The following is a 288,358-nucleotide window of genomic DNA, read 5'->3' as shown; positions in this document are numbered from 1 at the left end:
TTGCTCATTATGGATTCCTAATGCAGTCATTCCTGTTCAGAGTCACACAGAAAACTCCAGTAGCATTCTGAATCAAGCCATTTAGTTCAATATCAAGGATAAACCAGGGAATGGGCTGAAAGCATCAGAAGTATTCCTAAGCAAGTGGTTGGCATCCAGATAAAAGACCACTGAGAATTATTATGAGCTCTCTAGAGGAAGAGTCACATGGTAGCAGTTGTGAAGCTGCAACAGGGCAGGGGGTGCCATGCTCTGGGCATGCACCATTAGCGTCATGTGGGGGTGAAAAAATCACCTCCCAGACCCCACTCCCAGGGGTGGGGGCAGGGGCAGATCAGGGTGGGGGCAGATCAAGGCAGGGTGGGGTGGGGCAGGAGCGAGGCAAGGGCAGGGGCACACGCAGGCAGGTCATACCCCCAAGTGCAGTTTCCTCTCCCTCTGTCCCTGCATGGGAGTTTACAGCAGCAAAAGGCAATCCCCAACATACTGCCAACAATGACACATAATAGCATTTTGTTTGGCATTCAGGGCCAGTTCTTGGCCTACACAACTGGCTCTTGAGACTATAGCAAGCACAACTAGGGTATGGATGCCAGTCTACAGATGGAACCTCAGAATCCCCTGGAATTACAATTCATCTTTAGACTACAGAGATCAGTTCCCCTGGAGAAAATGTATGCTTTGGGCATGAAAACCCCACTGGGTCACCTTAAGTTGACTACAACTTGATGGCTCTTTTTACACACATGCATGCACGCATACACACACACACACACAGAGAGTACAAAATCTACACAACATCTTTTTTCCCAACCCTGAAATAAGTCTTGCCTACCAGACTGTAGGAAAGGGAAAGTAATTAAGATAGGTGCTTCATTTGAAGATCATCTCAAAAAATGCAGTTAGTTAAAATGCTGCAGCTTGGCTGCTAACAGGTGTTAATTACTGGGATCATATCTTACCAGTGGCATGATAATTTATTTCCAGACTCAACTCAAAATTCTAATTCCTATCTTTAAAACTTCTATAGTACTATTACTGCGCACTGATACGTGGGTATAGTCACCTGAGGTTGCATATTGGGTTAAGCCATTTAAGTGTATTAAGCCAAAGTGGGAGCAAAATTTCACAAAGTCTACCCCCGCCACATTAGTCAAAATGTCTTTTGATTTTCTGGTTAAGGAAAAATACCATGGGCAATTCTCTGTGTCCAGCCCTACCAACTTCTGGAGGCACTGTTCATCTTTACCAACCCTGGCATTAAGATCTCCTGCTACCAACCATTTATTGCATTTGTTAGAAAGTTGTAAAGTTTCTAAATATTCAGTGATTTTACGCCACTGTGTTTCCCTTGTCTTATTGATGGAGCTAGGGGGAAGGTAAACATTAATCATTATGAGACTGCGGCCTTCCCCTGTTATCTTTACTGCATGCGCCAAGTGTTCACAAAGTGAAAGAGTCAAAACATCAGAAAATAAAGAAGTTTTGATTAGTATTGCAGGTCTGGCTCTATAGCGCCCTCTGAGATTCTCCTTGTGCGCTGGGATATAGCATACAGAATAACCTTGGAGATGGATTGGAGTAGGAGACCAAGTTTCTTGGAGAAGTATGATGTCATGTCTCGAAATATATTGTAAAAAATCCTGGTTCATTATTTTGCTGTTCCAGCCAGCAATATTCCAAGAGACAATCCTCAGAGGTTGCTGGCTGATGGAGCGTCAATTCAACTTAATTAATTGCTCCAGGGAGTTGTTGGTGTCAAAAAATATACATCCATTTCCACTGCTTTGTACCTTGATAAGTGGGACACATGAGGCATCTGGGGAGGCGATAGTATCGCAGAGGTTATTGGAGCCAGGGTTAGGTGCAGATTGTGCCATTTGGCCCAGGGGAAATGCTGGAGATTGCTCTGGGTGACACTGTTCCTGATATTCTTCCAGCATTAGTGTGGACAAGGTCAGTGGTTCTATATGTCCCTCGTGGGCCTCAGCAGACACGTTGTTTTCAAGGATGGCATTCTCTTTGAGTTCCTGGGCCCATGTTTTGCCCCCAGTAACCATTCCTACAGCTGTATGGAGCACTCTGTGTGACCTCAGATATATATCAAGTTCCTTCCCTGCTTCCTCTAGTGAGTAGTCATATATTAAAGGTAGTGAGCATCCTACACATTGCTGTGAGTTTGATGGTTGGGATTCAGGAGATTCTTGCAAAGTAATTAGGCAAGAAGAATCACTTGAGGAGGCTGTTAGATCCTCAATTGGTTCTACTGTTTCCCTGTTATTTGTCACTGCATCCTGTTGTTGCAGGCTTTGGGTATGCTCTTTAATTGCAGAAAGATTTTCTAGGAGGTTTTTGAATCTATTAATAGTTACCTCCATTTCTTCCAACGGTAGAAGCTCAAAAGTTTGTTTGGCACTGTTTTCTAGCAAGTCACAATCAGCCCATGTTAGTTCATTATTATTGTAACAAGGCTTATCATGGCTACCTCTCGATGGTTGTTTGTTAGGTTTCCTTGGGTGAGTGGAAGCAGACAAGGTTCGTTGATCTGACTATTTCACGCACAAAGTCTTGTCCCTCCGCCAATCCCTGCCAGCCACAGTTGATACAGTATGTGAACTAGAGACCCCTGGGCTGTCTTTGGGTCCTTTCTTGGACCACTTCAGCTTACTCGACCCAACGAATGTGGACAGGACCCTGGATGCTGTACAATCTACCACTTGTCCTTTTGACCCGTGCCCTTCCTGGTTGGTGAAAGCCAGCAGGGAGGAGCTTCGGAGCCACCTGTTGGATATAGTCAACAGCTCCCTTGAGCAAGGAGTTTTCCCTGGTTGGCTTAAAGAGGCAGTGGTCCGCCCGCTCCTAAACAGACCATCTTTGGATCCAAGGGATCCGGCCAATTACCGCCCAGTTTCAAATTTACCATTCTTGGGTAAGGTAATAGTGGCGAGCAGTGGCAGATCAGCTCAAGGGTTCCTGGATGGTGCAAGCGTGCTGGATCCCTTTCAGTCCGGCTGGCGCTGGTCATGGAACCCGAGGCGGTGTTGATTGCCATTGGGCGATCTCCGGCTGCACTTGGATGGCGGGGTGGCTGCTGGTGTTAGACGTAGTAGCGTTCGACGTAGTAGATCATGACCTTCTGGTCCACCGCCTCACTGGTATTGGGATTGGGGTTCAGCCTTGAATTAGCTGACCTCATTTCTCCAAGACCGGGGACAGCAGGTAGCGTCGGGGAGTGAGATCTCTGGACGACGCCCCATCATGTGGGGAAGTGCCACAAGAGGCGATACTCTCTCCGATGCTCTTTAACATCTATATGCACCCCTGGCAAGTTTAGTCCGGAGTTTTGAATGCTTGGTGTCACCAATATGCTGATGACACCCAGCTCTTGTTCTAATGGAGGCCACCGACCTACCGGCTCCTGATGCTCTCCAGCGTTGTTTAGATGCCATTGGCTGGTTGGTTGAGTGCGAGTCGGCTGAAGTTGAACCCTACAAAGATGGGGAGTCATGTGGCTGGAGTCGAGGGGAGTGCCCGTGACGCGAGTCTGCCTACGCTGCGAGGCATTAACATTAGCCTCGTCCTGCCAAAACCTCAGGGTGATACTGGACCCATCACTATCGTTGGTTGCCCAGGTCGCCCAGACAGCTAAGGCAGCATTCTACCATTTGCGGCAGTCTAGGCAACTGGCCCCCTACCTCTCCTGCTCGGATCTGGCCACAGTGATCCATGCCACGGTCACCTCTAGGTTGGACTACTGTAACTCGATCTACGTGGACTTACCTTTAGCCATGATCCGGAAATTGAAGCTCGTACAAAATCACGGCAGCCAGGTTGCTGGCGGAACATCTATTAGAGACCGGATTACTCCGGTCCTGTACCAACTACACTGGCTGCGCATTGAGTACCAGGTCATGTTTAAAGTTCTGGTTTTTGACCTTTACAGCTATTCGCGGCCTTGGACCAGCATACCTACGGGACCCGTCTCTCCCTATATCGCCCTGCTAGGCCCTCCGGCTCCTCGGTGGACCTCCTGGTGATTCCTGGCCCCAAAGTGATCCGGCTGGCCTCTACAAGGGCCAGGGCTTTTACAGCCCTGGCCCCTGCCTGGTGGAACAGGCTCCCAAGTGAGATCAGGGCCCTGCGGGACATACAGAGTTTCCGCAGGGCCTGTAAAACGGACCTGTTCATCCAGGCATTTGGCCAACGAGGGATAATATCTTACTGTGGAAAAAATCTGGCCTCCTGTGGGGGGGGGGGCAGAAGGGGAAAGGGGAAATAATTTTTAATGCATGCATCAGGACTTTGAATTTTATAATTTGTATATGGTTTTAACTGGGATTGGGGTGAAATGGATTTTAACTGTTATTGGAATGATGGACACCGCCCTGAGCCCTTCGGGGAAGGGCGGTATAGAAATTTAATAAAATAAATAAATAAAATAAATAAATATTTGCAGACAAGGAGGCTGTGGACTCAGGCATTGAGTCTTGTGGCACAAGTGGGTTCACTAACTGATTAGCAAAAACTCTGCTTAAAAATACACCCTTCCTTGAGAGCAATGTTTTCCTCTTTAGCATCAGGGAGGGAACAAATGCCGATTTAAATGTTAGGACAAACCTCTGTGGTTGGTGCATTCGATGTGGATAAATTCTGTCAAGAGCCTCAACAGATTGCAAATCTATAGTCTTTAGCCTATTTCCCAATAATATTTTTAAGTTATATCTGGCATCCCTCAGGGAATTCCATTTGGGGAGGCTTCCATTATAGCGATCACACAGATTTTGTTAGGCATCAGTTTAAGCTGCTGCTGGGAAATTTTGTTATTGCTGATTTTACACTTTTTCCTAGGACTTTGATAAAAATAAATATAAATAAAAATAAATAAAATAAAATAAAATAAAAAATAGTCAGAATTGCCACTTGACACTTCTGTAGCAGGGTCATAGCCACTGGTTGCTTGAACTGATGTGGAATTTCCTGTCTTTTTTGCTTTGGGAGGAGAGTCATTGGCATGATGCATGCGTGGTTCTTGTTGTCTAAGCAGCCTGTCTATTTTTCCATCAAGGGATCTTAAATGCTCATAAATTTTTTCCAAGGTTACTACTGTCAAGTTACAGAGCATTATTGTATCGTTCTTAACTTCTTTGCTTTTACTAATCCCACTGTGGTTGAATTGAGATAAGGGAGTTTCAGGGCTTGGTTGGTCAACTGTAGGGACACTATTTTCAGTAGACTCGACCTGCTCATTAGCTTCAGATGACTGTGCTTTCTGCTCTGCAGTCTCTAGATGACTCGGCAGGGCAAACCGGTTGGCAGTTGGAACTCCAGTATGATGGATGCAATCCTCAGAAGAGTCTCTCATGGCAAAATATGTGTTTATTTTTAATTGTTTCTGAGCTGGCCAAGTGCTCGAATCCTCCATGTCACGCTGACACTTTCTGGCACTCGTATTCTATCAATGAATTAAAACAGATTAATACAAACTGTTGTTACAGTTGGGGTGGGCACCTTAAGTTAATTGATTAGTTAAAACTTCCCCTTAAGATTTTGGAGATTCTAAACCAGGGGTAGGGAACCTGCAGCTCTCCAGATGTTCAGGAACTACAATTCCCATCAGCCTCTGTCAGCATGGCCAATTGGTCATGCTAGTAGGGGCTGATGGGAATTGTAGTTCCTGGACATCTGGAGAGCCGCAGGTTCCCTACCCCTGTTCTAAACCTTTAAGGCTTGAGGATTCTAAAACCAAAACAACAAAACCCAATAAAACAATAAAACAGTAAAACAATTAGCTAGGAGCTAGCAGTTACTAAAAAAAATTAACGAAACCCTTTTTTTAAAAAGTTAAATGAACTCTAATTACCCTAATAAAAGGACACTGGTATCAAGCCCAGCAATAAAGTTGTTAAAAGTTAAAATATACTAAAGCTAAACTAAATTAAAAGCCAGTAATAGCTAGAAGATAGTAGGTTTAAAAGTTTTAAAAGAGACTCAAGTAACACAGAGCCCAGTCAAATGAGTGCAACTGGTATGTTGCCAGCATTAAGCATGAATGAAAAAACAATTCTAGATTAAAAGGAACTCCAGTAGATAAAAAGTGAGTGAGGTAAAAGAACTTTTTAAAACGTATCTTAAAAATGCAGAGAAGCTCATCAGGGAGGGACCGCACGGAACGGCAGCCGGAACCGTTGTCTTTAAAACTTTAAAAATTTGCTTTGATGTATTTATTTAAAGATGTACTTAATACCTTTTTCCATATTGGAAATCCAAAGACACATAATATTTTTCCCACTCCTCTATTTTATCTTCCCAACAACCACCTTGTGAGATGGGTGAGGGTAATGGAGACTGTCTCAAGGCCACTCAGTGAACTTGGTTTACAGAATGAGGATCTGAAACAACATGTGCCAGTTCCTAGTCTAACCACTACACTAAGCATACAAATAACCTCTCCTATTCAAGTCTGCCCAAAAACTACAATGGACTTGAAGTCCCTGATCAGTAGGCCTCTAATCCCAGAGCTCAAGTGGGTAGATACTAAGGTTATAATCTGTTGCCTATGAAACATCCAATTTCCACTTAGCTCAAAGTATTTCTTTACCAGAAAATCAGCAGCATATATCCTCCCTTAGACTACAGCAGGATTCCCCAACATGGTACACAAACATATAGGTACCACAGTACCTGCCACTACTTCCCCACTGACCACCAAGCAACCAAACCTTTGAGAAAGTGGGCAGGACCAACTATCCAAATTGGGCATGGACATCTGGCTGCGTGCTGTATGGCAGGCACTCTTAGGCTGGCTGGAAGGCTTGCAAAGCTGTGGCGGGAGCTGAAGGGTCAGCTATGTGGTGGTTTGAGCAGAGGAGCACATCCTTGTGGGGAGGCCGAGCTTGCATGCAGACCTCCCCGCAGTTGGGGTGGGGAAGGCTCATGGTGCATGCCACAGAGGCCTCTACAATTCGAGCCTGACACCCCAGCAGTTAGGGGCCACAAAGGGTGGGCACCCCGGTGGTCCAGTACCTCTCTGTCCTCCCCAATAGGGATTGGGGTTGTTGCCAAGGTCAGCCAGGGGTGCTGATCAGCTGCTGAACGGATGTGTTCCTCTTGCTTGCCCATCTTCTGCCTTCATAAAAAGGGCTGTGGCCCATTTTAATTTGAAGACATGTCTTGTGTTTATTCGCCAGATGAAACCTCTGCACATCTGGGCGCAAGTGATGATAAAAAAGAGAGTCTAAACATTCCTATAAAGGCAGAGGAAATTCTAGTGGCAATAACAATTTTAAAGGCCCATAAAATCCCTGTACCTGATTGAATGTCAGTTTTTAATATAAAATATTTAAGCAAGAATTGGTAGGTTCTTTAAGCAACCTGCTGAATGAAATTAGTAAAAAGGGAATTCTAGAATATTGGAAACAGGTATATAAATCAGTGATCACAAAAATGGAAAAAGAAAATATAGATGTCTGCAACTTTAGACCTATATTGTTGTTGAATATTCATTATAAAATCTTTGCTAGTGTATTAGCTAATTGATTTAAGAAAGTCTTGATGGAGTAATACATGATGATCAGATGGGATTTCTCCCAGGGACACACATAAAAGATGTGTTAATGTGTTAGAATAGTTCAAACAGAAACCCGATAAATAATTAGCCTTGATATTTTTAGATATGGAGAAAGCTTTCGATAGCTTGGATTGGGGTTTCTTATTAGAGGTGTTAGAGAGAAGGGGTTGTAGAGAGATGTCTATTAGTTGGTTTAGGGAAATTTACAGAGAGCAGTGGGCTAGAATTAACATTAATGGGGATCTTACACCAGATGCATGATTAAAAGCGGGACTAGACAAGGGCATCCTCTCTCACCTTAAATTGTACTTTGAGGCAACACATTTAGTTTGGCTTAAGGAGTGGTTTATATTGAAAAAACTCCAGGCTTCTGGCACTGGAAGATGCAAGTCTTAGATTCAGGTGGCATTCTTATCTCTGGTATAATAAGAACAAAGCTAGAAAGCTATTTCTCCATCATCCTGTTAGCTTTGTTTTGTTAAGAGTCTGGAAGAAATATAGTTTATCCCCACTTGCCACTTTGGGTCTCACTACATGAAGTGTTGCATGGTAGATAGTTATCTGATAAGGATAGGTGGATAAGATAGATATAGTTGAAAAACAATTAAGAAATGGAAAATTACAATATAGACAAAAGTCACAGGAGGAGATAAACATGTTAGAGAGAAATTGTGACTGGTGGTTATACAGACAGTTCAAGAATTGTTTTGATAAAAATAAGAAATCTTTCAAGATTACAACAGACATAGATGCATTAGAGAACCAATTATTGAAGATGGATAAATTTGATTTTAAAAGTATAAAGTTTGCCTAGCTGGTTCTGGTGTGTTTTCTGGGCAGTATAAAGTTTAAAGTTTGCCTAGCTGTTGATGTGAAGAAAGGGAATACGAAAGATTATATGATTAGTTGGGCTAGAAATGTAGGACATGATATTATAAAACACCTGGGAAAAATTATGGACCAAAGATTTAAGTTTCACTAAGAAATACTACATTATAGCATTATTATAAGATGTTTAATCACTGGTACATAACACCTCACAAGCTGGCTAAGATGAAAAAGGCTCTGACAGGTGCTGGAAATGCAGAGAAGAAATAGGTACTCTATTTCATCAATGGTGGGCATGTAGGAAGGCTAGAGTTTTTTGGCAATAGATCCATAGAGAAATATCAAATATTTTAAATAAGATAGAGATAAAACCTGAAATCTATTTGCTAGAAATTTTAGATGCAAAAAAAGATAACATAGGCTGAACTGTTCAGATACTTGTCTACTGCTGAAAGAATAATTTGGGTCAGGAATGGGAAAATTTTACAGATTCCAATGGTGCAAGATTGGCAACTTAAAACAGTGGAGTTTGTAAGATTGGTTAAACTGACAGGTCATATTTTATGCATGTCTGATATAGAATTCAAATTAAAGTGGAAAAAATGGGCAGACTATATTGTACAAGATAAGAATGACAACATTATAGTTAGCTGTATAATGTTATAAATAGTTATAAACATAAAACATCTTACCAATAATAAAATGCTTTCTGTGAGCTTTATGCAGGACATGCTCCTGATGAGCAACCCCAAATCTAGAGTTGCCAGAACTCACCTGCATATCCATCAAAGACTTTGGAGGGGGAGAGACTCACTTTAACAGCATTCAGTTGTGTCATGACATCCTTTCCAGCCATTCAACCAGAATTGAGATCACATCACTGCACACTCTAGCATTCACTCAAAATTTACTTTATGGTCTACAGTTAAAAATCCTAGAGTGTCCAGTGACATGGTGACATCACTTCCATTATTCAGCCCAAAATGGTCTCATGATTTCCTCTCCACTCTCCAGATGAGGGTGGGCAGCACCCACCCCTACCTTTCAAATGGCAATCCTACTAAATCCTATATATGTGTGCTTAGTTCTTCTCAATTAATTGTAAACAAGAAGGTCTTCTCTGTAACTAGAACAGGAAGCAACTTTGACTTGAATAAAGAATAAATAATAAAGAAAAAATAACCAACAAACTTTTTACACAAAAGTGCAAATCATAATTGTGTGTTTTGTTTTCCTCCCCCTTTCTTTCTTTTTCTGCATAGAAGAAAGTACTTGTGCTGTAAATCATCCATTAATGCTGTGTTTTCTTTGTACAGTTCTTCTTATCTCAATGAATTTTTAATGAACAATTGAATAGAGAAATAAATTATCGGTTTTCTGCCCAAACCACCACTGTCTGACAGTTTCTAATTGAACATAATGATTTTATTAGTGTATTTGACTAGAATTTAATCAAGGCTTGTTATTGTTAAAATAATTTCCTGTCTTTGATGGTTCTGCTTCTTCTTTCATATTTTATATCCCTGAAGGAGAAAAACAACTGGGGAAAAAATGGACCTACCTACCTAGTCTTCAATGGCTTATTCCTTCAAATTATGAATGCAACAAACCAGTTGAACTTGACTGGAAGATATGAGCAGAATTTTCATCCTATGTGTAACAATGGGAAGACTTTCAATAGGCACGGACTGATTGTATCTCTGTGAGGAGCTTTAGAAAACAACATTCTTAAAATCCCTTCAAAGAAACATAATCAAGTATTAAAGAAAATAAAACCACACACATGCATACACATATTTTAAAAATGTGCTATTTCAAAAGAAATATCTTACTGAATTAGACCAACAATTAGTCCATTCTAGCCCATGATTTCTAAAAGTGCCCAACTAGATACTTTCATGAAGCTAATTTCAGTGCACTGTCTCTGAACATGTAGGCTCTATTCTGCTCTAAGAATGATTAATGAAGAATCGACTGTCTTTGCTCATTTTTGTTAATGTCATCTCTGTTGTACTATGTACAGCCTTGGTTAGAACCACAATTATATTATGTTAGAAGTAGTTCTGCCTACAGAGTATTAAACTTGTATGTCTAAGGGCTGTATAAAATGCCATCAAGTTGAAGACTCCTTATGCAACCCAGTAGGGTTTGTACAGACCATTAAAAATGATCAAAATGTGTCCTATTGCATCCAGTGGCCAACATTGTAATTGTATTCCTCTAATCTTCCACGGCACCTCCATGTCACTGGATATGAAGCTATCACTGTGCCACAACAGTAATTTGCAAATAAATCAACTTGTCTCTACAGAAAAAACCACCTGAAATGATTGCTATACTGTAATGCTTGAGCAATAGCTAGTGATGTATAGATGCAGTCTTGATGAATGGGATCATTTACTAGGGAGGAACAAACATGCCTGTAGCATAATATCTTTATCAAGCAAAAAGGAAACAACTGCAACAATCTATGCCAAAATCAGACAATTGCAAAGAAACAATACCATGTATAAATTTAAAAAATCTGGTATTATGTAAAAAGACTCTGAAACTTATTCCTGAGTAGGCTGCCATGCCAGTTGTGCCAAATCACAAAAAGAGCCAAATCTCAGCACAATTTGGTAAATTCAGCTTGCATTCAAGCCAGATGCAAGCCACCCAAATGCAAGCCGATCCAAATTCAAACCACCCATGTTTGAGGAAGTTTGGCTCAGGAGGTCCAATGTTATGAACCCTCAAAGTGAGGGTCAATGTTATGGACCCCATCTCCTGTTAGCTCCAATTGGAAACAATGTGCGATGGGGCACTCATCTTTGGGGGTCCATAACTTTGGACCCCCTAAACCAAATGTCACCAAACTTGGGTGGTATCATCAGGAGAGTCTCAGAAAGATACCCTGGAATTCTTGGTGTTGCTAGCTTTAAAACTGCATCCCTGCAGGTCAAAATCTGAAAAATGCAAAAAAATTCAAATCAGACGGACCTGAATTATTCAGGATACTCGAATATATTCATGTATACTGAATATATTCAGGTATACTGAATACCGAATATTCATCTTATTTGAGCATAATTTTATGCCCAAAAACCTGAATCCAAATTTTACCAAATATTTCCAGTATTGTTCAACCCTATTCCTGACCTTAGTGATGCATCATCCAAAAATACCCTATGTACATTTTCAAAGTAGGAATAGTAAAAATGTTACTCTGATTTTTTAAAAAAACTTAACAGGGTAGACAGGTATATAGTGGGTTCAGAACTGCACCTTCAGAACTATTTTCAACTTTAGGAGAAGAAAAAGTAAGAGAAAATTTTCCCTGGGGTCACTACGGGTATGCGTCCTGTTATGCCAAACTATCATGTTATGCCAAATAATGATGATGATAATTTCTACCACATTTCAACCAATAATTTTTATGTTTCTACTAAAGATCAATGTTGAAAGCAAAAAAAAATCCAGAGAAAAAATACTTTCTTTTTAGAAAGATTTCTGGGGAAACAAGAAGGATTACAAAAAGACACAGTGGATAAAAGATTTTGAGAAAGATATTGGCAAAAAATAAATTCAAGAACTAGAAATAACAATTGATATGATAAAAACATTGAATCAAGAAAGAAAAAAACTGGACAGCAGCTGAACATTATCAACTGCATGGCTTCAGACTCAAATCCCTGACCAGTTTACACCCCAAAATGGCCAAGAAGTTCAGTGAAACCATGAAAAATGGTGAAATCAATGAATGGCTAACAACTGGGAAGCCATACTTCATTCAGAAAGATCCAGCCAAAGGGAAAACACCTGGAACCTATAGACCAGGGGTAGGGAACCTGTGGCTCTCCAGATGTTCAGGAACTACAATTCCCATCAGCCTCTGTCAGCATGGCCAATTGGCCATGCTGGTAGGGGCTGATGGGAATTGTAGTTCCTGAACATCTGGAGAGCCGCAGGTTCCCTACCACTGCTATAGACCTATAACATGTTTGTCTACGATGTTCAAACTGCTCACCGGCATAATAGCAGATAACATCATGGACTACTTGGAAGCCAATAACATCCTGCCAGTGGAGCAAAAAGGGAACAAAAGGAAGAGCAGGGGTACAAAAGATCAACTCCTGATAGACAAAATGATAGTGGAGAACTGCAAGAATTGAAAAACAAATTTGCATATGGTCTGGATCGACTTACTGCCCCATAGTTGAATCATGAAATGATTGGAAACAATGGATGTCAGCAAAAACATTAGAGTATTCACTGAAAAAGCAACGAGGCAGTGGAAAACTGAACTGACAGTTGGAAATGGAAACTATGGAACAGTGAACATCAAGTGTGGAATTTACCAAGGTGATTCACTGTCATCCTTACTGTTTATTATTGCCATGATCCCACTAACAGTGATTTTAAAGAAAACAAAGTTAAGATATCAAATGGCCAAAAGAAAAAATTTCACATTTGCTTTACATAGATGACTTGAAGGTCTACGGGAAATCAGACACAGAAATCCATTCACTAGTGAACACAGTTCAAATATTCAGCACAGAATTTTGATGGATTTTGGCATGGAAAAGTGTACCACTGTGGCAATAAAGAGGGGCAAGATCACAGAGCAACAGCATAGAAATGCCTGGTGGCCAACTACCGTAATCAAGTGCAACCAAAAGGAAGCCTATAAATACCTGGGCATTTTGCAGTTGGATAACATTAATCATGGGAAAGTGAAGACTGTACCCACAGGGTCAGGAAAACATTGAAATTTGTATTTGTAATTTGTAATTCGATTTATACCCTGCCCTATTCCAAAGGGGATGAATCCAAATTAAATGGCAGGAATACCATCAAGACCATCAACACCTGGGCCATACCCATCATCAGGTACACCACAGGTATCATAAACTGAATACAGGCTGCTTGGATGCACTGGATAGAAAAACTCAGAAGCTTATGACAATGCACTATACCTTACACTCATGTAGTGATACTAATAGATTATATCTTCCTTGGAGAACTGGTAGAAGAGGAGAAACATGTGCTTGCCAATTATGTGAATGAAAGGCAAGAACAGGCATCGATTGAAGTGAAGAACAGACATTTACTGAAAGCCCAGATAACCAAACAGCAATACAGAATTTTTTTTGATTAAAATGAGGACTGAAAGCTGGCACAACAAAGCATTGCACATCTGATTTCTGAAGAAGATCAAGGACAAGATAGACAATGAAAAGACCTGGCTGTGGTTAACAACTGGAACTTATAAAAAACAAAACTGAATCCCTGATTTTAGCCACTCAAGAGCAGGAGATTAGGACAAACACAATCAAGATCAGAACTGAAAAATCCTCAGATGACGCAAAATGCAGATTGTGCAAGGAAGCTGATAAAACTGTAGATCATGTACTCAGCTGCTGCAAAAAGATTGCCCAGACTGACTACAGAGGGACAATTCAGTGGCCAAGATGATCTACTGTATAGGTGTCAAACTCGCGGCCCTCCAGATGTTATGGACTACAGTTCCCATCACTTTGATTCTGCTTTACATTAGAAAGTTCTTTCTGTACCAGAAGACTGATACGTTCTTCCTGCCCTAACAATTTGATTTTTTTGCTAACAAGAGGCCTCATGTTAACACAACAGATTTGATAACAGATCATCTGCATACTGAAATTAAGGTTTACTCCCTGCGGATGGTGTGAATGAGTTTCTCAATGAATATGGGATCTGTTAACTCCTTGTTCAGTGATGAAGAAAGACTCTGGCCACAAATCACTTAGCCTCCGGTATCCAGATACTGTGCCCCTGTGATGTGCAAATGTAACACCCCAGGAATCAACATATCTGTCTCCAAACTGTCTCAGCACTTGGTGCTTGTTATCTGTTTCTCAAGGATGGTATGTATGCATAAATACTTTTGTTTATTATTCCAATACCCCTGATTGACATGACTCAGGGACTCTGTTGCAATTTGTACAGATAATGGCATCTGCACATGGTAAGAGACAGGAACAACCTTGATGTAAATAACTGTCTATTGCAGCTTCTGACAAGCTTGGGAATGCTTTGAAATGTAATCAATTATGTAACCAATATAGTGAAAATCCTATATAAACTGCATCTTTCCTCTGTCTTTTTGCCTCTGCCCTGGAAGGGATACCTTTGCTGCAGAAGGTATCCTAATAAACTACTGATTTCTTAATTCTTAGATCTCTTGCCTCTAACTCTCTTATTTGGCCTCTGAGTCTTTGAGAACATAGACTGTTACCCGATAGATATAACAGGAGCAGAAGAGGAAGAAGAAGAAGAAGAAGAAGAAGAAGAAGAAGAAGAAGAAGAAGAAGAAGAAGAAGAAGAAGAAGAAGAAGAAGAAGAAGAAGAAGAAGAAGAAGAAGAAGAAGAAGAAGAAGAAGAAGAAGAAGAAGAAGAAAGCGGAGGAGTTTGGATTTAAACCCCACCTTTCTCTCCTGTAAGGAGACTTAAAGCAGCTTATAAACTCCTTCCCCTTCATCTTCCAACAACAGATACCTTGTGAGGTAGGTTGAGCTGAGAGATTTCTGAACAAACTGTGCCCAGCCCAAGGTCACCCAGCAGGCTTCATGTGTAGGAGTGGAGAACAAATATGGTTCACCAGATAAGAGTCCACCACTTATGTGGAGGAGTGGGGAATCAAACCCAGTTCTCCAGATGAGAGCCCACTATTCTTAACCACTACCCCATCCTGACTCTCACAGGTTTTTCCTTCTGCCTATACTATTTTCAAACCTGAAGCAGCACATTGGGCATTATTTGCCTCATCAGGAGGCTATACTGGGGATTGGCAACTGGTGAATGGTTGCCAGTTCCTGAGGCAAACATGTGACAAATGTTACATCTGTTTTTGCCCTGGCTATGAATTTAAAAAATGTTGCTTTTTTCTTAAGAGGAAGAAAAGAACTGTCTATGGAAAATAGAAGACGTCTCTGAGAAAATTGCAACCAGAAACAGACTTGTAAAAGCAAGAAGGACCCCACTGTAGTTTGTAGAAACTGGAGCAAAGAAATTGAAGACTTACTGCCAGATTGAAAATAAAGCTGTAGGCATTGATTAAAATTGACTGTATTGAGAGGGTCCTGTGAATAATGGTCTAGAATAAGTGAACTCTTTCTACAACTAGCACACACAAAAGGCTTATCTTTGGAAAATGATTATTATTTTCCACTGCCACTCCTCCTTGCAGTGGAGCTTTGACTGTTTATCTTATCCCATTCTATTGATGTTAACTATGTGACAATGTGGTTGTTGGGTCCCACCAGGATTGATGCAGAAGCTGCTAGGTGTGAAATGCTTTCAGCTTTTGCCTCAGATCTCATCTGCATAGGCATGCTTCTAAATTTTATCATCATTGTACTACTATCTAGATCAGGGGTGTCAAACTCACGGCCCTCCAGATGTTCATGAACTACAATTCCCATCAGTCCCTCCCAACATGAGCATTGGCTATACTGGCAAGGGCTGATGGGAATTGTATTTCATGAACATTTGGAGGAGGAGTGGAGTTTGGATTTATATCCCCCCTTTCTCTCCTGCAGGAGACTCAAAGGGGCTTACAATCTCCTTGCCCTTCCCCCCTCACAACAAACACCCTGTGAGGTAGGTGGGGCTGAGAGAGCTCAGAAGAACTGTGACTAGCCCAAGGTCACCCAGCTGGCATGTATGGGAGTGTACAGGCTAATCTGAATTCCCCAGATAAGCCTCCACAGCTCAAGCAGCAGAGCTGGGAATCAAACCCGGTTCCTCCAGATTAGATACACGAGCTCTTAACCTCCTACGCCACTGCTGCTCTGGAGGGCCGCAAGTTTGACACCTGTGACCTAGATCAAATGTTTTAATCTAGATGGTTGATAGGCATGTATGAAGAAGCATGGACCGGTAAATGAGACTGTTTGAGTCATGAAAGAAGCGTAGCCGGACTCAAAATTTAAGAGTAATCCACCATGTTCTTGTTTCTAGGAGATGTTGTCCTGCCTCAATGCAAAGGACAGCGTAAGGTATACAGATACCTAGATATTTGTAGAACTTGACATGCTCAATAGTGTCACTATCCAAGTACCAGTTTGAGGCTTTAAAGTGCTTGAAAAGACCAAAATCTTAGATTTAAGTGGGCTGATTAATAACAGATTGTTAGCACAGTATTCACTGCATTTGGACAAAAGGAGAGTGAAACCAATCTCGGTACGGGATAATAGGAGCGTATCATCTGAATAGAGTAGCATTGGCAGCGACACATTTTCTAGGGTAGAACAGTGTGAATCAACAGTTCTCAGAGTGGGTCATTAAGAAATAAATTGAACAAAAAGTGGGCCATAACACATCCTTGTTTGACTCCTTTGGTTACTAAGATTTTAGGAGTCAATAGGCCAAAGGGTGGACATTTCACTTGGCATGTGGTGTTAGTGTGCAAGGCTTTTATAAGCACTAAAAGTCTGGGATCAATACCCAAAGCCTCAAGTTTCTGCCACAGAAGTTCCCTTGTAACTGAGTCAAAGGCTCCTTTAAGATTGAGAAAGGCAGTATAAAGATTGACTTTGCCTTTCTTAATGTATTTAGAGATAACCATATTTAAGACCATGCAATGGTCTAAGGTGGAATGCCCTTTTTGTTCTGGACCCAGGAGTCTGTTTGTGTCAATCCAGGATAAAAGTTTATTCAACAGCAATTTAGCATAAAGCTTACCAGTTATTGAAAGAAGACTGATGGGCCTGTATTTGGCTGGAAGGGTACAATCTCCCCTTTTAAATATAGGGGTTACAATGGCATTGGTCCATGAAGGGTGGGACAATTCCAGTACTATTGACTGAGGTGAACAACAGAGCTAACAGTGGAGACCACCAATCAATGAATATTTTAATAACTCGGGGGACTTCCGGTGAGCGTGAAAAGGAGAGGTAAGCTACCGCGGTAGCTGTGAGAAGCCCTCCAGGGAGAAGCCCTCCGAGAAGCCCCCCAAACGAATCAACAAACGGTTGAGAGGGAGGAGTGGTGGTCCCAAAGGGTCGAGGTCCTAGCCTGTCCCCCGTAGCCACGAAACAAACCGTGGAACGGGGCGGGGGCGAGCCGAAGGAGCGACCGTCCGGCAATCCCCAGAAACGGCCGTAAGCTCCGTTTCCCTCACCGAGGCTTCTAAAATTAAGAAACTCAACTAAAAAAATATAAGAACGGATCCTGCCGATCGTAAAAGACACTAGCGTATTAGCGCTGTTTCCCCTGTACGAGTGTGAAAATTAAAAGTTAAAAATAACGCCTTGGCGGAGAACGCAGCGGCGGCGCCATTGAAGGGTGGCACCCGAGTGGTTTGCTTTTTTGAGAGACGGGGCGTAAGAAACTTAGAAGAGTAAAAGCAGCGGTAAAAAACAAACCTACCGGCTGGTAAATAAGCGGGAGTAAGAGTCACAGAGGGAAACCTTAAATGCCAAAAAGGAAAAAATATATATAAAATAAACGAAGTTGGCGAAAAATAAAACGGAAGCAGGAAGTGGAAAGCAACTGCGGAGATAAAAGGGGCGAGATACCAACCGTCCCATTCTAAAGGAGGCTGGTGAAAATTCATCTCTGGGCTTTAGAACCTCTGATACTATCTGAAAAGAACACTAACGAACATCGAATATAGTGTCCTTCAGAGGTGCCATAACTTAACTTAACGGTCCAGTGAATAACGTCTAAAAGCAATACTAGTGAAGGGCGAGCAGGAAAAATAAAAACATCATAGTGGCAGAAGTTAAAACCCCAGACAAAATGACACCAGATCTGGATTTAAATCAAAAGTTTGACCAACTAATAGGAATAATTACAACATTTCAAACGGAATCCAAAACTTTTCAAATGGAGACCAACACCAAACTTACTAGAATGGAAACAGGAATGTCCAAGATGGAGTCAGAGCTAGCTGAAATGAAGAAAGAAATTTCACAGATTAAAAAATGGAACAATCCATTAAACAAATAAAGGAAATGGTGCAGGAAAATACAGAGCACTTAGAGGAGATGGAAAATAAATACGACTCAGTACAAAACCAATTGGACAATCAAAGCAACCAAATGGCATTAATGGAACTAAAGTTAAAAGAAAAGATGTTAAGATTTAGAGGAATTATGGAGACTAAAGATGAATCGTTGCCAAAAAACTGGCTCCACTACTGGCTAAAATATGGAATATACCAGAAGAATACACCTTTAACGAATATGATGCGATATATAGAGTTAACTCGAGAGGAATAGAAGACGATAGAAAATTAACAAGAGACATTTTGATCAACTTTATTCGTAAGGGCCGACGAGACGAAATCCTATGATACCATTCACATAATAAACTGGAATATGAGGGACTCCCATTGATAATATTTAAGGAAATACCTACCTCAATAAGAAGACGACGACAAGAGTATTACCCTCTAGTAGACGTTTTACGTAAAAACAATATTGTATATAGGTAGGCCTTAGTAGAGGGAGTATCATTTTCTTACAGGGGGAAAAGGATTTCAATTAATACACCGACAGCGGTCCAAGACTTTATGACAAGATATAAAAAAGAATTGACAAATTGACCTTGATAGATTGGTAAGTGTCAAAAACCCTTCTGTAAAGGTATAATTCTTGCTTTGGACTATTTATTTATTTTTTCTGTATTATATAAAATTTGTATTTAAGTTTCCTTTCACTATGTCGTTCAAAATATTCTCAAATAATATTAATGGATTGAACAATCCAAGAAAGAGGAAAGAAGTATTTTATAAACTAAAAAAAGATAGATACGATTTAATTAGCTTACAAGAAACTCATTTAAGAAGTTGTGATCTTGAGTATATTAAGGCTAAACAATTAGGCAGTTCGTTCTTCTCAGCGTGTGAGAAGAAAAATTGGGGTATTGCAATGTATATAAAAGAGAGACTGAAACCAAACCTAGTGTTCTCAAATAATGATGGTAGAACATTAGGAGTCGAAATTTTGTTAGAAGATGTGAAAATACTAGTGGTGAGCCTATACGCTCCCAATGACAATAACAGTAAATCTAAATACTATTCAAATCTGACGAATAAGTTGCTAGATCTGAATTATGAAAATGTGTTGCTTTTGGGCGACTACAATGGAATTGTGTCAAAAGATCTAGATAGAAAAGAAAACGTCGGTAATAGGAGAAAACACAGAAAATCCTTCAATAAATTACCGAAAAGTTTTTTTGAAATGGTGGATACATTGAAACTGAAAGATGTATGGAGATTGAAATATGGGAAAGCCCAAGACTTCATCTTTTTCTCACATCCCCACAAACTAAGTACCAGAATAGACATGATATGGGCCTCAGGCACGTTGGGTTTATTTTTAGGAGATATGCATACACTGCCTAGAACACAATCGGACCATAGCCCACTAAAATTAATAATAGAAATAACTAAGAAACCATATATTTGGAGGTTAAAGGACTGGATGTTGGGGAAAAAAGATGTATTTGATATATGCTCCAAAGGCCTGAAAGACTTCTGGGAAATAAACAGATCATCAGCGCAAAACCTTGCAATAACCTGGGATGCCAGCAAGGCGGTAATGCGGGGAGTTTTAATTAGCCAAGAAATAAAACTTCGTAAAAGAAAAAGAGAAGAAGAGGAAACTCTAAATAATGTATTGAAAAATTTAGAAAGTAAGTTAATAAAATCCCCCCTTAATCACAAAATAACAACGGAAATAAGACTGGAAAAAAGTAAACTAGAAGAAAATATTAGAAGAGAATTAGCAATGAAATTAAGATATATTCGCCAAAATAACTACATTAGTGCTAACAAACCTGGCAAATGGCTTACAGCAAGGACAAAAGAGATAAGCAATGCTAGAATCATAAACGAAATAAAGGAAAAAGATAAAATAATAACGCAGCCTGACAAGATAAGGTTATTATTAAGTAGATTCTATGCAAACCTATACTCTCAGGAGGAGAAACCAGAAGGGGCAATCCAAGAATATTTAAATAGTCAGAATTTGACAAAAATACCAGAGGAGCTAGCACAAAAATTAGATTCAGTAATCTCTTCAGAGGAAATTAGCAAAGCGATAAAGAAACTTAAGTTAAATAAAGCCCCAGGGCCAGATGGCTTTTCGGCTCTTTACTATAAAAAATTCAAAACTGAACTTATTGACCCGTTAACAGAGTTGTTAAATAAGATCTTGCAAGGAAACAATATCCCAGACACCTGGACAGAAAATCATATGGTCTTAATACCAAAAAAAGACGATGAGATTCTGGAACCAAAACAATTCAGACCAATAGCGTTGCTAAATACCGACTACAAAATCCTGACCACAATACTTACTGAGAGATTAAAACAGTTTACAAACCAGTGGATCCACCCAAATCAAGCAGGCTTTTTGCCAGGTCGTCAAATAAAACAAAACATCCGATCTGTTATCGATATTATTGAAGTTTTAAACAATAAACCTGGCGAGAAAATGGCGTTAATTTTTATTGACGCCGAGAAAGCCTTTGATAAGGTTAACTGGAACTTTATACTGAATACATTAGAACATTTAGGAATAGGAAATAAGTTTATGAATGCAATCAAGGCAATCTATACAACACAGAAAGCCTCTATTAAAATCAGTGGTTTTCTGTCAGAAAGTATAGCAATTCAGAGAGGAACTAGACAGGGGTGTCCCCTCTCCCCTCAACTTTTCATAGTAATGCTAGAAATTCTGTTAACTAGTATTAGAAAGGACCCATATATAGAAGGATTGAGAATAGGTAACTATAATTACAAACTAAAGGCCTTCGCGGATGATGTGGTGTTCTTTTTAGAAGACCCACACATAAAAATAAAGCATTTACTGGAGAAAATCTCAGAATTCGGAAATCTTGCAGGCTTAACAGTGAATAAAGGGAAAACAAAATTACTCACCTTCAATATGAACGAGAAGGAAAAAGCCCTCCTGGAGGAAAAATCAGGGTGTAAAATTGAAAAAGAAATTAAATACCTAGGAATAACATTGGGAAAAAATAATATGAATATATTTGAAAAAAACTATATCCCTATGTGGAAAAAGATACAATTTGACTTACAAAAAATGGTCTAAGATTCAACTTTTCCTAATGGGTAGAATAGCTCTAATAAAGATGTCAGTTCTACCCAAATTTATGTACTACCTTCAAAATATACCCCTTTTCAACTCAACAAAACCCTTTAAATTATGGAATTCCTCCATATTAAAATTTATTTGGGGAGGCAAAAAACCTAGGGTCAGGTACAAGGTAATGACAATGAGTAAAGAAAGAGGAGGTTGGTCACTACCTAACTTGTATTTGTACCTAGTATCATGCGCCTGCATGTGGATAAAGGATTGGATCGATCTACAAGACATGGAACTGTTAACACTTGAGAGTTACAACATGCAGATGGGGTGGCATGATAGATTATGGCCGGACCCAACAAAGAAGTACAGTATATTTAATAACCATTATGTGAGACGCCATTTGATTAAACTGTGGGATAAACATAAGGATATATTTTATCGGAAAGTCCCGCTTTGGGTATCTCGAATGGAAGCATTAAAAATTCGGGACAAAAATGAAGGGTTAAACTGGCCAACATACAGAACATTATTGACCCTTCAGAATAACCAAATTACTCTGAAAAATAGGGAACAAATCGATATAATGGGGAAGCCATGTCAATGGTTTACCTACATGCAATTATATCAATTCTTTAAGAAAGATCAACAACTGTGGGGCTTTACCATGAAGCAAACTAGCTTTGACGAAATAATAGCTAATGGGGGGAAAAAACAGATTAGTAAAATCTATAATCTACTTTTACAGTTAGACACAGAAGAAGAACTTATCAAATCCAGTATGATAGAATGGAGCAAAAACCTCAACAGAAATATAACACTGGAAGAGTGGGAACAAATATGGAAAAACGCATACAAAAACATACCATGTATGGATATAAGAGAAAACATAAACAAACTCATACATAGATGGTATATTACCCCATTAAAAATCTCCAAAATCAACAAAAAATACCCACCTCTATGCTGGAAGTGTGGTAAGGCGATTGGTTCATTCTATCATTCGTGGTGGTCATGTGAAAAAATATATAAGTTCTGGGGAAAAGTACATAAGAAAACACAGCAGATGTTGAAATTGGAATTTGAAATGACACCGGATATTTACCTGCTGGGGTTGTATAATGAGAAACTTTTTTGTCATTCAAAACTATTAACATACATAGCATCGTCGGCCCATATCGAACTAGCCAAGCTTTGGAAAACACCGAACCTACCTTCTCTTACGGATTGGTTTGTAAAACTATGGATTTATGTGGACCTAGACATACTGACTGGACAACTACAACATAAAGATATCCAATTTCATTGGAAACCAGTGAAGGACTTTTTTGAGACAAACTTTCAAGAAAATTAGAAGATTAGCATAATATGGATCTGCTGTGTGTATATAATATTTATCCACTTTCTGCATTATGGGTTTGGTATTAGGATTATAAAGAAAGATACAAATTTAATTAGCTATAAGAGTTAACAAACTATGATAAGATAAGGCTAGTATTGATAAGATATGATAAGATAGGCTAGTATTGAATATATGATTTAATTTAAAGAAATAAATAAATGATTGGACGAAGTCTAAGTCCAAAGGTTGTATGTAAAGTAGAGTTTATAGAATAAGACAATTCCCAAGTAGGGGAATATATTAAAAATTCTCTTAACTGTTTAAACTATTCTGTAACAGTGTATATGTTGTAAAATCAATAAATATTATTTAAAAAAGAATATTTTAATAACTCAGGTGGAAGGATATCAGGGCCTTCAGTTGCTCTAATTTCACCAGCAAGCACAGGTGGCCAGCTTCTCACCAGTCTTCCATGGACTTCTCCCCCTCCCTTATCTTCCACCTTTCCCTTTCTTTCAGTTTCCTCCACTCCTCCTCCTCTTGCTGCTACTCCTCTCCTCTACCATCACCTCCTGCTGCTTCTTTACACCCACCCGATGAGCTTCCCAACAGCCTCCTCATATACTTTTCAGCTTCCTTCCTTGTGTGTGCCACCCCATCCTCCAATCTATGCCCCACCCCCTCTGGCTCCCACAGGCTCGACCTGTCTTCAAGCCAGTCTGCCCTTCCTCAGCCACCCCTGTCATGGCCATCTCACCCCCAATTGCTGCCACCTGATCGGCCAGCCTGTTGAGGCTTGTCCAGCCCTCCCCATGCCTCCCTTCAGCTTCTGGCCTCTCCCCCATCTTGTCTGCTGCCACCTGGCTTGCTGCAAACACAGAGGCAGCTTCTGTCTGCAGCTGTTTGCTCCCAGCCCCCTCCCTGTCTTGGGTAAGTGGCAGGCTGCAGGAGGAGGGGACAGGTGGCAAATCTGAGGTGGTCACTGTGCCCAGCCTCGGACAGTTACCTTAGACCAGTGGTTGTCACTGCCACAGCACACTAGTGTGCCAGAAAAGGTTGCTAGATGCACCATGAACAGTTGTGGGTAAGCATTTTAGAAATGAGGTTCTGGGAGCATGTGCAAGAGACCCAAAGAGGTGAGATGAGAAAGACTGAAGAGTATGTGTGCAAGATAGGCAAAGAGATAAGATGAGCAAGGCTGAGGAGCATGGGTGTAAGAGTGGCTGGGGAGCATGTTTGAGAGAGGCAGGTGAGATGAGCAAGGTGAGGGTGAATGCACAAGAGGATGGTTAATGTGAGAGAGATGAATCAAGGGTACAAGGGCGAGGAAAGGGAGTACCTGAAAAGTGAAGCGACATGCACCCAAAAGCAGGGAGTTGGGCTGGGCCCACTTTCCCCAGTCTCTCTGGGATGGGGAACCTTGCTAGAACAGTTGCTTTCATTTTGCCAGTGTGTAGAAAGCTTGTTGAAACAATGTTAGAAAATAAAGCAGAACAAAAAATAAGCAAAATTCCCCTGTCAAATGATACATTTCATAAAAGAATAACAGAACTGTCAGCTGAATTAGAAGAAAAATGCATGGAATAAACTTCTGAATTTGGATTTTTATAAGTTGACAAATCTACTTACATTAGCAACATAGCACAGCTATTTGCATTTATTTGTTTTATTAATGAAGACTAGGCTATCACCTAAAATGGCCGAATCGTGGCCTATTCATGAATATTCAGGCCATATTTGGCCTGCATACTATATGCCCAAATACGAGCCAATCAGAATGCAAAGTATTCAGATCAGCTTGTATGTATTCGGGATTCAGTGACACGCGCATGGCTTTATTCAAAACAAAAAACCAGAGAATCCCCCCCTGAATTTGACAGCAAGGATCTTTGTTTAAAGCAACCAACAAAAAAACTCCAGATAATTTCCCCCCTGTGGGATTTGGTGGGGGGAAGCAGCTTTGTTTAAACAACAACAGCAAAAATCACCAGAGAATCCCCCTTCCCGAATTCAGCAGCAAGCAGCTTTGTTTTGAACAACAACAGAAAACCCAGAGAATCCCCACCCCTAAATTCAGCGCCATTCGAGAGTCCCTTTAAACAAGATTAAATTTACTATTAGGCTCTGCAGGCAGCTTCTCAAGTGAGTGAAGAAGCCTTTGGATCAGCCAGGACAGGCATGTTCTCTTCCTTACCACCTGGGGTTACTTGCCAACTCTGGGTTGAGAATCCCCCCCCCCCCCAATACTTACCTTGCATTGCTGTATGTGTTGGGGACTGGAGCCTCTCTGTTGTAATGTTGGAGAGCCAGCCTGAGGCAGCAAAGATGTGGGGCTGGAAGGGAAAGGAGGGAGGGAGGGGGGTTAGGCCCTAAAGGCACAGGGTTCTTGGAGTTTAACTTGTGATGTGCTGAATTGTTCTACTGTGGTAAAATGGATGCTAGCAGAATTTTCAGTGTTTCACTTCAGGTGTATGGATTTTGGGGTGTGTGCACATGTGTGCATGTGTTGGAGGGGTGGGGGGGTTGGCCTTTAGGCCAGTGCCTGGTTTACTGAAGCAAAGAGACTGTGGTTCTCTGATTTTTCCTGGTGTACTATAATTGTTGTTAAATTGCTCTCATTCTAAACTGTTTAAGAGGAGTTTGAATTTACACTCAGCCTTTCTCTCCTGTACAGGAGTCTCTCCTGTAAAGAGACTCAAGCTCCCTTCCTCTCCACAGAACAAACACTTTGTGAGCTAGGTGGAGTTGAGAGATTTCTGAGACAACTGTGACTAGCTCAAGGTCACCCAGAAGGAATGTAGGAGTTTATCTTGTAGTTTTATATTTTCCTTAGAAGTGATTTCTGCTTGAGACTTCTTTCTGTTTGTTTCCCTGGTTGTTCTTGCTGTTTAGAGGGGTTTGGGGGGGACTGTGTTTCTCTTGCTGTGGTGTAGTGCTGTGGATAGTTGGTAGGAGACTGAGGGCTGGCAAATGTGCCCCCTGGCTTGATGTGCCTAGTTCAGTCGTGGCGAACCTATGGCACGGGTGCCAGAGGTGGCACTCAGAGCCCTCTCTGTGGGCACTCGTACAGAGTTCATCATGTGGGAGGGGGTGGAAAATCACCCCCCCCCCACATACACACACATCTAGGCTGGCCTGGGCATGATCCTTTACCTGGGAGTAAGCTCAGTTGCTGGCAATAAGGCTTGCTTCTGAGTAAACCCTCCTAGGATTGTGATTCACCCATTTGAAGCGTTGCACGGTTGCTTCACCAAGCTTACAGTAACGCGTGCCTCAGAGCCAACCATTTTTTCTAAACTAAAACCTCAGTATTCAGGTTAAATTGCCGTGTTGGCATTTTGTGATAAATAAGTGGGTTTTGGGTTGCAATTTGGGCACTCGGTCTCAAAAAGGTTCGCCATCACTGGCCTAGTTCATTAGGTGTTGTTGTTGTACAGTGGCTCAATTTTAAAAGGTGGAGGTTTTGCTGAGAGTGTATTTTTTCATTGTAGTTTTAGTTACTCTTATAATGCTTTTTGGTTTTGCTGTCAAGTTGCAGCCAACTTACAGTAACCCCACCGGATTTTTAAGGGAAGAGATGTTCAGTGATTTGCAGTTGCCTGCCTCTGCATATCAACCCTGATAATCCTTGGTGGTCTCTCATCCAAATACCAGGGAAAAATCTGTCTGGTATTTGAGATCAGAAGAGACTGGGCTATCCTGGGCTATCCAGATCAGGGTGTTAATGATATACGAACTGCTAAAATGAAGAAACACTACTTTAGGAGTGTAAAATGCAAATCTTTTTCATTCACAGTCTTTTTCAGAATCCATTGCAATGGTGCTGCTGAGCAGACTTCCTTGTCTATAGATTGTACATCAGCAGCTGAAGAGGAAGCTACCAAATTAGGCATGAGAAATACCAGCATACATATTTAGCCTCCTGTCTGTGCATTGAATTAACAAGAGATTATTTGTAAACATTTCTCCTTCCTATTTTTAGAAACATTCTTTCCCTAATTTACCATCTGTGAGGATTTTATTTTCCCCCAGTAAACACTTCTAAGAAATAAAGTGTCAAGAGCCTGAAAAAAAACCTTCTTGGTGAGCAAGCATTCCCTCCCCTCACTGATCCCATGCAAATGTGTTGCAGTAGCCAAAGGCAGCTTAATTAAAATGAATGCTGATTTAACAGCATGAATCACAATGGTGCTGAAACTACCAAAACACACAGTATTCTAGCATATTTATTTTTGTTACTTTGCTTTCAAAAGAAGGCCAGAGAGAGTTTTAGCTAGCAGATGCTGTTGACACCACATGGGGAAGGAAGAGAATGCTTGAATTGGAAACAAGGGGTGAGGCAAAGTGTGAGATCTATAAAAGTATAATGATTTCTAAAAGTAGTAAAAGAAGATACACCACTCATCTTTTCCTACTAGCTGTGTGAGTGTGCAGTGACTGCTCAAGTTGATGATGACTTGGAGGAGGGGGAGAGGTTGAAATGAATCTTATTTATTTAATCAAGGCCAGGCTCAGGGTGGCTAACAATAAAGTAATTTCATACAAATATCACAAAAGTTCTATACATCTGTGATTATACCACCAGGATGGCATTTCTCAGACTTAATAAACAATTATCCCATTACTAATCCCTCTTTCCTAACCTGAGTTTATCTTAAATAAAAGGAAGGGGAGAAATGGCTTGGGTGGGGGGAAAGATCCTGGAGCCCAGCCACATTTGAATTAAACTGCAGCTGCCACAACCAAAAGCCCGGTAGAAAACCTCTCTCTGGCAGGTCCTACATAACTGAATTAGGTCCCACAGGCACCTGATCTCATCAGAGAGGGAGTTCTACCAGGCAGGGGTCAGAGTTGAAAAAAGCCAAGGCCCTGGTTGAGGTTACTTCTGGAGGTTACCTCCAGGAGACCCCAATGTCTTCCTGGTATAATACAGGAAGAGGCAGTCCTAAACATATGATGGTTCAGAGTCTGTCTGTCTGTCTGTCTGTCTGTCTGTCTGTCTGTCTGTCTGTCTGTCTGTCTGTCTGTCTGTCTTGTATGCTGCCCTTCCTCAATGGGCTCAGGGTTGCTCACAACATTTCCATAACTCATTACAAAAATCATTTAAAACATAATTAATAAAAATACATTTAAAAAACATTGAAATCATTTAAAATATTTAAAAATATTAAAACTGTTTAACTTTATGGCAGCAAGAAAGTAATATCAGGTGGAAGAGGAGGCCAGATGATGGAAAGCCATAGCCGCCTCAACCATACATGTGATGGAACAGCTTTGTCTCACAGGCCCTGCAGAACTATACCGGGTCCTGCAAGGCTCTGGTCTCAATGGACAGAGCATTTCACCAGATTGGGATCAGGGCTTCTTTTGAAAAAAGTCCTGACCCTAACTAAGGTTAACTGGACATCTTTCGGGCCAGTGATCACCAGTAGGTTTCCATTTGCAGAGCAAAATACTACTTGGGGGATGAATCAGGAGAGACGGACCCATAGGTACTACAGGCCTATGGACACAGTGTGTAACAGACTTCCCTCTGTGATACATTTCTGAAGATGCCAGCCACATGTGCAGGTGAAACATTAGGAACAAGATCCACCAGACCACAGCCACACAGCCCAGAAAACCCACCAGAACCAGTTCCGTATCATACTCCACAGAGAAAAAAGAGAAATGTAAAAATGACCCCTCTGATAACTTCAATGTGGCAATAAATGTGATATTATTATTATTGTTTTGATGAAATCCTGTGAAAGATATGGACATTTTCATTACAAACCTTGAGAAAATGATGAGAACCTTTCAAAGGGTGCTATTGAACATCAGGCATTACTATGCTTCTTCTATAATTATAATGGCTCCTCTCCTTGTCTGTGTATTGAATCACCAAGTTTTTATGTGTGGTTTGGGTGATACTGAAAGCCACGAGTAGTTCTTGGAACTGTGTTGCGTATAAGTGGTATATTTTTTCTAGAAATGTTGTAAATATTTTCCTATGTATAGTGCATGTCTTAATTACACAGCTACGCAAAAGACCAGAACGGCTGAGAAGACCCATTCAGAAATATAATAAGGAATTTAAACATATACAAATTATATAATTGCTGTATCAACCGTAGCATTTTCTAAAAGGGACCCCTTGGTTATGTCCTTCTTAGGGTTTTTCTTTGGCTTTTGGCAAATGATTTTCTTGTTTGCGTGCAGAGAGTTAATGTGGATCATCACCAGTTTGGATTTTCCCTAATAGGAAGGAAAGTTCTATCTAGTTCTAGTCTAGAAAGCTGTTGCCTTTTTCCTACCAGAATTGTGGTGGGCGATTCCCCCCCCCCCCCAGGTGACTCAACAGGGGCCACCCGGGGATGTCCCCGTTGTAGCTACGCCACTGCTCCAAACACCTGCTGGTGGTGTCTCATAAGAAAAAAAATACCACAAAAACATTAAGTCATTGGCCTGAAAGAAAGCGAAGTAGAGGATTTACCTCATTATGTTCTGAAAGAAAGAAGAAGACAACCATAACACAGTGTCCAAGCTAGAAGCAGACCATGGAATAGCTTAAAAATAAACAAGCCCTTAGTTAAAGCTTTGATTTAAAAAATATATATTGTTCTGGTATTAAAACGATAAAGGTGAGCCTCTATCAACCTAACCATCATTCAAGTTTATGTCCCAATTACCAATGTTGATGAGGAAGAAATTGATCACACACCTAAATAAGATGTGCTGATAATCATAAGTGACTGGAACATGGAATTCAGAAAGAAAACAGAATTAAATACTGTTTGAAGATTTGGGCTAGGAGCACAAAATGAAGCATGAGAGCAACTCATAGAAGTCTGTGAAGAAAACAAGCAGTCTGTAAAGACAACAAGTTGCTCACTGTGAACACAATTCAGGCAACTGAACAAATGACTGCACATGTGGACATCACCAGATGATCAATAAAAAAATCAAACAAATTAAATAATCAGAAGCAGAGACAGAGAAGCTCCACCTTCTCCTTTAAAAAGACCAGGAACCTCCTGAACTGAACCTCCTGAGGGCCTCCTGAAGTGATAGTGGTACAGATCCAGAAGTCATCCCCCACCCAGTATGTGTGCTTCTCACTTTTGTTATCCAGATGTAGAACTTTGCACTTATCCTTGTTGAATGGTTTCTTGTTCACATCTGACCACTTTTCCAATGCATTCACATCTCATTGTATTCTATCCTAATCTCCTGGACTGTGTACTACTCCCCCCAATTTGGTATCATCTGCACATTTAATTAGTACTCCCTCTGCTCCCTCAGCCAGATAATTTTTTAAAATATTGAAAATTATAGGTCCAGAACAGAACCCTGTGGCATCCCACTGAACACATACCTCCATTCAGATGAAATGCCATTAACAACTACTATTTGATTCTCCAAATGGATCCCTGTCACCAAACTATCCTAGAGTCTAGTCTGCAGTACTCCAGCTTACCTATCAAAACATCATGTGGGAATCAAAGGGAAATATTACCAAAGGGAAATGTAAAGCATGGTTAGGCATATTAAAAGATCAATAAGCAAATTTCCTGCAGGGCTGCTGGTGTGAATCTCCTGAAAGGAACCAGCCAACTTTGCTAATGTTTGCTTGGGAGGGGCAAATGCTGAGGGCACCCAGTTGAAGGTGAACCTGATGCCCACAGAACGAGTGCCCAGTCATCCAAACTTTAGCAAAGTTGACTGGTTCCTTTCAGGAGACTCACACCAGCAGCCCTGCAGGAAATTAGGCACTCCTACCCAGAACAACACCCCAGAGCCCCCCCTCCCAAATCTCCAGCACAGAGCCAGCTGGGCATAACAGCAAGTCCCATTGAAGTCTATAGTGGGAAAAGAACTTGCTGAAGAGCCTGGCAGATTCTGTGCTCTGCAATGGCTCAATTGTACCCAGTGCGGAATTTCTGTGCAGGCTGCACATTTTTGAAGATAGAGGCACCAGACTTTGCTTCTGGGGGTGGTGCAGGGGGATGACAGGTTGAGAGAGTTGTTATGTTCCCCTTCCACCCCAAATCTCAGATCACGCATCCAAGCCGGGATATTTATAAATACAATATATATGTGATATATATTTTTGAGTTATATTATATTTCCCCATTGCTATTTTAAGGATATTTGTGTGCTGTTACACTCCTAGAAGCTTGTGGAGATTCCTTAGAAATACGTTCATAGCCTGTTAAGCTGGGTAACAGAGTTCTGAAAGAACTCAGCCAGCAGGCTTCATATGTAGGAGTGGAGAAACAAAATAAGTATTTGGGGGGGCCCATAAAATTGAACCCCCAGAAGCAAAGTTCACCAATCCTGGATGCTATTACCAGGAAGGCCTCTTGGAGCCACCTTGAAAGTCTGGTGCCTCTATCTTCAAAAATGTGCAGTCTGCACAGAAATTCCCCATTGGGTACAATGGAGCCAAGGCACTGCAGAGCAGAAAATCTTGGGCAATTTCTTGGGATGCCTGTCAGGGGCGAATTTTTAAAGCTAGTGTCACCAAAACTTCAGGGTCACATCTGGAGACTGTCCTGATGACACCACCCAAGTTTGGTGAGGTTTGGTTCAAGGGGTCTAAAGTTATGGACCCTCAAAAGGGCAGCCCCATCTCCTGTTAGCTCCCATTGGAAACAACCACTGGTGGGGGGTCTGTCAACTCTACACAGTGTCTCAGTTGAACATAGAGCAAAACCTTTGGATTGAAGTTCTCAACATGTTAAGATGGCATGCACAGATTCACAAAGATTTGTTCAACCAGTTGCTAAGCTGGAGAATTAGTTCTTCTAGCTAAGCTGGAGAATATAGTTCTTCTAGCTAAGCTGGAGAATATAGTTCTTCTACCTTCTACACGGGTTGATGTATTTAAATGTAAATGCATTTGTAACTCTAGAACAGGACTAAAAGTTATTAAAATAACTTTAACCACAGATTGTTTAACAAATGTGTCCCTCTGATAGTAAAAAGCAAGAATATGAAAGATAACAGCAATGTGCAGAACTTTCTGTCATGCTGTTTTGCTGTTCTTTAACTCTCCACAGGACTAGACAGACAGATTCATGTGGCCCAGACAACATCTTTTAAACAACCCACAAAAAATATGGAGTAGTTTATTGGAGGCCAAGATTTTCAAACTGCTTTACTTTTAAACTGTAAGATTAAACACACAAAATTCTTGTTTATTTTCAGAAACATGAAGTCTAGAGCATTTTTCACATGTAGTAAGAATTATGAAAATTCTAGTCTCATCTTTCCATTTTCAAGACTGCACCGAATTGCTGCCATGCCTCCAAATGTATGCAAGTAGTCCATCTTGTAGTGGAAGAAACATGTCTTGCTTCCCCATAATCCTGTGAATTGTAATATTCCAGGAACAGTTCTGTACTTCATGGCTCCATAGAGAAGGTAGAAGAATATATTCTTTGCATGCAAAGGAATAAGGCTCAATTCCTGGCATCTGTGGGCGAAAGATTTCAGGTAGCATGTTCTGGGAAAGATTTTTTTCCTGAAACCGTGTTGAGCCATAGCCAGTTTAAAGTGGACAGTACTGAATTAGATATGCCAGATACATCCAACCTATATATCTTTGTACCTTTACCTAATCATCAGCATAACACTGAGCATAGCTATTTGTCTTCAGATCGCTCATCTGGTGCAATCATATGTTATCTATGCCTACTATATGTACAGGGCTTAGACTGGACTAACTCTAAATAGGAGCACACTGTCAGGTTCTCAGACATACCAGGTCTCCTGCCAAAGCAGGAAACCTCTTGCCCCCAAGATCCTGGCTTTGGCTGCTGCTAGGAAGTACGGACAAAATGGGGTGGGGGTCACTGTGGGACAGACGACATCACTTCTGGTACATACCTGAGGTTTCTGGTACATACATACTCTGTATGTACATACTCTGGTGCATACATACTCTGTATGTACATACTCTGGTACATACACACTCGAAGTTTCATTTGAAACTAATTACCAGAAGGTGTTTGCTGCATGGTGGAAGCGAATGTCCATCACAGCAAGATTTCTTGTATGAATGTATTTCCTGTAGCTCCATTTTCACTTTCCACTCTCTCCACAGCAATAAAATCCACTTATAGCATGATTTTATTTTGCTTCACTGCTGGAGTGTGACAGCTTTGCCCCAGATCTCTACCCCCCACCAACAGCCAGCCCACCTAGTCTTGTAGGGTGGTGAGAACCACAAAGGATTGCGAAGAGCTCCAAGCGGACCTTGATAAATTAGGTGAGTGGGCTCAGAAATGGCAAATGCAGTTCAATGTAGCAAAAAGTAAAGTGATGCACATAGGGGCAAAAAATCCAAACTTCACATACACGCTACAGGGGTCAGTGCTATCAGTCACAGACCAGGAAAGGGATTTAGGCGTCTTAGTTGATAGTTCCATGGGAATGTCAACTCAATGCATGGCAGCTGTAAAAAAGGCAAACTCTATGCTGGGGATCATTAGAAAAGGAATTGAGAATAAAACTGCAAAGATTGTCATGCCCTTATATAAAGCAGTGGTGCGACCGCACTTGGAGTACTGCGTCCAGTTCTGGTCGCCGCATCTCAAAAAGGATATTGAGGAGATAGAAAAAGTGCAGAGAAGGGCAACAAGGATGATTGAGGGACTGGAACACCTTCCCTATGAGGAGAGGCTGCAGCGTTTGGGACTCTTTAGTTTGGAGAGGAGGCGGCTGAGGGGAGATATGATTGAAGTCTACAAAATTATGCATGGGGTAGAAAATGTTGACAGAGATAAATTTTTCTCTCTTTCTCACAATACTAGAACCAGGGGGCATTCATTGAAAATGCTGGGGGGGAAGAATTAGGACTAATAAAAGGAAACACTTCTTCACGCAACGTGTGATTGGTGTTTGGAATATGCTGCCACAGGAGGTGGTGATGGCCACTAACCTGGATAGCTTTAAAAGGGCCTTGGACAGATTTATGGAGGAGAAGTCGATTTATGGCTACCAATCTTGATCCTCCTTGATCTGAGATTGCAAATGCCTTAACAAACCAGGTGATCGGGAGCAACAGCCGCAGAAGGCCATTGCGTTCACATCCTACATGTGAGCTCCCAAAGGCACCTGGTGGGCCACTGCGAGTAGCAGAGAGCTGGACTAGATGGACTTTGGTCTGATCCAGCTGGCTTGTTCTTATGTTCTTATGTTCTTACCCCACACTCCCTGGAGCTGCTTTGCATGCTTCCCCCTTGCCCTGTTTCCTGTGGCTGATTACTTCCTGTTTCTTGTCCTGCCCTATCATTTCTACTGCCCATGGCCTCCCTACTCATGTGTTATACACAAGTAATCAATTATTCCAGACCACACTGGGAAAAGCCTGTCAGTCTTGATGCTTGGGTTTACAGGACATCATGAGACAGAGGATTGTGAACTTGGGGAGCTAGCAAATGGCAGTTCACATTATCATTTTGCTGTTTTGCAGTTTGTACAGAGCCATTATTCCCCCCTCACTTCCCACCATAAAAGACAATCAGTGTTAGAGCAAAATGTACAGATGCTGTATGCAAGACATTTCTTTAATAATTCACCTTTTTATGTTGATATATCAATTTATTGACAGATTGATAGATTGATATAGTGATCTATTCATAAGATTAAAGATAAAATAATAGGTTATATGAAAAATTAAAGCATGCATGCATGATAGAGAATGCACAAAACGTGACCCTCCCCCCCTCCCCGGACAGAAGCAAACAGTCAACTGATAGGTAATGTCTGCCCCACTGCATACAGAGCGATGGGTAATAATGCCGAACATGTTGCAAAACAAATACTTCCCTAATGTACACAGTGTGTATCAAGCAAAAACAAAAGAAAATTATTCTTCAATTTTGATTCTAAATGATTCCGTTTTTTGGAGGGGAGGGGAATTCCTGTTTAGCCCCAAAAGGCAGCCAGTTCCTACTACATTACATGGTGTAGGGCAGGATGATCAAGGCAGATTTGCCAACAAATGGTGTTGAGGATACTGCACAAGATTTAAATAGCCTGCCCCTTCTGCCTTACCAATTGCAAAAGTGGAACCTGAACTTTGGTACCTTATCAGAGTGCAACACAAAATTTGGATTTTCAATATTGACTTGCTTGCCTATACTCTTACTCGCTTTCACTGGAGATCCAAGGCTTTTCTTCTCATTGTAGCATTTCAAGCCAATACAATGCTGAAAGAGCTGCATATAGGTCTACATCTTGGTCACTTGAAAGGATTAAGATATAAATCCATCTTGGTCAACACACTGAAGAAGCCGTTGTTGTAATCTCCTTTCCAGATGAAGTTGCTAAAAGGCTGCCTTGGTCAAAGCTGCTACTTTAGGGGCTCAACACTAAGTAAATTATGGGAACAGATGGTGGATAAATGCCCTATATCAAAGGAGTGGGAATAATCCTAAACTTATCATCTGGTGGCTTTTCTCAATTACGTATCATTGCTCAATCTACTTTAGACTGATGCTTATACCATCACAATTATCCATGCCTCTACTTAAATCAAATATTAGGGCAATAGAAATGATTAACACGGTCATAGAGTTTTTACCACATGGTTGTTTGGCCAGCTGTATTACTACAAATTATTTTTTCTTAGTGCACATTAGGGTATATACCAAGCTATAAGTCATCCCAACCGTTCCAATATGGTTTAATGGTCACCTGTGTAAGTAATCTAGTCAAAACTCAGAAACAACTGTTAACATGTTTTATAATAGGACAGGTATATAATGTTGAAATGCTAAATATAGAAAGATATACATTATACATTAAATGCCTCTGTGCTTCTCATCAGACTCAAACTAAATTCTCCAGAGTTCTTATCATTTCAGGTGGATTTTACATCCTTTTACATTACATCCTTTTTCCCTGTTCCAGGATAGATTTTCTATTTCCTCTCTTCAATAATTAGGAAAGAGATTTCTAGAGTTAGTATCAAGCCAATGGTTTATGCAAACCATGTACCAGTGAAATGAAGTTAATGCCTTTCGCCAGTGGAGATTGGGGAATGGGTTACTTCCAAAGGTAGATGTGTATAAGTAATATTGCATTGTATTAGTAATCCTTTTTGTGTGGTAAAGGTATTCCTTTGAGTTGCAAAATATCATAGCTAACAGATTCCTTTAAGATATGGTTGTCATACTTGGCTTTATTTTCAGATTTAACAATATTTATTCTAAACCCATTGGTGTTAATGGACTCAGGTTGGGGTAATTCAGCATGGGATTGCAGTGTAAATATTATTTTCAGTGTTTCAGATTTCAGTAACAGTGTCCATAAGTAAGCAAAGCAGGGTTGGCCTTGGGAGGCCACCAAGAAAATCCAGGGTTGGAACACAAAGATGAATTCTTCACAGAAGAAATAAAATATCTTTAGGACATTTTAAAAAGCATTTTGGGGAAGAAGTTCACACAGCTCTCTTACCCAAAATATCTTCAAAATGTTCCATTTCTCTCAACCCAGGGTTTTTGAAATCATTAAACTAGTGATCTTTACCCCAACCCAGGATTAAAATGTTTCCTGCCTGCTGAGTGAACAAAAGCAGGCAGGAAATGCTTTATTTCTCCCACCCAAACATCTTACTTTCATTTCTGTTGCTTGCACTCACCATTTTGTGTGCTGCAGGAGAGATTCTCTGAAGATCTCCTACAGAAGTTTTTTCTGCTTGCAGTTCATCCACGCATGATTTCTGTGTAAAAAGTAGATGAATAAAGTTCATTTTTCCTAGCGATCCCAAGCACATGTTATTTTTACTTTTTTTGTTTTGAGAGGGGTGTCTGCAGTTGCTTCATGCACATCTTTGCATCACCACAGCTCTGCAGACATCCCTCTCAAAACAAAAAAAAGGAGAAAAGGCACATTCATCTACTTTTTACACAGAAATCACACGCGGATGAGCTGCAAGCAGAGGAAGTTTCCATGGAAAACCTTCACCAAATGGTGGAGGCACAGAGCATTACTGCAGCATCATATGAAGTGGCAGGCGCAACTGTGAAACTGACTAAGAGCTCCATGCAGCGCAGGGGGGAGGGGGAGATCTGTTTTGACTGGCAACACTTGTGTTCTCTGTGCTGTGGGAACACAAAATGCCAAAACAGATCTTTTAAAAACAGCTGCAGGATATTTTATTTCTGCTGTATGGAAATCAACAAAGAGAGGCAATGACAAATGATCTCTGTTCATCTCTTGCCATTTAAACCCAACTGTGATTTGATAGCACTTTACACTCAGCCAGTCTGCTTCTCACTGTAGATGTCTTATCTTCCAGGGCAGGAAACAGGTTCCCTGGGAAGAGAACTGAAATTCTGTATAGATAACTAGTGTGATTCTTCGCACTTTTACTCAGAAGTACATTCTATTGAATATAAGAATGCTGCAATATCAGACCAATGGTCTATCTAATTCACTAACCTGTTTCATACAGTGGTCAACAGTTGCCTTGGAAGGACAACAAACAGAGCATAGAGACTAAGGCCTTTTCTTGATGTTGCCTCTGAACACTGGTATTCAGATATTTGCTGCCTTTGAATATGGAGGTTTTCTTCAGTCAGCATGGCTTCTAGCAACTGATGAACCTCTTCTCCGTGTACATTGTCTAATCCTCTTTTAAAACCACATATCCTTGTGCCAATTACTATATCCTCTGGCAGTGAGTTCCACAATTTAATTACTTGTTAAATAAAGAAAAGGTTCCTTCTGACTGAATAAGATTTGCTTCCTAATAGTGTTCATAGAATTGCAGCTGCAGATTTAAAATAAGACTGGAAAAATGCCAGGCATCTTGGTATCGTGCTGCCCAATATACTAAAATTAGATATTGACATCTGGAGAAACTAATAATTTTGGTATCATTGTGCAGGACTTGCTCACCACCCACAAAATAATTCTAATAGTGATTTTAAAGTTTCCAAAAAAAGTATTTTCTTAATTTAAGGGAAAATGTGCACCTCAGTAAATGCAATACATAGCAAAAATTATAATACATTTTACCACAATTGAATCACAATGCATATACTCTTCCAGTTTGTAAAATACAAAACAGCTAAAACTCTACAGAATTAAAATTTATCCCCCCCAAAGTGTATTTGCAGCAGAAATCAGTAAGTGACGCCTATAATTTTATTCTGAAGTCTCTTCTGTAACCCCTCATTAATTGCTCAATTGCTCTTTTGGCAAAGTTTGGAAAATAAAACCATGCTATCAGCACTCTTGCTGCATGCCAAGAACAAATTAATGGCAGCAATTACCAAGCTACAGCAGATTTCCATAGAGTTAGAAATTAGGTGGGCAAGTCAGAAGTTAAACATGGTACCTGATCAACATAACTTAAGGAAGTCCATTACAGGCTGCTACATAGCCTTGCTTTAGACAATACCTTCACCACTGACACCATTTCAGGTGTGGTGAGGTAGAATACAAAGGAATTAAGGTGTTAGGGATGGTATGGTTTGCAGCAGATGGCAAAGATTAAATTGCAAATATGCAGATTATTTTGCAAGGTAACAGTAATCAGTACCCCTTTTACTGAGAGGGGCAAAGGCTGCTTTGAACCAAAAGGAAAAGAGGGACATAAATATGCTTCTTCACCATTATGTGATTCTGTCTTCCCTTCCTTCCCTCCTTCAGTCTTTTCTTTCTCCTTTTATCCCTATGTGCTCATGTTGGTAGCATGCTGTCCAGGAAAAAACAGGTTTTTATAAGCTTCACATAAAGCAGATTTTTTTCGGTGGAAGGAATATTGTGCACAAATTGAGGATGATGCCATGTGGAAATGTGAAAAACATGCACCAGTTGGGTGGCTGAAATGTGGAAAATGCTTTTGTGTAAACAGTCCTGGTCTAAATTACATACTTACCATATTCCTGGTTGATGACATGATGTTTGACAAGGATACTTGCCACAAGAATTGATCATTTGAAAAATTAATCTGCAGCATGTGGCACAGAGGATTTAAAAAAATCTTTTCCCCAGAGCTCATAAACCATGGCAAGTCTCAAAGGAAAGTTGTAAAGTACAGTACTTTGAAAGTTGAACCACAAACACAGATGATCTAGAGTCTAGACAAACCATCTTTCAGATGCTTTGTAATCAGAACTCTGCAGCCAGCCAATCCTGAAAGTCTCCATGACCAGCCATATAAACCTTCTAATTGCCATGAACCAAGAATTGTTGAGGTGGGTTCCTGAGGTGACAAGATACGAATTCAATACAGCTTCTGCACATGGTAAGTCTTATAAACAAGCAAATATATCACGTGAAAGCAGAAAACACCCAAATCAGAGGCAGGGACATTCAGAAGCTTAGTAATCAGTATTTCAAAAATGTCCTACTTCCATAACATTAAACATTTGTTCCAAATGGGCAACCCAAGTCTATGATTCAGTTATGATGGCTGTTGTGACTTCCACTGGTTTTTCTGAGAAGATACTTTGGGCATGAACCTGACTTTATAATATAAGAAGTTTGGTAAAGGGTCACACTAATTGATAAAGCTATTTTCAATCATAATAATAATTCATCTCACATAACCATTTATTTGAGGAACTGTGCTCTGACCAGTCACTACACTCCCACTGTGGTGCATGACAGTCCTACAAAACTCGATCTTTAGGACTATCATAAGGCATACATTTATTTTGAGCAGTAGATTTTAAAGCATTAAGGCTCTTAAAGACTTTGGAGAAGAGTTTTTTAATCACAGGCATGTCAAACTGTTTCCCTGATCCTATGGTGTTCAGCAGCTGGAGGAAAGTGTGGATTCTTTCAGAGAAGGGGAGAATCAGGTATGCCTGGTTGCAGCACCGGTATGCAACAGAAGAGCAATAGTGCTAGATGCTGCTGCAAATTAATATATAGTCATGATAGTGCATTGAAAGGGAGGCAGGAGGTGGGAAAGCTTGTGAATTATAAGGAATGAATCATTTATAGAACATGAGAAGCTGTGAATCACTGTTCAGCTTTGCAATTACCATGTGGGCAGGCTAAATGCTCCCATCTTCAGGCTACAATTTCCAACCTAGAAGCCTTAAATGGTGTGACCAATCTGCTGAGCATTACAAGATTCAATTAAATTAATCCCTCTTTTTGAATTGTGCCCATGAAGGTCAGCCTGGTGAAGCCATTTCAGATCAATTAGGAATTACTTTTGATAATGCTAACTGGAGGAAGATCTGTCTGCTATCCATCATATCTGTCTATCTGGAAGAGATAATGTGTGATTGTCCCTCCTAATAAAGGCACATTACAGAGATGTTTCTTCCAAGGAAGTACTTCTCTTTTTTCCTGGGTATGGGAGACCAGGAGTGTCACCTGGGGCGATGGGCAATTGGCCAATTTAAATGCAATGGTTTTGCGTGGCTATTTTGCAATGACACCACACAGACATAACAATGGGCCCTGTTGGGATTCTGGGGCCACTGCAGGGCTTGGTTGTTGTACCCTGATCCACGGCGGTGGTGGCTTGGATCAGGGTTCAACTGCCCCCCCTGTGGCTTTTGTCCCCTCACAGATAGACCATGGAAGCCACTATTTCTCAGAGTTGATTTTATTGGAAGCCATGCCATACCAGGTGTGCATATCAGGTGTGCTTAGGGGGCCCAGCATCCTGGCCATCGTTGCCACTAGTCCTCACATGGCTGGGTTAGGGGTAGAGACATTGAGACTTTGAGATACAGAGGCTTTGGAAGGGGGTGATCAGTCATGATTATATATGCAGGGCTCAGCAAACCTACAAGCCCAAATGGCTTGGATAGAAGCAGAGGTGGGGAGAAAGTAGTCTCTATCCTTCATGTGAGGTTCAGCGGCTCTGTATACAAAATCACACACACACCACCCATGCTGGCTTGGTGTCAGGTGGGAGCCTGTCATTGGGAAAACCTGTTTGCAATTGGGAGGGGGAGCAAGGAGTCTGGGTGGAAAAAGTTACTTACATTTCTGCTTAGCTGAAACAAGTAGGGGTGCCCAGGCCAGGGGGCAGCTTTTATCTTCCTTCAGCCTTGCAGTTCTGTCTCACCATTCCATAGCTTTCCTTTGTAGTTGGGTAGCGTGAGAAAAGATGGAAGGGGGGATGAGCACTGGGGGTTGATATATTGGGGCTTGGGAACAGACAATTTAGAATTGGCTTTACTTCTGCTAGCCACTGATGCTTTCCAATAAAGTCTTTTGAACTTATGGTTTCGGAGTCTTGTTTGGTCTCAGATCCAGGGTTTGACACTTGGCTTGCAGAGGTAGGGGGCAAGGAGTGCCAATCATATATGTGAGGGTCAGGGATCACACGTGCAAGATCACACACCCACATCCACTATCCATGCCATTTGGGCTTTGATAGTAGAGGCAGGGAGCAAGCAGCCCTTATCCTACATGTGGGGCTCAGCAGCCTCATATGCAATTCCTGCTTGGATAGCTGAGGTGAGGGGTGAGCAACCCCAATTCTACATGCAGGGCTCAATGGCCCTGCATGCAAGATGATACCTCCTGCCAGTTCCACACCATTCTAGTTTGGATAGCAGAGCCATGGGGTGAGCAGAACCCAAAATTAGAAATTACGCCTTCTCCAGCATCTCTTAACCTCTGCAGGGGTTGCAAAATGCTGATGGGGCTGGGAAGACAAAATCTGCATGCAGGGCATATCAACATTAGCCCCACATGTAGGATACGGCTTCCTCCTCCCTCTCCTAAGCCCCAGAATGGCTTGGGTAGCAGCAGCAGGGAGTGAGCAGCCTTGATCCTACATGCAGGGCTTAGCAACCCCACATGCAAGATCCCCCCACTCTTCTATCCAAGCCATTTAAACTTAAGTAGGAGAGGGGTGAGTGGGCCATGTCCCACATGCAGGGCTAATTTTGATCACCCTGGATGCAGGATCTGTCTCCCCACTCCACCGGCATCTCTCAACCCTTGGGGAGGTTGGGAAATACTGGAAAAGACAGTTATTTCTAATTTGGGGTACGTTTTTTTAACCTGAATATTTTCAGTAAAAGCCGAATAGAACTAATGGATATCAGCTCTATTCACCTTTACTGATTAAAAAAAAAAACCAAACCAAAATTTTACAAGTAATTTCTATCAGTGCTCAAGGTGAGGTGGTCCATTGCAAAGTGGTTAACAGCACTGGGATACAAATTAACAGCCACAATTCACTATCCTTATTAATAAGAATACATTATTTTAATAGTTTCTGAGCTTTTTTGTAGGTTAAAGGAGAATTTATCCTCACTTTTTAAAAGCTGAAATAGGTTGGATTCAGCCTTGTGACTACACAATTTAAATATACTTGCTTAAAAGGAAGGTGACTTTGTTGTTCAGGGCTTTACTAAAAAATCACAGAAAATGAGTGTGTATATGTATATGTGTATGTGTGTACACACAAAAACACATCTCAAGTCTAGCTGACAATCTTGCTGTAGGCACTGAAACATCTTCCTAATTTCTAAAACCCAAAAACACAACTGTTTGCCTTATTGACTGGCCTGCAAAGTTACTAACTGTGCTTTTTTTTAAAAAAACACCTCTATTGGCTGTTGTTGACCCAGGTCATTTTCAGGTGAGCCAGAGGCAAGAAATAGCAAGAACATCTTGAACTGTAAATTATAAAACAAGGAAAAGAAAATAGGAGGAAAAGAAAAATTCTTCCTGCTTCAGGGTAGAACGTCTAGCATTAGGAAGAAGGATCCCAAAGGGCAGGAGATTGTACCTAGTGATAAGAAGTGCTCATATTTTCTGCCATTGCCTGAGGCACAAGGCCTTAGCCACTGGCAAGAGAAAGATAGTAGATCAGATAGACTTTTGTTTAATCCAGTGTGTCAATTTCTGTATTGCAAAGACGGGCTTTGTTGAACACACGATGCTTTGACAAAGTAAGATTATTCCTGAAGTACAACATAATACTGTAACAGACCAAATAATACAATTCAAGGTTTCATTTACTCCATTTTTGGTCTGAGAAGAGTGGACATACTATTTATCATCCTTATTTAAGTACATATACTATTGCTCATATTTAGTTATGTTAACAGTTAATAATCAAACCAGTTATGTAAAAACTTTAGTAAAAATAATTATCAAAAAAGTTCAGCATTTAATTTGAAGTGAAAACAAGCATATCTATTCATCTTTAAAATGACCTTTCTCTATTTTGCAAGCACATTAAAGCATGATTTTTTAAAAAGCAGTAATGAACAGGAAACGTATCATAGAGACTTAGAAAAAAACATGCTATAGGACAGTGATGGCGAACCTTTGGCACTCCAGATGTTATGGACGACAATTCCCATCAGCCCCTACAATTGGCCATGCTGGCAGGGGCTGATGGGAATTGTAGTCCATAACATCTGGAGTGCCAAAGGTTTCCCACCACGGCTATAGGAGCAATTGTATCCTGGTATACTCCGAAATAAGTCCCATTTTATTCAATCGTTCTTTCTCTGAGGTAAGTATTCCTTGTATTGCAGCCTATTTGGCAAACAGAACTGTTAGAGATCAAGAAGCCTCAGTCAACCTCTCTTTGGATTTCAATTTGTTCATAGTACAATAAAACAATAAAAATATTCACATTTTCAGACATTTGCATGCTCTGCACACAATCACTTCCACAATGCTTTGCTCATTTCCATCCATCATCGATCAAATTTGCTTTTATAAATTTGAAATCCTACACAATGAAAGAGAGTTCTGATCTCATTTGCTTGTCTCCCTGTAGTAGTTTTACCCAGTTTGCTTCTCTGATTTGGTGTTTCTTCACAGGAACATTTGGCAGTAAACACAAATATTTTGCATATGTTCATTGTCCTTTGATTCCACTGCTGCTGGCCCCTTCCCTTATCTTCCCACACAACGCATCTGACAGAAAAAAATATCTTACAAAAATTGAGTTACTTCTTTGATTGTCTTGATCTTTCTGAGGTTGAGGGTGAAAGCCTCATGGCTTGTCTACATAGTGTTCAAGCTTTGTTCGTTAGTCTTTCTGAGGCCTTCTTATCTACAGAACATCCAGGGGCAGCTGCCTTGAACTGAATGGGACCACAGCCCCATTCCTCCTCTGACAATGGGGGAAGAAGAACAAGAGCTAACAGTGAGTTCTGTAATGGAAGAAAAGTAAGTTATACTTAAGAATAAGAAATATATATATTTGTGTATAGGTATATACACATATATAAAATGTAAAGAGCAAGCACCAGCACCTGGTCATTACTGACCTATGGTTTGACATCATATCAGCAGACTATATTTACAGGATACCTAACAATAGAAAAACACAATAAGTTGTTTGCCCTGTAGTATATCATTCTATAAAGAGTTATCTGAAGCATCAGCAAATCTTTGGGATTCTTTTCAAGTTTTAAATATTAAGAATGTAAGAGGTATCATGTTGGATTAGAGCAGTAGTCCATCCAGTTCAATACTTCCATATGAACCAACATGGTCATATTCAGAGGCTCTCATTCTTTCCCCTCAATCTTAGGCTAGATGGATAGTGACCTGAGAAACAGTCTTCTTGGTCATAGCATCAAAATGATTGAACTATCTTCTGTTTGTTTGGCATTCCATCACTGATTCTTGCTTACCTCCCTTCTCACTGATGTGTTGATTTGTGTATGTATTTTGGCCTTAGTTGTTGACACTTGAGTGGATGTATTTTAAGCTTGTTTTCTTTTTTTATTGTTCACCAATGAAAGGCGGAATAGAAAAGTCTGAAACATACAAACAAATAAATATATCCTATTTCACATAGTGCTCAGCCAGTTACCTTGGAGAGTCAACAAAGCATAGAGGTCATGATTTTGTCACCTGGTATTTTGAGAAATATTGCTTCTGTATGTGAAGATTCTATTCAGTCATCTTGACTAGTAACCACTGATGCACCTCCCCTTCATGAATCTATCTAACCCTCTTTTCATTTGTAAAAAAGTGAAAAATCTAAAAATAAAAACAACAAACATTGAGGAGTTAAAAAACTCAAAATGATAAAAGGAGTTTGTAGATTGAAGCAACATATTCTCTCTGTGGATGCTAGTAGGAAACCATAGCATTCTAGGCTTCAATTTATGTGAGTAAAAGTAAAAGGAAGGGGGCAGAGCCATTTTCAGGGGCTTTGAGGAAGGACTCAGGCATGACTAGGGCTACCAGTTCTGGGTTGGGAAGTTCCTAGAGATTTTGTGGTGAAGCCTGATAACAGAGTTTGGGGAGGCAGCCATTTTCTGTTGGAAGAAAAATCTACATTGTCTGGAGTTCAGTTGTAATGCACTTTCAACCCATTCACAATTATTTGCAAGTGGATTTTGCTATTTCACACAGTAAAATCCAGCTGCAAAGTGAATTCAAAGTGGATTGAAAGTGCATTTTTCAGCATGTGCGGAAGGGTTCTTGGAGATCTCCAGGTGTGACCCTAGCAATGGCAGCAACCTCTGGGTGACTTGACACTACCTGTTTTCTGGGCTTGGCTGCTTGATACTGTTCAATAACACCCTATGAAAGTCAGTGTGGTGTAGCAGTTAGAGCTTCACAGAAGGGTCTATGAGACTCATCTTCAATTTTGCTACAGAAGCTCCCTGGGTGATTTTGGACCAGTCACATACATTCAGCCTAACCTACCTAAAAGGGTTGTTCTGCAGATAAAAAGAGAAGGAGACTAATGTAGGCCACTTTGGCCCCCACTGTGGAGAAAGATTGTAGTTTTCCAATGTAGAGGTTGAGAGAGCTGGGAATGGAAAACTTAAGACAAACGGGCAGATAAAGGAGGTTGACTACTGGGTGGGAAGGAGATAGGGTTGAGAACTTCAACCTGGGAAATTCCTTGAAATTTTAGGAGTGAAGTTTGGGAAGCAGTGGTGGGATTCAGCTGGTTCGCACCACTTCAGCAGAACCGGTTGTTAAAATGGTGCTTGTAAGCAACCAGTTGTTAAATTATTTGAATCCCACAACCAGAACTGGTTGTTAATTAGTTGAATCCCACCCTACCGGGAAGGTTAGATTTTGAGGAGCATAGGGACCTCAGAAGGATATGATGCCAAAAATTCCACATTCCAAAGCAGCCATTTTTTCCATGTGAGGGCTGAAAATCCTCCAGAATTATAATTCATCTCCAGATGACAGAGATAAATTCCCATGGAGAAAATGGCTGCTCTGGAAGGTGGAGTCTGTGGCATTATACCTTATTGAGGTTACTTCCTTCCCCAAGTCTTACCATCCCAAGGCTTCACCCCCAATCTCAAGGAATTTCTCAACCTGGAGCTGGCCACCTAAGGACAACTGATCTCTTTAGCCGGGAGATCCATTGTGATTCTAGGAGAGCCGCTGCTACCACTTCTTCGGGAAAGGGGGAAGCTGATCAGAGGTCAGAAGGATGGTGGGAGGCAGAAAGAGACAGTGATAGTGGCAGAAAGAGAGTGAAAGTGACAGGCAGGGAGGAAAGAGAGAGCAAGAAAAGGGGGGGAGAAAGAGAGAGCAAGAAAAGGGAGGGAGAAAGAGTGAGAGATTGAGAGAAGTGGTAGGAGAGAGGAAGAAGCAAAAATTGTGGAAATGGGATAGCTGCTCCCACAAGTTTCTTGCGAATCCCCACTTGTAAATATCTAAATTAATGTATCATATTTTCTGCCGTGTCTCCAAAAAAGTATTTTCACATTGCCATATAATCAATGAAAGAGCTCTTTTAATTCCTACATGTCTTCTGTTGTAATTTCCATTGTCAAGGTTTCTAGTATTTGAAGGCATTATGTCCCAGACAAACAGTCACAAGTAAAGCATTGCCCTAAAACACAAACAACTGTCTCCTTTCAGCCTTTCAGCCTGGGTTGCATGTGCAATCCTCTTAAAAGCTTGGTTCAAAGGTTGGTGAGTAAGATTTTTCCTCCTTTCTAAACCAATTTTCCAAAATGAATAAAATAAACCCAGTAATTTCTAATACAGAGTTTTATCATATGCTATTACTCAATATTATGAACAGCTATGATAAATGATTGCATTATTTACCACAAAAGAACAAAGAGAACTTCCAGCTTCTCTGAAGCTAAATTCCAGAGGCATATGTTGCTGGCTTTAACAGTTCCCCAATAATGTGTCCTAGCACTAGAAACCTTTTGTCTAATCCAATCGAAGTAGCAGCATAATGCATTTATGATTTGGTAACGCATGGTAAGTTCTCTTGCTGCTTTTAAATATTACACATATGCTCAGTTAATCCCATCTGTCCCTCAGTAGTTGCAGTCTGGCACCAGCAGAATTATCTCTGAAAAGAATGTAAATTCCATAATGTAGCTGCAAGCACAAAGCTCCACAGCGACTGTCAGACAAAATGACAAATGTTCATATTTTATGTTTGTAATTTCTACTTTGGTAGGTCTTACCTTCTGTTTTTATGTGGTCTGAAGAATATGGGCCATTTGTCTCATGAGAATATTTATGGCTTAAGGAAAGGAGGGAAAAACAATTTTGCTTATTGAAATTTATGTGTATATACATGTCTGTATCTATCTACATAAATATAGATTGATCTATCCATTCACATATATATACATATGAAGGGTGATACCTCTGTCTTTCCACTCTATGTTATTTAGCTGCAGTTTCCAATCTCTTGCTCATTAACAATATAGATCAACTCAGCTTCTATGCTTAATGAATTTCAGCAATGCTGTGGGTTTAGAAGGCTTCCATTCCCTTGGTTGTATCAATTATTTGGTTTTTTAATACACTTTTATGGTATATGTTTATATTTTTAAATTGTACCTAAAATGGAAGTGTTAATGTAATTAATAGATGTTTGATCACACAAGCATCTTGCAGGTAAATTCATCTGCGAGTAGGGTGACAAACCTAGATTTGTTAGTTTGTGTAAAAAATTATTGATGGGGCATTCTAAGTTGGAATCCCAACACCACCGTAAAGGTTACTTATTAGTCTTGGACACAACACATTACTGTGAAGTTACTTCACAGAGTTGCCCTTATGAAAGTATAATGAGAGGTCCTAAAATAACCACCCAAAGGCCCACAAATACTCACTACCCCTCTTAGAATTACCCACCTCTTTTTTAGAAAAAAATCAGCTTAGCTTTAAGTAGTCTGAGGAACAAAAAACTGTGTTTCTGCATATATTTAACTCAACCATGCAACTGCACAAACATTTAATAGCAGCAAACACAAAAACATTATAAGTTATGGCAAAGTGCCCAACATGGTGTTCATGGTTGTCACCATACATTTCCTCCCCACACCCATCCCCAAACTTTTCAGAAAGTGAGCAGAGTCACTGGGCACCACTACTGGTAAACAGGAACCCTGGCCTATGCCCCTTCCACACATGCAGAATAATGCACTTTTAATGCACTTTCAATGCACTTTGCAGCTGGATTTTACTGTGTGGAATAGCAAAATGCACTTTCAAACAATAGTGAAAGTGGATTGAAATTGCATTATTCTGCATGTGCTGAAGGGGTCCTAGTCTTAGAGTTAAGGACTCTTAGTTATTGGCTGAGTGTTCAAGAACAGAAGCCCATCCCCTCCTTCTCTAGGCTTGCTGTCCTTCCAGTGACCTGACCCTGTTTCCAGTCAAAATACAGATATCTTGACAGATCTGTGGCTGGCCTCTGAATAGGGCAGCTTTATGTGTTCAACATGGTTGCCATATGATTGTTCGTAGTCTTGATAGTATGACACATCATTTTATACTGACAGGTGGAAGCCTGAAGAGCGTTGAAGAGCCCCCAGGCCGCTGTTGCAGCTTTATTAGAACAGCCCCATTTCTTGGACTTGCACTGGCTAGTGAAAGTCTCCATAAAAGTAGTGAATGGGTCAGGGTCTGCTCCCTGTTTCGCAACCCATTTGTGAGCTTTAGTGCCAAAATGTAATTCTTCTTTAAGGGCGCTTTTGGCAATGTTAGAGACAATAGTTGCAGATGTATTAAAAAAAGAGAAAAGGGTTTTGCTGCTAAGAATTTTTTTCTTCCTTACACAAACTGTGATATTATACCTGCCACAAGGGAGGACTTGCTCCTTATTTTTAGAGGGTCCTTTATCAAATGGCGCTAGCACCCAGGTATTACGCAGAAAAACCTTATGTTTAAAAAGGATATGGGGACTAGGCAGGCAAATACACAGGTGGCTATGGGTCACCCACCTTATTTTAGGAGAGTGTACCGTTCTAGATGGACTGACAGAGATAGAAAGTGAAAAACTGCCTCTTCATGTAAGATGGGTTCACTACCACTATGTTCTGTTGGTTGAGTTACTGCCAACAGCAACACCCCTTGATGTTAGCCGCACAATCAAGGATCTGTGCACTAAAATATAGATGCTTATGCGAAACACTTGAAAGTAAACTTTCTGATGGGAAGGATCCTTTCCTATTGTGTGTCTCTTTCAAGAGGCTGGCCGTTTTACCATGGGCTTTTAAGTTGCAGAGAACGTTTTAAAATACCCCAAAAGTAGTCTCCAGGCTTCCCTTGGGCTGGAGAGGAATTGCTGATGTCGCTTTAATGCAGACAGCAGCGAATGAATGAAGCAGGCTGGATGTCTTTTACAGACAGACAGCTATTACAACTATGAATGAGGATATCCCTTGCTGGAGGGACAGACTCACAAAACAAGGGCTGTCTGTATGTCTCTTATGGACAGACAGCTCAGAAAACATTTAAACACAAATGGCTGGGGTCTTAGTTAAAGACCACAGCGAGAGAACAGGAGCACAATGGCTGGTGTCTTGGTTAGCCGACCACAGCAAAGACACTAGAACTAGACAAGTGCTGGGGCTACCGTTTGCAAGCCACAGCAGAGAACTTTTTAGAATTGAGCACCCTTTTAAAGACAATTGCTGGGGCTGCCGTTTGCAAGCCACAGTGGAGAACTTTGGGGGGGGCACTGAGTACTCTTTTTAAAACAGGAGCTCACTAGTGCCTCTTTAAGACAACAGCGGATTATTAGAAAAATGGATTTCTCAGACTTAGAACAACTAGACAGTGCTGGTGCCTCTCTCTCAAAGGCAACAGTGAGATAATTGAATACTCAAGCAATTGAACTATTTGGTACCACGGATCCTATCTCAGGGGGAGAAACTAGCTTAAACACACAAAAGGTCCCTAACTGGTATGATTGTCCCTGCCATGCGCAATCCCCTAGAATAAATATGGTTTTCTACCACCCAACAGCAGAGATTGCCAGGATACGACCTGTTACTTGCCCCTTTGCAATACAGATTGGCTCACTGACAGTGCTAGTGGCCAACTGTGGGCGGCTGAAAGACGCAGGTCAGGAGATGAAAGAAAAACTTTCCCAAATTCCCTTTTTCCGTCTCTAGACACACACACACAGTTGAATAATGCTCTTGCAGAAGTTTCAAAGCCAATTTCCTACGTCTGTTTCCCAAAAGAAGTTGTGCGTCCACTTACTCCTTTTGGCAAAACTGGTCTTGCCCACATGATCCACCAATTCTGTTACACTAGCTCAACAATTAAAACGTTTTAAAATGGTGATGGGGAAATAACTCGGCTTGGCAGCGAGAGGTAGGCTAGCGGAGGGATCTTTAGAACAACTATTCCGGAAAATGACTTGAAATGTTCCACAGAGAATACAAAAGAGACCAAATTGAATTTTAAGTATTTTTGTAAGTTTTTGACAAAAACATTCACACAGTGAGATGTAGAGAAGCTTACACACAGTTCCTAAGAAATATAAAAAGCGTGGAAAAATGGGTTTGGATGAAACATTAGGAAGGGAGTAGTGGGGACTTATACATTACCTAGGTTCAGCTAAGAAGTTCTTGAAGAAGGCAAGGATTCAAATGGCCAGCATGTGAATCCAAGCGAAGAACGATATATTGTGACTGAAAACCAACCAGACACAAGAGAAGTTCAGGCTAGTAAAGAGCTGGAATGAGCCAGCAAGCTCGCTAGGAGCTAGCTAGCTAGCCAGGTAGCACTAGAGTTAGTAAAGAGCAGCGAGCTTGGGGTGCTTTTTACTTGTATACCCCTTAGCACAGGTAGGGGCGGGAGCTAGGAGCTCTCTTCCTGAAACTTCTGGGTTTCCATGCTGGGTTTGCTGGGTTGAGCTAATTAATAGCTCATCTATTGTCTTCTAAATGTTGGGCCAGTAGAGCCAATTGTCTTGTGATTGGATCAGGGTTTGCCTTGAATGGCTTAGGCAGAGTTCCTCTTTAAGAGTCTCCATCCAGATATGTTATTTAAATTTGGCTGAGGCTTTGAGTGGATCAGGGAAGGAACGATTGTGCTAAAGGTGTTTCAATAGAAACCTTGTGACAAGGTGTATCCCAGTTCCTTTGTGTTACAGTAACCTCAGCAGGGTGTGGTAATCAAGATACATGTCTATGAGGCTTCCAGTCTCTGCCAACTGGAATAACTCATTCAGTGATTTAATTTTGCTAGCAGGCCTTTTTGCACTTGGCCTGATGTTGGTTTGGACATTCTGCTACACACACATGGTTACTGGCATTTGCCACTATGTTATTGCAGAAAAAATCATATTAGATTCATATTCCACAAGGCAGGGTATGAAGGGTAGGGCAACATGATTCTTTTACAAAGTGAGGAGGGAGGTATTATGTTTGGCTCTACCTTTTACAGTGACACCATTGCTTCTCAAAAATCCAAAGGTGCCTCCAGACTCAAAAAGTTTAGGGACCACTGAAATATGTTATAAGAAAGCCAACCACTAAAACACACACTAAAATATTTGTGGTGGATTTTCCGGGATGTGTGACCATGGTCTGGTAGATCTTGTTCCTAAAGTTTCGCCTGCATCTGTGGCTGGCATCTTCAGAGGTGTATCACAGAGTCACAATATATCACAGAGTTTCACAGGGACATAGTGTGTAACAGATTTCTCTCTGTGATACACCTCTGAAGTTGCAAGCCACAGATGCAGGCAAAACGTTAGGAACAAGATCTACCAGACCACAGCCACACAGCCTGGAAAACCCACCACAACCAGTTGAATCCGGCCATGAAAGCCTTCGACAATACATACTATAATACTTGCTAGAAAGATGCTGTGAAAAAGCCCACTCAGTTGCTGACTGATTTTTATCCCAGGTGATGATAGTGATGATGGAATAAAGATGCAAAAGAAATTGTCAGATTAATTGACTAGATTGGAACCACAGTTTTACAAATGGTTTCTTTTGTGCTACTGTACAAAGAAAACAACACAACGTGTTGATTGCCTGTCAAAATGGAGTTAAAATATATTTCTATCATAAGTATACACTACTGGCCTTTTTCTTTCTCTTTTTTTCTGTCTTGTCTTTTTATTATTTTTGTTCACTATCTTTTTTTTGTGATTTGGGATATCCCATGCTGGGTATTTTCCCTCAGTGTCTATTCTATTGTTATCTGTAATAATACTGGCTTGAATGTTGACTGACTGTTCATCTGTAAGAAGAAGAGCTGGGTGAAGAATGAAAGAGAATTATTTAGAAAGAACTCATGAAGATTCTGTTAAATATTCATGGGAGCTTGCCAAAGACTGTTGCTCCCAGATAGAAACAGGGGGAAGGGGTGTGTCAGTGTAAGCAAAATAAGATCAGTATCTGTAACTGTGAATTAAAATCTGATAATATTGATCAATCTAAAATAAAACCCTGGGTGCCTAAAAAGAAATAGGTTGATTGTTTTTTTCAAAGAAAAAAATAGTATTCATACATAATTTTAGGTTGGAATAGTCCTTGGAGTAGATAAGAATTTCTTGTTAAGCTCCATTAATTTCCAAAGGAATGATTAATATTCTTTCTTTTAGTTTTCCATAAAGAAACCAAAAACAATTGTGGTTCCCACTGTTTGTATAGTAACTTGTTTAAATAGACATTTACAGAATCAGCGTGGTGTAGTGGTTAGGAGCAGTGGATTCTAATCTGGTGAACCAGGTTTGTTTCCTTGCTCCTCCACAACCTGCTGGGTGACTTTGGGCTAGTCACAATTCTTTCAGAACTCTCTTAGCCCCCCTCCCCTCCACCATGCCTCACAAAGTGTCTGTTGTGGGCAAAGGAAAGATTCCTTAAAAGTAGAGAAAAGTGGAGTATAAAAACAAACTCTTTTTTCATATAAATCAGTCATAAATAAATGCCCAGTGCTTGTCTAACTAGATTTCAGTAACATTAATTGTGGTCACTGTTTGGATCAGCATCAAAGACCCAAGACAAACCTGTTTGGCAGATTTTCAAGCTGTTTGGTGCCACTTTCAGTGATCAGCTCACATCTTACTGCAATTGAACATGGTAAAGTCAACACAAAATGTATGTCATCCCTAGTGGTAAAGAAGTCTAAATATAATATTTGAGTGGAGGATCACACACCATGAGCAGGCTGTTTTGGTAGCATGTCCATAGTGAATGTAATGTGTGTTCTGGCTCTTAGACAATTGGCAACTTTCATCACTGGAAAAAACATCAGCTAAATGTGCATTTGTGTGTGCGTATGTGTGTGGTGAGGGGATGGATTTCATGATTTTTGTCTCTTTCCTTGACCTTGCAGAAACCAGTGTTTCTTTCACATCTGACATGTTTTTGTTTCTGAAAAGTACCTACAGACTTTCATCTTCCAGTGCCATGGCAAGTAGTTTCAGATGGCGGTTTGTGACTCATCACCCATTAAGCAACCAAGAGAATCAAAAGCATTGGAAATGGTTTGCAGCTGCTGTCTGATCCAAGCACAAGAAAGCATATTTCTATCTTGCATCAAATGAAACACACAGTAACATTTGCAGCATTAGTGCAGAATGAAGTTTGGGTTTTTATACCATGAATCATATGTATTCAGTTACCATAAAATGAGGAGCAGATAGTAGGCCGGATGTAAGAATGATCTATTTAAAATCTCAGAATCTAGACAACACAAAGCCATTCTGTTTTTTAGAAGCCAATTTGTCTTGGAATCTCTTGTGAGATTTGAGTGTATGATTTACTAGCCTGAGTCCTTCGGTCTTTTGTAATACAAGATAACCCAAGAACTGAGTTCTGATCTAGAGATGTTCAAAGGTTCTGCATGAACAGATGTTGGGTATCATTTCAATAGTAGCTGTAAATTCAGTGATGCAAAGATACAGATTTAGAAGAATGCTTTTATAAAAGGAAGCTCTTTAGAATGTGAAAGTTCACAATATTCAGTGGAACTGTGATGTTTGCAAGAAACTATAGCAAAATATATCAACTTTGTGAAGCACTATAGAATATGTACTATAGAATATGCCAAAGCCCGAAACATAGAGATCTAAGCATAATTTTGTGACATACTGTATGAATTATGAAGTGACTGAGTGGGAAACAATTTAGGAAGGCTTCTATTGCATTTTCAACCAGTTTTACAAACATAGGATCCCCCCCCGCCCCCCGTTTAATCTTGCAAGAGCATGAAGTATATATTATCAAGGAAGGGGAGGTTAATTGGAAGAGATTAAGTGGCATGATAAAGCCTTAAAAATATGGAGAGATAGTTAATGGCTTGAGACAAAAAACACACACACCTAAATCCAAGCTTTCAAAGGCAGACTGATGGGAAAAAAATAGTCAGCAAAGAGAAACAAAAGATTTCCTATTATTCTCAGCTTTGCTGGGGAGAATGCTCACATTTTGACATAAGAACACACTTAATAAAGGGAAACCCACTGTAAATATTGATTTCATTTTTATACCAAACAGTCGACTATACAGCCTAATAATACTTTTTACAGTACACTTGAGATTTTTTTTCTTCTTTGTCTTTAAACAAAAGATGTTTGTTTCTATGTGTGAGTAAGATGCCAGAACACGGTACAGTGAGCAATCTGAAATTGCTGGTGGCGGAAGAAAGCATATTCCCTATTGATTAGTGTCTGGAAGCAGCTTCATAAATTGCCATTGAGGCAAGAAAACAAAATTGCATTTTAGTTTGCACAAGCACAGCTCAGAGCATCTAAATAAGGGCTTAAATTATATTGCCCACAATCTCTCCCCCTCTTTTGTATAGGATCTATAACCAGGTAAGAAACAACCAGATATAGGGTAAGCATTAAGTTTCTTGTTCCTGCTGTTTGACCCCCAAACCTCTCTTCTGATTCTTGCTTTGCCCTTATGCAAACTGAATGAATAATTCTTTATTATCGTATCATGTCCTTGCACTACTTTTACCTGCAAAATAAATGCATTATTCAATGCTATTTCTGCATTAGTCAAATTAACATTTGATTAATCAAATTAACATTTGATGTTATTTTAAACTGTATTATACATGTTGTTATTTTAAATTATTTTAAACAAAATACATGGTATTATTTTATAACTGTATGTTATAAACGTGAGCAATACACACTATATGTATAACAAAATGCCAGTAATACAGAGACCTGCTTGAGACATCACATTAAGTAGAAATATTGAAACCAAGATAAATTCCATATTATTATTATTATTATTATTATTTATTTAATTTGTATACCGCCTGATCCCCGAAGGGCTCCGGGCGGTGAACAACATTCACTACAACATCAACAGGAGCAGTCGTACAAATATAAACACATAGGCTCCATCCCATAAAATAGCTTAAAACTCATAAAACAGCAAAAAACCATAATACATAATAAAAGGCGTCCGACTCCAATTTAAAACCTACCCCCATGGGCATAATTATACTGGGTTACATTTGGTATTTAAAAATCCTGATCTATTTGGTCCCAGTTTCTCCCTTCTCATGGGTGCTTGTTTCCTTGAAGGAACTCAGTTAAGATCAGGAGGAAATACTCCAATTTCTTTCACATGAGCCTGGGGTTTTTTGTTTTGTTTTTACAACGCAGATGCAGCCTTGCTGCATTTTGATTGGCTCTTTGCCCCCCGCCCAAAAGGCAATGCTTCTGATTTGCAGATCCAACTGCAAGAAAACTAAAAGGACACACACACACACACACACACACACACACACACACACACACACACACCCCTTTTCTCTAGCTTTGGTAAAGTGCCAGTGCAGTGAGCAACATGGCAAGTACATTGTGCTATACAAGGTAAAAACTTTTGACCAATACTGGGCAAAGCACTATGTCCCAGCCACATTTAAAGGTGTGCAAGAAACCACAGCAAGAGAAACCCACACTCCCCATGATATACCAACTAACATTTGACTGATCTTTGGGGCTGTCATGGGGCATTTGAAAACATCCTGCCAGGCAGGTGCTTCCCTGCCCCTCCCCCATGTCCCCATTGGGAACATGAGCTGGGAGCTGTGGGGGTTGGGCTCTCCAGGCTGCAGCTCAGCTAGCGAGCAGCGCTTGGCAAGAGTGAGCGGGAATGGGGTGAGCACTCATGCTTTTCTGCATGGGCTCACTTGCCTGGCTCCCGGAAGAGGTTCCCAGCCCCTCCCAGGATCCCATTGGGAACATGAGCCCAGAGCTGCAGAACTGGGCTGGCTGGGCTGTAATTTGGCCAGCAAGTGGCATTTAGCAAGAGCGAGTGGGAACGGGGTGAGCACTCATGCTTTCCTGCGCGGGCTTGCTTGCCTGACTCCAGAAGAGCAGTCAAAGGGCAGAAAACTTGGGGAATGTTTTGGAAAAGGTGGGCTGCCATGCTGGTCAGTGGCTCAGCAGAAATAAAACTGACATGATGCCAGGCAGGGTGGGGGGATCAGGTGGAAAAATTAATTGATTTTGCTCCCATGGTGTTCCCACAGAAGCAAGTTCAATGCGGAACTTGGTAAAAGATTGTGATTTTAGTGGGCTTTGAAAAACCAAAATGAGGGAAATATCACAAGACAAACCCACTTTAGGACCAAGAACCATGCAAACTTCTTGGCCAAACCAGGATATTTCCCTTGCTCAACCCAAGATATTTGGACTGTGTAGAATTGACACAAATCTCTGCAGAATAGAAAATGATCAGACTAAACACAGTCTTCTGCAGTTTAAAATTATTAAAAGATAGGAAGAGTCCTACTGGATCAAACCATGGTCCATTCAGCCAAGCATCCTGTATAACCTACTAGCCAACCTGTTGTCCTGGAGAACCAATGAACAGGGATAGAGATCAGGGCAGTCCACATCCCCTTGTTGCCTCCAAGCACTGGTATCCAGAGGTTTGCTGCCTCTGGATATGAAAAGTTTCCTTTAGTCAGCATGGCACTTTGATAGACTTGTTCTCCATGATGCATTTGTATAATGTTCTTTTAAACCATCTATACCTAAATAATTCCACAATTAAACCCTACTTCACTATAAAGTAGGATTTAAGTTTTTAAAAAAATCATTTTATCAGTCATGAATTTATTTCCCATTAACTTCCTTGGGACCACCTGAGCTCTAGTATTAGGGAGATAAAGAAAAAGGTTCTATGCTTTGTAAAGGCTTTCACAGCTGGAATCAACTGACTGTTATAGATTTTCTAGGCTGTCTGGCCATTATATGGTAGTTTTAGCTCATAATGTTTCACCTGCATCTATGGCTGCTATCTTCAAAAGCATGTCAGGGAAAGATGTGTTTCAATGAGACAATAACTTCTATGAGCAGATGGATGTAGTAGCCCTGGGAAACTCCTGCAGCCCCATTATAACTAATTTTACATTGAATTGTTTGAAAAACATGTCCTAGGATTGGCAACCCAAAAACCAATGGTATGTTTCTGATTTGTGGGTGGTAATTTTAACATTTGGAGTCATGGTGAGGAGAAATTGATGAAATTTCTAGACCACCTTAACAGCATCCACCCTAACATTGAATTCACTATAGAAAAAGAAAAAGAGGGAAAACTGTCATTTCTAGGTGTTATTGTCATTCACAAAATAAACAATTGGGCCACAGAGTCTATAGAAAACTGACCCCACAGATTGATATCTATACAAAAACTTTAATCATCACCCACAACAAAAAATCAAAAGTGTGGTAGACTACGCAAAACAGATCTGTGGACCTCACCTTCTCACTGATGAACTGAATCACCTAGACTGGGCTGGGCAAACAAATAGTTACTCTTCAATGGAATTCAGAAAAAACTGTAAAACTGAGAAAAATGCACTGAGAAAAATGCAAAAAATGAGGAAAAGTAGCCCCCCATGGGGAAGATATTTCTGCTATACATTAAAGGAATCACAGACTGAATGAACCCATTTCAGTCCAGTTTCCATGCCGGCCATGGGATGGAGAATGCTTTGACTGCATTCATGGATGATTTCCAGAGGCATCTGAACTGAGGTGGGTTGGCACCATTTTGTCATTGAATTTGATGATGGAATTCAAATTGGTTGATCCTGACCTCTTGGCCCACTGTCTCACCAATGCTGGGATATGTGGGACAGCCTTGTAGTGGCTGTGCTCATTTCTCCGGGATTGGGGGCATTGGAGAGAGATTCTCTACACAACACTTGGCATGTGGGGTCCCACAAGTGAGACAATTTTCCTTCTAATGTTGTTTAACAACTATATGCACCCTCTTCATAGGTTAATCTGAAGTTTTGGACTTCGGTGTCATCAGTATGCTGATGACACCTAGATATTTCTGTTGTTTGACAGTTGTTGTTGGTTCAAAGTCAGCTAGTCAGGAGTCCTCTGATGAGGAGCACTTGCAGGATGACTCCACTGGAGCCCCAGCCAACTGGGTTTCAAGCACAGCCAGAATCCTCACAGTATGCAGATAGAGCTGGCCCAAGTCAGCAGTTGGAGGTCAGAGTGCATGCAGAAACACCTGCAGCCACTGAAGCCCAACCTAGCAGTTCTCCCAGCTTACCTGAGTCTGTGAGGAAGCTGAAAATCCATAACCAACAGGAACTGCTCTCTAAAAGGCACAATGTATGCTTGGAAACCCTAAAGCAGTGAATGCTGTGAGTCAACTCAGGATCAAGACTGAGTCACAGCACAAACATATAAAAGACAGCTCTGGGAAGTAGAAGCTGCAGGAGCAACCTTGTTGAAAGCCTGTCAGCCTTCTGCCACACCTGCTCACAGAAAGAACTCAGACTGGAGTGCCTGACCTGAACAACCCTTGACTGCTTCTTTCAAGAACTGTTCCTCTGGACTCAATGTAAGGCTGCTTTCTCCCTCTCTCGCATCTGTTCCTGCTATCAGCTGTAACCTGACTCTCTGTGAGCCTGCCAGGACAACAGTAATCCAGAAACTGTTCCAAATATTCTGGCCAGCTGATTGGAGATTATGGGGAAATAGCTAAAGGAGAGCCATCTGAAGTGAATCCATCTAAGATGGAGGTCAAGGTGGGTGTGCTGGCATGGAGTGAGTGGAGTGTGCCAATTACCAACTCTTGATGGTATGTGTGATGGATTAGGCTTTGAAATTGTTAATTTGAAAAGATGCAGTTCAGCCAGAGCAGGAGCACCAAGAGTTAACCAGAGCACCACCTGATTGGCTGGCTGAAATGCAGGAGGCAGGAGCCACTGAGGGAGGGAGGGGGTGCTGGTTTATATGAAAGCAGGAAAAGCCTGTCAGATTGAGAAATTTGCAGAGATTTAAAGATTTTGAAATAGCTTGAGAGCTTGTGTGATACACAGATCATGTCAGTCCTCAAATTCAGTCAGTGGACATAGTGTCTAAAGGCAGAGAGAGCCAGAGACAGGGAGAATGGCTAGGGGGCCAGGTTCTCAAATAGGTCTTAAAAACTGAGAGGAAAGAGTCTTGTTTTCACCAGAGACTAGAAGGCATGGTGTTGGTGGAAAACAAGAGGGAAGCTTATCTCAAAGGGACACTCCTAAGACCACACAGAGGGCTTAGCTATTGTCTCATGAGAAGACCACACCTGATGAGGATGTGATTAGCTTAACTAGCAGAGTTAAGTGTGGGTGTAGTGAAACCCCAGAGCTTGTTCTGTTTCAAGCCAGTGTGAGACCCTGTGGAGTTAAGGGTGGGAGTTTTAGGAGAGTGTTCAGGACCATGTTGAAAAGGTTTACCCTGAACAGAGACACCTGTGTGTGTGTGAAGTTATCTGGAAACTGAAAGAGTCATATTTAAGCGACGCTATAACTTGTAACTGAAACTGCTATTTAAGAGATACTACATTTTCTCTGTAACATCTAAATAAATATCTGGCTAAAGAAACCAGAAATGCTTAAGTACCTCTCTGTAACAACAATCTGAGAAGAAGGCTTGTAAAATAAAATTTAGGTTTGTTTTATCTTTTAAAAGCTTCTCTAAGTTCCATATTTTTACCTCAGAAATGGTGGCAGCACATTTTTAGTCTTCCTGACAGGATTTTTTTTACTAAAGGATTTGTATGTGTGCATGAATGTGGAGGGCCTAGGCTAAAGGCAGCTATCAAACATCCACCCTCACAACATGCTGCCCCCTTGTTGGCCCTCTGTCTCTCTTCAGGGAGTGAGAGGTGTTGCAGTGTACAACAGATAGCTGCACCAGCTCTCAAAAGCCATGGAGAGATACTTGATGTTTCCTTAATTAGGTGAGGCTACTTGTGCCCTACCCAGTCTGATTTCACTATGATGATCCATGCAATAGTTACCTCAAGACTAGACTACTGCAACAGGCTTTATGCAGGGCTACCCTTGCGTCTGCTTTGGAAAATCCAATTCATAGAAAATGCAGCAGCACGGATCCATACAGGGAGCCCATGGTGTGAACACATTCAACTTGATCCACCAGCTGCATTGGTTGCAAGTGGAGTACTGAACCAGATTCAAGGTCTTGGTGCTTTCTTTTAAAGTTTTAAATGGGCTTTATGTTCAGCAAATAACAACTTGAAGATATGGACAATATATGCGGACTGGATGAAAGAAGCTGGAGTCAATGAGGAAATATGGGAGAAGAGATTACAAAGAATGAACTTACTGCTGTTTGTTTGATAAAACTATGGAGAAAATACAGGGGGGAGGGGGGAAGGGGAAAATGTATTGTTTGAAAATGAATGAAGAAGAGTATTAATATAAAATAGAATATTCAAGTTATACGATAAAATTTTTTTAAAAAATAACAACTTGTTAGTGATTCCTGGCTTGAAAGAGATCTGAGTGGCTTTGACCAGGGCCAAGCCTTTGTGGGCTCTGGCCCCTTCCTGGTGAAATGCTCTGTCTAGTGAGACCAAAGCCCTTTGAGACCTAATGCAGTTCTGCAGGGCCTGCAAGTCAGAGCAGTTCCACCAGGCTTATGTCTGAGGTAGCTACAGGGGTACCACTTAGTGGCCTCCCTCCTCTCTGTCCCCTCAGTGGAGTTTTAGTAGGCTTCCTTCAGTCAACTTTTAACCAGTTTAGGGTAGGGTTAATTATTGTAAAGGAATATAAGTGCCATCTTGGATTACTGGTTTCAATTCACTGAAACTCTTCTTGGTCCCCAAAGTTCTACTGGACTCAAAGAACTTTTCAATACTAGTGTCATTAAATCACAGACAGCAAATATTGCAAGACTGCTGAAAAGCCCCACATGTCCCTGGAATAAGTGGGCTATATACCACATTAAAAGATGAAAGACAGGAAGAGGAATGGGAAGAGCTAAAGCATGTCTAGAAATCTGTAGAAATCTCACATTCTAACCTGTTTGCTTAACAAAAAACCAGCAAGGGTATACTGGCTCCAAGAGGGCACTTTCTATTATTTCAAGGCATGTAAAGAATTGACATGAGTAATTCTTTAAATAGCTTGTTGATGAAGTAGGGTTGTCAAGTACCCTCTGATAACTGGTGAGGGAGGGAGGTGGGAGGGTATTATCCAGGGATGTAGGTATAGATTTTTATGGGGGGCTCGGGGCTCGGGATATGTTATGTATGTTAATCCCAACAACGTGGGCAATATCAGCGTGCTGTATATAATGGAGTCGAAATCTTCTTCCAGAACTGGGTGCTGAGTATAAAGATGAACAATGGCACACTATGTTGGAAAAATATCAGATTCTGTTTCCAACAATGATTGCATAGACAACTATTGGTCATCTTTATATTCGGCATCCAGTTCTGGGAAAAGATCTCGATTCCATTATATACATCACATTGATATTGTCCCACATTGTCGGGATTAACATACAGGACCTTTTACAGGACAGGCTGCCTGCTCAGCTGTTAACATGCAGGACCTTTAATGGAACAGCCTGCCTACCTAGCGTTTTATGTGAAGTTTGGAGACAATTCAATTTGGACTCATATAGTGCTTTTTATTGTGTGTGCATTTTGCTTTCTGTATATTCACCTTGCACTTTGTTTAGGGATAGGGATATGTAGTACCTCCTGTCCTTTGCCAGTGGTACACTGGTGGGCCGCAATTTGCATGTATGCCGACCTTTCTGCTGGCATAAGTATGGTGAAGCCCACTGGGGTTTCTTGGCAGTGAGGAAGCTTTTTGACCTTCCCACACCACTGGGAAGCCTCTTTGAGGGCAGCAGCTGGGCACAGCCGCGCCGTCATGGCTGGGCACTCAGCTTGTGGATGGGGCTGACCAACTGTAAGCCCCACTGAATAAAATGGGCTTGTTTTTGAATTCACCTACTTACTACTGCTGTCTTAGAATACTACTGAAGTCTGTTCAATTAGTCTTACTCCCTGGAATGGTATTGATGGTGGAAAGTGCTGTCAAGATGCAGCCAATTTATGGCTACCCAGTAGGGTTTTAAAGGCAAGAGATGGTTTGACATTGCTTACCTCTTTGTAGTGACCATTGGTGGTCTCTCATCCAAGTACTAATCAGGGCTGACCCTGCTTAGTTTTCAAGATCTGAGTAGATCAGGCCATTAAGTGATGGCAGAATAGCACTATAAGAATATAATCATTGGGAGAGTTACAGTCTTCTAAATCGAATTCAATGAGCTTAGAATGGTCTAATTCTCCGTAAGATTGAACTGAATCACTACTTGTGCATAAGACCCCTCTCCCTTGTGTCCCCAAAATATCACTTGTATCACAAAGTGGCAATGGTGCCTATGTATGTACCCTGAAGTAGATATGTTCTGCTGAGGATCTACAATTCCCCCCCCCCCATGTTTTTAACCACAGTTAAATAGCGTAGTTATTGACAGTAAAAAGATTCCTAGGCAGTGAGTGCAATTCAGAGAAAGTGAGGCATGCCTAAACCCCACTGAAATCAATGGGATTAGGTTCACAGTTAAGCACATAAGTCATATTGATTTCAGAGAGACTGAAGCATGATTTTCTCCAGATTGGACTTAATATTAAAATTAATAGTTTCCTAAGTACATCTTTCACCTCTATAACTGAAGAAGAGGGCTGCTTAAGACTATTTAGGTCATGTTGAATTAAAAGCATTAATGATATGTGGACTTGCTGAATTCCAATAAATACTAGATCCAATGAGAATTAAGCCCTTTTAAATTGATTTTAATAGGGAAGATTTAAACGTATACTTATCTTCCATGAAGTTTAAATGTACACCATTTAGGTTGGATTATCTTTTCAATTTGCAATACCATTGCCCTTCAAAAAGAACTGATTTATCAGGAATCTATTTCATAGTTTACTTTAATCGTTTACTTTAATGAAACTTTAATATAGTTTCAGGTGGGGAGCAGTAGAAGAGCAAGATTTGAGACTAGTAGCATCTTTAACCACCAACAAGATTTCCAAAGTGCAAGCTTTTGAGACAGAGCTGGAATAAATTCTATCATTCTTTGAGGTGTAACTGGATTCCTATTTGATTTTGCTAAGCTGGTTAACGTCTGTAAGAAGTGGAGGATCCTAGGATTTACTGAGATTTCAGCACTGATGGTGAATCAGTCTTTGTATAGTTTTGGGAAAATATAGCATTTTTGACACATTCTATTTCAAAAATTTTACACAGCTTTCTCCCTTTGATGTTTGTAGGAGAATAGTGACTTTAAAGCAGAAACATAATTTCCCTGGAAGATTGAAATGTTTTCCTACAGAAAACCAATATGATTGGGTCAACAATGTCCCAACTGTATGAAACTGTTTTAATTACCCAGTGAAATTCCTTTTGTGTTTTTAACAAATTGAACATTTTAATGTTAATGCTTATGCTGATGGTGCTAACAAGCAATGCAGGTCTTGCCGTGGTATGGAATATTTCAAAATACACTACGCTTTTGGCAAACTCAGTGTATTCATGAACAGCTAACCTGCATACTTAGAATAGGATCCAATACCAAGAAAATATTTACAGTCATTGATTGCAATCCATTTAAGCATGTTCAGCTTATTTTCTAATGTGACTTTTATACCTAACAGGTAATTGAACTTTGATGGGGAAAGGTCCTTAGAACATACATCTTAGAAGGAAGAATGCAAAGTGAATTTGATTTTTAATTTTTAAAATTAATACAAAGAAAAGATAATCTATTTTTGTTTAGAACATTAGTTATGGACCCAAGACAACATATATGATGTAATCACACTCAATCAATTAAAGATTTTTAAACTATTTGAAATGTGCCCACAACTAATCTGACTTCAGTTTTAAAAGAAAGTGTTTCACTTCTCTTTCTGTCTTTCGGTGTCTCTCTAGTGCCACCAGTACCTGAACAAACAGGGCAGAGGAAAGGAATGGATGTAGCCATAGATGGTTAATTCATTTTATGCATAGGAAAAGTTACACTCATCAAATTCATGATCAATGATTGACTAAAACTCACACAACTAATCAACAAAGATGTCTTTAACTAGGAAGTATGATATGTATTCAGCTATAAAATCCAATACCAATCTATAAAATCCAAAAGCAGAGCTCTGCAGGAAGAATAAATTCTTGCAACATGGTTGCACAATGCTACCAAAACTGCTCCTGACAGCTGAGTTATCCATAGAAAGACTGCGGTATAGTCTAACAGGTCTACAAGTAGAATGGTGACATACAACTTGTTTGAGCACAAGGGCTACTGGACGCAGGCCTATATTTTTCCAGCATATGAATATAAATAAAAAAGAAGCATGAATGATAATTACAAAACGTAAGCAACACATTTATCTACACTAAAATGCTTACCACAAATTGAAAATCATAATCAATGAAGTGAATTTCTCATATGAACATTTATGCTGACAAGGAATGCTAGTCAGCACAAATACCCGCAAGTTTGACTCACTTTTTTTTCCTTGGGTCATGAGCAGGGAGCAAATTTTTCTTCAATCAATCTGGCCGTTTCAGAACAAACCTGCTCATTGGATTACTTTTCATACACTCAAATCCTACAGAACAGTGCAACTGGCAATATTTCATGCATGTACATTCCCACATGTCTATGTGGGAGTCCTACTTCCGCTTCTTGCCCTCATAAAACTGTTGTCACTGACCCCATCTCAGCACCAATAATTTAAACAGATAGTGAGAAAAGAAATATTAGACAGTGCACAAAAGATCAATTTTATGCATACATTTCTTCTTGGCTGCAACAGACACGGGGTAGGGAAATACATCTGGTTGCATTCTTCCCTTTCTATCCATGTGTGTGTGTCTGTCTGTCAATCTGTAAAGTACCATCAAGTCACAGTCTGACTCATAAGTTGTTTCTGCACAATCTAAATGAGCAAGGAAAATATCCTGGTTTTCCAAGAAGTTCATGCAGTTCTCAATCCTAAAGCAGTTTTGTCCTGCGATATTTCCCTCAAACTGGGATTTTCAAAAAATCACCAATTTGGCAATTCTTTTTTAAAATCCCACATTGAACCCACTACCGTGCACAGGAGCAGAACCAGTTTATTTTTCCTGCCTAGCTGCCTGAATATCCCCACCCCACTGCCCACACCTGACGTCATGTCAGTTTTCAACTCTGCTGAGCTGCCAACAGTTGCAGCTTCCTGAAACATTCCCCCAAGCAACATTTTCTGCTCATGGTATCGACTGGGTGTCATTTCACCTGGGTAAATCAGGAGTGGAGTCCCAAACTGTCCCTATTTTCTTTTCTGTACATGCACTGGTTGCTCAGAGCACATAGCTAGGGAGATGTGCACTTTGGGCCAAATGTTAGTGGGCATATCATGGGGGGTGGAGGGAGTCTCTCATTTTCCACAAAATCTGAGAATGTAAGTGGGAATGTGATATGAGCAGGTGTAAAGGCGGGCGCCAACTATTCAAAAGGCAGGGAGAAGATGTTCATTCAAGCTGCTGCCCAAAAACAACAGCCAATGTGGGATACCAGGGATGCTTGTGCATGCGTGGATACGCTTGTGGTGTAAATACAAAATACCCGGGTTAGTGTGAAACAAACTGGAGTATTTCCTCCTGGGCTTTACACAATTCCTTCACAGAAACAAGCAGTCATGCGAAGGGAGAAACCGGGATAAAATAGACCCAGATTGTAAAATACCGATTGTAACCTAGTATAATTGTGCCATGCAGAAATGGTCATAGTGACTCTGTAGGGTTTTCAAGCCAAGAGAGATATAGAAGTGATTTGTCATTGCATTCCTCTGCATAGAGACCCCAGTATTCATTAATGGTCTCACATGCAATTGCTAACCAGGGCCAGCCTTACTTACCTTCTGACATCTGATGATATTAGGCTAGGTACAATTATAGCAAATTTGTCATCCCAGATGTAAAAGAGCCAGCAAGAGAATGAAAAACATCTTTTCTTTTCATTCAGAGGTGTTTTTTCCAGTGCAACAATGCTATTTTTCCTTTTATTCTGGTCTCCTTTTCTTGTAAATTTCAGTCTTTTCATACAGAAACATATTGTAAAGGATTCAATGGTGTTGATGGTGAAGTAACCTTGAGTGCATTCCACAGCCCGGGCGATGGGCCAGATGCATCGGCGGAGACTTTATCTTTGCGCGGGAGATGAAGACACCGTTCCCATGGGAAGCAGGAAGGGGGGATGGGGTGAATGGTGTTATAACCTGTGCTTCTGGCGGGAAGTGCCATTCCTGCCACTGCGTGTACTTGAGCTTTCTAAGATGTCTTAATAAATGGACTTTTACTCCTGAAACCTTTTATTTCTGCTTCTATGGAATTCCTTACATTGTGGCAGGAATCCTAATTCATCTAAATATTCCACTGTGTAGTGGACCTCTTGATAACTGCGATGGAGGTTGAATGTTACTGCGGAAGATGCGGTAGCCCCAAAGGGGCTCCGACCTTTCCCTTCTGAATCTGGAGGAACCCGGCAGGAAGCGAGGCCTCGCTGGTGGCTCTTTCCAGATCCACCATTATCAGCAGTCTTTGCTTTACTCCGTTGGAGCGAGGAATGGCAACGACCATGGGGACTTCCATGAGTGGATTTAGGCGCTAATCTATGGATCGGCGCCTGTGGATCCGGATCTCTACCGTTTTTTTCGTGTGGATTACAAACCTCAGATGCAACCTGTCATGGAGGCGAGCTGACCACCTTTCATCGCGACAGCAGAATCCATTGAGCGATTCCTGGACTTCATTTTGGTGATGCTCCCAGGAACCCACCGTGGCACAGCACTGGGGCCGATCAAAGGGACGCACCCGGGGACTAAACCTGGAGTGGAGGGTATCCGTGCAGCTTCCCCAATCCGGACCCTAATCCCGGCCCAGCGACCTTCCTGAGGTGCCTCGAGGGGAGCCACCGGTATTTCTGGTGTCTCTGATGTCACAAGCTTCCAGGCGGCCCGAAGAGTCGAAGAAACCTGCATTCCCAGCGGACGGTTCCCTCTCCCATCGAGAGGACTGGGATGAAGTGGGCGAGATGCCCAGCGACATGGAGACGTGACGCCAATATGGAGGAGAGCGGGCACAGTTGCAGCAAAGGCGAAAACCTGCAGAGGGACCGGGAACAGCTTAGCAAAGAAGTCCAACGAGTTGGACCGTTACTGAAGTATCCAACGACAATATGCCCAGATCTGTCAGTCCATGATAAAAGTCCTGGAACATTCCAGACTGGATTTACAACGACAGCAGCAGCGTTCAGGCTTTCTGCTGCGCCAAAGCGAACTCACTGAAGCCAACAAGCGGGACGAACTGGCTAAGTGGAATGAGAAAAGCTGCTTTGCATGCGCTGGGATACATTGACTTCGCCAAGGGAGAGGGCTGGCTTTCGTTAGAGAACTTAAGGGGCAGCAGACCAGAGCCCCAAAGTTGGAATCTATGCTGTTACTGATCAGGCCGGTGCCAGGAGATTGCGATACCTGGTCCTGCCACTTAAGCGTAGCGTCACCGCCAGCGCCCGATTCCGGCCCCGCAACAGCTGCCGCAACCACCTGCTTTCAACCAGCGCAACCACCTCAGCGAAGCCAAAAGAGCGATCGAGCGGGGCTACTACCCATTGATACCAGCCAGTTTGATGGGACCGCTTCCAAACTTCTACTTCATCTTGCAACTCAATGCCCACTTGGAAGACTATGATGATTTATATACCACCCGGTCTGGCTAGCGAAAAAATACGGGACATCTGACTCCAGTCCCTGGATGGGGCAGCAGCCGACTGGTTCGTGACTCTTTGGATTTGCAGGATGAGGACTCGCTGGTGCGCATTCCTCCAAACCTTAAGGCCTTTCAAGATCGAAGCGCCCGAGAATGAAGCTATCCGCACCATCAAAACCATCCAGCAAGGCAACCGCCGTTTGCAGAATTTAGATGCGGCTGCTTCGTTTCTAGTGGCCTGAGCAGCATGAAATCGCAATACTTCTCCGGATACGGTGGACGACTGGCTTCGATGAAAGCGGTGTTTTTAATTCGGAGTTCCCTCGTACTATTGCCGGGTGGATCCAGTTGGGGTCCCCAAGTGGCGTCTGCGTTTGGGCTAAGCGTCAAGGTAGGCATGCGCCCTAAAACCACTACTGTGCCCGCAAATTCAAGCCAGCAGCCCATACCGAAACACCTCCTGAGCATGCGTCGCCCGTTTTGGATTGTGTCTTTACTGCGGGAGGGCCGGGTCATCTAGCGTAACTGTCCCCAGAGAGCAAAACCAACAGCTCCAGCTCCGGCGCCTCCGTCTGCCAAACCACCGCTGAGGTCAGGGGCCTTCTCCCACTGGCTGGAGTCCTAAAGCGGTTTGACCGAAGGCGACCCAGAGGAGGGGAAGCAGCTGTTTGCCTTTCTTCAGCCCCATGGACATGGGCCGACTCCCTGGCAGCGTTGAGTGAGAGGCAGCTCCCATTACTGTTCAAGCATTTCTGAAAGCCCAACCCAGCTAAAACACACTTTCGCATTATAGCCTGCGGCCCTTGTGGATTCGACTGCTCCCACTGCTTAATCGACCCCATTTGGGTGGCAGAGGAGCTGGGTCACAGACCGATTCCCCTGGCTAAGCCATACCATTCACCCAAATGAATGACAGCCCCTCGAGGAGCGAAGGACCGGCCAGTACAAAGCTTACAGTCGGTTCTCCTCACTCAAAGTTCGCCGACATTTGGGAGAAAGTGGATTTTATTTTGGCGCCAGTGTCAAGCTAAACTCCATAGTTTTGGGCATGCCTTGGTTGTTGTTACATGAACCAGGGAAGTTCATTTGGAAAGAAAGGATCCCTGGGGTGCACTGACCCTCCCTCACGGTGAACACATGAATTGGGAAGAAAACTAGCGTCTCCTGACGCCCCCCCTCCCTGGCTTCCTCGGTGATTGCTCCCGATTCTATTGGCATTACCACCTGCATATCGCCCAGTCTAGCCGAAGTTTTTTCAGAAGCAGGAATCTCGCGATCAGTTGCCACCCACAGAGACACTGACTGTAAAATTGTCCGCATACAACCAGGGCACAACGCCCAAGGGGTAGAATCTACCGCGCGAGGTCCCAATGGGGAGAAGGAACTTCTGTGCCTTCTTGAACAAGAACCTTGCTTTCGGCGGGTTCATGCAGTGGGCCACCAAACTTGCACCTGCAGCTGCTCCGTTTTGTTTGTCAAAGAAGATGGGTGCTTTACGACTTTGCACAGATTATCCAGGTCTCAATGTCGCGGTCTCCCCTGTCCAATAAATATCCTTTGCCTTTGATCAAGGACCTTTTAGAATTACCTTTCGACAGGGCGCTTATTTTACTAATTGGACTTGAGAAGAAGCTTACTACCTGAAGAGTCAACGCAGAATTACTGAAGGATATGAACACCTGACTGGCGTTTAACACAAAGTTTGGACAGTTTGAATATTTTAATATTGCCATTCGGGGTTAAGTGGGGCCCCGGAGCTTTCATGGCCCTTATCAGCGAAGTTCTCCATGATTTACTGTACAAAGAGAGTTGTTGTATACTTAGATGGCGTTTGGTACTTTGCACAAACTATGAAGAGCATGAAATATGTGGTTCGGTAGTGGCATGGGCAACTCTTTGCCAAACTCTCAAATGCTGTTTCATCAGTGCATCGTGACTATTTCCGGATCTTCGCCCGAAGGGCTTAAAATGGATCCTGCTAAAATTGACGCAGACTCAATGGCCTGCCCCACCAACATAAAGAACTCCAATTCGTTTCTTGGTTTTGCAATTTCTATGGTGACTTTTTACGCCTTTAATTCGCTGAACTGACTCTCCCTCACAGACCTCTGCAGCACTAAGGGTAAAGGATACTGTCCGCCAAGCCGGAGGCCCCCTTTCTTGGTCTGAGGAATGTCAAACAGCCTTTCAGCTATTTAAAATCTGCGTTTACCACCCGAACCTATCCCACAAAGCACCCTGACCCAGATCTCCGTTTGTGTGGTTCGCATTGGGCCTTCGGTTCTAAGCTTGGGGCAGCCTGTTTAAGAAAATAAAAGATGGTAGACTGGTTCCGATGCTTGTCTAAAGTTCTCTGGTGCGAACTCAACTGGACTGTGGAGACAAAGAGACTGCGACCATCAAGTAGCACTCTCCCATGGCCACTGGCTGGAGACTAAGCACCTTTCAAGTTTGGTCGGATCATAAAAACCTGGCAGCTCTTTCCACCCCCTCAGATGTCCATAAAGAAACAACCCGTTGGGCGATTTCTTTTCGTTTCTCTTTTACAGTCCATTTTTCCCTGGGAAAACCAACAAACTGGCTGGCAGCGGCTCTTCCTTCTACCGAGGAGGGTGGGGCACATACGGGAACATTCAGCACTGTTCTTTCCCCTCCCAGTTGGGGTTGGCTGTCACCGATCTCAGCGTCCCACTACTCCCTCCACCCCGTTCCCAGTCGTCTCTCCTTTCCCTGCGCGAGAACTGGAGGCGGAGCTGCCTGACTCAGCGACGAAGGAGACTCCCAATTGCGTTTGGAGGGAATGGAGTTTGGCGGAGGAATGTTATTGCGATGCCTCCCTCCATGGCTGGTTCTTGGCTTTACCGATGCCACGTTGACTGGACATTTTTTTGGCTTTTTTTGAAAACTCTGCATTTAATACGCCGGCGGTTCTGGTGGCCTTAATCGCATAGAACGTGAGGCATATACATTAAGGGCTGCTTTCCGGTTTGTGCAGAAGCCAAAACCATCAGGGGAAAGCCCATGGACTATTGAAACCTCTCCCGGTAGCCTCCATGCCAGGAAGTCATCTCCATGGATTTTATTACAGATTTGCCCGAAGTCTTGGCAACCACGGTTTTATGGTGGTGGTGGACTTTATTCTCTAAGCAAACCATTTTATTTATGTGCTTCCATCCCCTCCGGCTCCTAAGTTGTACGGCTGTTTATTCCAACATGGTACCGTCTCCATTCAAAGCCCCGTTAAAGGTGGTCTCCGACCGACTAATTCATCAAAGTTCTGGAACTTTTGGGGTTGTTGGGGACGCCCACATTACGTCATACCGCGTTCAAAGTGGCCGAGCGGAAGCGAACAGAACCCTAAGAACGGTATTTGCGTTGTTACACCAATACCACCAAGACAATTGGTCGCGAGCTTATTCCGTTCGCGAATGCATACAACAATGCGGTTCATAGTAGTACAAAGAAAACCCCTTTGAAATTGTGTCTGGTGGCTCCTTCCGCCCGTTACCGCAACTTACCGCCAGCAACTTTGGACCCCAAATTTCAACAATGGATTTCATCTAGCCGGGGATGGAGATGGGATCCAGACAACCTTACAACAAACGAGGACTCCCAAAACTGGCGGATAAACGCAGCTTCAGTTACTTCCTCTCGCGTTATTGAATCACTGCGTTGTGTTATCTGCAAAATCTCAGAGGCGTGCATAAATATTCGAAGCTTGGCAAGAGAGATTTGTGGGACCTTTTCGAATTACTAAAGTGATTAATGATGTCTGCCGCTTAGATTTACCTAACTCTCTTAGTAACATCCATCACAGTATTCCATTCCAACACTCAGGGAGGCTCCGCTTCCGATGCCTGTACGACCAGCGGAGGCCCCACCGACGCCGTATTATTACAAACACTCACGAAATTGACGCTATCCTGGACTCGCTTTAATAATAGCGCACAATATTTAGTCTCTTGGGTGGGATATTCCTCTGGGTATAATCAATGGGTTATTCGAAAATATTGAAGCCCCCCTTACTTGGCTTCTGCTTTTCCACCGCCTTTCGCATAAACCTGGGGGAAGGTTGGCCTTTCTTTAGAGGCAGAGTGTAAAGGATTCAATGGTGTTGATGGTGAAGTAACGAGTGCATTCCACAGCCGGTGATGGGCCAGATAAATGTTGGAGACTTATCTTCTTGGCGGAGATAGGAACACCGTTCCCATGGGAAGCAGGAAGGGGGGATGGGGTGAATGGTATTATAACCTGTGCTTCTGGCGGGAAGTGCCATTCCTGCCACTGCGTGTACTTGAGCTTTCTAAGATGTCTTAATAAATGGACTTTTACTCCCAAAAGCCTTTTATTTCTGCTTCTATGGAATTCCTTACACATATTCTGGAAAAAAGTAGTCCACCTTCTGCTCCCCCTTTGGTTTCTGGCAATATTTGTAAGATTTATAGGTGTTATCCACTTTCTTATCATCTCAATGTTTATATAACCTTAACTATTGAGAAGTAAATCTATTATCACAACTAGGGTTGAGCGATACTGGAAATATTCAGTAAAATTCAGATTCAGGCTTATTCTGAATCTGGCATAAAAGTATCTGTATTCGGTACACCCAAATATATTCAGATATCCAAATGTATTCAGATATCCAAATATATTTGGGAATAAAAGTATCTGTATTTGGTATACCTGAATATATTGGAAACAATGGGGGATGGGGTGCCCCTTTTGGGGGTCCATAACTTTGGATCCCCTGAACCAAATGTCACCCAACTCAGGTGGTGTCATCTGGAGAGTTTCTGGATGATACCCTAAAATTTTGGTGCCACTAGTTTTAAAAATGCACCCTTTGCAGGCCAGAATACAAAACACCAAAATACAAAAAAAATTCAGACGGACCTGAATATATTTGGATATCTGAGTGGCCCACTCAGTTGATATCATCAGGTGACAGAATTTTATCAGCCCTCGAAAGGGTAGGGCCCATCTCCCACTGCCCCTTTAAGCAAAGTTCACCAAACCTGGGTGGTATCATCAGGAGAGTTTCCTGAAGATACCCTTACACCCCACAGACATCCTCAGAATTTCCCCATTGGCTGCAATGGAGTCACTTCAGAACACAGAATCTGCCAGGTTCTTCAGCAAGTTCTATGGTGGGAAAATTAATTGATTTTTTCCACCATAGACTTCAATGGGACTTGCTGTTATGCCCAGCTGGCTCTGTAGGGAAATGTTAATAGGGATTCTGGAGGAGGAGGAGGAGTTTGGATTTATATCCCCCCTTTCTCTTCTGTAGGAGACTCAAAGGGGCTAACAATCTCCTTGCCCTTCCCCCCTCACAACAAACACCCTGTGAGGTAGGTGGGGCTGAGAGCTCCGAGAAGCTGTGACTAGCCCAAGGTCACCCAGCTGGCATGTGTGGGAGTGTACAGGCTAATCTGAATTCCCCAGATAAGCCTCCACAGCTCAGGCGGCAGAGTGGAGAATCAAACCCAATTCCTCCAGATACACAAGCTCTTAACCTCCTACACCACTGCTGCTCTGGGCAAGGGTGCTTATTTCCTGCAGGGCTGCTGGTGAGTCTCCTGAAAGGAACCAGCCAACTTTGCTGAAGTTTGCATGGCTGGGCATTAGTTCTGTGGGCATCAGGTTCACCTTCAATTGGATGCCCACAGCATTTGCAAACTTCAGCTAAGTTGGTTGGTTCCTTTCAGGAGACTCACCAGCAGCTCTGTGGGAAATAAGTGACCTCCCACCCAGAATAAGGGCCCCACCAGAGCATCCCTCATTGAAATCTCTACCACAGAGCCAGCTGGGAATAACAGCAAGCCGGGCTCCATCCCAAACCTCCCACTGCTTCAAATGGAAGGGGAAAGCAGCATTTTCATCTCCAGAAGATAACAGAAGTGGCACATTCTCTCCTTCCCCTAATGACTTCTACAAAACCTCCACCTCTCGAAATGAAGCCATCCACTTTACAACAACACCTAATGAACTATGCACATCAAGCCGTGTGTGTGTGTGTGTGGCTCATTTGCAAGCTCTGAGTCTCCTACCAAACAATCCACACAGCACTACAGCACAGCAACAGAAACACAGCCCCCCAAACCCCTCTCTAAACAGCAAGGGCTACAGGAGAAAAACTGTGGCTCACCTCCAGTGGGAACAGAGAACCCAATCAAAATAACCAGGCAAGGCTACTTCACCTGAGCCTGGAAGAAACACACAACAACACCCCCCCAATCTTCTCTAAACTAAAGTAGGGAGACCCACAGACCTGCCCAAGCCACAGCAAAACCTACAGGAAAACAATCCACTTCTAAAGAAAAGGTAGTTTGGGGGGAAAAGCTAAGACAACAAACTTAACAGTAGAACCAAAACAAGTTAACAAGTAGCAACCTAGCCACAAAGTGAAGCGAGAAGAACAGACCCCAGGGAGGGGGGGCAACACACTGGGAGATACCTATATAGAAATTTCACAAATCCAAACTAAAAGTAGAACAAGGTAAAATCACAAAATCACAGTGTTTCCCTAGTAAGGCAGTCTTGTGCAGGCTAGGCCTAAGGCCTAACCTCCCCTCCCCCCCCCCGCACACACACACACACCCAAAAAACACAACAGTGAAACAATTGAACAAATAACAAGGTAAACTCTAAGAACCCTTGATCTTTGGTGTCTCAACCCCCCACCCCACCCCGCCCCAATACCAAACAGCAACAGGAAAGCAATAAGTTTTCATGTCAATTGTTACTAGAAGCGAAACAATCAATTGGTTTGGTTGGTTAAACCAAAATCAAACTGTTCAGTGTCTTCTTGTCCTCTCTAGGCAGGTGTGTCCTCCTCTGCAGGGCTGGCGTGTCTCATGAAGGCAAGCACTCCAGTCACTAGAGGGAGGACAATTTCAAGACTCTCCTGATGTGTCTCTCCAAGCTCTCTGGCACAGAATGGGCTGGGTGGTCCAGCAGCCCTGCAATTTATATGTTTGGGCCAGGCAGACAAGCAGGCTACCAAAATCCCACAGAATAAAAATCTTCTGTGATTGGTCAAGGAGCAGTGTTGAGCAGTTACGCCCACACTTCATTGACCATTTACCTACTGTGTTCTCTGACCTGATGGCAGATCAATAGAACAAGAAAAGTTTGCAGATTCCCCCACCCCGTCCTCTCCTGTAAGGAGGAGTCTAGAGACAGGAGAATCAAGGGGACCTAAAACTCCTTCTGCCTTCATTCCATAGCTTTCCTACTTCAGGCTGGCCCTAAGCACATCAGACAGCCCCCATCACAACAGAAAGCCTCCCAACACAGACAGCAATGCAAGATAGGGATCAGGGTGTCCGGGCGCCAGCGGAGCCCCGCTGGCGACCAGGACTCCACCTGCCCCCGCGCCCGATCTGGAGCCGGCGGGGACTCCACCCACCCCCGCGCCCGATCTGGAGTCGGCGGGGACTCCAGCCGCCCCCACGCCCGATGCAGACCCAGCGTGCGGGCGGGGGAAGTCCGTGGCACCGGCGGGAGAAGCACCAGGGAATCCCCGGGTGGAGCCACTGCTTTGTGGCCCCGTCGCGCACGCGTTGAGGGAGCCGTGCGGCCGGGCAAGGGGCAGATCAGCTGGGGAAGCGGCAGGGAGGCTGGAAACGATGGGGAGCCCTGGCTCCGACCGGCCCCAAAGCACAGCTGAGCCCGCTTGGCGCGGCTCGTGGCAGCTGGGGAGAGGGAGGGGTTTTGAGAGAGGGGGAGGCACTTAAGGAGGGGAATGCCGGGGCTCTGGAGCTGCCACTGCAGTGGGGAGATGTGGGAGGGATTCTGGGTGACGGCGGGGGAAGTTGAGGAGTGTGGAGGCTGACTCGGGCGAGCGAGCGAAGGGCTGCTTGACTCCAAGACTTGACAAGCCCCAGTGAAGGAACTGGGCTGGGCGCATCAGCATTTAGGGGCTAGGTTCAGTTGGCAGTGAAGTAACTGCGGCAGGACCTAGGGCTAGCACGTCGGGGAGCGGGGAAGAGGAAACGCGGGAAGCAGGGCCGGGTCGCCTCCAACACCAGGCACCCTGTGGGCTAAATTGTTTCTTGGGCCAATTGGAAAGGGACATCTCTGGGGAAAATAGCCCCCAGGAAAGGGAGGGAGGGAAGGTAGGTACCAATGCCCGAGAGCCCTACGCTGGGAGGGGAAGTGCCACACAGGGGAAGATTCTCCAGGGGAGGGAGCAACCCGAGGTGGTAGTGGAAGAGAATGGGAATTTTATTTATCTTTGGTTGGGTGGTTAGTAAAGCTGCTTGCCACTGAACCAGGGTGGATTCTTCAGTTGTTGTTTACTTTTTCAAGCTGCACGGGCGCCAAATCTGGCGGCAGTGAAGGTGGGGATTCTCAGGGTTTTTTGTTTTTTTTTTCCTTTTTCAAGCTGCGTGCAGCGGCAGGAGGGGGAATCTCCAGTTTTTTTTCTTTTTTTCTTTTTCAGACTGCATGCAGTGGCAGGGGGGATCTCTGGGTTTTTTTTCCTTTTCAAGCCCCACATGTATGCTGAAGCCCAAATATGTACGAGCTGATCCAAGTACCTTGTATTCAGATCGGCTCGTATTAGGACAGGACATATTCGGGCTGAATATGGCCCGAATACACCCAATTAGGGCCGGATTTGGCCTTAATACATGGTTCAGTTTATCTGAATCACCAACCCTAATCACAATTTAGCTGGAGGGATTGCCTTGCACAATCCACAAACATTCAAGGACTAACTTTCCCCTCTCCCCAGGCTTTATCTGTTCTTTTTTTGTTGCAAGCCTTTTAGAAGACATTGATACATTAACTCGATTTAAAGCCAGTGTTCTATCCCATTTTTCCTCAGACCATGAAAATATTCCATGTGGTCTGTTACTCTTTTGCAAGGACAGAAGTCAAGACCCTCTCATTCTGATCCAGCTAATGAGAAAGCCAAGTCTTTTAATTTTTCTTTTAATGGCAACAGAGACTGTGTACCTCAAGATAAGGGGATGGAATGAGCTTTCCCCTCATTTGAAGAGTAAGAGCTCATTAAGGCTGCACTACCCACAACAACTGGCTTCCAAACTACATCAGAGCACTAGCCAGAAACCATAGTGACTGGCTGGTAGGATCCGAAAGCTCAGCCATAGGAACCCTGGCTAAATTACACCAAGAAGCTACCGTCTGCTTTCAGAGTAACTTCAGGTATATATCTGAATAGATTTTTACTCTGTTTTTCCATGCAGAGGATTTTACCACATGAACAGAGAGATGCAATTATGCATTTATGGACAATAATAGCAAGTGCTAGTAATGGAGGAGGGAAAGGTTTGCAAAAAAAATTAAAATGAGGATCCTCAATTTACTATAGTTTAAGAACTTAGGAGATCAAGGTGGTATATTTGGTTCTCCTCTCCCAAAAGAGCCTCCTACTCCCAAAAGTCTTGTGAGGTAAGTTAAGCAGAGAGTATGATGGGCCCAAAGCCCATGATGGGTCCAAAGTTTATGATATGATGAATATTTGAACCCAGGTTTCCCAAATTCTGTTCCTGTGTGCTAAAGGCTTCACCAAGCCGACTATCTCGGTGTTACTCTATTTGACCCCTAGGGATAACAAGTTTTTTTAAAAAAAACCAAATCCAAGCTGCCAGGTTAATGCACACTGAATTTTAAATACAAGTCCAAAAATGAAATCCATGCAATACTTTCACTTGGCACTAGAAAATTAATCTTTTCAAGATTAATAGCAAATTGGCCCTTTTTTGATTACCTTACAGAGTGCTCAAATAACAGTTTGCATCTTCTGTGGTAAAAATCCTTAAGTCACTTATCAGGCAAGGGAAAGCAGCAGAAAGGGCTTGGTTCACTCAGGGAAAAATACAAGTCTCCAGAATCGAGTTTGGACGCACTTGCAAAGGATAGTTAGAAACTCAATGTCCAGTAGCTTGTTTAGGAATCATTGTACTAAGATCCTCTCACGGGACAGGCCACACTTTTTTTTTGCAGTGTTTCTGTGATGGGCACATCAGATTCTCCTCATTCTCATACCAGATGAAACTGCTTATAATTGTCAGGAAGTAGTATTGGGCTGTAGATTCTTCCCGTGCTAGCCAATTTTGTGGTTTTCTTGTATATATGCTCAATAATGTTGCTTAACTCTGACACCACTCTAGCATTCTAGGAGCTGGTGCTCACATACATGGCCATTTTAGATGTCCCTTCTCCCAGACTGTTTGCAATGCAAATTTGCAAAGCAAAACAATGCATAATGAGGAAGCAATGGTTTATATGTCCTAGCAGAGGGTTTTCATATGAAACTATGAAATGAATAGTGTGATGCCAAATGATCCAGTGATGGGAGGAGAGGAATGACTTCCCCCAACTTTGAGTGCACAGTCTTAATCAGAACTACTCCCTTTGAAAGTCAACGGGCTTAGGAAGGTATAATGCTGCTTAGGATGGTCACATTCTGCACGGCACAAGTAAGACTTCCTGAGGACATTTAAAAAGTCACCTTCGGAAGGAACTCTGCACCATTTTCCCTCCAAATTGTCCCCAGGACACCTTATTTCAGCTCAAGGTATCTTAAAAAAACACTTTTAAATGGTATAACCTTTCAAGTCAGTTCTATTTTGTAAAATGTTTATTGCTTCATCAAGTTCCTACTGCTTATCTTTAATCAGTGATTTTTCTGGTTTTTTGTCATGACACTGAAGAATGGATGAAAGCCCTTTATGCTAATTGCATTTCAGACTTGGTAGAAATGCAGCAGCCCCTCCTGTTGCAACTTCCCTGGTTATAAAAGACAATGAAAAATTAGCTGCTTTGTTTAAAAGCTTCCAGTTGTTGACAAACAATCACTGTTAGTCTCACCAGTTCTGCTTCCCCCAGCCCTTGCAGCTGGGAGGAGAATTTCCCCCTCCCGCCGTGCCTAGCTGTGACTGATGTTTTGACTGTCTGCCAAATCATCGCCAATTCCTGATCTTCTGTCTGCTTCTATTTTAAATAAAGCAAAGCATCCTCCTTTGTTCTTTGTTTTTGCATGTGTGTGTGGTTTTGAAGTCAGTGATTTCATACCGGAAGCACAGCTTTCTTTACTGAAAGAAGAGGGGCTTTTGTGATTGGGAGAAAGCAATAAAGCTGCCTTCAGCAGCAACTGGGAGTTTTCCAAACTTTGGTCAGAAATAATACCAATTTCTGACATAGTTCCAACAGTTCTGAAACTCCAGTGGCACGCATGCACGCATGCACACACACACAAAGTTTTTTAAAATTCAACAAAAAGCTAAAGATGCATTTGCTCTGAGGTAACTGCTGACATAATTTTTTTTGAGGGGGGAAGGGAATAATTCCCAGTTATTTTAACCTTTTTCCCCACTTTACAACATTTGAGACAACACTGTGAGTAGGAAATAGATATAAACTTTGCCTGGCGACATGGTGTCTCCCAATCACATTGCAAGCCCAGCACACAAATGTCCTTTAACCTTGATAATAAAGGCTTGCTTGATTCTTGATTCCTACAATGAGTCCATTGAAAAAAAATCATCATCATTTTTATTCCACTTCAATGCCTTATAGAGCGTCTATCCCTTAGAAAGGAAATAAAAGTTACAGAGGCTTAGTTGGAGACTGTGAATGGGATCTTGTTTTTGAACTTTCATAATGATTACACATATTTATTCTATGCTTCAAATTACACTCTCTTAATTGCTAACATGAGATGTTTAAGTTTTTTTAGCAGGGTGTCTGTGGTTAGGGGACTGGACAAATTTACATTAGCTGTTATTCAACTACCAGCAATGTTCTCTGTTTATGAGGAAGGGATTAGAATATCCTTGCCTTGCTAGGATCAGCGTCCCTGTCAATTTATCAAAAAGCTCCTTGTTACACCATTGCATGACAGCAAACACGTTGGCTTAAATGTCAATGTGCTAAAGTCCAACTTTCCCACCTCCCCCTCTTACTGCAATCCAAAATTTCCTCATTTGTTGTTGGGGCATGGGGATACCCCACAAATAGCTTGGGAAGACCTAAAGCTCTGCCATGGAAAATTACCCTTACTTGTGCCAATGGAAACTTTAGGCAGGATCTAACCATTTCTTACTAATATCTTGTATGTATCTGTTTATCAAGTGTGATCAGAGATGTGGGTATCCAAATCTGTTTATTGGACCCACACTGAGAGAAAAGAGATTTCTTCAAACTTGGGGGACAACCCAGGTTTGCACACAAATCTTGATAGATAGATAGATAGATAGATAGATAGATGATAGATAGATAGATAGATAGATAGATAGATAGATAGATAGATAGATAGATAGATAGATAGATAGATAGATAGATAGATAGATAGATAGATAGATAGATAGATAGATAGATAGATAGATAGATAGATAGATAGATAGATAGATAGATAAAGAGAGAGAGAGAGAGAGAGATTTTAAGAGATATGACCCCCTAAAAATGTTATCTGTGCATGTGTAGCAGCTTCCAATGTAGTTGCTCCTCAGGATTCTGTCACAGACCCAGGATGCTGGAAACCTCTTTGGGCGAAGCTGCCAGTAATGCCATCATGAGACTCTGTGGTCTTCATGACACTGGCAGTGCCAATGCCAGAGTCCTGGAAACTATTTGGGCTCTGCCACAGCACTGGATGACTTCGTCCATCCTCCAACCATTTTCTGTAAGGAGACAGATATCTGTCATCTGGAGATCAGTTTTAGTTCTAGGATTTCTTCAGATCCTACCTGGCAGTTTGCAGCCATAGATCTTGACATGCAGCAACCTGTGTGACTTGATGTTACTCACTTTTCATGACTTAGCTAGGCTTAGCTGCTTGCTGCTGTACCACAACAGCCATCAGTGCTGGGTCGCAGTTAGAGCTTCGGAGTAGGATCTGGGAGAGCCAGGTTCAAATCCCCACCTTTCTGTGGAACCCTGTTGGGTCATTTTGGGATTTTTATGTACCCACCATTCTAGTACCTAGTACCTAAGTAATATCTACACCAAGCAGATCATTGCTAAGATGCACAAGTGTAATCTAATCATGTGTACTGACCCAACTATGACTGCAATATTTTCAGAACATTGCATTCATATACTCAGCATTTTTCAACTGAATCTTGAATTAAAGAGCAGCTTCTGAAATAATATAGTTATATATGTTGCTAAATCTTGGGGTCATATAAACTAAGTATTAATTTACCTTCCTCTTTCATTTTTGAATACACAGGGGCAGCAGCAGTTTCCTATTTTCAACAAGTAAAAGTTAAAGGGAACCTAAGCTGCCAAAAGTAGCGAGTTACTTAAACTTTTTCTCAGCTTAATTTCAACACAGCTACTTCCAATGGGACAATGATTATTATGAGCAGACCGATGGAGTAGCCATGGGAAGCCCCCTCAGCCCAGTGGTAGCCAATTTTTACAGGGAACATTTTGAAAAACAAGCCCTCAAAACAGCATCCAAGAAACCCACAATTTGGTTCCGATTTCTGGATGACACTTTTACAAACTGGAGCCATGGCGAGGAGGAACTGCTGAATTTTCTGGACCACCTTAACAGCATCCACTAAAACATCCAATTTACCATGGAAGCTGAAAAAGAAGGAAAACTGCCTTTTAAAGATGTCTTGGTCTTTTGCAGACCCAACCATCAAGTCACTGCTGGTACATGTTCTCATCTTTAGGACATAGTATGTGAAAAATGAGCAGATGATTGAATGCCTCATCTTCTTTCCATTTCTATCTGATATTATGGATTAGAGATAAGTGGTGTACAAATTTCTGTAGCAGGTTGTTAGATTATATCTTCCAGTAATTGTATATATCAATTATTACTAACAACGCTTTCCCTCTGCTGTTTATTTCACACTACAGTGACAACAGATTACCACTACTATAATTATTGTTAGGGAGTGCCATATTAGTTCATACTTTCAATAAAGATAAACTTCTATATTGTGGAATGATTCAAAATAAAGAGACTCATCTATTTCAGTCAGATTATTCCAGTGCTTTCTGTGTTGCATTTTGTATTTCTCAACCAATGTCTGCAACACACATCATAGATTAACGTATTTAGAGATTCCACTGACTTTTTCCTGACTAGCCAGGGGATTGTGCTGTGTTGCTTGTTTTGAATAAACATGTTTGGCTAGGGAAAAGATACAGCAAAAAAGGTGTAGGATGACAGCACAGGTACAATGAAATAATAGTTTTGCTTGCCCGAGATGTATTCCAAGAAAGTCTTGCTCCCTTTAAATCCTCTGCCCCAATCCATGCCAAGAGAACAACACTTTCCACATTGTTTAAAGGAAGCCCCTTTAAATCCAAGCCCCCCCCCCCCAAAACAAAACTACACCAAAGGGGGTGGATGTAAAGAGAGTCTCTGGAGTCTCTTTAAACAATGTGGAAAGAGTTGTTCTTTCAGCATTGATTGGGGCAGAGGATTTAAAGGGAGCAAACCCATTGAAGTCTATTGTGGGGAAAAAATAAAATTTCCCACCATAGAACTTGCTGAAGAGCCTGGTAGAATCTCTGCTCTGAACTGGCTCCATTGCACCCAATGGGGAATTTCTGGGGGTGTCTGTGGGGTGCACATTTTTCAAGGTAGAAACACCAAACTTTCAGGGTATCTTCAGGAGACTCTCTTGATGATACCACCCAGGTTTCATGAACTTTGTTATGGTGGGAGATGGGCCCTACCCTTTTGGGGGTCCATAAAATTGAACCCCCTGAACCAAGTTTCACCAAACCTGGGTGCTGTTGCCAGGAATGCCTCCTGGAGCCACCCTGAAATTTTGGTGCCTCTACCTTGAAAAATGTGCACCCCGTTTACCAGTGGCAGAGTCAGAGGAAACTGCGCCCGGGGCATGCGTGCACCCTGCGCCCCTGCCGCAGCGCTGCCCACTGCTACCCCATCCCAGAACGCCCCCAGAACACCTTGAAACACCCCTGCCACACCACTGCCATGGCATGGCCATGGCTCCACCCGGGGTATCACGCACCCCACCCCATTGGTGCTATGCCACTGTTGCTTACATACCCAGACATCCCTCATTGGCTGCAATGCAGCCAATTCAGAGAAGAGAATCTGGGGAAATTTTGGGGTGTCAGTCAGGGGGCATTTTTACAGCTAGAAGCACCAAAATGTCAGAGTAACTTTAGGAGACCCTCCTGATGATACCATCCAGGTTTCGTGAAAATTGGTTCAGAGGGTCTAAAGGTATGAACCCTCAAAGGGCTAGCCCCCATTTTTTATTAGTTACCACTACAAACAATGGGGGATGGGGCCCCTTTGGGGGTCCATAGCATTGGACCCTCTCAACCAAACATAATTAAACCTGGATGGTGTCATCAGGAGAGTCTCCTGAAGATACTCTGAAATTTTGGTGCCACTAGCTTACACAATGCTCCCCCTACAGGCCAAAAACAATTTTTAAAAAATGCTAAAAAACTTGAATATTTCTGTATACCCGAAAAAATTTGGGTATACCAAATCAGAGCCCCTTTCCGTACGGGCCAATAACGACGCCCTGGGGATGGCAAAAATGCTGTCCCCAGGGAGCCGTTCGCACAGGCGGCACTGCCAAAACGCAGCAGCGCCAACCTGGCTCCCTTCCCCCTCCCCCAGGGCGGCCTCAGGCCACCTCCAAAAACCTCCCTCCTGGAGGGAGGTTTTTGGCACAACAGCGCATTCCCGGTGACGCGGTGCGAACGGCACCGCCAGGAATGCACTGTTGTCCCCGTCCCTCTCCCACTCACCTTGTCACCTCCGTTGCCCTGCTGGCCTCCGAAGGCCCTCCCTCACTGTCCTCCGACCCCTGGAGGTGACGGGAGAGGGACGGGGAAGAGGCGGATCGGCCGGGCGATGGCGCTCCACGGCACCGTCGTCCCAGCCAGTTCTGGGACTGTCCATGCGGACAGTCCCAGCGTCGCCGCGTTGGTGTAGATTATGCCGACCCAACCCCTTCCGCCTCCGTGCGGAAGGGGCCAGAGATTCACCTGATTTGGTTATACTGAATTTTACAGCTGAATCAAGCCAAATCTGAAATTTCCCAATTGTTTTTTGTTATTGCTCAAGCTTAATCTGAATTCAAGTCTTCCATATCCTAGTCCAACAAGCTAATCACTATGCCTCAATAGCTGCAAGCTGCTTTCTGCCCCTTCATGTCCCATGTTATTTATTTGGCATAATTAAAACTTGAACAATAGACTGGAGATACAACATTCAATATTTTTCTTGCTAACTTCCTAGAGTTGGCAAGGTTACACATCCTGCACAGCAACCCACGTTTGGGGGCCAGGGAATCATATTTGAAGACTTAGTCTAATTACTAATTACTTATAAAGCTCTTTGTGCCTATTGAAATGACACAGCTGTATACCCCTGAAGATACACAGCTATATACCCCTGAGGTAACGCATGTCATAGTGTCAACATTGGCCCTTTCCCCACTCACCTTTGCCTGAGGGTTGCTGCGGGCAATTCACGGCGCGCGCAATTCCTGGTGCGCGCTCTGGCTTCCCCACAACCCCATGCTCTGCGTGGGGTCATCAAAAGGCGCCATTGCAAAAGGCGCGAGGAATTACGCACGTCGAGGGGGCGCGAGAGAGGCGGCGTCAGGGCGGCTGCATTCTCGCCGCCCCTGAAGTGGGGAGGGCAACTGGACCCCACGCTACTTGAGGAGAGTAGCGCGGGGCTTAAGGTAAGTGGGGAAAGGGCCATTGACTAATCTCAAGAATTGATCTTATGACTTCCATTTATTACCTGACCTGTAATCAGTCAACTGCAGTCCTAAACCAAACTGTCTTCATCTGACTCCTAAAGGTCAGAACTGAGAGGGCCAGGCACATCTAGAGGGGAGTGTTCCATAATTGAGGGGTCTCCACAGTAAAGGCTCTCTGTTGTTTACTCACCAAAAGTTTTTTGATTGATTGGACAATCAAGAGGGTCTCTCCTTGTAATCTTAATTCCCTGTCAAGAGCATATGGTAGAAGATGGTCTTTCAGATCCCTGCTTCTAATCTATGTGGGGATTTGAAGGTAAAAACCAACATCTTTAACTGAACTTGGGAACAGATTTGCCACCAGTGTAATTTCTGTAGTGTTAGAGTCATAGGCTTCCAGTAGCTGGTCTTGACCAGAAGTCTAGTTGCAGTATTCTGTACTGGCTGTACCTTCTGAATAAATACTCTTCAAGGGTGACCCCAAGTAGAGCTCAATGAAATAGTCTAATCTAGATTTAATGAAGACATCAAGCATGGTCACTAGATTTGCCAGAACTGCAGCTGATGCAACAACCAAGGTTGAACAAAAGCACTCCAAGGTAGTACAGCATAGGAATATTAAATATTTAATATCCCTACAGCATAGGGATATTAAATAGCATAGGGATAAAATGGAATCCTGAAATACCCCACAAGCCAATGTCCATGGGGTAATCTGGAATCCCCCAACACCTCCTTCTCTCTGAGATGATAAACCCATGTCTATGCTATGCCACTATATGGCAGATGGTGGAGCCAAGAAACAGGTTTACCACCACAGCAATGCAAAAGAAGCATGGATTTCTGTTACACAATGAGAGCTGGAAAGATCAGACACAATTTCCATTGATTTTAATTGAGTTGGTTGTCATGGAAACTTCCCAATGGAGCCTAGGCTTGGTACTTAAAACCCTTGAGGTGTCTGGCAGTTTTCCGATGGATCCTGTCAGCTGCTCTTTTTGTCAGGAAGTGATCACAATAATTCTCTTTCCCATTCAGTGAACCTTGAATGAATTAAGGAGAAAAACAGCACACCCCCTTGATATTTTTCACTCCGATTTTGATATTCAAGGCCAACAACCTACCATTTAACCCATGATATGGACTTGTTTATAAACAGCACCCCCAATATAGTGGAACATGCATGTGGGCATTCTTTTTTGTAAAAGATCTCAAATAATTTATTAAATCCTCCTTTCTTGAGATTTTGATAAGTTTGCTTTTGACAAAGTATGTTGAGGAGTTCCAAATGGGGAAGGGGTTTGATTAATTCTCACCAAAAAAAGGAGCGGGGGAGATCGAATCATTACAAGTAGTTGAATGGAGTGAAGTTAGATTATGTCAAATATAAGGAGCTTCTCTCCCCCTCCCCCCTCCCAATTTTCTTTGGTTGTCAATTTAATTTCCAGCATTTCAAGACAGTTTTTGTTTGTATTTTTAATAGCTTTAGGATAGTCTTTTCAAGAAGGGATGACCAGAACTGTATAATATATTCTAATTACACCTCTGTAGTTTTATTTAATGGCATTTTCCTAACTTAAATTAATTTGCCTTTTTCATTGGCATAATGTGAGTCAACATTCTGGGGTCTTATAACTCCACCTTTCCTTTTTTTTGTTTGAGCACCTTGTTCAGGTTCATGATGAGCTCCTGAACTTGTTGCTTCTATTGGATAACCAAGTAGCAGTGGTGAACGAGTGCATGCTCTATTTATCACTTTTATCAGTTCCTCTGTTCTTCTTTGTATCCTGTAAAGATCTTGCATCAGTGATCTCTGTTTTTGTAACCTCAGTGACTGAAAACTGTAATGTATATGTGGGGATACCCTTGGAAACTGCAAGGGTCACTGCACTAGGCTGAAGTTGTATTTGTAGTGTTGAATGTCATGAATGAAGGATAAGACGACCCCATCTCATGCTTTTGTCCATATAAATTGGAGCTTTAAAAAAATTTCAACTGTTTCATTTTTAGATTCTTAATAATAGACAGAATTATGAATTAATGTATGGTTTAAATAAGCTAAGTTTTTCAGTCCGCAGCCTGAATCACTAGTGAAAACTGGAGCAAAGGTAAAATTCTTCAAGAAGAAATTCCAAGATTCCCACAAAATGTTTGTGAGTTCTAGAAACTCACAAATTTTGTACAGCCCCATCCTCCTACGTACTCTTTGGTTATACATATAACCAGTGTAATAGACACCTACTATTTCTCTTTTAGAATTTTTTTGTTTTGTTTTGGTTTGTAATGCCTCTTGAATTGCAAGATATTTCTTTTTTAAAAACACACAGAAGAATTACTATGGCAACATGCTGAGATTGTGCTCAAAAGTATGCAGAGAATTTCATGCAGGCAGGGAGGTTTGCTGAGATGGGAAAATATACATTGCATTTCTTAAATTGCACTTAAAAAGACATAATAGCAGCCAAATCAAATGAAAGATTATGTTTCTGCAAGTACAATTGTTATCATTTTTATTCAAGTTATTGTTTTAAATGGATTCCAAGTGTGGAAAATAAGGAATTAAATTTGAAACAAAACTAGATATAGATGTAGCAACAACATAACTTGCTTGTAGCAAGGATTCAGATATGGTTATTCGCCTTTTTAGGGAAAGATGCTATGTTTATCAAATACTAAAGGAAAGCAAAATCACATTAATGTGGATCCCAGGACATAATCTTCACTGAGGTTTCAGTATGAAGGGGCAAGGAGACAATACACATGCACATACAACAACTCTGGACAAATATCTGAATTGAAAATGGCCACAACTTTTATTGGTACAGCAGCAGGGAGCACTTTGGCACAGCATGGTGCAAACATTCCAGTCACTGACTTAAGCTCTTGCCAGCTGATGTACTCCATCCTGCACTAGCCTACTTGCTGCAGAGGGAATCTATTGTGGGATGGCAGGGGTAAGATTCTACAAGGGCAGAAGCTATTGCAGGGTTTTACCTGCATCTTGAAAATGAGGGCTCACTGACAGTCACCAAGCTGGGTGTGTCTCTGTAATCCCGCTCTCCAAAACACCTTAAGGAGATTCCCATAGGTAGGAGAAATGGACACAGGCCACATTTCCCTGAAAACACTGCCCAACACAATTGTGACAATAGGGAAAATATTATAAAGTGCAGTAGACCTGACACAACACTCACAAAAACACATAAAAAGAGGGAGAAATGTGTAGAAAAAACCATGAGAATAAATAGGCACAGCAGCACAGCTGGGACTAATAACCCAGCAGGACAGGCACAAGGAAATTTCCCCTCAGAGCAATCCACTGACTGGACACTGCCCCCCCCCCCAGCCAAACCAGGAAGAGTTATCTGGCAGGAAGCTTCCATAGGGCTAGAGTGGCCAAGAAAGCCCACACACGCACAGAGTTCTTCCCCTGCCATTACATAGCTGTGTCATTCGCCACCACCTGGGCTTGAATATCTATCACCTCCCTCCCTACCCCCTGTAGCCTTACTATCACCCCCAGGTAGGTCTGGGAGGGGCAGCTCCCTTTTAGGAAGAAATATATTCTTTTCTTTCTTGTTGCACAGAAAGAATAGAGAGGAATAAGACTCAACTCTTTCCACTGCAGCCCCTGATGTATCCCAAAAGAATAAAAAAATGAAATAAAGCTAATTCATACATCCCTAACATTATTGTTAGGTGGTTGCAGGATGAAGCCATCATGAGGTGAATGCTTTAACATGCATTAAGATGACAGTTCACTACAGGGCAGAGGCGTAGCCAGGGAAAATGGAGCCCGGTGCAAAAATCTGAGTTTTGCGCCCCTCCCCCCCACTCCCTGCCCCCCATGTTTGTTTGTGTTTTTTGTATTTTTTAGTGTTTTTTTCAGTTTTTGGCCTGCAGTGGGCACAGTTTTTAGGCTAGAAGCACCAAAATTTCAGGGTATCTTTAGGAGACTCTCCTGATGATACTACCCAGGTTTGGTGAAGTTTGGTTCAGGAGGCTCCCATTGGAAACAATGGGAGATGGGGGCACCCCCTTTGGACCCCCTGAACCAAACCTCACCTAACTTGGGTGATGTCATCAAGAGAGTCTTCTGAAAAATCCCAAACAATTTGGTGCTGCTAGCTAGCCTAAAAACTGCACCCCCTGCAGGCCAAAACGGAAAAAACACTAAAAATACAAAGAACAAACCTGAACTTTTGCGCGCCCCCAGGCGTGTATCCGGTGCAATGCACACACCCTGTCCCCCTTGTAGCTCTGCCTATCCTTGCAGGGATGCCTGAACACCTGCAAGTTCAGCTGTTGTTCTGTTGGCTGATTGAAAACAGAGACCTGATTTTTTTAATGGTTGGTTCAATAGTTTATTGATTTGTTCATGGGTGTTCAGAAGGTTATTTTGCAGTATTCCTTGCTAACCTTGCACTATATTGCAATCAGCTTTCCATGCATGCTCATTCTCTTGCAGCCTAATAAAGTTATACTGTCCCCTGATCCTTACTGTGTAACTGCTCTGCTCAGCAGGTAATAGTTTAAAATAAGTCATATAAATCAGTCATCAATAAATTCTGTTTTTCAATAAAACCTACCTTTTGTTGATTGCCTAAGTAGCATTTAGTATTACTAATGGCCATAAATCAGTTTAAATCAGCAATGCATTTGCACATGAACAGTTTTGGGAAAACCCAATGCAAGCTGGTTTGAGAGGCATTTGCAGCTGCTTGGAATGGACCAAACAGTCTGAGTGACTGGCTGACATTTGATTGCTACCTTTGAGCACCATAAGTTCAACAGCCAAACATATTTGCAGTGACATTTGCACAATCCCAAATTCACCATATCTTGGAAAACATTAAGAACCAGGATAGAAATAAGTCATCATTATATGTCATCAGGTCATTCTGAAGGAGGAGGAAGAGGAAGAGGAAGAGGAAGAGGAAGAGGAAGAGGAGGAGGGGCTTACAATCTCCTTCCCCTTCCCCTCTCACCCTGTAAAGTAGGTGGGGCTGAGAGAGCTCCTAAAAGCTGTGACTAGCCCAAGGTCACCCAGCTGGTGTCTGTGGAAGTGCACAGGCTAATTTGAATTCCCCAGATAAGCCTCCACAGCTCAAGCGGCAGAGCGGAGAATCAAACCCGGTTCGTCCAAATTAGAATGCACCTCCTCTTAACCCCTACGTCACTATGCCACCATGATCACTGTGCCAAAAAATGCCTGTAATGTTTTCACAACAGATAATACACATCATAGAATCCAATTCAAAATATGTAATAATCATAGTGTAAGGATGTTGCTCATGTTGCTTTCTGCTTCTTGCTTTCCCAGCTCTTTCGACCTTGGCAGCATTCCTCGGACTGGGCTGTGTGCCCGGTGAGGCGATGTAACCTTGCTACCCCTTATCGTGTGTGTTTGAAGCTAGCTCCTGTCTTTCGTGAGAACCTGCCTAGGGAAGGGGGGAAGGGGGGAATTCCAGGCTCGTAAAAGCAGCCGGTTTGGCGGGAACGGGTCAGACTCAGCATTCCATGTGTTGTGTATCATGGAAGTTAAAGAATAAAGATCCTTCAATGGTTACTCTATTCTGGTCCTTTCTGATTCCTTACACATAGTCCATTCCACACAGCATAAATAAAATGTCTTACAGATGTTTTAAAAATGACTGTTTTGGCTTTTTTATCCTACACTGTGTGGGAAAATAAAGCATTTCACCTCAAAACAGTTCTTTTACACACACACACACACACACACACACACCGAGCTCTTAGTTTCATTTTGTCCACAGTTCATGCCCACTTGCAATTTCCATCTAAAAAGTACACGATTAAAGTTAATTTCTTCTTTTTTTGTTTTGTTTTGAAGGAGGTGCCTTTGAAACTGTGATGACTCAAACTATGTGCATATTGCTAATTTGCATATTGTGTCATAACTTCAAAGCCATCTCCCTAAAAAAAAAATGACATGTGCACTGAATTGACAATGAAAACTAACTTTATTCATGTACTTTTTAGATGGAAATGGCAGGCAGATGAGCAGCAAGCAGAGAAAACCTCTGTGGAAACCTTCGCAAATGGTGAGCGCCCCAAAGAATCCTGCAGCAGAAGAAAATGGTGAGCATGAGCTGCAGCAAAAATGAAAGAGGTGGGGACAAATGCCCTGGGTGGGCCCTCATTTGGTCATGTGAGGGGTGGAAAATTGTCCCCGATGGTCACACCCCTCCTCCTTCTCCCCTTGGCCCTGCCTCACCCTACCAGGGCCAGCTGAGGCCACAGCCAAGCACCCCTTGGCCCTGCCCCACCTGGCTGTGCCAGGCTGCCCAGGACAGCCACTGTATCAGGTAAGTGGGGTGTTGGGAACGGGCCCATGGAGAAGCTCTGTGGTCCCTTCCCTGTCTCTCCCCACCCCCATGAGCAAGGCTGGGCCCATGGAGCAGCTCTGCAGGCCCTTCTCTGCCTCCCACCACCACCACAAAAAAGCCTGGGTCCTGCCACCCCCACACTAACCTACAGCTTCTTACCCTCTGCCCCAGCCTCATTTTCTAACCTTCCCCACCCTACCCTCACTTTGCCTCCCTCCCCCACCCCAATACTAACTCCCAACTCTCCCCACCCTCATATTCATCTGCCAATCCCCCAGCCACTTTCCACACCCTCCCCCACCCCAATCCTAATTCTGACCTCCTCCCACCCCTAATCACACCTTCTAATCCTCCCCACCCAAAACCTTACCTTCTAATGCACTCCCACCCCAAGTCTCACGTTGCCAATCCTTCCACCCCCAGCCCTCACCTTGCCACTCTCTCCACCCCAATACTAACCTGCCAACCCTCCCCACCTTCATACTCACTTACCAACTCTCCCCTCCCCTAGCCACTCCTTCTAACCCTCCCACCACCCAAAGCCTTACCTTTAACCCTCCCCCACCCCAAACCTCACCTTGCCATCCTGCCCCACCCCAACACTAAGCTGCTAACCATACCCACCCTCATGCTCTCCTACAACCATGACCCCCCTAGCCACACCTTCAATCCCCCATCACCTTAACCCTTACTTTCCAACCCTCCCCCATGCCTCACCTTGCTACTCTGCGCCACCAGAACCCTCACCTTTTTGACCTCCCCCTCTCCCAATATGCCACCCCAAGCCTGCCCTTTCAACCCTCCCACCACTCCAAGCCATTCTGTTCCATCCTCCTCCCCTCCAGCCCTCACTTTGCCCCCTTCTCCCCACCCCACTCCTCTCCACCCTGTATCTATCATCACCTTCCTTCCAATCTCAAGTTACACTCTTCAACCTGTCCCACCCCCGAGTCACAGATGCACACCCAGGTAAGTGTCACACTTTGAGCAAGGGTGGGGTGGGGGCTGCTACAGACTCTTTAAAGCCCATTGCTGGGGAGGTCCTTCCTCTTCTACCCTTTTCTAGGGCCCATTGCATCTCCCCAGCAATGGACTTTGTTGCTAGTAGATTGTTTGGTTGTGGTGGGGGAGGGTGGCCGCCCATAAGGCTCCATTTTCCCTAGCTATGCCTCTGAATGGAAGGGTGCAACTCTGTTTATGATTGCACTATTATTTATTGTATTAAAAGTATTTCCTTTTATCCAATCTGAATTTACTTACTGGTGCTCCCTAGTTCTAGTAAACTCAAGGTTAAGAATGCGAACAATGTGAGAAATGCTTAGGCAATTTCCTTATGGTTCCTAGCTGGTGACTTTATATGCAGCAACAAGAAAGCAATTTGAACAATACTTCTGTTTTATGATTTATAGAAGTGTAGGTCGCTTGGATTATGTCCAACATATTGGCATGAGAAGAATGGCATTATTACACTGTGCGTGTATTCTGAATTTCAGTCATACATTTGCATCTTTTCTCTGAAACTTTACAAGAATCTTAAACCAGGCATTCAGCATGCAATCACCCACTATGAGTTCATTAAACAACCAGTTTTTCTGCCTGCTTGGGACTGTGTGAAGATTGGGAGAGAGAGCTGTCAAGGGTCTGTCAGGTCATAATACATGGCTAGTGAGCTACATTCAGCCTGGTGAGTCATGAATCGTGCAGGCCTGTTTTAGCTGTAGAGTAGTGATGATTACGCAGATCAGTACTGCATGAGTGTATATTTTAGAAGAGCGACCTTAGCATGAAACCATCTTTGTTTTAAAACATTGCCTGGTTGCTTTGTGGGTCTTTGAGGCATGCTCATAAATTGCATTTAAACCTCTGAAAGCCTGTGCCAGAAGGCAACATCCTAGGAAGGCCTTGGTCTCTATGCCCTGTTGTTAGCCCTTCAGAATAGCTTCTGGAAGGTGCAAAAAGACTGAAGGGGTCAACTGACTCTCAGATCTCAGTAGGGCAATGTTGCCCCTGGCAGGGTTTAAGTTGTGCCTTTATAGTGTTGTTGCAGGGGGGGTAGCTTTATCTGGCCTGTAGGAGTCTAGCACAGATGTACCTTGTTTGGGGTGACATATCTTCAACCAGACCAAGGATGCTAGGTCAGTACTGCCAACTGCAGGGGAGGGGGTAGAAAATGAAGAAAGCATGGAGAACTATGAAAAAGTCAAAATTCAATTAAGAAAAGGGAAGAGTCTGGGACCAGGCATCATTCTTCTGGGCCTAGTAGTAACCTGAAATATCCTCCTCCCCTGATCATCCTACCCCACGCATGCTATATTTTTCTTTTGTTTCTGAAATGACATAAGTAGATCATATCAGGGTAATGGCCTTGCAGCCAGGTTGAAGTGCTTGTGCAGAAGGATTTCATTCAAGTGCCCATGACTTTGTGAGTACTGCTACTATTAGTTGGTCATGGATATTTATTGATACAGAAATTTTTGGTCAAGAAGCAGTGGCATAACTAATGGGGGTGCAAGGGAGTGACCACTTCCATTTTTTTGGAAAATGACACAAGGGAGGAGTCATATCTGGGCTGGGCAATGGAAGCTACCGAGGGATGGAGTCAGGAGGGTTTCCAAATCCCTTGAAGCAAAGCTGGCTCATCCTTCCAAGCTCCAGTTATTCAAGCTATTCAGAGGCATTCCAAGCCTCACCAGTCATTTGGACTGGCTGGTTTTGTGGAAACTGCTCTGGGCATTTGATGTTTGTAAAAGTGCAAAAGGGGCACAAGGGGGAGGGAAAATCCACTTCACTTGAAAGGGTGAAACCAGGGCCCAGCGATTTTTGTTTGGCTTGGGTGTTTCATGCAAAGCAAAATATTACACTGCCCCTGCCCCCCCAATCACATATCGCCTGTCCAATTTTGCCAGCACTCAAACTAGAACATAAACCAGACGAGCCACTATTGCAATGCAAATGCCACTCCCAGCCCCAGTGGGACCTCCAGGTCAACTGCAGCATGGGGAGTTGGGCTGCAACAGACCCAGGGAAAGTGGGGACCAGGGTGAGGCCATGCACCGATTTCCCTCCCCAGCCATTATTAGAGGCACTTCTGCACATGCAGAATAATGCATTTCCAATCCACTTTCACAATTATTTGCAAGTGGATTTTGCTATTTCACAGTAAAATGCAGCTGCAAAGTGCACTGAAAGTGGATTGAAAGTGCATTATTCTTCATATGCAAAAAATACTCCAACAGTGCATTCCAAAAGAAAGCATCAGTCCTGCTTAACATTGGGACAGCATTTCCAGGGCTCAAATGCTTTACAGCAGCTTTTCAACCCACTCTGCAAGTGTGCAACATCCTGGAGAGGTGAGTGCTCCTTTTTTATGTGCTTGTTCCCCCTAACTTTACAACCTGGCTATGCCCCTGTCCGGAAGGAAGTTTCCTGGTCTTATAAAGGACAGTAAAGAAGTCATCCTAATTGCCTTATGGCTCTAGAATACTCACCGAATTGGGTTCCCAAATGAGCTGCAAAATGATATTTCATTTGATGGAGCTCTGATTTTGTCCATTGAATGTGTTATTTAGGGCAGCACCTTCATTTTTTACTTCATTTCAAATTGCATTAAACTACCTGGATCCTGAGAAAAATGGATATCAGTAAATGAATAAATAAAGAGATGGACAGTGAGACAGGTTATCTATATAAAGGTAAAAGCAAGTTGGGGAGAGAGTGGCAGAGTGATGTAGTCCACAGGGCAATGTGTCCTATTTTGTAGCCTTCAGCTCTGGAAAATTATGTCACTTGGGTAGCCATGTCTGACTTTTCAGAAGCACAAAGAAATCAATGGCAATTTATTGTACAATTAAGAGAAGAAAAGTGCAAGCGTAAGTAGAGTCTGCCCACTGAGTCCAATGGACTTAGAAGGCTGTAACTTGGAATTGCACCACAACTCTGTTTGTCTTGCAAATAGGAGTTTCACTTCCTCCCTTCCCCTGCATGTCACCCCTCCCTCTCCTTCCCTTGCATGCCACTCATCCCCTTCCCTCCCCTCCCTCTCCCTCAGCTAGGGTAGGTGGGCCATGTCCAGATACCAGGCCCCCTCCCTCCCCTGCCTTGCATGCCACCCCACACTCACTCCCCTCCCCTCACTCCCCCCACTTCCCTTGCATGGCACCCCTACCCCTACCCCCGCTAGGTAGTTTAGACATAAAGCTAGCCAGATATTTCTTTGACTTTATGCCAAGCCAGTACAAACAGTTTTAATGTGATTGTTACACAGTATTTTACAGCAAACACCAAATTGCCCTATATAGTTTCTATTTCCCCATTAAATGACAGACTGGGTTAAAGTTTTGCTGTCAATATTGTGTATAGAATTGTTAGAAGGCAACAAAAATGTTCCATCTGGCCTTAATATTCAGTGGATGCCATCACTGAGCCTTGTGTGTATTCATATTTTCTTAAAGATGCCTTTCAGGCAATATTCCACAATAAAGCAAATGCATTCCACTATCTAGATTTACTGTATGTCATAAGATGAAAATTATATATCTAGAGGCAACATGTGCTGGGCAAATTTCTGTTTGAATACTTTTAATGGAATTAATTTGGTACTTCAGTAATTAATTGGAAAATGTGATGAAACGTGAAGACAGCATTTTTATGGACTAGAAAGCACTCTGGCAATTAACTTAATGGGATCTTATGAAATGTTCAATTCAAGGTGGATAAAAGTCTGGCCTGAGACATATCCGGGATTGAAGAAAGGAATTTGTACACACAACAATGATTGTAACCTCTTTGCTCTGCTAAGAATATGCACTTTGCTTTTTGTTCTTTGAAGTATTGATAATGCTTTCTTCAAAACTATCCATAACCCCAAGAGACTAAATGTATAAATAATATTTCAGATGAATAAATAGGACAGTCTCCTTCTTTTTGGGAGCTACAGAGCTGCTGTCAGAAACCATTGGACAGTACCTTATGATACTGTGCATCTATATTACTGAAGAGCTTTATGACCTAAACTGACTCTCATAACTACATGGTGAATATGAGGGGCAAAGCCCAAGAGACTTTCAAAAAAGCAAAGATAGTTCCACCAGATAATGTTTATGAAAATAGTATTATGCCCAGAACTATTTTAAAGACCTTAGGCAGATTGGTTCCAAGCTCAGACTCTACCTAAAGATGTGTTCTTCTGCCCAAACCGCCACCGAGCTGACCCTTCAGCTCCCGCCACAGCTTCGCAAGCACTCCAACCAGTCCAAGAGTGCCTGCCACACAGCACGTAGCCAAATGTCCAGTCCCTGTTCAGAGAGGTGCACACCGTCTGGATTGAAAAGAGCACGCTCCCGGATGGTTATTGCAGGGTGCAGGATGACGCTCCCACAGAGCTTCCAGGCCACCTGTGCTGCTGCCTTGCACACCTTGCGGCGTGCCACATCCACTTTCTTCAGCTCCCAAGCATACCTCCAGTGAAACCGTGGAAGCAGTCGCGACCAAAACAGTTTAACGTCCAGAAGCAATTCCAGGACTTCACGGAGGCTAGCCACCATCCACAAGGACAGTTCCAAGCCCTTTAAAACTGGAGGTCATTCTCGCCAGGTGAATGACAAGCCCCTGAGGTGCACCAAACCTCCGAAGAGCCTCCCGTTTGGCTGGCAACAGGGCCTCCCAGCGCATCCCTCACTGGCTGAGTCAAACGACATCCACGCCCTTGCAAAGAGCCAGATTTGCACCCCAAGGAGTTGAGTGCACATAAATGCCAGCCCAGTTGGTGTTATTATGCCCGATGATCCATATCTGGGTCTGGCTTTCTTGTGGCTCTGTGTAAACAGTAAAACAACAGGTGAGATCCCACCTTCATTTATTTGTTTTGTCAGCAACCAGTGCCAGCGACCCCACCACCAGGCTCCACACTTGGTGATGGCCAATCTTTGACCACATAGGGGGCCACTCCCATCTTGGCAAATGGGTCCGGACTCCATCGCGGAAAACCCAATCACTGAGTCACCCAGTTGTGCAATAGGCTACTGCCGAGCTGCATCAGGCGAACCTTGCGCTAACAGAGCCTCGGGCCCATAGGATGGAAGCATAGCCACCAAGTACCCAACATGCCAAAAGAGGGAGGAAACCTGGGTAACCCACAGCAAGCCACCTAGCTTCATGAACCAGCTGATGGGAAACCACCGTCTCAACCTTGGCAGCAAAGGCCTTAAGCTTGGGAAGCCTAGCCGATGCCCGTATAGAATGGGGGGGGAGAGAGGGGAAGCAACCCACCCCTTATCTCCACACACACACCCTCTACACCAGTGCATGACAACACCATAGTGGAAAATTGGCGCATTGAAGAAATCAGGAGGGCAGCCCTGACAAGCCCCCCCCCCATGTTTTCACCCTGGGGCAGTCAAGCTTCTTGACTCGGGGATAACTGCATCTCCCTTTTTGCCTGCACCGAGTTGCCGCTTTGCCCCACCCACCAGCCCTCCACATGCCCCGAAGGTTGTCGTGGGATCAGAATAGCAACCCAGAGTGCCCTCATTAACTGAGAACCCCGGGCGAGGCCCGATACCAGGGCAAACATTCCCAAACAGCAAATCAGGAAACCTGCAGTATGCATACTTTCCGGGGTCGGGGCCACTCGAGGGCCAAAGTCCTGGCTGGAAGAAGTCGCCCCTGCATATAGTCCTTCTGCAACTAGGCCGAGGGACCACCAAAATCCCTCAACTAGGGACCTTTCGCAGGGTTCTGCAGTTCCCCCAGGCAAGTCACCAGGCGCACGCCCACTGGGACCCGAACGCGGAAACAATCTACCTGGGCAGAACAAAGCATCAGGAGTATTAATCCGTGCTCTGGAGTTAGCAGCAGATAAGGATGCCACCCTTGACCAAGCAACCAATGCCTGATCCAACCGTCCAACGTGGCCCCAGGACTGGGTTGCCCGCTAGCGTTTCCATGCTAGGAACAACCCCGCTGCGAGAGGCAGAGTGGGAGGGGGAATGAAACTGCTCCCCAGGGAGACAGGCAATGCCATGCCAGCAAGCAACTTAACCCGATAGGCACCGTTCCCCTGCCATCAAATAAGACCCAGCATCCAGTGCTGTGAATCAAAAACCCAGGAAAATTAAAACCCCAGGGCACTGCCCCCATTCATGCCATGTGAAATCCCCACCACAGGGTGGGTCAAAATAAAAGATGCCCTCACTAACCACCAGGCAAAGCCTTGCTCCTATTCCCCCCAATGGCCAGCATAACTGTCATGTTGCAAGGCAGAAGGAGAAAACAGCGGGAGGGGATGCCAACCCCTTCTACCGCAAGAACCCCGACCCAAATATAGTGCAACAATAACTCAGTATCCAGTGAGGTGTGGATGTACCCTTTGTTTCTAATGTCACCAGAAAGCTCTGACATTTAAACTAGGTCATACAATTTTACAGATGATTCTGTTTAAAATATCTATGCATAATGATCCTGTTTGCCTCTGGTACCAGTTCAGTTCCAGTTCTGTAATCACCAAACAAAACAGAAAAAAAATTTTTTACTGTCTTTTAGGCTGTAGAGATTCCAAAATGATGTATCCATTATGCAATCCCTATCTTTAACGGGTGCCTGTTCAGCAATTTTCTAATTCAGTGTCTCAATCCATGATCGTAGTCTAGTAGCAGTATTTATGAGAAATTGGCAGGGGCGGGATTGAAATAACTTATTGGTGTTTATTAGAGAAACCTCCTGACTTTCCATCAAGGCTGCTAAACAGTGTTGTTCCAGAATGTTTTGGAAGCCCTGTAGGGTTGCCAGCTCTGGCTTGGGAAGTTCCTGGAGAATTGGACTCCAGGATAGGCCAAGATTGGGAAGGGGAGAGAGCTCAGCCATAGTATATGTTCTGAAACTGCTACTTCCTCCAGAGGAATTGATTTCTTAAGGGTGGAAATCAGTTGTAATACTGGTAGAATTCCAAGACTCCTGGAGATTGGCAAGCCTTAATTTGGGCCTGGTCACAGAGCAAATGCCCTTAATAAATTGTTTTATAAAATTGTTTTTACATTGTTTTTACCTGCCTTGGGCCCTGAGAAGTCCAGGAGAAAAGGTGGGCATATTAAGTATTTTAAATGCCTAAATAAACCTCAACCAACACAATTTTAGGCTATGGTTAAGTCAAGAAAATATTGGCAGTCCAAGACAATAATCTTAAATGCATGATTTGTCTTGCTAATTAAATACTTCTTGTTCTTTTTTCCTTTAGAGAAAGAAAGGAAGGAAAACTGTGGTACAGATGGTAACTGCAGTACAGCAGTCAAAGCTCTGCTCATAACCCAAGTTTGCTCCTACTGGAAGTTGGTTTCAGTTAGCCAGCTCAAGGATAACTTAGCCTTTCATGCTTCCAGGGTTAGGAAAATGAGTACCCAACTTGCTGGAGGTAAAGTGAAGTTGACTGGGAAAGGGAATGACAAACCACTGCATAAACATAGTTTGCCTAGTAAGGGTCATGAAGGGATGTCACCGCACGGGTCAGTAATCACCCGGTGCTTGCACAGAAGAGGACCTTTACCTTTTTTTTGAGAGAGAGAAAAAACTCTCTCTAGAAAATGCTTAGGTTTCTGCCACTGAGCTAATATATATGCATAAATGGTTCAGGCAGCCACAAAACATTTAGGATAACGATGCCTTTTGTGAAGAAAGAGGGTTGGTTGATGGATTATTCAATAGTTTATAGATAGAAAAAAATGAATAATTGCTTTAAAATACTGCTTGTTGTCCCTTTGTACTCCAGGCATAAAAATACCCCTAAATCTGAAATATGAAATATCTTCACATTTTATTGTCGAAGGCTTTCACGGCCAGAATCACTGGGGTTCTGTGTGGTTTCAGATCCTCTGAAGATGCCAGCCACAGATGCAGGCGAAACGTCAGGAGAGAATGCTGCTAGAACACGGCCATACAGCCTCTTCACATTTTATTCTGCAATACAGGGGCTGTGATTACTTGAAAGTTGTACTTCAAAACTGCCAAAAGGACAGTTTTCCCAAGTCTTCTTACTGCTACAGGTCTTATATTAATGATGTAGTAGATACTTTAGAAATTAAATGTGACGCAGAACTCCTAAAACTCACGTTCAAATATCCCATCTGCCATGAAGCTCACAGGGTGACTCTGGGATAATTATCATTGTCTGACTTATTTGCACATGCCTGGAACCCCAAGAGACTTTGGGCTCAGGTTATAGGGCAAACAGATATCATCAACATCACCTCTGGCCATAACCTGGAAGTAACATCACTGATGCTCTAGAATTTCACCAATTTCTTTGAAAATTATGCAACAACATCTTCTTCCCATCCCTCCTTATTGCAATCACAGTGGGCACAGTGGGAGATGACTTGCCATAGTGGAGATGTTAGCAAACTTAATTCCAGGATTTTCTGAAGATTAAAAGTGTTGTGTTCTGTTCCTTCATGGGAGAAGCAGAATAAAATGGCATAGTTAAGACAGATGAGGCATCATTCAAGTTTTATTATTGTGTGAATTCTGATTAGATAACTGGTGAGATCTGACATACAAGCTCAAGCCAGATCTTATCTGGCAGGTATGTTTCCAAGCATTCCCTTACCTGCTACTTGCCACTAGTAGTGAAGTAAAAACTTAGAAGTTCATTGTGATATCTTTAAAAAAAGGAGTGAAATAAACTTTGTTTCTTTCTATAGAAAGTGGGGTGGGGGTGGGGTGATGACTGCCAAGGCTGGTCATACAGGTGTCTAATTGATTGCTATCACTTTATAGAACAGCTTGTTAAAATGGGCCATTTTCATCTTACTGTAGTACTGATTTGTGTTTGCCAAGAGGAAACAAAAGTGTGAAGAGCTCTGAGTTTCAAAAGAGTTTTTCTGGATTCTGTGAATCAGCAAACAAAGAGACCCAGGAGTACTATTGCCAAGCATTTAAAAAAAACAGGTGGGAAATGACTTTCCCTAACTGAAGGAAATAGTAAGTGACCAAGTCATGCTCTGCCTTCCCTCCTAGTTATCTTAATAAGGGCAAACAGGAACCAAATCAAAGATGAGCTAATACTCTCTTGCTATTCTTTAATATGCTGGGCTCTGCTTATGTAACTAACCCAGCTGTGCAAGGGGTGCCTAAAATAAATGTTGCTTTCAAAAGGGGGAAAAAGCATTTCCCTCCTTCCTTTTGGCCAGGTCATTATTTTGAAGAGGAAACCGTGGTTACTTGTAATTAGAATATGTGATTAGGTCCCAAGGCTAAGGGTTAGATGTCATACTGAACTGTAGAAGAGTGTGAATGCCATTCATCACAAGCTTGGAGTCCATCTGCTTATATTCAGCCTTGATTAGCAAGCAGAGCAATTTCCACACAAGTATTTCCATTAAGTCATCTATGAGGTTCAGACAGCCTTTTCATTCTTTGCATCCATTATCTTCCTATAATACCCTATGCTTTAAAATGAGGCTAATCAAATCTTCTCAACCTTTGACACAATAAGCCCCCCCCCCCCCCCGTGTCACTGGAGAAAAAAGAAACTGGTGCCTCCACATTATCAAGTAGAGCACCAATCATGGTGGAACCTCATTATCTTCCCCTCGGTGGTCCAGATTACCAGATTTTGCAAAATTGTATTGCCTGTCCCCCTGCAGCCTTATGAATGTAAAGCTCAGCTCTGGTGGTTAACAACAGATGTTTAAATTTTATATTATGTCATTAGAATGCCACTCAAATCCAGTTCAACAGTTAGAATAATAATTATAATCCTAAACAAATGTTGAAACTCTTAAGGCAGCTTTGGCTCCAAAGACTCTGCTGGGATTTTTTGTTTGTTTCAAAAAAGCTGTGTTTTTGTGTAGATGCTGAAGTTGAGGTTTTGGCAGATTTCCAAGGGTAGCCACCGACACCAGCTTCTTATGTTGTACTGCAGTCCAATCCACTGTACATGGATTTTTTTAAAGGTGGTCTCAGGTCAATCTGACTGGATCACAAAGAGAAGCAGTGAGCAATCATTTAAGAGCCTAAACTCAGATCAGTGGTAGTACTGGCTTTTCTTCAGGCATTTCCACTCAATCAAAATGGTGGTTCCAGCTGGTGGAATAGGACTCATCACTTTCATGATGTACTGAAATACTGGAAGCAATAAAGTGGAAACTTATTTGGAATATGTCTCTCCATTTCATATAGTTTATCTGAAAGCCATATATGACTGGTGTTTCTATTTATCTGAACTTGTAATTATTTGAACATGTGTTCGAAGCCATGCAGATAAACAAATCTGTACAGTTCATTAGGGTCCATTTTAAAATGCCTGTTTATAACATGGTCAGCAATCTAGAATGTTTAAAAGAAGAGATCCAGTGTGGTGTATTCATTAGAGTGTTGATCCAGGATTTGGAAAGGCCAGGTTTAAAAATCTCTACTCACTATGAAACTCAAAATTACAACTGATCTCCAGACTACATAACTTGCTTATTATTTATTCATTTAAAACATTTACTCCACTTCTCCTGGGGGAAATGGCTACTTTGGAAGGTGTATGCAATAGTAACCGGTGCAATGACCACTATGGTAGAAAGAAAAGAACGCGATGCACCTGCTGCACGATACAATGTATATATGTAATTCAAACATATATCAAGTGAAATAGACAATTAATGTGCTCATTAAATACAGTGCTCTTATCCTATATACAACATAAACATACTATTACATGTGTTCATACAAAATGCAGAATAACCAACAAGAAAGTCTTTAAGTGCCCAACTGGGCATCTACAATATAGGCAATAAATGGATGAAATTCAAAGTGCTTGTTTGTACAATTGTCCTTATTACTGCCTTTACATGCACTCACGGAGATACCATTCTTACTCCTTGTGTGATGTTCTTTGCTACTAAGTAAACATCCAATAGAATGAGAAGCGCTGGTTCTCAAAAGAATGAAGATTGGTCCTGAATGAAAGTGATTTTGTGAATGAAGATCATGAATGGGATACGTGATTTTTCACCGTTTTGAAAACTCCATCTTCATCAGATATAAAGGTTCTCATTCTTCCAAATGCCTCTCACATGGGGTATTCATTCAAGGTGATTCAGTCACATCCTTAATGTTCCCCTCTAAGGCTTATTCTGCTTCTCAGAGGAAGAACAAGAGGGAAATGGACTTAACAAGTAACTAATGTTGGGAAATTCCAATAAAACACTTGCAGCAAGACTCTAGGAGTTTGGGGCATTTTGTCTGAGTTACCCATTCATTTCCTGACACATTCCTCATTTTTACAGCAGGGGTTCCAACCTTTTTTGCCTAAGTGCCAGTGGGAAAATATAGTATCTACCTCTGAAAATGTTTCCATGTTGGCAAACAAAAAGGGAGGAGAGCATGAGAGTTCCTAGTATGATGTCTGCCATTACCTTTTCTGGTGCATGCCAAACTTTTCCAAAACCTTGTTTGGTCATTTGTTGCTCATTGCCCACATTCAAAGAAAATGATTTTTCATAGCTGTAATAGCAGCAGCAAACAATGGAGGATCAGGAAAACCTCTAAGTACTCAGGCTTGTGGCTCTTTTCCCCTTCCTTTTATTTCCCTTCCTTTTATTTATTTAATTCAATAACATTTATATCCTGCCCTTCCCAACCAGGGTCGGGCTAAAAATGTTCCATAAATAAATTCATAAAAACTAATCAGTTAACATCTTATCATTGAAACTCAAGATGAAAATCAATCATCCCACCTCAGCACAGACCCCTTACTCTAAAGGACCTTTACTCTAAAGGACCATGAGAAAAAGTTGGGAAGAGGGTGCAACAAAGAGTGACAAAGCACGTTGGTGGTTACTAATGGGGAGACTGGCAGATGGAATCAGACAGATGAGTGGCCTCTCTTTCTCTTCCTTCCCTCAGATTTGCCTTCATTTCTTTATTCCCCTTCTACAATTTTTTTGCAAAGCAATGATGGGAATATTGAGTGTGGCTATATCAACCATTTTTGGGGTGGTGATGACCACTACCTCTCATAAACACAAAAGATCCATTGACTCAAAAAGTTTGAGTTCCCCTGTCATTGGCCTTTTCCACATGAGTTGTTTACAACTTAATCTTGCTGTCAAATACTACAGTTTTTGTTCCTTTTAATTCTGCACATTTTTCCCCTCTGGTTTTAGAAATGTTTTCCCTTTATGTTTCCTTTGCTGTTTTCCCAAGAACTTTTACTGTGATTTTTTTTCAATCTATTTCCGAGCCAGCTTCCCTTGAGTGTGTGATCCTATTTGGAACGATCTTTATTTATTTGCCCCACCAAACATCCAGCCCTTACCCACAACCCAGTGGCGTAATGTTCATTGGGTAATGTGGGCAGCTGCCCAGGGCTCAGGAATTTTGCAAGGCATGCTCCTGCATTTTTATTTTTGGTGTTTTTTCACATTTTGGCCTTCAGATGGCACATTTTTAAAGATATCAGCACCAATATTTCAGGGTATCATAAGGATACTGTCCTGATGATGCCTTCCAAGCTTGGTGCAGTTTGGCTGAGGGGGTCCAAAGTTATGGACACCCAAACGGGTTGCCCCTATCCCCCATTATTTCCAATGGGAGCTAAGGAGATGGGGACTGCACCTTTGAGGGTCAATAACTTTGTCCCCCCTGAACCAAGCTTCACCAAACTTGGGGGGTGTCATCAGGACAGTCTCATGATGATACACTGACATTTGGGTGTCACTAGCTTAACAATTGCACCCCTGACAGGCACCCCCAGAAATTTGCCCAAGAATCTTCTGCATTGATTTTTTCCATTGATGTCAATGGGGAATTTCTGGTGCAGCCTGTGGGGTGTACATTTCTGAAGGCACAGTCACAGAACTATCTTCAGAAGACTGTCCTGATGACACCTTCCAAGTTTGGTCAAGTTTGGTTCAGGGGGGCTAAAGTTATGGACCCTCAAAGGGGCAGCCTCTGTCTTCTATTAGCAGCCGTTGGAAACAATGCGGGATGGGGCACCCCTTTTGGGAGTCCATTAACTTTGGCCCCCCAGAACCAAACATCACCAAACTTGGAGGGTGTCATCAGGACGGTCTCCTGAAGATACCCTGAAATTTTGGTGTCACTAGCTTTACAAATGTTGTTTTGTGGAACCCAGCAGGCTTCTTGTGCTGGAGCAATGATACCCTGACATTTTGGTGCCAATATCTCTAAAAATACGTCCCCTGCAGGCTGAAATGCAAAAAAACACCCAAAAAAACGCATCCGAGAATCTCGGATGTTACCACAAGTTTGGATTGCGCAGAGTTTGGAGGGGGTGGGCTCAGGCCCTTGGCCCTCCAAGCGCCTCTGAACTGGCTCAGCTTGGCCTGACCAGGGATCGGGCCGAGCCAAACTGCCAAGCCTGGCTGCCTGTACTCCGCCTCTTGTCAGCCCTGCTGGATCTTTGTGGATCTTTGTGGGGTGGCAGGACTAGCAGTCAGGGGTGCATGCGCACCTGGCTGACCCGCTGACCGTGCCACTCTCCCCTGGATGCCACCACTGCCCACCTGCCCCCCGCATCTCATGCCCTTTTGCCAGTAAGGGGGGCGCCTAAGTTCATCCGGCAGGGAGGGGGGAAGCCACAAGCTACCAGGGGAGGAGGATGGGGGAGCTCCGCCTCCTTCCACCGCCCATGGGGGGCATCAAACTCAGGTTTTGCCCAGGGCTCCAGTTTTCCTCGTTACGCCTCTGTTCTTCAGCATCATGGATGATATTCCACCATACATTCTCAGCAGTAGTTTGAGGAATAATTGGAACTAAAGAGACAAGGGGGGATGGACCTAAAACAACAAGGGGAAAGGAGGTGTGTGGAAGATTTCACAGAACACTTTCTAAGGCATTTTCCCCAAGACCAATGTGTCCTGGGGGAAAACTGGGATCATACATACAGGGATGTTTCTATCTCAGTTTCTCCCTTCGCATGGCAACCCGACAGCGCATTCAGGTCAGGAGGAAGAATTCCAGGTGATTATGCACAGCCCTCAGTTTACTTTCATTTTCCTCACCAACGTTGTGGCGCATGCACAAACTGTCCTGTTTTTCTGATGTTCTGATGGGCTACAGATGTTGAGATGGGAAAAATAAACCAGTTCATCTCCTGCAGTGTTTGCATAGGAGCAGGATTGGCACAGGTTTTTTTTTAAAGAACCACCAATTTTATTGTTTTTTGAAAGGCGCAGGATAAAGGAAATCTTGCGGGGCAGGCCCAAGTTAGACCCGGAAGCCATGCAGAAGTCATGGCCAAAACAGGATATTTTACCTCCTTATTCTAGAATATATTGTCCCAGAATATAAATGCCTATGACACAAGATTCAACCACTGGGAAAATCTTTGGTAATCTGAGCATGTAGAAAAGGCCTGAGAAATTGAATCTTTATTTTTTATATAAATCTGAATCGATTATGTAAATATAATTCAAGCATTGGAAAATAATATCTAAGACATAGTAATTGGAGTAGTAAAATATTTTGGAACAAACAAATGTCAGATTAAAAGATTTTATAACATCTCTCTAGTAATCAGAAAAGGTTATATTGGGATCCATTATGTAATGTGTACTTAATATGATGGCTGGTAGATATCTTCTATGCTATAGTTCTATTTTCTATTACTTTCTTTTTCATTCTTCTGATTTGTGTAATAAATGTTGAAAAGTAATTTAAAAATTATTTTTAAAAAGAGAAAAGGCCTTAGTTTCTCTCTTTAATTGCCTTTGGGTACAGAACCAAAATTATGAACTGAGCAAAATTTACTGGGAAACAAGCTCCTCCTTGCCTGGCACCCACCACACAGTCTTTTAGATGCCAAGTCAAAACATTTCTTTCCCTCCGGCTTTAAACTAGGGGTGTTTATCTTTTTAGCTGGTTTATAGTCTGCTTCTGGTCTGAGGTCTGTTTTATGGATATTTTTATGTACTTAGTGGTTGTTTTATGCCATTTTTATGCCCCTGGCTTGTTTTTAATGGCTAGTTTTAGTTTAATATTAATCCTTTATGATTTTATGATTACTTGTAAGCTTCCTCCAACTGGACCTTGGAGAGGCAGCAGCTGGGCACAAATGCCAGAGGTTGCCCATGCTGGTACACACCCTCTCATGCCTTAGGAACTCCATTTAGAGCTGCCAGTTCCAAGTTTGAAAATTCATGGAGATTTTGGAGTAGATTCTGGGAAGGAGGAGGGTTGGGGAGAGGAGGCACTCGGTGGAGTATAATGCCATATAGTCCACCTTTCAAAACGATCTCCTCCAGAGGAACATCTGTAGTGGGAGATCATTTGTAACATCAGGAAAACAGAATTGGGGACATAATGGGAGAGGAGAAAATAATAGAAAGGGAAATTCTATGTAAGAACTTACTTTTGAATCCCCAATTTGCCATGGAAACATGCTGGATCACCTTGGGATCACCTCACAGTGTTCTTATGAGTATGAAATGCAGAAGAGAACAATGTACACCTCTTCAAATCCCTGTAGGGAAGAAAGGTGTAGTATAAATGAAGTAAATAAACTAAATAAATGCAAACATACCTAAACAAATACTTAATCAATCTCTATGTTCTCCCTGGAATAACTTAAAAATTCTTACCCTACACCAAAATACCAGGGCTCAGTCTCACATATTCAGCATGTTGCTGCATCTTTTTTCCTTAAGCCTGCAAATGTGGTGTAACATTATGAGCTAATCCTTTGCCACATTTCATTACAGTTTGGAAACCTTTTTTTAAGGGGGGGGGGGTCGTAATATTTGCTTGCTAAAAACCCCAACAATTCCAGTTCTAAATGATGTAGTTGAAGATACTGCATACAAACAGCATGATTTTAGGAATTAGGGGCAAACCCAAAAATGTTTATTCAGAAGAAACTTTTGTTTAGCCAGTCAGAGAAAGACCTCCATGACCTTAGAAAACCGCCTGCTACAGCCTGTAAAAATGAGTTGAGAAATCCAAATAAGAACTTTGGGAGCCCTCTACAGGCTGCCTGATTTATTAACTCCAGGAATGCAAATCTTGTCTGACAAACTCTCATTTGTTAACTTTAAAAATGACTCATCTTTCTCTGCCATAATGCCTGGATGAAAGGAAAGGTTTATTTGTTGTTTATCACAATGGTGAGTGAAGGCCCTCACCAGTTTGCCTCCCTTTTTGTGGTGTATTTTTCTGCAGCACTATCCTATTTCAACCCCCCCTGATGTGCCAAAAAAGGAAAGAATGTGTGCTGTCTCTGGATCTGTTATTTCATTAGGGTTCCTCACAAAAAACGCCAATAAAGGATTTGCGCCAAGTACTCACTCCTCAGAATCGTATCTAGGGAATATTTGCTACTTCTTTAAGAAGTATGCCATTGGCTGGCAATGGGGGACTTTGCCAGGAAGGTGACTTTCTCTGAGTTTGTCAGAGAAATTTCTCATCTGAAAGATGCCCTTTTTGCATTTTATAGTATAATTTATGGTATACTTTAATGGAAAGCTTGGATTAAAAAACAGCATTGGGAACTGATACAAAAGAAGAGTGGTGAGAAAGTTATGCTGCACAAGTGGAAGAACTAAGTGAATCTAAGCCAAAGCATGTACAAAAGATTCAAAACATTTGTGTATTACATTTTTATCCTATCACTTCATGGAGAGCAGGGTGACATAAATAATTATCTCCCATTTTATCCTCCCAACAACCCAATGAGGTAGGTTTTTTGCCATTGTTACCTCTGACTTATGCAGAGGCGGAGTGAGGGGAAACTCCACCCGGGGCATGTGTGCGCCCTGCATCCCTGCGGTGGCAAAGGCCGCCCCCGCTTCAAGACTTTTATGTCCCCCAAGTATGGAGAAAAATCTATTTTCTCTAAGGCCCCTTCCACACACACAAAATAATGCGTTTTTAAACCACTTTCACAACTGTTTGCAAGTGGATTTTGCCATTCCGCACAGCTTCAAAGAGCACTGAAAGCAGTTTGAAAGTGCATTATTCTGCCTGTGCGGAATGAGCCTAAGTGTGGGCCCTATCTATGGATTTAGATATCCATAGATCTGTTCATACTTCAGAAGTAGATATATAGATAACATAACAGCAACTACTACCGTTCAGTTCTCTAAAAAGGAAATCCAAGAATATCTTCCCAATGACTAGTCTTCATTAAATCATGGAAGGAGCACAGAACCTTTCAGGGGCATTTAGCAGATCTGGATTCTTTGACATTTTCAGAAACAGCCTCCAAGAAAAAAAAAACTACAGTTAGTGCTAATACTGGGTAGTCTTCCCAAATTTAAAGTCTTTTAAATCCTTTGATTTCTGTGAGAAGGTTAAGAAGGTATGAGAGTTTACATAAATGAAACTGATCACCTTAACTTGTGCATGTTGACTTAGAATTAAGTTCCAAGGAATTCTGTGGAATTTGCTTCCATGTAAATGTGCCCAAGATCACAACCCAAATCCAAGCATATCTGAGAAACAAGCTATGGGTTATGTTTAGTGCTACTGCTATTGATTCTCCTATCACAGTCATAGTTTACCTTTGCAGGAAGTGTGCCACAAGCTAAGTGCAAAGTATTGTAACTGACTGTTCTAGAGTGCCCTGTAGTACCCTTCCATGTCTTGGTGTGGTTTGAGTGCCAGCACCCAAGTGTGTACAAGGGTATACTTTGTGGGGCAAGTGATCCAGGAGAGGAAAACCTGAGCTGCAAGCCCATTACCACAATATGGTGTGTTTATACTATTTCAGAAATGAAATGGAAATGTCTCTTTATTGACACACAAAATAGGACTAGGGGAATACTATAAGGTTGTGCTGGGCCCAGTGGAAACCATTCTCCATCCTTATTTGTCTCCAGGAGAGACTGTGGCCATTTCCCCACTTACAAAATGGTGGACGATATGCTGCGGTTTCCTTTGCTGCGGGACCTTTTGAGTGCGGGCTCATGGTCCCCACTGCAGTGTCCACCCCCTTGTTCAAATGAATGCTGCAGCCGTGCAGCCACTACGCAGGACTCCCCATGATCCACTCTGGAGCTGTCCTGATTAACTGCTGCACTGCTCTGGGGTGGGATTTTTTTTCCTCCCTCCCTGGGCGGCTGCGTTTGACCTACCGCCTCCCCCCTGCCAGTTCAATTACAGTTCCTGGGTAGCCTCCAGAGCGGGAGGAAACCGGCTGCCAGAGCCAGGGATGGAACCCGCGTAGCGGCACAGCCGGGGAAACAACTTTTTAAAATGTTTAAAATGACGAAGCCACATCTCCACACTTTGCCAAGGAATCCACCATTTTGAGCACTCAAATCCATTATTTGAGCAATCAAAATGACATGGAGACATACACACACACACACAAAGCCTTTATTGGCATCATACAGTAAAACAATTTGTAACCAGAAACGTTTTACAACCAGAATAACATAGTTACAACTCAAATAACCATCATTTAATATAAAAATCTCCCTTAGCAGATGTGCCAATTATATCCAACAGAAACTTGGCAACTAATTCAGAAAAATCCTGATTTGATCCATCCAGGAAATACTTTATCCTTTGATGCATCTGTCATATTATCTACATTAAAGATGTAAACAATGGTCGATACTTATACCTTAAAAGCGATTCCCTATTTGGACAGTTGAAACATGATATGCTCTAGTGTTTCTACTTGGCAAATGCTGTTGCAAAGGGCACATAATAATCTTTTTTCGGTCTTTGGTATTTTTTTTTAGAATGGAAAGACCCTCCGGTGGGTAGAGCAGATGGCAAAATATTGAATCTTGCTTCTACAAAGAGGAGATGCACGTCTCAATCTAAAATTAATCATATAAAGAGTAAATAATGGAGACATACAACCCTTTGCTTCAACTAGTGGAATTGATTTAGGAGGGTGAGCAAGTTGAATTTGCTGCTATTAAAGAGATCTTTGAGTAATCCCATTCAAAGGAATTTTTCTTTTAACTTAATTTTTGCCTCTAAATAAGATAACATTGATATTTCAATCCCATAGATATACCAATTTCTGTAATCTTATCAACTATTTTATCATGCCAGTTTGAAGTGTTAAGTTCGAGAGAGGCAGTAAGCATGTGAAACTGCCTGGCTTGGAGATGATGGTGGATTTTTAACCAGCTCACCAATTATATAGTTGCTCTAATCCAGAGCCAAGGGTAGTTAAGGAACATGGGCCCTAAGTTCCAATCGCAGTAAAAGGGGCTGCATAAGACAACGCAATTAAGGGGAAACCCATAATCCTATGCAGAAATTTAGAGTTAGTAGAGTGTTTAGACTGGTGTTTTTGGGCTAAGAAAAGGACTGGAAAGCCATGGAAGGTAGCTGCTTGGAGACTACTTTTGCATTGAATGCCTTGATTACTGCTGGAATGTACTGGTGTCCTTTGGTGTAAAGAAATTCACTAAAAGCGTTTACAGTTGGAGTAGCAGCTTTACTGATGCCGTTTTGACATGGGCTGTCCAAGAAAGATTATAAGTGAACAAAATACCTAAGTATTTGTATTTCTTGACTTGTTCAATTTCTTTTGTCGCTACTTTCCAGGGTTGTTTTTTCCATGATCTAGCAAACACCATAACTTTTGATTTATCAAAGAGGTTAAAGTTCCAACTTTTGTTTAATTTACCCAGTAACTGTAGCACATCTGTTCATTGAAGAGCGTAACAGGAGCCTACCCTAATGAGTGTATGAGCATTATAAATAGTATCATCTGCATAAAGAAGCGCCGGTAAATGTGTATTTCCCAGTTTGGGGCTGTGTCCATCAATATCCCCAAGTTCCAGTGGTAAGTCCCTTAAGTATATGTTAAACAAGGTCGGAGCAATTATACACCCCTGTTTCACCCCTTTGTTGCTTAAGATATTATTGGTCAATGCCCCCTCCTGAGTGCATTTTACCCTGCAAGAGGTGTGCATTTTACCCGGCAAGAGGTGGACATGGAGACATGCATTTCTAGCATTAAAAAGAAAAAAGAAAGAAAACTTTACCACATCGATCCTACTACCTTTCATGGGGTTTTCTATTCAGGGGCAAATCACTGGGGTCCGGAAAGAAAGCCCCCCCTCACTCCCCGCCTCCCTGGCTGGTGACCTTGGGGGACCCCAACAGCATTGTGCCTTGGCTGGGTTCCCTGGCAGCTGGCTCCCTCCCACCAACAAAAGCGAGCCCCCCGTCTCAATTACTCATGTGGCAGGCAAACTAGGCAATTCCTTCCACCACAAATAGCCTCAAAGGGAGCGCCTGCAGAGTCAGTCGGGCGGACATGCTACTGTGAATGCAAGTCGCCTCCCCCTCTCTGCCCCCTCCCCTCAGCCCAGCCTCCAAGGAATTGAAGAAAAAACCATCTGCTTCCGTATTGGGCAAAAGGCTCCACGTCACTACCAGTGGTGGGAACCTGAAATGCGGAATCACCCCTGGACTTCCCCATGGCCTCGCACTCTGCGTGGGGTTTTGTAAAAGCTGCAGTTCCTTCCAGGGTTGGAAAAGACGCGTGGTGAGGGAGAAGAAGAGCAGCAGAATCGGGGTGGCTGCGTTGCCACCATGGATGCAATGGGGAGTGCTGCTGGACCCCGTGTTACTTGGCCCAAGTAGCGCGCAACAAAAGGTGAGTGGGGAAACGGCCTGTGGCTCAATGGTAGAGCATATGTTTTGCATGCAGAAGATTCCAGATTTAATCACCAGTATCTCCAGTTAAAAGGACCATGTAGTAGGTGATATAAAAGACCTCCACTTGAGAGCTAGTACTGACCTTAATGGACCATAGGTCTGATTCTGTTTAAGATAGCTCCATACTTGGCAGTGAGTACAGCGGAAATAAAACTGGCCTAAAGTTTCCTAAAAGAGAAGTCCAAGAATATGTCCCCAGCAACTAGTCATTGTATCATTAGAAAAGAGAGAATTCTTTCAGGAGCATTAATTAGATCTAGATTCATTCAATTATGTGGGGCAGAGGTCTGAGAGAAAGCACAGTTTGCATTAGTATTGCACAGGAAGTAGAATGCTTCAGCTTTCTGTTTTCTGTTTCACATGCAGCTCCTCAGCTGTAGGGTGCCTACCACTGTACTGTGTCTGAAATATATTTGCTTGGTTCAGCAGAGGATCAGAAAATGATGATACTTTAATTAGCTTGCAAATCAAATTACAAAAGGAACAGTGGAGGATAGGGTCTGGCAAATGGATGACAAGTTAACAGTTTAACAAATAAAAAACTTGGTAAAAAAAAAACCCACACCAATTCATGCTGTTTCAGGAAAGATGGGTGAAGGTGAATTAGAAAGGCTACAAAATGTTTCTTATCAAGAGCAGGCAAAATCCAGGCAAAACAATAGAAAAACGTTAGGAAACAGATGCTTGGATAAGAACGTCAAAGAAACACTAAACTATGGTATTCCTCATTTATCTTAGGAATATTATGGAGCAAGACAGTTTTAGAACAGCAACAACTCACCATTGTAAAATGTTAGTGTCAATCTTTACCTGTATGACCATTTGTAATTTATTTGTTGTCCCTGGGAGCCCCCTCTGATTTGTTTGGTGCTTGTGGGCCCCTTATACTCCATCTCTGAGACAGGCTGTGTTTCTGAGAAGGTCAAGGATGCCATTTTGCATTTCTCCCAACCTGCTGTTATTTTAGAGTCCCTAATTGCCACTTCAAAGATAACCATTAGAGGTAACCAAGACCTTCTCTTGTTTTCATGAATTGAGATGAGGTGAAATGCTATTTTGTGTGCACCAGAGAATACAAAAATAATATCTAAGGGGACACCTGTCTTTGTCATAAATGAAAGGCATTCAGTGGAACATGATTAGCTAAACAGTGGAGAGGGCAGGCAGAAATACAGGAAGGAGGTTTCTGAATTAAGAATGACAGTGTATAGGTGGACCTTAAGAAAAATACTGGAGAGAAAATCATCTTTGGCAACCATCCTCTGTAAATAAGAATAGGATGTGTGTCACAGCTGACTTACAATAAATGCAGAAAAAGTAAATTGTTATAGTAATTTTAAAAAATCAAAATAACAAACCAGTGTTGATTTAAAATAGCACTGGTTTATTAAAACACTGAATTAAGAGGAAACTACATAAATGAATGATTCAGAATATTGTTTATATTAGTTGTCTATACCCCACCTTTTTCCCCAATAAGAACACAAAACAACTTACACCATCTCCTCCATTTTATCATCACAACAACAATTTTGTGACGAGAGAGATAGTTACAGCTCAAAATCACCAATAAGCTTTCATGGCAGAGTAGGGATACAAACTTTCCTCTCCCAAATCCTAGTCTGGCACTCTAACCACTCTACTATGTTCAATGTCCTCAGATTCATGGATCAGGAATTCTAAGAACATCCCTGTAAACTCACCTTGAACAAACACCACATGTCCATTCAAATTCAATTCCCTTACAGAGCTCATTGCCTGGGGCAAACAACTGTACATTTGCACAATAGCTTCCTGCACTGCAGCAGGGACCCCCAAAATGTAAGCCACTAGTACAGGGGTAGGGAACCTGTGGCTCTCCAGATGTTCAGGAACTACAATTCCCATCAGCCTCTGTCAGCATGGCCAATTGGCCATCCTGGTAGGGGCTGATGGGAATTGCAGTTCCTGAACATCTGGAGAGCCGCAGGTTCCCTACCCCTGCACTAGTAGAAGTGCTCCCAGGGACACCCTTTCTTGCACCCACTGACAATTGCTAGATATGCAGCAGATTTGCCAAAGTTTCAGCCCTCCCCACCCTGGGGAGCCTGGCAACTGTGGAAGGATAGAAGGAAGCAGGAAAAGAGGATAGACTGTGCTGGCTTTCAGGAAAGGGAAAGCAGGAAGGAGATAATGAGATGCCTGCTACAAGTCCTTGTGGGTTCCACCTTGTAAAATGTATTTTTTTAGAATTTACCTCTGCCTTTGGCTGCCTTTCCAATAAAATATCTGAGACCTCAGGACTTTTCCATTAAGATACTATTTCCCAAAATACTTCTTTTGTGCTGCATGCAATCTTTCCAAGTGTCCTATCATTACAATTCCCACATATGCAGCCTTAGCTCTCTAGACATTGGATCAGACTGAGGTACCATTTCTGATGTTATAATAGGGGATCTATGTGCTCTTACAGGGGATTATATATTTCTGTTGCTGTATTGTAACTGCTGGCTGAGTTTGCAGTAAACAAAACCTCCAATGAAGCTTGGGGCACAAATAAGAAGCTAATATTAGGGGTGGGCACCATTTTTTTTTTATTTTTCAGGTTCAACGTTAAAAAACCTGGAAATTTTCCAAAAAGCTGAAAAAGCCAAAAACGTATGTCGGCTATTTCACCATCTTCAAAAATTTGGAGGGTTTTAAAGCCAAACCTGAAAAATTCCAAGCAAGGAGAGTTGTTTGCAGGGATTGGATTGCACAATCCTGCAAACAGCTCTCCTGGCCGACTCACCACCTCTGAAACTGGTTCCAACTTCAGAAGCTGCAGGGGAAGGCTGTTTACATGGATTGGGTCTCCCAACCTGGACGCATAGCTCTCCCAGCTGGCTCCCCAACTCTGAAACTGGCTCCAACTTCAGAGGTGGAGGGGAGAGCTTGATGCAGAGATTGCTGAGCTGACCCCTCCGCCTAGCTCTGCTGACTCCCCCATCATCAAATGCCAATGCCTATTTAGCTTGGGGGGGCATGGATTGGGCTGTTTGGCTCTGCCCGAATAGACCCCCTCTCTTTTGGCTGAAAAAAAACCCAAAAATGACATTTTGTGTGTGGGGGTTCCTATCTGTGTTTACCAAAATGCCCTATCCTAAATAATATGCCAGTCTGGAGCCTTCCCTAAACTCCAAAATGGATATTCTATTTGCTCTTCTGCTTTAATATTTCACCACTTTCAGCAGGAAAGCCAACCTTTTATTAAACAATAGTACTCTGACTACATGCACTGCTCCACCACTCTAATTCCATGAATTTTTGCTCCTGGCACTAGCTGGAAGTTCTATGGTGGGAAAAAATAACTTTTCCCACCATAGACTTCAATGGGGCTTGCTGTTATGCCCAGCTGGCTCTGTGGTAGAGATTTCAGGGGGGGGGGTGCTCTGGTGGGGGTCTTGCTATGGGTAGGGCACTTATTTCCTGCAAGGCTGCTGGTGTGTGTCTCCTGAAAGGAACCAGCTAAAGTTTGCTTGGGAGGGGCAAATGTAGTGGGCTCTTAGTTGAAGGTGAACCTGATGCCCACAGAATTTGCCTCTCCCAAGCAAACTTTAGCCAAGTTGGCTGGTTTCTTTCAGGAGACTCTGCAGCCCTACAGGAAATTAGGACTCAGCATCCCTGCAGGAAGAATCCTTCCCAAATCTATGTATGCCCAGCACAGAGCTAGCTGGGCATACATAGGCCAAAGTTATGCATAGGCCAAAGGTATGGACCCTCAAAGGGGTAGCCCCCATCTCCTGTTAGCTCTCATTTAAAACAATGGGGGATGGGGGCACCCTTTGGGGGTCCATAACTTTGGACCCCCTGAACCAAACTTCACCAGTCTTGGGTGGTATCATTAGGAGAGTCTCTGGATGATACCCTGGTGTCGCTAGCTTTAATGCATTCCCTGCAAGCCAAAATGCAAAAAAACACCAAAAAATACAAAAAAATACAAAAGAAATCAGACAGACCCCAATTTTTCAGGTATACCCGAATATTGGGTATATCCGAATATATTTGTCTTATTCGGGCATAAAGATAATTTTATGCTCGAATAAATCCAAATCTGAATTTTACTGAATTTCGAGGGTATTGACCAAATGTTTTCCAATGGAGAGGAACTCCCTTTTTCTTTTTACTGTGCTAGGTACACCCAGAGTACCAACACTGTAGCTCCTTACACTGACTTTTTCTGTATTATTATTAGCACTACTAGTAAAGTCTGCTCTTTTTTTGTTTCTAAGGAAACCATGTAAGTCTGCCAATTTCTTCACTGTTTTTCATTTGCATATAACAGCAAGGAAAAGAAGATGCATTATGTTAAATAATACTTTGCAACAAAACTGAAAATGGATTTTGGTTGACAATATGAAAAGTGAGCAGTTTAAATTTAGTTACAGTGTCCTTTGTGAAGCACATTGGTGTGTGCTTTATGGGGAGTTATTAGATATTTTACAGAAAATAATATACTTTTGTGCATTTTTAAGTCAATAGGTTCCAGTGGAGCCAAAAATATTGGTAAGTAAATGGCCAGTAATGGTAGGAGTGAAGATGTCAAGCATATTTTACATTTTCAAATACATATGCATTTTTAAGGAGGTGTTACCACCAGATGCTGTAATGTAAACTGCAGTGCAATGGACAGATATCTTATAGCTGTGTCAGAATAGTGTCATAGCAGGATTTGGGAGACACACTTTCAAATCGCCACTCTGTCATGGAAACTCACCAGGAACTCACCACTCTCTGGCAGGGGCATTCTGAGATGGAACAGGGGCATTCTGGGGTGAGCGGGGTAGGTGGGGGCATAGTAGGAGTGCAGTTCTCCCTCGCTCTGCCCCTGGTCGCCACAGAGGCCTTCCCTCTCTCTTCCACCCACTCCAAAAAGACAGCTGGGCCCTTGGGGGCTCGGCAGAGGTCTTCCCTCTCCCCCACCCACCCCAAAAGGCCAGGTGGCCTCTTGGATTCTTGGCAAAGGCCTTCCCTCTCCCCCCCACCCCAAAAGGCCAGGCAGTCTCTTGGCCCAGCAGAGTTCTTCCCTCTCCCCCAATGGGGGCCTGGCAGAGGCCTTCCCTCCCCCCACCACTTCCCATTTTCCCCACCCCTAGCCACCTTCCCCCACCCTCAGCTACCCTTGCCACCCTCCCCCATCCCTAGCCACACCTTGCCACCTTCCCCCCACCCCTATCCACCCCTTGTCACCTTCCCCCACCCTGAATCAAACCTTGAAACCCTCTCCAACCCCTTGACACCCTCTCCAACTCCTGCCCATCCCTTCCCACCCTCCCCCACCCTCAGCCACCCCTTCCTACTTCTCCCACCTCCATCCATCCCTTCCCATCTCCCCCACCCCAGCCATCCTTTGCCACATTCTCCAATCCCTATGCAACCCTTGCCTGCCTCCCCCAACCTTAGCTCAGCTGGCATTGTTCTGAGAGTTGGTGATTGGGTTTATTTATTGAGTTTATAAATCACCCTCCCCCAAGGGGCTCAGGGTGGTGGACTAAAATAATATAAATACAACTTTAAGTTTAAAAACAATCTAAAAGAACACAGTATCACTCAGTACAAACAAGAACCATATAGCAACAGATGCCGTCACCCTCCCCCCCACCCTTGCACCCATGGGAGGAGCCGAGATGGAATTAGTGGAAGCTTGATGGACTAACCAGGCTATTGCCAAATGTCACTGTTGAGACGGCAGGTCCATCTTACAGAGCCCACCACCACCGCCGCCTGCCACCCACCTGCGAGATGCCAATATGCCATGTATATTTGGAAACACTTCAGGTCCTGCAGGGCCCTGATCTCATGTGGAAGCCTGTTCCACCAGGTGGGGGCCAGGGCTCTAAAAGCTCTGGCCCTTGTAGAGGCCAGCGTGATTGTTTTGGGACCAGGGATCACCAATAGGTCCTCCTCCGAAGAGCAGAGGGATCTAACGGGGTGATATGGGGAAAGGCGGTCCCTTAGGTATGCAAGACCAAGGCAGTGGATGGCTTTGAAGGTAAGAATGAACACTTTAAACATGACCCGGTACTCGATCAGCAGCCAGCACAGATGGTATAGGACTGGCGTAATCCGGTCCCTGCTTGATGTTCCCATCAGAAGGCTGGCTGCTGAGTTCTGCATGAGTTTTAGTTTCCGGATCATGGATAAAGGCAAGCTTGCATAGAGAGAGTTACAGTAGTCTAACCTGGAGATGACCATTGCATGAATCACAGTGGCCAGGTCACAATGGGAGAGATACGGGGCTGATTGCCGTGCCTACCGCAGATGGTAAAAAGCCATCTGAGCTGTCCGGGTGACCTGGGCCTCCTGCGACAATGCTAAATCCAGAATCACCCCAAGGCTCTTGGCAGATGAGGCTAACCATAAAGCCTCACCATGCAGTGTAGGCATGCCAAAAGACACCGGACACTCCCCTCGCCCCAGTGATAGGACTTCCGTCTTTGTAGGATTTAACTTCAGCTGACTTGCTCTCAACCAACCAGCAACTACATCCAAACAATGCTGGAGAGCATCGGGGCTGAAGATGGGTGGCCCTCTATCATGATCACAAGCTGTGTGTCATCTGGATGCTGATGGCACCGCAGCCCAAAACTCTGGACCAAACTTGCCAGGGGGTTCATGTAGATATTAAACAGCATTGGGGAGAGGATCGCTCCCTGTGGCACTCCACAGACTATGGGATGACGTCTGGAGTTCTCTCCCCCTGACGCCACCTACAGTCCCCAGTCTCGGAGAAAAGAGGTCAACCAACATAGGACTGACCCCCTAACTCCAATATCAGTGAGGTGGTGGATCAAAAGGTCATGATCTACTACATCAAACACTGCAGTGAGATCTAACAGCACCAGCAGCATCGAACCGCCTCTATCCAAGTGGAGCTGGAGTTCGTCCATGACAGCAACCAACACCCTCTCAGTCACATGACCAGCGCAGAAGCAAGACTGGAAGGGATCCAATACATTTGCATCATCCAGAAACTGCTGGAGCTCATCCACCACCGCTTGCTCAATTACCTTACCCAGAAATGGAAGATTCGGAACTGGGCAGTAATTGGCCAGATCCCATGGATCTAATTGCGGTCTCATCAGGAGTGGGCGGACCACTGCCTCTTTAAGCCAACCCAGGAAAGCTCCTTTCTCAAGGGAGCTATTGACAATTTCCAACAGGTGGCTATGTAGCTCCTCCCTGCCAGTTTTCACCAATGAGGAAGGGCACTGATCAAAAGGACAAGTGGTAGATTGTTCAGCATCCAGCATCCTGTCCATAGCCATTGGGTCAAGTAGGCTGAAGTGGTCCAAAAAAGGACCCAAAGATGGCCAAGCGGCCTCCAATTCACTCACTGTATCAATTGTCGTGGAAAGGGATTGGTGGAGAGTCAAGACTTTGTGTGCAAAGTAGTCTGCAAATGCCTCACAGCTTAAGTCCAATTCATCTCTTTTAGGACCCATAGCAGAAGTCGCAAGAGTTCGAATCACACTGAACAGTTGCGCCAGGCATAAACTAATCATTGCGATAGTGGAAACAAAGTATGACCACTTCGTGTCCTTAACAGCACTCTCGTAGGATTTCATAAACAATGGGTATGAGTGTCTTGTCTGCTCATCAAAAACCTGCCACCACACTCACTGTAGCCATCTCAGGTCCCATTTCATCCTCCTCAGCTACTCGGTGTACCAAGGGGTTGGCTTGGCATGGGTACAGAGAGAGCACTTTGGAGTGATAGCCTCGATGGCTTCAGAGAGCCTGGTATCCCAGCTCTCTACCAGCTCATCAAGCTCTACCATCTCTACCAGTACCACCAGTGGGTGGGGTCTTCTACAGAGCATTCTGGAACCACTCTGAGTCCAATAGTCTCCACAGGCGGGCCAAAATATGCCTGTCACCTAGTCAGGGGGGCATAGGAGCCTCAATCTGAGAGCCTTCGGGACATAATGGTCAGACCATGGCACTCTTTCAATAGAGGATATGGCCACAGGCACACCTGCCGTGAAGACCAGGTCTAGGGTATGGCCCCCTTGATGGGTGAGATCCATGTTTCCAAGCAGGATCCATGAGGATCCATGTTTTCCAAGCAGGTTTTTACACTACTGTGGTGCCACAGAGTGTGGGATGTGTGATTGTTATTTTCAGACATGTGGCCAGGGGTTTGGGCTGAGATTTGATGCTAATTTGGGGGTGACAGTGCAAAAATCATAAGGATCCATGAGGACCCATGTTTTCCAAGCAGGTTTTTACACCACTGTGGTGCCATGGAATGTGGGATGTGTGATTGTTGTGGCCAGACATGTGGCCAGGGGCTTCTGCTGTCATGTGCTAGTGATTTGGGTGTGACCAAGTGCAAAAATCAGGAGGATCCATGAAGATTCATGTGTTTTAACTACATTTTTGTGCTACTCTGGTGGCACGGAGCATGGGAGGCAGGATTATTGTGTTCAGACATATGTTTAGAGTAGTGTTTTCCAACCTTTTTGATGTCAAGGTACCCTTGACCTCACTCTTCATATCTCACAGTACCCCTGCCATCCTCCCCCCACTTTCCCCTCCCAGTTCACCTGCTTGCCACCCCCACCTTCCCCTCCCAAGGTGAAGGGAAGCACTGGGGGGGGGGAAGTGGCTGCTGACCTTGCAGCAGGTCCTGCCCCCTGGGCCAACTCCATATCCTTGCTGGTGCCGGCGGGAGACACCGCAAAAGTGAGGGGGGCTGGTAGCATTGCCACGGTACCCCTGGGACATGCTCACGGCACCCCGGGGTACCACGGAATCCTGGCTGGGAATTGCTGGTCTAGAGGTTTGACCTGTGATGTGCAGGTGATTTTTGGGTGATCATGTGGAAAAAGAATATATGTTTTTCAAGCAGGTTTTTCAATCCATGTCCACTAGGATCCATGTTTTTCAAGCAGGTTTTTTCAAGCAGGCCACTTCGGCACCACAGAGCGTGGGATGTGTGATCGTTGTGTTCAGATATGTGGCTAATGGCTGGAGTTGTGATGACTTAGTGTAAAAATCATGAGGATCCATGTTTTTAAGCAGATTTTTTCATTAGTATTTTAAAACTCTTTCTTATAACTAGCTAGTTTTGTGTACCTCTTTTATTGTTCTTATTTAAGTATTAACTGTATGAAATAATAAACTATCTTTCGGTATAACTTTTTAAAAATCTTAAAATGGTCATTAGGGCAGCAAACCAGTCGTTAAATTATTTGAATCACACCACTGGAAGTTTGGAACCAGTTTGAATCCCACCACTGAGTGTAACCCAAAGATTATATCACTTCCAGGTTGGACGCCATTCCCTACCTCCTTTTCTTCCACCATGAACATCAGCAGCAGTGAGAATGTATGTGCAAAAGTGGAGGATCACCTGTAGAAGTGGGCAATAGGTAGGATAGTCAGCTCAGGGTTGGGAGATTCCTGGAAGTGGTGAAACCTGGGGAAGGCAGAGTTGGAACAGAGAGGAATCTCAGTATAATGCCCTACAGCCCACTCTACAAAGCATTGATTTATTCCAGGAAAATTATCCCTGTCATCTGGAGATGAACTGTAATTCCAGGAGATCTCTGAGATCTACCTGGCAATCCTAGCACTTGGTAAGCCTACCTACCTCACTTGGTTGTAGGGTTGCCAGGTCCAGCTTGGGAGAGTCATGGTGATTTGGCGATAGTGCGAGGGTGAGGGGTGAAATCTGGGGAAGAGGGATATACAGCAAGGATTTGATACCGTAGTCTGCCCTCCTAAGGTTTTGTTTTCTCCAGCAAATCTGATCTGTGTAATCTTGTGATCTGTTGTGATTCTAGGATAAAGTAAGGTAGCACATTAAGGTAAGTAAGCTGTTGTGAAGATAAAATGGAGGAGGGTTAGAGGGAAGAATAATGTATACTGTTCAAATCCCCACTGAGGAGAAAAGTGGTGCATGAATATCTAAACAAATAAACAGTCCCACTAAATGACCAGAGCTGTGTTTTAGGACAGGGCAAGTCAAACCAGACACTGGGGCCAGCAAGTCATTTGCTGCTAATTCAAGGCCAGTGTGGACAATCTGTGTGAAGAAGGTTTTGAGTAACACAATTTAAGGTGTCAGGATATAAATGTCAAAAGGAATAAGGTTCCTGAAGGTGCAAGCACATTAAAAACTGAATGTAAAACAAGTGTTCTAGCACTGAGTAACAGCCCCTCACAAAATATATGTGATTAGTATAATTTAAGAATGATACTCAGATGGATTAATTGCATAAAATTGGAGGTCAGATTTTGTTCATGCACACAACTCCCATGTATTTTTTCCAAAACAAAGCACCTGTGCACATTGTTCAAATGCTCCTGCATGATTTTTTCACATAGGAAACATGTCCCAAAGCCCTTCCAATCAACATACTATACCACCTATCATCATCATCATCATCATCATTAAGAAACATTTCCTTCTATTTTTTTCCTTTTTAAGTTGTGTGACTTCAAGAAATAAAAATAATGCCTTTAGCCAGAGTCTATTTGCAAATACTCTATTTTTATCCAAACCATGAGGACTGGGAAGACATTATGGGACACAGTGAAGGTGAGAGCTAAGGGAGACCAGAAGGAAAAGTGTGGGCAAGATTAATAACATGCAATGGACTTAGCAAATGGAACATGAACAGAGTGATGAGAATAAAGCCTGAGGACTGAGGTACAGGCAGCAAGGAATTAAAGATTCGATAAGAGAGGAACTCTGAAGAAAATTCACTGTGGTCGATTCCCCACTTCAAAAATGAAAGTTGTTTCAAACTGGTTTGGTTAGATTCGGGACTTTTTGAGCATGGTTTCATGGTCCTCACTGCAGCTTCTGCTCCCTTGTTCCCAGAAACGCCGCAGCCACACAGGAGTCCCCACTGTCGGCCGATCAAAAGCACGATCCACTCAGGGGCTATCCTGATTGGCTGCTGTGTTGTGCTGGGGGGGAGGGGATTTTTTAAATTTTCAAACTGACAGATCCATATCTGCACGATCATGCGCAGAACGACTCTACATGGAGACGAAGAAATGGGCAATTAAAGCAAAGCCCTGTTTCCGCACACCTCCATGTACTCGGATCCATGTGGATACGACGTGTAGCACAGCTTTGTATTGCCTTCTATTCAGTCAATCAGTCAAAAACAGCCTTATATAGCTTTGTATCCATGTGGATCTTTGGTCTGCAAATTTTTTTTTAAAGGGCTGCATGCACATCGCGCACAGCCCACTGCATCCTGATTGGATGGAAGGCTTCATTTCACTCACAAGGGCGGGTAGTTCAAATCTGGATTCACCCCCCCCCCCAACTTCCCCACCGCTCCAGATTGATCATGCATTTTTTTTAAAGGTCCACTTTCTTCCAGGTTAAAAAAAACACATGCTGAGGGGGGGGGGTGGTGTCGGTAATGGGATGAAAGCGTTTTCAGCGCTTCTGCAGTGGGAAGCTCTGCTGGAAACCTCGATATTTGGAGTGACAAGCACACATCTAGGGAATCAACCTGTAATTAAGAGCTAAAGACTGTGTATAAGACTATGTATAAGAGGAATTAGAAAGAAACATCAGGGACAGCAAATAGTTACAGGTGGTCAGGCAAAGTAGGGTGAGTAGGTTGCCAGCTTCCAGCTGACATTCCCTGGAGCATGGGGGAATGAGACTATGGAAATCAGTAAGGTACAAAATCATTTCTAGGTATGCTTCTGAAAGTACTATCACAGCACTTCATGATGCCCTTGTAATTCCCAAATTCTCTGTAATTTTTACCATCAAAATATTGATGGTATCTGAGTTTCTGGTTTCTGAGTGTAGCCATGTTGGTCTGCAGTAAAACAAGTCCAGCAGCACCTTAGAGACCAACAATATTTTTGGGATATAACTTTTCAAGAGTCAAAGCCAGTTCCCCCTCCCTTTTTGTTACCACTACTCCATTGAGCAGCAGCAGGACCCCAGTGACCTGGGGCAGGAGGTTGCCACCATAGCGGGCCATTTGGCAAGCCTAAAGCTGAGGCCTGAAATGAAGGAACATCTTTATTTGAGCTAGCATCCAATTATTTTGGCTGTGAGTTTCTAGTAATTAGCTTAAATGTGTCCATATAATTAACAATGAAAAAACAGGTCCTTTCAATCATTTATAAAAGCTACTCACAGGAGGCACCTTATTTCTGGCATCCAGCTTTGCATCAGTAGATCACAAATAGCAGTTTTACAGGGCATTATATTGCACAGGATAAAGGAAACAGTTTGCCAAGTCCTAGAAGTTCCAGGTAAGCAATTTCTGGGGGGAAGGATAAGATACATGATGACAGTAAAAGCTACAGAGAGCAGTTTGCCAGCTCTTTGAACTCTGCTGAGCCAGCGCCTCAAAACTGGCTTGAAAGAAATTACAAAGTTATCCCTCCTCATTTACTATAAGACATGTTGCAAAATGTGGTGCAAATGGAAGGATTTTAGTCTTCTGGTCTTTTTACCAGAGGTGCTACAAATATTCTGCAGTTTCAGTTTTCAGGGGCAAACAAGCCATTTTAGTAGGGTAGACCTTATTACCAACCCCCCCCCCCCTAAATAAAATTGTGCAATCATCCACCTTTTTCAATCATGATGGGAGAACTACTTTAAGCTAGATTTAGAATTGGATCAGCAGTTACAGTGAGGACTCTCAGAAAAAGGTCCTCCTCCCACCAGCTTTAGATTTGCTCATAAGTCCATGAGTCCTCCAGCCACCTTCACCTAATGTCGCTGTTGTGGCATGGATACATGAAGGTATTTTAAATTTTCATCTCCCTTATTTCCCTGGTGTCACAGTAGCAGGGATATATCTCTTTTTCAGGGGTTCTGGGATATAATAGTTTTGTCAGTGCATGTCCTTCCAATGGAATCAAATATCTTTTAAAAAAATATGTCGCAGAGATTCTGGCCCCTGTCATGCAGCCTTATTGACAACCAGAGAATCAAGGAATGGGGAAAATGGAGTCAAATAAAGAAGAATTCCACTCCTATAAAGAAGAATGCTTCATCTGTAAAGAATGCCTCACCTACTTCCTCCCTGTCTGCTTGCACCACAACAGCCAGAGACATAGAAGCTAGATAAGTGGGTATCAGCAGGGAGTGTGAAGGAGTCCTTCTGTAGCTTCAGTTTTAATCTAAACCACAGAAGAATGCATGGAGAGATCATTTTACCTCTTATTGACAGTAACCATTATGAACTGCTGATACATTTTAAGCCAGTAAATTGTGGATATTTATTTATTTATTTGATTTATAACCCATACCCTCTCCTCAACAGGGGATTTGGGAAGGTTTACAACACTCACAACAGAGCATCAAAACTTTAAATAGATAATAAAGCTGATAAATACAAATAAATAAAAAAACAAAGATTCTAATTAAAAGTCAACTAGTCGTCAGCTTTGGAACAAATCTGAACAGACAGCTTAATTAATTAAATGCTCTTAGTTAAATGCTTCACAAAACAAGGCAACCTTGCATGCCTTACAGAACTTTACTAGATCTCAAAGGAGATGTCACTTCTCCTCCAACGGTGACTATCTGTGAGCATTCCAGGAGGAATGAGAATTACCTCAGGCAATGCCCTCACTTCCAGAAAGACAGTGTTGTCAAAGGACAACCTTGTCAAAAGAAGCTGACTGGCTCAGAAGGATCAGCAGCAATCAACTTCTCTTGGAACAGAAGGGTATCTCCCTCATGCCTGCTCTTTCAACCTCATTTTTTCTCTTGGCTGTTGTTTTCTGGCTTACCCAGTCAGGTAAGCAAAGAGTAAAGCACTAGAACAAGAGTTATTGAGTACCAGTTGTTTTCTCTCTGCCAGAAGCACAAGTTAAAGGTGAATTATAATGAACCTCTGTAGCTATGGTCATCTATAGTGGCTACCTAAATCAGCAACCACTACAAGTACATAGAGGCTTGAATACATATAACTTCTTACTCCAACATTATTTATTGGCTGCCTGCCAAAGGTTTACCTGTCTTTTTCTTAATTGGTAGTGTTTGACAACTGATATGGAGACCCTTTAGGGTTTTCAAAACAAGAGACAATCAGAAGTGGTTTGCCATTGCCTACCTCTGCATCATGACCCTGCTGTCCCTTGATGATCTTCTATCAAAATACTAACCAGTGCTAACCTTGCTTAGCTTTCAAAATTTGATTGAGGTCAGACTAGTCTTGACCATCCAGGTCAGAGTGTTCAATTACAGGAAATCTGAATATTCCCCAGTAGTTCTACAATGAATTTAACTGGGGCAAGGGAAACTGCAGGATATACAACTGGACTTGGTTGATGCAGGCTGCCCTTGAACACTAGACAAACAGTTGAACACTAGACAAACAGCTGGGAGCAAAGCAAAAACTTTCTTAAGAAGCATTTAAAGTAATCAAAATGTTATTTCACCAGACGGTTTTCTAAGAAAAAGTTGTCTCTAACTAGAATTCAAATATGCTGACTCACTGGACTGATCGGTGTTAGTGCTCCATCCCACATGAATTTATGGTCTGGAAGAACTCCAAAAGGGATTTCAATAGCTGGCAGTCTTTTGTAAATGTCTGCCTTCTAAAAAGAAAATGGAAGAAGCTATCACAGCAGATTGTACATCCCTTGCATTGCTACGTGAGTCATGCTAAATCAATTGATGTCCCCGCTTCCAAGCCTGATGTCTCCAGAAGTAAATGTACAAAATCTCTAAATGCAACTCTCAAGTGGGATGGATTCTGTGGCTTTAGATTGAAGATTACATTGTTTAACAAAAGGGCTCATCCCCAGACATTGGAGTGACAATTTATTTTACTAGGGAATTACAGCAAATTGCTGTACTGAGCCCTTCCCCCCCTCCTCCAATGAGGCTGGTGAAGATCAGCATGGACACAGCAATCTAGCCATGCTAGTCAAGATGTGGTACTGCCAGTGACCCTCAGGGGCCCCAGCAATGTGGGAATAGTGCTGCCAGCATGCAGGTGGGTGGAGTAATGGATGAAGGTGAGGTCTTCTTGCTGTACTGAGCCCCAGGGGCATATCTGCCAGAGGGACATGGAGTATCACATGTCCCTGGGTGCATGCATGCCATCTAATCATGTGGGGGGGAGCACCAGGCCTGGGCTGCACTTGCTGGCTCTGGGCATTAGACTTGGGCACCTCACCAGCTCCGGGTGGTAGACCTGGGCGCCTTGCCAGCTCCGGGTGGTAGACCTTGACAATGGTGGGTTGGATTCAGATTTTGTCCCTGGGCTCCATTTTCCTCTGCTGAGTCCTCTCCCTCACTCAGTGAGACTGGTGAAGATGAGCATGGACACAGCAGAGCCTAGCAATAGGTGTCATACTGCTAGCAAGGAGAAACACAGTAGAACCTAAAGCACCCAGCAATGTGGAAATAGTGCTGCCAGCATACAGGTGGGTGGAGAGATGGATAGAAGTGGGGCCTTTTCTGCAGCCATTTTGGACTCCTAGTCCACTTTTGTCCCTAAAGTCCCACCCAGATTTCCTAGAGAAGCTGAGGGCACCCTCTTGAGTACTACATCCATGTGCACAGTCAAGTTTTTGAGATCATGCAAAGAGACACTTTGGTCAGGAAATACATTGATAACAGGATTTTTTTTCTCTTCAGAAAGTCACAAAAATTTGAAAATGAACATCTCTGGAAGACTTCACTGTTTAATTCAAAAAGTGAGTAATTTATTTAGGGGGAATATTTGGTTTTGTTGTTTTGAATTATTATTTTGAGGTTCCTCAGTGGATTTTTTGTAAAACAAAGGGAGGGTTCACATAGCCAATTGTTTATTTTTCCCTTCCAGTTTTTTTACAGTATAATAATCATGTTTAAGTGCCCCATGTCACCAATAGTTATGTTGCACAGATTTTTTTGAAAACTGCCATTACAAAATGGCTGCTGTGGGATGTGGGACCAATCATAAAATAGCTACAGTGGGGGCAGTTATAAAATGATGGAACATTTAACACCATGCATCCTTTTATAATATGGGCAGCTATTTCTGAATCGACACTTTCTGCAGAACAAAAGATGCCTCCTGGGGTCTTCTGAAATATCTCCAAAGAAGTAGAGAATTGTTAGGATTGACTGTTTGCTATGGGGAAGAAGCAAGAGGACACCAAGAAGCACATCAGTGGTCACTGTGAAGGCCACAGGCACCATGTTAGGGATCACTGTTGTACAGGCACAAAGAAAAAGTTAATTCCACATGACTGTGTAAAAGGAAAGATATGACTTGTACTATATTTGTTGTTACTACTATGTGCTGTACCATGTATGTATGTGCCAGAAAGTGATTTTAATACACATTCTAGTATGGCCATACAACCATGAGAAACACAGAGATACCTGATATAGTTTAGGAAATCAGATTTTATTCTGCCCCTCTTCCCCATCAAACTACACTCATTCTTTGGGTGAATAAAGCAGCATTTATCATTTGGATTGGAAGAATATACATTGACTGAATATTGAAAGGGAAAGAGTCATAAAACTGAGCACAGAGTGACTCATGAAAATGTGATCAGTAGGAAGAAATGGGTAGGAGCTTAAATTGTGCAGAAGTTGTAGAACATTTTGTACCCTTTTCAGTCTTTCTCCCCCCTAGTGCTATACATCTAACCCACCATCTTATACAAGTGAATAGAAGTCATTAACTTCTCCCCCCACCCAACTAACTCAATACAATTATTCAAAGTCTATGAGCTGTTTTACAACCAGTAGGAGGGAAACAGAGGAACCATGAAAAAAGCACTGAGATGAGCCTGACTGATTGAAAATTATAATTACATATTCCAGATATCACAGCATAGGAACAGCTAAGAAGAGCATTTGGGTTTGGTGTTGCAGGACGTACTCTTTAGGGAATTACAGATAATCACTTGCATTTATTTTAACCACTACTAGTAATAAAATCTTACTTTCTTTTGGTCATGAACTCTCCTCATCCTGGGAAAACTCTGTCTCACCTGAAGAAGGTCAGGCTATTCCTGGGAGAAAATATCTGCCTATCCTTGATGTCATTGAGGCACCTGTGCTGTTCCAGTGTGCATCCAGGGAGACAAGCCTATAGAGTAGACATTCCCAAGTAAATAAATGCCATGGATTTGTTTCACCAACTGTGGCACTTTCTTTTAGCAGTCCTCCCACAATTAAAAAAAGTTGTTCTACCTTGCACAGTAAATGACAGCCTCATACTAAGGTATCTACATAATTCTCTCTCTCTCTCTCTCTCTCTCTCTCTCACACACACACACACACACACACACACACAATATAAACTTTAACAAACTGTCATGTTCTGCACATGACAAGGGTGTGGCATCTTAAAGGATTTTGAATGTTTAGAAGTCCCAGATCTCCTCTTAAAAGATCTCAAGTGGAAGATGTTAGAAAAGGCATTCAAGCCCAAAATTTTGGAGAACAGGTGTCTACTTAGAGCAGACAATACCGCACTGGATGGGTCAATGCTGTAGCAGCTTCATGTAATCATAGAATTAATACAAGTCTTAATACAAGTCTTTTGTCATTGGTAGTGAATAAGGCAGGAGTTCCATGGTACAGAGTGGTAAGGTGCAGAACTGCAGCCAGGTAGCTTCAAGGTTGACTCAGCCCTCTATTCTTCCAAGGCTAGTAAAAGTGTAGGGTAAAGTGTAGACAACTGGGGAAGGTAATGGCAAATCACTCCATCAACATAGTTTGTCACCCATGGATCAGTATTGACCCAAGGCTTGAGTAGGGGTCAATACCTTTACCCTTTAGTAAGTAGGACACTGGCAGAGTTTCCCTCACCATTACTAAGAGAAGGAAAAATAAAAGATCAATTAAAACAAGCTTCTCTCCATACATACCTGGAATAAAGAGCAAGGCTATCAAGCACATGGAGATCTTTCCAACAATATGAGATATAAAACCATAGGGATTCCATGATAGCAGTGCTAAGAGGCTGCATTAACACATCCAGCTAATACAAGCAGATAATCAAATGACTATGAAAATGGCAGGGAAGATAAATCTGATTCTCCAGGGAGCCTTTGTTCTAGGGAGATGATTATTCTGTGTTGTGACGCGATTGAGGAAGCTTCAATGACACTGGCACTTGGTACCGCCAGCCTTCATGACAGACACTGACTACAAATGGGTTCTTCTATCCAAAAAAAAGAGTTCTCTTTCCCATTCAAAACCTGGAATATTCAGACATATGCAGGAATCGCTATGGTAACTCCTTGTTTCTATATGACACTGAGACTAGGGGGAAAAAACTGCATAGACATACTTCTTTCGACTAATTTAACACAATTGATTTCAAAGCAGGATCTTCAGAAAACTCATCTATGAGGAATATTTAGCCTACCAGTCTGTCTGAAACACTCGAACAGATGTTTCTTGATACTTCATTTATAATTTGGGAATGCTGCTGGACTGTGACCTACAGTTGGAGGTTCAGGTCTTCTGCATTGCACATAGCACCTTTTATCAGACTTTGGCTGTTCGGTGTATGGCCTTTCCTTGAAAAGTGTGATCTGGCCCTGATGATCTATGCTTTGATCACATCCCAGTTATATTACTGTAATGATTGCTGTGTGGGGTTGGCTTTGAAAGAAAATTCTATTGGTCCAGAATATGACAATCAAGTTAGTGTCAGGAACTAGATACTGGACTACGTTGACTGCCCATCTATTTCCAGGCATAATTCACAGGGCTGGTTCTTACTTATAAGGCCTTAAATATTCTGGAGCTGAGGCACATGAAGGATTGCCTCCTCCCATATTCTCTTGCTTAGCAAATGAGATTATTTTTTCAAGCCATACTTTCAGGGGTGTTTGCTGGTGGCAACCCCCAGGCTTGCCTGGCATTTATTTTATTCTTGGCTTGAGATTGGTCCCTCTGACACCATCTCTCTCATTCAAACAACTCCTACAAACACAGTTCAGGCAATGAACTAGCTTTGTTTTAGAACTTGGGCTGGAAATTCTTCTTTCCTTAGAAGCTTATTCCTCTCTTTGGTTAGAGTAGGATCCTTTTCACCAAATCCTCTTTCCCTGCCAACATCACAGGTCTATATACAAATACTAAACATATCTGCTGTCAGCAGCTCTGACTGAGTTCTAAATTCCACCAACTCCTAATATATCACTCACACACATAGTCTTTGTAAGGAGTTAACCCTACACAGTCTTGCTTCTGCACTTTTCTCGCTTTTCTTGCTCCTAGCTTTGAAATGGCATTATATGGAATGGAGTTTTTATACACTATTTTCCTTAGGTCCATCACAGCTGCTGTCTGAAGTTCTTTCTTCAGCAAGGGTAGGGAATAACATCACTATTCAGAAATTAGAAAGTGGAGCAAACCCCCCTGAAGTGCTCTAACACTGAATTATTCATTGCAAAGCCTCTAATTGTCCTTGAAATTAGCAACATCATTTGGAGATAAATTTGCTCAAGGGTGTTGTGGATGCTCTCTGTCCTTCTCCCCATGAGAAACCAAAAGAAACAGAGAAAAGAGAGACCCTAAGAAAATGATAGTATATATTCTGCTACAGCTAACCACTGTTCCATGAGCCAAACTTCTTGTTTGAATCCTAGTCCTAATCGATTCCAAGGTCCTTGAGTGGGATCACATCATGCAAGTGGGGCACAGTCTTTTTCTTTGCAACTTATATAGGATGCTCTGCAGTAGACAGATATTGGTCAAATTATGGTTGCTTGTGATTTCACTGTAGAATCCATGCAACCACTGGCAAGTATCACTGATGATATTGGGTTTTGTGCCTGAAAACTGCTCCACTCATCAGTTCACAAATGGATATTAACAGGTTGACTTAATATGTAACCTGAGATGGACCACCAGGGTTCTATTCACTGGTGTCATTTGTAATATGCAGAGAACTTCTGGTGCTTCACCCTGCAATCAGCTTGAGTGACATCAATACTTCCTTTGGAGAAAGGAATTAACAAGAATCAATCTTAATTAGCATATTCAAGCACTGCAGGCTGGCCTTTAAATGATTCATTAATTAGGATAAAATAGAGCACTACCCACTGTTTGAAAGCTGGGTTTGCCTTAAGTGAACATAATTAAATGGATAAGTAAGAAATTACCCAAAATAATGTAGAAGCGCTTCCCTGAACACTTCTCAGTTTGGGACAGCTTAAAGCAAGAATATTAAACTGGTACTTCCCAACCTCACCAAAATGTATAACACTTCATTTTTAAGAGGCTATGAGGTATTATGGTCTTCTCAAATATGGAAGGCATGGTGAACCAGGAATATCATCTTGAGAACATAATAGACATCTTACTGAATATATTATTCAGATCAAACGTAGGTGCACATCATATTGGAGATCTTCTAATATATTTATTGTCAGCAAGGTTTTTCAACCTCATAATAATTCTGTTCTTGTCTCTTTGGGTTCCTTAATGGAGAAAACTATAGCTAAGGGACACTCTCCCTTAGCCAATGCCACAACTCTGATTCAAAAAGTCCAGTTTTAGGGTCAAAAATATCTCTGGAAATTATAACATAGATCAATAAGATAATGAGTATTTTGGCCCCATTGGAACTATAATCTGCATAAAAAAACAAAAATTATTCAGGAAAAAATTGAAAAGGGGACTGGTAATTATCACATTTCTCTCTACTCTTTGAGAACAGTCAGGGTAGATTGTGAAGGTGAAACAGCCTCAGGAAAGGACCATACCCTTCCCTAGCCACTCCTCCCACAGTGAAAGGATTGGCTGATGTTGTCCCCCAGGCCATCAGTTCACTGGGACTTTTTCTGGTAGCCTTACTGGACAATCCACCCCTGAGAACAGTGGATGCAGTCTACCTTCACATGTCCCCCTGTTTAAAGGTTTTATTATCTATTTAAAGTATGTCTCCCCACTTTTGGGGATATATCTTTAAATATGTTCAAAAGAAGATATACAGCAGGATTTTCTCTGTGTTTAAGTTCCATCCAGTCCAACAACATCTAGATAAAATCCAGAATCTTCAAACATGGGGGGAAATGTTCTTCAGAAAATCCAGAGGTAGCCAGGTATTCATTGTTATGCAGATGTTAAATTCTATGGAGACTTACTCTTAAGTAAATCTAAATTATGCAGCATTATTTCAGGGAATTTGTTTTATACTGATTTTCTCCCCACTGGGAACTGAAATCATCTTACAAAGAAGTGCAAAATATAGACATGTTTTTTAAAAAAAAACACGCATAACACCTTGGCTGACTCTTGCTCCACTACCTTGACTTACTCAGGACCAGAAGTTCATTGTTCTGCCCGTGCCTGGGCCAAGATACCTGTATAGAGAAGAAAACAGGAACTCAGTTCAGATCTCATTCAGCAGGCAAAGATGTTCTCAAGTTTTTTATTCTGTTCACCCTAGTTCAAATACCTGTAGCAGGGAAGAAAACAGAATCTCAGAGCAGATGTCATTCAGCTGGCAGAAGTGCCTCTATGAATAATACTGCCAAAAGCATTTATGAAGCAACTGTATTATGTACTTCTGGTTGTGCTTAATTAAGTGCCAAAATGGCAATACAGTTAAGAGCAAGGATTTAGTTTTCCTCATTATGTTATTAATTTAAGATGCCTGCTTAAGGGGACCATTTTCTCCAAACTTGTTTGGTCTAAACAAAGGTGTAATGACAGTGCTCTGACAAAATGAAATGCAATGTTCTTAACCATGTGCAAAAAAAAATGCAGTACAAACTACTTCACCAAATACCTTTGTACTGAGCATCCTGTAAACAGACTTTCTTGGCCCAGCCACTGCTTGTTCAATAATTCAAACACTGGAGTAATGAGGAAGCATTCTAAGCTTAGATGCTGGAAATCTGACAATTGCCATGTCCCTAAGTTGTGGCTTGGGACCTTCTTCTTAAGAGATCAGCATTTTATGCCTGAAGACACTGGCAACACAGGGAAGGCAAAGAATTTTCTATATCCTTCATTGCCATTATTTTTATTATTTTATTCCACTGATACATTGACCAAGATCCTGAAGGGCTGGCACCACGATTATCAACTCCAGAGCAGGAAATTCCTGGAGATGAGGGAGTCTCACCTTAGGAAGACAGGGTTTGGGGAGAGGAAGGACTTCAGCAGGTTCTAAAAACTCCACCCTGCAAAGCAGTCATTTTTTCCAGGGGAAATTCTGCATGATCTCCAAGTGCCAGCTTTAAGGTTGGCACCCCTGACTGATGCACATAAACATTGTTCATTGCCCTAACCCTAACCCTAATATAAAATAGGAAAGTGTTTTGTAAATAGATATGGATATTTTTGTATCATTTATTTTTGTTTCCAATGTTAACATTTGTTTTTGACTTCACTTATCTTTCTTCTCCATATGGCTGGAGAAATCAACATAGCTTGTGTGCTTTATACCCATTTGGATAAATTTTCCAAGGATTGTACCCCTGGAAAAGGAATTGTGTCTATCCAATTTCTGAGGAAAAATTATCATACTTTGAGAGGCAGATTTCCACTTGCAAGTTGCAACATCTTTGTTTTCATTCATTTTAGATTCATGTATTGTGTTCCTCACCCATAGAATGACTGGTGCCAGCTTGCAAAGAGAAGGAGAACTGGTACATGCTTCACAGGAAATGAAAAATCTCACTTGTGGAATGGGCACAGGCACCCTCACAGGGCTGGCTTCAAAACTCTGATACGTTGTTTAGTAGGGTTCCAAATCCCTGGAGATTTCGGGATAGACCTTGGGGAAGGTAGAGTTTGGGGAGGGGAGGGAATGAAACAAGGATGTGGTGCCATAGTATCTACCCTCCAAAGCTGCCATTTCCTCCAGGGAAAGTAGTCTTTTGGTCTGGAGATCAGTTGTAATTTATTTATTTATGTGATTTATAGTCTGCCTTTCTTGCTAGGATTCAAGGTGGATTACACAGAATAACTCCTTACCATGAGCAGGTTGGAATATCCAATAGAGAATTTAATTGGATTTGATTTTTAGTAATTTAAAACCAACCAGAGATCAGAAACAAGGGTGAAGCAAAGGTCGATTCCCCACTCACCATTAGATGCATACTCGTCACTCCAAATATCCAGGTTTCCTGCAGCATTACCCACTACACCAGTGCCAAAAGCACATTCACCCCATTTCTGCTGCTCCTCCCACTCCAGCATGTGTTATTTCAGAACCTGGAAGAAAGTAAACCTTTTGAAAAAATGTGCACTGAATGTGAAGCGGTGGGGAATATCGGGGGTGAATCTGGTTTCGTTTTTCCCGCTGCTGGTAGTGACGTGGAGCCTTTCGTCTAATCATGAAGCAGTGGGCTGTGCACGATGCATGTGCAGCCCTTTTTTATTTCACGGAGCCGAGATCCACATCAATCAGAAGCAACGTGGGTCCAGTTACATAGCAATACAAGGGAGCAGTAAACCTTGCATTCACTTAAAGCCGAGTACCCCTTCAGCCAGCAGGGTTGCTGTAGCTCAAATGGTTAAGCATTGCACTACTGTGCAAAAGGTTGCTGGTTTAAGCCCACCCCAAGGCAAGTAAAAAAAATTTAATTTTTTCTGTGTATGAAGGAACTGGGGCCAATTTTTGAGTGTTCAAATAAATACGAGGCAGGGGCGCTCAATGCAAAGCAGCACTACACATTGCATCCATGTGGAAGCAATGGTTTGTTTTTAAAAGCCATTTTAAAAGCTCCTTGTTTCTGTATTGTGTTGGTCTGCGTATGCTCACACAGATGTGGATCCAGCAGCATCAGCAGCCAATCAGGATAACTTCTGAACTGAACACGCGTTCGATAGCTTCACAGTGGGCAATCCTACATTGCTGCTGCCTGAGGATTGTTTGGGGGGAACAAGCTGCAGTGGGGAGCATGAAACTGAGATGAAAAGGTGCCAATTCTTTTCAAACCTGGTTCTATCTACATTCTAATAGAGAGTGGGGAATCGACCAAAGAATAAATATTAACACAATATATTAAACCAAAAATTACATACTGGGACCCAGCTTACAGCAATAGATAGTACAAAATATACATAGTCATACAGTCTACTATCCCTAACACATTCTCCCAAGCTTCTTTCTGAATCATTCTTTTACAGTGTAGTCCTGTTTTCTGTGCAAAAAGCACTCTTGAATAATTCAGTTTGCAGAGAGCTAGGAATGTGAAAGTCTACCTGACCTTATGTTACCTAGCTTTCACAGGTTGTGAACTTATTCCTAAGGAATCTCCACCAGCTGCTAAGAGTGTAACACCACACAACTATTTTAAAGTAGCAATGGGGAAAATAACTTGGCTTTGGCAATGCAGAGGCAGGCTGGGTAGGGATCTTTTTAGACTATGTATACCAGAAACGGCTTGAAACGTATCTGCAGAGAATTCACAAAAGACCAAATTACAGTTTAAATATTTTTATATAACTTTTGGTTGCAAACAATCGCACAGTAAGAAGTCAAGGCACATACACACAGTTCCTAGTATACAGATAGGGAGGAAAGATAGGTGGGAAGATAGAATGGGATTTGGGGAAGCAGGGGGTCATACTTTACCTAAATTAGCTGAAGAAAGTCTAGAAGAAGACAAGGATTCAAATGACCAGCATCTGAATCCAGGCGAAGGACGAATTCGTGTCTCACACCAACAAGACCAAGGGAGGTTCAAGTTAGCAATGAGCACTGGAGTTGGGGTGCACAGTACTTTTATACCCTTTTGCCCAGGTAGGGGTGGGAACAAGTAAGTTTAAGTTTCATTTTCCTAAATTCTCTGGAATTTCCCATGCTGGGCTTGCTGGGCTGAGCTAATTAGCAGCTCTTCTATTGTTCTAAGTACCCGGGACAATGGAGTCAATTGCTCTTAGATTAAATCAGGAAGCACAGAATGGCTTTATGCAGAGTAACTCTTTGGAGCCTCCACTCAGGTTATTCAGATTTGGCTGGAACATTTGATTAGGACAGGGTGAGTGGTTTAGGAGAGTCATAACAATAGGTGGAAGAAATGCAAAGAAGCAACCATCTGTTGCTGATATGGTTTCTAGAAGAGATAGTGAAATGCAGCATCTGATACCAACGTGTTTTTCCATATTCTTTTGTCTTACAGTATTTCAGCAAGGTGTGGTAATCAAGATCATGCCCACAAACAAAATGTGACCTCCAGGTTATGCTGGAGTAACTCATCCCCTTGATTAGATTTTGTAAAGTAAATTAGAGTTTGAAATTGATAGGTCGAAAACATTCTAAAAATCAAAAATTACTGTTTTAATTCTGAGAATTTCTCCCTCCCAAGTCTCTTGAAGTTAATAGGCTTGGAAATGTGTAACTCCTACTGCAGGTATGTGAAATATTACTAACATTCTTTTGTGGTCACCAACGGGTTGGGAATTTGCTGTAGCATACATGGCAATGAATTCATGACACTTTTAGAAACTCATTACTCTAAAGTATATACTTGCCTCAATATGTACTATGTAGACCTAACAAGTGAAATTCCCTAAGATCAGTCTTTTCTGACTGGAAATTATTTCCATATTTTCAAATGGAGGTCTTTCCCATAATAAATAAAGGAATCTTAAACAGGACCTTTTAACAGATGTTGGGGATCAAACCTGACACCTTCTACATGCAAAACAGTTGTTATTTCATGGAACCATAACCTCCCCCAGTGGATGGTAACAACTTGTTGATGCCATTACTTCTCTGTTGTGCTGGAGTGAGTGGCACAGAGACAACAGAGAAACAACTATGCTTATTAGTACAATCCAGAAGTGCAGAACATGGGCAGAACAATCTACCTGGCTTTCTTTACTATTAAAAAAAGTCATAAGCTTTAAGAGTCACCTTGATCAGCATCTCAGAAGACTGTGATCATGCATAAGAGAGTTGACGGAGTATATCTACACATAATTGCAGACTTCAAAAAGCAGACAAGGAAATAGATAACGTCAGTCTCCCCTTCTTTGTGAGAACATAGAAATGAAGAACTGGGATAGGCTATTAGCTTTAATTACAAAACAAAGCAAAGTTGTTTTCCTTTATCTACAGGGAATTTTGGCAAATATATATTAAGCGCAAGTTACTGTGTAGACTAGAGCCCATTTTTAAAAATCCGTTGTCTTTCCTGTTTGGTGAAGGTCAGAGCTTTGAGCTGGTACAGTGCACATGTACGGCCAGCTATTTTACTGGCTAATTATGCCTAGGGAAAGGGGATGCTGTAACTTTTGCTGGGACCTTCCTGCCTGAATTCAGACTGGTCAATTAATCTTTTCCAGTGTACATCTCTATTGATTCTCTATCAATAAAAAAGATTTCATTCACACTTGAGTGTACTTCATTTGAGAGATCTAGAAAACACAACAGTAGCTGGCAACAGGTCAAACTTTCTTTCAAGAAGTCTCCCTATACTATAGATTATCTTACCCAAGAACCTACCAACAATCCTCCATGATAATAGCACAATTGGAAACCTAGAGATTTATGATGATATGGCTGTGACTACGAAATCACAGCACTCCGCTTTTCTACAAAGTCCCAAAGAACTGTCCTTCCACACTGTAAAATCGTATGTTCCAAAAGCACAAAATACAGAGACACTAATGTGTCCCTGTCAATGGGAGGAAATGTCTCAAAGGCCCCTTCCGCACACGCAGAATAATGCGTTTTCAAACCACTTTCACAACTGTTTGCAAGTGGATTTTGCTATTTGCACAGCTTCAAAGAGCATTGAAAGCAGTTTGAAAGTGCATTATTCTGCATGTGCGGAAGGAGCCAAAGATTTAAAAACCACTTCCTTGGAGGCAGCTGAGTCCAAATGGACACAGCACTTGAAAGGTAGATCTGTCCCTTTAGCAGTAGCCATTGTCAATGTCATTTATGTTTGCAGGTACCATTGAAGCCACTAAACTGGACCTTCATTCTAACTTGGAGCTATAAAGACTGCCAAATGTCTGACTTTAAAAATATAAGACTAAGAATGAGATCTGGTAGGACCAGAGGAATGGAAAAGATGTGATGAGTCAGAACCTACTCAGGTTGGAAAGAACACAGCTGGAAAGGGGAGAAGGACAGACAGTGCAGGCAGTATAGAAAGCCAAGGTTAATGCAAGTCACTTTATGCATTCATGGGGAGATTACTAAAAAAGAAACTGAATGATTCCCCCAATGAAGCTACACACAACATTAACAGAGGTTGTGAAAATTATTAAAGAATTCATTTCCTTCAGCCCCATTTGTTTCCTTGTCTTCAATCTTCTTTGGCAGTAAGAAAGTTGCTATAGTACTCAGCTGCTAGATGGGACTGAACCACCGTAGACAGCAAGTGCAATATATAACATTTGAGAGTTCCTTATGCAAAACAAACAGAATAACACACATACCCCAGCATATACCGGTAAGTCAAAACATAGAATTTCAACTAGAGATAGTGTCTAGGCTAGCCATTTCCCTGTTGTGCTGGGCATTTCCTTTTTTAATGACTTTTATATACAAAAGAACATTAAAAATGTGATCCATTTCTAGTAGTTTGAAGGCATACAATCTATTCTACTTCCACAGAATATTTTGACCCGATTTTCACTTCATTCCCACCTCATTCCATTGTTCCTTCTCCAACATGGGTTTCAGTGCAATTATGGGCTTGCATCCTGCATACATTTTTAAGGTCCAGGAAAGAGGCAATTCTTGCCAGTGTCCCCTTTCCACAGGAGAACTCTGATTCTGCCCCCCCCCACTACTCCTGGGAGGCTCCAGTCCATTAGAAGTAGCATTTTGAGGGGCATTTCGGACTGTGGGGAGGATGTGAGAATTGGCAAAAGATCATCCCCACCCACACTTGTGCTCATGGAAATTCTAAGCAGGTTTTACCCCCTAATGATCCTTCCAGCCTAATTGCTGGTTCTACACAGCGAGTGACTATTGACAACCTAAGCTGTGTATACTGAAATCCCTGAAATCAGGCTCCATCCCTGAAGACTGGAAGATGGCCAATGTCACACCAATCTTTAAGAAAGGATCTAGGGGGGACCCGGGAAATTACAGGCCAGTCAGTTTGACATCTGTTCCTGGTAAATTAGTAGAATCTATCATTAAAGATAAAATTATAAAACATGTAGAAAAGCAAGACCTGCTGAGAAAGAGTCAGCATGGCTTTTGCAGAGGCAAATCCTGTCTTACAAACTTACTAGAGTTCTTTGAGGGTGTAAACAGGCATGTGGACAGGGGTGAACCGGTGGACATTGTCTACTTGGATTTCCAAAAGGCTTTTGACAAAGTTCCTCACCAGAGACTGTTGAGAAAACTCAGCAATGAAGGAATAAGAGGGGAAGTCCTCCTATGGATTAAAAAACTGAAGACGGATTTGAGAAACAGGAAACAAAGAGTGGAGTGTAAATGGGAAGTTCTCACAATGGAGAGATGTCGGGAGTGAATTGTCCCCAAGGATCCGTTTTGGGACCAGTGCTCTTTAACCTATTCATAAAATGACCTGGAAGTAGGGGTGGGTAGCGTGGTGGCCAAGTTTGCAGAATGATACCAAATTATGTGTAGGGTTGGTAGGAACCTGAAAGGATTCTGAAGAGCTCCAAGCAGACCTTCATAGAATTAGGTTGAGAGTGGGCTCCAGAAATGGAGAAATACAGAGTTCAATAGTAGCAAAATGTAAGAGTGATGCACATAGGAGACAAAAAAATCCAAACTTCACATACACATGCTACAGGGGTCAGTGCCTATCCAGTCACCGACCAGGAAAGGGATTTAGGCGTCTTAGTTGATAGTTCCATGGGAATGTCAAGCTCAATGCCATGGCAGCTGTGTGAAAGAAGGCAAACTCTATGCTGAGGGATCATTAGAAAAGGAATTGAGAATAAGAAGAGCTGCAAGATTGTCATGCCCTATATATAAAAGCAGTGGTCTGCGACACGCACTTGGAGTACTGTGTCCAGTTCTGGTAGCCGCATCTCAAAAGAGATATTGAGGGAGATAGAAAAAAAAGGAGGTGCAGAGAAAGGGCAACAAAAAGGATGATTGAGGGACTGGAGTACACCTTCCCTATGAGGAGAAGGCTGCAGCGTTTGGGACTCTTTAGTTTGGAGAGGAGGCTGGCTGAGGGGGGGGATATGATTGGGGAAGTCTACAAAAAAATTATGCATGGGGTAGAAAATGTTGACAGAGAGAAATTTTTCTCTCTTTCTCACAATACTAGAACCAGGGGGCATTCATTGAAAATGCTGGGGGGGAGAATTAGGACTAATAAAAGGAAACACTTCTTCACGCAACGTGTGATTGTTGTTTGGAATATGCTGCCACAGGAGGTGGTGATGGCCACTAACCTGGATAGCTTTAAAAGGGGCTTGGACAGATTTATGGAGGAGAAGTCGATTTATGACTACCAATCTTGATCCTCCAATCTTGATCCTCTTTGATCTGAGATTGCAAATGCCTTAACAGACCAGGTGATCGGGAGCAACAGCCGCAGAAGGCCATTCCATTCACATCCTACATGTGAGCTCCCAAAGGCACCTGGTGGGCCACTGCGAGTAGCAGAGAGCTGGACTAGATGGACTTTGGTCTGATCCAGCTGGCTTGTTCTTATGTTCTTATGTTCTTATACTGTATTATAGTACTTCACATTACATCTAATTTCACTTTTAATTACCACAAACATGGTAGTCAGTTAGACAGACAGGAAGACTTTATAAAATTAGTGGTTATATTTCTGTGTAATAATATGTACCGTATTTCAATTCTTAGAATTGACAGCAATATGTTAAATAGACACAATTTTTAATGACTGGATTCAATGGTAAATATAATAATGGGAAGCATGTTTTCCTATGAAATACTTGGAGGGGAAGGATTTATGGAAAACTGCAAACAACTCTAATGTTTTTCCCCTCCAAAAATCTGTGTAAGGAGAACTTTGTTCCCTTTGATTAGGAAGCTTACAATGGCTTGGCATTTGCACAAGTGACCCCAGCCACCAAACCAAAACATATGCAGTCTGTTAGCAATGAAAACTGCATTCAACAGCAAATGGTTTCTAAGGAAACCAAGCTGAGGACTCAGCTCACGAGCCAGCTGTGCTTACTGCTGTTGTGCAGAGTTGTTCGCTTGTCAGATGAAATTCCATTTTCTTGCTCTTGTGTCTACAGAAAGGATTATTAACACATGGGTAATTCTAACCAGACTTTTAGGATTTTTTAAAACAAAAAAGTATCAGAACTGCAATTATTATTACAGTGCATGCCCATCAAACAATTTTGGCTGAAGCGGAGTTTCCCTAGTAAGCGGCATAGTTAAAGTCCCTTTTTTCAATTAAAAAAATTAAGGGGGAAAAATGTGATGACATGTAACTGTGACTTTGCTTAGAACACAAAATGGGAAGTTAGTAGGATTACTGCCTGGAAGAGAAGAAAATTAAGCCTGATGATTGATATGTAATTTGAAATGATGAACCAAACATTTGATACTTCAGACTAAAAATTGTACCTCAATTTGAAACCAGACAAAAGATTGTAACTGAAATTCAACTTTAAAATACTAAAAACATATTCCATTTTTTTAAATGGCCCGAATTAGTCAATGAAAACTGCTTGAAATTACAGATTAAAAACATCAAAGCGTAAGTAACTAAACCAAACCTACAAAGGGGAAGATTTTAAATACAGTGACGAGGTATATTTTCCAAGAAGAGAGGTAGAAGGTCCCAAGTTCAGTCCCTGGCATCTCTTATTAGTATGAACAGAAAATATGTGATGTGAAAGGCTCTGTCTGAGATCATGGAGGGAAATAGTCAGTTAAGGATTGGTGTCATGACTTAGTCTAAGGCACCTTCATGTGTTCATTAAAAATCATCCTTCCCTCTTAACCCTTAGGGGTGAATGCACAAGACTCAGTTAACTTCCTTTTCCTTCCTTCTCTTTTCATCTTGTCACCTAGTGCAACTGCTGTCCACTTCAGTGGACTTCTGCTTCCTACCGAATCAGACCTTTGGTCTATCAAGGGTCCCTTCTGCACATGCAGAATAATGCATTTTCAATGCATTTCCAATCCATTTTGCAGCTGGATTTTACTGTGCAGAATAGCAAAATCCACTTGCAAACTGGAAGTGGATTGAAAGTGCATTATTCTGCATGTGCAGAAGGGGCCAAGGTTTGCTCTGGCAACAACTTTCCAGGGTCTCACAGAGCTTTTTTGCATAATCTACCAGTTGATTCTTTAAACTGGCAGCATCTGGGATTGAACCTGGGATGTTATTCATGCCAAACATATCTTAAGCATTGAAAACTGTATATGGCATGCCAAATTTGAAAAGCCATACTTGCAGTCCTGCTTAGTGTTGCTTAGGGTTGCTCCCCATGTCTCTTAGCAGATTTAAAAACTTCTGTGTGCCTACAATTTCCATCTATAGTATACAACTGGACAGTGGAAACAGCAAATTTCACAGTAAGTTCCACTCCTATAAAACCCTTGTTTATTACAAGCCAAAAAGTGCCAATCTTTTACACACACACACACACACACACTCACTAAGCATTTTATAATACCATTTATTCTCCTAAAACATGTTTAGTACAGAAAGATTTGCTATGCTCCTTCCTTCAGAGGACCGAGAATTGTTGCCAATTGTCACTGAATATGTGATCTTCCTATCTTATTTGAACTGTGCATTGACAGAAGTAATGATAGAATGAGTCCTGAAAGCAGATGGTATTATTTGCAACCATAAGAAACCTACTAATGGGAAAAATCTACAGCTCAGTGGGGATGATACTCTCCATCTTTGTGAGTGGTCTATGAAAGTAAAAAAAGAATGGATTTCTCAATGAAATCACTTTTAGTAGTTAACAGTATGTAAACTGCATTTCAATATTCATCAAGACTGCTCATCTTGATAGAATATTTCCAGTTGGCCTCCAAAATTTCATTAGCACCCCTTTATGGACACAGAGTGTTACAAAAGAGTTTGTATACTTTTTAAAGGGAATTCTTATCCCTTTTGGAAGGATGTACATCATGTGAACTTTTCCAGCCAAATTTGGGTAGTGATGTTTTTGCACATTGGCTAACAGCTTCCTCCTGCAGTTTGAATTTTGCATAAGCCCTGAGGATGCTCATAGAAGCTTTTCCTAACATAGGGCAGGGAGGAGTAGGAGCTAAAATATCTGAATGGAGATTAAATGTGATCCACTGGTTGGCCAAGGCATAAAAAATTACAGGATGAATTACTAGAGAAGTCCAAGGACATTTTATTTAGTTGGGGATGTTTAAAACTTCCTATTTCAGGTGTTTGTTGGTAGCTGGTTAGGCCACTGTATGAATGCTGAACCTGATGGACAACTGGTCTGATCCAGCAAGGTACGTCTTATGTTCTTACGCTAACACTGTGCCAGTCATCCAAGACCTTTCTTTCCTTGCATCTACAGTACAATAATTTAATTAATTTTAGCAGACACTCAAATACTCATAGCTATCGGTGTAATTGTAAGCTTCAAGATTTGTGATAAAATGTGAAGTAATTTAAATGCAATTTATAAAATTGCTGAAGTGCCATTTTCTAAAATGTTTTACTTTTGTCCCCAAATCACATCTTGATGTTTTTAAATTTTTAAATTGCCTACTGTGCTCCCCCAAAATTTGATGACAGAATAAAGATGATATTCATCTTGGATGACATTTAAAATTTATAAAAACAAGACAGCAGATGCCATTTGTGTGTGAATACAGAGAATATGAGAAAAGAAAATTAAACAGAAGATTGGAATTACATTTTGACACTCTTTTCAAATCTGCTTCAAGATGTGTGACTAACAGGAGAGTTGAATAGTGGGAGTTGGGAAGCATTTTCTTTAAAATATATGGGTATTGTAACTTCAGGGGCTAACTATATGGAAATGCATGTATACTATATGGAAATGCACTGTATACTATATGGAAATGCATGTAACAGACTCTCTATTGCATTGTCGAAGACTTTCACGGCCGGAATCACTGGGGTTCCGTGTGGTTTCCGGGCTGTATGGCCGTGTTCTAGCAGCATTCTTTCCTGACGTTTCTCCTGCATCTGTGGCTGACATCTTTAGAGGATCTGATAGTTGGAAAGGAAAGCAGACCCACTAAGGAAATTCAACAAATGCTACGTTCAGCAAAGGATAAGAGGGATCCTCTAGCTACTGCAGGAGTCTACCACATACCATGTAGCTGTGGACAAGTCTACATAGGAACCACGAAGCGCAGCGCTCAGACATGAATCAAAGAACACAAAAGGCACTGCAGACTATTTCAGCCAGAAAAATCAGCAATAGCAGAACACATTATAAACCAACCTGGACACAGAATGTTATTTGAAAACACAGAAATTCTGGACCACTCTGACAACCACTACGTCAGACTACACAGAGAAGCCATTGAATTCCACACGCACATGGACAATTTCAACAGAAAGGAAGAAAGGAAGAAACCATGAAACCATTTCAACAGAAAGGAAGGAACCATGAAAATGAACAGAATTTGGCTGCCAGTTTTGAAAAACACTAGGGTCAAGACAGTGACTAATCAGCTCCACACAGACACAGGATTACTATAGACAAAGAGAACAAAGGCCAGACTACTTCTATTCAGATGCCTCACCTATTGACCTTGGTATCTCCATTGTTACTTACATGCTACACTTCATTGTTACTCACTTGCCAGGCCACTCCTATTCAGATGCCCTCACCTTTTGACCTTTACTCACAGGTATATATACTTCACTTGCTTTCCTTTCCAACTATCAGATCCTCTGAAAATCCCAGTCACAGATGCAGGCGAAACGTCAGGAGAGAATGCTGCTAGAACACGGCCACACAGCCCAGAAACCACACAGTACCCCAGATTCTCTATTACCACAATATGTTGGGAAACAGAAACTGGCAGCAGAGAAACAGTGATGGATGATGATAATGCATCAGAGCTTAAACCATTCTCCATTTGCTCCAAGTTATTTCCACAAACAGCCCTAACTCACTCTGGCGCATACATGCTAGGTTTCAAACATGTTTTTTGATGCTTAGAACCTTAAAATTCTCCAAAAGTATGCAAAAGATATTTTATTAATCAATGAATGAAAAATATATAATATGTTATTGAAAATATTAGTGCAATAAATACCACTCTTTCATAACTTGTGACTCATCATGCCAAAGCGGCATATCTGCGATGTATGGTGGACTATCAGGAGCACAAGACACATTCTACTTTCATTGTCTGCCTGCAAAAAAGAAAAGAGAAGAGAAGATAGAGGGATGAAGTAAATCACAGCTGCTCACTGGTTTCATTATCTGTTTATAGGTTTTTAAAGGTCATCTGGCTAACCACTGTTGAAAACAAGACTAGGAAAATTTTTGACTGCCTCTGATATTAGCTAAGGATGATTCTTTATCATGTCATTACAGATTCCACAAATTTTGTGGCAAATATACCATTTTCCAGAGCTGCAAACATTTGTAAGCTTAATTGTTGATCTCCTGCACAGTAGGTAAAATAGATTCTCCCACAGGATTGGGGATGGTAGGGGAAGGTTGGGTCAAGCAATTAAGTGGGCTAGCCTGATCTCATTAGATCTCAGAAGCTCAACCCTTGTTAGTACTTTGACGGGAGACTACCAAGGACATCCAGGATGGCTATGGAAAGGCAGGCAACAGAGTCAACATTAGTCAGCTCTGATGCAGCAGCACTTTTCACCACTGGGCAGCTTAGGAGGGCTATGATTATGATAAAAATGTACAGAAGAATGTTCATAAATCAAAATCAAATAAATAACACATGCTTAGAGTGACTTTTTAAAGGGTTTATTGATAATCACTGACCTTTTGGTCATCCTTTATATGAACAATGGACTGTGGAGAAATACACAGAAATGACATGTCTGGGAGGAGAAGTAGGACACCCCCAACCCAACCTGTGTGAGGATGCAAACTCATGAAATGCTGCCAATTGTGCTAAATTAAATCTGAAGAAGGAGAAGGAGTTTGGAGTTGTACCCTGTTTTTCTCAGCTCTAAGGAGTCTCAAAGCAGCTTACAAACTCCTTCCCTTCATCTTCCCACAACAGACACCTTGTGAGAAAGGTAGGACTGAGAGATTTCTGAGAGCACTGTGACTTGCCAAAGGTCATTCAGCAGGCTTCATATATAAGAGAGGAGAAACAAACCTGGTTCACCAGATTAGAGTCCACCACTCATATAGAGGAGTGAGGAATCAAACCAGTTCTCCAGATTAGAATCCATCACTCTCAACCACTATACCAGCTGAATATGTATACAGTAGCCCCCTCGCCAGCAGGCAATGGTGTAACTGCCACAGGAACACATGGGGGCCACGATCTAGTCAAGTGGGGGTATAAAATCACCCCACACCCCTCTTCTTTCCCCCCTCGGTGCAGCCCTGCCCCGCCAGGCCGGCAGAGGCCATTGCCGGGCACCCCTGTGGGCCCTGCCCCACCAGGTCCAGCGGAGGCTGCATACAAGCAACACTTGGCCCTGCCTGGCCTGGTGGAGGCCAGGCACCACTTGGCCCTGCCTGGCCCGGGACTGCCGCCAGCTAAGGTCAGTGGGGCATGGGGGAGCATGGGGGTGGGGGCACCTGGAGCAGATGTGGGAATTTTCATGGAATTCATGTGTGGCATTCATACAGATTTTATTTATTTATATTTTAAATTTCTAGGCCGCCTCTTCCCCGGAGGGCTCGAGGCGGCTCACAACATGGCTGTTATCAACAGCAACTCAAACAACATAACTTAAATTTTAAAACTCCAGCAGTAGTTACGTACAATTTAAACAATCCAAACAATTCAAACAGTTTAAAACAGTTCAAACAGGCGCCCGCTCCGAAGGCTAAAAAGCAAGGAAAAAAGATAAAAGGAAGGGAGGGAGGGAACAGGCGGGCCCAGATGGAATCACAGGAGGCCCGACCAAGATGACAGAGGATGGAAATTGGCAGAATTTCAGTGGGGGGCAGTAGAGCCGCGGCCAGCCTCTCCAAAGGCCCGGTGGAATAATTCTGTCTTACAGGCCCTGCGGAACTCGCCAAGATCCCGCAGGGAGCCAGGACTGAAATGGAGAGTAGGGCATTCCTGCAGGCAGGAGGCCCAGGGGCCTTAAAGGCCCTGGCCGGGTCCGCGACCAACCGCATCGTCCACAGGAGCTAGAAGGGGTCACTGCCAGTAATTCCGCCACCGCTGGCGTGGCGGCCCTATGTGGGACATAAGGGGTGATCTGCTTTGGGTCCCGTGAGGTATGAGGGGCCCCATGCAGCGTAAAGGTATACAAAGGTTATTACCAGCACCTTGAAGGCGATCCGGAACTCCACACTGGGAGCCCAGTGCAGGCAGCGTAGCACAGGGGTGATATGGTCTGAACCTAATCACCACCTGTCAGAAGCCGTGCTGCTGCACTCTGGACCAGCTTCAACTTCCGGATCAATCGCAAGGGAAGGCCCGCGTAAAGCGAGTTACAGTAATCTAACCTCGAGGTGACTGTCGCATGGATCACAGTGGCCAGGTCGGGCTGGGAGAGATAGGGAGCCAACCGCCGTGCCTGGCGAAGGTGAAAAAACGCAACCTGGGTAACATGGGCCACCTGGCTCTCCATTGTCAAGGCAGAGTTCAGGCGGACCCCCAGGCTACGAGCCAGGGATGTCGGGGCCAAAACGACCCCCTCCAATATAGGCGGCTGGAATTCCCTTGGTCTCTCCCCCCGACCCAGCCAGAGGACCTCCGTCTTTGTTGGATTAAGTTCTAACCTACTCTGCCTCAACCAACCAGCGACCGACTCCAAACAATGCTGTAGAGCTGCAGGGGCAGAGGCCGCCCCCCTCTCCATCAACTGAATGAGCTGGGTGTCATCCGCATATTGGTGACAGACCAGCCCAAAGCTCCGCACCAGCTGAGCAAGGGGTTGCATGTAGATGTTAAATAAAAGCGGGGAAAGCAAGACCCCCTGAGGAACCCCACAGCTAAGTGGAGCCTTTTGGGAGGCCTCAACCCCGCACCATACCTGCTGACCCCGACCCTGGAGAAACGAGGCAATCCATTGAAGGACAATGCCCCACAGTCCAGAGGCTGCCAGGCGGTGGATTAAAAGGTCGTGATCGACCACATCAAATGCTGCTGTGAGATCAAGTAACACAAGCAGCGCCGATCCGCCTTGGTCTAGCTGCATGCGGAGCATATCTGTGATGGCAGTGAGGATGGTCTCCATCCCATGCCCAGCACGTAAGCCGGACTGGAAGGGATCGAGCACCGATGCGTCCTCCAGGAAACCCTGAAGCTGCTCCAACACCACTCTCTCAATCACCTTCCCCAGGAACGACAGGTTCGAAACGGGGTGGTAATTGGCCAGGATCTAAAGATGGTCTTTTTAAGAGTGGGCGGACCACTGCAACCCACCCAGAAACACTCCTTGCTCAAGGGAGCAGTTGACTATATTCAACAGGTGGGGTCGTAACTCCTCCCGGCAAGCTTTAATCAGCCAGGAGGGGCACGGATCCAGAGGACAGGTAGTAGGTCTAACAGCAGCTAGAACCCTGTCAACATCGGACTCGCAGAGTAGGGAAAACCCGTCCAAACTTGGACCCAAAGACGGCGAAGGAGCCTCGAGTTCCTTTACTGTATCAATTGTGGCCAGAAGGTCCCGGCGGAGTGACGCAACTTTATCTACAAAAAAGCTCTGAAATGCCTCACAGCCAATAGCCAATTGAGAATTTATGGACCCCTCCACCAAAGAGGTGAGGGATCGAACAATCCGAAATAATTGTGCTGGGCGAGAGCTAGCAGATGCGAGGGAGAACGAGAAATGGGCATTCTTCGCCCTCCGTATCGCCAACTCATAGGCTTTCATAAACGTCCTATAAGTTGTTCGCGCCACTTCGTCGCGAAACTTCCTCCACACTCACTCTAGCTTCTAGATGAAGCTCCATCTATGGTAGGTTGTATGAAAGGGTATGCAAGGCTTGTAAAACAGCAAAATCCCAAAATTATTTTAACTTATCGCTTTTTACACAGAGAGGTCCTCATTTCAAAGACACTAGGAATTGAATTAAAAAATGTTCTAGACCAACCTGTCAAAATAGTTAATTACAAGCAGACCACTAAACACTTGTTTATTTAGGAAAATTTGTACTTATATGGATTTATAGTACAGAAATGTAATTTTACACAAAGTGAGATGGCTATTGAGGAGGAAATTGTTGTGTTGTATAGATGAACTCCAAAAAGAGATTGTTGCATTTTTAGGAAGAAAAACAAGAATGGCTATGTGACTGTCTGCATCGGATTTTTGGATTTTCTGGCTAGAATATTTAACAGAGATATTCATGCACCTCAAATCTTAATACATATGCAAACTAAAACTGAAAATATTCTAACTTCAAGAGATAAGCTAAATGCATTTCAGAAAAGGATAGCAATTGGGGGAAAAGGAGCTAAAGATGGTAATTTGAAATGGTTGCCACATAAAACCCAATTTAAAGGCATGACTCCATTGTTGAGCATTTGACAACTCTGGAAGAGAAATTAAACTTTTATTTTCCATTATTAAACATGGAATACTATGACTGAGTTCAAAATCCATCTGATGTTGGTTTGAAGTCATCTGGAGGAGAAGAGCTGGCTTCTATAACCAGTGATCATGGCTAAAAATGGAACCTGAAGAGATGTCAATTGAAAAAAATTGGATTTTAATTAAAGAATGTCCTTCACTAGCTAAAAAAGCTTTGTACATTTTGATGCAGTTTTCTGCATCACACCTGTGTGAATTAAGGTTTTCTTCACAACATTAAATGTAAAGAAGAGAAAGACATCAATGTATTGAAGATGAAATGTGGGTATGTTTGTCTCATATACATCCCAACATTGAAAAAGTTGCCAAAAAAATCAAACTCATGTCGCACACAATGATACTTAATTTATTAAAACAAGGTTATTAACAGCTTTCTGAAGTTTGTTATTTTTATTCATAGTTTGGTGATGCATTTTTTAAATTTTGTGTGCAAAGTATGCTGGAAAATTTTTCATGTTTTACAGGGTGCTGCAAACCAAACAAGTTTGAGAACTACTGGCATACTAGGACTGAGGGAAGCATTGAAACATTCAGCAACTTTACATTTGCTTTCATTTTAGTTCTTTTCTTGTTGCTTGTAGGACAATCTTTTTTAGTGTTTGAAGAATATTTATATAGATTTATTCAAAAGCTTTCATAAGCTTTATTACAACCATGATATATAGCTGAAGGTTATTAAACATGACACTAAAGTGCATACATTTTCTGGCAAAGTTTCCTTTGAGGTCTGTATGTAAAAATATAAAAACTGTCAACATGAAGTTCAGTCCTGGGATGTGTTGTGTCTGAACATTTGAGAAATGCTGCTAGTGTTAATGGAACTCTTTGAGTTTTACTCCAATTCTTCTGATATTTTACTTGAGAAGTAAGTACTTAGAAATCCTCTAAGACTAAAATATTATATCTGGCAAGCCTATATATAGACTTACTTGACATTAAATTGAATTTGCAGAAACTTACTTATGAGTAAATATGTATAGGATAATGCTTACTTAGACCATTTCTGCACGGCCCAAAAGCAGCGCCGTAGGGACAGTAAAAACACCGTCCCTGGGGTGCTGCTTGCACAGCTGTGCTAACACCTCACAAACAGCAGGAAAATGCTGCTTTCAAAACTCATTCAATGAGCAAATTTTTTGGAAAGCAGTGTTTTCCCACCACCGCTGTGCAAAGCGCACCAGCATGAGGGCGCAGCTTTTAGGCGCTTCTGGTTTAGGTGCTTCCAGTTTCTCCTGCAAAGCTCTGACAGCTGCTTCTGCCGCCGTGCAGAAATCGCCTTAATATGGAAATTGTGAACATTGTGAGATTCATAAGAGCAAAGAATACATTTAAGGGACATGCAATCTAGAACTCCATTTCCAATTTTTTTTCTCACCACTGAGTAATTAGAGCCAGCTCTCTACATCTGAGATTAGGGATAAGGGCTCCAAATCATGAGGGTGTGATGTTACTGCAGCCAAAATCTTCACATAACACTGGAGGCAGAACAATTGCTATGTGTCTGGATGACTTCAAAGAACAGATTGATCAAATTCACAGGATTGATTCATTAGCTAAGATGAATCTTAGCCAAATAGATGCTCCATGTTCAGAGACTTTGTACTTCCCAAGAGAGGAAAGATGTACCGTATATACTCATGTATAAGTCGAATTTTTCAGCACATTTTTAATGCTGAAAAAGCTCCCCTCGACTTATATGCGGGTCATTAAATTTTTGTGTGTGTTTTTACTTTGCCGGCCAGCAGGGGGCGCAGTTTTTATGCTAGCGGCACAAAAATTTCAGGGTACCCTCAGAAGACACTTCTGATGATACCAGCCAAGTTTGGTAATGTTTGGTTCAGGGGGTCCAAAGTTATGGACCCCCCAAATGAGATGCCCCCATTTCCCATTGTTTTCAATGGGAACTATTGAAAGTAGATGGGGACTACCGTTTTGAGAGGTCCATTAACTTTGGACCCTCCTAGAACCAAACTTCACCAAACCTGGCTGAGGAGGTCTCATCAGGAAGAGTCTCTTTATGATACCAACCAAGGTTTGGTGAAGTTTGGGTCAGATTGGGGATCCAAAGGTTATTGACCCCCAAAGGGGATGATGCCCCATCCCCATTGTTTTACAATGGAAGCTAATAGTAGATTTTTTCATTTCTGATAATATCCCTCTTAAAATCTAAAAGTTGGGTTACATTTGGGCATACAGATGATGATGAGGAATCCAGTTTTGAAGGATTTTAACTCTTGTGTTTTAGCTTGGTTACTGGTTGAGCTAAGGTTTTTGTACTTTTAAAGTTATTGTTGATACCATATTGTTCTTTGTTGATCCACTTTCCCACTTACAAGGAGCCAGTTTACTGTTTTTCTTTGAAATAAATATTCAAAAACATTTAACCGACTGATGCCTCAATTGATGTAATTTTATTGGCATTTATTTTTATTTTTGAAATTTACCAGCAGCTGCTGCATTTCCCACCCTCGACTTATACACAAGTCAATAAGTTTTCCCAGTTTTTTGTGGTAAAATTAGGTGCCTCGACTTATATGCGGGTCGACTTATACACGAGTATATACGGTATTATACAAACACAGTTACCATTAGGGAGGGGAAAACTAGTGTGGTGTACTGGTTAGAGTATCAGACTATCTAGGTTCAAATCCCCATTCTACCATGAATCTTATTAGGTCTCTTGTGGCCCAGTCATGCTCTCACTCCCTAACCATAATGATTGTGAAAATAAAATGGGCTTCACAAACAGCATTTTTTAAAAAAAGTTCAGCATAAAACTGAAAATTACATCAGATACTGAATCCAGTCCCTCTAAATAAAGCATCTCCCATTGTTTATTAACCACCATAATCAAAACCTCTCCAGATCATATCAAATTAAATATGAATTTTTCTAGCTTTCAACTGCTTAGAAACTGTGACTTTGCCTTCTAGATTCTTTAGCAATGCTTTCACTAGAGTGTGGCTAATTATGAAATTATGCAGGCATCTGTGTCATTGACCTAAGCAAGTTTGCTTAAACACCGTTTGGCAGGGTCATCTACAGAGAATATGGGAGATTTCTCTATGTATATTGCAGTCGAAATGCTACAGAAAAGCTTAACAAATTCCCTCTGGAATTCTGCCACAGCACAGAAATCCTTCACAGCACCCGCACTTGGCCTTGTTGGAATACAATGCAGTTGTTTTCTATATTTAGCATGCAGCCTCCAGCTTCCCCATCAAACTGATTGAGGAATGTTAAGTCAACCACACATACAGACAACAATTTGCATTTAATGTACTGTAACCTCCATTACACGATAGTGCTAGAATGACTGTTAATAATGAAAGGCCAAATGTAATTGACTGGAGTATCTGATTGCTTGGCAGACCCTTTGTTAGCAATTCAGAGTTATGTTAAATTGATGTTTCTCATTTCCTTGAAAATGGCATCATAAACCAATGCAAGAGCCTGCCCACTAATACTAGATAGCAACTAGTCTTTGGAGAATATTTCCACTAGAAAGTGACTATGGCTTTGGGGCACTACTGGAAGAAGTTTATTTATCCCCCCCCAGGGATAAATGTGAGGACCACATTGCAGGATATTCCCAGTGCAATTCCCTAAACAGAATTGCACTCTTCTAAGGGCTTAGAAGAGTGATAAGGATAGCAACTGATAGCCATGGGGCTTAGTCCCAGTAAAGTGTTCTGACAGTTTCAGTCATAATCCCCAGTGGATCAACTAAGCATGCTGCAATGGTATAGTAATGTCAGTCCAATTAAACATTAGGAATTATTATGGTTAGAATTATTAGTAAAAACATTAAAAATAAAGTGGTAAGTTACCTGAGGCCCTTTCCGCACGGGCCAAATACAGCGGCCTGGGGCAGCAAAAACGCCGTTGCCAGGAAGCTGTTCGCAAGGGGTGTGTGGCTGCTTTGCAGCCACGCTGCCCTCGCTCCTCCCCAGTGGCATAAAGCCACTGTTTCCCAACCTCGCTCCCCGAGCTAGGTTTTTGGGAAACAGTGGCATCCAACCGTGCAAATGGCAGCGGCTGGAAGGCGCCATCCCTCCCCTTTTTCCCAATCAACCTACCTTCCCTGCGACAGTCCGGCGCATCACCAAGGCCTGGGGACACGCCCCCCTGCCCTGCAACTCTGGAGCAGTTGCGCAGGGCAGGGGGGCGTGTCCCCTGGCCTTGACGATGTGCCGGACAGTCACAGGGAAGGTAAGTCGATCGGGCGACGGCACAGCGCAGTGCCGTTTTCCTGGTAGTTTCCGGGACCGTTCGTGCGAACAGTCCCAGGGGGGTTGGGTCGACGTCATTTACGCCGACCCAACCCCCAGCGTGGCTGTGCAGAAACAGCCAAAGATAACTTGACCGCCAACACAGTGCAGTGGTTACAGAGACTACTAGGATCTGGGAGAACCAGATTCAAACATCCACTCTGCCATGGAAGCTTCCTGGGTTACGCACTCTCAGTCTAACTTTCCTTTCTGAGTTGTTGTGATAATAAAATAGAGGGGAGGAGAACTATGTAAGCTGCTTTGAGTCCCTACTGGAGTGAAAGAGTAAAAATGAAGCAAGTAAGAAAATAAAAAACTTGCACAAAATCAAATGAGCATCAGCAGTGGGCCAGAAAGGGCTGAGGAGCTTGACAGAGGGCTTTTCTCAAAGCCACATCTTTTAAACAGTGTATTTTAAACAGGGGGTTTCTCTTTTGTTCTCCTTGTCCTAGGGCTGCTGATTGGTGGAAGCTGCTGAAGGGTGGGGCTTCTCACATTTGTAAATCTTTTCAGTTAGTGCTGAAGGGGGTGGGAGGCTTCTCACATTTTTAAATCTTTTCAGTTAGTCTCTGGAACCAGCAGAGAAGAGGAGCAGTGGAGGACAGCAGTGGGCCAGAAAGGGCTGAGGAGCTTGACAGAGGGCTTTTCTCAAAGCCACATCTTTTTAAACAGTGTATTTTAAACAGGGGTTTCTCTTTTTCTCTCCCCTTGTCCTAGGGCTGCTTTGATTGGTAAGAGCTGCTGAAGGGTGGGAGCTTCTCATTTGTAAATCTTTTCAGTTAGTGCTGAAGGGGTGGGAGCTTCTCACATTTTAAATCTTACCAGTTAGTCTCTGGAACCAGAGAAGAGGAGCAGTGGAGGGACAGCAGTGGGCCCAGAAAGAGCTGAGAGCTTGACCAGAGGGAAAACTTTTCTCAAGCCACATCTTTTTAAACAGTGTATTTTAAACAGGGGTTTCTCTTTTTTCTCCCTTGTCCTAGGGCTGCTGATTGGTGGGAAGCTGCTGAAGAGGTGGGGCTTCTACATTGTAAATCTTTTCAGTTAGTGCTGAAGGGGTGGGCTACCATTTTAAAATCTTTCAGTTAGTCTCTCTGGAACCAGCGGTGGCCTACTTGGCAGCAGCGATGCAGGTGTTTACTAAATAAAAACATATTTTAAAGGGATGAGCTAGAAGGTATAAAGAAACCTTAAGAGGGAGGCACTAATTAAAATTAGTATTTGAATATCCCTAAACAAAATTAGATATGAAGACAAGGGAAGCCAGCAGGGGGGATGGGGGCTTTCCAGTGTTTTGCACTGAAGTGTAGCATGTATGACTATCTGCCACTAGGGCAGAAGTGCGTGGAGTGTGCCCTACGCTGCAATGAGTTCCCTGGCACTCAAGGAACATGTGCGTTCTCTTGAAGCCAAGGTGGCAGACCTGGAGAAGCTGGGGGAGAGGGAGGCAGAGAGGGCAACAGAGCAGAGGGCTTTCAGGGACCTGGCAGCCAGGTCCCACTCCCAAGGAGTGACATCTCTTCCAGATGTCATGGAGAATATGAAGAGTCTGGGTGACCGGAGGGTGCCAGTCACTGAGGTGGTGGAAGATGCTCCCACTTAGATGGGACCCCTTCCTTGGCTGGTGGATCAGATATCCTCTCGCACTGAGGATACCCCTCGGGGAGGTGGGGGGAAGCTCCTTGCTTGTAGTGGGTGATTCGATCATTAGGGGCGAATTATAGAGAGTTGGGTTTGTGACAGGCGTGATGACCCGCATGGTGACTTGCCTGCCTGAGTCGCCCGAAAGGTTCGCGGATGTCACGCTTCGTCTAGATAGGCTGTTAGACAGTGCTGGGAGGTGGAGTCAGCAGTTGTGGTCCCACATTGGTACCAATGACATTGGGAAATGTAGCAGGGGGAGAGAGTTCTGGAAGCGAGAATTTAGGCTGCTAGAGAAAAAAAGGTTAAAATCCAGGACCCCAAGGTGGCATTCTCCGAGGAAATGCTACCTGTTCCGCGCGCCAGGGAGAGCTAGGCAAGCGTGAGGAGATACAGGGTCTCAATGCGTGGATGAGGAGAAAGGTGGTGTAAGGCGAAAAGGAGAGGGTTTCAGCTTTGTCAGGAACTGGGGAACCTTTTTGGGATAAAAGGCGGAAGGCCTGTACAAAAGGGACGGGCTTCATCTTAACCAAAAAAGAGAGGAACCAGGCTGCTGGCTCGCGTTAAAAAAAAGGTGGCTTGAAGAACAGCTTTTTAAAGAGCTGATCGCTTGGGGGAAAGCCGACCCAGGAGCTGAGGTGACTTCGGTTCCGGAATACAGAGTCCATGGGGATGCAGACACAGAGAGAGGTTTTTCTAAATCAACCACATACAGCGAGGAGCATAGCAATGTGATGAGAAGTGATTAAGGTGTCTACAAAAAAGGCTAGAGGGCAAAACACATATAAATCCCAGGTTAAGGACAGAGACAGAGTATACAAGTGTCTCTCTATGCTAATGAGTAGAAGCATTCGACCTAAAATGGGGGGGCTGGAGTACAGAGTTTTTTGAAGGAGGGACATTGATATGAGTGGGCATCACAGAGGACATGGTGGAATGAGGAGAACCAGTGGGGATGCTGTTATCCCCAGGTTACAGGCTCTACAGGAAAGGATAAGGACAGGGCGTATTGGGAGGTGGGGAGGTGGCCCTCTACATCAAAGAGAGCATAGTGTCACATAAAATAGACAATGCAGGGGGGGGGAGCTGATTCCTCTACAGAAGCACTGTGGATATCAATACCAGGGGTAAAGCATAGTTTAACATTAGGAATATATTATCGTCACCCTGACCAAAGCGCACAAGAGGATTCTGAGATGGAAAAAAGAAAAATTAGAGAGGCCAACAAAGCAAAAGAAATGTCGGTGGTAATGGGCGATTTTAACTATCCCCACATAAACTGGAAAATGCATGTTCAGGTCATAGTAAGGAGAGGAACATTCCTATGGATATGCTAAATGACTGTAGCTTAGAGCAGATGAAAGTTTGTAGAACCAACCAGGGGAGATGTGATCCTAGATCCTAATTCTATGTGGGACCCAGGACCTGGTGCTGGGGGAAGTCAGTGTTGTTGAGCCGATAGGGAACAGCGACCACAATGCTGTCAGAGTTCGAGAGTATCTCTGCATGCGAACAAGTGACAACTACTAATGTAGTTACATTTGCGCTTCAGAAAGGGAAATTTCTCAAAAGAGATGAGGGGGGATAGTGCTTGCAGGAAGCTGAAAGGGAAAATCAAAGAGAGTCAAAATGTCCAAAGGTGCTTGGAGGTTATTTAAAAAAACACAGTCTTAACAGCTCAGCTGGAATGTGTTCCACTTAAGGTTAGGAAAGGCAGCGCCCAGTCAAAAAGAAAGCCACCATGGTTAACAAGGGAGGGTTAGAGGTAATTATTAGGAAAAAAAAGATGTCTTTATAGAAAATGGAAGTCCAACTTAACTGATGAAAGGAATACCAGAGAGGAGAACACAAAATGGTGGCAAAAGAGAAGCCAAGTTAGCTGTAAGGGGAGGACAAAAAAGGATTATGAGGAGCGATGGCTGCGAACATCAAGACCAGCAACAAACAGTTCTTCAAATTTACATCAAAAGCTTAGGAAGCCAGCTAGGAAGCGGTAGGTCCGTTAGACGATGAAGGAACAAAAGGTGTGCTAAAAGGTGACAGGGAGTATTGCAGAGAAGCTGAATGAATTTCTTTGCATCTGTGTCTTCAACCCAAGAGGAGGTGAGGGAAAATTCCTGCACCTGAACCAAGCTTCTTAGGAGGTGAATCCGAGGAACTAGCGAAGTTAGTGAGGTAGACAAGGGAGAGAAGTTCCTCGGCAGCCATTGATAAAACTAAATGCTACCAAATCCCCTGGCCCAGATTGCATTCATCCAAGAGTTCTTAAAGAGCCTCAAGCATGCAAAATTGCTGGAAATGTTCTCACATTAATATGCAACTTTATCCCTGACAATCCAGGCTCCATCCCTGAAGACTGGAAGATGGCCAATGTCACACCAATCTTTAAGAAAGAGGTCTAGGGAGGGACCCGGGAAATTACAGGCCAGTCAGTTTGACATCTGTTCCTGGTAAGTATTAGTAGAATCTATCATTAAAGATAAAATTATTAAACATGTAGAAAAGCAAGAGACCTGCTGAGGAAAGAGAGTCAGCATGGCTTTTTTGTAGAGGCAAGTCCTGTCTTTACAAACTTACTAGAAGAGTTCTTTTGAGGGTGTAAACAGACATTACGTGGATAAAGGAGGGGAACCAGTGGACATTGGTTCTACTTGGATTTCCAAAAGGCTTTTTGACAAAGTTCCTCACCAGAGACTGTTGAGAAAACTCAAAGCAAATGAAGGAATAAGAGGGGAAGTCCTCCTATGGATTAAAACTGGTTGAGGAACAGGAAACAAAGGGTGGTTTAGCAAAAATGGGAAGTTCTCACAATGGAGAGAGATGTAGGGAGTGGTGTCCCCCTAAGGATCCGCTTTTGGGACCAGTGCTCTTTAACTTCTTATTCATAAAATGACCTGGAAGTAGGGTGGGTGAATTAGTGTGGTGGCTTCAAGTTTGCAGATGATACCAAATTATGTAGAGGGTGGTAAGAACCACAAAGCGATTGCGAAGAGCTCCAAGCGGACCTTTGATAAATTAGGGTGGAGTGGGCTAAGAAATGGCAAATGCAGTTCAATGTAGCGAAATGTAAAGTGATGATGCACGTAGGGGCAAAAAAATCCAAACTTCACATACACGCTAACAGGGGTCAGTGCTATCAGACACAGACCAGGAAAGGGATTTGGGCGTCTTAGTTGAGTAGTTCCATGGGAATGTCAACTCAATGCATGGCAGCGGTGAAAAAGGCAAACTCTATGCTGGGGATAATTAGGAAAGGAATGCAGAATAAAAGTGCAAAGACTGTCATTCCCCTTATATAAAAGCACGCATTAGTGCGACCGCACTTTGAGTACTTGTGTTTCAGTTCCCTGGTGGCACATCTCAAAAAGGATATCGAAGAGATAGAAAAAGTGCAGAGAAGGGCAACGAGGATGGTCTAAGGATTGGAGCACCTTCCTTATGAGGAGAGGACTGCAGCCGTTTGGGGAACTCTTTAGTTTGGAGAGGAGACGTCCTGAGGGGGGATATGATTGAAGTCTATAAAATTATGCATGGGGTAGAAAATGTTGACACAGAGAAATTTTTCTCTCTTTCTCACAATACTAGAACCAGGGGGCATTCATTGAAAATGCTGGGGAAGAATTAGGGACTAATAAAAGGAAACACTTCTTCACGCAACGTGTGATTGGTGTTTGGAATATGCTGCCACAGGAGGTGGTGATGGCCACTAACCTGGATAGCTTTAAAAAGGGCTTGGACAGATTTATGGAGGAGAAGTCAATCTATGGCTACCAATCTTGATCCTCCTTGATCTCAGATTGCTAATGCCTTAGCAGACCAGGTGCTCAGGAGCAGCAGCAGCAGAAGGCCATTGCTTTCACATCCTGCATGTGAGCTCCCAAAGGCACCTGGTGGGCCACTGCGAGTAGCAGAATGCTGGACTAGATGGACTCTGGTCTGATCCAGCAGGCTAGTTCTTATGTTCTTATGTTCTTATGTTCTTACGTTCACAACACACATTCCTGGTTGCCACATATATTGGGTTAATTTGCAGTTTGTTTTAAGTTCAGTTTTTATTTTCAAGGAGCTTAACAGTTTTCTCCATTATCCCAGAATTCTAGACACCTCAGGGTTTAGCTTTTTTGGGGGGAAGCCCCTCATTGTCCCACCGATATTGGTTTAAACACAAGGGGAAAAGAAGAGCCTGCCACCAATCCAGAGCTTACATGTAGTGTTACATTTCCCTTATGGACACTGTGTAAATACATATGTCTCATAGCAACCAGATGATTTAATAATCATATTCAATAACATATACATTATTTTCAAATATTGCAGGTACAGGATAGGATGGTGAGGATTCATGAAAAGGAACTGGTCTGGTCTTCACTTTATGAAAGGAAACAAACAAAAGAGCATAACAAGGGAGGATAGTGAATCAAGAGTTTTCAGTAGTAAGGTAATTTTTTTTTTACAGCCAGACACTGTAGGAGTAGGAAAATAAAATAAATGAAGAAAGGGGTTTTTAAAAAAGTTTGGCAGCCAGTCACTTTTCTCCTGTTAAGGCATTGCTCAACTGCTACCCCACCTCCACCAGGAATCAGTGGAGATCATTGCACATATGCCAAGGGACACCTGCTTCAGGGGTCTATAAAAATTAAACCCCTTGTTCAATCTGCTTGAAAATTAGGGGTCTTTATAATAGAAGGATGACTATGTTCACTGAAAATCTGGTGTCATTAGTATTACCTTTATAAACAGCTGCACCAGACCCTTGAATAGATTTCTTCTTGACAATAATGATCCCAAAACTTTAGAACCCAAAAGAATCACATGGATTTGAATCCTGAACAAGTAATGTTTTAGAAAAAAAATCAGCAATCCTAGCAAAAAATCCCAAATCCAAATTTATAATGAACATTTCCCCAGCACATACCCTTCTACATGAAACAGTAGCTACTCTAGTTTTCTGGCAGTTCAAAAGTTATTTGGTTATCTTCAGGAGGGTTAGGCCAGTTTTGGCCAGTTATTTAAGAAACTTGCTGAACTGCGTTTGTAACCCCCATGCCCAGAATGGATTGGCCCAGAATGGGTTGACCCAGTAAGGGGGTGGAGACTCAGAGCAGCAGAAAGGCTGCAAGAGCTCTTTGCAGAAGACAAGGCTACCAGACTCGGACCTTGATTTCTATAAGCCCTTAACACCTTGTTAAGGTAATTGCAATATTGTTGGGAACTACTGGGAAGGTAGTTGTTTGTTTTTGCTGTGTTGTAAATGTTGGAGTTTATTGTTTCAGGGTTTTCTTTTGTGGTTGTAATGGGTGAGAGTTCTCCTGGAAACCTTCATCATGTTGCATCCTGTTCATCAAGCCCTTGGAGTCTTCAGGAGCCAACCCACTTGCAAAGAAGAATTGGACTTGGCAGTATCAGTAGACTGTAACTAGAAGGACTTGAAATGCAACCTGAACAGGACCTTGAATTGTAACGTTAAATGTTGATGTTTTAAAAGTGTAAATTTGTAAAGAAAAGTAAACCATTTTGTTGTTTAAAAATTGTTGTTGCAACTCATTCCAAGTACTGCCCCACAGAACCCACAGAAAGAGGTTACACGTTCTTTCTTGGAATGTCTCATTATGGTATGTATTGCTTGTATTTTATTATTGTATTTTATTATTTCATCAGCTACTCTTAGCACATATTGGATGAACATAAGAACATAAGAACATAAGAACAAGCCAGCTGGATCAGACCAGCTGGATCAGACCAGAGTCCATCTAGTCCAGCTCTCTGCTACTCGCAGTGGCCCATCAGGTGCCTTTGGGAGCTCACATGCAGGATGTGAAAGCAATGGCCTTCTGCGGTTGTTGCTCCCGAGCGCCTGGACTGTTAAGGCATTTGCAATCTCAGATCAAAGAGGATCAAGATTGGTAGCCATAAATCGACTTCTCCTCCATAAATCTGTCCAAGCCCCTTTTAAAGCTATCCAGGTTAGTGGCCATCACCACCTCCTGTAACAGCATATTCCAAACACCAGTCACACGTTGCGTGAAGAAGTGTTTCCTTTTATTAGTCCTAATTCTTCCCCCCAGCATTTTCAATGTATGCCCCCTGGTTCTAGTATTGGAAGAATGGAAAAATTTAAAGCAGCTTTCTTAAAGAAATTTCCATACAGCTCCACTGGGCATCTGTTTCATGTACCAACTGGCCCCTGAATTTGGGGCCCCTGAACCCATTGAAATAGATTTTGGGATTTTTACATGTCAGCCAGAAGAGAAGACACTATAGATGGACATTGTTAGCACCAAAAAAAATCACTCTCTCTATAACCATGAGATCTAGAAACTTCAATTGAAAAAAATTGCATGTTCTGGATGCTAACAGTTGCTTATAAGAACCCTGAGATCCATAAGCTGTCCATCCTTTCACTTGGACAGTGCCTAATTTAAATTCCATTCAATCCTGAGTTCATAAAGTCAACATTATTATCTGCATAAATAATGCAAACAACAGCCATAACAACATTTTCCAATTAAAAAAAGCAAATTACCACATGATGAACTATGCTTAAACATCTTTGGTGCATTTTTCCCCTCATCTCTTTGCAGTGACACTGCAAGGAAATAAATTTATGATGCATATTTTCTGGGAATATAAAGATAGTCAAGTATGAAATCATTCTTCCACCACAAGTCTTAAATCCCATATGGAGAGAGGGTGATAATCCTGATTGTGAATGTAATAATCCTCTGAAATATTTTTAAACGGCAAGCAAATCAAAAGAATGTAATTTTAGCTTATCAGCAACTGCCAGCGGTGATGCAGCTAAATTTAGCCACAGAAATGCTAGTCATTCATGATGTTTAATAGTATTTAAAGTTACTTATAGTTCCTTGCAGCTTTTTATGATGGGAAAAGTCTGCCTTTTACAATGGACTACAGTTTACCAATATGGACAGGTGAATTTCAGGCTGGATTCTGTGCAAACATGAAACTACTCATAAGGTCAAATATATGAGTTGCAGCAAGACTCTAACTATTCCAGTTCTGAGACACAACTCCCATCAAAGATCTGGTACAGAAGGAGCACAGGGTGCTATTAAACAAATGTTTGTGCCCATCTGAATATATGAAGACCAATAAATAGCCTTCAAGAACTGATAATAGCAATGAAATAAATCCATCAACTCCAATTTATACCCTCAAGTGCCATTTCAATGACACAATAATTACAACAGTCAAATGGTATTCCATTTACAAAGAAGGGGAAGAAATTTTTTGCTGATTATTGCAAACTCCTATTTGTCACCCCTAGTTGTTCCTGGGTAGGCTTGCTGTGTATTGGAAAATTCCAGGATATTTGGAGGCGAAGAAGAAGAAGAAGAAGAAGAAGAAGAAGAAGAAGAAGAAGAAGAGTTGGATTTATATCCCCCTTTCTCTCCTATGGGAGACTCAAAGGGGCTTACAAACTCCTTTCCTTTCCCCCCTCACAACAAACACCCTGTGAGGAAGGTGGGGCTGAAAGAGCTCAGAAGAACTGTGACTAGCCCAAGGTCACTCCAGCTGCCATGTGCTGGAGTGTACAGGCTAATCTGAATTCCCACAGCTCAGGTGGCAGAGTGGGGAATCAAACCCGGTTACTCCAGATTAGAGTATACCTGCTCTTAACCGCTAAGCCTGGGGACAGCGGGGATTAAGGAGGGGGAGATTCTCAGTGACATATAATAGTATTGATTCCATCCTCCAAAGCAGTACTTTTCTCCAGGGGAACTGATCCCTGTCACATGGAGAGAAGTCATAATGCCAGGAGATCTCCAAGCCCTATCTGAAAGTTGGCAACCTTATTCCCGGGGCTCCACAGACCTGTAGAAGCACAACTGGATTGGGGCCCAGAAAATTTCAGTGGAAGTGTGAAACAAGAAATTTCCCCCCAGCCCCGCCCCTGTGCTTATAAAAGCAAAGGAGATGAGGACGGAGCCTCAGTTGCTTTTGCTGTCCCCAGAGGGGAGGGCTGAAGGGCCTGCCGGCTGCCGACTGGGAGCTGAGGGTGGGGGGGCCACCCCCGCTGAGCCCTGCCCCCTGAGCATAACAGGGGGGTGCTTGGGGAACAGTTTTCTTGGGGCACAAGATTTTTCCCTCCATACGCCTCTGATAGGGAATGGTGGGAAACACAGTAAGATAATACTTATTAAATGGTAAGTAAATGCAAAATGAAACATGATCTCTTATAGGTATCTCATGCATCTCCTAGAAGACCTAGGGGAAAAATCACAAAAAGATTTGCTCTGGACTTTTTTTGGGGGGGGAGCTTGATATCTCATAAGATCTTTCTCTATGCTGCTTAACTGATATCTTCATTTTTGGTACTCCTTTGAATCCATCATCTGTTTGAGGACAGGACAAAACTTGGTAATGTGTCAGGGCAGAAAGGACTTGCTCAGGATATTTTTTCATCACTCATTACCAGCTCTTATTTGAGAAAAGATTGGCAATTTACAATTGACAATATACAGACCTATGAAGACAAGGTCCTTATCGTGCTACTGTTTTGATAATGCTTATTCCTTTTATAATGAATCCCTGCTGGGCTGGGTTTATTATACCTGCTTGAGATTCATAATCTGCCATAAGTATTCCAGTCTGAAATCAGTAAGATGACACAAAAGGTTACTACATTTGATAATAAAGAGAATTCCTTGTAATGTTAGAAGGAGCTATCATCAAGAAACAAGAATCAACATGATCTCAGCAAATATATCTCTATTCAATAGGCTTGTCTTTATTCTCTCTTTCTGCTATCCAACTAGTCCCTTCAAGGTTTTTAAATGGCAAGCTTTTCTGAGACACGGTTGTGCATCCACATTAAGTGTTTGCACAGTGACTCTCATAATAAAGTCTAGATGTATTACAGGAATCCAAATCATTACATTCATAAGCAAAGAGGATCTCTCAGATGAAGATTTGTGTTTTCTCAGTCTGAAGCAACTTTGCTTCACCTAGCCACCCTGGTTATATTTGTTGACTGTATTAAGGCATCAGCATGTACCAAAGCACGAGAGTAATTGGAACACTGAAACAAGGAATGTTGTAACAAGTATTTCACATTGTGGGAAGGGGTTAAACACATGTACAAATTGAGTAGGTTCATGTGTTTCTAGACCTCCAGTAATTGCTTGTGGGAACATACACAGCCTCTACTGGGCTTAAATTCAATGTTTATTTATATTAGGATTTTACGTGTGCCTGCTTCATTCCGTCAAGCAAGAGTTAACTGTTGCAATCATGCGACTAGAATCACATGAGCTTCTGGAAAGATTGCTCTGCTTCCAGCAAAGATGAGTTTTGCATAGATAGAGTTTGCTGTTGTTATCTAGTAAAGTTCTACAAAACAACTTACTTGCATCTCTGTCCTATTACATACTCTACGAATTCATCGCAGTACAATTTATTTAGATAGTTATATTTGCCTCACCACTCTATCCAATGAGACCAGAGCTCTGTGGGGCTTCAATCAATTCTGCATGGGGTGAGAGGCAGATCTCTTCTATCAGGTGTATGGTTAAGGCAGCTATGATACTCTCTGGCCTCCCCTCTCCTTCCTCCTTCTTTTCCAATTCTTCTATCATCATCAGTCTTTTGAGAGGTGGAGTGTTGTTGATCACCATCTTGGGATTTTTACACATGTATTTATTACTGCTGATGTTTTATTGTTTAAGGTTTAAATTGTTTTAGCTGTTTTATATTATGTTAAATATGGTGTGAGCTGCCCTGAGCCCAAAAGAGGAGGAGTGGCATAAAAATCTAATAAATAATAATAATATACCCACTTTTGTCCCCAATAGGGATGCAGAAAGGCTTACAATATTTTCCCCGTCCTCTATTTTATCATCAGGTGGGTTAGACTGAGACAGGAAAAAACTGGCCCAAGACCACAAAACAAGCTTCCATGACAACGTGGGGATTTGAACCAAGATCTTCTTGATCTTATTCTGATACTGTAACAACTACATCATGCTGGCTATACTAGTACCATAATAAGAACCTAATTTGGGAACTTGGGTATCCAAGGCTTTGACAAACAGTTATTATGATTTGTGTAATCATGGCATTTAAGGAAGTGACTGACTGCTTATACAAATTGCAGTTGTGATATTTCACTGGCCTTATTGATTGTGATTTAGCATTTGTTAATTGTTTGTGGACTGCCTCAAGAACCCTATGATAATGAGGTGGTATAAAATGAATGAATTGAATAAATATCTAGATAACATTTATCCATCTGTCTATTCAGCTGTCCTCTTCCACTGTTTCTGACAACTCTGAACTCTTCAAAGCATCTGACTGCATGTTTCTCCTGTCAGAGAAACTAAAAACAGAAAGCAAGTGGTATAAAAACATTTACTAAAAGATGAAGCTACCACATGTCACTTGGAGTGAACTGGAAATGTCAGAACTTGAGAATTTTGGGGGAAGCTCACTTGAAATACCTGAATCAAATATTTATAATAGTTCAGTTCTTTTTAGGTTGGGGGGGGGGGAAGGTTCCAAAGCTTTGGATACTTTTGAACCATGTATGTCAGCCTGTTCATTATACTCATCGAAGTTAAAGACTTGTATATGGAACAGCATTCTTACAGGTACAAGGATTTCCAAACATCAGAATACAGTCCATGTAATATATTATTGTTAGTGATGCAAGACCTTGTGAGAGCTTTGGAGCTCACCAGGACTCTTCATCAAGCTGTATGTAACACAATTTTAAAAGATAAGACAGGTGGAAAGCAGGTTCTTAAGGTGTTCTTAAGGTGGTAATAAGGTGTTACATTGTAGCATGTTCTTTGGGAAGCTTATTCATGAAGGAAATGTTTAATTTTAAGTTGGATCTGCCATTTTTTCTTTATTTCAAAGGATCACAAACGTAGGCAGGGAAGTTTGGAAACTAGGGCTGTTTCCGCACAGCCAAGGGAGAGAGCCTGCATTGGCATTGATCATGCCGATGCAGGCTCTGGGGCCGTTTGCACAAACAGCCCCATGGGATGTGCAGCTGTTGGAGCAGGCTCCGCACAGCTGAGTATTCTCCTCCCCGACCCCAAACGCCTCCTTACCTCCTGCTGGCAGCTGTCACTCTGCTGTCACTCTGAGGAGGCCAGGGGACATGCCCCCGTGGCCAAAGCGATGGCTGCAGCTACGGAGGCCAGGGGACGTGTCTCCTGGCCTCCTCGAAGTGACAGCAGAGCAACAGCTGCCAGCAGGAGGTAAGGAGGTGTTTGGGTTCAGGGAGGGGAGGGGAGGGGAATACGTCGGCTTCCATCCGCTGCCGTTCGCATGGCAGCAGATGGAAGCCAGCATTTGCAGGAAAACTCGCTCCCCAAGCCAGTTTTGAAAACACCGTTTTGGCAGGCACAGAGCGCTGCTGCACTGATTTGGCAGTGGCGCCTGTGCAAAGGGTCCCCGCCAAAACGGTGTTTTACCAGGCTGAAGTCGTTGCTTTCAGCCCATGCAGAAACCGCCTAGGTTACTGCATCAGTTAAGACCAGCTGGTTATTCTTCTGTCGTAAATAAGTCATCCTTTTCTTCACAGAGAACTATTGAATTTTTGTTTGCTTACTTTGTTACATTACAAAATCACAAAGTAACTTTTTTATATTTACAGTTTACAGGTTTCAAACTTCAAGCAGAACAGCAAACAATTTCTGAACTGACAGAAATACATACACAGAGAGAAAGAGATTTCAATCAACATAGAGAGATTTTAGTCAATTGACATAACTGACACAGGCTGTTCATTCTGAAAATTCTCCCAGCATACAAAGATTATATGCTAGAATTTTTTAAAAACCCCAAAAACCCTTCTCAGACTTTCATACAAGAACACATAGGCCCAAGCTTGATGCACAGATTCTTGCATCTGTGGCCCGTTCTGCACAGGCCAAGTACAGTGGTGTAAGAATGGTAAAAACACAGTGCAGAATGGGCCTGTCCTTTGGTAGAGGCTTATTCAGAATATCCGTTGTCTTCTCATTGGTTGGACAATATATCATCTCTATGATACCTGTGGGCAGAGGTGGGGTTCGCATCACTTAGGCAGAACCGGTTGTTAAAATATTGCTTGTGAACAACCAGTTGTTAAATTATTTGAATCCCACTACCAGAACTGGTTGTTAAATTATTTGAATCCCAACACTGCCTGTAGGGCTTCACATCTGCACAGTCCACCACTTGTTTCCAACCCAGTCATTCAGCTACTCATGCAGGAACAAATCCAGATAAGGGCGGGCACCTATTACAACAACTTCAACACTAAAATAACATAACCACTTTATTCTTAGGCAAGGGAGGGGAGGGGCCGGCATGGATGTTTTCCCACTGCTGAAAGGCCAGTTTGGCTCTTCCTCCCTCCTCCTAGCTCCATGGTGGTGAACCTATGGCACTCCAGATGTTCATGGACTACAATTCCCATCAGCCCCTGCCAGTATGGCCAATTGGCCAATTGATAATAAAATTACAGATTCCAGAATTACAAATGTTATTGCTCATTAATATGAATAATCTTACAAATAAGAGGAAAATATTAGCAAGATTAAGCAAAGAAATATATGAATAGAAAGGAGAGAATGACAAGAGCAGATTTGTTTTAGGATTAAATAAAATAAATATAGCTACTGAGATTTAGTAGCTATTGTTCCATGGAAGTGACTTCCCTCCATCTGTCATTTAATTATCGTATTTATAACGTTAGCTCTGACAAATAGATAGTATTTGACTCACATCGATTACTTATTAATAGGTATATAGTTATACAATCGAAGAAATATAATAGTTAATAAACTTTCTAAAGAAAAAAAATAAGACATTGCATAGATCATAAGCTGTATCTATGTTTTATATATTTATCCCAAATCTTCCATTTGATTGTCTGGATATTATTTACAGTTTGGTTTTTGGTTTTCGTTCTTAGATGTTGTGATATCAGGTCTGCAGTACTTAACTCTTAAACTGTATGTACCCATTCTTCAATCTTGGGGATAGCTGGAGTTCGCCATTTGGAAGCCAGTAGAATTCTTGCTGCCGAGGAGAGATAGTAGAATAGCCTTTGGTTGTTTGCTGAAAAAGAGAAATCTGCAATAATAGGACTCAGAAGGTAAGTTTCCATTTTGAACTCAAATTTTACCTTTAAAACCTTTTGTATTGGTTTATGAATCTTTTGCCAGAAATTTTTCACTTTCCTACGGGTCCACCAAATGTGCATGTATGATCCTATTTTATCTTCACATTTCCAGCATTCAGGTGACTGATCCTTATACATTCTGGCTAATTTTTGTGGGGTATGATACCAACAGTAAAACATTTTTATATTGTTTTCTCTGATAGCTATGCATGGTGTAAATGTGTAATTATTTTTCCAATATAAGGCCCATTTGTCCAGTATAATAGTTCTATCTATGTTTTCGGCCCATTTGATCATTTGTATTTTAACCTATTTGTGATAAGTCACATGCTGAAGTAGCAGATTAAAAATCTTAGGCCCTTTCCGCACGGGAGGAATATGGCGGCCTGGGGATGGCAAAAACGCCGTCCCCAGGCCACCATTCGCACAGGGGGCGCAGCTGCTTTGCAGCCGCGCCGCCCTCGCGCCGCCCAACCGATGCCAAGCCGGCGTTTCCAGAGTGCGCTGGGAAGCGCACTTTTCTGGAAACTCCGGCTGGAAGCCGCTGCCCTGCGAACGGCAGCGGCTTCCAGGCGCTTCCCCCCCACTCCCTCCCTTCACTTACCTGCTCTCCGGCCCTCTGGCGCGTCGCCGGGGGCTGGAGACACGCCCCCCTGCTCTGCCCAGTGGCGCTGTCTTCCCGGTTCTTTCTGGGACCGCCCATGCGGACAGCAACGCCGACCCAAGCCCTTCCGCCTCCGTGCGGAAAGGGCCTTACTAACCTGTGACATTTTCTTTAAGTAGTATTCTATCTGTTGCATTTTCTGATAGATCAAAACCGCAACTGTTCTTATCTTTTCTGTAGTAGCTGTGTAATTGATTGTATGTAAACCATTGTAAGGCCATTGCTTTCACATTCTGCATGTGAGCTCCCAAAGGCACCTGGTGGGCCACTGCGAGTAACAGAGTGCTGGACTAGATGGACTCTGGTCTGATCCAGCAGGCTAGTTCTTATGTTCTTATGTTCTTATTGGCATTTGTTATTGTTTATTATTATCGCTTCTCTTTTTTGAGGGTATAATTAGATTGTTCTTTTACTAGTAAGATAATTAGATTGTTCTTTTACTAGTAAGTCAGCATAACATATTATTTTTTTGTTGAGTGGGGGTGATCAAGAGCTGCAAAGATTCATATCTTAAAACCCACCCTGGCATCTTGTTTCATGATAAATTTTTATATTTTTGCCATGTTTTTAATAATGCTTTTCTAATGAGGTGAGATTTAATTATTGTCATTCTTTTATTTTTTTTTCATTTGGTCTGGTCAAAGTTGGTTATGCCATCCTGTTGGCATGCCATATCCTTCTAAGGAGAGCAATTCTTTATTAGACAACGTCATCCATTCTCTAATCCAAGCTAGAGCACATGCATCATGATATATTTTTAAATCTGGGTCTGGAAATCTGGGTCTGGAAATCTGGGTCTGGAAAGACCCCTCCTAGATTTTAAGTCTATAATATTTATGTGCTTTATATGGGATTTCTTACCATTCCAGATAAATTGTGATAATTCTTTGTTCCATTTGTCAAAGGATTTCCTTGTTTCTATCAGCAGTAGATTTTGAAATAAATACATAAATTTTGGAAGTACATTCATTTTTATTATTGAGATCTTACCTGTTAAAGACAGATTTAAGTACTTCCATTTTTGTAAGTTTTGTTTCATCTCGTTCCAGAGCTTATTATGATTGCTTTGAAATGGATGGCAATTATTATTGGTAAGGTATATCCCTAAATATTTTACCTTATTAACTACTGCAAATTTTGAAATGTTTTGCAGTTCTGTCATTTGCTTATTTGATAGATTCTGTGTTAACATCTTAGTTTTATTTTCACTAATTTTACATCCTTCCAATTTACCAAATTCTTTAATTGTCAGAATAAGATGTTTTATAGATACTACGGGATTATCTTTTTTAAAAAGCCATATTATTGGCGTAGGCCCTGCATTTATAATTTTCTCCTTTGTATCTGATGCCTTCAATATGAACATTCTCTCTGATACCATTTAAAAGTATTTCTGTGACCAAAATAAACAATAATGGTGAAAGAGGGCACCTTTGATGGGTTCCCTTATAGAGATCCAGATTTTGTGAGAACATGTTGTTGATTTTAATTTTCGTTTTCTGTTTAGTATCTATGGCTGTTATTGCATCACTAAAACCACCTTTTATTCCCAATTTATCTATTACCTCTGTGATAAATTGCCAGTTAACCCAATCAAATGCTTTGTATATATCCAAAAAAAGCTGCTGGGATATCAGGTTTATGGTCCAGAAATGCAATTATATTTAACACCATCCTAACATTTTGTTTAGTGCTTCTACCCGGTAGGAAGTCTGCCTGTTCTTCATGAATTAGTTGATTGAGAATAGATTTTAATCTGTTGGCTAGAATTGCTGCAAAAATTGTGTAATCAGTGTTAAGCAGTGATATTGGTCTGTATTCTTCTGGTCCCAAAATTGGGCCATTACTTTTTTATATCAGTGTTATGACTGCTTCTTCCTGGGTAGAAGGGATTGGGTTACCACCCAATATTCTATTCATTACTTACTTCTACTAAATAGTTATTTAGTTCTGGTTCAAAGGTTTTATAATATGTTGCTGTAAACCCATCTGGACCTGGGGCCTTATTTTTGATGGTATCTTGGAGTTCAGAGTTGGTCACTTTTTGATTTAACTGATTAATTGCTTCCAATTGTATTTTTGGGATTTTATATTTTTCTAAGTAAGCCCTAATGTCTGTCTTACTGGTTTTTAATTTACTACATAAATCTTTATAATAGTTTTCAAATATTTGGGTTATCTCATCACTTTTATATATAACTCTATCTTTATGTTGCAATTTCGTAATTATATTTTTCTCTTTTTCTTCCCTTATGTTAGCTGTAAGCCATTTCTCTGGTTTATTGGCCGAATAAAATTCTCTCTGTTTAGCTAAGGTAAGTTTCCTTGTAATTTCTTTTGTTCTTAGTTTTTCCAATTGACTTTTAGCTATTTTAAATTTTTTTGTGATGGCTTTTTTCCTAGTTTTATTTATTAACTCATTTTCTAATTTTGCCAGTTCCAGTTCTAATAAAGATTGTTCTTTCTTATTTTTTTATCTATAATTTCTTGAGTAACTCAAGAAATAATAGATACTCAATTACTCAAGCTGTTCTGCCTCCTGTCTGCCTTCCTCTGCCCCACTGATTCTCCCCACTCTCTTCCTCTGCTTCCTGTCTGCGTCAATATAGCCTGGCCCGGCATTCCAGCATTTCCTCATTAGGTGAGTAAAGCTAAAACAGGGATGGGGGCATCAGCACCCATGGGGGAGCGCACCAGAATATGGGACAGTAGGTGAGACCATCCCCATACATTATCACTAATTACTTTTCATAAAACTGATATTTATGTTAGAGTATGACAGGTGAGGCCCTGCCACCCCGCCTGCATGTCCCTGCTCTGTTGGCTGCATAGTAAAATATCCAGTTGGATGCGCATGGTGGATTCTTTCCATTGATAAGTCAGAAGCCAGATTGAAAAGAGTTCAGGTTAACTTTATCATCCAAAAATCCCAACAGTTGAGTTGCGACCACTTCCTCATGAAACTTAAGGCTAATTTGGCACAAGGTGAAACTGGTCCAAATCCAATGAGTTCATGGAAAATTTGTGGCAATTTGTAAATAATCTGTCTCATCTTTTGAGTCAGCTTTAATTAGTGGGAATGATAGAGGTTGGAAAGATAAGTGGTAGTTCACATTTCTCCAAGGACTCTGCCCACTTCCTAAAGCTGCACAAACTGATCATACCCTCCCCCATCAAAAAAGCAGGGCAAGTGAAAAAAAATCATCTTCATTTATCATTTTACCTGTAATTAATGTGCACTTGGATTAGACATGACTGATTTTATCTACAAAGTGCTTTGCAAATTGGCCACAAGTCCTGAGGTTGAGCATCTCAAAGGCTCTGCAATGTGGAAGAATATGGCTGGACATACTGTGTGAATACAGCAGTGGTGTAAAAGAACCTTTTCATTCTGTCTTCACACCCCGCCCCATGCCTCAGCCTCTCCAACCTGATCTGCAACCTTTTTCATTATAGCCAAATGACATCAGAATTCAAATCCTGAGATAAACAGTATAAAAGAGTTTATTTCTATACCTAAAAACAAGACAGTTTCACATTACTGAAAATTGACATGTTGATTAATAATTCGTTAAGTTTCCATAGATCAAACATTTGGCTGTTGTGCACACATGAGGTCTCACAATAAGTCATAAATATACATAGAAGCACCCTGCACAATTGTTTGAGTGCACTGACATAAATCCATGCATGGTTTGACCTTGATTTACTGGCAACAGTTCACTTCTATCATTTCCTTGCCTGTAAAGTATCTTTAAGTAGCCTTTTAGTTCCATAAAACGTTTACCTGCCTTTCTCTTCCCAGGCTACTTATTCTAGCTTCCCATCAACACCACTAAAAGGTCAAATTTTCTTTTTTGAAGAGTTGTATCCTTCGGGCATCGGCGGGGTAAAAGTTCAAGAAATAAATTCAATGAATAAATAAATAAATACTGAGTCACATTTGATTGGGGATCTGCAGGGCCTGCTCTAAAATGAGCTCTCACTACTTTCCAGAGAGTTTTCTTGCATTGCTATCAGGCTGTCATCCCTGCTAGTTCATTATCTCCAACTGTGCAGTGAATTAAGGAGCAAAATGAACTCTTACCAATGGGACAGGGCACTTGGGAGCATTTGTATCAGCTATCCAAGCAGCTTCCTTATTCCAAAGCCCAACCAAGATTTATTTATGAACAAGCAGTTGACCCACAAGTACTTGCAGAGGCATCTCATTTTTCCCTTCCCCACTATTTCCTATTTCCATTTTCTGAAAGCCCCCATAGCCTATTCCTGTTCCTTCTGTCCTTCCGCCCACCCACCTGCCAACCTACCTTTATCTGCTCCCCCACCCTTCAGCCTCTCGTTGGGGAAACTGTGCTTTTAACACTTTCTCCAATTTTTAAAAATATTTCAGAATTAGCTGCAAACTTCTGCTGTTTTTCTGTCTTATCTGATCATGGCTCCAGCTTCTGGATTTAATGTTGCATATTGGGTATATTGACGCAGCTGGGCACCTCTTAAAGCTTATAGGTTGGATTCTCCTAACCCCCACTGTGGTACTCCCTTAGTAATGCCTCTGTTGTCACCTCTTCAGTTTATTGGCAAACAGGAAACCTTTCATTGGTGTGAAAGATTTATATCCTTCTGAAATTAAGTTGCCCTGTAGAACTTGGTTCTTGGTGTATTAAAATGGTTCTTGGTTATTAAAATGACCCTAGCTGGTAACAGGAATTGCCAAACAAAATGAAATAGACCAGAATAGAAACATTTGATGTAGAAGTGCTTTCATCTCTTTATATTAAGTTACAAAATGTAGACTTTATGTAGACTTCCTTGTGCTGGCAAATGTTTTTCTTTTGGTCAAATTGTTTTAGGATGTTTGGGGATTTTACTTCTATCTGCAAGACCCAGATTATCATCTTTCCCCCTTCCTTTTCCACTCCTTGGTCACAGACTCTTGTGCATTTAATTAGAAAAAATGTGTGTGGTAATCCCTACAACTTGATTTGGGTTGCAATGTTAAAAACAATTTACTGGGAGTAAGACCCACTGACTAACGTGGGTCTCCTGAGTAGAGCTGCTTAGGAATGCTCCTTCAAAGGCATAAAACTCAAAAGAGATATTCTCTCATTTTTTTGCTATAAATAATATAAAGTTTTAATAGAACTACACATTAAATGAAGGCACTATTTAGACTATTATACGATTATATAGAAAATCTCTGCATTTATTCAAGCATGAAAATGAAACAAATATACCATAAAGATATCTTAACAAGCTTCTCTCTAAAATGATCTCTCATTTGGGTGACAGAATATTCCAAATGGTTACATTAAATAGCAACTCTCCTATGAAGGCTCAATGGAATGGTGAGATTACACCTGCTGTTGTGAACTGATTTTGCTTGATTAGTCTGTAATCAAGATTCTTCCAGCTTCCACAAATTTTGCTTTGATCACTCTTTGCTCACCTCAATAAAACAAGATTTTATTTGTCAGTTCCAGCATCCTGGTGCATCATATCTGAGGAAGGCTGTCTCCATGTCCCTTAAAGCCCAATATAGTTTGGGACCAGCATAGCTGAAGGATTGCTTACTTGGTTATGAACCTACCTAACCAATATGGTCATCTTCCAAGGCCCTGCATCAGATATGCCCCCTTCTGAGATTAGGCAGGTAGTGACCTAGAAGAGGGAATTCTCAATCATGGCACCAAAACTGTTGAACTTTGTCTCTTTCAGTTGCCATCTTCCAATAGAAGGTGAAGACATTTTTGTTTCATTTGGCATTCCCTCAGTAATCCCTTTTTCTTGCCCACTATTTTAAGTGTTCTTTTTTATGTTTTCGTATTTCTGTCAGCTCAAGTTTTAATTGCTTCAAAGATGTGTTTTTGTTGGTTTTAACAGTTTGTAAGCATTTTTTTGTTTTAATGGTTTTTAAGATATGTTTTTGTTAACAGCCCCTATGCTGGTCACCCCTGCAGGACAGGCCACCTTGGCCATGCGGCAGCTTGGTTACCCTTCTAGAACAAACAGGACATGACTCCGGCTTCCATTCATACACTGTTTACTTCTGTCAGTAGTTAATAGCACTCCTTCAAGCTTGAGCCCCTGCACCACACCAGCCTCCTTCCTCTTGCCCTGACTCCCTGTTATGCCTCTCAGGAGGTTTATTCCCTCCTGGGAGCTCCATACTCTTGCCTCCTAGTAACTAGTGAGCTGTCTGTTTTGCCCTGTCAGCCTAAGACTGGATCCTCAGCCTTCCTAGCCCTCCTCCTTGATTGCAGCATGGCTGGGGCTGTGCCAGCCCTCCCCCACTTTCTAAGACTACTGTGGACCATTGATTGCAGCTTGACCAGGGCTGTGCTGCCTTCATCCTGTTCCATGGAACTGCTGAAGCTTGCTGTTGTTACTTAGGCTCTCCTGCCATTTCTCTGCTGTTCCTTCTTGGTGCTGGCTTCCCAAGGTCCCTACTCCTTCTGGTAAGTCCAGGGGTGGGGCTGTTAGTTGTGGGGTTCTCCAGGGTCCCTGGTTGGGCATTTGAGACAAGAAGGATGGGAGGCAGCCCCATCCTTGGACAAGTTTTATTGTGTATGTTTTCACTTGTAAGTTATCGTAGTGACATTTATGATGGCAAAAATGCAGGGTATAAAATTTGTTCAGTAAATAATGTTGTCAAGGCATTCTTTTTAACCCCAATCATGAAGTGTTGCTGCCAGTCAGAATAGATATTTCTGAGCCAGATAGGCCAATAGACTAACAGCCCAATTCTGATAAGAGGGGACGAAGGAGTTGTGGGAGGGGTGCCGTGATGCACTGATGCATTTGCCCTCTTTGCCAGTGTAAGGAGCACCCTCACCAGTAGAGAGAACAAAGGCATTGGTTACCAGATGCCCCACAGCTCTGCAGCAGTGAAACCCGGAAGTTGGCACCACTGTAGAGCAATGCTGGCATCTGATTGGATTCTGATGCAGGGGGAGGGCATTCTTAGGGTTGGAGCTGACTTTAGTCAGATTCCACCTGAGCTTTAGGACCGGGAATGCTGTGGCCAGGGTTTCAGACTTACTCCATTCAAAAGGATTGCATAACTCCATTAAGCCCTATGGACAGCTTCCAAGTGGCTGGGTTTTTTTTCTTTTCGTTCCCTTTCCATAATGCAAGGAAGCCCTCTGGAAGTGGGGCAGTGGCATGGCAGCAGAGCTTTCCCTGGCCACCTCAGGCTATGGATTGAGCTTTAAATCTATAGAAGGAAAGTTTGCTTTGCATGCATGACTCCCAATTCTGATTTGCAAGCAAACATTGATTTATTCACACCCAAGTTGGTCCATTTCAGGTTTAACACTGAACTCTTGTTTTTCAGACAAAATGAGACTGAGAACGTGTGAACCCAATACTTGCATATGAAAACCTAAATTATGGTTTGTCTGATACCAATGCTTCTCTTTATGCTTTGGCCACCAAAAAAAAGATATGGGACAAATATGTAAACAATGTGTTTAATGCTCACTCCATCTAAACTTAGTTTTAATCTTAAGGTTTTATACTTTGGTTTTTAAATTCAATCTCAGCTCCTTATTTTTGTATATATATTAAACTTGCTGTTTATTTATCAACATGTAGTGAAATTCTTATTGTATGTATTCTAAATTGCAACCCCCTATGGCCTAAACAATAAACCTTGATTGACATAAACCACTGCAAGCTTTCTAAAGAAAACTGGAAATCTGACAGTGGGACTTCTGATGGGTGGCGAACGGGCTACATGCGTCCGCAACACGGGCGCAAAATCCTCGCTATTCTTCTTCTTTTTCTGCACTTAGCCCAGGGGAAAACTTCTTAGAAGGAGGGCATTTGCAGAGATAAAAGACCGCAAAACGACCCCGCGCCTGAACCTCCGAACGAACTGCGAGGGGGCGAAGGAACGGGACGCCACTGTGGCCATTACCGAGATAGCGAAGATAGGCAAGATCCGACATTCCCCCCCCAACCATGCTAGACTGACTCTGGGCTGTTCAACGAGCCGAGACACTCACAATTTTTTCCTAAACGGCGTCCGGAGCAGTCGGCAGCTTCTATAGATGTGGGAAAATACCGAGTAGAGTTTGAAAGACGATGCACATAGACTACCGGCGGAGTTGAAACTACGCGGAAACAACGAAAGGGACCAGCCAGGAGGTGAGGTCCGACTCGGTCTCCGCTGTATCCCTTAACCGGTGGAAAGACGACAGAACGACGAAAACAACTAGATTGAGTTTGATAATTTTATAATATATAAGGACTAAATGAATGCTAGTGGAAATATTTGCCTGTTTCTTTAAAAGCACCAGGAAGTTTACTACATTATCACACTGCATTAAAGTTAAATATCACTTCCGGGTTGAAATAGCTACGGAGTATCTGAAACTATCTTCCTAGATAGTCAGGAAGTGCTGATGAAGACGTGATTTTTTTAAAATAAACAGACCTGTGTGAAACCAAGGTTTGTGACAGACTTAAACGAAAGCAATATAGAAACGGAATATTACAACCTTCCTCAACAGAGACAATTACAGTAAAAGGTGAATTTATAAGTTTATATATGGCCACAAGGAAAACGAAATTAAACGGTGTTAGCACTATAAATGTGGATGTAAGAACTCCAGAAAAGATGGCATCTGACCCGAAAATGGAACAACTTATTGAAATAATTAAAAATTTTCAAAAAGACACAAAAGAAAAATTGGATAAAATAGATACAGAAGTGCAAAAAAGATTTAATAAACTGAAACTGGATAAGGACTCCAAAGATAGATTTAACAAAATAGACACAGAACTTCAGGATATGAAGGCGGAAATCAACCAAATTAAGAAAATGGAAGAATCAATCAGTCAAATTAATGATTCATTAAAATCTAACCAAGATCAACTAGAAGTGATGTCCAATAAATATGAAACGCTACAGAAACAGGTAGAAACCTACCAAAACACTATTGCATTTCTAGAGCTTAAACAAAAAGAAACAACATTACGAATAAGGGGTCTGCAAGAAGAGAAAGGGGAAAATCTCCCTTTAAAACTAGCACCCATCTTAGCAAAGATCTGGAAAATAGATGAGAAAGAAACCTTCAAAGAATACAATCGCTTATATAGAATCAATTCTAAATTTGCAAAAAATAAGAAAACACCAAGAGATATAATAATAAATTGCATTAGGAAAAACCTGCGCAACAAGATTCTACATTTCCATTCCAGGAATCAACTGGAATATAATGGCCAGCAGCTATCAATACTGAAGGAGGTACCAAACCACATATTGAGGAAGAGGAGATACTATTACTTTCTCGTGGACATACTGAGGGAAAATAAAATCATATTTCATTGGGAATTGATAGAAGTCCTGTCCTCCTTTCAAGACTCAAAATTTATTATTGACAGTGTGGAGAAAGCACAAGACTTTTTGAAATGTCACAAACAGGCTTTAACAGGATAAGATAATCCACAGGTCTGGGTAAGATGTACCCATTTTCTTTTCTTTGCTTTTATTTCTTTTAGGTGTGTGGAATTTTTGTTTTTATTTTTCTCTCTTTCTTATTGCCCTATCTTATCCTTTGCTGTGAAGGATTTCATCTTAAGGTTAAGTGATTGGGGTGAGTAATTTGGGAAATTGCTATCTGTATATGTGTATTGAAAAAGGTATGTATATATATATATATAATGGATATATATAGAAGGAGTAGGGGAGAGGGAAAGAGAAAGATAGGAATAAACAAAAATGACCTGTAAGATATATTCCAATAACGTTAATGGGCTGAACAATCCCAGAAAACAAAGAGAAATTTTCCACCATTTCAAAAAACAAAATTATGACATTATTTGTCTACAAGAGTCACACATTAGGGAAAAAGATGAACATCTGGTAAAAAATGATAGATTGGGAAAGACATTTTACTCCTCCAGTCAAAGAAAAAAGAGGGGTGTACTAATGTATATTAAAGAATGCTGGTCCCCCAAACTGTTATATGCAGCTAATGATGGAAGAACTCTGATAATAGAGGTGACAATTGAAGGGGAAAAAATTATTGTAATAGGTATATACGCTCCAACAGAAGGAAATAAAAAGGTAAATTATAACAACTTATTAAGTAAACTACTGGAATTTACAGAGGAAAATTTACTCTTACTAGGTGACTTCAATGGTCTAGTAAATTCCGAACTTGACAGGAAAGAAACTAAACAAAGTAAAATAGACTAAAAAAGAAATTCAATACTTTACCACAAACATTTTTCCATCTTAGTGAAAAAATTAAATTAAAGGATGTCTGGAGAATAAAAAATGGGAACGCAAAAGAGTTCACATATTATTCATATAGACACAAAGTACACACCAGGTTGGACATGATATGGGCGACAGGAAGATTACTCCAATATATCAAGGATATAAAAATACTACCTAAAATTCTATCCGACCATAATGCCATTGAATTACATATTAGTATAGGAAAAAAACCTAAAGTATGGAGGCTAAAAAATTGGCTGATTAAAATGGAAAAGAATAATGAGACACTAAAAACATCAATAAAAGATTATTGGGAACTAAATAAGAACTCTGTAAAAAATTTAAATGTAAATTGGGATGCTTACAAAGCTACCATGCGGGGTGTGTGTATAAGTCAAGAAATTAAACAAAAGAAAATATGGAAGAATAAAGAACAGATGTTAATGAAAGAACTTAAAAATTTGGAAAACCAATTTCAAAATAATCCATTAAACAAAAAAGTTAAAAAGAAATTACAGATAACCAGAATACAATTAGAAGAAAAAAAACAGGAGAACTTTATTGCAAAATATCAAACAACTAAAACACAAAACTTCTTATATGCGAACAAACTGGGGAAATGGCTCTCAGCCAAAATTAAAGAACATAAGGAATATAGAACTATAAACATCATTAGAAAAAATGAGAACTTAACTGAGCCAGATGAAATTACAGAAGAATTACATAAATATTATTCTGAACTTTACCAAAAAACTGAGGTTCCACTAGAAAAAATGGATGAATATTTAGATAATCACCAATTCATAAAAATCTTCGAATCAGAAATAGAAGATCTGAATAAGCCATTTACCACGATAGAAATTAATCAGGCAATAAAGAATTTAAAATTAAATAAATCACCTGGCCCCGATGGGTTTACTCCTTTATTTTATAAAAATTATGAACAAGAAATGTCCAATATACTTACAGAAATGTTTAACGAGATAGCTCAGATTAAAGATATTCCCCAAACATGGAAAGAAAATCATATAACACTAATACCCAAACAACAAGAGACAGTACCCGAGGTAGATAAATTTAGGCCTATTGCCTTGCTAAACATAGACTATAAAATCCTAACTTCAATAATGGCTGAAAGATTGAAAAAAAATTCCACAAAATGGATCCATGAAGACCAGAGAGGATTTCTGCCAAACAGGAATAGTAAAAATAATGTCAGAACAGCAATAGACATCATAGAAACCCTAAAAAACAAACCAGAACAGAAGACAGCATTAATATTTTTAGATGCCGAGAAGGCGTTTGATAAAATAAACTGGTCATTCATGATAAAACTGTTGGAGAAAATAGGCATACAGGGAATTTTTTTAGAGATCCTTAAAAATATATAGTGACCAGAACGCCGCCCTGAAAATCAATGGGTCCCCTTATAAAAAATTTAATATTTTTTGTGGAACCAGACAAGGTTGCCCTTTATCCCCTCAACTTTTTATATCGGTACTGGAACTACTCTTACACACTATCAGGCAAGATAGGCATATTGAAGGCCTTAAGATAGGGAAAATGACTTATAAAACACAAGCTTATGCCGATGGCACATTAATCATACTGGAAGATCCGGTTAATAAAATTGAATATCTTTGGGAAATTATAAATGATTTTTAGCAGGATTTACATTAGCAGGATTTAAAATCAATAAACAGAAAACAAAGATATTAACTTTTAACTTACCAAAAGAGGAAGAGAATCAACTGACTGCTGTATCAAACTGTAAAATAGTGAAAGTGGTTAAATACCTGGGTGTGAACTTGTCCAAATGCAATCTGGATATTTATAAAAATAATTATGAGAGACTATGGAAAAATATAAAAAGAGATCTAAATAATTGGAGCAAGATCAATCTGTCATTTTTAGGTAAAATTGCATTGATAAAAATGAACATCTTGCCAAAAATGATGTATTTACTGCAAAATATCCCTTTCATTGATAACCAATCAATCTTCAGAACATGGAAGAGGGATATTACCAAATTTATATGGGGAGGAAGGAAACCTCGTGTGCAATATAAAATTTTAATTTCGAGAAAGGAGAGAGGCGGACTATCTTTACCCGACTTCCATATATATTATATTGCAAATGTGTGTGTATGGTTAAAGGAATGGATTGACCTAACAGATACCAAGATGATAAACATTGAGAGTTATGGCTTGGGTTACGGTTGGCATGAAAGACTATGGCCTATCTCAGATAATAAGAAATATAAAACCTTTAACCAGCATTATGTTAGAAGATCGTTAATAAAGGTGTGGGATAGATATAAATTTGACTTCTATAGACCTACACCGTTATGGCTATCACGGCTAGAAGCCTTAAATCTGAAAGCCTGGCCAAAAGAGACAAGATGGCCAACCCATAAAGAACTATTAATCTTTGAAACAGAGAAACCTAAATTAATAGATAGAGAGAATATAATAATTGCTAACAAAGTATGTGATTGGTACACATACTTGCAACTTACAGATTATTTTAGAAGCGACAATAAATTGTGGGGCTTTACAGAGAAACCCTCTAGATTAGATGAAATCATGACTGCTGGAAACAAAAAACTAATCAGTAGGATCTATATATATTTACTAGACCTAGAAACGGAGGACGAATTAGTCAGAACATCTATGCTACAATGGTCTAGAGATATTGGAGGAAACATTGATTTGGAGGACTGGGAGTTAATATGGAAAAGAGCATACTCTTCTATAATATGCTCAGATGTTAAAGAAAATATCTATAAACTAATACATAGATGGTACCTGATTCCTGTAATTATTGCTAAAATGAATAATACTTACCTGACATCTTGTAGGAAGTGTGGAAAGGAGACAGGTTCATTTATACAACTATGGTGGAACTGTAAGAAAATCAAAAGATTCTGGATTAAGATACATAACCATTTACAAAACATATTAGGAATACAATTTAAAATGGAACCAGAAATATACTTACTAGGATTGTTTAAAGATAAGAAATTTGTAACATACACAAAGCTAATCACTTACCTTACAGCTGCTGCACGAATGTTGATAGCATCAGAATGGAAATCCGATAAACTGCCAAATATAGAAACGTGGCTTGAAAAAGTATACACGTTTATGGACTTGGAACATATTTCACTTTCTTTACAGGAGGAAGACACAAGAAAGAAAGAACTGGAATGGAAACCACTGGAAGATTACTTCAAACTATATTATCAGGCAGATAAGTGTAGATAGAATTATCATGTAATAGACAAGTAGTATAAAGATAAATATAAATATGTAATAAATGAGTAGGTAGATTAAAGTAGACAAACATTTAAATGTGTAATTATCAAGGTTTGAATATAATAGTCATATATAAATACTATAAGATAGAACCAATATGTGCAGATTTATATAGAACATTTCCACATATTTGATAATTTTGACTCATGAAACATTAAAATCAGGAGAGAAGTCTTCTGAATAGGACGTATAAGTATGAAACCTCCAATATGGGGAGACAATCTAATTTCTTTTTTAACTATTTGAATTGGAATGTACGAAACTGAAATGAAATGTATGAAGTCAAAATACGAACGTACAAACTGTACTTTTATTAATTTCCAATAAAGTTTTAAAAAAAATAAAGAAAACTGGAATCTGTTATTTGAGAGGTAAATCAAAAGCACAAAGTTAGTCCCTATCCTTTTAGACATTTTAGCATCAGAACTCTATGGCTAGTTTACGCTGGAAGCTTCCCTCCTCAGGAGTATAATACAAACCTTCTATTTATCCTGAACCAAAAAGATCACAGTAAACTATCATGCCAAATGTACCGGTATATTTAAGATTTACATATAAACAAATGTGCCATGTAAGAATAGAAATGTCCTCACAATGCCTATATTGGGTGGATGAAGTGTGATGCATCATTCCAAACATTGCACGGTGCAGGTGTGAACTGATTGTGTAAAATACAGTGTATTCATTCTTTCAGCTTAAAATACATGCATTGCTTATGTAATCATTTGCATGCTTTTTGGAGAGTGAAGACTATGAAGAGGGAATTCAGCACAGCCATTTCAGATGTTGAAAACTATCCTCCTGCAATCTCTTTTAGTCATACAATTGATTTTTTAAAAATGGGGGAAACAACTCCCTTTTACCACCCCCATATCTCTACCATGTATGTGCACCACCATTTTTCTTCAGACCTGAATACTGGATTTTTCTCCTCATTCCCTTTGAAGCATCCGTTAGGTGAACCTCCTCCATTCATTAGTATAAGTCCCTATTGATCAGCATGTCATTAGTCATCAGGACACATCAACAGTAATTCATAAATTCAGTGTTACGCATTACAGTGCCTGTTTAGTCATTAAGACCAGAGTCTCCTGCAGCCTCTGTTGTTGTAACTTGTACATGGCCACTTATATAAGTGATTTTTCATTGTTATTTGTGCAGGTCAGAAACACATTATGCAACTAGTTTTTTTCCTTGTAAATTGAAAATTATGGCTCAGCTACCTATTTAGAAAACAAGCAAATGTGTAAACCTGAAAACATCTGAAGGTCATTTCATCAAATTCAGTACAAAGCTACAAGATCTTCCAGTCCTCCAGCCTTGTTATCATGCTTAGGGATGCTGCAAATTTTGTGATGAACATGCTTCACTGTCAAATGTTATGTGCTTGACTGTGACAATTAGATAGAAGCCAGTTTTCCAGTCTGAAGTTCGTATCAAACAATTCAAACATGTGCCAAACAAGTTTTATTGGTGTTTTTCCAAAACTACACACGTGCAAAAATGCTTCCAATCCAATCAGATCACCAGCCATGAATGATCCTATGGACTTTTTAAATGAACACCAAATAAAAGAGGTTTTAAAATGTATTTACCTATGACTGACTTATATAATTTGTAATGTATCAAGGAGTGCAGGAAGCAGAACTCAATCATGCTGTGTAAGAATGAATGTGTGCAGAAGGACAGCTGAGCTGTACTGCACTATTAAGAATAACTAATTAAAGCAAACTGCCAAATAACCATGGGTAGTCAACAAACAGGCTAGTTAAAATAGGACATGAACAGAACTGTTAGGTGTTCAAGCATTCCTAATTGCAATTGATCAGAATAATCATATCACAGTTAACCATTGACAGTGTGGGACTCTATTTAAATTATGAGAGACCCAGGATGGCACATTGGTTTGGTGTGCTGGACTAAGAAGATCTCAACCCCCCACCCCCCCTGCCATAAAGGTTGTTGGGCTAGTCCAGGGGTAGGGAACCTGCGGCTCTCCAGATGTTCAGGAACTACAATTCCCATCAGCCTCTACCAGCATGGCCAATTGGCCATGCTGACAGAGGCTGATGGGAATTGTAGTTCCTGAACATCTGGAGAGCCGCAGGTTCCCTACCCCTGGGCTAGTCAATATTTATCTGCCTAACCTATTTCTCATTGTTGTTTGGCAATAAAATGGGGAACAGAAAACCATGCCCTGAGCAGCCCTGATGTATGGCAAGATAAAACTGGACAGCTAAGCAGATGATGAACAGACTCCTGATGAAATGTACACCACTTTTTGTGCAAGAACACAGCTGGGGGTAAAAACTGTCCTGGGAAGGAAGAGTTTCTGGGTCAAAGGTTGTTTCTGCACGGGCGGATAACAGCGCCCCAGGGACACTAAAAACTGCGTCCCTGGGGAGGAGTCTGCATGGCCGGCACTGCTGCATCACAGCAGAGCCGTCCTCGCACCCCTCCCCCAAACAGCACGAAGGCGCTGCTTTCAAACCCCGCTCAGGGAGTGAGGTTTTTGCAAAGCAGCGTCTTCCCACTGGTGCGGTGCGAACCGTACCAGTGGGAAGACGCTGTTTTCCCCGTCCCGTCCACTCACCTCTTCTGGCAGCATCGCTCTGGAGGCCTGGAGGGACACACCCATGCTGGCCTCCGACCCCTGGAGGTCGGAGGGTAGCATGGGCGTGTCCCTCCAGCCCTCCAGAGCGACGTTGCCAGAAGAGGTGAGTGGAGGGGACCAAAGGAGAGATGGCTCCGTGCGGAGGCTCCTCTCCTGCTGGGGAGGAAATTGAGGCTGCTTGCACATTATGGTGTGAACAGCCATTGAGTCTCCACCAGCAATTATGCTGGTGGAGGCTCGATTCCACGCGTGTGTAGAAAGGGCCAAAGTGATGAGTGGAAGAAAGTGAAACTGTACCTTATTCTGCATCAGCTGAAAAATACCACCCCCAAAAGTGCCTAGCAATGTTCAAGGCAACAGTGGACTAATATTCCATGTGTCTATAATGCAATACATGGGTTGGCCTTCAAAAATAACCTTTGTGACAGAAATGAGGGGGGGGGTTTCATTCTCCTGCATAAAAGAAAGATGTGTATCCCTGTTAAATAGCATTCCTCCCATCGTGCCACTAGCTAGCAACTGACATTAGAAATGATCCCTAGGCAGTTGGTAGCTTGCTCTCAGTCTCTGGCTGGTTTTTTATGCTAGCTGAAAGGAAATAAAGCTGTATCACATGCTTCTTTGAAAGGTATTCAGTAATTGGACCTGATCTGAAAATGCTGCCCTAGCTTACCAATGGTCAGCAGTTAAACCATAAAAAAGTAAAATAAATGCTATCCTATTCTTCAAGGATAAGGTGCATTCTCAGAATCACTTGAACCATATTCTTCCTCAGCTTCCTCTCAGCCTTTTGCAAAGTGTGCCCATGTCCTATAGACTTCTTTGGCCTAATAAACCATAAATCATATAGTTTTTGCAAGGGTTCACAAGCAGCATCTGATCTCTGCTAATGACAGCAATCACATTTCTCAGAAACTGAGGAAACATGAAAGTGTCAGCTTTACGGTCAATCAGTACACATAGAAACAACTACTCTAGGTTATACTATGTGAGGCCATTGGTCTCAGGGTCAGTCTGAGGGTTTTTGGTGCCCTAGGCTAAGCCACTCACTACCACAAGGTAGCCTAATGGGTGGGTCTCCCTGACTCGTCCATCAAGATCAGTATTGTCTCTGTCTACTCTAACTGGCAGAACCTCTCCAGGGTCTCAGGCAAAGGCCTTTCACATCACCTCCTACCTGATCCTCCCCCTTCCTACCTCCCAACAGGAGATTCTGGGTATTGAACCTGCGATAATCTGCTTCTCTCTGCAATTGACCCATGATTTATCACTTGCAAAAGATTGTCTCCACTTTCTTTGCCAGCATCTGTCTTAGTGGAATCCAAATAAGCTTCTTGATTGGCACATGATTGTCTTTCCCCAGTGTGCTTTTGGTGCATTGACAAGATCATTATGCAGCAATGAAGACCTTGGTTCTATTGGCAACACTAAATGATAAAACTAGAGTAAGGTCATTTCACATAATCCAGCAAAGTCCTATGCAAAACAGATAAAAGTATATATCAGCAGAATAAGTGCCTCATTCAACTGAATGTAGCCCACCAGTTGTATGATATGATTTCCCTTGAATTATTCCATGTCTGTGTTTGCAATCCCACTCAGACAGCAAAAAAGAAGAGAATTATTGGACCCCTGATGACAATTCCCCTGGCAGCAACTAGGCCCCTGGTGGGTCACTGGGCATGGCAAATGGGCTGCTCAGTGGGTCACAGGCTGAACAGATCTGTAGTGGACATTTGATACCTTTTCAAGCTTTTAGAACATAAATTAGATGAATGACTTACATTTTAGAGCATAGGGTGACAACGTTCCATTATTACACCTTTTTTACCTGTAGTAAAAAAAACTATTAATTGACTAATTCTATATAAAGATGCTATTCCATTGAAAATCTGAGATAGTTTTTTTATATAAACTAAGCTGTATTCAAGTTACACTCAGGTTCAGAGCTGTATTCAAACTCCCTATTTATTCTCAAGGTTGTTGATACTAAAAGAACACTCTAATCACATAGCTAATTATAGCAACTGCAGAGGCTGCCTCAAACAGAGATTTTATAAAGCAAGACCAAGGGCTTATCTCAAAGCACAGCCCCCTAATATTGTTCATTGTTAGTTCTTCCCATAAATATCTAATTGTCAATATGGCCAAACTTGTGAATAGTTAAATATGAACATACAAGACAGATCTTTCTACAAACTTGAAAAACATTCCAGCTCTGCTGAAATCTAACAAAAAAAAGTGAATTTGGGGAATAAATCCATTCCAAATAACAGAAGCAATATCTGTAGATTTAAGAAACAAATGCCCTCAGTGGCTCAATATTGCCAGATTTCAAGCTTTAGTTCCTGTCAATAAAAGGGAGGGGGCAAGGCCCTTTCCAGGACTGTTTTGCCTTTAAGGGAGGAGGTGCGTTAGACAGGCCCTCAGGAACCAAAGATAGTCCAGACACAATTCTTACAGGTTCAGTCATTTAATGAGTACCCAGAGCCTAAAACCAAGACAAGGCTAGAAACAGAAACAGTGACCTGCAAACTGAACCACAATGTTGCTGCCACAAGCTAGCTCAGCTGAAACCTCTCTGTTACAGCCAGTCTCCCATTCACTAGTAGTGCAATAACCTCTTACACCAGGTTACTTTAGTCTGGCTCCTGCAAAGACTTTGCATCCAATTCAACTTGCCCCAAAGCTGCTAACCAGCTGCAACGTCTCCTTTGCTGTAAACTAGCACACAGTATCCTCCTGAATTGCTCCTGGGGCTCTGGAGATGGGGAGGGTGACAGAGTTGGCAGGGTCCTCTCTGTCTTAGTATCAAGAGGCTGAAGAGTCTCAGAAGTTGATCCTGGCTGGGGAATCTCAGAGCTTGGACTTGACTGTGGATCCCAGCCTAAATGTTCTGTCTGAGCCTCTGGACCTGGACCTGCAGGAACTACTGACTGCTCAGAGTCCATGATTACAGGGAATCTGGGATCAAAACTGTCCCATCTCTCCATCTAAGTCTTCTTCCCAGGGGCCCCCAACCAGACCTGGATGAGCCATAACAGGAGGAAGGAACATACTGGGAGTGAAAAATAGCCCTATAAAAGGTCTCCATGCCTGGCCCTTCCACCCAAAGGAGGAAAATGTCAGGTGACACTCCTGAAGATACCAGCCAGGTTTGGTGAAGTTTGGTTCAGGGGGTTCAAAGTTATGGAGCCCCAAAGGGGGTGCCCCATTCCCCATGGTTTCCAATGGGAGCTACCCTTTTGAGGGTCCATAACTTTGGACCCCCTGAACCAAACTTCACAAAACCTAGATGGTGTCATCAGGATAGTCTCTTGCTAATACCACCCAGGTTTGGTGAAGTTTGGTTCAGGGGGTCCAAATTTATGGACCCCCAGAGGGGGTGACCCTCATCCCCCATTATTTCCAATGGGAGCTAATTATAGATGGGGATACCCTTTTGAGGGTTCATAACTGGATGTGGCTACCCTTTTGAGGGTCCATAAGAGAAGTCTGGACACAGTGTATAACGGACTTCTCTCTGTGATACACCTCTGAAGATGCCAGCCCCAGATGCAAGTGAAACGTTAGGACCAAGATCTACCAGACCATGGCTACGCAGCCCAGAAAACCCACAATAACTAACATTGAAAATGATGCTGTTTGGGGGGGGGATCTACCCTGAAACAGCATCCCTTTCAACTCCTGGGAAGCTGAGTCTGAACTAGCTTTTGTTGCCAGCTGGTAACTGGCACCTGGTGGAAGATTACGGTCGTGGGGACATTAGAGCACCTTCATGTCAATGTTGCCACATTATTTCCAGGGTGAACCCAGAAGTAATGTCTTGCTGTTCTAGTACTGAATGGAAACTCTATCGTTTTACCATAAGATATCATGCTGTGGCACCCCACCGCTCTTCTCACATTGGGGGTGCAAATTTTCCCACTTTTATTGAGACAGACTTGCCTTTTGGGTAGCAATCGAGGGGGTTTTTTAACCTTATCTGCTCAGCCTAAAGAATTCCAAAAAGGTGAAGAGAACTTAAAAAAAAAACCAAATCCCCCTTTTTCAAGGCACTAGAGAACTGAGGCAAGTTTAACATATAAAAGCAAAGTTTTATTGAAATAAAGATGGAGTTAAGAGATATTTCTACATGGAAATCAGGCAGGAGTAAACTATATGCAGTTTTTAATTTCTGTCACAAGCACAGGATTTTAGCAAGCTTTTAATTTCTTAGATGTTATATTTCTTATGATGGTACAGTTTTGTCTTGCATTACTCTTAGATGTTACTGATTTATGGATTCAAAAAGACTCTGGGTTCTAAAAGTCTTGTACTCTTTTTATTCAAAAGTTTGATACTCTTTCAATGGAAGCTCAGTCCATCTGCTCCTCCTCTTATATTACAGGTATTTAGTCTGGCCAGAAGCATTAGTCTTGGCCCTTGCCTCTTAGCACATGGCTTGCAGCTTGTGGCCCGAGACAGCCCAGAGGATCCAGAGTCAGCCCCAAGTTGGAGTTCTTGTGTATATGTGTTTTAAGAAATTTATCTCAACTATAGTTTCTGGATATTTTGTAAGTTGCTTGGAGTCTTCACTGGGAGATAAAGTGGAATATAAATATCCAAATAAAATAACCAAGTAAATAGTAGGTATTTTGCATTCTAATATTACATTTCAGCATTACTGTACATTTGTCATTCATAGGTTTTTTTTGTATATATCTATGCCCATACTAAGCCTTTGCACTGAAGCAGGCTAGAAATTCATATGAATAAATACAAGTGTCCTAATTGTTAAGGGAATTTGAACTGCAGTACAGAAATGGTTTGATTAATGCTCCATGCATCAGACTGCAAATCTTCCCCTGAAGTGACATGCCCTGCTCATAGCATCACAACTCTAGTGCCAAGAAAAGCTTTGGAAGTCCTTGCCACCCACTATAGCTCAGGTCCCCCCTCTAATAAGACACTGTTTTGATTCAGTTAACTGCTCAGCTGTATATCAAAGATGTTATAGAAACAGGACCTTGACTTCCAACATGTTTGGTTTGGATCAGTGAATTGAGCACTTGCTGAGCTCTGGAATACAAATGATCAGTCTCTCTATCTTAGCAGTTCCCCTGCTGGTACTATCTCCCCCTCCCCCTCCCTCTTTCTAATGCAGTCATATGTATGCAGCACACAGCCATTTTATGAGACTGCCACTTGACAAAATGTGCCAGCTCATCATCGTCTCCAGACAAGACAGATTTATTATAATTCAATATGTTTCTACTGAGCACTTCTTTCTGTCTTGTGTTACTGACTGACCTGGCATTCAGAATAACAATAACACACTCTGATGATACTGCAACAATGAATTCAGTCAAGGTTGGAGAAAGGGGTCGGTGGGTGGAAATAACTCTATCTTTTTGACTCCTCACTGTAGCCAGGAACAACCCCCCCCCCTTCCCGTGGTGTAAAATTAACTTGGGATGCCCCAGAACTCTTCAGCCAAACAGACCATGCATACACAATGGAGCTTAAACAGTTCCCATCTGGAGAGAAATCTCTGGCAGGATTTGGTTTACATTAATAGAGGAGAAAACAAGGTGCTGCGAATCTCTCATACAGGAGACAAGATGCTGCAGAGGAAACCTAGTCACAAGCCAGAGGGGATCTGAAATGCTAAACACTAGCTGCATTTGCTTTCAAAGTCATACAAGGAGCTTAGTGTGACCAGATGTGCCTCCAGTCCAAAAGTAGCAATTCAAAGGGTATATGAAAAGTTTTCCACCTGATGATGGACATCAGCAGCACTTATTTACAAGGATTCCCATGCAAACTGCTCAAAAGTGTGCATGCTGCACACTTTATAACTCTTTTGTTGTCCTTTTAAAAAATGTCAGTCACTTCAGATGTCATCCCTGCTATTTGCAAACAGTAAAGGTGAGAAGCCTGAACATTAAATCTGCCAAACCAGTGAATTCTGATTTATGAATATTTACCTGCCTATGCCTTTCCATGCCTGCAAAACACTCAGGCATTCCCTTCCTCTTAAATATGAACAGAAGGTTCCTTGGAGGCTGATTCCTCCATTACTTTTTTTTTTACTATCAACCTCTCTTCATATGGAGGTTGACTAGGATCCGTCAGCTTCTCCATTCATCTTACACAGGGCTCTAGTAGCCCAAGCTCTGGCCCTTTCTGCACCGCAACGGTGCGGTGGTGCGTCGGCATAAACAATGCCGACGCACGCCCCCGGGACCATTCGCATGGATGGTCCTGGGAGGGCGGCAGACGGCGGCGCAGCCTTCGCACAGGCTGCGCCATCGCCGAATGCCTACCTTCCAGCTCATCGCAGAAGCCAGGGGACACGCCCCCACAGCCTGGAATGACGGCTCTGGAGTTGCAAGCCAGAGGGGCGTGTCCCCTGGCCTCTGCGACAAGCCGGAAGCCAGGAGACAAGGTAGGCGTGTGGGAAAGGGGGGGTAATGGCGCCTGTTTCCAAAATACCTCGCTCAAGGAGTGAGGTTCGGAAACGGCGGCTTCACGCCATTCGGGGGTTGCGAGGCCGCCGCTGCTGCGATGCGGCGGCTGCGCGAACCCCTCCCCAGGGGCACTGTTTTAAGCGTCCTTGGGATGCTGTATTCCGCCCGTGCGGAAACATCCTCTGTCTCCCCTACCTCTCTTTAGGCTGACTGAGCAACACCTCTCTCACTTTACACTGGGCTTGTTTTTAATAGTCAACAATGGCCCTTGTGGGGTCAACCTTGTTAGGTAAGCTAAAATGAGAATATATAATTGGCCCAAGGTCACCCACTGAGTTGCTACAGCAGAATGGATATTTGAGGTCCTACTTTGAAACTCTAGCCACTACACTACACTGGCTTTTATGGGGTGGCTGCTGTTAAACATTAGCAAGTAGCCAGATCTAAGTGAGTCATGCAAGTTTTTTGGTACCATCTTGCCTGGTGGTCCCTGCCAGGCCAGACCCCAATGAGCCCCCCTTTGAAGGCAAAAACATCCCTGGAAAGTAACCTAACTTTTACTGACAGAAATCTCACCTATTGTGGTTGCATAGCACTAGCCACTGAGGGCATCCATTTTTAAAGATATATTTTGGGAGGTTTCAACTGCCTTGGGTTTTTTGTTTATTTGTCTATTTTAGACTTCAGATTTTTCTGCAAACCCGCACCATTTTTCAAATTAATTGAAAGATCTTTCACAGCCATTCACAGGTCCAGTCCCTGGATTTAAGTGTCCTCTGATATGGTAAACTTGGCTGTTAGAATACAGATTTCATCTTTTCTTATAAAACGTTACTGACCCCAAACATATAAGTTAGTGTTCAAGAGGCACTTGAAAAATTGTCTTGAGGAACGTGGGCTGGATCGTCTCCCTCAGGTCAGGCAGAGCTTGAGAAAACTCCAAGCTGCACCCCATGAATAAACTGGAGGAGTAATTTGCCTTGAAATAACTCAAGTGCTGCTAAAATACACACACCCTTTGTCCAATAGTATCTTAGGGTATCCATTGCATTTCTTCGTGCATTTGTAGCAATGTACATAACATGGGCACTCCTTACCCAAGCAGCACAGTCCTGGGAGGGGTGAGTATTTGCACCAGGGTTGGGAACTCCACAACCATGGCACAGCTGTGCCCCCTCCCCCCAGCAGCATTTCTGGTTCTTTCCAGAATACCAGGGATACTGGAACTGGTAAGCCCATGACTCCTCTGCCCAAATTTCCCACCGGTTGCCAGCCTGTTTCCCAGGAGACACAAGTTGCACCCAGAGTACTTGAAGATCCAGCAACAACTGCAAAGATGTGATCACAGTAACCACAATATAGTCATTGTACTGCAGCAATGCAACAGTACAGTCTTCATGCTTCTCCACAAAGGGAGAAACAGTTTCAATATCCTTAAATCTCCGAGGCATAAATAAATAAAAAAGGAATCCAGTATTAATTGCATTCTTTGGTGTGCATATTTTCTTTTACAAAATGTATTACTTAACCTTTCACCCAGTATCTTGGAATTGTACTTAATCAGATTTTTTTCATACTATATGTGCACCACCTAATGGCAAATCAGAGTAACTTTTTCAGAACACTGCTTTGGCCAGAAGTATTGCCCTACTTCTTTCCTATTCTACTGTAAAATATGGGGTGATGCTTGCATGCTAACTTGTCATCATCATTCTATAGACTTCAGAGACCTTTCTTTGTAGTTTAAAGAGGAATGAGCTAGAAGCAGATCAGTCCTGAAGATGCAAGATTTAACACACTGAACTAGAGACTGCGGAGTGGAAAATGTGTATGTATTACTCACAACTAGTAAGTCTTCATCAAGGGTGAGTGGCAGTCCTAAATCTCCAGGAATTTTCCAAATCGGAGCTGGGAAGCCTAAATTAAGTCCTCAAAACGGATAGTATTTGTGGGATGTTGTGTGGTTTCTGGGCTGCATAGCCATGTTCTGCTAGCATTTTCTCCTGACATTTCACCTGCGTCTGTGGCTGGCATCTTCATGATTCTCTGAAGATGCCAACCACAGATGCAGGCAAAACGTCAGGAGAAAAATTATACCAGTGATTCTAGCTGTGAAAGCCTTCAACAATACATTGGATAGTATTTGATCACTGGGGAATTGATCTGATAAGAACCATGCTTGTGTTCTTGTGTGTGAGTGAAGCAGTGACAAAGGGAGGGGAAACTGTGCCCGGGACATGAACTGCTCACGCGCCCCCTCCTGCCCCGAAACACCCTCAACATGTCCCACCCAATGCCCCAGGTCCTGGTATTCTTCTGCCTGAGATTTTTAAAACATTTATTGATTGGTGGTCTCCACTTTTAGGCACACTGTTCACCTTTGTAAATAGTACTGGCATCGTCCCTACTTCATGGACAAATGCCATTGTAACCCCAGTATTTAAAAAGGGAGATCATACTCTTCCATGCAACTACAGACCCATTAGCCTGCTCTCAATAACTGGAAAGCTTTATGCTAAATTTTTGCTCAACAAACTTTCATCTTTGATGGATGCAAACAAGATCCTGGGTCCAGAACAAATTGGCTTCAAAAAAGAACATTTCACCTTAGACCATAGAATGACCATTAATATGACTATTTCTAAATATACTGAGAGGCAAAGTCAATCTCTACACTGCCTTCCTTGATCTCAGAGGCCCCTTCTGCACATGCAGAATAATGCACTTTCAATCCGCTTTCAATACACTTTGCAGCTGGATTTTACTGTGCAGAACAGCAAAATCCACTTGCAAACAATTGTGAAAGTAGATTGAAAATACATTATTCTGCATGTGGGGAAGGGGCCAAAGGGGCCTTCAGTTACTAGGGAGCTCTTCTGACAGAAACTTGAGGCTATGGGAATTGATCCCAGACTCCTGGTGCTTATAAAAGCCTTGCACATTAACACCACGTGCCAAGTGAAATGTCCTCCAACTGACCCCAAAAATTTTAATTACTAAAGGAGACAAACAAGGATGTGTTATGGCCCCTTTTCTCTTCAATCTGTTTCTCAATTATCTTGGTCCCACTCTGAGAACTGTTGACTCACATTGCCCTATCCTTGGGAATGTGCCACTGCCAATACTACTCTATGCAATACTACTCTACGCAGACTCCCCAAAAGCTCTGTGTTTCCCATTATCTGAACCAACTCTCAAACCATAAACTTAGATGGGCACTTTCAAGAGCAAGATGCAATTCCTTTCCATTCTCTTTACTTCTAGGTCGGTTCTTAAACATCCCTCAGCATGATTGGCATTGTTTCCTCCGCTTTTCCGTTACTGACTCTCTTGAACACATCTTGCTCTGCTGTTCAAAGTATAACAGTTTTAGGCCCAATTTCTCTGCCTTAACCTCAGCTGGGTTCACAGATCTCTCTACCAACGCAGACGATTCTTCTGCTCAACAACCCTGAGGCTGAAATAATGGAAATCATAGCCGAAATTGTGCTGCACACTTTGAACTAGGTTCCCTTGGCTTCTGTTCACACTATTTTCACTGTTCTCTATTGGATTTACCTTTTCCTTTTGTCCCCATGCTGTATATGCCTAATAAAGGTCTCTGAATCTAATCTATGGGGTACCTCTTTGGATTGGTATCTGGCACATCTCATTGGAGCAAATACGATCTGGATTCCTCTACAAACTATTTAAATATACTTTCTGACCCCCAACTGAGATGGGTGGTCACCAGGGCAAGAACCAACATGTTCCATCTCACATTACCTTTAGGTTTCTGAAATCTGCACATCAGAAGCATCTTGAATTTAGTGCAAAACTCTCAAAGAGTCACTTGAGCACACCCTGTTTGTTTGCCCAAAATATATGGAATTTAGACCCAACTTTTCTCTTGGTGAGGGGACAATTCAGACAGATAAAGGTGGTCCACTCTGATCTCCCAATTTAACAGTGTAACACTGAAAACACACTGGTTAATGATATGTCTCTGGGGAAATATTCTGCGGGGAAGTAAGCTAGAAGGCTTATAGTTCTGTTGGTATTCATAGAGAGGGAGATGATTTATTCTGAGAGAAATCAGAAAGAAAAATCCTGTTCAAAATTAGTGATGAAGGAACAGATCTGAGGACTGATTGCCCTTAGTCAGTGTTCAGTATAATCTGCTGGAAAATTTTCCCCGAGGGTGAAAAGAGATCTCTCATAAGAGAGAACTGAGAAATAACACATAAAAAGTTTTTCAAACCTAATTGATATTTAAAACATTATAAGAAAATAAGACATATGCTGGAAATAATTGCATTTATAAGATACTTGTAATTGGGGTGTTGTGTGGTTTCCGGGCTGTATGGCCGTGTTCTAGCAGCATTCTAGCCCGGAAACCACACAGCACCCCAGTGATTCCGGCAGTGAAAGCCTTCGACAATTCTTGTAATTTCTTCCAAAAGTTTGAAAAGCTGAACTAGTAATACTTGAAACAGGGTCAAACTATTTCAGCAATATCTTACAAAGTTACCTGTTTATAAATTTACCTATTTTCTTCATGTTAGTTACTTTGCCAAACCAAATACCATAGTTAATGTAAGTAAATTTCATCTAGTTCACCTTTTTAATCTGTTAAAATAGCCTCTGGTGCCTCATTATTGTTCTGACAAGGAAAGTGTGGGGGAAAGACAGCAGAACCCTTCTGCTTTCAGGGTTGATCTTTGCATCTGAAGAAAAGAAACCTGCTTCATTACACATTTTTAGTTTAGTTCAAGAGTGAGAAAACAATGATATTATCAAATAAAATCACTCACATACTACATTTTCTAAAAGAACTATTCTTAAAAAGCTACTCAGGTCCTGTAGGGACAAGCTATAAAAATTTTGGAGGGAAAATTTCTCTTCAGGGGGTTAGAGCGCAAAGAGTGCATTGGTATGTGACACCAGGCCATTAAGGTGATACTACAATTACTTTCTCTTAACTGGATCATTGTAGAAGATCACCATGTCATAGTAACAGATCTTCACTAAACTCAATCAATCAAGACCACATTTTTACATCTTCCCAGGCAGTGGTAGACTGTGGCTACTGCAGACATAATGTGAAACCATGATTTGTTTTAACTATAATTATTTTGTGAAACTAGAACTCAGCTTGCAATCACTCAAAGCCTGAATTACCTTGACAAATACTGCTTTTGTTTCTTCCCTCTGTTGCCCAGAAGGGGGTCAGCAGAGAATAACCAGGATTAAACTGGAATTAAGTCAGTGTGTCTGCATTCAGACATCATGGGAAACTATCATCTACCTTAGGTGGAACTTAACTAATCATGGATTATTTCATTAATGATTTTGTGTGATGGTAGAATTGAGCCAATGAGACCAAAGAGGGTCAGGAACACATTTAGTTATTGCTCACTATCTCTGACCATTGCTTTGACAACTGCCTTAATGAAGGAGATGGGCAGCTCAGTCCACAGCCCCAGGCAGCCAAGGATGGCACCAATGTCAAACCAGCCTACCACCTCCAGAGGGCTTTTTGGCCCTGCAGGAAGGCAAAAAAAGCCACCACTGGAAAGCTCTCCATGGGCGATTCCGCACACAAGTAAAATAGGCTCGACCCAGTTCCCTGAGAAGGGTACTAACCTAGGTTGAAGCCATTGTTGTTCCCCACTGCAACCAGCTTGATCCCAGCTCAGAGGGCGGAATCATCCTGTGCCTCTTCGCCGCTCCGTTCCGATTGGCTACTGTTCTACAGCCATGTTCCGTCTATCCCCACACACATTATTTAAAAAACTGCCACAGGAATGGCGGGACGAAGGTGGCGTTTTTTGATTGGCCAGCTATACGCATGCCCAAAACACTCAGCTGTGATTGACTGAATGGGGGATTCCTGGCACCAGAGATTCTGCACTTTACTGGAATGGAGCTGAGTTCGAGCATGGTTCCCTGAAAAAGTAGTAGTTCCCAACTGGAGTCGGAAATTTGACCGTTACATGGGGCGAAACTGGTACAAAACCACGTCGATCCCAGTGGTTGTGCGGAGCATTTAGGTCGAACGCAGCTCGAACTTAGGTCGATAACCCAAGTGCAGAATCAACCCATAAAACTTAAAGGAATTACACCACCTTGGACCATGGCGTAAAAGTCCACAAAGCTGGGGTAGAAGCCAACTAACATCGTTTCACCTCTGGGAATCCCTCCAGCACACCCCTGCTGTGCCAACAATGCCAGGAGCAGTGCAGGAGGGTTGATACAGTGCTCAGTGCTACCTTTGAGTATTCCAGAGGTTCTTCCTCAGGTTCTACCCCCCCAACACTCCAGGTATTTCCCAACCAAGACCTGGCAATCTCACCCAGTGACCTTCCATGATAAAGTGGGAATTTGTGTTTCTCTGCTATACAGAGAAGGGAGTGCTTGCTTGCTTGCTTGCTTGCTTGCGTGCTTGCGTGCTTGCGTGCTTGCGTGCGTGCGTGCGTGCGTGCGTGCGTGCGTGCGTGCGTGCGTGCGAGAGAGAGAGAGAGAGAGAGAGAGAGTCTGGTCATAAGGAAGGGGAAAAACAAAAAACAAGATAGGGAGATTGGGATGCTTTAGATAAACTGAGTGGAGAAAGACAGATGATGGTTTCTCTGATAAAAAGGGAAACCAGACACCTGACTGAAGTCATGGCTCAGTGACAGAGCAGCTATTTTGCATATAAAAGCCCTCAGCATCTGCAGTTAAAATGATCAGGCAGTGAGGTGAACAGCCTCTACCAAGAGAGCTGCTCCAGGTAGAGTAAACTGTTACAACCTCAACAAACCTACTTTATCTGAAAATCTGAGATCATGATGTGCTGTGGCTCAGTAGTAGAACACCTGTTTTGCATGCAGAAGGCCTAGGGCCAGTTCCCAGCATCTTCATTTAAGAAAATCAAGCTGCAGATGAGGTGAAAAACCTCTACTTTAGACCCTGTATATCTGCTGCCAGTCAGAGTAAAGGTTGCCAGTTCCAGACTGGGGAAAATCCTGGAGATCTGAGGATGGCACCAAAGAAGTGGATACCCCTCAGTAGGGTATTCTGCCATACAGTCACACTCCAAAGTAGCCATTTTTTCCACAAGAACTCATCTTTGTAATCTGGAAATAAATTCAAATTGTTAGAGATTTCCAGGCTCCGTATGGAGGCTGGCAGCCCTGATCAGAGTAGACAATACTGAGTTTTATAGACTAATAGTGTGTTTTAGTAACCCTGTTTACACTGAAGAGGTATACATCCTGCCTGCATCACTGCATATTTCAGTTTGTAAGAAGGAGCCAACATACATTTGCTTTACAACTAAAACCAGTGTGCAGTACCTGAATAAATAGGTTGCTATCAAATATTTAGCTGTGCATGCATTGACTGTAACACATTTTACAAAAAAAAATCACATACACTAATCATAGATTGTAGGTGTGTTTCTTGTAACTTCTGTGCAGGGCTAATGTAAGGCAGCTGAATGCCTTCCTGAGAACATACTGTGGTCATCTCTATTCTCCAACTGAAGCCAGAGGGGCCCAAATTTTGCCTTACACCCTTCTTCAGAATTCTCTTTCTTATCAAGTTGACAAACTGTCCTTTCCTGGGCTATCAAGTACAGTGATCTGTATATTTCATGGAGAAATAAATTCATCAGCTAAAGACATTAAATCACACTTTTATTTAGCAATACCCTTATTATTTCCACATGTGTTCCAGATAATCATCCACAAAACAAGCCATGGTAAGCCATAAATTACAACCTAATTTCACATAAAATAATTATTTTGCAATCACCCAACTCCTGTTATACGCAGGCAATGGATAAGTGATCACAGAAGCATATTGTTTGCATTTTTCTGAGTACTGTTCATAGCTTTAAAATGCATGCTCAGATTTATTAACTAATGCAGTACTTCATGTATTTAGCAAGGTCCCTGTGGTATTTCTAGAAGATGTATCGAACGAGTAGATTGTTTCCTCTTGGATTCCACTGAGACGTGTTCAAGGAATTCTAAGATATTTACAGTAAATTAGAGGCTCATTAGCTGAAATGAAATGCCAGCACCTGCTCCTGCCTCATTTAAAAGGAGGGGAACAATAAGGTTTCACAAACTGATCTTGTATTTCGGGTCTGCAGCTTCCTCCAAAGGCTGATAATCAGATCACAAATGTTGCCTGAATTATTAGACTGCTGAGTTTATCACTTTAGCTTAATTTCTCCCTTTCCATGGGTTGGAGAGCATTTTATTGTATTAACATTCTGGTAATCAAGGCCAACAATATTTATGGTTCCTGCCATTGCATTAAAAATGCATGTCCCATTTAGATTCTATGAATCTCAAATTGAAGTAGGAAATGAGCAGTTTAGATGATAATTGACTCATACAGATCAGCTGAGTCTTTTCCCCTTGTGCAAAGAACAGGTTCATGTGAGGTTTTACCCAACAAGCAATAATCTTCAGATACACCACAAAAACATACACAAAAAATTCATTCTTCCTAACAAAAGACAGCTTACTACTTACATCAAGACATTTCTACAGCTATTTAGTGTAGATAAGCAAAGGGTAGGCAAAGGAACAAAGTTTTCTATCAACCTAATTACAGGCTTTTTAAGAGGAAATTTTGGATCTGCACAGCAGTAGCAGTGTGTAATACCCACACATCCTGAGTTGGATTCAGTGGCAGATTTCCACTAATAATAAAGTATCCCCCCAATCCCTCTGACCACTGTAGATTGCTCACAACCTGTTCCTGTGGGAATCCCCTGTCCATCAAGAGCAACTTTTGGGGGGACCTTTGGGCTGCAGTGTTATAAGGAAGACAAGAAAAACCTGCAAAATGTCTGCCTTAAGGGGCCAGACAACCATGTAGATCAAACATTCTATCCAAGTTGCAACATTTCAAATCGACATTGCAGTTCTGCCATCCATAAAAAAAGAGGGTGTGTATGTCAAAATGAAAATGTTTCCTGTTCTCAGAGCACAGTGATGCCATTATGCCAGTCCCTATGTTGAAAATGATCACAGAAGACATGAAAGATTTCTAGCAGAAATCTTGGAGAGCTGTTGTTAATCAGAGTAAATGTAACACCCATGTTAAGAATGGGATGAACCAGAAAGGGGTGAAGTCTGAAAGAAGCAGAAGGTTGCAGAACACATGAGGTTGGAGGAAGCTGGGATTTTGATAGATTATTATAAGCTCTTAGCATCTTGTTTAAGGTAACTGCAATGTTGTTGGGAACTAGTGGGAAGGGAGTTGTTTATTTTTGCTATATTGTAAATGTTAGAATTTATTGTTTGAGGGCTTTTTGTGTGTGTAATTGGTGAGAGTTCTGCCCCACAGAACCCACAAGCTGAGGTTACATAGACAGCTTTGCCTTATATAACTCTCTCTACCTCGTACTGCTTCCTAGCTTATTAGTTTTAAGCAGAGATTAGTAAAATATAAAAAACTAGACTTCATCTGAATGGACGCAAAAATCAATCACAAGGGCATAATGTTTTACCACTGAAGTGATAGGTCTACTATTATCTTCTAATAAATGAGGTAATGTGTCTGCATGATCTATACTTTTGAGCAAAGGAAAATTTTTTAAAAAAAATCTAGCCTCAGTAAAATAGTTGCGTTCAAAAGTTTGTAATACCAATTATCTGTGGACCTGGACCATAATCACATACTCTGAGTAGAGTAAGATGCCTCCCTTGTAAAACTGGAGATGGTAGCCAATATTTAACATAAGCAGCTTGCACTCGTCCCATGCATCCCTTGGAAGGAGAAGAAGGTTGAAAGCAAGCCCATGCCCTAGCTTGCTGCAGGTGCCAATGTTTCATGCTCCACATAGAACACTCAAGCCACAACCAGGACTATGAAAGAAATTGTGGAAGAAAAAAACCAAAAGCCTGAATGGGGAAGTGAACCATACACTGACTAAGGAAAGCCGAGGTACATACCAGTCTTTCTGATCTCCCAGCTGCTGTGGCTGCTATAAAATCCTTTCATTTAAATGTGGCCAGCCAATAACATGCCGTGCCTTACAATGGCCATTTCCACTTTCTGAAAACCTTGGCACATGTTAAGGGAATTAGTGCCATGGGTGCAATGGTGCCCATGAGTTACATAGTGGGGAACCCTGTATGAAACAACACAGTATATTTATATTGTACATATTCCAGATTTTGAAATGCACTGTGACAGCATCTATGGGGCTGGATGTTTGGGAGGAAAACTATTTTTTGTCCCTCATCACCAGTTAGTACTCATATAGTGCATAGAAGTCCAAGGAGAGTAGTAGTAGTCTGCGGCGCAGGGGGAGAAAATGGCACCCCACCACCGCCCCCTTTCACAGCCCTGCCCCCCACTCACCCTTACCTTTTTCTTCCAGCAAAGCAGCCATAGTTTTTTCAGCCAGCTGCCTTGCCAGCTGAAAAAACAGCTTGGCTGGGTTGTGGGGGAAGGGGTCGACCCCCCGGCCCTGCCCCTGCCAGATGGTTTCTTTGCCGGCTAAAAAAGCAGCCTGGCTGGGCTGGGGTGAAGAGGGAGGGGTCGGGCTGGCCTCCATAACATGCCCATGGCTGGAGGGACGGATGCAGACCACATCCCGGGTTGGGCCTCAGCGTGACATTTGCACATCACACCGAGGCCCAGTTACTTCAGGGAAGGAGTGGGGCAGGCTGGGCCTCATGCACGTAGGTAAGGGGGGTTCTCAGGTTTGAACCCCCCCATTCATGTCCGAAGCTCCGCCCACCCATTTGTGGGTTTTTAAAATGTTTTAGTGCTTTTTCAGTTTTTGGCCTGCAGGGGGTGCATTGTTTGGGCTAGCAGCACCAAACTTTCAGAGATTGTTTGGGGGACTCTCCTGATGATACCACCCAGGTTTAGTGAGGTTTGGTTCAGGGGGTCCAAAGTTATGGACTCCCAAAAGGGGTGCCCCCATCCTCCATTGTTTCCAATGGGAACTAATAGAAGATGGGGACTACACCTTTGAGGGTCCATAACTTTGGACCCCCTGAACCAAACTTCACAAAACCTGGAATGCATTATCAGGAGAGTCTCTTATTGATACCACCCAGGTTTTGTGAAGTTAGGTCCAGGGGATCCAAAGCTATGGCCTTCCAAAGGGAGTGCCCCATCCTCCATTGTTTTCAATGGGAGCTAATAGAAGATGAAGGCTACATCTTTGAGGGTCCATAACTTTGGACATCCTGAACCAAACTCCACCAAACCTGGGAGGGATCATCGGGGGAGTCTCTTATTGATACCACCTACGTTTTGTGAAGTTTGGTCCAGGGAGTCCAAAGCTATGGACTCCCAAAGGGGGTGCCCCATCCCCCATTGTTTCCAATGGGAACTAATAGAAGATGGGGGCTACACCTTTGAGGGTCCATAACTTTGGACCTCCTGAACCAAACTTCACCAAACCTGGGTGGTATCATTAGGAGAGACTCCTAAAGATACCCTGAAAGTTTGGTGCTTCTAGCTTAACCATTGCACCCCTGACAGCAGGCACCCCCCAAATTTCCCCAGATTCTCCTTTTAAACCCACCCCCTTCGGCATGGATTTAAAGGGAGAATCTGAGGTCCTCAGTTTAGAAGAAGAGTTTGGATTTATATCCCCCCTCTCTCTCCTTGCCAAGGGGCTTTGAGCTCTCCTTGCCCTTGCTCTCCTTGCCCTTGCTCTCTCCCAACAAACACCCTGTGAGGTGGGTGGGGCTGAGAGAGCTCCGAAAAGCTGTGACTAGCCCAAGGTCACCCAGCTGGCGTGTGTGGGAGTGCACAGGCTAATCTGAATTCCCCAGATAAGCCTCCACAGCTCAAGTGGCAGAGCAGGGAATCAAACCTGGTTCCTCCAGATTAGAATGCACCTGCTCTTAACCACAACGCCACATTGAAAGTGATGCTGTTTCAGGGTGGGGGATAATCCACCCCCAAACAGCATCACTTTCAATGTTGTTTAACTAGGGACCCCAGATTCTCCCTTTAAGGTGGATCTAGTTTAAACACCATTGAAAGTGATGCTGTTTGGGGGTGGATTCCTGCATCACAGCGGCTGCCCCGGAGGGGGGGGCAAAACTCAGATTTTGCACCAGGCTCCATTTTCTCTCTATGCCTCAGCCCAGAGCAGAGGGGCAGGGGAGGGCAGGGGAGGGCAGGGGAGTCTGCCATCCCCGACCTCAGAGAGCTGCTTTTATAAGCGCTAGGCCAGGGGCGGGGCTTGGGGAGGAGTGGCCATGCCCTGGGGTGGGTGGGGGTGTGACCCCCCCGAACCCCCCCCCATAAAAAAATCTATACCTACGTCCCTGCTGGGCCTCCTTCCCGGTGGTGACTGGGTCTTGGCTGGCGCAACGTATGCACAACACCCCTGCACCTGTCGGCCAGTCTCCAGAACACACCCACAGCTGGAGGGTGACTGATGAGTGCAGACCTCATCCCCAGCTGGGCCAAGGTGTAACGTGCACATATTGCACCAAGATCCAGCCACTTTAGGAAGGAAAGGGGTGTGGCTGGGTCTCAGCACGATATGCACACCACCCCTGCACCCATTGGCCCCCCTCCAGCCATGGCCATGCTCTCCAGAGCACACCCATGACTGGAGGCCAGTGGATGGGTGCAGGCTGAGGCCAAGTTACTTCCAGGAAAAAAGAGGGGTGTGGTTGGGCCTTTGCGCAATATGCTTAGGTCACGCCGAGGCCCAGCCACGCCCTTCCTCCTTCCTGGAAGTGTGGGGGACGATTTTTTGCCCCCCTGACTCCCATGGGGGCGCCCAGGGCATTTGTTCTGGGATGTCCCCATGACAGCTACACCACTGGTAGTAGTGCCTCCATTGGAAGGGGCATCAGTCAGCATCACCAAAAAAAAACCCTGTCAACAAGTTCCCTCCAGTGTGTTTTCTTAAAATAAAAGGCCAACTGCTTCTTTCACTGCTATCTTTTAATAAAAATCAGAACCTCAAGTCTCAGATTCTCATATTTATCATTTTAACCTCCAACATAATATCTGTTAACTTATTAAGGTGCCGCCTTTGATAGAGATAATAGCCACAATCTTTTGTGAACTCAAAGGCATTTTGCTCTACCCACAAGTGGCATAATGTCATGCTTCTGTTGAATGGGTCTCCTAGGCCAAGGTGATATTTTCACTACATGAAAAGCAATAATAATATGATTAATGGTGGCTGAACTACTTTGGGCTAAAATTTACTTTTTATTTGCAAAAATGATCACCACAGTGGCCTTTTTTTCCCCAGTGCAAGCACTTGGTTTTACTTTCACTTCCTTGTAATAGTATGTTAACAATCACAAGAGATTCTAATTATGGAGCTGCACTGACTGAAATAAATCTTTCTTTCCTCAAGGGAATAAAGAAGCAACATCATCTCCAGAGAACTGTAATAGTATTAATGCATGGAAAGGAAACAGTTTATCCATCACTGATGGTCCAGAGTCTCCTTATCTGACCTCAGCAGCAGCTGCTGCAAAGGACTGCCACAGGATCAGCCAATAGCTCCATGACTGATTATGCTATTGATTTTCTCCTTCCTACCTCTTAAAAAGAAATGACCCGTCCTTCCCCATATATATGAGCTTTTTTTGCAACAGAGGAGGAAATTATGGCTTTCTGACAAAAATACATTAAATTCATGCATATTGATCAAGGGCTTAGAATGTATTTATTTGTTTTGGTTTACAAGTCTTTAATGTCTTCTGTTATGTTACTTCTTCCCGCTTGCTGTATTGCAATTTGTGAAGTTATGAGAATTGATAGTGCATCAAACTTTGATACAAAAAGATAATATGTCTAGAAAGGAGGAGCACACTAGCTCTCTCCAGAACTCCCTTCACCCCTGCAGGGAGCCACCATTTGAGCTAGATGACAGCCCACAGCAGGGAAGGTGGGAGGAATGTATGCCTGTACAGAGAACCAATAGATGAGCAAACAGTTACAGTGAGAAAGGCTGTATTGTGACCTCTGTACAGTCCCACGTGGGAGAATGGCAAAAATCAGTGCTGTGAAGATGGGTGTGGAACTGTCAGCGAACCACAGATTGCAATACAGCTTGACCTACATTCATCTCAGCCCTAGCACGACATTCACAACATAATGCCTGATGAAAGTCAAAGGAATAGACCACATAGCTGCTCTGCATAAATCATTAAGGTCCACTCTATTCTTGAAAGCCATTGAAGCAGCTAGGGTTCTGGTAGAGTGTGCCCTAATGACAATTAGGCAAGGAATCTTAGCTTTGCAGTAAGCCAATTAAACTGCAGACATTACCCAACATGACAAGGTGGGAACAGAGGCTACAGATCCCTTCCTGGGACCCCTGAAACAGATAAACAATGTAGCATCCTTCCTGAAGGAATGAGTAATATCGATGTAGTAAGAGAGAGCACTGCACACGTCCAAGGAGTGTATGATTCTATCTTAGACTGGAGATAGTTGAAAAATATTGGAAGTACCACATCCTGTGAAAAGTGAAAACTGGACACTACCTTAGGCAAATGTTTCAGGCTAGGCCTGAGAACTATGTAAAAAAAACTGTGTAAAGAGAGGATCACAGCATAAAGATCTCAAATAACTGACTCTGCGTGCAGAGATAATGGCCACCAGGAAAGTCATTTTATATGATAAAAACTTTAATGGGCATTAAAAACCATAGGTTTGAATGGGCCACGTGTAAACACTAGCATCTGGTCAACACTAGCATCAGGCTCCATTGAGGCATCAGGGGGTTAATAGTTGGGTATGTGTTATTAAGCCCCTTAAGGAATCTCTTTGAGAGAGGGAGAGAGAACAGAGAGTGGGAGCCAACTCCATCATGGAAAGCAGATATAGCCACCAGGTGCACCTTAACTGAAGAGCTGGCCAGCACCCTTCAGGGATAGCAGGTCCTTGTCTACAGGACAGGAAAGGGGATCAAAATCATGTGATTCCACCCAAGCTGCGAATCTAGCCCATTTGGCTGAGTAGGAATTCCCAGTGAAAAGCTTCCTGGAAGCTGCCAGTACCACTACTATTTCCTCTAGCCAACCTGTCAGTGAGTGAGAAGCCAGGCTGTGAGGTATTTGGATTCCAAATCACAATGAAACACCTGGCCAACCCTCAAAAGGTTAACTTCCTGGGATAAGTGCATGTGCCTCCCTTTAGACAGAGACCATAGGGGTCCAAACCAGAACCTCCTGGGCCAAAAGGATGCAATTATGATTAGATTGGGTTTGTCAGATTTGCCCTTGGCAATTACTTTGAGCATCAGAGGTAGTGGGGGAAATGCATACATTATAGGTCCTGACCAACAAATCTGGAAAACATCACCCAAGGAGTGCTGTCCCATTCTCCCCCGGTGCAGTACTGGTACACTTGGCATTAATCTCTGAAGCAAGTAATCTATCTCTGGTACCCCCAAGACAGGAAAAGAGATACTTTCCCACTTGGCTGGCTGATGTGGATCCAGCTCAGTTCATCTGCCCAAGCGTTGGACGTGCCAGCTGTATGGCACACTGCCAGGTGGAAGATGACCCATTCCCAGTTCTTAAATACCTCCTTGCACAGAGTCAGGGAGCCCATGCCACCCTGTTTGTTGATGTTATTTTTGGCCACAATGTTGTCTGTGGCAATCAGAGCCTATCTGTTCCATAGCATACCTGCAAAAGATACCAGAGCATGTCTCCGAGTTCGAGTAAATTGATATGTAATGTAGATTCGTGTTGGGACTAGAGTCCCTGTACCACACAAGCCTGGCAATGCGTTCTCCAATCTGTCAATGAGGTGTCAGTGGTTACCAGGTGGAAGGATTGGGTGGCCCCAGAGGCATTCTCCCTAATAAATTGCTATTCAACTGCCACTACTGCAGTGATTTTAAGAGATACCAAGGGACAGATAACCTGTGCCATTGCAGGTCTATATTGATCTTGAACACTCTAATGAACCAGTTCTGTAAGGGTCACATCCATAGTCTGGCAAAACTCACTGTATATGTTGCTGAGGATATTAAACCAAAAAATTTTGGATTGAGACTGCTTTCTTTAAATGGTTCCTATGAAATCTGGTTACCAGATTCTGAATGGCTCTAGCCCTGGTTATAGGGGGGACTACTTAGCCAACCTCTGAGTCTAGGTTGGTAAACTGCAGGCTGTGAGTGAGCTGCATTTTTAATTTAGCCACATTCACCACCAGCCCCAGGGCCTGGAATGTAGTCAGTACTTGCTTGTTGCTATGTTGCTGCTTGTTGCTATGCTAGCTTAACTGATAGTTGCACGTGAAAAGCCCCTGATGTACCAAGGGGGTATGTGTCGAAAGCTAATTGGCCAGATTGTGAACCCCGTGTCCACTTAAGGGGATGGGCAAGGGGGCAGAGCAGGGGCCTTAAATTGAGCTGTGCTGTGCCATGGACCTTAGAGAGCCGCACTTGGATGCATCTCTCTCCACGCCTGTAGCCGTGACTTCAATAAACTGCTTACTGCTGACCGCCTTGTTTGTGAGTATTCCTGGATAGAATATTCCAGAACAAGTGCAGTAGTTAGCTGGTTATGAAGGTTGTCCACTGACTGGGAGACAAACAGCCAGTCATCCAAGTAAGGAAATATGGTGTGTTACCTAGCTTAACAGTTATGAATATATTTTTAAAGTAGCAATGGGGAAAATAACTCAGCTTGGCAGTGTGAGAGGCAGGCTAGGTGGGATCTTTTAGACAGCTATACCAGAATTGGCTTTTGAAACGTTCTACGGAGAATGCAAAAGAGACCAAATTGTAGTTTAAATATTTTTATATAAATTTTGGTTCCAAGAATCCCACAGTAAGATATAGAGAAGCATACACACAGTTCCTAAGTGATATGAAAAGGGAGGAAAGGGATAGGTCTGGATGATAGAATTGGGAGAGGGAGCAGGAGACTTATACGTTACCTAAATTCAGCTGAAGAAGTTCTTGGAGAAGGCAAGGATTCCTATGCCAGCCTGGAGAGTGGGGGCCAACAGCAGCTGGAACCAGCAGCAACTGAAGCCAGCCTGGAGGGCTTGAGCCAGCATTGAGAGCCAGCATTGAGAGCCAGCATTGAGAACTTGAGCCAGCAGCAGCTGGAGCAAAAGCCAGCAGCATTAAGAATGTGGAACTTGGGGTGCACTGTATTTTTATACCCCTGTGAGCAGTTTGGGGCGGGAGCTAGTAAGTTTCTATTCCTGTATTTTAAAGTAAGTTTCTAATCCTGGATTTTCTGGGTTTCCATGCTGGGATTGCAGGGTTGAGCTAATTAAGAGCTCATCTATTGTTTCTAAGTCCCGGGATAATAGAGTCAATTGTTCCTTGATTACATCAAGGGAGCTCTGAAAGGCTTTATGCAGAGTATCTTAAAAGATTCTGCCCAGGTATTCAAATTTGGCTGAGGCTTTGATTGGATCAGGAAGGGATTGATTGTTAGGGAGATCGTATCTAGAGGTAGAATAAATGCAGGGAAGGAGCAATTGTTGATGAAATGGTTTCTCAAAAGAACATCAGATATAATGTCTAGTACCAGGGAGTTCTCTGGGATCCATTGTATCACAACAGCTTAGCGGGGTGTGGTAATCAAGATATGTGCATGGTCCATGAGGCTTCCAGAGTCTATTGACTGGAGTAACTCATTCACTGATCTAATCTTGCAAAACAGACCTATTGCCTTAGGCCCGCTTTTAGGTTTGGGACACTCTGCTACTCACACACCCAAATATAAGAAGTTGACTTCTGCCAATACAGTTTTACAGGAAAATAATATGAAATCCATATTTCAGCAATATGAGGTATGAGGGGTAGGCTAACAGGTGCAGCCCTGCAGGGATAGGTATTCAACTACTGCTGCCATTGCCCTTGGAGCTGATGACAGACCAAGAGGGATTGCACATAAATAAATCATAAACCAGGTCACCCACAGCAAACCTGAGGTATTTGCACTATTGTTCTGTCTATGACTACACACCAATTCCCTTTGCCTAGAAGGGGCATGATATCAACCATGGATAGTATGGGGAACTTCTGGGGGCAATAAACTTATTAAGTCCCCTTAGGTAAAAAAATTGTGTTTTGGTCACCATCTTTCTTCTGAATGGGGAAATAGTGGGAGTAAAATCCATTCCCCAGGGATTGGGGGGGGGGGGTTACCCTTCAAATAGAGTCTTTCCTCAACAATGTGGACACTTCTGATACCAAAACAACAGACTCTGGGGGAACTGCTTAGGGGAGGCAGAGGCAGAAAATCCAGGGTGTAACCATTTTAAATAACCAACAAAACCCATTTTTCACAACAACACAATAATCAGTTATGCATAAAATAGAACAAAAGATGGGCAAACTGTAATTTGTGGTCAAGATAGGTAGATGCCTCTAGTCAGGCAAGGATTTTTTTTGTCTCAGAGATCCCCAGAGACTTGGCAGTGATTTTATCTTTCCACAGGCCATGAAAGACATCATTGGTTGTCTCATGAAACAACTGCTTTTAACATTCTGCAGTAAGACAGTGTGGTGGTGGATTACCTCACTGGAGGCTACTTCCCTTGCAGAACCATCTGATACATGCTTTGCTGCATTCATCTGGGACTTAGAGAGTTTTAGTCCCTCCACCTTAGGAGGCGCAACGCACCAACCTCCCCCTGGGAACTGTCTATGGATGGTTCCAACTGCTGCCACAAATAATATTGATAGTGCCCCATCATTGCAAGGTAATGTGCCATCCTGAGCAACATATATAAATTAAGTGTCAATGGGTCATTTTAAACTTGCCAAACTCTGTCTCGATAGTTGCTTGTTAGTTGCCTGTTCCATGATGTACATGAATGCAAACTGTCATTTTAGGAAGGATGTTAAGATAGACATTGGATCATCTATCTTTATAGATATTAATGATGTTTTCCTGTTGCAGCTGCACGAGTGTCAAATAAGGTAGATTAGACCCATTGACAGAATGAATGTTTCTCGCTTTCAGCAGAGGGATTAATATTGATTTTCCTTTTGAAGTCTTAAAAGTGTGTGATAAAGTCTCCATGTCAATTCCAAAATATAAGAGGATCATATTCTACAAAACACTCATCATTTTTGTTGATTAATGCACCAGTAATTTTGTCAAAGAAAGGAAGGATGAAACAAAAGAAACATGTTACACATTGTTCCCAAACCTCTGTTGAACAGGACAAAAATCATAGGGCAACTTCTGCAACTGGTTCTTCCTTTTCTACTCTTGTGGAAAGGCTAGAATACAACATGCATCTCTCTGCGGCTTTTGCCAGGGATGAAGTAGTTTAAAGCTTGAGCACTGGATTTCCATATATGTGCCCTACATTCTTGATGTGATTATATATTCTGCATTTATTTTCCATTCTTGATGAGATTATGTATATATTAGGCTGTTCTATAAATCCTTCTTCAGTCTTCTGCAACTGCTGATGAGAATGCAAAGGATCCTGAATTTGATCCAAAAAAATGCTATCTGAATTGCATGTTATGTTTAGAGTCCTTAGGTCAAGCATGCCATCCCCAGGCATAACATTTATGAATACATGGATGAATGGATGCGTGGATGCATGGATGGATGGAAGTCCTGTGGCTGGACCAGAGAGTTTCAGGTTTGAGACACTAGCTGCCAAATTTAGACAAAGTGAAACTAACAACTACACCTACCTTGTAACTCTTTTCCGTCAGTACATCTTCAAGGTCGCTTCTCTGGTATTCCACAAAATGAGCGTTGCTGTCGATTTTGTCCTGATACAACTGATACACTTTCTCATATTCTGCTTCATTGTTCAAAATATAACAACATCAGAACTGATTTGAGAACTGTGTTACCAACAGGATTTATGCTCCTTTCTGATAAAATAAAAATGGCTAAGCCTCTAAATAACTCTAATGTTGAAATCTCTGAAGCTGTTGCTATATTTTTACTCTGTGTACTGCAAGTTGAGCAATAATGATCTTTGTATTGTATTTGAAATTCTTGGCACTGGTTTTATGCCTAATAAAGGTTTTGGATTTGGATTTGAACTACACCTACCATCAAGATCCTAGATGTGACTCCCTTTCCAGGGAGGCCCAGGTCACAAATACTGCCAGAATGGCATTTTTTCATCTTCACCAGATGAAACAGTTGGTGCCCAACCTACCTCACCCCAACCCAGTCACTGTGATCCATACGACAGTCACCTCCAGAATATACTGTAATAGTTTCTAAGAATGGCTGTCCTTGAGACTGCTCTGGAAACTTCAGCTGGGCCAGAATGCAGTGGTGAAAGTCCTCATGGAGACACCTTTAAGATCATATATTTAACCTGTGCTTCATGAGCCGCACTGGCTCCCAGTTGAACACCAGAATGCACCTTATGAGGGGCTATCAGGGTGATGTGGGTCCAGTCCATAATCTCAATCATGTTGGTGAAGCTGCAGATGGCAGCAAATCCTGCCGGTACTGGGGCTAGTTTGCTCTTCCCCATGAAGGTTGGTGTGCATAATATCAAGGAACCTGTGCAGAAAAAGGAGAGGCTCTCTGCAACCACACCCTGGAACATCCCTGTTACCAGGAACCCCAGGGCCCTGAGAGCCACCCCTATCCTCCCAACCCAACGCCATCAGCCCCAACCTCTCATTGTGGTGCCTAGGACCTCTTCTGTTCCTTCCTGTCAATCAGTGGTTGTGGAAATGGTTGCCTTGCTGACAGAGTCAGGGTCATTTGGATGGGAGAGTTTCCCATGGTCAGCTGGCCAGCCCCTGCATGCCTTTGTGGTTGGGAGCTAGGACTGTGGCCTCACAGCCAGGCATTGAGGGGCAGTGCCAATGAAACTGGACAGTTGCTGAGAATATGCTTGGCTTGGTGGTGGACAGTCCCAGTGTGGCCCTGGTCACAAACATATGGGTTAGAGCCACAGCCCATCAGATGGCTTTGGGCAGATGGCTGCCAAGTGAGTATTGGTGTTGGGCCATGCTTGATCAACAGTGGCATCCAGCATGAAGCACTGGAATAATTCAATCTACCAGGCCAGGAAGAAAGTATTGATCCTGATAACCATGGGAGTGTCCTATGGGTCCATGAGGGAGCTAGCACCACCATTGGCACCTGTGTGGGGAAAAGGGGGGTGCCAGTCAGAGTGGTGAGAAGAGGGTGGCCTCTAGCTGATCTCCTGAGATGGCCACTCACCACAAAGGTGACACCAAGTCTGCCACCCACCACAACAAAGGATGACTCTCCACATGACAGCCTCAGGTCCAGCTAGACCTTCTCTGAGGGCTCACTCACTTTCTTGCAGGAGAGCATCTCCGGCTTAGAGACATCTGCAAGTTTCACCAGTCAGCCCCCCTTGTCAGGTGACAGGGACTCAGAGCAGTCCCAGATCCCCTGCCTCTCCACATACTGGATGTTCCTGTGAGGACCTGAGATCTGGATCCAGAGCCACCCGTGTTGTCTCCCACCAATGAAGGTTTTGGCTATTGAGGGCCTCAACAGTGCTGCAGTTGCAGTTTCTTGTGCTCTGGTGAATAGGTGCTGGTGTAGGGGCGGGAAGCTGGATTTCACTGCTTAGGATTTCACTGCTGGAGTATTACTTGGCTGCAGAGGCGAAGCTACCAGGGGAATGGGGGGTCTCATTGCGCCGGGCTCCCCCTTGTGGGGGGGCGCAAAAATTGCAGGTTTGTTTGTGGGTTTTTTGGTATGTTTAGTGTTTTTTCAGTTTTTGCCTGCAGGGGGCACAGGTTTTAGACTAGCAGCAGCAAACTTTCAGAGGTTTTTCAAAAGACTCTCCTGATGATACCACCCAAGTTAGGCGTGGTGTGGTTCAGGGAGTCCAAAATTATGGACTCCCAAAGGGGTGCCCCATCCCCCATTGTTTCCAATGGGAGCGAATAGGAGATGGGGGCTACACCTTTGAGGATCCATAACTTTCGACCTCCTGAACCAAATTTCACCAAACCTGGGTGGTATTATCAGGAGAATTTCCTAAAGATTCCCTGAAATTTTGGTGTTGCTAGATTAACAATTGCATGCCTGACAGCAGGCACCCTCCAAATCTTTCCAGGTGCTTCTTTTTAAATCCACGCCCTTCGGCATGGATTTAAAGGGAGAATCTGAGGTCCCCAGTTTAAACATTGAAAGTGATGCTATTTCAGGGTGGGGAAGAATCCACCCCAAAACAGCATCACTTTCAATGTTGTTTTAACTGTGGACCCAGATTCTCCCCTTAAGGTGGATTTAAAAGGATAATCTGGGCTCCCTAGTTTAAACACCATTGAAAGTGATGCTGTTGGGGGCAGATTCCAGCATCCCAACAGCAGCCCATTTTTTTTTATTTCTTCAATTTATATACTGCCCGATCCCCGAAGGGCTCCGGGCGGTAAACAACATTATCTAAATATCAGACAGGAGCGGTCATACCAAATATAAATACATAGGCTCCATCCCATAAAATAACTTAAAACTCATAAAACACTGACAGCGAATGACAGTAATACATAAATGAGCAAGAGGCATCCAACCCCAATTTAAAACCTACCCCCATGAGGGGAGAGACGGTGGGGCCCCTCAATATGAGGGGACCCTGATATAACTGGCCCAAGGCACAGAGCACCCCATGGGGGAGGGGGTGCAAAACTCAGATTTTGCACCGGGCTCCATTTCCCTAGCTATGCCTCTGCTTGGCTGCTTGCTCAACTTGCAACAGAAGGTAAAATATCATCCATCAATGAAAACCATTAAAGTTACTGGAAAAATAATGAGCAGCCCACACAACAACCAGCTTAAAATATCTTTTAAAACATAGCAATATAAATTGACAATCATTTCTTTTTAAGTCACAAAAAAACTTACAACCAGCCCTTCTTTAGAGGCAGATATATCATGATACTAAATTCAAACAAATATCATACAATAGTGTGAACTCATAACCAATCCCTTCTAGATCCCTTGACAAATTTGTGGTTTTCAGAAACTAATGATTTAGCTCCAGTTTGGAGGATAAATTCCAGACAGTGTGTCCTGATACTATAGCTCTCCACCACTTCCAACCCAACACAATTGCACTGTGGAATTACAAAGAGTTCTGTCCTGTCCATAGTTTTCAGCACATACACAAAACCATTATCAAGGGCATCTGAAGATCTGGTTTGAGATTGCAGCACTATTTTAGGACAACTATCTGTACTTATTGCTCCGAGTCAGATAGTTGTGGATGTGTTGAATGGTTGTCAGGAGGTGGTAATGGTGTGAAGGTGGGGCAATAAAACCTAAATCCAGACAAGTCAAGAAGTGCTTTTGTTTAGGTATTCTTCAAATCACCGTTGTAGGGTTTTAAAAAATCCTTTCTCAATCTTAAATGATCAACTTTGCATACTGGGGTTACTTTTATAGCTGACCTTATCTTGGGATACTTCTTGAGGAGCCTTCCTCCATTATTTTTATTTCAGTTTGATTCCCATTGTTATTGCTTTCATTACTATGTTATTGCTCCCTGATCTTTCTCATTCTGATCTTATATACTCTGGTGTAAACCTTTCATGTCCTATTTGTTATCTGCTGTGTTATTCTGTTGACTTACCATTTTGTACAACTAATTTACCATCATCCAGTGAAGTGAAAGGGTCATCATACTATGCTCTTATTAAATGAACCCAATCCAAAAGGGCATCCCATATTCTGGAATTCCAAGGCTATGAGAAAATGTCTTTCACTTGCTTGTTACTTGCAATACCTTCATAGAGACATATTTTCTTCCTGCGATCATTTATTGAGTGACTGTGTTCCATTCATCAGCGTTACTATAGTAACCCCGGGGGTAACATTTTATAATATGCTTCCTATTGGATGAAAATAACATAAAATTGAAGTATAAGTTGTTTAGGTAGAAGACTGGGGCATCTGATATTGAATCTGCTAACACTTAATAAGAATTATTCCAAGTAATGGCACAGTACTATTATTATATCACTTAGTAAAATGGCAGCAAATTATTGTATTACTCACATCTCCTTAGGTCCATGCAAAATTACCACAGAGATGCCTTGAAAGATGACATTTAGCATGCTCCTTTTTATATAGCAAAGTGTTTAAAAGCACATTCAAATTTTAAAAAATATTTCTCATTTTTTGACAGCTTGCTGATGCATTCCACAGGCTCCCCTGCCTTTAAAGCTGTTAACTACAGCTTTAAAACTTCTGATAATTATGAACTTGCAGTCATACTAAACTAGATTGACAGATGAAATACTGATTACTAAGGACTTATTAAGGACTACTTTGCAACCAATTATGCTGACATTTGACTTGATTTGACAGTTGAATTGAGTAGAAGATTCCTCCAAACAGAACAGAACGATTTAATTTTTATCCTCATCATTCAAAGATAATTGTTCGAGGCAGCTTCATTAATATACCACTACAAAATTTATTTTTATCCCAACATGGAGTACTCTTGATTCCAGCAGTTGAGAAATACTATACAGGCTAGCTTTCTCAAGCATTTTTGCGATTTGCTGTTTGATGTCAGTGAAATGTTAGGGTAGGTGAACACTTCTACATGTTCTACAGAACCACACAAACCAGCAGTGGACATGGGCAAAATTAACATCCATAAAAATTTCTCATTGGAAGACAAAATGTCACCTATGAAATTATACTAGGTTAATTGTTATAAATTTAGGTTAGATGTTATAGATCTTCAGCCTTGATCTTGTCATATTGGAATCCCTGGCATTTTCCAGGCAAGACAAAATATCCTGGGGGAAAACCCAGGATGTTTCTATCTTGGTTTCTCCTTCCACACGACAGACCTTCAGTGCATTCAGGCCGGGAAGAAGAACTTGCATAGCCCCTGGTTTAGTTTCATTTTCCTCGCCAACATTGCCACACATGTGTGATCTGTCCCATTTTTCCTATGTTCTGATTGGCTGCAGGCAGCAAGGCAGGAAAAATAAACCAGTCTGTTTCCCACGGTGTTTGCATGGAAGCAGGATCGGTGTGGTTTTTTTAAAAGAACTGCCGATTTTATCATTTTTTGAAAGGCGCGGGATAAGGGAAATCTCGCAAGGTGGCCCAAGTTAAACCTGGAAGCCATGCAGAAGTTATGGCTGAACCAGGATGTTTCATCTCCTTATCTCAGGATTTATTGGCCATGGGGAAAATGCACCTATATGCCTGAAACTGAACCACTCTTAGCAGAGGATTTTGGAAAGCCTTCTAGGGCACATGCTTATCACATATTAGCTGAGGATACCACAATGTGCATCTAGCATCCCACTCTAATGTTTTTAATCTTTTTTGCACAATCCTTTTTTGCACAGTTCTTCTCATTGAGGAGCCTCTGACAAGCCTTTGTGGATACCCAGGATTCCCTGTCACACTGGATGCAAGTCCCTACTGCAACTGTATTTAGTTATAAATTGTGATCCATGTGGAAGAAGTGGAATTGATCGTGTTTCAGATTTCAAATCTTATGAATTGTTTCACAGACCGAAATGGAATGTGAAAACAGTTTGTCCCAAGTGACCTTTAATTTCATCAATAATCTCATCATTCCTCATTCTGCAACTTTTGATAGAAAAGGAAAAGTTTAATCAATGAGTGGGTATAGTATGGTGAACAAGTGAATCAATTATGCTTGACCAGCTTGGTTCAGCTTCTGGTTTGTTTACCAGTTGCAACCAGACAATCAAGGATTCTACAAACAGTTTGAGTATGTTTGTGCAAAAAAGACACTGGGCACGCATAGTCATATATTACTTTCCCACAGTTTCCAGCCATCTACTTCCTCATACACCAGTACCACTATCTCCCCATATGTTCTTTTTTATATTCTTCAAGTATATAAAACATTAACAGTTTACAGTTAGTAGCATGCAGTGCCATCATAAAAAGACTTATGTCCTATGTCCTTCTAAGCCTGTTTACTTCAATGGGCTTAGAAGAGTGTAATTGTGTTTAAGATTCAAAGTATCTCCCCATCTACCTTGTGTGTAAAGTATGACCACAACCAATTTATCATGACCCCATAGGATTTCAAGGCAAGAGACAGGTGGTTTGCCATTGCCTGCACCTACATAGTAACCCTATACTTTCTTGGTGGTCTCCCAGTCAAGTATTAACCAGGGCTGACCTTGTTTAGCCTCCAATATCTGATGAGGTCATGCTAGCCTGGGCTACCACAGTCAGGGTTCCCATGAAGGATACTGTTGCCTAATTCAATTATCATTAACAGTAAATTATCATTTACACATGAGCATTTTGGCATTGCCTTATTAGCCTTTTGTCCAGTCCCTGCCCCCCCCCCAGTCCACATAATTATTATTAAAACATGTCTGATTATGAGAACAGTTGCTTCAGGGTGTGTGGGTGGTCTTTTCACTATAATTATATTACGCCTCCGCCTGCTCCACTCTTTCCTCTTTCGGCCTCCTTTTGGTTGGTTTCTGTCTCTGCAATTTATGTAATGAGGTAAGTTTCTTTCTTGCCATTGTATCTGAAGAAGTGAGCTTCTGTCTTATGAAATCATACTAGAATAAATTTTGTTAATCTTTAAGGTGCCCTGGACTTTTATTCTATTAGTACCAAATGCAGTTAAACTGCTCAGAGTGGGAATAATTTAGACACATTTTCACACTGCTTTCTTGGATTTTTCAAGAGAAGCTCTACTATCCTCTAAGCAATCATGTGGCTTTAATCTTGGAAAAAGTCCTCTCATGGTAGAAAAATATTCGCAATCTTCCCTTACTAAGGGTAGTAGTGGCAATAATGGCAACTTTTGTTTCTGTGTTTGCAGATGAATCTTCATTCATTGCTCTAGGAAGTTTTGATAAGACCATGGCTCATTCCACACTGCAGATTTATAACGAATTGCAATTGTTATAAATGAACTCATTTTCCCTTTTTATTAATGGAAAACTAATTCATTTACAATAATTGCAACTCGTTATAAATCTGCTATGTGGAATCCACTTGCCTTCAGCAGTTACAATGTTATAGTTTTATCAAGGTAGTTGGAATTCAGCACATTATTATGTGTGATAAATGACAGTTGCTTTCAGGCTAATAATAATAAAGGTAAATGTGAAGCCACACATTATCTCATGCTAACAAATTCTTGAAGGATGCAAGACTTTCTGTGGCACTGATCCAGACACCCAAGAATCTCAGGCCTTTAGTAATCCTAAAGAAAGCCTTCACAAAAATAAAATCACAGAGCTGGAAGGGTCTATACAGGCAATCTAGTCCAGCCCCTGCTCAGTGCAGGATCAGTCTAAGCATACCTGACAAGTGTTTATCCAGTCACTGCTTGAAGAATGCCACTGAGGAGGAGCTCATCAACTCATCAGCCTTAAACAGAGCAATCATGTGCTCCTTCAATCACCTTTTCTCCAGATAAAACATTGCTAGGTCCCCCAGCCTTTCATCGAAGGGCTTGGTCTCCAGGTCCCTGATCATCCTCATTACTCTCCATTCTGTCCACCTCCTTTTTGAATTGAGACCTGATTAATGCAATGTACAGCAGGACTATAATATCTTGTGATTTGAATGTTAGGCCACTGTTGATACATCCCAAAACTGCATTAGCCTTTTTTGCCAATACATCACACTGGCTGCTCATATTTAGCTTACAGTCTTCCAGTACCTTCAAGATCTGGCTCACACACATTGCTATCCAAAAGTTTATCCCCAGTATTCATGCTTCTCATTTTTGTTACCCAGATGTAGAATTCTGCATTTGCCTCTCCATTCATGTCAACCAGCAGCTTGGACACCTTGTCTTGCCTACTACCATCTCTAGATAATCCTGTTCTCTCCTTCAGGGAAAAAAATGGGGCAAAATAGCCATTGAGCCTTTCTTCTTTTTCTTTGTCCTCTGACAGAGTTTCTCCATTTTCACACAACAGTGGGCCTAATGCCTCTTTTCCATTGTGTTTGCTCTTCATATATCTGAAGAAGCTTGCCTGACTCTGGATGCTTAGCAAAGTTTGTCTTCCAGCACACATCATGGAAGTTGAAGTCACCCATAATTACAAAGTCATGTTTCTTGGATACCCTGTCAAGCTGCTCAAGAAGGGCAGCATCCACCTCCTCATCATGGTCAAACTGTCTTTAGCAGCCTCCAAAACAATATTGTTCATCTTTCCTTCCCTTATCCTCACCTGGATACTTTCCACTGGGCTGTCACCTGCCTCCTCCAGTGTTCCCTGACCAGCAAACCCTATCCTCACATACGGAGCCTCTCCAACTTCTCGTTGACCGTTTTGTTTTTTATTGAACTATTATTATTATTATTATTATTATTATTATTATTATTATTATTATTATTATTATTATTATTATTATTATTATTATTATTATTATTATTATTTGATAAACCGCCCTACCCCCAGAGGGCTCAGGGCGGTGTACAACAAATAGCAATACAATAAAACAAATCGAATAGCCCCAATTAAAATATACAAAACCTTAAAACTATAAAACTATAGCAGCAGTAGCCTCCAATAAATAATTAATTAATAATAGAAGACGTCTGGCACCCAGCCCCAGTGATCAAACCCTGGGAAGGGAGGGGGTTGGCAGGTGGTCCAAAAGATAGCCAGTGCGCAGGACAGCACGAGGGGCAATTCATATTCATTCACTACTACATTCCATTCATGGAAAACCTCCCATCAAGTCTCATATCCGTCACTCTGCATTAGAAGTTCAATCTCTTCCTTCTTATTGCCCAAGCTTTTGTTATTGGTACATAGGGACCTCAAGCCCCTCACCTTCGACTCAATTTGACCTGGCTGTTTGCTCTCTTTCATTGAAATGCCTATATTGGTCATCTCCTTTCCCTTACAGTGTCAGTTCAAAGTCCTTCTGATGAATCTCCCCAGGTTTCTGCCAAACACATTTTCCTTGAATTTGATATGTGCAGTCCATTATGTGCTAGTAAGCCATTTTCCACAAAAACCTGTCCTTGATCTCAGAATCCAAATAACTCCTGCCAGCACTACCAATGCAGACTGCAGTCACTGGTTCACTCCATTACCTTTTGTTTCCATTGTATTCCTCTTCCTCTGACAGGAAGGTTTAAAGAGAACACTTTCTGTACCCCCATTCCCTTCAGCTTCCTCTGAGAACTTCATAGTCAGTTTTAATAAGTGTGATGGTGTTTATGGCCATGTTGTTCATTCCCACACAGACCATCACATACTAGAGGCAATAAACCAGTGAACACTATTACTAGAAGGCTACATCCCTGCAAGTGGGTCTTGACCTTTTTGCCTTGGTTGTTGACCATCCAAGTCAAATAGTTCAGCGTTCTGTAATACAGGATGCTGAACAAAACAGAACACTCATCTGATCTTGTGTCTCTGCTGCTGGCCTTCGGGAGTTGGTTGTTGGCTGGCTCCTGGCCTTCTTAGTTAGGAACTCAACTTGCTGCAGCTTCCTCCCTGTTTTGGCCTTTCATCTGATGCCTCCATTGGCCCAGCCCAGTTGGCCACTGCATCACCCAGCTTGCCTGCAGGGATGTAGCTATAGATTTTTATGGGGTGGGTTCGGGGGCATCACCATGCCTTCACCCACCCCTACGGGTGTGGTCATACCTCCCCAAGCTCTGCCACCAGCCTTAATGCTTATCAAAGCTGCTTTCTGAGACGGGGACGGCAGTCTATTCTCCCTGGAGGGGAGGGAAGATGGGGCTGCCAGCTGGGAGCCCACCCAGTGGGGGGAAGGGAGGGAGGGGGCAGCATTTCAGACATGTACCTACATCCTTGCTTGCCTGGCATATCTGGCAATTGTAGTGAGTGTATTTGACAACTTCTCAGGTTGGATAGTGATGAGGTAAGGCGATCCAAGGTTGCACCCCAGACTGTTCAATAACAGGACTCTGGTTTCAGTTGATTTATTTATTATGAAGCAGCACCAGGAAATGAACATTTAGACTTCTGTTGCCAGAACTAAACATAGCCAATATTGCAAGCACCATTATACCCCACGTCACCCCCATGCCCTGTCACCCTACCCCACTGACCTCATTTTGCCCATGAGTATATGTGAAACAGTAATCATGTGGATGTTTCTGTTTTCACATGACATTTACAAGTTTTACCATCTGCATTTGGTGTGCTGAGCTTGCCACACCAGGAATCCACCTCAACAATTCAGAGATGATTCCCCAAGATCATTTTGCCTGTGCTAATCAGATTGTTGACATTATATTTAGGGGAAGGATGCTTTCATTAGATGGAATTAGAGGTCTAATTTCAAAGTATCTGAGAGAATGGAAAGTGTTGTGGCTTAGTGAAAGAGCATTGTAGAGTGTATGCTTAGCATGCAAAAGATCCAAGGTTCAATTCCCAACATCTCCAATTAAAAATATCAAATGGAAGGTGACATGAAAGACCTCAGCCTGAGACCCTGGACAGTCACTGCCCATCTATTCAGCCATTTGTGTATTTATGGTTCTCTTTTCAAAGTACTGGCTTCTATAACTTCTTTTAAGAAGCATGAAATGCTATATTGCAGGGTTCCCCAATATGACACATATGGATATCATGGTGCCTACAGGCACTTCCTTAGGTGTCCACCATGTGCTTCAGGAAAGTAGGCATGACTATTGTGAAATCAGAACTAGTGACTGGCTGCCTACGTAAAGGAGCTTATCAGTTGGATTCTGCCCATCTCTCAACAAAAAAGTATCCAGGATCATGTAACAGAACCTATTGGTCAGCTATGAAAAGGGAGAACGTGTGAGTCAGCTATGAGGAGGGAGGCTAGGGTGCACAACAGCACTCCTTTCACACACACATTCCCCAGTCATCTCCTCTGTGCTTGTGTTTTATTCTCCCTTTTCCCCATCCCCTTTGGGATCTTCTTTGTATGTTGCATATTTATATTTCCCATCTCCTTCCTCTTATGCTTGTATGTGCGCATAGTTTCACCCCCTGTGGCAGCCACTGTGTGGTTAGGTTTTCTTTTGTTTAATGATGCCTGCTACCTTACCTCAAAATTCCATATGTGCCCTCAGGCCCAGAATGGTTCAGGATCATTGCCTTATTTGATATGAAAGCTACAGAGGAAACTACAAAGGAAAAGAAACATATCAAAATGAGAAAGTTTTTAAAAAAAAAAATCCATCACACAATGCAGATTAACAATTACAACAGTCAATACTCTAGGTAAGTCACTTGCCAGACCCCATGCCATCACCTAAAACAATGTAATTTGTATTGTTCAGACCAGACATTTGTTAAAAGACTAGTTCACCCTGTTTGCTAGTGATAATTTACATCTTGCAGGTAAGATCAACACCTTTACATGGGCAACATGCAGAAGGGTACCAAATGCAATCCTATTCTAATTAAAGATAATAGAAGCATAATCAGTCATAAAAGATCCATTTTATGTTATACTTGCTCGTGTGATAAATTACACCCTTCTGATCCAAATGATGAAGATGCAATAGGATAAGAGAGTTCATCCATAGAGTAATTTGAATTACAGTCCTTAGCAAAGTTACACATTTCTAGGTCCAGTGTCCTTAATGCATTTAACAGGGTATACATCTGTTTAGGATTTTACTGATGCTAATTTACATGTTGTGCCTAATGTGTGTACCTTTCTACTAGACTCTAGTTGATTTTAAATGTTGTTCATCACCTTATTGCCATCAGGAAATCGTTTTCTTTAAAGCTTGGATGGTACTACAGTTATAAAAAAATATGTTCATCGTATATGCTCATATCTCAACACAGATATATGCTCATTTTTTAACTTTAAAGCTGGATAATTCCAGTGTTCCCTTTTCTGGCAAGCTGGCAGAAACTGATTGGAAATGATACTGCAGTTTCCAACACATATGCAAATTTCAAAAATTAAAAAAATCCCAAAGAGTCCGAATTTAAATAGCCTACAAAATGTAATCATATTAAATTACAGAGGAATCATAATACTCAGAGAACAAGCAAGAGTTCTTCATGCAGATAAAAGAATTATCCATTGAACTTATCTGCAACAAGCCCTAATTCTTCCAGCATAGTAAGTATATAATTATTTTTAAATATATCCTGGAAGTTGCATGGATTAAATAGCATGTGCAAGGCAGCTTATTTCTAAAGGGCTTAATTCAGTTCTCAACCACAAACCTGTGACTTACAAAAATGGGGATTGATGTCATAATGAGGTTTAAATGGAGCCATGGTGTCTACGTTGCCTCTCAGAAGAGAGGGGTTCCCCTTCTACCCTGGGAATAGGGGCTCCTTCTCCAGCGCTACTTAATGCAAACATAAACAAAACAGAGGCCTGAATTCATTTTGAGTTGGCTGTCATCTATTTTTAGTTTACTCTCTGCACAATTCACAAGCAAGGGATATTATAATAGATGCCTTTATGATAAAAGTTACAACCTAACACACTAACACAGTGCAGGTTGAAAATCTGAAAATGAAGCCATTTCTACAGCACTTTTTAAAAAATATCACCTTTGCTTCAGTAACTGAAAATCACAGAAGAATTCCCATTTACTGTATTGTTCATGGAAGCAAAAGCCTTGGCATCAGACTGCATCAGACAGAATCGATTTTGATGGCTGTCAATAAACCTCTTGATATTTAGAAGACCTACAGTACAATTCTAAGCAGAGTCATACTCTTACAAATCCACTGAAATCAATGCTACTTGACACGAGCCATTGCGGTAGGCTGGGAGGCAGCTCTGGGGCCACTGGCTCCTGTAAGATAGGAGTCACCATCCTCTGGAAGCAGCAGCTTTTACCCCCTTTACGAGTTCACAACAGTAATGGCCAATCCAGCCCTGCTAGCCAGTGACATGTCTTCTTCCATGGGTCCTCTTCTATCAATTGTGTACTTCTTCTTGGATTGTAGAAGAGATGAAAAAACATAAATATAAAATGTATCATTTCTGTCAGTGACGAAGGGAGGGAAACTGCGCCCAGGACATGAATTGCCCATGCGCCCCCTCCCACCCCACCCAACTCCACTCCTGAAATGCCCCAAGATGCCCCCAAAATGTCCCACCCCACCCCCAAAACACCCTGGCCCTGCCCCCGTTACATGGCTGCAATGGGGGCATCTGGGGTGAGCCGCCCCAGATGTCCCCATTGCAGCTCTGCCTCTGATTTCTGTGCCAGTGGTAGAGAACATGGACAGATTAGGGTTACCAGGCAAGAATGTACATACGGGGGGGTTCTCGGGTTAAAACCCCCCATTCCATGTCCAAAGCTCCGTGCCCCATTTGTGGGTTTTTTTGTATTTTAAAGTGTTTTTTCAGTTTTTGGCCTGCAGGGGGCGCGGTTTTTAGGCTATCGTCAGGTGACACTCCTGATGATACCAGCCAAGTTTGGTGAAGTTTGGTTCAGGGGGTCCAAAATTATGGACCTCCAAAGGGGGTCCAAAATTATGGACCTCACATCCCCCATTGTTTCCAGTGGGAGCTAATAGTAGATGGGGCTACCCTTTTGAGAGTCCATATCCTTGGACCCCGTCAACCAAACTTCACTAAACCTAGGTGGCATCATCAGGAGAGTCTCATGCTGACACCACCCAGATTTGGTGAAGGTTGGCTCAGGGGGTCCAAAGTTATGGACTCCCAAAAGGGGTGTCCCATCCAAATTGTTTCCAATAGGAGCTAATAGAAGATGGGGGCTACACCTTTGAAGGTCCATAACTTTGGACTCCCTGAGCCAAATTTCACCAAACCTGGGTGGCATCATCAGGAGAGTCTCCTAAAGATACCCTGAAATTTTGGTGCTTCTAGCTTAACAAGTGCACCCCTGACAGCAGGAAAATTGACCCCCCAGATTTCCCCAGATTCTCCTTTTGAATCCAACCCTCTTGGATTTAAAGGGAGAATCTGAGGTCCCCAGTTTAAACATTGAAAGTGATGCTGTTTCAGGGTGGGGGAGAATCCACCCCAAAACAGCATCACTTTCAATGTTGTTTTAACTGGGGACCCCAGATTCTCCCTTTAAGATGGATTTAAAAGGAAAATCTGGGCTCCTTAGTTTAAACACCATTGAAAGTGATGCTGTTTGGGGGTGGATTTCAGCATCACAGCAGCCACCCATAGGAGGGGGTGCAAACCTCAGATTTTGCACCAGGCTCCATTTTCCCTAGCTCCCCCTCTGCCTGGAAGAGAGGGAGAAGGGACTGCCGGCTACCAGCTGGGAACCCAGCCGGTGGGGGGGCGGGGGGGCAGGCAGGGCAGGGGAGTCTGCCATCTCTGGCCTCAGAGAGCTGCTTTTATAAGCACTGAGGCCAGGGGTGGGGCTTGGGGAGGTGTGGCCACGCCCCCGGGGCGGATGGGGGCGTGGCCTTGCCCCCCAACCCCCCCACCACCATAAAAAATCTATACCTACATCACTGTTGCCACGTTTGGCCAGGAAATACCTGGAGATTTGGGGGTGGAGCCTGAGGAGGGTGGAATTTGGGGAGGAGAGGGTCTTCAATGGGATAATGCTATAGATTCCAATTTTCAAAGTATCCATTTTCTCTGGATGAATTGATCTCTATCACCTGGAGATCAGTTGTAACAGCGAGAGATCTCCAGCCATTAGCTGAAGACTGGCAACCCTTGGATGAATACCAAGTGGTTGGTGGCTTAGTGTCAGCATATATAGCTTTCCTTTTTGCAATAATTACATCTGCAGAGCACAATCTGTAGACATTATTGAAGATATTAACAGACTGTTGCATCCATATTCCTGCTGCTCAGAAATGAAGTCATTAATTGCTCAATGTTGCAAGTTTACCACCTGTTTTGTCAGCAAAAATGTTTCTTAATACTGGGCTACAAGAAATACAGGGTTAGGATTCTAAGTAGGATAAACTATTTGTATCTATTTAACATCAGAATTGTTCAGCATTGTGTTTTGAATTGTGAATATAAGCCACTATTTGAGATGTGGTCTCACAAGAATCCACTTCAACGACCCAAACAAAGATGAACAGATTCAACCTTAGGCCAATAGCATGATCCAGCATACTAAGTAACCATGTATGAAAGAACTGGATGAATGGTTTGGGTGCTATCCAAAGTTATGGGACTTCTCTTTCCCTATGGCACATGTCTTACCACTCCTCATAACCAAGCTTGATACCTTTGAAGCCTTCTTCCAACACAAGTGGCTCTATATGGCTGCCCTCTAATATCATGATAAACCATAGTTTATAAATGACTTAATAAACCTGCGGTTGCATAGATGGCCTAGTAAACAAGGGTTTTCTATCCATTACCAAACATATGAATTACATATGTTTACCGGTATATTATTGTACATTTTACCTGATGTAAGCTGATCTGAGCCTGGTTTGCTGGGTGAAGGTGGGGTATAAATAAAATTTTCTTCTTCTTCTTCTTCTTCTTCTTCTTCTTCTTCTTCTTCTTCTTCTTCTTCTTCTTCTTCTTCTAGTGCTTTCAATGCTCTTTGAAGCATTGGCGCAGTGGCGTAGGAGGTTAAGAGCTCGTGTATCTAATCTGGAGGAACCGGGTTTGATTCCCCGCTCTGCCACATGAGCTGTGGAGGCTTATCTGGGGAATTCAGATTAGCCTGTGCACTCCCACACATGCCAGCTGGGTGACCTTGGGCTAGTCACAGCTTCTCGGAGCTCTCTCAGCCCCACCTACCTCACAGGGTGTTTGTTGTGAGGGGGGAAGGGCAAGGAGATTGTCAGCCCCTTTGAGTCTCCTAGAGGAGAGAAAGGGGGGATATAAATCCAAACTCTTCTTCTTCTTCTTCTTCTTCTTCTTCATCATCATCATCATCATAATCATAATCATCAGCAGCAGCATGTTTTTATTCCTTATGTGGTCATTTGTTAATTACTGTTGTTGAGGTCTATCAATTACACATCTCCTAAGCAAAGGTGGCTAATTGTTTTATCTGGTTGTATTTTAAACATCATGCTTTATGGAAGCTTTACAGTACAGTGAATCAGCTACATTCATGCAGGGTTGGATTCAATTGCCACACTGGTGGTTAGTGATCTTCCTTCCTTCTCCTCTCCTCCAGCAGTCTCATCCAACCCCAAGAAAGTCTGTTAGTCAAGGGGCTACAGTGTGGAAGGCAAAGAGGTCAAAATTGCCCTTCCTATCTCTTCCATCAGTTATTTCCCCCCTTTTCCCCTCTTCAGCCAAGCCCTCTCTGACCTTCATGGTATTAGTCTACAAGGGTCCAACAGTGCCAGAAATCAGCTTTACCAGGGTTAGAAAGGATTGCCAGTGGGAAGAGAATAGTAGTGGTAGGGGCAATCTGCAAGCCTTGCATCCACATATTCAACCTGTTGGTTTTCAGACAGTAACTGGTTGCTCTTGCTCCTATAAATGACACTGATGGTACAAAGTCCAAAAGACATTGAAAATAAAGACATGTCTAGATGTTTCATTGCACCAGACAAAATTGCACTCTGGATCTTTTCCACAGTGGGTTTGATTCAGTCAAAACTGGCAAATTCCACCAGTCCCTCCTTCCTGCTGCAGACTGACCACCACCACCACCACCACCCCGATCCTCTGTTCCTCCAAAAGCAGCATCTCATGGTTACCAGAGGGCTGTAGAGAGGGAAGGGCCAGGAAATATAAATTCTAACATTGAAAAATTTAGGACTAGGTTCAACACAGGTTTTCAAATTAGCTAATTCCCAGTAAGCACATTGGTGCTGCAGTTGGCTCTGCTATTTGAACAACACAATGCTTTTATGACCTTGGATTCCCAACATTTTGCCAGCTGTGGGATTAAGCAAGGCACATTTTAGTGCAGGCCTCTCTTGGTTGAGGTGAGCCATATGAAAGATGATTGGTCCCGTGCTGATCAATACAGTAACTCACACATTCCTTGGGGAAGCAAGATGCAGGTATTCTTAGACCAAAAGTCACTCTCCCCATGTAAATACACCCTCACAAAAAAACCTACACATTTTGATGTGATTCATTCCCTTCCCCAACCTTCCATTCTTTTCAAGACACTCAAGTGTCATTGTGATGTTTCAGATGTTCTTTGATGTTCTTGCCTTCTGGCTCCCAGCCAATCTGGTGTACGGTTATCAATTTACAAATTAACAGAGGCAATTGTAGCCTATTGATCCTATTGCATGTTTTTGCAGTGTTTGGAACAATGATAAGAAGCTCAGGTGATATCCCTTTGTAGGGCTTGATATGTGTTTGCACAATTGAATTTTAGCAGATTGTTCTTGACAGGATTCTGATAGATGCTTTGTCTTCCTTTTTGGGGAAAAATAATTCTGCGGGCATTTCATAAGTTCCCATCCTGTGTCTTCAGTGTATAAGTTCATGGAAGGAATTAAAACTGGTTATTGTTGTTAAAGGTGGACAATTTATTTGTAGACATTATTTATACCTTGCCTGAGATTCATAACTGAGATTTATAACTGAGATTCAAGGTGGATAACACAATGTAAATCAATAAACAATTTAATAATACTGTGATAACAGAAGTCTGACAGAAAGACGTGGTATGGTAAATAATTCAGAAAATGGTATTATATATGTACATAGAAAACAGTGAGAGCTAGATAATGCATACAGCAGACAATACATATTACACACAGTGGTACTGCCCACTATCCAGTTTCCATTATAAAGGACCTTTGTGAGCTGTCCTGTTATTTAAAAAAATGCTTCCTGACCACCTCAGGCAGGCCATTCCACCTCATCCCCTTTTGGTGCCCTCCAGTAATGGCACCACATCCTCCTTCTCTTTGTGCTGGGGGCTGGAACCCTCCTCATCACTTTAGGCACTGCTGCTCATCTGCACAGCAGTACAGTATTTCCATAGAGACCACTTTTCTGTGTTGTCACCAGTTGATACCCAACAGTAAGACTGTGAAGTTCCCCTCCTTCTCATTCAGCCATTACCAGCAGATTCTGGTCTCTATCTGATCTCTCATTCCATTTGCCATTCCTTCAAGACCACACATGGTCTGATGGGTTATAAATTGTCCAGGCCCTCAACAATCCAGTATCCTCTTCTGTAAGCTTAGCTGTAAACTGTTTTTATTTTTCAGGATGAAAGTATATTTCCCTTTTTTAAAAAACAGAGAAATTACACTCACTTTCAAAATGTTAAAAGAAGGATAAAACTAATTTGTTTTCTTTATTCTACACAGGGCTGTTGTATAAATCATGTCTCCCCCTGCCTTATATGCTGGAGTCTCATTGGAGCAGTTCCTTTGCTCTCAGTCTCCTTTAAGCATCTCTAGGGGATTATGCTCCAACAAGTGCTACCTTGTGCGAACACTGTGCTTGATTTGCTTGTGTTCATTAAAGTGAAAGGGCTATTTCTCAGAGCAAAAACATTCCACACTTACAAATAAAAAAGATACACTTTGGAGCAGCCAGGGTGGCTGGAGGCCACCCAAGTCCATTCCCTCTGATTTAGAGATAAATCATTTCCATTCGTCTAATGAAATTGGATGCTCATTAAGAAAAGTTTTAAGGGGAAAGGAAAAAGGAAAGGCTGGCATGGACGTTGTTGAGAGAATGAAAGTTTGCTGTCAGGAATCTTTTGGGTGAACAGGATGTCCAATAAAGGAGAAAGAAAAGAAGATTCGACAATCCATGGGTTTCAGCTTTGGATCAGAGGCACTTTATTCCTATGTTTCCTGAAGAAATGTGTCTCAATTGTGCTATCAATTGCATCTAGCAAATAGAAAACAGAAAGGAAAGGAGGGGAACTCAGTCAGAAAAATCATAGCTTTAGCAGGTGAGACAAATTCAGTGATGTCATAATTGGTCATTATTAGTAGATCATTTGTGTTGCCTGACAAGAGGAACAGATTTCATTTATGGTATTCCATAATTGTCCCAGAAGTTAGAACTGCCCTGTGCTCCATAGCTCCTGAATTCCAATATCATGATTGGGCCTGATGGGGCCTCCTCAGAGGATGAAGATGCCATGGTGGCTGATTCCATGGAGGTCCAAACCCTGGCAGACATTGAAGTTTGTGGGCTTTCTAATTTCTTTAGAGGGATGTGAAGCCAGCTGTGGCTGCTAGGCAGAAGCCCAGTGGCTCATGAGCCAGGACCAGAAATTAGGATTGCCAAGAAACCCGCTGAAAGATTTGCCTATGGACAAGTACTCCACAATCACTCCAGAACCCCAGGAACAGAGAGGGAAAGAAGGCCAGATAGAAGCTCAGTTCAGATTATGTAGTGCATGACTGACCCTTTACATTATCTTTCCTCTACGTTAGAAGAGCAAGCTTCATTGTGATGCTTTGCAGGAAGCTGAACAAGGCATGCTGTAATTGCCTGCAGACTCCAGGCCACTGCTACAGCTGCAGGCACTAACTCCTATAAATAGCCTAAGTTCCACTGTGCTTGTTCTGGGATCAACAGTTCAGACAGTACTTGCTATCCCAGTCTGCCTTGATTGCTCTACTTGTCTGCTTGGGGGCATTTGGGAGAACATCTATCTCTCTTGGGGTGCAAACAGGACAGCAAATTTAATTGAGAGGATTTCTAAAATTAATTCCAGAATTGGGACATGTACACATAGTTCACAGTTTCAGCTTCTTCATTTAATTTACATATTTGTTTCCCAGTTACTAATACACACGATAAATGTCTATCCTTTTCTTCCTACATGGAGCTCACATATGGATTCTCTCTTCTCCATTTTATTGTCACAACAAAAAGCCTGTGAAGAAGTCTGTGCTATGGGAGGGGGAGAAAGTGGCTCAAATTCACCGAGCGGTCTTCATGACTGATGGAGATTTGAAGTTGGTTATGTCCAACACTCTCATTGTGCACCCATTCTTCTGTATCAATAAAACACCAAGCAAAAATAGAGAATTTTACATTAATCAGGTCACCTTTTTGCAGTTGTTTATTGCTGTGTTCATGTTAATAATGTGTATTGCAAAAAAAGAAACCATATTAACGTGATCACATATCTGATTGCATCATGCACTCCTACGCATTGATAGAATGCTTCACAAAATTAATCTTGATACAACTCCACAATAACTGCAAGTGTGCTATCAATGTACACATGTGCAGTAATAATACACGGGGGGGGGGGGGATGCCTTCAATTAAGTGGTAACCTAAACACCGTGCTGAACAGCCCATGCACGTACTCAGTAAAATTTTGGAGATAAAAACCATCATGCTTTCTCCACGGCAAAGAATAGTCAAAAACACAAAAGCAAACAAAGCAACCTCTGGTCAAAAGCTTCTCAAAGCAAACGGAACAAACCCAAAAAACTAACATTGAACAAGAAAATCCCAAAAGAAGTAAAGGACAATGTGGCAAGTCTAAAACAACAAATGTACAATCTTAGAATCCAAACCAATGTCAAACTAGGGAATCATTCAAGCCACGCTGATAGGAATGTTATTGCAATCCCTACAGATGTAAAACTGGAGAATCTAGCCAATGTATCATCTGAGAAACTAAGGCAATGTCAAACCTGATAATCCACCACAAATCTGACACAAACCAACTTGGGCAAAGAACATAATGTTGTAAGGCCAACATTGGATGCAGTCAAAGCCAAAACAACATGGCAACCCAATACCAGGTCCTAAAGGGGAATAACACATTCCAGGAGCCTTAAAACACTAGCTCCCACTATTCTCAGGCCCTTTCCGCATGGCGGAAAGGGCGCCTCTCCACCGGCAGAAATTATGCCGGTGGAGGGGAGGGGGCCGTTAACACAGGAGCGTGCAAGCGGCCCCCGCGGAGGCCAGCACAGAAGAGACGGCTTCGCACGGAGCCGCCTCTTCTGCGTCCCCCCCCCACTCACCTCATCCTCCAGCATCGGTCTGGAGGGCTTCAGGGAGGGCTTTCAGCAGCCCTCCAGACCGACGCTGGAGGATGAGGCGAGGGGGGGACAGGAAAGCAGCATCTTCAGCATGGTGCAAACAGATGGGAAGGCAGCGCTTTCCAAAAACCTCCCTCGGGAAGGGAGGTGGAAAGCAGCGCCTTCATGCCACTCGGGGCTGCCCAGGACAATGCTGCTGCATTACAGCAGCGCTGCCTGTGCGAACAGCTCCCCTGCGACCGGTCTTTTTTCGTCCCTGGGCCGCTGTTTTTGGCCCCGTGCGGAAAGGGCCTCAGTTACTCCGGAATATTTCCAGGATTTTCCAGGACCCATTTCCTAGTATCCTGAAAAATCCTGGATGCTGTATTGACACCTGTGTATATGTTGAGATCAGATATTCCCAAACTCACATCTCTTGCCTAGAGAAATATGTTTTTCAGTATCAAAATTTGCAAAGTTATAAGTACTACTCTCACACTCTCCAAAATTATTTCCTCAATCCTAACAATGAATTTTTTTTTACACACATGCACATTCAGAAATCCAGTGCTGCACCCATGTGAAAGATAAGTTTAGGCCAGTGTGGTACTTGTGTGTGGGGTGTAGGCAGTGGTAGGATTCAAATAATTTAACAACTGGTTGTTTACAAGCACCATTTTAACAACTGGTTCTGTGCAAACCTGCTGAATCCCTCCACTGGATGTGTGTAAGTTTTGTAATAAGACAGTGTGTGCTTTCATTACTTTTCTGCATTTGTGGCTTCGTTACTTTAAACAGTCCATCCTAAAACCAAACTGAATAAAGAATTTTTTTAAAAACCCAACCAGTATCATTCTGTACACTTCAGCACTTGTTTCATTAAACTGTATCTTTTTACAATGCTTATTATAGCCCAGGGTCAGAGCTTCTCTTTTTGTTCTTTTTAAACAGATGTTCTGGGAGATCATAGATCCTTTTTTTAAAAAAGCCACCTCCTGCTAATTACTATCTGCTATTTCTCTGCACTCTCTGGCTTTCAAGAGGCCAATGGGTCCCTGTCTACCATCTGTTCAAAATTCTGGTCTTTGCCTTCTCTTAGGTCTCACTACACCTTAATCTTTTATTTTTGTCCATTATGAAGATCATACAAAAATTCAACGGGTCAAGTTCCAGGCATTATACTTACTGGCACATACCAACATCCTGAGAAAATCGGCTGCAAACTCACATCTGACTAAAATTCCCAATCCCCATTCAAATAAGTAACTCAGAAGGTTTTCTTTCTCAGAAGGGTTTCCATTATTGCTCCCACACACTGAAAATAATATTGCAAAGGAAGATAAAAATAAAATAGTTATGTTAGATGGTCACCAAACAACTTAAAAATTATCTTAACTTAAATCTTCAGATTTCATCCTTGGCAAAACTTCAACATATCTCATTAAAATAGACAGCACAATTATGTTATATTAAAGGTTATCACTTTTTTGCTGTTCATCTTTCCAAATTTTCCCTTCACCTTCACCAATTGTAAACAGAGGCTAGCACGCCCAATTGTTAATGAGATGGAGATTAATTGTTAGACAGCATTTCATACAAGTGCTGCAATAATTTTATAAAAAAAACCTTTCTTATGGAATAAAATGGCATGGTGTTAAATGTTCTGAAGAACAATAGAAAACAAGCATTCTTACTCTTTGAAGCACTATTTTTACCACATGTATTATAAAAAGAGGGAAATCATCTCAAACTTTCTTTTCTCAAAATATTAATGTGAACCCATTTTGTGGGAACAAATGCCAATACTGTTTTTATTCTGGAGTGTTCCTTTTTCCTGACCTTTCTTGACTCATGGGATTCTACTGCACTGAACAAATTCTTTTTGTATCCAGTTGCGCCACCACTCAGTTCACATATTTCAGTGGATGTATGTACATCCTGTTTGTTTGTAAGGAAGAGCCAGTGTGCGTTCTCTTTATGAATGGAACCCCAAAACAGTACCTTTGTTACCCAAAATGGTGGGAGTCTCTCCCTTTTCAAGTATGGAATTAGTGGGAGCAGATCCTTGACTTAGCAAAAGGCCAGGCAAGCTTGAGATCTTGTTTGCCTATGTTTTATGAAAGTCTTTTGTCACTAACAATAAAAACATACAAAAAAATGAAAGTCAGCTTTTACAAGAAATTCCTCAGGAGATCTAATAAAGTTGAACAAATTTATTAAGGAATAATGGAGGTACACAAGCATATAATAGCAGACCAAAACACCAGAATCAACACAGCAGAAAACACACTCAGTCCTAGGATATAAGCTGTTGTGAGGGAATAGGTCTGGAATAGATAAGGGAATTGGGGAAGTAAGAGTTATAGTCACCTGATCATGGAGTGAAATGGTCTGATGAACAGAACTAAGTGGCCCACACTTAGTTCTGATAGAAGAACAATGTGTTGTGGTACAATGTGTTGTGATACAATATCACAGAAAGGTGTCCAAAGGTATTTAACAAGGGCTACTGGGCAAGGGAGCTTCTTATAAGGAAAAGGGACCTTCAGGGTTATGCAGAGTGACCCTCAATTTCTCAGGACAAAGAGCAGTATTGCCTTTCTGGGGGAAGACAAGAAACAATCATCAACCTTAATGGTTGGGTAATTAATTTAATGGTTGAAGGATTATCTTGATAGTCCAGGCTCAGGAGTGCCTGAAAGGGGGAAGGTTGCTGATGAAATTACAGCTATAGAACAATCGCATTGCAAATGAGGCAGTTGTTAGAGAGGCATTAGTCAAATAAAGAAGCATTGGGTTAATACAACACTGGGCAGAAAAGCACATGCCCTTTGTCTTTGAAGGAGTGTATGTTCTAGGGTTGGAGATGGAAACTCACTCCAGGGCAGGGTCATTCTGCTTTCTTAATCCTTTAGGAAGGGTGTGAGATATGTGTTTTGTATGGCAAATATGGACAAGGGGAAGTTCCAGACAAGGGTGTGTGTTTTTTTACTTATTAGTCCTTGTGGGTACACTGAGCCAATGTAGAGAATGGGCTCTCCATTTTGACACTGCACTGCTAGGCACCCAAGGGTTGTAAGAGATGGGTAGAGGCATGGCTCCCCAACCCACGATGGGTCAGTCTGGTAACACCTAGATAAATATGGGGTTTGGACATTCAGCTATACATGTGTTGACTGTGATGAGAGAATTACTCAACACAAATATAAAGAACAATCAAATGTACACTACATACAGATTGTATATGCATTTCAGGTACACACATTTCAGTCTCCTATTTATTCCTGTGCTATAACTTTGTAGTATGTACTACCACAAGGAGGAAGGGAAGCAGCATAGTATAGATCTCTTCAGATCTCAGAAGCTATGCAGGTTAAGTATGTGAAACAGAGACCTCCAATGAATACTCTGCAAAGGAAGGCAATGGCAACCCACCTCTGCTTTTTACTTGCCTTGAAAGCCCCTTGCTAGGGTCACCATAAATCAATGTCACTTTACACCCACTATCACATGGGTCTATTTGATCCATTAACTTTGTAGTGTAAATGCCATTTCACTGCAGCTGAAACTTGTTCCTCTCAGTTAACATACTTTGATTGATTGATTTACTACCAGAGTGGTAGGTGTAGTTCTCCTGTTACAACAGCCCTGTGAGGAAGGTCAGGCTAAAAGAAAATAACTGGTCCAGGAACACTAAGTGAGCTTTAAGGATGAGGAGGGATTTGACTCCTTGTCTCCTCAATCCCGCACCTTTGGATGGAACTCTTAATCTCAGTTTCTGCAGTGATGTGATTTTGCCATTCCAAATACCAAATGCCTCTTTAATCTTTTTGGCAATGTATGAATTAGGCCTTAGAAATGGACATCGAAGGGAAAAAAAGTCATCTGACATCGATGTCTCCAAAACAAGGTTCTTTCCTCTTACATGTTTCTCACAGAATTTTTCAAATGAGCTATCTGTTAGGGGAAGAGAAAAGCTTAACATAAACCACAGCAAATGTACATTGTGTTCCCCTTGACAAAATTGTAGTTCTGTTTACTGGACCCAAGAGACTTTTTAAAGATGGTTTGTGTTTAAACATCTATTGTTTAAAGTGTGAATGGCTAGATTCACCACAATGTCACAGTTGTCTGACTGATCAAGTGTAAAAAAATCTCTTATTTCATAGAAAAGTCCCAGCTGGAAGGTCATAAGTCAAAACTCAGTATCCAGTTGGAGGGTCTCTCGCATGGGTCATGACTCTCTTCGTAAAGGCTAAATTATTCCACAAGATTAGTCTCTGGAAGACTCCTTTCATATTTAAATTAATATTACCTCTGCTGAATTATTCATTCAACACCAAATGTTGTTCATTGCTAGCTGGTTAAAAAAAAAGCTATATAAGCTTCAAATAACCCACTGTAGGGACCCTATCACTTTAAGCTTGGTCCATTGACACTAGCTTCCTGGTTTGCTTCTGTGCACAATTCAAGGTACTGGTTATGACATACAAAGTCCTATACAGTTTGTGAACCAACATATTTGAAGAACTACCTATTCGCTTATGACCCTGCCTAACCACTGTGGTCCTCTTCAGAGACCCTGCTTCAGATACCATCACCTTCTTATATTAGGCAGGTGAGAGTCCAGGAGAGGACCTTTTTGGTCATGGTACCAGTGCTCTGGGACTCTTTCCTCAAGGAGATTCATCTGTTCCCTTCTGTTGCCATTTTTTGCCAGGGGGTGAGGACATTTTTGTTTCATTTGGAATTCCCTCAGTGATCTCTCCTTCCTGATCAATATTTGAATTGATGTTTTGTGTCTTGTATTTATTTTAATTGTTTTAATTGTTTCATTTTATTTAAATTGTTTTAATTGAGATCCAGCACAGCAAAGTGATTAAGAGCTGTGTTCTACGATCAAGACAAGTCTCCCACATCCTATAATTATGCATTTGATCTTTCCTACCTGAACATCGAATTTTAGATTTATCTCTGTTGAAATTCATTTTTTGTTAGTTTTAGTCCAGCTTTCAAGCCCGTCAAGATCATTCTAAATCATAACTCTGTCTTCTACTGCACTTGCTAATTCTCCCAGTTTAGCGTCATCTGCAAATTTAATCAACCTCTATTTCTTCATCAAAGTCATTCTAAAAGATATTGAACAACACAAGCCCAGGACAGATGTCTGAAGAACTCCACTTTTCACTCCCCTCCAAGAAGATGAAAAACCCTTAACAAGAGCTCTTTGGGTGCAATCTGTCAACCAGTTATACATCCACCTAACAGTAATAGGATTCAAACCACATTTTACTAACATGACAACAAAAATATCATGTGGAATCTTATCAAAAGTCTTACTGAAATCAAGATAAGCTATGTTCACAGCATTCCCCTGATCTAAGAAGAAGAAGAGAAGAGTTTGGATTTATATCCCCCCTCTCTCCTGCAGGAGACTCAAAGGGGCTTACAATCTCCTTGCCCTTCCCCCCTCACAACAAACACCCTTTGAGGTAGATGGGGCTGAGAGAGCTCCGAGAAGCTGTGACTAGCCCAAGGTCACCCAGCTGGTGTATGTGGGAGTGTACAGGCTAATCTGAATTCCCCAGATAAGCCTCCACGGCTCAGGTGGCAGAGCTGGGAATCAAACCCGGTTCCTCCAGATTAGATACACGAGCTCTTAACCTCCTATGCCACTGCTGCTCCTCTCAAAAAAGGTGATAAAGTTAGTCATCCTCTCAAAAAAGGTGATGAAGTTAGTCTGACATGATTTGTTTTTGAGGAACCTGTACAGGCTTTTAGTAACTATAGCTGTCTTTTCTAAATGCTCAAGGACTGACTGTTTGATGATTTGTTCTAAAACTTTTTTAGGTATAGATGTCAGGCTGACAGGTCAGCAATTACCCAGATCATCCTTTTCCCCCCTTCTTGAAGATGGCAACAACATTTGCTTGCCTCCAGCTTTCTGGCACTTTACCTCCAAGAATTCTCAAAAATAATTCTAAAAAAAACCAGCCCCCTCCCCCCCCCCCCGGCTTGAGGAAGTTTTTTAAAAATTCTGGCTGCGCATACTCGTAGGAACATAGGAAGTTCTATTTAAAAAAAACTTTTTTGCAGTGCAGTTTTGTTGGTACACACACTCAGCGCTACTTCTCCTTCTCTTTGTAGGCTCATGCCTACGAAGCCATGACCAGCAAAAAAACAAAAAATCCTTCATGCACTCTGTACCCAGCCCACTGAGCTCTGATTGATGCGTGCCTCCTAGGTCAGGAAAAATGAACCGTATTGTTTTTCTGCTGCCTCCCCACCAATGTGGCTTCGGCTCGTGTTTTTCAAAAAGGTGTACCTTCTTGCCGGTTTTTGAAAAACAGGGTGTGGGGGAGAGTGCACGCCAGGGCCGGGATGGAGCCGAGTTGGGCACTGAAGCTGTGGGGACTCCTCACCCAAACTGGGACTTTTACTGTGAGTATCATGCACTTTTTTGACCATGGGGAATCACCCTCTGTGAGGTAAATTATTCTGAGAGAAAATGATTACCCAGCAAGTTCCATGGCAGAGTGGGGACTTGAATCCAGGTCTCTTAGATCCCAGTCTGACTTTGGTTCTAATACTTCTGGCAACTCTCATGAACAATGATTTAGCAGGGCATCAATAAAAGACAAAATCTGGTAGAAAGTAAAGACAGTGCTTCATCTGTTACAGGTTCCAGAAAACAAGAGCCAGGAAGCACTTCAGCAGGATATGACTATTCTGTACAGCATTTCTTGTTTAGTAGAACTTGTCACTTGGAAAAAAACTCATTGATTTTTGTGGCAATAAATGAAGATGTAGAAGACATATGGTTAAAGGATAGCACCACTTGGGTTCCCAGTAGGGTAGTAATACAAATTCTGGGCACATGAGTTGTTCTTTGACAACTTAGCTTATTAGGTTTCCAAATCACACTGATGCCCAGAGGGTATGAATAGAATTGAAAATAGTTTTACATTGCTACAGGAGAATAGAGGTGAGCCTGCTTTATGAGGAAGAAGTTAATGATAAAATAATCTATGACAGATGGTCATTTTTCCCTTGCCTATCTTATGTGGGTAGTATATTGGTAGTGGACTCTGATAATCCATTTTGTTTTGCAGCTACAAATACATAAAAGAGATCTTAACCTTCTGAAGTGTTCTATAAACGCAGTAAAGTTACAGGGTGGGACCAAAGTATTACCAGATCATTTATACTGGCATTTTTGCATTGTGACAAGACCAGAATGTTGCTAATAGGACTTACTGTAATGCCAGCTAATCCATCTCTTTTGGTTTGTTTTACTATGACAAAACAAATCACAGATTTTATCATGCATAATGTGCTTGACAAGTTCAAAGGACTGTACTTTTCTGGCCTGAATTATGAGTGTAAGACGAGACACCCATTTTTGTTTTCTTTCATGTGTTTTGTTGAACAGCAAGGGGACTGAAAACAACTTGATTTAAATTAGATTGTTCCCACTCAGGCCCAAACTGCACAGATCTTGGGGATCTAGCATCAGATCCCCTGATGTTCATTTAAGTAATTAAAGGCATCCTTAGGGAATCCCCCTCAGTGCAGGGAGGGATTCTTCCCACATTATTTCCCCAGTTTTGTTCCACACTAAGGTCCCTTCTGCACAGCAACTGTATAGCGGGTTGCAGTCAGGATAAACTAACCAATTTTCCTGTTTTTGTGTTTGCATGCATCCGTGCAGGCTGCAATTGGAGCCCACAGAAACAATCCGGGTTGCTGTCATGCCTTCGCACAGAAACACATTTCTTTTTAAAATTTACTTCCCAACAATGCGCAGCTACGCAAGCATGCACAAATGAACTTCCACAGCCATGCTAACATGTCACAATACAACCATCTGCACCAACATCGCTACACAGATGTAAGCCACGATTTTTTTAAAAAAGGGGGGGCGAAAACGGAGGCAAATAAAGCACCTCCTGTGCAGGCATTCACTTGCAAATGACTGTAACCCGTGATTTTTGAAAAGTCTCACGAATACCCGGTTTGGGGGAAATAACACAGGGCAGATTCATTTTAGGGGCAGGATCTGGGCAAAGTTCCCCCCATATCGTTTTTTTTTCCATTCTAAACCTGTGTTTATTGGCCCATGCAAAGTTGGCTATAGACTGCTTTTTCGTCCCAAAAATATTCTTTTTTTTCTCACCCAAGCTTTTAAACAGCTCAGATTGAATGGTTTTCATGATGAAAATGGGGTGGGGCCCAGAGTTCCCCTCTGCAACTGTTTTTTGCAGTTGAATGAGATGTCAGGGATCAGATCATAAGCATCAGTCTTATTTGACCATCTATAGCTCTTTAAGCAATGTCCAATCTTTACAAATGCAGTTAGAGAAATGTTCTGGTTGTTGCAAATGGATGAGACCTAAATCTCCACACCTGTTTCTGCAGCTACCTAAAAAATTTCACAGTAATACTTTTGCAATTCAGATGTTATCTTAGACGGTTTTTGTACATATTGCCTCCCAGCTGTTAAATTCAAAAACTCGGGCCGCTCCTCTGCTGGCTTAGCCACCCCAGTGTCTACCAAAGTAGTATTAGAAGCCCTTCAGAGCTGCCCACTGATAGCTCAAGTGACTTTGTTGAGCATAGGGACTCTAAAGCTGATAGCAGTTAACATTTATTTGCCCTCAGGACTGGACTACTCATCCCTATTTATGGTCTGGAGCAATCTATCTATGTATATAGAAGAGTTAGAGCATAAATTCCCAGTCACAGAAATTATTTTGGTGGGAGATTTTAATGCTAGGGTAGGCTCCAATTTAAGTGCATTTCTAAGTAATGAAGGCCTGGAAGATGAGGTCATTCAACTATCCCCATTCCAATGCAAATTTAAAGATTCAATTTTAAACTATCCTGGCACCTTGCTAATTAAGTTTGTAATCCAGTTTAATAAGTTTTGGCTAAATGGATTGTATCATTTTAAAAATGCTAGTGATTACACATTTGTATCTGCATGTGGCAGAAGTATAATCTACTATGTTTTGATCTCCTCTTACCTGTGAATTTTCATTATTGATTATTATTTTTTGAGTAACCATCTTTCCCTTGTGTTCAGTCTGAAGTCTAATGACCTGCATGGGAACGACACAGAGACAACCTTTAAACAAAACCTTTTACCTAAAATAAGATGGTTCCCATGCTTGGAGCAAGCCACTACTGCTTTGTTGAAGTCAGCACCAGTAATTGAACTTAAAAATCTGATAATCAATGCAAAGGTACCAGAGGAGGGAATCCCCCTCTTCGAAAATCTAACTGTAATGGTAAACAAACCCCTGATGATACCCTGACACTTTGGTGCCGATACGTCTAAAAATGCACCCCCCTGCAGGTCAAAATGTAAAAAAACCCTGAAAAATTAAAACGCATTTGAATTTCTCGGATGTTCCCACAGGCTTGGAGCTCGGCCGATCTGAGCCCATTCATTCAAGCCTGATACGAATCCGAAACGGCCCGAATTTCATCAGTATTGACCAACTCTAATGGTAGATTTAAAAAAATAGAGAGTGTAAAGAGATTTCGCTCCTTTAACTCTAATCAACTGGAAACTTTAACCCATTCCTTCTTCTATTGCACTAAATGATGGAATTAGGAGGAAAATATGCAACTGCTCTTCCCTTCAACTGTGACAGGATTCCAGACACTCAAAAAGATCTTATACTTGCTAAATAACCCTGTTCTTGTAGTTTGTGAGTTGGTGGCCAAGTTTTTATTAGAAATTATATACCCTAAAGGATAGTTCTGGGTTGTTGTTTTTTTTACTTTGTTGTGTCTCTCTGTTATTAAGAGAGTCTTTGTTATCATTCTCTTTGGGGATTCTTTTAAATTTGTTTTTTTTTCTTTCTTTTACCTGCATGCTAATAAAGGCTTGGTGCTATGGTGCTACCTGAATCTCCTTCCAGTTCAGAGGTTTTGTGCACTCGCTCTTCTTTCAGAACTACCAAGGCACAATGACAAGACAAGTCACAACCAGCTCATTCATATGCTCCAGTTTTACTTGGAAATAGAGACCACTCCACTTCCTTTACATGGACATGAAGCATACACAGACATCTACCACTCTTGTCAAGTTTCACTCGTAGTGCAATTAATTAGAAACTTTGTCTTCTTCCCCCATACATATACCAGGCTAATAGCAACTGGAGGAGGGACAATTTTATTGGTGTGATGCAAAGGATTAATCTTTTCCATGGTTAACTTTAAGGAAAATTCAAGTCATTAAGAGATCTCAAATTCTCACCATTCATCTCTTGTTACTTGCCAGATTTAATCTAGAGAGTATGTCTATCTCTATCCTATGGTACTGTCATTGGTTGCAATCACTGGCATAGCTCCAAAGGGGACATCCGGGGCGGTCCGCCCCGGGCGGGCTCCTGCCAGGTCACGTGGGGGGCGGCAGCATCGGCTGCTGGCTGCCGGTTATGGCTGGGCTGCTGGGGCGGATGTGCAGCCGAGGCAGGCCTCCTTGTGGGCGTGCTGAGGCTGCCTGAGTGGCGGGAAGTTTGAGGGGGCGGGCCCACAGCTTGAACAGGCACCACATGTGACCTGTGGCTAGCATACGGCTTGAAGAGGAGCAACGGAAAGGCTGCTGTAAAGGGAGCCCTTTCCACTTCTGTGAGCCACCAGCAGTCCCTAAGCGCCTGCCTGCCGGAGCTTGAAGACGAGCAACAGGTCAGGTAAGCAGCACGCAGGCACTGGCTGGCAGGTAGCCAGACTGGCCTTGGATCGATCCAGCTGGGCAGGCAGGGGCGGCAACGACTACCCGCTGTTTGGGAGGGTGGGGGGTGGCCTGGGCAACTCTCTTCCTCCCCAGGGCTGCTCTGGGGGTGTTTGGCGTGCTCCATGGCCGGCAGGGCCTTTTGCAAGGATTTTTCTCCTGTAAGAGAGCCTGCAAGAAAGTCTCCAGCTCTCTTACAGGAGAAAAATCCTTGCAAAAGGCCCTGCCAGCCATGGAGCGCGCCAAACACCCCCAGAGCAGCCGAGGGCAGCCCCAGCCAGGTCTTGATCCGAGGGGGTGGCCTGGGCGACTCTCTTCCTCCCCAGGGCTGCTCTGGGGGTGTTTGGCGCGCTCCATGGCTGGCAGGGCCTTTTGCAAGGATTTTTCTTCCTGTAAAAGAGCCTGCAAGAAAGTCTCCAGCTCTCTTACAGGAGAAAAATCCTTGCAGAAGGCCCTGCCGGCCATGGAGCGCGCCAAACACCCCCAGAGCAGCCGAGGGCAGCCCCAGCCAGGTCTTGATCCGTGGAGGTGGGGGCGACCTGCTGTTTGGGAGGGTGGGGGTGGCCTGGGCGACTCTCTTCCTCCCCAGGGCTGCTCTGGGGGTGTTTGGCGCGCTCCATGGCTGGCAGGGCCTTTTGCAAGGATTTTTCTTCCTGTAAAAGAGCCTGCAAGAAAGTCTCCAGCTCTCTTACAGGAGAAAAATCCTTGCAGAAGGCCCTGCCGGCCATGGAGCGCGCCAAACACCCCCAGAGCAGCCGAGGGCAGCCCCAGCCAGGTCTTGATCCGAGGGGGGGGGCAGCGACCCGCTGTTTGGGAGGGTGGGGTGTGGCCTGGGCGACTCTCTTCCTCCCCTCGGCTGCTCTGGGGGTGTTTGGCGCGCTCCGTGGCCGGCAGGGCATTCTGCAAGGATTTTTCTTCCTGTAAAAGAGCCTGCAAGAAAGTCTCCAGCTTTTTTACAGGAGAAAAATCCTTGCAGAAGGCCCTGCCGGACACCAAGCACGCCAAAAACACCCCCAGAGCAGCCGAGGGCAGCCCCAGCCAGGTCTTGATCCAAGAGGGGGTGGCGGGGGTGGTGAGCCGCCGCCTGGGAGGGGGTGACTAGGCAGCTGTCTTCCCTGCCCCAGCTGTTCTGGGGGGTGTTTGGCTTTTGAAAGCATTTTGAGAATGTTTTCAACATTTTTTATTTCTGCCGTGTGGCATGGCCCATTGCTGTGTTCTGTTCAGATTTGTGAGTTAGGGCATGTTCTATAATGAAATGGTGACTTTGAGATGACCTGGTGCAAAAAATCATTCATTGGAAGTAGTGGTGGAGGGCAGCTGCCCATATCGCGGGGGGGGGGGCTATATTTCGTCCCGGGCTACATTTTCCCTAGCTACGCCCCTGGTTGCAATACACATGAAACAGAAAAAATTGTTACTGAGGATGCTGTCTGGTGGTGCTCACTGTAGCAAGTGTGGCATTTGTATCCATTCCCTCCCTCCTCACCTATCTGCAGGAGCATCCTGCATATGCAGGAAACGTTTGCTGTTGTTCATCCACCCTAGCGGCAGTGCTACCACTGTGACATTTGCCATCGTTTCTATGAGCATCCTCATATAAAGAATACACATACAAGCCTATTAGAAAAAAATCAGAAGAAAAAGAAAAGGAATACCAATGTAAACCCTTCAAGTTTTTGAATTCCACAGAACTCTGTACCAGGCTGGATGTTCAATAGCAAAACATATAGTATAGACAGTGTGTGTGTGTGTGTGTGTGTGTGTGTGTGTGTGTGTGTGTGTGTGTGTGTGTGTGTGTGTGTGAGAGAGAGAGAGAGAGAGAGAGAGAGAGAGAGAGAGAGAGAGAGAGAGAATATCTTGAAAAGAAAGAGAGATTTGCAACTTTGCTGATTAGAAACTGTCAATTGTATATCCAATGACTATTTCCTCACTCCCCCCCCCCCACACACACACACACATACACACACCAGATCTTTCTTCCAATCTTATTAACAGAAGGGACATTTTTGGTCTAAGTTTTGATTAGTTAATATCTGAGTGCATGCCCCTGTTAATTATACGTATTTGGAAATTTTAATGCATTTGTACTGTCCCCTGTAGCTTATCAAGGTTTAGTGAAATCCACTTTCTCCAAAAGCTTACAGTTTAATTTTCACATTGTGATGTTCAGTCTGCGCATCACTGCACAGTTCTTTAATTCCACAACACAATTTTTAATATGGAACTACTGCAGATTATTTTTCAGGTAATACATCAAGGAGACTAAAGGACTCACAGGCTCTTCTGCTGAGCATCTTTTCTTCTACACTGTCGAAATGAATGTAGATAAAAATCAGCAGACTTACAGGGCAATCTAAAAGGGGATGAACCACTTAGGAAGTGGCATGGCCCTGACACCACCTTAAATGCCGCTTGTGCTGTTGTAAAAGGCATTTATGCTGGCATAGAGGCACTTATGCCAGTGCTGGGTAGTCCTATGGCAGCCCAACACCTATAGTTATGACAGCACTCCTTTGGTGCAGGAGTCCATGCAGAAAGGGGGCATTTGTAGAGGTGGCTTTCATCGGCTTCCTGAGTCCTTCTTGCCTGGGAACACCCCCATTTGCCATGGTGAATGTACGCCAGCAAAATCGATGGTGCAGGGGAAAAAGCAGCATCACTGTCAGCTTGCTGACAACGGCGCAACAAGTTGACAACTATTCTTTGGGTGTGGTTCTCCAACTAGTTCCCTGTCCACCTAACTATCCTAGAGTCTAGTCTGCAGTGCTCCAGCACAAAACAAGTCCAGGGTTGCAACACAGAGGCAGGCAATGTCAAACTCCCTTTGCATGTCTCTTGTCTTGAAAACTGTATGGGTTCACCATAAGTCTGCTTTGACATGACTGCATTAAAAAAAACTATGTTGTAAGTACAAAATGAACATGGAGTTATGAACCTGTCTGGGGAAGTACCTTGGCCAGGCAGTCTGCCTATTTACACCTTATGTGAGCTCAGCTAAGCATTTAGGAGTAGCTAGCTGGATAATGACGTTGGCAGGCACAACCTGTCACAGAGTAAAAGAGGCAAATATGGCATTAGTGAAGATTCACTACTGCCTCCTCACCATACAGTAGTCTTCCATGGGTTTATCCACTACAAATACCTCTGCTTTTAAACCATGGTGTGACAGCGGTAGAGCTCCAAACTTTACCTATTTGACCCACCTTAATCTATCAACCCAGGAATCTCCCTTATGGATCACTGTTGTTCCTATACACACTTGTACTTTAGAGTCAGTGCGGTGTAGTGGTTATGGTGCTGGAGTAGGATCTGGGAGACCCAGCTTTGAATCCCCACTGTGCAATGGAAGCTTGTTTGCTGGGTGACTTTGGGCCAACCACAAACTCTCAGCCAAATCTACTTCACAGGGTTGTTGTGAGGATAGAATGAAGGACAGAACAATGATGAAAGCTGCTTGGGTCCCCATGGGGGAGAAAAGTAGGGTATAAACTAATAGTTCCAGCAATGCTGGAGAATCTCCTTGAGCTGTTTTGGCCATGATTGTGGGGGCGAGGGGGGTTGATTAAAAGGATAATTTAAGAAAGCCAATTATTGTTTAATTAAAAATTATGTTCATAATGCAGATTCACTGAATGGATAAAATCTACTGAACGTGTGCCCTTATTTTTTACTTAATACTCACATTTCTGATACTAATAATTAAAATACATATCGTTCAACTTTTAGTTAGTAGGAATATATACAATTATATAAGAGGTTTCTGGAAGTTTCTTGGTTTTTAAGTAGATTTTTTCCCATTAATTTATTTATAAACTTGCCTGGAAATATTGCAGACTCACCAAGCATTAGAAGTTGGTTACAATTCCAAACACACACAACTACATATGGGGCAGATTTTGGAGCATCTCTCCCTTTTAAATCTTCCAGAAGTACAAAAACAAAAAACATGGTTCATTCCAACTTTTCTATTGTAGTGTTTTGTGTAACATGGAAAGCAGGAGTAACTTACTATTACAGAATAGATTTTTAATAGAAATCATTGTATACATATTGAGAATGCTTTTCATAGACCCTACCCCATTTGAAAATTAATGTGCCAAACATTTGGACTGATTCTTCACTTTTCTCATTTATTAGTGATGATTCAGTCTTTACCAAAAATACCATGCTTGAAAACTTTCTGTACTGGTGAATCACAATAATGGTTTGCATGCAAATTCAAATGAGCATGTATTTTGAGTGGTCTTGCATTGGTAACATTCAACTAACCCAGTAAGTGTTGTTGGTACATACACACAATTTACTGGCTTGCTTGGACTAAATATATCCAGGGTCATCCTGGGCAGGTCATGAATCTTTTAACATCAATAACATTTTTGAATGCATGCATTACCTTTAGAACAGCATGGCTGATAGTAGTCATCAGTCATTGCCATGCATCATTGTTGATAGATGTTCAGAACTTACTGGATCACATTACAGTTCTCAGACAGCAGTGTGAGAATGCATAAGTTGAATTAATGCAAATCAACATGAACATGCTCAGATTTGAGGAGTCAGACAGGGAGGCAAAATGAACAACTGGAGGGCAACAAGCACAGTCTGCCCCCACTATAAGTTAAGAGCGTCCATCAACACACTTATTTTGTAGGTCATCATTTTGGATAAAGTGGGTAAACAGCAGAGGAGTCACTTAAGTTGGAGGAAAGTACCTTAGGCTGGAGGAAGGCTTCAAACTTTGCTGAGAAGAGTGGTAGAATACAGTCCAAAAGAAGGGAATTTGTCTGGAGTTGTTACCTAAGATAACAGACATGTACACTGCTCTCTCTTCCTGGTGGCAACTGACAGCACACACAAATGGGTTGCAGTTAGACCCCTCATGATGTCCATTCTATTGCATAAAAAGGGGTCCGAGATTATGAAGGAGAAAATCCGCATCATTTTTCTAAATTTCAGGGCAAAAATATCTTGGGATGGGTGCTGTGTGGTTTCCGGGCTGTATGGCCGTGTTCTAGCAGCATTCTCTCCTGACGTTTCGCCTGCATCTGTGGCTGACATCTTCAGAGGATCATCTTCAGATGATCCTCTGAAGATGCCAGCCACAGATGCAGGTGAAACGTCAGGGGAGAATGCTGCTAGAACACGGCCATACAGCCTGGAAACCACACAGCACCCAAGTGATTCCGGCCGTGAAAGCCTTCGACAATATCTTTGGATGATTCCAACTATATGTTCCGGTGAGTCCACAATCTCCTGGGGCAAGAGAGAGGTATGTTCCATGCTGTACTGAGTGAGGATAATGAATTATTAGAAAAATTGATGAGGAAACTATAGCACTTACTACAGCAGAGTTTGATGTTGGGAACGTTACACTATAATTATTCATTTCATTTATCTTATGCTGGTCTATGACCATAATAAAAATTGGGTTGTTCTATAATTATGCACCTCTTGGGTTTTCTTGTCCATCATCCAGGAGGTGAATAATAGAGCAATGTGTGACAACTTAGATTCTACCCAGATGAGATAACATTTTCACCTCCTATCTCCTGAAGCAAAATAATACTGATGTTTCATCAACCTCGTCAGCTGCTTTGCACAGGTAAACATTCAGTACTGCTGCCTTGCCTATCAAAACATCAAATTTTCAGATGTTCCCAGCACATGGGAAAGGATCCACTCTGCTACTAATCTGAATGTCACTAATTTTTTCCATCCTATATGCTTTCTCTCTGTCTGATTTAATTATTTCTAAATCTCTACATCTGACACTAGCTCTTGGGATGTAACACAGTTCTGACTCATTGCAAAGGTCCTTTGTTTATAGTGACTCAAAGGATGGGAAAAAGAGAATGAAAGTATGATCTCCTCAGCCTAGAAACAGAAATGTGGGAGTGTTATATTATAAAACAATTATATTTTCAAAGTAGTTTAACAACTTTATTGATAGTAATAATTGGGTAGGAATAAAATGGGTGTCATGCCTTACCCTAGCTCTACTGATACTGGCACCTCAGATGAAGGGTTCCTTATAGACCAATGCATCACAAGTGGGCCTTGTGTTCCTTCACCAGCAACCAAGCCTGGTCCCTGTCCTCAGGGATTCATCTGTGCAGGAACCTCCTGAGGAAATCTGCACAACATGGGTTACCTCCAGCTGACCTGGAACTACTACAGGAAAGTAGTTATGATCCTGTGCCCTCAGAGTCTCCTTAAGACCACTAGAAATGGAGATGGAGCAGGATCAGAAAGGAGACATGTGCTTAACTCATTCCAAAATTTCTCAAGAGGACTACTGTAAGCCTTGGCAGAAACTAGGCCTTAACCACCTACCAGGAAAGGCAAGGATTCCAGTGTCCTATAGAAACCTCATATGGATGATTTGCTGGTTCAACAGCATCCACTAACCATTTGTGCCTAGTCAGGAAATAGATGGCTCTTCTGCTCCATTCCTGTGTTTCTCTAGAAATTCTGCCTCGCTGTGAAAAACCTGCCTCCGCCTATCCATGTTTATACAGGTTCCTGAGTCTCCCTGTTGCATAAAGAGTTTCTGCTTCTTCTCTGCTTCCTAGTAAGGAGACTGCTGCAACCTACTAAGGACCTAGGGACAGTTAGCCTATACGTTCAGGCAGACCAGGTAGCAATGTATTGCTAAACTAATAAATTCACAGGAAAATCAACAGGCTATTTCAAAATAGGACATGTATTAACCAGCCAGTGGTTGCTCACATATGTCAAAAACTTTTTGCTCCCTTCCACAATCATCAGACCATAGCATCAAAGCATTTGATAATATAGACATTCTTACCACTCAACAGCTATGAGATTCTTGGAACATTGAGTGACAAGGGCTAGGAATCTGCACATGTATTTATATTCTACCTTTTGACTTAGAGCCTTAAGGCAGCTTACAAAGTACTCAAACATCAATGCAACTAGAGATTCTCAAATACCTGCTAGTTCAGCTTGCTGGTCACAAGGTAGGAGTTTATTATTGGTTGAACAGTTTAGATGTTTGTTAATATCTGGGGTTTATTTGTTGAGCACTTTTACTCATTTCCAAGCAGTACATTGTAATGCAATCAGCAATATTTCACACATGCACATTCACACATGCCCCCCACTCCAAACTTTACATCACTGTGAATCATTGGCAGTCAATCAGACTACCACAATTGCAATCAACAATTCAATAATAAATGTAACAGAACATAGGGACTGCTTGGTCCCTTTACATTTTAAAGAATCACTAGCGGGGCCCGGCCATGCGTTGCTGTGGGTTATTGTGGTGAAATGGGAAAGGAACAGTAGCAGCAAATCAATTGCAGAGGCCAGCAGTACGTGCTCATGGAAACGCTCAGGCTGATACTGTGCGATGTCATTGATGTGTGTGCCCACATTCTTTGTGGGGGAATGGAAAGGCACCCCTCCCACACATCTAGGCTGGCTGGTCACGATCCTTTACCTGGGAGTAAGTTGGGGTGGTGGCAATGGGTGTCGCTTCTGAGTAAACCCTCTGAGGGGTGCGACTCAGCCATTCAAAGTATGGCATGGTTGCTTTACCGAGCTTACTCCTGAGTAACGTATGCCATGGAGGCAACCTGGTTTTCTGAACTGTAACCTCAGTATTCAGGGAAACTAGACTGGCTGGGCCCCCTGCCTCCCCTCCCTTGCATGCCACCTCACACTCTCTCCCCTCCCTCACTTCTCTTCCCTTGCATGGCACCCCTCCCCCTACCTCCCACCCCTTTCCCTTTGCTGGAGTGGGTGGATCATATCCAGGTGCTGGGCCCCCTCCCTCCCCTCCCTTACATGCCACTCCTCACTCTCTCCCCTCCCTAACTTCTCTTCCCTTGCATGCCTCCCCCTCTGTCCCTTCCCTCTCCCACCCTCTCTTCCCTTGCATGCCACTCCTCCCCCTCCCTCCCTTCTGTCTCCCTCTGCGACGGTAGGTGGGTCATATCCAGATGCTGGGCCTGCTCCCTTCCCTCCCTTGCATGCCTCCCCCTCTATCCCTTCCCTCTTCCTCCGCTGAATGTGTATGAAAGTAGGTGTGTTGTGTGGTAGCAGTGGGTGAGGCACAGAAAGTTAAAGGTACCTTGACGTCTCACACGGCAATGTGTGTATGTGTTTCACGTCCACTCGAGTTATTGCCTATGTACTGTTTTCACTGCTCATATCAGGCCATCTGAGCGAACATTCTAAGGGCACGAACATTCTAAGGGTGACAATTACACACAGGCAGCTGCAAGGCCTGGTGCACCAGGAAAAAGATGTTTTACCTGGCTCAGGTGTGTTGTCTGACAGCGGGAGGTGCATAAGAACACAGTCGGGGGAATGAGTAAGGGTCTGTCAAATTTTCAGAGCGTTTGGGCCAGCAGGTGCGGGGTTATTCTCGAAGCAACAAACACATGGTTCCATTTATATATATATAGATTATTTTCTATGGGAAGACTTGGTAACTGACTCTGAAAGTCAGGTTTACCTTCATAGCATATAAAGGTTCTTTACAATTTAACAAGAAGAAAAATTCCAACTAAAAGCTGCTCCATTGGTAGATATAGCCCGCAGAGGCCAGGGACACAGCTCTGGGAGGTCACATGAAGATGTCCTCCTAACTCAGTGGGAGAATAACCATTGGTTCTTACATGTGAAAGGTCCTTCTCTGAGCTTTTGAGGACATTTTGTTCTCCCCATGTCATCGGAACTAACACAGGCAGCCTTATATAGATACATTTCCTCATGTTCATACTGTGATTGTTCCACTGTTTCCTGTTTGCTGTCTATCTATGTGTTATATATGTTGTTCTCAGTTATGAGTATAGTTTGTTCTTACAACTGAGGGGAGTACAGGAACTGAAGATTGCTGGGTAATTCCCCCAGGATACAGGAAGCAGAAAAAGTCTAATTCCTGCCCCCCAGGTGAATGGTGTGGAATACCCATGAAAATGTCCTCCGATGCTTAGAGGAGAAGGACCTTTCACAGGTAAAAAGTAACAGTCATTTTCCTGATGTCAGGGCAAGCTCTGCGACCTCTGATATCAGTGACAGGGTCTATGTCCGGAAAGAAACCTGCACTGTGCTCCTGTTGTTTCAGGTGAAGGGAATGGGAAGAAATGAAAAAATGGGCCCACAATTCTAGAATCCTAAACAAATCCTAAACAAAATCCCAAACCCATAAGGGCACTCCTGAAAAATCGGGATAACAGAACCAGTACATTCCCCAAAATCCAGGTCCAAAATTAATATGATTTTTTAAAAAATTGATATCACTGGCACTGTAGAGAGATGAGCACTTGAGAGATATTCTGATCCAGCCTAGTTTGCACTGTTACATTGTAGACCTAGTGACATTTTTGGATTGTCTTCATAATTATACATATAGAAATAATCTAACCTAGATGTTACCAGAATGTGAATGAACGATCTCATTTTATCAAGAATTTCAGAACTCGCATTTATAGGAAGGACCACAGTGGGCACTCCAACCAAAGTTGATCATTTAATGAAACAGATGAAATGTTTATGGAAGGATCCGGTAGTATTCCCAAGCTATGAAATTAATCCCTTAGGAGAACACAACCCCTTTCAAATCAGAAAGTCTCAAGTTACAGTTTCATATCTACACCTGCGCTAGATTTACAGCAAACAGCATGCTGTCTTCTACTGAGTGCCACTCTTTGGCTACCAAGAATAGTACTGTCTATTTTGATTGAAAGCAGCTCTTCAGTATCTCAGGGGTTTATTTTTATAACAGGGGCCACGAATATGTCCCTGCTGCCCTTAAGGCCTTTAAAGCCAAGGTAGATCAGCAGTTGCTACATGGTGCTCCTATATGGGTTGGTGCTTGGAACCACTCAGTTAAACTTATATAGTCCTGTTTCCTATATAAGTTACTTAGTTTGCCACATTGTGTGCTGTATGCTGTTCTTTGTCTTGAAACTGGTCAACACCTTTTAGAGACCAGAGCCTGGCTTACTACATTTAGGTTCTGGTTACCTCTCTGTTTAAACTTTGAGAACTCAAGCCTTGTGTACCAGTCTCTTGTAGATCTTCAAGATTCTGACTGGTGGACCCTAATAGAACAAAAAATATTAACATTGGGTATTACACTAGAGTCACTAGCTATGCTACCCACTTGTGAAATCTTTTGCTCTTTAAAACAAAGATTAATTGATCGGGAATTCCAGTATCTTAGCAGTGCAGCAAATAAGTCCTGTTCTCTCCTTTTTTAAAGGAATTTCCTTTAACATAGAAGAAGAGTTGGATTTATATCTCCCCTTTCTCTCCTATAGGAGATGCAAAGGGGCTGACAAACTCCTTTCCCTTCACCCCTCACAAAAAACACCCTGTGAGGTGGGTGAGGCTGAGGGAGCTCAGAAGAACTATGACTAACTCAAGGTCACCCAGCTGGCATATTTTGGAGTGTATAGGCTAACCTGAATTCCCCAGATAAGCCTCCACAGCTCAGGCAGCAGAGCGGGGAATCAAACCCAGTTCCTCCAGATTAGAGTGCACCTGCTCTTAACCACTACGCCACTGCTGCTCTTAGGGAGGCCAAATACCTGAGCCAATTAATCTTACTCAACCAGCAAAGAGCTCTGTCTCTCTGGCATGGTGCAAGGTGCTTCCTTCAGCTGTAACAACAGGAAGATGTCTAAAAATGCCCTACCAGGACAGAATGTGCAATTTCAACATGAAGCAGACTGTAACTCATATGCTTCTACATTGCCCATTTTATAAGACAATCGGGTCCAACTTGCTGACCCCTCTACTCATTAATAAAGGTCTATGAGACCAACAAAAATGTCTTATCTTTTAAACAATTATTCTTTTGCTACCTCTGAAATGGTGGCTAAGTACCTGTGTTATATCATTAAGCTACAACCGTGATTGTATTACTCTATGATCACTATTAATCTGCATTATTTATTATGCCAATAAAAGGTTTGATGGTTTTATATCTCATATAAAGATATTTCACATCATCTGCTCCCGAACCCTTTAACTGGAGATGCCAGGGACTGAACTGGGACTTCTCCATGCAAAGCAGATGCTGTAGCGCTGATCCATGACCTTTTGAGCCTGCCTGAATATTTCAGATAATAGAGTTTAATATCAGCTAGAACTGCTGATGTTACAATTCCAGTCAACAACACAGCACTGGATTTCAGAAGTTTTACTTGAATGAAGGTGACAGAAAAGCACTTATGACATTGTATTTCCCTTGTCCATCGAAGTCTGATGGAAAAAAACCCTAATACTTTAATTTTATAGTTCAGTAATTTTAAATTAAAAATACTTTATCCCTTTGTTTAATAGCATTAACATAAAATTTTGGCTCTACTACAAAATTAGCATCCTTGGTGATCAGCAGCTTAAGCCCAGCTACTCAGAATGTCTCCCCATTGCATTACTGCTTCTCCTACTTAATATTATTATATTCTTCCAGTCCCTGTGTAAAAAGTCATGGTTATACTACTATCATCTTGCCTAGACAGATAGCCTGTTTTAAAAATGCAATCATAGTAATTCCTTGTGAAAAGGATACTATAAACCATTTTATTACTACAAAAGCACAAGGGCATAATAAATGAATCCAGCATGAAAACACACTTTGTCATTCGGCACATTTGCAAATGCATAAAATATAATCACTGAGTAATGATAGCTTTTTTAGAACTCTAGATTAGTATCGAATTATAAAAATACATCTATTGCACAAGTGGCAGCCTCAACTGGCAGTTTTCATTAAAGCAAACTAATGAATATTTGGTCTTCTTTTCTCAGGGTAAACTGGCAATGACACCTATAGATGAAAATTACTGGAAATGTTCTGCCCTGGTTATCCTTCACCTGTTAAGACACACTTGTTGCCAGCTTGGTTCACACATCATTGGGTGTAACTTGATTCCTCTCCAATGCCTGCCTAGAATGGGTAAGATGAGGAGACAAGGTTTGCTGGTGGACCAGGGAGCAGTGCTGTGTTTCTGCTACAGAGGGGGCAATGTTTGAGGCAGGTTAATTAAGGTGCCATCATGCCACCCCTCTGTGTCTTAAATACTTTTCCTTAGATGTGGCACTGTTGCTCCTACTCCAGAGAGAAGAAATTCTGTTCACTTTTTGGATCAAGGAGAAACTTTTAACATCTCCAGCCTTATTGGCTACATACTGGGGGAGGTGCTTGATAAGGTTGCCGAATCCCAGGTGGGGCCTGGCAATCTCCCAAAATTACAAGTGATCTCCTGACTACACTTCCCCTGGAGAACATAGCTGTTTCATTGGGTGGACTCTGGGGGAAGATCACACGATATGGTCTGATCTCATCAGATTCTGGAAGCTAAGGAGGGTCAATACTTGGATGGGAGGCTGCCAAGACAGGCTTTGCAGAAGAAGGCAATGGCAAAGTACCACTGCTTCTCACATATACAGCTCCTTGCTGGAGTTACTGTAAGTCAGGTGCAACATGACAGAACATACATACATGAGTCTTCCAGAAAAAGGTGGGGTATAAATGTAAACAAACAAACAAATAAATAAATAAGAGTTCTATATGGTATTATAACTTGCTGACATCCTTCCCAAATCCTGGCATCCCCAGGCTTCATTCACAAATATCTAGGAATTTTCCCCCTAAAGTTGGCAACCCCAGTTCTTGACCTGGTCAATTTATGAAGATTAGTGGGTCAAACTCCCCAGCATCCTAGCAGGTAGTCTTCCTTAGGTTGTGGTTTCTCCTACAGATAAATGCTTTCACGTTTTACATTAAAAGTTCACCCTAGACATCATTTCACATAGAGATGCCAGCCTACAGGTGGGACCTGGGGATCCCCCAAAATTACCGTTCTCCAGACTAGAGAGATCAGTTCCCTTTGAGAAAATAGATACTTGGGAGAGTGGACTCTAAGGCAGTGGTTCTCAACCTTCCTAATGCTGTGACCCTTTAATACAGCTCCTCATGTTGTGGTAACCCCCAACCCTAACATTTATCCATTTTACAGATGGAGAACACTGATGCAGAGAGTCTTAGGCGACCCCTGTGAAAGGGTCATTCGACCCCCAAAGGGGTCCCTACCCACAGGTTGAGAACCACTGCTCTAAGGCATTGGGCCCTACTGAGGTCGCTGTCTTGCCCAGGCTTCATCTCCAAATTCCCAGAAGTTTCCCAACCTGGATTTGGCCACCCTAACCCGATCCTCAGCTGATGGCCTGGCAACAGTGTTTCAATGATGAAGGACCTCAGGCTTAAAGGTGCTTTCATGGAGTTTGTATTCAAACCCTATTGAGGGCTAATATTATCATTAACCCAAAGATTTAAGAGTTAGGGAGAAAGAATTTGCCATTCATTCCTTCAGCATTCCTAAAATGTTTGGCAAGGAAGAACTTGAATAGTATATAATCTTGGGGCATCAAGGATATATACCAGATATGGCATTGTCTGGAATACACTCATAGAGGAGCGACTGACTCTTCTGCATCTCTTTAGACATCTGTACTGTGATTGAGAACAACCTGTCCATTTTATTGGGGGGGGGGGTTGCTATTATATAAAACCCTTTTTCTTCCAGCTAATGGTGTCAGTTCTCCCTATTTTTGGTCCTCCTGAAAGTCATGGCTATAAATTTGATGACGGTTGATGTGGATATACAAACCCACTAAGAAGCATTATGTTTGCAATAATATGAAAGTACTATAGCATATTATGTCAGGCAGACATCCAGTAAGGGATGAGCTACGCCTGCTATTTACAAACAGCAAGTAATATTATAAACTTACATCTGGACTGTTCCAGGTTAGATTGAAGGTGAGAGTCCATATGTTTGAGCATTTGTCCATAAAAATAAAAAAATAAAATTATAGAAACTAGTTATCAGGGAGAAAGGGATCTAGTTGAAGTTCATTGGTGAACTACCAGCATGGGAATTTCCTTTATTAGTAAGAAAATTCAACCACAAGTCCTCATCTGTAATATGATGTATAGCCCTGGCACAGATTAAACACTCGATCTGCTGTTTGTGAAAACTAGGTGGCACTGTAACAGATGCTTGGAATGTCTAATGCTTGCCTTTCTCTAGTCTCATTCACATATGCAAACTTATCACTGATCATTGCTGAATTCAGCTATTGCTTCCAGAGGGAATGAGACAATATGTGTGTTCATGAAGGACTGATATGCATTTCATGGGCTGAAACAGTGGTGGGATTCAGCAGGTTCGCACCACTTCAGCAGAACCAGTTGTTAAAATGGTGCTTGTAAACAACCAGCTGTTAAATTTTTTGAATCCCACCACCAGAACCGATTGTTAAATTATTTGAATCCTACCGCTGGGCTGAAGCACCCAGCAACTGACATAGCAGGGTAAAATTGGTAGTACACTGTGGATCAGTTTGGGAAGAAAAAGTGGGAGGGGACTGAATTCTTCACTCCCAGACTCAGTTTTGCAGTTCTGATGATCTACCTGTATAATATCAGTTCCATTTCAGTTCAGGGAAATATAAACATTTACTTACTCAACTGAGATAAATGCATAGCCATATTTTCCCATGTGCATATGACCCAAGTTCAGTGATGGCGAATCTTTTTAAGACCAAGTGCCCAAATTGCAACCCAAAACCCACTTATTTATCGCAAAGTGCCAACATGGCAATTTAACTTGAATACTGATGAATACTGAGGTTTTAGTTTAGAAAAATGGTTGGCTCCGAGGCGTGTGTTACTCAGGAGTAAGTTTGGTGGTAGTCGGTGGCTTTGCTTTGAAGCAACCGTGCAACTCTTCCAGTGGGTGAATCACGATCCTAGGAGGGTTTACTCAGAAGCAAGCCCCATTGCCAGCAACCAAGCTTACTCCCAGGTAAAGGATTGCACTTTAGTTCTTCACATGAAAATCAATGGGGTTTAACAGCACTTAACAGGGTTACCTACACTGCTTCCCCAAAACTAGGTCTTAGGTTTAATGCTAATAATTGAGCCCAGTGGCCCAGGCCAGCCTAGATGTGGGGGGGGGGGGCACTCTGTTTGTGCATGCCCACAGAGAGGGCTCTGAGTGCCACCTGTGGCACCCATGTCACAGGTTCGCCACCACTGCCCTAGTTGAATCAGGGTATGTACCATACTGTCTTTCCCCATTCCAAATAGATTATTGAGGTATGATTAATGTTTTCATCCTAAATAAAGTGTCACATTGTGGTTTATAGAGAAAGAAAGAATAAATATAAACAGACTATAGTATTTCCTATTCTTTCTTTTCTTGACAGATATATAATATTTTGGGTAAAACTCACTATTGCAAAGAGAAAATGGCATTTCAGATCTAGACATGATTTTTATCCAAGTCTGTAATCCAACAGTTATCTCAGTGACAACACATATATCATCACTTTTCTGTTGTAAAGCCTGAAGGTATTTTCTTTCATGATACAAACAATTTTCAATACATCCTTTCATATGTTAGTAGTATACTTTGCCAGATTTATCATAAAATCAAAACTGGAGAGGGGATTTTCATTCAGAAGACTAATAGCGACAATAAATTCTTGGGTTAAGAGGAAAATGAAAACAAAATGAAAAGAGAAAAATTGGCCCACCTCTATCAGTTCCCAGTATTAATAGAGTGCTTTTTGTTCTGTTACGCAATAAAACTGTCCTTTTTCTTCTCTTTCTTGCTCTGTCTCTCTCTCTCTCCTATTGTAGGCAACAATGGTTCAGATTTACCATTACCTATTGGCAGTGGTGGGATCCAAAAATTTTAATAACAGGTTCCAATGGTGGTGGGATTCAAACAGTGGCGCCACCGCACACACGCACCTCCAATTCCTATTGGGCAGGGAGGTTGCTTTAGTAACCCCTTCTCAGCACTCAGGAAAAATTAGTAACCACTTCTAGAGAAGTGGTGAGAACTGGTTGGATCCCACCTCTGTCTATTGGTAACCCTTGTTAACCAGATTTTGCATGTAGCTACAGTTTGCACACTAGCTACAAGTCCTTGTTTTAAATCCAGTTACAATGGCCATCTAAGTAGCATTAATCTTCGTTAATTTTAGTTCAAGCATAAAGCTCTTCAGAGAAAGGGTGATGGGAAGAGTGCACAAGAAGAGCTACTGCTATGAGGGTATCAGGTGGCTGCAAAATGTTGATGCTAACTGGCAAGATGGTTATAGGGTTGCCAATCTTCAGGTGGGGCCAGAAGTTCTCCCAGCATCACAACTCATTTTCAGACTATAGAGAACAGTTCCAATTTGAGAAAGTGGCTGCTTTAGACAGTGGACTCTATATCACAATATCCTGTGGTACCTCCTCTTCCCAAATCCCACCCTCCCCAGAATCCACCACCAAATCTCCTGAACTTTCAAATCCAGAGTTGGCAATGACAATAACCATCAAGACAGCCCAATCTAATGTTCACCCTGTATCTGATTGCAGAAATCAAAGCAAGGTAAATTTGCCTGATGGTTGTGCTTGCTTTGAACTTCTCAGCATGCAGTTTTTAGTTATTAGTTTAAAGATGCTTTCAGTCAATATGTACACCTGGGGCTGAAGATGTGTCTTCAGCATACACTGCTCAGAACTGCAAAATAATAATAATAATCAAAAGTAAAATCTGAACTGGAAAAATTTATATGTCCGCCAACACCCTCCTTTACTGCCTTGATCCTTTGTGTTTATTGGCCCCAATCCAGTGAAAGTTAGTTGAAGTAAAGATAAATTGAAATGAAACAAATGAGTAAAAAGTTAGCTCAGGCCCAGTGACTTCCACAGCGGTTCACTTTCTCTGGATCAAGATTTATTACCCTTTCTTCATTGATTGAAGGGGCACCTTCCACAAGGGATGATTTTGTGACATGATTTGCAAATATTCCATTGAAGCGCTCACAGTTGGATAAAATGATGGAAAGGTTTTTGGAGGCTTTTTTTTTTTAAAAAAAGGCACATCTTACCAGTATAAGGACAATCAAACAACTAGCTGGGGGAGAAATGTACCATGTGTTACAGAACAGCCACAAGTAATTTGAATCTCAGGTTTCCTCCAGGGAAAGTGGAGGTCATCAATAGTGACAACTGCAGACAGTTTGCAACCAAAGGCCACTTTCACTGTTGCCTCCACATCTCTTCCTCCTCTATCTCCTCTGCAGAGTAGTTAATTTGACTTGCCCCCCTCCTTCAGCTTCTTAATAAAAGTGTTACAGGTCTCCTATGCCTATAGGGATTCTCAAACTCCATTCTCTGTTCCACTAGCATTGGCAGCTCCTTGGGTGCAAACTATTATGTCCTTGCATTACTTGTTTCTTTTGGTGAAAATATTTGTTTTTGTACCTTTGGGTTTCAACAGGATGCATGTCTAGTCCTTCAGCTAATTGATCCTCAACATAGTGGTCACCACCAGTGTGTTTCCTGGTATCCACTTGCTCTTTCTCCCAAACTTATCCTCATCAAATCCAAGAGCCCACCCTGTCTTTTCCTGCATCTCTTTGGAGTAGGAAGTGCCTCAGATCAGCTCAGGAAGCATTGCCTTTGGTGTCTGCAGAGAACAACCTTTCTGAAATAGCTGCCTCCATGGTAGGCAGATGCTTTGGTATGAAGACCCTCACCCTCACATTTTGTGGAACTTCACAACATTTTGATACTGGACACAACTTCTATGGCATTCATTGTCATTGGTGGCAGCCATTCTGTTGTGATGCCCATTATCGGCTCTTGAAATTTCAAATGTGTTTACAGATTCAACAAGGTTGGGGACCACTGAGTTAAGGCATCACAGATGAGTATGAAAGTTCTGTTTCATAGGCAATTTGAGGCAAAACAATGTATACTGGACAATACAGGACAATAAGCACAGGGGAGCAGGTTGAACTGTCCTTGCCCACCCTCTAGCTCTAAACATTCATCCCAGGGCTGTCATTTATGGGCATGCAAATAGTGTGAATATAGTATCTGTCCCCAAGTCTAGAAATATACAAACAATGGTATTCGTGAACATGGGGATAAATCTTGCATGTATGGGGATAAATCTTGCATGTACATATTCATGCCATAAACATGAGTAGGGGAGGTTGAGAAATTAATGAAACAAATTGCAGTAAATAATTCCTGTTTATCTCCAGACAGTAATCATTTTCATGATTTAATGAGGCAAACAGTGCTTTCTCTGAACCTTTTCAAATCAGAAAACCTTCTTCCAATGGTCCTGATTTGATTTGGGCCTATGAACCACTGCTAATTGAATATTTAAAAAAAAATAACCAAGAGCTATGATCACAGCATAACAAGTCATGTTTGATTTGATGGGGCTCCTGCATCTTTAATCATTGTTCAGATGGAATGCTAGCAGGTGCAGTGTGTCAGAAGCAGCATCTGCCAAAAACCTTTCTTTCTCACTCATTGTAAAGATACAGAGTGATGTCTTGTTTTGTTTTTGTTATATTGTGTGAACAAACTGGCATTTAAACAATGTCATTGCATGATCAAGCAGGGTGTGTTGCCTGATTGTACATGTTTAAAATGTGGAAAAAAAATAAAGAATTTCACCTCTGAAAATATTATCTCCTGAATAGAAATCTGACATTGTTTTGGGATGACTGAATGTCATTGCTTTGAAATGAAAGGTTATGCTATATTAGTTAACAAAATTGCAGCCTTGAGACAATAAAGGTAGCAGATGTTCCGTTACATGACCCAATGACCTTTACCACTTAAAGGTCAAAATCCATGCCTCTGTACAAAAGGGTGCCATTTGCAGATCAGTTTTTGTGGACATTTGTCATCTTGTTCAATCAGGGAGATATGACAACAAATAGCTGATCAAAGTATGTCAGGGTCACCCTAAGCCTGATTGAGTGCTCCAGGTCACCTTAATGGTTCCAAGACTACAATTCATCCTGATGTCAGCACTCCATGCTAGTAAACTATTTTGGTGTCATGCATTTGATGTCTGTTTCTCCACTAATTGCTTTCTTGACCTTAATGTTAACCAACCACTTTTGATTAGAAAATAGTTCCATAGAATCAAATCCTTTCTGTAGCCTAACAGCTGTCTAATAGTGACAGAGGTACACTTCTAAATCAATACTTAAAGTTCGACTGGATTTTCCACATACTGCCAAGTTGGCAAAAAAAAACCCACCATCCTCTATGAATTTATAATAAGTAGCAAACCATTTGTGAATGTAGACATTTTGAGAAAAAGACCTATTTCTCAAGAAGTATGAAAAAAGGTATGAGGTACAGAAGAGGTTCTGCCAGAATTTTTTTTAAAAAAATTACTTAGTTGGGTACAAGTATTTCACACACTGGGATTCCCTTCTCTAATGCTGTGAAGAAACCACGTTGAATACTTCCTTGTGTTATCTGACTCAAGACAAGGAAGCAACATTTGAAGGGGAACTTTAGATGCTTCTCTTCACAAGGAATTTTCTTCACCTTCTTTTGAATTCTGTCCAGTATACATATATTTAAAATGATATAGCAATTAATGCTGGGCATCTTATTAAGTATCTGTAATGATCTATCACAACCTACAAGATCAGTCAAAGGAGCCTTCCGTAGTCTGAACATCAAATAGTGGCAGCAGAGGCATTATTGAGGGTTATCTGTCAGCTATGAAAACCCCTTCCTCAAGGCTGTCTTAGGCTCCTTCCGCACATGCAGAATAATACACTTTCAAACTGCTTTCAGTGCTCTTTGAAGCTGTGCGGAATAGCAAAACCCACTTGCAAACTGTTGTGAAAGTGGTTTGAAAATGCATTATTTTGCGTGTGCGGAAGGGGCCTTACAATTCTAGTCTGAACAACTTAAAAAGTAGTGCAAAGTTTCCTATGTGAACTGTTTTTGGTAAATTTGTGTTAAATTAGTGTTTAGAAGGTTTTATATATTTAACTGATTACCTTTGCTGTATTTTTGACATAAATGCCTGACTCAGGGAAGTTGTGGACTAAAAAGACTCCGCCTCCTCTTCCTCTTCCTCTTCCTCTTCCTCCTCCTCCTCCTCCTCCTCCTCCTACTACTACTACTACTACTACTACTACAATAATAATGTGGATAAGAATGAAATTAGGGATTGTTTCTCAATAAATAATTTAAGTAACAAGAATGGAAGCTTGTACATTAACTGGAAAAAGTGTGTGTGTGAGAGTGTGTGTTATGTGCAATCAAGTCACTTCCAACTTATTGATGGCCCCATAAATTAACAACTTCCAAAATATTATATCAATAACAGCTTTGGCTAGGTCTTGCAAACTGAGGGCCATGGTTTTCTTGATTGAGTCAATCCATCTTTTCCCTACTGCCTTCAATTTCTGCTAGCACTTATGTCTTTTCCAGTGAGTCTTGTCTTCTCATGATGTGATCAAAGTATGATAGGCTCAGTTTAGTGATATTAGCTTTTAGAGATAATCCAGGCTTTATTTGATCTAGAATCCACTTATTTGTCTTTTTGGCAGTCCATGATATTTACAAAACTCTCCTACAACATCTCATTTCAATTTTCTTCCTGTCAGCATTTTTCACCATTTAACTTTTGCATCCATACACAGTACTGGAGAATTCCATAGTGTGAATTATCTTGATCTTCAGCCTTCCTTACACTTAAGGATATGTTCCAGTTTTTCATGGTTATCCTTCTCCATCTCAATCTTCTTCTGATTTCTTGGTTGTAGTTCCCCTTCAGGTTGATGGTTAAGCCAAGGAATAGAAAATCTTTTAACAATTTCAATTTCTTCATAAGAACATAGGTTCATTGTCAGTCTTAAAATGGTGTCATTGTTAAGCAGACATTACTTTTGTCTCCTTGATGTTCAACTGTATTTCTGCTTTGGCAATTTCTTCTTTAACTTTCATCAGTAGTTGTTTCAGGTCTTTAGAATTTCAGGACTTTAGTATGTCATGTCATCTGCATATTTCAAATTATTAATGTTCATTCCCCCAATTTTTTTCTCCACCTTTATTTAAATCTGATTCAGGTTTCCTGAATACATATATCTTATATACATAAAAATCTAAATGTGTGTTTGTCCCAGATGGTCTCCCTCAGAAGCTGCTGGACGGATCGCCCCCAAATTTTCATATAACGTTCCTCCCTGTTGTGGGCAGGTAATCGGACCTTCAAATCACCAAAAGTCCATACCTGAGCCAGGTAAAACATCTTTTTCCTGGTGCACCAGGCCATGAAGCTGGTTGTATTTAACTGTCACCCTTAGAATGTTCATGCAGCCTGATCGTGGCCTGAGGGCTTAGAATGTTCACGCAGATGGCCAGAGATGAGCAGTTAAAACACTAAATAGGTAAAACTGGTAGGTAATACGAGTGGAAGTGAAACACATACACACTTTGCCATGTCAGACGTCAGGTGGGGTTCCCCCCCCCCCAACGCCGGTAACTTTCACTCTCTGTGCCTCATCCACTGCTACCACACAACACACATATTCTCATACACCTCCAGCTCATCCTCACACACCTCACTCTGCTCTCCCCCACATCCAACCACCACTTACCCACTTCCTCACCCATATTTGCCACAGCTCTCTTTTACTAAAAGTGAGCTGGAGTTTGCCTTTTTCTTCTAAGAAAATCCACGGGGTGGGGGCGAACCAACACTGCCAGCTCCTCTTCTTTTGCATATGGCCCTTTAAGAACCCAGGGAGCTGGCCTCGATCTGAGCGCCTCATCACCTTGCCTCTGCTGCCTGACTGGGATAGCCTGCTTGCCCCAGTTCTGCCTTACCCAAGCCAGGACTGTGCGTGTCAACCAGCCTCATGGACAGCGGGATTCGATCTCTGGACAGTTCTGTTGTGGAATGGAAAGGGTTACCTTATACTAAAAAAACAAGACAGCACCATATAATGATGTGCATTGAAAAGGGAAAGAGGGATTCCATTTGACCTCTGGGTCCCCCCTAGATCCTTTCTTAAAGATTGGGGTGACATTGGCAATCTTCCAGTCTTCAGGGATGGAGGCTGATTTCACGAATAAGTTGCATTTAATGAGCTAAAAGAACGACAAAAATGAAAGTATGGCCAAATAAAAATGTTTGATCTGATTTTTGAATGTCACCAAGCTGGATTCCAGGGGAAGGTCTAACAGAAGGCAGGGAGTCATCACTTAAAGACTCTGTATCTCATTATACATCTAAAGGCATGGGTACAGAGAACAATTAATATCTTTACTAATGAGTAAGACTGCATGGGTTTCTGTCCATGGAAAATCTTCTGTCAAAACGAATGAGAGAAGAGCCTATGAACAGATAACCACTATAAACCAGACACAGCATATTGAGTTCTAGACTGGGATGTGCAATAATTTATATATGTATATATATTTATATATTATATTCTAGCAGGGCCCGGCCACGCATGGCTGTGGCAATTGTCCTTCTCATCACAGTCCGCAAGCCACACAGTTGTCCATGCAGGTCCAATGATCCGCAGCATAGCCTTTGGGGGTGGTCAAATGGAATCCCTCTTTCCCTTTTCAAGTCACATTATTATATGGTGCTGTCTTGGTTTTTTAGTATAAGGTAACCCTTTCCATTCCACAACAGAGCTTTCCAGAGATCGAATCCAGCTGTCCATGAGGCTGGTTGACACGCACAGTCCTGGCTTGGGTAAGGCAGAACTGGGGCAAGCAGGCTATCCCAGTCAGGCAGCAGAGGCAGGGTGGTGAGGCGCTCAGATCGAGGCCAGCTCCCTGGGTTCTTAAAGGACCACGTACAAAAGAAGTGGAGCTGGTAGTGTTGGTTCGCCCCCACCCTGCGGATTTTCTTAGAAGAAAAAGGCAAACTCCAGCTCACTTTTAGTAAAAGAGAGCTGTGGCAAATATGGGTGAGGAAGTAGGTAAGTGGTGGTTGGATGTGGGGGAGAGCAGAGTGAGGTGTGTGAGGATGAGCTGGATGTATATGAGTGTATGTGTGGTGTGTGGTAGCAGTGGGTGAGGCACAGAGAGTGACAGTTACCTGCGTGGGGGGGGAACCCCACCTGACGTCTGACATGGCAAAGTGTGTATGTGTTTCACTTCCACTCGTATTACCTACCAGTTTTACCTATTTAGTGTTTTAACTGCTCATCTCTGGCCATCTGCGCGAACATTCTAAGCCCTCAGGCCACGATCAGGCTGCATGAACATTCTAAGGGTGACAGTTAAATACAGCCAGCTTCATGGCCTGGTGCACCAGGAAAAAGATGTTTTACCTGGCTCAGGTATGGACTTTTGGTGATTTGAAGGTCCGATTACCTGCCCACAACAGGGAGGAATGTTATATGAAAATTTTGGGGTGATCCATCCAGCCGTTTCGGCGTTAGGGCATGACTAACAAAGTCACTGTTAGCTTTTTATATATATATAAAAAATATCATATATATATATATATCATATATATATTATATATCATATATATATTAAAAACCTATATATATATAGGTTTTAATATATAGGTTTTAATATATATATTAAAAACCTATATATATATTAAAAACCTATTTTTAAACAGTCTTTTATGTCACTGAGATAGCAATAAATTTATTCTAATATGAATGAGATTCAAAGCCCTACATAAATATAATTGAAAAGCATGTAATTATTTGATTTATACACTAATTTAAATATTGACAGGGTCACTTGTTTATGTAAAATGCTAGCCTTTAATATAGAGTCAAATGGTATCCTTGTTTTATATAGATGTTGTCCCCCACCCCACCCCCAAATGGTAGCTAGAAAAGTGGCTACCTGTACCTTTAATCAGGGTGAAGCAGGTTGGGGTGAAATGTGTGTAAATCATCAGCTGGCAGACAAATTTAGTTCATTAATCCATCATGACAGGTTAATTTCATTCCATTTCTAACTTGTCAGTTCAAAACGTGGAGCAAATAATCAAAAACCTTTAAATCAAATACACAAAATCGAGACTAATTGAATATGTTTTGTGCATGCCAATAACTTGATCCATTTTTCAAAACCTAATAGGAAAGCTTGCTAAACTGTAAAAATATATGCCTGTTGGGTCTTGTAGGACAAAAAACATGTTGACATAGCAAATTGACTTTGGGGTAAATACATTCCTGCAACAAAGTGCGCATGATACACATGAGAATCACAAGAAAAATTTTATATACACTCCATAGTACAATGCTTCCAGTTGAAAGAATTGCATATTCTTTGATGCTAATTCAGGACAAAATCCAGATAAACATCATTACTTTTTAAAAGCCCAATTGCATTCCATGGCAGAAATTTAAGCAGGTTCCCAATGAAACCCATGACATTTGAAAATGTTTGACTATGGATCACATCGCCAGTGGGGTCCGACTAAATAGTCAATGAAAATGTCATAATCTATATATCTGATTCTCAAGTGTGACCACATCTGTGAACATTTAAATCCACAACTTTATGCCATACTGATACCAAGAAGATTTTCCTGCAAACTTTTCAGACACCCCCTCCAGGTTTGCAGAAAGATGTGAAATGTTTAATGAAAATAGATGGGAGGGGGTCAATCCCCCCCCCCAAGCATTGTTTGTGCACATGCAAACAACATATTTATCTTGCTTCTTTTGAGCTGGTGGCATCAGCATCTGGAAGCTACTCTGTGCCTGGTTACCATGGGGATGTCTAGGAGCTACTCCAGGTTCAGACACAGTGTCTGTGTCCAGGAGCTTCTTCCGTGGCTGTGGAGTCTGGGCGCCACTCCAGGCACAGCTGTTGTGGTGCCAAGGAGCTGCTCCCAGTCAGTCTGCAGCATTGGCATCCAAATGATTTTGCACCTTCCACATGGTCTAATGGGTTGTGCCCTAGTTCAATTAACCCTCCTCCCATGTCCCTCTCAGTAGGAGACAATGAGGCAGGAAATGAGGAGAGGATATGGGAGTTGCCAGGAGGAGGGTGAAAGGAAATAATGTGCAGAGGAGGTTCCCCCACATACAAGTCCTTGAGAGTTTCTCTGCCATGAAGTGGGCCTAGCCAAGTGGCCAGCATGGTGCAGCTGGGACATAGTTCTCCTAGGTAGAAGCTGCTAGAGGGAGGGTAAGTTGAAAATAGGGTCAGGCAGGGGGGCAGCAGATAGATAAAGGTATATTGACTCTTTGGTGGCAAGGAGAGAAGGAATCAGAAAAGGGGAAAAGGTTATGGGGACTTCCAAGAAAAGAAAAAAGTAAATAGTGGGGAAGAGATCATGTGCCTCCTGGAAGTCCTTGAGGCTCCCTGCTTGTACATAATAAAACCTCAGTGATCACCTCTCTCTGTCGTGGGCTCCCCAGCAGCCAGCCAGGATTCCTCAGATGAGGAATACTGGCATGATGATCCAGCTCCCTCAGAGTCTCAGCTGGCTGAATCTCCATGCCACAGTTTTTTTAATCCTGTGAGCAGCCAGCAGTCACACAGGTGGAGGACAGTGCTGGCCCAAGCCAAGAGCAAGTGGACAGGACAGGGATGGGATGTTCCTGCAGGGGGTGCATTTTTGGATGTATCAGCACCAAAATTTCAGGATATCATCTTGAGACTGTCCTTATGGGACCCCCCCCCCCCAAGTTTGGTGCAGTTTGGTTCAGGGGGTCCAAAGTTATGGACCCTCAAAAGGGTAGCCCCCATCTCCTTAGCAAAGAATGGGGGATGGGGAACCCCCTTTGAGGGGTCCACTTAACCTTTGAACTCCCCTGCCCAAACCAAACTGCACCATCCCACTCCAGAGGACAGTTTCCAGATGATACTCCGAAATTCCACAGGGTGCACCGATATCTTATGATCAAAAATGTCTCAAGGGAAGATATTCCCTGCAAGAATATCCCAGAAATTTGCCCCAAAGAATCTTTGTTCTTCCACATTGAGTTTCTACTGTATTATTGGCTGGCAATGGGGGGTTGCAGGGCTGGGGCGGGGGGCACATTTCTGAAGGCACAGTCCTCAAAACTTTCAGGGTGCTCACTCAGGAGACTGCTCCTGATGGGAAACCCCCCAGGAGTTTAGTGCAGTTTGGTTCAGGGAGCCAAAGTTATGGACTCCTCAAAAACTGTAGCCCCCATCTCCTATTAGCTCCCATTGGAAGAGCAATGGGGGGATGTGGGGCACCCATTTTGGAGTCCATAACTTTGGACTCCTTGGAACCAAACCTCCCACCAAACCTGGGGTGGGGGTAACCTGTGACAGTCTCCTGATGTAATGCACATTGAAAATTCCTTTGGTGCTTATATATCTAAAAATGCACCCCCTGCAGGCACCAATGTCCTGGTGCAAAAAAAATTTGGTCGTGGTGGAGTGGCCGCCCGGGGGGGGGGATCCAACTCAGGTTTTGCCCAGGGCTACAGTTTGCCTCATTATGCCCCTGCCATTTAGAGGCCCAGAGACACCAAGTCTCTTGGCCGTAAGTCATCTCAGGACACAGACTGAGCAGGAATTCAGACTTATAAGAGGCAACTGCAAACAAGTGTTGCAGGAGCAACTTTGTTGAAACAGCCTGATAGTTTCTGCAGCGTCTGCTTTCGGAATGAACATTTGGTATAGTGAACCCAGCCCCGATTGATCAACCTGTCTTTGCTCAGGGTTTACAACTGGCTCTGGACTGCTTTTCCCAAGAACTGAAAGTAAGTTTACTCTGAACTGAACTGCTATAATCTGATACTCCTGTGTGCAGAAAAGTTGCGGGGGGCAGTGTAGAGCTAAGTAGTGGTGTGTTTTTTTAACAGATAACCTGTAATGGCATAGTACAAAGATTTAAAATAAAAGACAAAAAAAATTAAAACAAAAAAAAGCAAAATTAAGATTGTTTGTTTATTACCGTGCATAAAAACCTGGCTGTTTGCTCTAGAGCATCACTGGATTTGTTGTTTAACAGATAAACTGTCTTCTGCTGGTCTGTCCAGCACTTTAAGCCCATCAGTATGGTTGAGTGGAACTTTGTTCTGGCCCGGTTATGAAGGGGACAATAATACAGAACATGGTGTACAGTTTCTGCAGTTTTCAGCATGCAGATGAAAAAAGGCTCACTATTGGGGTGTTTTGGAGCTTCTTTATTTATTTTTATTTATTTATTTATTAAACTTTTATACCGCCCCATCCTCTAGGGGCTCTGTCTTCCATCCCTCCAAGCAGAAGAAAGCACATTGCATCTGGCCAAAGTGATGGCATGTCGGTGCTCCGGATCAGAAAGAGTGAACAAATATCTAACACCATCTAGTGGTGTTTAAGCCTTACTAGCACAAAACTGACCCACAAGCAACTTTATCAAAGCAATCCTAAGCAGAAGTGCCATTTTATTCAGTGGTGCTTATTCTCATGGAAATGTGTTTAGGAATGCAGTTTTCAGATTCCTGCCTTAGCAATGCTCCCAGCCAATCGAAGCGTGCCAGCCAATGTGCGATGCGCGCACAGATTTTTCTTTAAGTTTTGTTTTCATCTCACTCAGCTCCTCCTGTTCCTCTAATTTGGTAAAACATTCTACCGGTCAAATGGTAAAACAAGAACTCGAGAAATCAAGAGAATGAAAAAACGGTAGCTAATTATAAGGCAGGGGTGTTGTATTCTCGTTGTCACATTATGACATCATGATGTGATAATGTAACCCTGCCCTGTATACCCTGCCTTATGAAATATTAGATTTCATATTGTTTCTCATGCTATGTGCTGCAAAATGCCAGTTTCCATGTTTGAATGGGTGGATAGCAGAGTGTCCAAACTGAGAGCAAGCCTAAGGCAAAACAGTCTGTTTGATTAGATTTGTGAGTTACTCCAGGCAATTATCTGGACATCCCATAACAAGGACATGCATCTTTGATTATCTTACCCAGCCAAAGTACTCCATTGACATAATGGAATCTGCAAATCTCCTGAACACCACACCTCGCTAAGCTACTTTTAGAACTCCCTGATACTGTGCTTTTGATAAAACATGTTTACAAACAATTGCTTCTTCCTTGCATTTCCCCAACCTCTAGATATGATCTCCCTAACAACAAGATCCCATCCTGAATCAATCAAGCCTCAGCCAAATCTGAATACTGAAGGCAGAGACTGTAAGAAGTATCTCTGCATAAACCATTCATGGTATCACTGATATAATCTAGGACCAATTGACTCCATTGTCCCGGGGTTTAGAATTATAGATAGAGCTGCTAATTAGCTCAGCCCAGCAAGCTCAGCATGGGAAATTTCAGAGAATTTAGGAAATTCTCTGGACGCAAGAAACTGAACTAAACATCGCTCATTCTATTTCTGATGATCGGATGGCTAACTTTCTTCAACAGTTAACTGCTGCAAGGACAGCAGAGGAGGTTTGTCAAATCTATAATGAACTGGTTTCCTATCTAACCATTCAGGGTTCCAGTAATCAATCACATCATAAACTTTCACATTCAGTGAAGATCGCTTCCCCACCTGGTTCTGGCCAGGAATGTATGAGCAGCAAGTCCCAACTCCGGAAGTTATTTCATCATTGTGAACTTAGAGGAAAAGTGTCGCTATCAAAAGAGTAATTCCTCGCCATGACTAGAAAAGTCCTATCATGATCTTTTAAAGACTGCAAAAAAGAAATTACATCTTACAAAAGATTTGGAACAATCTCCATCAAAGCCTTTTAACTCCAAGAGACAGCAAAAAGCTTTTGGCGCATAATTAATTCCCAAGTGCTTGTGAGCCCTATAAGCAGCCACTCAGGGGTTCTCAGATTTCCAGTGGAAGCATGGAGGACACATTTTACATGCCGCCATTTTCTGCAATCCAGAACTTTTGGATATTCCATGTGCAACTGGAGCAGCAAAGCTACATTTACCTAGAATGGCCTCCTGTCAGGGCTCGCGATGAGGTGGGTCACCCTTATATCTAACTCCTAAAAAACAGAGAGGGGGAAAGCGCCAGGCCCTGATGGCCTGCCACCTGAACTCTTGTAAAAGATTCCCGGAGTTCTGGGCCCCTATTTTGGCTACAATTCCTGTTTTACCTGCAAAATTAATAACAGTGGGCTGTATCCCTAAGTATTGGACTGAAGCTTATCATTGTACCTCTATATAAAAGGTGATCCATCAAATCCCATCTAATCTATCGCCCGATAAGCTTGCTTTCGGTGGCTAGTAAGCTTTACTCTAGGTACCTTATGATACGTCTCACTGCCTGGTCCTCTTCAGTGCTAGGCTCGGAACAGATAGTATGTGCGACATGGAAATCTACCTTTTACCATTGTCTGGTTTTAGAAGATTTGGCGGAGAAATATTCCCACCCCAAGGGTGGGAAACTCCTTCGCGGCTTTCCTAGATCTGAAATGACGCATTTGACTCCTATCCCCAGGAATCAGCTGTGGGAAAAATTGACAGTGTTGGGAATAGACCAGAGATTACTGTTTCTTATTCGTCAGTTGTATTCCTCAACTACCTGTCAAGTTAAGTTGTGATCGTGCTGGTCAGCCTAACTTCACCTATAGTTTCTAACAAGGGAGTCAAGCGGGGTTGTATTCTTGCTCCTCTCCTGTTCAATCTTTATTTAAACGACCTTGCTCCTCATTTATCTCAGACTGAAAGTCACGCACCCATTTTGGGACAAAGACCCACATGTGCACTTCTCTATGCAGACGACACTGTGTTACTGTCTCGGTCCAAGGTGGGCCTGCAAAGACTACTTCAAGCCTTTCGCGTACGTACTCCACAAACAGTGCCCTGTCTATTAATTATAACAAACACAAAGTGCTCATCTTTTTGAATTCAAAAAAAATGTGCACGTGGAAAATAAACGGTACATTGATTGAACAGGTCCATTCATACAGATATTTAGGAATCACCTTCCACCATTCCTTAACCTGGACCTCTCATATCCACCAGACTCTCAATACAAGTAAAACCAAAGTGTTGGCAATATCCAGATTTTTTCACACCAGAGGCGGTCAATTTTTTCCTGCCGCTAAATGGAAGTTTTTCAGTTAAAACTACTGCCACGAATTACTTTACAGAGCTCCAATCTGGGGAGCAAAACCAGCTGAGAAATTAGAGAGTGTTCAATCTTTGTTTTTTCGTGCGTTTATTGGGTCTTCCAAACTCAGTCACGTATCTAGTTCTTTGTTTAGAAACCGGAGCCAAGACAATTTTTTCCCGGGTTTGGCTTTCTTTGTTTAAATACTGGCTTCGCCTTCATTTTAGAGCCCTCCAGGGCAGTCTGACATATCTTCTGTAAGCGACCACTTCCACTCCACCTGGCACACCAAAATTATCAATCAAATAAACAACATAGGTGTATCTTTTGACCAACTCCTACTGATGGACGAAAGACAGGCTTTCGGAGTTTTGAAACAACGTACTCTTGACATTGAAGGGCAGCTTCTCACAGCTGGAGCCTGCAGAACTTGTTCTCCCACATTTTATGGCATTTCACCACCATTGCCGGGTTTTATGGCTAAATATCTAAGTAATTTAATCAATCCACATCTCCGTAGATATTTTATCCTTGCTCGGCTTAATGTGCTACCGACTGCCCAAACAAGAGGCAGATATCATGGCATCCCACAGGAGAACAGGACTTGTTCCTGCGCAGCGGGCCTACCTGAAACAACTGAACACGTGCTCCTTCATTGTAAAGATTTGGCAGTCTATCGGTTGCTTTTTCTCGAGGCCATCTTGAAGAAATTTTCAGTGAGATCAGAATTTAGGAAAATGAAACTTAAACTTACCTGTCCCGCCCCAAACTGCTCACAGGGGTATAAAAATACAGTGCATCCAAAGTTCCACGTTCTTGATGCTGGTTCTTTACTCTAGCGCTAGCTGGCTAGCTAGCCTGCTCCTGCTGCTGGTTCAAGTTCTCAATGCTGGCTCTCAATGCTGGCTCAAGCCCTCCAGGCTGGCTTCAGCTGCTGCTGGCTCAAGCTGCTGCTGGCCCCCACTCTCCATGCTGGCATAGGAATCCCTGCCTTCTTCCAGAACTTCTCTGCAGATTTAGGTAACGTATAAGTTCCCTGCTTCCCCAAATCCCAGTCTATCTTCCCACCTATCTTTTCCTCCCTATCTATATACTTAGGAACTGTGTGTATGTGCCTTAACATCTCACTGTGTGATTGTTTGCAACCAAAACTTATATAAAAATATTTAAACTGCAATTTGGTTTTTTGTGAATTCTCTGCAGATACGTTTCAAGCCGTTTCTGGTATACATAGTCTAAAAAGATCCCTACCCAGCCTGCCTCTAGCATTGCCAAGCCGAGTTATTTTCCCCATTGCTACTTTAAGATATTTGTGTGCTGTTACACTCTTAGCAGCTGGTGGAGATTCCTTAGAAATAAGTTCACAATCTGTGAAAGCTGGGTAACAATAATGTGTTGGAAAGTATCTGCCCCAACACGGCATGACAGCCAATCAGGTCAGCCCTGGCAAACCGAACCTGCAGTAGTGGGAAATGTCCGTTTTCTGGAATCAGAGACAGGACCAGATGCCTTCAATTGAAAGTGGTTCAAGTGAGGACGAAGAAACAGCGACGAAAAGGTCTGGTTTCTTGTCAAACTTGCATTAATCTACATCAAATTTACAGTGGGAAATCGACCCTAGAGTTGCCATGTACAGGCAGGCAGTGGGAAACCACCTCTTCCCTTGAAAATGTTACAGGGTCACTTTCGGTTGCACCTTGATAGCACTTTCCCTCACCACCAAGTCAATAAAAAATAAGACATGCAAAAAGATTGTAAGAACATTTTAAACAAAAAAAATCCTGTTGAGATATTTACAAAGCAGTTTTTATAAAATAACTCTGATGGATATCATCAGTCTGCTGTTCAATGAATCCAGTAAATGGTTGACAAATAGAGGTCATTTGAGGTTAGTACAGTGAGTCAAGTATGCAGAATAACTTCCCCAACACTAAGGGGTTAAATTTATATTTTCATTAATCTAGTTTAACAGCTCTGGGAGAGTAGTTCTGCTAAAACCACCAAGGGAGACAGACCAATTTGTCATAGCTATTGTGAACAGGACAGGAGGAAAAATTTCCATAAACTGGTCATTTGATCAGGCACTTCATATAAGATAAATATGTTCATCATGCAATTGTGGCATAATTATACATACCCCAGGACAAGTCTATGTTCTGCTATTGACTACTGCAAGCGAAGAGCCAAAAGCAAGCAATCAATGTTCCCTTTAGCGTGTGCTCTCCAATTGATTCTGAACAAGTTACAATAATAATGCAGTGATATAAATCATGCAGCAGTGTTAAGAATGGAAAGCTCTTTCCCTGTATTTTTGGAAGTCAAATAAGGCTTTATCTAAGTTATGCAGTTGGATGTTTGTGCACGATAAAATGGAAATGCACTTCATGACTCAGTGAAAATGTACTGCAGGGAAACTGTGCGTGCATCCACCATGCTTCTCTGTAAGAAGATAATGCCAGTAACTCAAAATTATGATCCAAATATAGAAAAAAAACCTTGAAACTTCTGTAGAATCATGACCATGCATTATCCAGAGAAGGAGGAAAAATCTTGGGAGCACTTCACCCAGCTGAATGATATATAGGCTAGCTCCTTAACAGGGCAATCCAGATCCCAGAGGTGGGTGGGGCCGGAGCAACACTGCATCCAGAGGGCCTTCAGGCACTCCAGGGGGGAGAAGAAACAAAAAGCCTCCCTGACTGCCCAAAAGGCTTCCATAGGGTGAAACTGAGGTTCCTTCCGCATGGGTCAATAAACAGGGATTAACAATGGTAATAAACCCATTTTGGGGAGAACTTTGCACAGATCCCACCCCTAAAGTGAGTCTGTCCCATGTTACTTCCCTCAAACTGGGTTATCCGCATTATCTGTGAGTCTTTTTCAAAATCCCGGGTTGTAGCCTCTTGCCAGGCTGGGCAGGGAGGAGCTTATTTGGCTGTGCTTTCCTTTTAAAAATTTTCCTGGCTTCCATCTGCTTAGCCACGCAGGCGCAAACAGTCATATTGTGGGGCAGCATGGCTGCGGGGTTCACCAGTGCATGCCTGCATAGCTACACTTTGGTGGGGGGGGGTGTAATTTAAAAAAGACATGCCTCTGTGTGAAGGCGCGCAAGCTACTTGCATTGTTTCCATGGCCTCTAATCGCTGCCTGCCCGGAAGCATGCGAATGCGAAAACAGGAGAGCGGGTTACTTTGTTCCGACTGCAATCCACTCTACATGTGTTGAGTGGAAAGGGCCAGAGTTATGCCACCCAAAAGGGTGGTGTAACCCCATCCTCCTCTCCACCACACTCCTGGGACAAAAACCCAGTGGGAGCCCCCAGGATGCCCTCAGTTGCTCTGGCCTACATGTTAGGCTGACACAACTCTGGAAGTGTCCCCCAGGAAGTGGTCCTTGGGGCATCCCCAGTTGTGCTGACCTACAAGGTAAGCCAGTGCAACACTGGAAATTAGGCTGACACAATTCTGCAGAGCCCAGCCAATGTAAGTGTGACTTACACTGGCCAGGAAGGCAAACCCATCAACTTCCACAACCTCCTAAAGCCATTCCCTCCCCCGCCCCAATCTGGATTGGGCTGCCCATTTTAGCATGGCCAGAGGCCTTTCATGCAAGCTGAAAGGCAAGTGCTAAAGGACTTTTAATACTTAGACTATGGCTTGCCAGCCTGTGGCCCTGAATGAGCTGACCTAGTACAGCCAGCATCATGTTATTATTTATGCCTTTTCTAATTGTTTATTGACATTGTTTTGTTATATTTTGTAACCAGCATTGGAAGAAAACTGCGGTTAATAGTAACAGATAATAATAACAGATAACCTTTAATGGCATAGTACAAAGATATAAAATAAAAGACAAAAAAGTTAAAAGACAAAATACAAAGCGAAATTAAGATTGTTTATGACTGTGCATTAAAACTGGGGTTACTAATGCTTGAATACATTTTTAAAGAAAAGGGATTAAATCAGAATAAGGGGTGATGCAGATTATTAGGCTGAGGGTCTTGTACTCGTATTGAAATAGCCATCTCTAAGTTTGTATGTAATTTTTAGAATGAAGTTGTTTGTATTGGAATGTTTAATGTTTTAATGTTTAATTTTGTAAGCCTCCCTGAGCCCTACTTCAGCCAGAATGGGTGGGGATATAAATATAAAAAATAAAACAAAAAATTAAATAAATAATTTTTGGTGACCGGACATTCCTAGGAATACTATTTTAAACTGTAGGGTTACATTCTATCAGGTGTTCTGCTGTCATGAAAGGCAGGAAGGGTGATCATGCCTGATTCTCCTTCTCAAATCCTTTTGAGAGATCGAAATGGATCCTTGCTTCATCTTGCATTGCGGAAAAATTAACATCACACCCACTGATGTTCAATTGCCACGTCCTAGCATTTTGACAATTTGTAGGCTAATCTGAGCTGGATCCCAAAGAGGATATCTGCAGACAAAGGGGGTCAATTTTTGCTTTGTTCCCCCTACAACAGACTTCTGACTTCCTCTGTCCACTGCAACAGCATTTGGGGACAATTGGGGGGGTGAACCAGGATGGGAAATAAGCCAGGACTGTGCGTGTCAACCAGCCTCCTGGACAGCGGGATTCACACTTTGGACAGTTACGTTGTGGAATGGGAAGGGTTACCTTATACTAAAAAAACAAGACAGCACTATGTAATGATGTGCATTGAAAAGGAAAAGAGGGATTCCATTTGACCACCCCAAAAGGCTATGCTGGGGATCATTGGACCTGCATGGACAGCTGTGTGGGTTACAGACTGTGATGAGAAGAACAATTGCCACAGCAACGCGTGGCCGGGCCCGCTAGTATTACTATATGGAGCCAGTATGGCTCTGTGTAGCCAGGGCTTTCTGGAGCACTTGCACTCATGCTCAGCCTGGCAGGGGTGTGGCCTCACGTGGGGGCTGCTGCATGCAGGCTTGGGTACCATTATGCCTCAGGCACCGATTTCCCTTCCTATGCCTCTGCATCACTTCCCCCGTCATGGTGGGAAGTGAAGGGTCTGTCAAAGCCTTGCAGCAGCCTTGCTCTAGCTGCCATGGCAGCGGGAGTGAGGAGCAAGGTGCAGAGATCCCCTGCCCACCTCCCTCAGAGACTCAGCAGGGGAAGCTGGCTGTTGCATTTCCCACCTTCGGCTTATACGCGAGTCAATAAGTTTTCCCAGGTTTTGGTGGTACAATTAGGTGCCTCGGCTTATACACGGGTCGGTTTATACCCAAGTTTATATGGTAAGTGGGTCTTTCATTGGCAGATGACTAGATCTACCCCAGTGTTTTGGGGAAACAGTTCGATCTTTACAAAGGATTGTTTTTATCATTTCATGTTATTGTGCATTATGTGGTGGTTTCACCAGATTAAGCTACAAGTTATTACTATCATAATTGGTTAGCCTAGAAAGAAATTGCTAATGACTTGAGGTCATTTGTTCTTGCTGAAACATGCATAAATTTGACTGCTTACTGTCGAGTGTTTCTTGTCCACTTATTTAATCTGCCAACATAAAGGAGTTTTAAGATATAAAATAATGATCCTGGAAAGTCTATTTGGCAATCAATTTATTTTCAATGCTTCTCTGATTAGAGCAACAAATCATGTCACAGAATAATGAGCCACTCAGTGTAAGCTTGTTTAATCCACATTGTACTATCACCAGTCACTGGTAGCAACAACCCCTGTTTCTGTATTATTCTGGAACCTAATTTAAAAAAAAAACTTTGTCCCTTGACTGAAATCAAGAATATTTTACCTTTTTCAATATTCCGGAGTAACATAGCCAGCTGTGAAATAGTGCCACATTAGTCACTGAAAACAGCTGAGTCTGAATTTAATTAATTAATTTAATGCTGCACTGCCAGAGCCCCTGGCACATGCTCAAGTTCCATGAATGAAAAAGGAAACAGGTCCCCTGATCCCCAAGGAAGGCACAATCTAATTAGACTAATGGTCTGTACTCTACAGTGACCAACCAACTGCCCTAGGGATGCTCACAAGCAGAGGAAGATGGACATAGCATGGCTATCTTTTAATAAGTCAAGGGCAATCTATTTTTTGTACATATTCACATGAAAGGAAGACAATTTTGAATGTAAGATGACCCCCTTAAAACATTATACAAACAAAAATATTATTGGACGTAACTGTACCTTGTATACAAATTTAAGATGAACCTCTCACCTTTTTAATGGCAAACCTGTGAAAACATCTGGTTTAGCATTTCATTAAATACTTTTTATAGCTGTTTTAGTGAATATTCATTGATAGGCCTTTTTCATCCACTTAAGTCTGACTATGTCTTAAGAGAATGAATCTGTACATTAAGAGAAAATACGAAGTGGGTTTACTCAGTGGGGTTTATGTAACCTCAGCTTATGGGTTCTGTGGGGCAGAACTTGGAAGGAGTTTGCAACTAAATTTTTAAACAAAATTGTTTACTTTTCCTTAACATATAACACTTATCAAACATTAACATTGAACATAACAATTTAAGGTCCTGTTTAAGTTTAATTTCAAGTCCTTCTAATTACAGTCAGATAATGCCAAGTCCATTTCTTCCTGCAAGTGGTTCATGAAAACTCCAGAGGCTTGGTATACTGGATTTGAGAGGATGAAGGTCCCCAAAAGAACCCTCACCAATTACACACACAAGCCCTTAAACAAAGTGTTAAAAGCTTATAATAACCTATCAAGGTCCCAGCCTGGTAGCTTCCCAGGAGACCTTGTGAGCCCAAGGTATCCTGGGAACTGTAGTTCCTCAGGCCGTTTTTAGCCTGTACTGTGAAAACGAACTCCCCACTCCCAGAAAAGTTCTAGGGAAAGGAAAGGAACTAAGGTAAGTGTGGGAAGGGAAGTGGGGGGGCGCCATGGGGGGTGCCATGGGGGCACTGTGGGGGGAGGGGGAGGGGAGGGGCCTTGGGGCAATTTTCCACCCACCCCCCCAGGCATGCACCCAGTGCACTGCGTGCACCCCCACCACCATGCATCAGTTTAACACTTTGCTATCTTTATAGGCAAATGTGCTCTACCTGTCTTTTTGCAACTGCTACAAAAGTCCTTGCAAACCCTCACAAGAACATCTGCTTACTGGCCAATTCATAATACAAAGGTTTTACAAAAGTACCGCAACATCATCACTTCCACTCACTGACCCACTTGCAATGCAAAAGCCTAGCAAGCTCAATAATGAAGAAAGCTGACAGGAAGAAAGTAGATTCCCTTGAAACATGGTCTTGGAAGAGCGTGTTATGGATACTATGGACCATCAAACTAGAAAAAGTGGGTTCTAGATCAAATCAAGACTGAACTGTCCCTAAAAGCTAAAATGAAGTCCTCTACATGACCTAGAGCTTTACCAGCGAGAGGTAGCTACTTTGCTGAAAATGCTGCCCAGGAGATATGGTACTTTATTTAAAAATTAAATACAGTTCTTCAGGAATGCTCAGGACTATGTATTCAAATTGGCTTTGGTGTCCTGTCCCTTCCCACAAATAGCTGTCATTTCTAGCAACATTCCCAGATCAGTTTAACCATTTTTTGATTTCTGAAATCTACAAAATAAACACATCCACAGAAACCTATCACTGTATTGCTACTGTGAAAGAACACTGCAACTGTAAGTTTTAAAAAATGGAGTGGCATGCTGGAGAGTTGACCATCCTAATGATTTTTGTAGATAAGGTGGCAGTTTGGAAAGTGTTCCTGTAAATGCCTGCAGCTATTTGCAAGATAACTGAGAAGCAGCAATCATTTGCCATTGCTGACCATGCCTGATTTCTGACATCTGATGATATTGGGTTAAATCATGTCACCTTCCTTACCCCTGGTTTACTAGTGGTGCAAAATTAATGTTAAGAAGGAGTTCTGTAGGTGTTTTCTTGCTATGTATTGAAGGGTTGCCTCCTTCTATAATATTCTGATGTAAAATTTAATGTGCTTGGGCACCGTGTTTTGGTGCACATGATATGGCACTACAGTGGAATGCCAGCCATTACCATTATACAGGGCGTACCTGTCTCCAAATTGGGAAAAATTCAATTTTTCATGCAGAATGGCTGTTTTCTAGAAATCATCATTCCAGTGAGCTGATAGAAATAATGGCCCCAGAATCAACTGGGCCGTAATTGCAACAGGGGGCAGGGCACATAGTGAGCAGTGAGCATGTGTGCCCGGAGCAGTGAGCATGTGTGCCCTGGGCCAGCCGGGCAGCTGAGCCACACCCAACCCGATCGTGTGATGCGCACAAGTGTTAGAGTTGGAGCACGCTCCCTCTATATTAGGCAGCACGCTGTTGCTCCGGTCTTCTTTGACGCCTCGAGCAAATTGACCCACCCTCCCTCCCTATTTTGGCAGGGTTTTTGGTGCTGCTCATTTGTTGCAGCCTTGGCGGTTTGGGCAGAAGAGCGCATCTTTAGGGGGAGGCCAAGCTTGTGCACCAGTCCTCCCTGTGTTTGGGGGCCTCCATAAGAGACTTGGGGTGGGGCGGGCTCATGGCGCATGCCACAGAGTCTGACACTCCAGTAGAATCTGAGTCTGACACCCCAGTAGAAAGGGGGCCAAAGCGGGCCCAGTACATCCTGTCCTCCCCAATATGTATTGGGGTGTGGTGCTGGGGTCAGTCAGGGGTGCTGACCGGCCACAATACAGATGCGCTCCTCTTGCTCGCCCAACTTCTGCCTCAATATAGGGCTGCGGCCCAATTTAATTCCAAGATGTGTCCTGTGGTTATTTCACCAGAAGGAACATCTGGGCGCAATTAAATTTTTCTATAAATGTCAACCGATGTAGTAGTGCACTGCCGACCCAGCAGTGCCGTAGTAGAACGTTGGGACGCCAACGGATCCATCCTTCAAGGGCGGGCCTTGCCGGGTCGATCGCACTTCTTCACTCCTCATCCCCTCATGAAAGTCAATGGTCATGAACTGTTCGGACCTAATCACCGGGCTTAGGGGACAATGGTCTTGCCCCCCAGGTGAGGATTAGGTCTCAGACGCTACGCATCGCCCCTCTCCTCGCGACGTAGTAGCTACAGACGAGATCATATCACATGATGATCTTCCACCTCCCGCCTCCTGAACTCCCCGGTCCTCCTCCCACGCCCCCCCAATAGGGGATAACAATGTGCGCCAGGAACCTGCAGACGGAGACTCGCTTAGGACATCGGACTCTCCGGTTCTCCGCTGCTGGCTTTTATCTCCACCAGATGCTATCTCCGCTCTGCTCAAGCCTTACGCTGACCAAGGTCGACTAAGCTGCGTTGGTGTCAAAACCCGGGAATCTCAACCTCCACCCTGCTTCCACCGTCAGCTTGGGAAGGGGTCACATAATCAAGTCCGCTGGATCGGGCGCATCCAGGGACCACCGCCGTACGCTTGTCCTTCTGATCGGGCGTGATTCAGAGATATCGTCCCTAGGACACTCTCTCGGTCCGGGACGGAACACCGGTGAGGTATGGGGAGCTTTGCAAAAGCAGGGCTTATAGACAAGCATCGCTGACGTAACTGAGCTGCTAATCTAAATGCGGTGCAGGGTCCCCTGGTGAAGAGAGAGGTTGGAGCTGGGCGCAAATTGGTTGGAGGAGATTGAAGCTCAGTGTCCATGGTACCCGGTGAGAGGGACATTGGAATCTTTAAGCGACTGGGAAAACACCGGGCACACTCTTCGCATAGAGCTCGCCACGCATGTCGCTGGGTTACCGGGACGTGGAGACAATGTTTTGTCGCCATCAGCCTGCAGACCTACGTGCCCCTACATTGTAGGCCTCCCTTCGACATCTCTTTCACCTTCAATTTCAACCTCGGAATTTCTCTATCCACTCAAATTGGACGCTTCGTCCTCCTTCTGCCCCTCGCCCCTTCACCACCAATCTTAAATCATACGCTCGCCGCCCCCCCCCGCCTTCCTCCGCCTTCTTCATTTTCCTCAAGCCACCGGTGCACTCTCCGCTAGCGCCATCGTAATGGCGCTGGTTTCCCGAACCTCGCGAGAACGTATTAGCCACGACCGCAGAAGAGCGAAACTCCTGGATTTCAGCGACGATGCCGATTCTTGCATTGTGCCCTCCGCCCACTTCACAGATACCATGGGGAGGATGGCATAGTTCGGCGGGTTGTCGAAAATCGCCTTGAGCTATAATATCCTCACCGAAGCTCCGAAAGCGGTGCGGGACGGGAGCTCACCAGCCCCTATGTGAGAAGCATGCTCGAGGTAGCTCATGAGGAGTCACCTAATGGTTCCGGACGACTGGAAGCACTAACTCCTTCCGCGATGCTCCTGAGCCCTGCACAATTTGTGATCTGGGAGCGAAGTTCCCAGGCAATGCTCTTTAGTAGGGCAGCGCCTCCGGCGGCGCCGCACAGCCAGCCAGCTTTACGGCTTCATGCTGGCCAACCCCAACGATCAGATTGTCCTGCCTGAGGCCACCCCTTACTGTCGCCTCTGGAGTGCTCTATAAGGCATTTATCAAGTCCCCAATGCCGCCAGCCAACCCAGAGTTTCTCCACCATCCAGCAAAACCCCAAGAGCCCTATGCCGAGTTTGTGAACAGGGCTCCGGTGGAGGCCCTCAAGAGGTAGGTTGACAACGAGGGAGGCTCCAGGGCGAACTCCCCAGCCTTTGCCAAGGAGAACGCCCGCTGAGTGCCGCAGCAATCACAGGCTTAGGTAAGAACCCTTGAACTGGCCGACATGCTTAAGGCTTGCCAGGATAGGGTCCTTCTCTGCCCACGCTGGACCTCCTGACCGCTGCCCCTCTTCCATTGCTAGGAAACAGCCCCGGCGGGCAGATGTGTTTCAATTGCCACCAGTCCCGACACTTCCTAAAGCATTTGCAGGCTGCCCAGTAGGGGCCTCTGTCCGCGACCGAGTAAGCTCCCCCAAGGGGAAAAAAGACCCCCAGGGAGGTCTCGGCCCCCGAGCCTTCCACCCTTAAACAAGAACTATCTCTTTATTACAGGGGCACGACCTCGCCACCGGGAGCCCACAGACACCCCTAATGTATGGGCATCCTGCAGAAACGGCTCTCACGAGGGCAGCCGCATCGCCACGGGCTCTACTTCCCAAGAGCATCCCCCCCCCCCACCTGGTACAGCTCAGAGGCTCCAGGTGAACCCTAGGGTGCGGGGAGCCCCAGCACGCCATCGGCGAAGTGTCCGGGCTGCCTGATCAGTGGCCGGCTGGGACACATTTGGGCACCCGGGAGGAGAGGAAAGGGGAGCAGGCCACACCGAAGCCCCCCCCCAGAAGCGGGCAGCAACTCATCAGCCTCCCCATTGCCATGGGAGAGTCGAGACCAGTAAGCTCCTCGGCCTCACTGCCCTCCCTCTCCCCACGCGTGGACCAACAAGACCCCAGTAGTATGGTAGAACAGTGGCCACTGCCCAGAGAGAAATTGACTGCCACACCAGCTCGTGGAGGAGCAGCTGGCCGCTGGCCACATTGAGACCTCAACATCGCCATGGAACACACCTTGCCCTTTGTAATAAAAGAAGAGTGGTCGATGGCGACACACAGGATCTCAGAGCAGTAAATGCCTGCATCTGGCTCCATGGGCCCTCTTCACGCGGCTTACCCAACCCCAACCTTATCCTCTCGGACTACCAGGTCCTGGTTGTTGACCTGAAGGATTGTTTCTTTTGTATTCCCTCTCCTCAAGACCGAAAGTACATTTCGCCACGGTGCCGTGCTTAATCATCAGCAGCCCACTCTGCCAGATACCAATGGAAGTCTTGCTCCCAGGGAATGCTCAACACCCCACCTTGTGCTGCTCTTCGGGTCCATCAATGCCTTAGCTCCTGTTTCACGCTAAAGCTGAGCTATAATCATCCATTACATGGATGATATCCTGTAGCTCTAATTCCACCATCTCAGTGGGTGGGACGCTGCTGGCCGACACGCTTAAAGTAGTCAGGCTCTTATACATCGCTCCCCGAAAAGGTGCAGAAGAACGTGAGCCACTTTGTATCTGGGGTATATAAACCCTCCACTCCTACCCTTCTGTCATACCAGAGATACAAATCCCAGACACGCCCATCGGCCTCCAGTTGCAGTAGCTGCTCGAACCCTTTCAACTGGTCCGTCTCCTTTTGCCCTCACCACCCCTTTGGCTCCCCTGTTTCGCTTACCCCGCTGCAAAATCCAGGGGACAGTGGATCCAACTCACCAAAAGCACAAGGACGCCTTCGGGCAGTAAGGAGGTCCCAGTCACGATGGGTGGATCGGGTCCCCCTCAAAGATCAACCTCTCCTCTTTCCTCTTGAACACCCCTCTCCCAACCGGAGTCCTAGGGTACACACGGGCCACCACAAACCTTCTTAGTCGAATAATGGCTTTACCTGCCCCCATGTGCCCGCAAAACCTCTCCACCCCGGCTGCTTTACGCAGATCTCTATCAACCAAGGGCGCCAGCGCATCTTGGTAATGATGGGATGGGACCCTAAAAAATCAAGCCATGCTCTCTAAACAGAACAGAGTTCCAACATCTCTTGAACGCCTCCTCACCCTCCAGCTGGCTCTAGAAAAAATTTCGGGGAGATCCTCTTCCACCTTCCCCAGACCCTCGGCCACTCTCTCCACTCTACCCTGTCCCATTCGGCCTTTAGCGCCTCTGCTCCCACCTTGCTTCCCCACCATTCGCCGACGGGGTGTTGCCGCCATTGCATTTCAACAAATGGTCAATGGTAGACCGCTACACGCCACTCCCCAAGCTCACCAACGGAGCTGGACTCGGGCCGCGCCATTTGGCCTTTCAAACTTTCCCAACCCTTCAACCTTCTGGTTTCCATTCTACTACGGGCGACGCGTGATTGCCCACCTGCCCGGAGCTCATTGTGGGTCTCCGAATCGCACTCAAACCCTCATGAGTCTCTTTCCGACACACGAACCTACTAGCATCCAGAACCCTCTCAGTACTTCACAGAGGGCTATATGCGCAGCCACACGCCGCCCCAGGCCCCTCCAGCTTAGGAACCAGCACGCGACAACGCTACCCACATCTCCACCTCTCTTCCTCACCCTTCCAGTCACACGCATTTCTTCCACCAGGGGCAAAAGCACCCCGCCCATCCTGCAGCATCCCTCTCTAACCAGGCGCAGTCTATCGCTAAATCCTGTGCTCAATGCTCACTGCCCTCGGTTGCACCCTCGGGGTAAACCTGAGGGGGCCTGGCAAATGACTTGTGGCAAGTGGACGTAACCCTGGTCCCTGCCCTAGCCCCCGGGAAGCACCTACATGTAACTATAGATACCTACTGGGTAATGCCTCAGCCACACCCACCAGGCGTAAACCACTCAATCACGCCATACAGCACCTCTTTGTATGTATAACCGCTATGGTCATTCGCTTAAACGGACAACGCTCTCGCATATTCTTCCATGCTCCAGTTCTTGCACTAACTGGGGAATCGTGTTAACACA

Source organism: Sphaerodactylus townsendi, linkage group LG06 (assembly GCF_021028975.2).
Source record: "Sphaerodactylus townsendi isolate TG3544 linkage group LG06, MPM_Stown_v2.3, whole genome shotgun sequence".
NCBI lineage: Eukaryota > Metazoa > Chordata > Lepidosauria > Squamata > Sphaerodactylidae > Sphaerodactylus > Sphaerodactylus townsendi.
This window is presented reverse-complemented; position numbering follows the sequence as displayed.